The 288,358-nt window shown below is 41.0% G+C and overlaps 3 protein-coding genes across 7 annotated transcripts; 2 read left to right on the forward strand and 1 right to left on the reverse strand.

Moving 5' to 3' along the window:
* Positions 1-7,746: 7,746 nt before the first annotated feature.
* Positions 7,747-19,470, forward strand: NTPCR (nucleoside-triphosphatase, cancer-related). Of its 4 annotated transcripts, none has more exons than XR_012632887.1 (6): positions 7,747-7,873; positions 10,407-10,569; positions 11,628-11,724; positions 14,468-14,677; positions 17,492-17,658; positions 19,337-19,470. XR_012632887.1 is itself a non-coding variant. In XM_074896745.1 (5 exons), the coding sequence occupies exons 1-5, from the start codon at positions 7,840-7,842 to the stop codon at positions 19,403-19,405; spliced, it is 573 nt and encodes a 190-aa protein (XP_074752846.1). In that variant the 5' UTR covers positions 7,747-7,839; the 3' UTR covers positions 19,406-19,470. The 4 variants fall into 4 exon arrangements, 2 of the variants coding, with proteins under 2 accessions (XP_074752846.1, XP_074752847.1); XR_012632888.1 differs by having other exon boundaries at positions 17,492-17,654; XM_074896745.1 differs by lacking the exon at positions 17,492-17,658.
* Positions 19,471-19,615: 145 nt separating this feature from the next.
* PCNX2 (pecanex 2) lies at positions 19,616-187,319 on the reverse strand. The gene is made up of 34 exons (XM_074896744.1): positions 187,167-187,319; positions 180,745-180,950; positions 178,025-178,142; positions 175,752-175,788; positions 173,553-174,842; positions 164,911-165,058; positions 164,597-164,742; positions 163,291-163,384; positions 149,198-149,333; positions 145,864-146,006; positions 144,376-144,529; positions 144,246-144,278; positions 137,078-137,249; positions 132,047-132,157; positions 130,359-130,450; positions 118,720-118,829; positions 116,452-116,548; positions 109,746-109,838; positions 109,083-109,233; positions 103,909-104,050; positions 100,154-100,331; positions 88,425-88,535; positions 83,626-83,753; positions 65,934-65,992; positions 63,347-63,562; positions 51,830-52,083; positions 47,403-47,636; positions 45,149-45,252; positions 37,602-37,746; positions 36,197-36,427; positions 35,571-35,845; positions 34,348-34,532; positions 29,369-29,817; positions 19,616-27,363 (listed from the first exon to the last, which is right to left on the reverse strand). The coding sequence occupies exons 1-34, from the start codon at positions 187,317-187,319 to the stop codon at positions 27,190-27,192; spliced, it is 6,369 nt and encodes a 2,122-aa protein (XP_074752845.1). The 3' UTR covers positions 19,616-27,189.
* A 4,018-nt stretch (positions 187,320-191,337) lies between these two features.
* On the forward strand, positions 191,338-233,832 carry MAP3K21 (mitogen-activated protein kinase kinase kinase 21). Of its 2 annotated transcripts, none has more exons than XM_074896747.1 (10): positions 191,338-192,157; positions 210,466-210,646; positions 215,576-215,724; positions 216,486-216,661; positions 221,233-221,473; positions 223,064-223,186; positions 226,497-226,647; positions 227,690-227,784; positions 228,847-229,632; positions 230,649-233,832. In XM_074896747.1, exons 1-10 carry the CDS (start codon positions 191,407-191,409, stop codon positions 231,071-231,073), a joined length of 3,078 nt encoding a protein of 1,025 aa, XP_074752848.1. In that variant the 5' UTR covers positions 191,338-191,406; the 3' UTR covers positions 231,074-233,832. The 2 variants fall into 2 exon arrangements, with proteins under 2 accessions (XP_074752848.1, XP_074752850.1); XM_074896749.1 differs by having other exon boundaries at positions 228,880-229,632.
* The last annotated feature ends 54,526 nt before the right edge of the window (positions 233,833-288,358 follow it).

The raw sequence follows: 288,358 nt of genomic DNA on the forward strand, positions 1-288,358 counted from the left end.
TTAACTTTGAAAATTTTTTTATTGCATTTAAGGAGATTAAGTCCCAGTGGGAGATAATTTGCTTCACTTTCCTGGGATTGTTGTATTCACTTCATCCTATGGTTTCACTGATTGAACTGTCTTAACAGGAATTACTGCCTGATGCACTTGTTCCAGTATAGCAGCTCGTACCAAGCACTCTGCCAACTGTCACTCAAAGTAGCATAGAAATCCACTTATGTTCCTGCCTATGTAAACCAACAATCACAAAAATTACATTCTCTTGACAAAACTGTTACACCTTAAAAAACAGCAACTGAAAAATTTAGCTATACAATCAAACTTATTCTCTGTTGCAATGAAGTTCTTCCTCAATTACAGATTATTCCATTGACATCTAACACACAGCAGAATTCAGTCAAAATTTGAAATTTGCAGGTGAGTATCTATGTCAAAATAACAGATTAACATAGTAAATTTATTTTTATCATCCCATAAGAAACCAAGCTGGATTTTTTTTTCAGAGTGAATGCTTCTTGCCACTTCTACTAAAAATAAAAGAATACCATACAAAATGTCATGCAGTTTCAAGGAGACTTTTCTTTTTGAAGAAGTAGGAGGTGGGAGAGTACTGAAAAGAGCAAACAAGCAAGCTGTTTGATCGAGAATGGAAACAGTGAAAAGTGGTTTCCTATGGATTTATGCTATAGGTTGAGCTCTATGTGGCTTCTCTCCTGTCTAATAAGGATTTTGTTTATGCTACATAATTCCCCTTAGACCATTAAAAGTGTCTTCCTCTTATATGTAGATGTATGTTAAAAAAAATGTATAGCAATTTTCTAGATTGTTTACTTTTTTCCTCTCTGCGAAACTGGCTGCAATTGCCCAGGAGGTTTGACATGCTATGCTGGTAGAGACACAGGACTACATTATTTGAAGGTTGGTTGGTCTCTGTTTACAATAGTAAATTCAATTTCACAGATATTCTCCAACTTCCATATAGAGGGTATTTATAACATTTGATATAATTTATTTCTTATGTCTCTATTTTCAGCAAATACTTTCAGGAATTTCTTCTGTTCCGGGGAACACAACCATTGATGGGACATGAAGGATTTCTACTGCATGAACCACACATAAAAGATCCATAGATAGAGAGAGTACCACAGTTTTCATCTAGAGGAGGCCTTGCATGTAGCTCATGGCTTCTCTCTCTAGGAAGTTTAGGATTAAAGACTGACAGGCTGTAGATGCTCAGTGCTTATTCTCAGGCACCTGCTGACACCATGATTACTCCACAGGCAAAACAAAGTAAGTCAGAAATACCATCACTAGTATCATTAGATGGCCAGTGGTATACAGCTAGGCCCACCATCTGTGAGCAGGAGCATTCTCTGCAAGTGAGAACAAGGACAAAATAAGGAACTCCCTAAAATTAAATCTCTTAAATAACAAAGTGTTCTTCCCTATCCTGACGTAAGAAAAATGCTGTGCAAACTTGAAGTACCATGAATCAAAAAGACAAGTTCTGTTGGGAGAGCAAGAAAAGCATTTCAACCTAACCATTCCCTCTCCCTTGAGGGGAAAAAAAAACCCCAAACCTAACACCAGATAAACAAAGGGCTGAAACTGTAACAATGTACTGAGCCTTCCTTGAGGCAGAGTGATGAAATGAAAACTACTGTCCAATTGAGGGTGCAGGTCAGAGATGGTAGGTTACACTCATTCCTTCCAGCTCCTACTCTAGGGAATACCATAAATAGCATAAATCACCTCTTTTCTTAGCCACTGGTCTGGAAACTTGCAGTTAATTAATTTTACTCCATTCAACATAAAGGCCTAGGACTGTATCCAAGTTTTTTTAGTGAACATTCAGCATTAAATGCAGGCTTCCCAGGCTCAGCTAACAGTTTGTGACAATGATTGGCAGCTCCTTCCAAGGTCTCCACAGGTCACTCAGAATCACAGCCTGCCCCTGGTACTCCAGAGGGGGTCTTTTCCAGGCACCAGACTTCTGTAAATATTTCTTTCTTGGCCTTGCCCAACCATACAGTTCAATTCAGCATGAGTTGAATTTAACTGACCCTCACCTAGCAAAACCAGAGTCTAGGTACTTGAGCAGGAAAACACTTAGAGCTGACACCTTTTTAGGAATAAATGACTATTAATTAAGCTACCCATACTGGAAGGGGAAAAGCTGTTTTATTCTCTCCTCATCCTAAATGGAGTAAAACCCATGCTGTCTATTTTCTTTTAGAGTTAAATACACTGCTAGGGTATGTGCCATTTTTATTTATTTCAGCTAACCATCTCCATCCATGAATGCAAAATACCCATGATTCAGAGAGCACACAGACTGACTCCAAAGACTACCGGTTACAGCATACAGCTACAGAAAAGACAATTTATAAGATGCAGCTCATGCTTCTTGAACAACCTGCATATTCTGTGCAGTCAGGAGATTATAGAACAAATATATCAATGGAAACAAACTTAAAGAGTAAATATTTGACAAAATATATATAAAACTTCCAATTTGTTTACCAAACATAAGGTCCTCTTAACAGAAAAACTCTACAAAAGCACAACTGGCACAACTACTTTCTGGTTTGGGTGCATTTAAATGACTTCAACCTAGACAGAGCATACAGAAGGAGAGAACATTTTATGGTACAAATTACAGTGGAAATCAAAGTGGAATGCTAACTAACTTAAGCCCTGATGCTGCAAGTACTTTACTCACACTTTCGTTTGCAAGACCAAGGTATTAGCCGCACAGTGAAAAAACTGTCAAGAGTCCTGTATGTGAAAACTGGATGAAATGGTTCTTAGAATATGGTACCAGAAACCAAGGGTTCTGTCAAATGGTAGTGACAACCCTAAAATTCTCCACATGAACTTCTGAAAATGAAAGGTTGATTTATAAAACCTAGTAAAATTCTATGTCTAACATAGCTTTGGCTGCAACTCGGGGAGAAAAGGAGAGTTTACAGCTTTTGGAAGAAGGGGCTAGTGACTCACAGTGATTACAAAGATGCTGTGAGGCTATGCAGGGCGGAAATCAGGAGGTCTAAAGCCCAGCTGGAAATTAATCTGGCTTCAGCAATCAAGGACAACAAGAAATGTTTCTATAAGTGTGTGAGCAGCAAAAGAAAGACCAGAAAGAGCCTCCATTCCCTGCTAGACACAGGAGGAAACACGGTAACAAGTGATGAGGAAAAGGCTCAGGTGCTTAATGCCTTCTTTGCCTCAGTCTTTAATAACAAGACTAGTTGTACTGAGGGAATCCAGCCTCCTCAGCCAGAAGACAGAGACTGGGAGAACGACCGCCCCCTCATTCCGGTGGGAGATAATCAGTGACCTGCTGTATCACATAGACATACACAAGTCTATGGGACCAGATGGGATACACCCGAGGGTGCTGAAGGAGCTGGCTGGGTGCTCACCAAGCCACTTTCCATCATTTACCAGCAGCCCTGGAGGTCCCGACTGATTGGAAATTGGTCAATGTGACACCCATATATAAGAAGGGTGGGAAGGATGATCCGGGAAATTACAGGTATGTCAGCTTGATGTCGGTGCCCAGGAAACTGATGGAGCAGCTCATCCTGAGTACCATCATACAACACGTGCAGGACAAGCAATGATCAGGGCCAGTCAGCATGGGTTTATGAAAGGCAGGTCCTGCTTGACAAACCTGATCTCCTTCTATGACAGAGCGACCTGCTTATTGGATGAGGGAAAGGCTGTGGATATTGTTTACCTTGACTTTAGTAAGGCCTTTGACACCGTTTCCCACAGCATTCTCCTGGCAAAACTGGCTGCTCACGGCTTGGATGGGCACACGCTTTGCTGGGTAAAACCTGGCTGGATGGCCGGGCCCAGAGAGTTGTGGTGAACGGAGTTAAATCTGGTTGGCGGCGGGTCACAAGTGGTGTCCCCCAAGGCTCGTTTTTGGGGTCACTCCTGTTTAACATCTTTACTGATGATCTCGACGAGGGGATCGAGTGCACCCTCAGTAAGTTTGCAGATGACACCAAGTTGGGTGGGAGTGTTGATCTGCTCGAGGGTAGGGAGATCTGGACAGGCTGGAGCGATGGGCTGAGGCCAACTGTAGGAGTTTCAATAAGGCCAAATGACGGGGGCTGCCCTTGGGCCACAACAACCCCCAGCAGCGCTACAGGCTTGGGGAGGAGTGGCTGGAGAGCTGCCAGTCAGAGAGGGACCTGGGGGTGCTGACTGACAGCCGGCTGAACAGGAGCCAGCAGTGTGCCCAGGGGGCCAAGAAGGCCAATGGCATCCTGGCTTGTGTCAGCAATAGCGTGGCCAGCAGGGACAGGGAAGGGATCTGACCCCTGTACTTGGCACTGGTGAGGCCGCACCTCGATTCCTGTGTTCAGTTTTGGGCCCCTCACTATAAAAAGGACATTGAATGACTCAAGCATGTCCAGAGAAGGGCAACGAAGCTGGTGCAGGGTCTGGAGCACAGGTCGTACGAGGAGCGGCTGAGGGAACTGGGGGGGTTTAGTCTGGAGAAGAGGAGGCTGAGGGGAGACCTCATCGCCCTCTACAGCTCCCTGAAAGGAGGGTGCAGAGAGCTGGGGATGAGTCTCTTTAATCAAGTAACAAGTGATAGGACAAGAAGGAATGGCCTCAAATTGCGCCAGGGAAGGTTTAGACTGGATATTAGGAAGTATTTCTTTTCAGAAGGGGTTGTTAGGCGTTGGAATGGGCTGCCCAGGGAAGTCGCAGAGTCCCCATCCCTGGAGGTGTTTAAAAGTAGAGTCGACTTAGCGCTGAGGGATATGGTATATTGGGAACTGTCAGTGTTAGGTTAATGGTTGGACTGGATGATCTTCCATGTCTTTTCCAACCTAGACTATTCTGTGATTCTGTGAAAACAACATTGTCTAGGTCTCTTTATGTGGCCTTCCTGGGCGACCAGCCAATAGATTGAATAGTTTAATATTATATAGAAAACCTACCTGTAAAATAAATCACAGTAAGCTCTGCACTGGAAAGTTCAGGGCAACGGTGAAGTAGCCAGCTATAAAGCGTTCTTCTTGCGTTAACAGTCTAGTAAATATGCAGTTCTTTTCTGTGGTTCTTTCTTTAGATTAAAGATGCCTGACAAACACCTGCAGTAAGCCGTAAGTAAACATCACAATTTCATTGCTCCTGAAAAAAAAAAAACCACAAACAGAAGTACTGGAATATAAACTATGAAAATACAGTTTTCATTTTAGGTGACATAGGAAGCTATCTTTGTTACCTTCATGTTATCGCTCCAAGAGGAATGCCAGAGTTGTCAAGTCTTTTTTATTAAGTATTCAAATCAAGCATGAAACATGTTCCACACTACTCAGTGAAATGAGGAATAAGTCATTATGTTTAAGAGAAAGATAAATTAACTCAATCTGATTATCAGTGAAAGCAGAGAACAGGCAAACAAGAATTCGGAGTTACGATCTCCCCTCTAAAATGACCTCTGGCCAGATCTAGTGAAGTAGCCAAAGAAAGGTACAGATGTTCTAAACTACCTCTAGTCTGTTTGGAAGTAACACTTAAATTTTGTTTCTGATGGCTCCCCAAATTTTATGTGAAACAGAAGTGTACTGATCATATATAATATATCCAGTGAACTGACCATATGTAATATATCCAGTGACTATACAATGCTGTTGATGGCAGAAACTAGGTCTTCTCTCCTCTACATTAGCATCTGAACTGTGCTCTGCCTGTCCCAATCAGCTTGAATAAGGCTGTGCTGTATCTCAGCCTTAATAGAAAGAGCCTGTGAATTTGGTTATAAGGATACTCTCCTGGAAAACGGACAAAATGGATTGCAACTCCCTTGAGGCTGCAGTTGAAGGGGATACGTTTCCTACTACATGACTAAATGGTAGCCTATTACATAAAGCAGAAGTGCTTCACCTGCAATTGTAGAGCAACTGTAAAAGGTTCTAGTTTATAAATCCCAGATAAAGAGAAATCTCTACCATCCTGAAACACTGCACCAGATTTAGGGGTAGGGAGTGTTTCTAAGCATCCTTCCTGTGTTTCCGACTGGCAAGCTTCCTTTCCCTCTGTACTGTCTCGGGATCCTAGGCATCAGCTCTGGTTCTGCATGCCACCAGGAACCAAATATGTAACTTATTAACGCCACCTCTTAACATCTTTGTTACACTCCTTCTGAAAGTGGTGATTATGATTTCTACCCCACAAGAATGCTAACCCTTGACTGGAGTGTAACTGAAGACTGAAAGAGACTTTTGCTTTCCTCAGAAGCCAGAAGCACAGTAGTACAAGGTACTATTATCATGCAGTGAAATAGCCGATTGCATCCCTCACACTTTTATATGACCCACCATTTTATAGACCCTGATCCTAGCTGACCTGAAAGTATTGTATATTTAAAGATGCAGAACCACTAGAAGGTTGCTCTTCATCCTGCTATGAATATAAAACCATACAAGAGTGGCTATATGTGGTGCACACATCAAAAATATTTTGTTCAATTTATGGAAATACCTGTCTATTGCGATGTACAATCTACCTGCTGATCTACACATTTCATCTGGCTGAAAAGGATATTCATGATCTTTGTGAAAATGAGTAATCTTTAAATCCTCGGGAAATTACTGAAAATGAAAGCCAGACAAAGATGTGCTGAGCCTGGAGATCCATTCTAGCTGTAGCAAGCAGCAATCAGGATGTATCCCTTTCATAGGTCAGTATTTTGGGGTAACCGTTTCGGTGCTTAAGGCCAGGCAGGGATCAGTAGCCTTCAGTGGCAGGGCATCGCCTCACCCAGACTTCTGCCTGTGCACCGTAGCCCTCCACACAAAAATCCTCTTCTCTGCTCTTACAGCTCCCCATTGCCCGAGCCTGAACACAGAGGTCACATGCATTTGGTGTTTTGGGATGATGACAGATGTCTGTCGGTGTCTTTGTTAAACCTGTGAAACTTTTCCATTTGTGACCCAATTCGCTCGGCTCTGTAACACCCTAGTTGTATATTAAGCCTCTAGATACATTTGTTGTCTGCATCGAGGTATCAGACAACCCATTCATCTTTTAACTGACTGGTTTGTTGCATCCTGTAACACGTTGTTTACTGAAACGGGGAGAAAGCTCTAGGGAGAGAAATTAAGAAATTAAATAGGTCAAGCTGACTGGAAGAAAATGCCGACCCACAATGAGGAAATTACTTGGTTTTTCCCCTCTCCCATGACCTTAAATAATGTCCATTTTCTGGGAAATACCACGGCAGCAGCGGCCCACCCCTGGGCCGTGCCTCCCGGGCCGCCACAGGCCGGGAAGGGCCCGCCGTCCCTCGGCGTCACCCGCCCGAGCCCTGGGGCCCCAGCGGCTGCCGCTCCCGGCCCGCCGGCGGCTGTGGAGCAGTCCCCGCGGGGGGCTTTCCGGGAGGGGCCGGGCTCCCCTCAGCAGCTGCCGGGACTGCCGCGCAAGCCCCCGCCTGGGCGCTGTCACCCTTTCGGGACGGACCGATTAAAATGGCGCGTCGGCTGCTCTGATCCCAGGCCACAGGAGCCGCCATCTCAGGCACCGCCGGGACAGGGCCTCGGGCCGGCACCTCCCGCGGCGCCGCTATGGAGGGAAGGGGGGGAGGCGTGGCGCGGCGGAGTTCCGGGCCGCTTCACCGCGGCTGAGTGCGAAGCACCGCGCCACGGCCAGCGCTGCCCGGCGGGCAGAAGGCGGCGGCGGTGCGGGGCCGGGCCGGGCCGCCGGGCCAGGGGCGGAGCGAGGGGGAGGTGCAGCGCGGCAGCTCCCTCCAGCCGCGCTGGGCCGCACTGCGCCGCGGGGGGAGAGGGCGGAGCGCGGTCTGCGGCCCCCGCCATGGCCAAGCACGTTTTTCTCACGGGTCCGCCAGGTAACGGGGGCAGGAGGAGCACAGGGAGCGGAGCGGAGCGGGGCGAGGGGAGGCGGCGCGGTCGCTGGGGCTGCCCGGGGGCCTGGCCTGGTCTGGCCGGCCTGCGCGGGGCCGTGAAGCGCTTAAGGCCGGGGGAAGGCACCTGCTGGCGGGCCCCAGCACCGGCCCGGGATGTGACGGAGCCCCGGGAGCGCCTCCCGCTGCAACCGGGCCCGACAGCCGCCTGCGAGGTAACCCCGGCTGCCGGCGTGCGGGCCCGTAGCTGCTCACCTGTTGAGGTCAGAGCCGCTGTGCTCATTAATTTTTTCCTAATAAAGCTCCATTTTAGCTCTCGATCTTTATCTCATGTCATGCACATTTCCAGACGCTGCTGCTCTGTCCCGGGCTCCTGCCCTACAGTTCAATGCTGAGAGGAAAAAAAAAAAAAACCCAAACCAAAACCCAACCCTGGACAACTAATCCTACTTCAATTAAACTGCAGCCATTAATAATTTCTCAGCATTCATCTCTTCTGTGACTTAATTGTAGTGATTTAGTGCTTCCAACCTAAGTAATGATCAAGTTATAGGGTAATAATTAGTATCCCAGATGGGCAGGCCTTGATTGAAGCAGTGGACTTCATCATGGTAGGAGAAGCTGATTATTGTGGAGGTAGAACGGAGCTAGAATAGCATGAGGGTCCAACTGTAAGGTTGATAAAGAAATAAACCGGTTATTAAGATTGCAAAGCTTTCTTTTGTGGTCAGGAAGTAAAGCAGTGGGCCTAATTCTCCTTTCAGTGAACCTTTTGCAGATGCCATCTTGTCTGGAATTAATTTAAAATGCTACTGCTAGGCTGAGATAGTGATACATTCCACCCGCTTCATTCTGCCTTTCCATCCACTTGAATAAACGCAGCCCTCTGGGAGACACAGTGGTTAGGCCTGCTTAGGCCTTGTCTCTGTTCATTTCACTGAAGTCGAATGTACAGTTTTGATTAGCTAAATGTATAACTTTAAGCTTTCTTAATCTTAGTTTGAATGATTTTTACTTTCTTTGGCAATTTACTGAATAAGGGTAACCAAATTAGAGATAGCAAATCTACTTAGCCAAATTAGTATAAATTCACTTAGCAGAGTCAAGGCCTCAGGAATGTGGTAGATACTGATGGTGCCACGTTTGTCATTTTATTTTTCAAATACCAGGAATCCCTTTGACTTCAATTTTGAAAAGTTTGGTTAATAGTTTGACTAGGTGCCCTTGAAGCCACAGAATATTCTGTCATTGATATTGACTGTTAAGAAAGTAGTTCCTAGATCTGCTTAAAATCTGAGGGAGGAATTTGGTATGTGCATGTTGAAATGATTTCTGTTGGCACCTTCAGGCAACTCACATTTGGTCTGTACTCCTTGTCTCCAGGAATGTGAAGGTTTATTCTGTAGGATATTTTCTGTCTTCTCAATTTTTTTACAGCAATGATTAAAAATGAAGTGATAACACTAAATTTTGTGAGAGGTGATAAATTTGAGATTAAAAGGAAATTGTCGAGGGATGTACTTGTACAGTGGCAAAGGAGAAGAAATAGCTCCTTTGTGGGAACTGGGAGGACATCTGGAACATGGCCAACATTCACATTGTAGAAGGTACATCAGACATCAATTGCTGAGGGTTTGGAGGATCTGTCCTAGGGTAAAAAAACGGGTTACAGGACCACAGGGTAATTCATGTGAGAAGGGACTTCAGGAGGTGTTAAGTAGGGTCAGCTTATGAGGCCAGACCAAGTTGGTGAAAGCTTTATCCTGTCAGGAGTTGTAAACCTCAAAGAATGTGAAGACTGCATAGCCTCTCTGGGCAGCCTGTTCTGGCTTGATTGTCCTCATGGTAAAAAAGCTTTTCCCTTTATCTAGTCAAAACCTCTCTTGCTTCAGATAACCATTAGAAGCATGCTTTTGTTGCTGGAAATATTTTTTGCCATGTAGGACTTGATATCTCAGGGGTAGGGGGGTGCTTCTGATTTCTAGGACATCAGTAGAAGTACTGTGTCCTTTGTGACGGTTAGGCTCCTGGAAATGGCAATCAGCTTTGACCTTATGAACTAAAAGGAGGATGAACTCAGCTCTGTTCTTAAAAAGTAGTGAATAGAAGTGGTAGAAAGGGAGTGTCATGAGTCAGTCTTCCAGCTAGCTTGGGTGGGTATCAGTTGTGGAACAGTATGGCTCTCGTATTTACCTGCCTTGGGGCAGGCTTTATGGCCGGCCTGTCCACTATCTAAGCTAACAAGTTCAGTGATAACCTGGGATTTTTGTACCGTTCTGTTGTGACTTCACTGTAGAGATACTTTTTAAAGGCTAATAAAACATTACAGTGTCAGTACAGGATGAACTTTAAAACGTGCATCTGTTCTTTCCTACCCTTTAAAAAAAAAATAAATTGCAAACTTAAAAAGTAATCAATGTTCCTGCTGAAGTGAATCATTACTGTAGTGTTCAAAAATGGGCTTTTAGTCTAAGGGAGGATTAATCCTGTGTGCATTTTGTTTCTTCATTATTTTTAGGGGTTGGAAAGACTACTTTGATCCAGAAAGTCACTCAAGCTCTAAAATCCTCAGGCATTCCCATTGATGGATTTTACACAGAGGAAGTTAGAGAAGGTGGCAGGAGAACAGGCTTTGATGTTGTCACTTTGTCTGGAAAACGAGGACCTTTATCTAGAGTCAGGTACTGAGGTTTTAATAACTGTAAATGGCTTATTGTTTTATGCTTCTGCTTCGGTCTGTCAGCATGTTAAATGTGCCTCCAGAAGGTGATTTCCAGCACATGTATGGTTTGTTCAGTTCTCTTGTCTTGGCTGATACCTGTATTGTGTATGTAGACAGTGAGTGTATTGCATAGTGAAATATTGAAGATGTGCTAGGGAAGGGTCTTCTTTCTTACTGCCTATTTTACAGCAGATAGAGTGGAAGCACTGCTGAGCATTTTATTGTGAGGTCAAGTCTCTTTGAGATACAGTAAGTAGCTTATTGTATTGTTGGCAGAGAGGAAGATTTTTTGTTTCCACCAGCTAATTTATGGAGACAGAAGTGGAAAATAAAAGGGAAATTGCATATAACATTGTTTTAAAGAGCCACTGACTGGCCTGCAAAACCCACATGTGAATTTTAAGAAAAAGAGGATTTCAGAGCCCCACTAAGAGGGAGGCTTCTGAAGTGCAGAGGGGCTCACAGTCTCTCCTGGTTCACTAAACTTGGCTTTTCACACTTTCTGCAAGACTTAGTCTGCACCTCGTTCAGATATAGTTGATCAGACTAAATAATTTGCATGCTGCTAATAAAGAAGATTCACCTAGGATAGTGTGATGCAGCACATGAAAACTGAGGTTTTTTCCAAGTTTGTTTAAGGGTTTTGCAGCCCATAGGGAGATTTGGGCTACTGCTGTGATGCTGTCTGTAGTGTCACATTACCAAATTCAAAGATCTGAACTGCTGGCATGTATTTTGATTTAAGTGTAAATATACCTGCTGGCTTTTAGATCCTATTGTCCTTCTGAACACTTTCAAATTTGAGCTTACAGATTTGTGGAGGTAGCTTATGGTATATTTATTATCTGAAAGAATGCTATTTGCAGTATGACTGAATGGATGGTTTAGAGTCCTCTTAGAACTAAGGGGATTTGACTTTTGAGAATAACTTCTCATAAATCTACTTGAAATGACTGTGGTATATTCTCACTAAACTCATTACTTAGAAGGACTTGTGTTTCTCTTTTTCAAATTCAGTTCTGATTCTTCTACTTCAAGACGTGAATATCGGGTCGGACAGTATGTTGTAGACCTTGTTTCATTTGAGCAGTTGGTTCTACCTATGCTGAGAAATGTGAGTATTCTGTGAAAGCTGCTGAAAAATGGATGCTTTATGATAATCAGTGTTATTGGAAGGCTCTTCTAGAGCACTAGTTTTTGATAGTAATAAATGACCTGTTTCTTGGGTATTGCTGATTCTGATTGACTTCAGGATCAGGAAGCTGGAGGAGCAAATCTGTCTTGTTCTCTTGTGCTTATTGTAGTGTTGGAGAGATTGCAATCCCCTGTCATTCTTGATCTGACATCATCCTGTGAACTAGACTTCCTTGGCCTGAGAGATAACCGAGAGGAGGTTTCTTCCTATGCCACTGTCTTGCATATTGGAAAGCAAACAAAATGTACGGGTGGCTTACCAGGCAGAACTGGGTGAAGTCAGTGGGTCCAGGAAAAAGCCCTTTGCTGCTGCTTTTCTTCTTTACAGCTTTTTTCTCCCTCTTGGTCTGATTCCCACCTTCTTCCAGTAGAAGCATTAGTTTCTTGAATCTAGTGGTTATTTTTGATTACCACTGTGTAAGTACTTGCAGACTGGTAGGTTTTAGCTGATGATAGCAGCCTGATAATTTGGGATTTAGCCTGCTGCAGAAGGAGTGCTCTGACTGTGACAAGACTTTCTACACAGTCACTTTCCAATTCTTCTAACATTCTGTTACTGCCTTTTTCCTTCTCCCCCTCTCTCACGCCAACCTTTCCCCTCTCCAAAATTAAACAAGAACAGATCTGATTTTGGCAATAACATATCACAAGCAGTGTACAGCAGCTGCTGAACTGTACCACTAAAAAAAACCTATTGTGAGTTTTCTACACTGCCAAAGCTCAAGGGACCAAGGAAAAAGGCTCTTCTTAATGAACTTCAAAAGAACAAAAAACCAAAGAGGGACAAGGAGCAAAATTGAGATTGAGAATCTGATTCTTGTTTTTGTAAGGGAACAGTCTGAGAGTAGGGAAGCAGAGATGGTGGGAGCAAGGGAGAAAGGAAATATTAATAAAGTGGGACAATTTTTATATGTTTAATTTCACTTTAACTTGATTTATTGTGTTAGTAAATAGAAGGATAGTTTAATAAAAAAGACTTCACTAAGCCAGCGCTGTACTTGGAATCCTTTTACTGCTGCAGTAATGTGAAGTCTAGAAGAGATCTTGCTAGAAGAGTGTTAGCAGTGTTGAATTTCTCTCGTTGTTTTATGGGTTTCTGCAAGTAGAAGAGAAGAGCAAAGAGAAGAAGAAAAGGGGCCAGCAGGGTCGGACAGTGCATGGCCCTGTTCTTGTTGAAAGCGGTATTAATCTGGTTTGTGGGAATGTTGTCATGCATGTAGGTGGCACAGAATGGGAGAGGAGGAGAGTGTGGAAGATTACAGAACTGAAACAAGAAGAGACAAATGAAGAATGAGGGCAGGAGAGTCATAGGTATGGCCTGGTTTGATCAGAGAGCAGCACAGAGTGGGCATGTGCCCATTTAGCTTTGGGGACAGCTTCAGCTCTTGGCTTGGATCTCATTCACGCACGTGAAAACAGGAGTAGATCCTGCAGTGGATGATCTTTCTGGTTCTGGAAACTTTACCAGGCAGGACTGAGGATTTTTTTCAAAGCAAAGTGCTCTCTTTCTCAATGTATTGACTTTTTGCTCACTGATCTACGAAAGGATTTTGGATAAAACAGCTATTCAGCAGGGACTTAGCTTGAATATATTTTAGGACGCATGTTACACAGTTCTTCCACTTTCCCAGAAGCAAATACTTTGCCTTCACAAGGCAAAACATTTATTTTCCTTTTTTTTTTAGGTTCTGTGTAATATGACTGGTATCGGTATATATTCATGGATCTACAGTGAGGTTTTGACTTCAGTTGATTTCCTCCTCACTTCTATAAATAATGGAGTACAGTTCTCAGTTACTTTTCCTGAGAGGGTAGGCAGTGCACTTCCTTTTCTGTTGAATAGTTCCTTCGCTTTCCAAGTTGCCTTTCCCTCAGTGGCAGTATCACCTGTGTTCTCTCCTAGACTTCCCCATCAGCAGCACAGTAGTGTTTAGCACAGTATTCACTTCATGAAAGAAGCAAACAAACCACAAACCTGGTAAATAGTTAGTATGGTGCCTATCTTACAATCCAGGGGTGGCCTAAGACTATTAAATAAGCAATATCTTGACAAAGAAATGGAAGATAACTGTTCTGATGTGAGAGAGTCTTGGAAACAGCTTTGTTGTTATCCACATATCTTTGAAGAAAACTAGTTCTGAGAGAAATGCTAGTTTTGACCCTCCTTTGACTAAGGTACAGGAGGAGAAACTTCCAGAGCTAGATTTAATGCAGGTCTTTTTTTTTTAATATTTGTGTTGTGTGGATGTTGATCTATTCTAAATGCATAATTTGATGGGAAGAGTGGAGTTTTGAAAAATTGTCCCTCAAATTGACTGAGAATTGCTGGTAGGCAAAGTGAAGTTCTTAGCTGGCAAATAGCTCTTATGGGACTACTGTAAGAGTTCTGATTTGAAGGAAAACTGATGTTCTGGATGTTTCCTATTGTATTGTAGTTGTTATTTATGCTGTACATATATTTTCATCTTTCAAAAAATCTGTGCTGAAATAGAAATGGTAGATTTATAAGTCTGTCAGTTACCAGCAGCAGCTTTGACTCTTCCACCTTCACCAGCATTACAATTGAATTGGGGTTTTTTTGAGGTATTTCTTTTATTAGCATAGAATTTATTTGTGTTGCTTGTTCTGTGTTGTTTACAGTCTCTTGATGCACTTTTCCACAGGTAAACCATGGCAGTGATGCAGAGAAAAAAATCTGTGTTATAGATGAGATTGGTAAAATGGAGCTCTTCAGCCAGGCTTTTATTCAAGCTGTTCGTCAAACGCTGACTGGCTCAGAAACCGTGGTGCTTGGAACTATTCCAATACCTAAGGGAAAGCCACTGGATCTTGTTGAAGAAATAAGAAGTCGGAAAGATGTTAAAGTGTTTAATGTAAGTAATATTTAATATCCTTAAAGAGCCTTTTGTTCTAGGTTGCTGGTTTGTATTTGGCTCTGTTTAAAAAGCAATTGTTACTACCAATTGATAGCTGTGGGTAGCTTGTATGAAATAAGTTTTTTAGTTTCCATTTTACTCTTAATGGGCAGGTGTTCACCTTATTAAAAAAAAAAAAATCACATTTGGCACTTACTGTGGCAGTCTCACACAGCTGGGCTTGTGAGGGGCTGCAGAAGTAATGATATAGTTGTTTTAAAAGGTTTTCTTGCTGTAGTATTATTGCCTTATAAGTATTCGTTATTCCTAAGAGTTGAATCTTTTAAAGTACGTTCAGATTTTTAAATTATTTTTTTAGATTGGCTTGCAGAAATATTACCAGTAATTCATATGGAAGAAAAAAAAAAAAGGGGAAAAAAGGCAGCAGTGGATTTTGCAGAAATGATTTCTAGAAGAAAGACACTTGTAAATGGAGTGTACTTTCTCTGGAGTCAGTGAACCAATTTTGGAATTCATTATGTTATTTTTATAGACATAATTTTCATAATACTAGGGCCTCAAAGTGCATTTCTGATCAGTTACGGGGAGTTTCTCAAAAACTTATCACAACAAAACAAAGCCTGTTCACAGGAATACATGCCTGAGGTTTTCTGAATGTCTCCAAGTGTCCTGGATGCTTCACAAGCTAAATATGGCCCCCACTCCTTCGATTTATTTTTCTGCTCAGTGTACTATTTGTAGTAGAGAATGAAGCTATATAGCCAAAACTGAACTGTGCATCTCTATAAAAATACACATTCAGGAAGTGGGACTTACACATCCTGCCTTACTAACAGGGGTAATAGAGCAGTATACTGTTATTTGTCAGGTGCACATCACAGTGAGAATACATACTTTGTTTTCATCCAAGTGAATGAGGAAAGAAAAAACACGATCTCAACAACTTCATACTGAATGATCTTAATTACTGCAGAGAAAGCAAAGTCTCCATCTTCTTTTTTCATCTTCAAAGTGAGATTAATAAAACTGCAGTGCTCAGAAAATTTCCTCAGCTTTCTTTCAGTTGGTGGTCCCATCATCATCTTCAATTTCTGTTTTTCAAATTAAATTCCTGTTTAATTAAGTGTTAAAGTCATCCTAGGAGCAAAGATGAGAGAAGATTCCTTTCCACACGTAAGCATTCAACTCCTACTGTTGCTTTTGGAGATAAAACCCAAGTTTCCCACTGACAAGCTGATGTGTATTAGTGGTCAGGTTACTGAATGGGGATGCATGTATATGTGGATTTTATATGACTTGCTTTACAGTAGTAGATCTGGGGAGAGGGAATGGAGAATGCCTCACTGAATGTAACAGTCATTCAGTGCTTTGACTGCAGTCATGGCAAGGCAATAGTGTGCATTTGGCCTGCTCAGGGGAGAAAATGGAGTGCTAGAAAACAGCATTTGGCTTTTCGAGGAAGCTTTTGAGGCTTCCTCTATCTCTTTTATTATCAGTGATGTTCTGAGGGCATGTGCCACTCGGCCCTGGGTTGTTACCTGTATCAGTCTGCTGATGTATAATTCGCTTAAGTACTGACTACAGCCAGCAAAAGTCTTCTGAAACTTCAATGGAGCAATTTTTTCTGTCAAAAAAAACCCTTTACTAATAAAATGAGCCCCATCCTGTTCATGCTGCTGAGATTAGGACATGCAGGTTTCTTTGTTTAAATAGAGTTCTCCGGTTAATCCATTAGCCACAAGCACGGGTGTGAAATGTGTGACAGACTGCAATAGTTCCAAGGTGGCAGAGACCTGCTATGCTAAAGTCTCGTGCAGGAGAGCATCTGTCTTGCTTGCTGCAGTGACATATTATACATGCTCTTGCCCAGCTAGTTAAAACATGTACATGAGCAGGAACAGAACATGCCCACGGGGAGTCAGAGGTGTTACTAGCTGAAGTAAATACTGGCTCAGTAGCTATGTTCTTCAAGGGCTGTGGCATGGTGAGAACCTGGAGTGCCCAAATAGCTCATGGTCAGTAATTTCTTACTAACTTTTATGATGACTGGAAGTGTGCAGAAGTAGGTGGCTACCTTCCAAAAAAGTTCAGCCTGCTTTGTTACTTACTACAGAGTTAGGCTGCGTTCAAGTAACACAGCAGTTTTCTCATCCTTCTCTTAGTGTCACAAGGACAGCTCTGGTGTTTAACGCTAAGTGCAGAGAGACAGCTGTTTGGGGTTTGACAGTCCCTTCTGTCTTGAAAACATTCAGTTGGTGTAAAGAGGCCCTGATGCCCTAAAAGCAGTTGAGCATTTGGTCCCAAATGTTTATTATGTTTAGAGCACTTAACGATAGGAGCTCTGATATTTAACACGTTTCTTTTCATTGTTGCCCAGTTCCATTTTGCTGAGAACTAAACTTTCCACGGAAACTACAGAGGCTCTTTTTGCACTGCCCGGGTCTGTGTGGTTTTGCAGACACAGTGTCATAAATAGGATCAGATTATTCTTAGCAGCTGCCACATACTCATTTTCTCCCATTTTCCCATCTATTAATTTTGCTTCCATGAAACCCATGCCTTTTAAGAAAGAAAAGTTAAATGGATCAGAGGAAGAAAAGGTTCCATTTGAACAGACTATGTACAAGAGGGCTTTTCTTGAGGGTGCATTTAACAGTTAGGGGAAGAAAGCTTTTGTCCTCTACTGTTGCCTGCTTGGCAACAGTCTAGGTGGTAGTTTCCTCCAAATTACCTGAATGCTCAGTATAAGCAGCATCTACAGTTATTTTCAACTCCCTGTCTAAAAATGTACCCATCTGTTTGTACATTCAGTACAGATACGGGGAGATTTGTTCTCTCTGGGAAAGCTGCCTGCACAGAATGTATCCAGATCTTAAGAGGAGACTTATCTATCAAGCAGCCTTTGTAAAACAGTTGTGAAAATTTCCCAGCACTTGGCACTTTCTCTCTGCTACTCTCACTGGACTTCTGGCATGTAGGTATGGAAAAGGGATAGATAAAATGTAGTATTGTTTCTGTTGGCTGTGAGACAGTGGGAAGAGCTATTAAATGTTTAGAAGGTCCTTTGAAAGTCAGGATATCAGGACACTTGCTGTGAGATTTAGAGTTTGGCTGATCTGTGCACTATGCCTTGTTTACCTTGGGGGCTCTCAATAGCCTTACTGAAAAGCAATTCCATTCTTTGTTGTCTTGCTCTCTTTGTTATTGTGGGGCTTTCTGTTTATCTTAGAATAGGCTTGGAATGATACTCAGTAAAATCAGCAACATTTTTCATTCCCTTTTTTCAGCAGTCGGATGTTGATCTGCTGTCTTGAATTCAAGAGGTGTGGGTGAGACCACCATCTCTAGGTTTTAGTGTTGGGTTCCAGCATTTGGATAGGATGTCTGTGACTGTAAATAGCAGTAGACTTCTAGGCCCAAATTCTTCAGGTAGGGCTGTCAACTAGTTAAAAAAAATGGTGATGATGATAATAATAATTTCTACTATTCAGTATTGGCTGTTGTACTGGAAGGGTTACAAACCCTTGTGCTCAGATCTTAAATGCAGCTACAGGGAATGCAGTGAAACCTTGCTGGTAAGGTTTTATGCCATTCATAGTGCAGTGTCTCTCCTTCCTCCTCAAACAGCATTTCTCAAACTTTGTTAAAAATATGAACACCCCTACTTTTTTTTGGCTCATCTGTCTTTGTCTAATTTCTTCCTGCCCTCTCTGCAGGGATCTGAACAGTGGGAAAAATTTCTTAGGCTTTTTAAAATGAGGCTTTTGCTGACACTTCACAATTGCTTGTTAACTCTTTCACCACCCCAGCCATCTCCCCAGGTTTTGGTTGAGTTAGGAATGCCTGGCACTGTGGGTCACTGGGTTCTGTATCAGGACCTGGTCTATCAAGAAGGGGTAATTTATACACCCAGCCCCCTGCAGCTCTGTGCTTTATTGTTGCTGTAGCCGGGAGCTGAGCTGACTAGCAAGTGCTAGCATTTGCTTGGCAGTTTACAGTAATCTGCATGTGCTGCAATGCAGATGGGCCCAGCAAAATACAGGACTGTATGGATTTTCACATGTACTGGTCTTAAAGCCCAACATTTCCATGGACTGGTCAATGAAAGGCATACCTCAATGTGCTACAAAAGCCCACCAGCTTTCTCAAGTAGTCTTCTTTCTTTTTCATGGTGTTTCTATCCTGCAGTGCTAAGGTTTCTTGGATTACAGAGTTGTGCTGCTATGTTTTAATTTTTTTCATTGCAGATGTTTTTGACTAGGTCTGTCATGCTAATAAATACAGCCCTTTCAAGTACTGAAGGCATAAGAACTCTATAGTAGGAAAATTATATTTGGTAATTGAAAAGGATTTCTAGTAATGACAAAAGTACATGCTGGTTCTTTAAGTGATTCTTGTTGGTTATTCAAGCCCTGAATAATACTGCAAAAAAACATGGGTAATTAAATCAAAAAGATCACCGAATATTCAATTACATATGCAGGTTTGTGGGTTTAGCTTGTTGTGTTTTCAGTAGCAGAAGGCGGCAGGTGCTTGACACTCAACATTCCTCCACTGAGAAAGAAATGCATTTGAATTTCTGCTTTGTTTTTGAAGTAAACACTGATACAGAGGTTATTCATGAAATTACATCAGTTTTAATTTCTCTTTCTCTAGGTTAGTAAGGAAAACAGAAACAGCATTTTGCAAGACATCTTGGCAGCTGTAGAATCCTGCAGAAAATGAAGACCTTTTCTTCCCTGTAAACACAAAAGCTTTTATTTTAACAAAGTATTACAACATTTTGCGGATGTTTTGGAGTCTCTCCTTCCTGCTTTAGCCCCTGGAGGCTTTATTGGAGCCTTCAGGGTAAGCAAGGTAAAACTGGTAAAATGAGATAACACGATTCTTGTTTATTCAGTTCACAAGCTGATCCATTCAGAAAATTGAACAGATGCGTAGTTAACATCCAGTTCTAATCTGGGTATTTGAAAGTTAGGTGGTCTGACTCTGATCTTAGTTATACCATGTAAAAGCAATTAACTATCAAATCTGTTTGAGATCTTAGTCTTTCAGAGTGTGGACTGTTTTGCCAGGAGAACAGTTCTATATCTGGATCTTAGCCCTGGTGTAACAATAAGAATTCTGCCCAAAACGTGTGGTCTGCCTAGTTTATGCAGAAATATCTTTGCTGTCAGTGACCCAGCTTAGGTGTGCCCAAGTGTGTCTCAGCATGGGTGCTGATGAGGTACAAGGAATAAGCAGATGCTCTCCCCGTGCCCCCAGACACCTCTCTCTCTCCAGTTGTAGTATAAGAGGGGTTATCTAGAATTTCAAGGAAGTTTCCTGTAGTCCCAAGTGGCATTTACAGAATTCCACTTCAGTAGGAAAAATAACCAACTCTACCCTGTCCTGAGTGGTCGAGACAGTTGTTGAGGGCTACATTTTAGGTTCATTTCCAGATTTCCAATGGTAATCCTGCCTCTCACCCCCTTAAAAAGAATACATATATAAATCTTCAAGTCCATGAAGTTCAGTCAAATCTTCACTTGTGTTTTTCATGCAGAGGTTATTAAGTCAGGATCAACTTAATACTGCATTTGTCCATATGGGTTTTACAATGTTATGTTTATTAATACTTTTTGTTTGGTTTGGATTTTTCCTTATTCAATTCTGTACATGCTTAATGGTTAATGGTGAAATAAGTGTTTGAGAGTATTAGACAATGTGTTTCCCTATGAGGTGTGCAATTGTGTTCAGGAGAAGTGCTACCACCTAATCAGTGTTGTGTGTTGTGGAAACAGAGTTCCCTCCCAGGTGCACACATGTTTATTGTACAATTTATAGTCATCTCTGGCTGTAAAAAGTTGTTAAGAATTCAGTCATTTCTCAACTTTTTTCTGTTCAGTTCAACAACTGTTAAAATGAGCAGACTATTTAAAGGCATTTTCAAATATCATTTGAGTTACTTATTTCTGTAAAACTGACACCCAAAGTTGTAGGGGACTGGATGGGGAAAGGCATGTTTACAGGTGCCCTGGAAACAGCTGGGAGCACGGAGGGAATGTCCTTTCACTTTCCGATCTTTAGAAGGAGGGTCTGGTACAAACATTGCCCCTCCACAGATGGTAGGAGGTACATGCTACGTTAAAGAATGGCCTTATTCCCTGACTACCCCGTTACACTACCACTCTGCCCAAATCCATTTGGATGGTAGTATCGTCTTCATCGTATTTGAGAAAAAGAAAATTCCTCATAGGGTCCCACTCCTTTGAGAATGTACAGCTTCTGGCTGCTTTTTGCAAAATAAGGCTGTGTCCTGAAGGTATCACTAATCAATTACTTCAGGCATCTTACTTGGACAAGACACCTTACTAGAGGTGGTGAAGGACTTGGGACCAAAGTAAACTTCAGGGCTATGTGCCATAGACTTTCAAACAGAAACCTCTCTGTGCTTAGGTGTTGGACGTCCTACTGTTTCAATGTTAAGTCTCTTAAGCTGTTAAATATGCTGCAAAAAAATAGTTCTTTCAATGATTAAATAATTATCTAAAGTCTAGCAAGGTTTTAGTGGGACTGCAGTTGAGTCTTAAATGAGGACTGACCTTTAAAGCTAAAATAAAATGGAGATATTTGACACTTTGTAGAAGCTGGGGAGGGGAGTTTCTTCAGGAGTGATGGCAGAGTTCAGTTTTCCAAATTCCAGTTCAGCCAGTATTATTGGAAGTTCATCACTTAGCATGGTATTTTTTCATCATAAAAGTAGATATATTGCCCTGCATAGAGCACCATGACGTCTGCTGTAGTCCCATCATTTAATAGACTGGGAAAAAAAGGAGAAAGAATCGTAACAATGTTTGGGGAACTCTTGACCAAGGTGCTCCTAGTACTTTTAAGCCATTGTCTCATGGTACAAGGAAGACCTTTTGTAGTGAGGGTAGTTAGTCACTGGAAAAACTTCCAAAATGGAGGTGGATTTGTCCTTCACTGGAACTGTGAGTGAAGTATCAGCCCTTTTAAATCAAAGGGTATTTTTGCTACTGACATCAATGGCTCTTGCTTTCTGTTCCTTATCTCAAGACTGGTGAGAGTCTTTAATTTGTTGTTGTTCTTTTTTTTTAAGCCCATCTTCTCTCTGAGCTAGAGTGCTTTTCAAGAGAAATAAAGAGAAATTTTGTGGTCTGTGTTTAGCAGGAGATCCTAGATGACCTTAACAGTCATGTCTGGCCTTTAAATCTGAGACAGTCCTGAAGAAATGATTTGCCTGTTTCAAATATACATTGAGTGAGTGAGAAAGTAGTATTTCCAACTGAACTTAGTTTTTATGACACCCTGTGTTTACTTTAGAGATAAAAATTTATTGTCTGGTCTTGCACTAGTAAAATATTTGGAAGGCCTTGAGAGCACTGTAACAACAAACAGAGCATTCACGATTCCCCTGATGGGCTGATTTTACTAATAGCACACATTTGGTGAAAATAACCTCTGGTGTACCAGCAAGATTCCAGATGACAACATTAGTGCACCTGCAGGTTTTAATTGGTGCAAAAACGGGGAGAATATGAGGTACCAATTATTCTCTTGAAGCCCAAGAATCAAGGACTTTTTGGCAAGGAGGCTTGTAATTCCAACATAAATTGCACACAGCATGGAATAAACAGGGCCTGCATTATTCATCATGTATTAGACAATTTCTGACTTGTAAAACTCTGAGAAGGCTGAATGAGAGAGGTGAATCTTTAACACTGGACCTACTGCAAAGTTAATTAAAATAGTATGTCTGTTGCAGATTTAAGGATGTACAAGCACTAGCGAAAGACTGTAATTAAATACCAGCTCCCAATCCAGGGAGTAATCTAAATATGGCAATAATTGGGTAGTTGAAAAACATGCATTGATGAGAAAATGATTATTACATGCAGGAGAATTTCACTGGTAATTCTAATCTTCTAAAATGAGCTGCACAAAATTCAGCTAATCTTTAACTTAAATTCCCCAACAAGAGAAGAGCAGTTGGTGGGTTGGAGACAAAGGCAGATGACATTTCGTGCTTTATTCTAACAAGTAACTTTTAAAAAAACCCTGTGATTGACATCGCAGAGACTCCTAAGAACTTAATAGTTTCAGAACTTTGTTCTTAAGTATTGAGAGTATCTGGCGATCTTGTCAAGGCGAAAAGACTCATGCTGGTAAGTCCTTTCTGTTAACATTTGTCTTAAATGCAGTGAATGCCAAGATTTTCTGTCTATGGGAGTGAGGTGAGACTTTTCAACAAGAATGCCAGTTCCTCACAAAGAAGAAGTTTGTATGGCACTTCAAAATGGAGGGAACAGCAGGATCTCCAGCATTTGTACTTTTGGAGGAATGGAAATGAACTTTGTATGTTGTGCCCATCTTGCTTGCTGTGGTGGGAACCAGCTGTGCTGAAGGCCACGCTGGAGGCTTGCCAGCGTACCTGGTGCATGTGAGCAGTTCAGCGGCCTGTGGTTGGCTTGGTAAAGTGTTACTAAAAGTTGTGTTACCAGATCTTCAGGCCATGTTTCACCCTTAGGAGTGTAGCACCTGGCTTTTACTGTATGATGTAAACAAGAGCCTATTAGTGAAAGGAAAGTTTAGGAAAACAACATGGCGGGGTGTGTGTGTGTAAGTATCCCACATTTAATGCAAGGGCTGAAATACTGTGTTTGTGTTTGTTTTACCATCTACTCATTATCCTCCTTCCTGTAACCTGCTCTACTCTATGTGTTCCTCTCTGCTCTGGTTGTGAGGGCCTCACTGAGCCAGTGTGCGTAAAATCGCTCCCAGTGTTTCTTTTCAGCAATGGTGATGTTATCTGGGATTAAGCTGGGGGAGGCAGATAGGGCCTCCATCTCTTCATCCCTTCTGACATCTCTGAAAGAACCGCATGTACCAAATGCTCGTGTGGATCGAGTGCTTGATTTCCTCAAAGGATGCATTCAGCTTGCTAGTGAGACCCGAGTGTTTGTTACTGTTTTCAGGTTGCAGAAGCAAGAAGGTTCTGGGCTGGCTGAATGAGCATCAAGCAGGCTTCTGCCTTCAGCCCCTGGTGAGTAAGTGGCCTCTGCAGCTCTGGAAAAGTTAAAGCATAGCACCTGCATCTTCAAAACTGACACAAAATGGAACTGCCTATAAAAGGTACTTAAGTGTTTGTGGTGGTCATGTGTCCTGCATCACAGATGTGGTAAGAGATCAGACAGGTCATGTAGGCAGACTGTTCAGCCTGAGCAACTTCAGGGCCAAGTTTTAGGCATTGTGAAACCTACCATCAGTGCTGCAGCTGACTTAAAAGCAGTGAAAGTTGTCTCTGCTTTTCATTCTGACCCCCAAACTGCCCAACAAGGGGGAGGTGCCACAGGTACCTCCATCTTGCAACTCTGAAGCATCTCCTGTGTGAGGTTAAGTATTAAGCTGCATAGGTCTTTCAGGAATAAAAGTATGGCTTAAAGCCTTTGTGTATCTGTAGGCACTGATGCTGAAAACAGCAGTCCTACAGACTCAGGTGCCTTTTGGTGCCATGAAGAGCTGTTCTGAGCAGCTTACTGTTGGAATTAGGCCTTGCATAAAGGTTAGGTACCTGTTTGTTAGCTTTTTGTGCATCAGCGCCTTAGATGCATCGTCCATCCTGTACAGAGTAAGCAGGTCTCTCTCTACCTCATGCAAACATGGGGTGAGGTCTAAGATGTGTTTAATCAGTACAACCTCATACCTACTTCCAGGTTTTATTTCTAACCATCAGGTCTGATTATTCTGTAGGATTGGCTCGTATTTAAAAACAATGCATACAGCAGTAGTCTTTTTAATAACAGCAGACTATATTCAAAATCACGGAGAAATGTAATGTGGGAGAGTTTGTGCTGTCCTCATAGGGTTTTTTTTTTGTCTTTGTTACTGTTGTTAATGGTCACTCTTAGGCTTTTCAACTCGGTATGCTACAGTAACAACCTTATTGCAAAATAAAAACTGTGTAAGACATGGCTACAAAAAGGACCTCTTTTTTTTTAATCTTACCTTGACTCCTGCTTTGCCCTGCTTGTGTGCTGTGACTCAACAAAGAAGCTGACATGCATTTTCTGGTAGCCACCCTGTGCAGCCGGAGGGTGGACTTCATGGCACACTCCTGTCCCCAAGGAGTTCTGCTCCAGGGCTGGTGGCTTGAACTAAGTCCGGAACTGTGAGGCAGCTGCATTCTCTTAGGGTGCAGTACCAGAGGGCGTGGAGATGGTACCGTCTCTTACAGAAGCTTTGGTGCTGGGGGAAGGTGGCGTTGCTGGGCCTCCGTCCACGCTAAACAACAACAGCAGCTTGCTGCTGGGAGGATTTGTGCAGCTGTTTCCCAAGCTGGTTTAGTGTGCTTGAGTTGGATACATAGAATAATTTAGGTTGATTGGGACTACTGGAGTTACTTATTTTTGATGGAAATGAATTCAAATTTAAGTTAAAGATGTGAAAATTGGAGGCCTAAGTGAGGCTAACTGAATATGAGAAGGGTATTAGTGCTTTCCACAGCTGCCTGTTTGCTCTGCCTCCAGGCAGGGCAGGGTTTAGGAAGACAAAGCAGTGATTGTTTATCGTAGTAGACTGCCATGCAAAAGCCGCCAGGGCAGAAATGGGGCTGGTGGCTGTTACTAAGAGCCCTCCATCTACCTGTATAACCTCCATCCATTTGTAATGAAGCACTTCATGAGCAGGGTGGGGGAGGAGAGGTATGATCTGCCAGAAATGGTCAGAAGGGAGCAGCTGAATTCAATTTCCTCTTCCACATCACATCGGGATGCTGGAGGAGACGGTTAGTAGGGCCTAAACTGCACTGATGACCATAGGTCTCAGGGGGCTGTACATGAATACTCTGCTTTTGCCCTTGCAAACATGATCAGAATTTTGCCCGAGTTGTGCTGAGCTTTATAAATAAGCAATTCGTCAAGATCTGAAGTGAAAGAAAAACAGTAGACTTCTCAATTTCATAAGGCAGAAAGCAAGCGAAAACAATTCAAAATAAAAAAGAAAATCCAAAAACTGCTGCCACACAAAACGTACTTTGATCATTTTATTTTCACTAGGTGTTATTTAGTTCTACTACTTATAATCTGAAGTGTGGCACAGTAGGAAGCTCAGAATGCAACTGTGTATTGCCTAACAGTAATAAGACTTAGCTACAGCATCTCTTGTTAAATCTTTCTTGTTAATTGGGACAACACAGCCTGGCTGCACATCACTGTGTTGAGAATTAGAAACAATCTATGGTAGTTACAGTAAAGAGGAACAGCAAGACACTGATAGCTGCGATTTTTTTAATTAAAAAAGAATGAGAACAGGCGTGTGTGTGTGTTCAGACACTGTGGTAGAGGAAGGATTTGTTGTAGCCTTTTGGCTTCCAAAGTAGTCATGCATTCCTGTAAATCAGTGTTTCTCAAACTCTGTGAAAGCATGGCCTCCCTTTTTGCCTCATCTGTCTTTATGCAACTATCAAATTGGCAGCAGCTCAGTTTCTCTGGGGGAGGGAAATCAGAACGCTCTGTAATTACTGGCTACAAGTGTTTATGGACAGTGAGTTTGTCCAGCAATTAAAGGCATTTAGCTGTTCCCTTCCTAATACAGAACTTCCAGACAATAATTGCAGCCTGCTTTGCCCTTTCCTGTCCTTAAGGAGGATTCCCTTGGGTGCTTTTGTAATTCCCACGGGGGCTGTTGCCTGGAATTTGAGAAACACTGCTGTAAACCAAACAGGAGCACGAGATAATACCTAAGAGCAGCTGTTTATGCAAAGCTGCTTTCTTTGCAAATAAGGTGCACCATATGCTTTGAAGGCTTTCCATGCACTGGATACTCTCTTCTCTCACACTTGACTTCTGTTTATCTGTGTAGCATGGCTTGTTCACACAATATTTCATTATGGCTGCATGCAGTATATCAATCTGTGATGCTACGCTGCTATTCAGAATTACCACCTGCATAACATGTTAAAGAAAAACAAATGAGAGATTTGCTGTTGGAAAAAAAATAATAAGATTTACCTCTAATGTTACAGAACAGATTGTACTGTCCTTTTATGTATTCATTGCTTCTGTTCAAAGTTGCCTTTTGCTATGTGTTATATATTAAATGCCAATTAGTTTGCATGCAATCAGCTGTTGAGTTGTGGCAGGAAAGAGATGTCTTGTGTGCTTTTTCACCGAGTTGTATTAATATTTCCCACTGTATTCGTTTGTGATTCCAACCATTCCAGAAGAAGGAACATTAAACAGGTTGTATTCATTGTTCTAAGATTTACAAGAACCTGAGATGAAGTGGCACTGTGTGTTTTTTAGGACATCTTCCAACCCTACCCATTCCAAGGCCTTTAGCTGAAGAACAACTGTCCTATAGTATTGTTGTGAAGAAGTTAGAAAAATAAACATTTAGAGGTTGCTTGTTACATTTGAAAGAACCTAAACCCACATGCAGCTCCCTGACCTAACTTGGGTCTGTATGTTATTATAAGAAGCGTGTGGCCCTCGTCCTAGGCACCCTTCTTACTGCTCTTCAGACAGGCTTTGCTGAGAAGCGGTGTCTTCCAGGGCCATATCTTCCTGGCTGGCCCTTCTGCACTCCAGGTTCCGACTCATGAATATGGCATGGGCTGGACCTGCCTCTCGCTGCCGTCTAGGTTCTGTAGCATCAGTTGTTTCACAGGTCTCGGTGTGTTGCTGGAAAGAAAGAAAAAGTCAACTAGCTTAGGAAAGTTCTAAGTAACACTTCAGCTATTTTTTGATGTGACAGGTGAAAAAAGTTAAAAATTGATCTGTGAGTGTCATTCTGTGAAACTGTACGGGATTCTTAACATGCATTATTCACAAGGGACTTCTGAAGAGGTACTTGTCACACTTTGTGTAACGCATATATTTGGAAAGAAAAGCAGACCAGGAGCTAGAGGTTTAGTACCACAGATGTACATGTATAGAGAGCTGTAAAATCATTTGGATTGAAAAGGACTTCTGGAGGTCATCCAGTCCAAACCTCTGCTCCAAGCAGGGCTGACTTCTAAAAAGTTAAACTGGGTTGCTCTGGGGCTTGCTTTGTATGCCAGATTTTAAATCCAACTGACAAAGAAACCTGTTCATCAAAACTGGAATGCAATTATCAGTCTGAAAATGTTATGCGCGGTGTCACCCCATTGTAAGAAGTCCATTAGTATAAAAGCTTTCCAGAACTGTGCTGTGCTAATGTTTAAATAAAACACTTCCTCCTTAGCACTTCATATAGGCACCTGGACTCTGAGCAGTGACTCTGGCCAGGATTCACCTTATCTAAATTTAGCCATGTAGTCTTAGTATCTAGGCTGTCAATGGTTGGCAAAGTGATAGGAGTGTCCCAGGGGAAGATTTCTTCCTGACAGCAGTAAGGATGAAGTGGATTGTCCTCTCCACTGAATACAGAGGCCACACCAAGAATCAAGATTTCAAACCCAAATTTTAGATGGCTTAAAGTTAGATGAGGTGAATCCTACCATTAGTACTCAGTATTGCAGACTGGCAGAATTCTTGCAAATTAGGCTATAAACTCTTGAGAGTTGGAATTGTGCCTTGTCATCTGATATTTTCGGCTGTACATGTAGAAATATTATTAATGCTTATTAGAGTAATAAAGCAGGATTGGACCCAGATAGGTAACGTTCAGTCAACTTCTGTTGAAGTTCATGGCAAAACTCCAAGGAAATATACTATACATGGTATTTTGGGGTTAAGAGCAAAATACACACAGGCTAAGGAGCTTTTTTTCACTTGAGGTTTGGAGAATTCTTTGAAAATTAGAGAAGTTATACAGTGTTAAGAATGACAGTGTTTTGGACTTCGCATATCCACAACCTTCCCCTGTTGCCAATTTGGTTTCCATTTTGGTAGGCCAAATACAAAAGTCTGTCTTAATTACGTTGTCAGCCGCCAGTTTCAATCACCCTTTATCTCTAGACCATCTCCTTACATTACTGCTCTGTAGTGCAGTTTCAAAAGTTTCAAAATTCAGGAAGGCAACTGATGGCAACCAAAGTTAAATAAATAAATAGATAATAAAACAGTAACACTACTGTGTACATTGAATTTTCCAGGGAAGATGGGAGTAGGACTTGAAGTTCTTTGTGTGTACTGTTTTGCTGCTAGAAAATGCTGAATCACAGGGCATGCAGGCTTCCTTTGGGAAATACTTCCTTTGACTAACCCTTTCAGCAACAAGGTTTTCAAGTCCTGGATTGAATTTCTGGTCAGAGAGGTTCACTGCTCACTGTTCAGTGGGAACTGTTCCTCCTTGTACAAATAATTAAGTCCTGTGTAAGCAAGCAAGGAAGGAGCTATTCAGTTTGCTTATGATGGTACTCATCATCTGGGCTGCAGAAATGGGACCCAAGTCCCTGGTCTGAGTGAAAGGAAGTGGGACTTCACCCCAGTTTGCACTTTCAGGTGCATGCTTAAAAGCCAACCTGTCAATTACTTATAAGTACATCACTGTCATACACACACACACACGCACACTTATTAACCAGTCTCATTTTCATTGTGATGCAGCAAAATCTGAAACAAATACCAAAATCCTGATGTTGTTTGGAAAATACTTTTTTCTGACCGGTGAGAAGGAAGAAACCCAACAGGAGTTCAAGAACCTGATAGGAGAGCGGTACAGTAGCTCAGCTTAGTGCTACTATTCTGGCTTCAGCCTTACCCGAGTTGCTTGACTTGCTGCTCTTGCAGATGGGCCCATGGCAATATTCATACTGCTGGATGACTGGGTGTCACTGGTGTTACCTCCATCTGCAGCTGAGAGCCCAGAAATCACTAAAGCACTTGAAAAACTTCTCTTGCCGAACAGCAGGCTAAGAGTTGAGCTGGTGGAAGAGGCCAGACTGGACCTGAGCATTGCTGCAGCTCGGTCCTGCACAGTCAGCTGGCCAGCAACAGGAACAGCAGGGGACTGGGAAAACACAGAAGTTGCCGAGTTGTGGAATGATAGCTGACTGCTAGAAAGCCTTTGGGCAATTTCATGGGCAGATGTAGATGTTTGGATGAAAGGCTGGCGGCTTTCTGCAATTGGTCCGGAGTGACTTGAAGCAGGAGGCCTTTGGTTTAAAGCAGTGTGTGCCTGGACGGACTGACTTCTGGGTTTTCTCCTGCCTTTAAAAGAAAGTTTAATATATTTAAGTAAGTGGCATCCTGATGACCTGCATGCTATTGACAGTGTCCCATGTGTACATAGGGCTATTGGTGTATTACTGCTGGTTTTATCAGCATAAGAATCCCAAGAATAACAGAAATAAGTTGCTAAACCTGTGAACCTTCCTGTGTTTTCCACCACAGGGGTCTGGCTTTTGGTCAGAATAGCTCTGGTGGTTCTGCACTGAGTCAAAAGAGAGGAAAATAAGAAGACACCTCAAGGAAAGTACTCTAATTGCAGGCTCACACCTATTCTGCCACATACATTTTAACCTGCCCCATGAATGACTGAGCATAGTGTTGCTGTAACTCCACTCCCCTTTGACAACCCCACTCAAGTAAACGATGTTGATTATCCACCTTACAGGGCTTGGTATAATTTAATGTAAAAATAAACCCCAAAACCTGTGAGTTAAACAACGGCACACAAAAGAGAATTATTTCTTGCATATGGGGAAAGAGAATTTGAGAATTCAACCAAGTAAAAGACTACAGCATTCAAGCCACGAGACAGTTTTTAAGACTAATATTAAACTATATCTGAATTCCAAGAGTGATATTTACACCATATCGCAGACTGAAAATACGTGAACTCCTTTAGCTAGGGTAGTCTGTTGGAGGTCTGAATGAGACCCACATAAAATTTTTGCTCCATTCTGTCAAGTGTCTCAGCACAGCCACTGTTGGATACAGAGTAGATGAGAGAAGCTATTCTGACATGCTGAGACAACTTCTATCTTCCTGTACATATACACCCCCATTTTAAACATTTATATCAACACCTTATGTCATTCAAACAAGTTCTGTATTTCTTATGCTTGCATATTTAAATAGGCATAGAATGAAAAATAAACCAACTCACTGGCCAGTGAACCCACCAGATACTTGAACCCAGGCCCTTTTCAAATGGCATGCAGTGGGCTGGCAGGCACCACAGGCCCCGAAAGAGTTCACTGTATCTGCAGACAGGCTCTAACCCAGGCTTACGTAGCAAATACCCCATCACGTGAGTGCCTGCTTGGCTTTTTTGCTTTCCAGGAAACTCCAAACAGTAACACAAGCTGGCATTTTGGTTTCCTAGCTATAGCTGTAGGGTACAGAGTTGATGCCAGAAAATCTGTTGAGAGCTATCAATGCAGAAACAATTTTTTCTGGCAAGCATTTCCAGGTGGTTGGTAATTTTTTTTTGCTTTGTTTTCTCCCAATACCCAAACTATGGAGGGGGGTGAAGCACTGAAACTCCTTCAGATACTGAAATCTTGGAAGCATAAAGGAATATACATCTCACACTGTCTTCTAGAAACATGCCTGCTTGCTGAATTCATGAGGGTTCCAGTAGTGCAGAATTTAATGTCCAAACTATTTGTATTATACAGCTGAAACATGCTGTTTTACATCCATAGACCAGCTTTCCAGAGGCTGATATCATCAGCCCCATTTTTCAGATGCTGAATCAAAGAGTAAGATTTAGGTAACTTGGCACAGGTGGCAGAGCTGGGCCACAACCTAACTGGAGCACTTGAGCTGGACTAAAACCTGGTTGGTTTGGCAAGTGCTGGACACTTTCACACCCCACTTACTTAGAGTGTATCTTTAGTTCTACTTTTATACTCCACAAGAAAAAAAAAAAAAATCCTAAAATGGCATGCAAAGCAGCATTCTCTGTAATGAGAGCCCCGAGGTCTCTGCTTGCGAGCAGTGGGATGGGCGCACGTGGCTCCTGTGTGCCACGGTGCCGCTGTCCTCTGCGCTTCAGGCACGATGAATGGGGAGGGCACGCGCTGTGACGGGGGTCAGGCCTGGCCGCCGTGCCTATGTCTGGCCTCCGCAGGGATTCAGGTTCTTCAAACTTTGGAGTTTTGTTTAGGTACTTGGGTTTTCACATCTGATGGTTATTTTAATGTGTTACCCTTTTTAAATAAAAAGAACGAACTGGAATTAAGAACAGAGGGGCTGTGGTGTGTTAGTTTGTGCAGGGGCTAATGTGGCCAAACATCTGTTTGTGATTTAAATTGCCAAGCTGACCCCTGTCCAAAAGTATTCTATATTCATCCCAAATGCAGTGGTTAGAGCATTGGACAGGAGACCACCCGTGTCTACACATAAATAACTCTGTCCCTGAAAACACTTAGGAAACAATGGCTGTTCTATAAACTGCATTATGAAATAAGGACACTTTAGGGGAGAACCCCACATGTTTCCCGTGCTCCCGATTTTGGTCACACTTTTATATAGGGCTTTCATTGCATTTTGCAGACTCAGTGGCACCATGCTGCAAATGAAATATGAAATATGAAAACATTAAATGCACTTAATTCACAGATTAGGAGTCTAGAAGAGATTGCTGTGATCATCGTCTGCTCTGCTCTATAGCATGAGCCAAAGAACTTCCTGGAATTAATTTCTGTATGGCATTACTAATTACTATGATTATTTTTAAAGAAACGCATCCAATATCTCCAGTCACAGAGAATCCATCTTAATGCTTAGTCACTTGTTTCACTTTATTTATTCTCACTGTTAAAAATGTGCACTTGATTTCAAATCTGAATTTGTTTAGCTTTGTTATATCCAAGTCTACTCAAATCAACTGTCTTTGGTCACTTCTTGTTGCCCAGGTAAGTACTTACAGACTGTGATCAAAGTCTCTTTTGCTATATAAATTGTTTGAAAGCTCTTAATCTTTCACTACAGGATGTATTTCCCAGATCTTTGATCACTTTTTGGCTCTTTGAACTCCTTCCAAATTAAAAATGTCCTTCTTAAATTAGGGCACTAGGACTGTGCATGGTAGGCCAACAGTGTCCCGAACCAAAGTCAGACTGACAGACACGCATTTCCCAGGTCACCCTTTTCATTCTGCTTTTTTAACAGGCATAGCCTAAGTTCCTTCCCAGCCCTCTGGTATTGCCATAGTGTCCCAATACTTACTGAAGATCAGACAGAGCTTGCTTTTTAACCAGCTCCCTTAAAACCTTCTTCAGTGAGTCATATGGATTTACTCAATTAAGCATATAGCTTTGATAGCCATTCTTTCATGTTCTTTGTAGCTGCTAGGATGGAAGGAACGACTTCATGATCTGATCATAGAAATAGATCATCTGCAGTTTTTCCAATACAAACCAGATATCTCTTTCTCATTCCTACATTATTGTCAACTCTGCCTTTCTATGTAGGGACAGATCAAGACCACTGTTAGGATTTCTTTTGCTTCTAATACTCTTTAAAAATAAATGGTCACAAACTCACTTTCATCTTTTTATCCCTAATGGTGCTAGCCAGAAACTTCTCTGTTTCATTCTCTTATCAATAGTCTCTCAGGACTGGATGCTGATTTGTATTTGCTATTTTCCACCTCCTTGCATTTGTTGTGCATTTCTTCATTTTACCTCAAAGCCAGGTTGCTTTTCTTAACTAAGTGGGACCTTCTGTCTTGGTAGTGGTTTTCTGGGCAATCATTACGTTCTTTTAAACAACTCACAATTAACTTTCATTCTTGTATGGCATGCTCAGGATCATTATTTTACAATTAAGTTTGCCATTCTGATTACTGCAGTGTCAAGTTATGAGTATGCACATGGGGATTCCTCTAATGCTAGACTCAATTAAAAGCAGCAGTTATTTTATTCTTACAACATGATTTATATTCAGGGCAAGATTTTCTCCAGTCCTGTCCATTATCTTTAATGATAGGTCAAAATGATCTAAGAGGAAACAAACAAATGTCATACCCCTCTAGTTCTCTGCTTTAATTTATATAGTAATACCACAACTTGTTGAAAGATTGAGTTAATTGGCTTTACATTACAAGTACTGATCCCACAATGATAGGTCTCACAGTGTCCCACTGCTAAACTTAACATATATTTCCAGTGTGAAGGCCTGTAGTTCTACCTCGTCAATATATCTAAAGTACTTAGGAACCCATAATTTAGTATGAGGGCTCAGCTGTTAGTTGATAGAATGATTGACAACATTTAATTTTCTCTTGATAACTGCTGTATAGACTTCAGAAATTATTTCCTATTTGTTTGTTCTCCACATGCATGAACAGCCAAACCAGTTCCTCAAGTAAATCGCCATGGTCCTTCCAAGATTATTAAGATTTTTGCATATGTTCACTTCTGCGGTTCCCAGCCAACAATAAGGACAGGTTCACTGTGGTATGGGCTCCCTGCATCGCACATGTAGACTCCCTCCCATCTGCATTTCTCATTCTGCCATTGTTAGTGGCACCTCCTAGTCCAAAGGTTACACATAAAGGAGTTTGACAGTGGAACCTTTGGTGAATCACATTTATCTTATCCCTTCCCAGTAAATACCTGGAACAATATGAGGAAGGCATCTCCTACATGTTCTTGGTCACTAGGAAAAACAAAGCTCTCTACTTCTAAAATTACTTTTTGACTGGGTATGAGCACACCGCAACAGCATCTACCTATGTGGTCCCTCAGAAGACTACAGAAAAAGCCAAGTAAATTGTGCAAATACCTGCACGCTGGTGGACCTCTTGAGATGAAGCTTGCAACTGAGGAGTTCCATCTCTGGTAGGCTGCGAGCTACTGCTCTGGCTTGAATTACCTGTGGAATTGCTGCTAGACGAAGACCCCCCTCCACTATCCACGTCTTCAACGTTACCTCTCTCGTGGTGAGCTGCATGGCAGTCCTTCCGCATTCTGTTTGGGGGAACACACACATGGTCAGCCATTTATTACGTACGAAAACTTGTGCCACCAATGTTACGTGCCCTTAAGATATGTAGTTGTACTCTCTCATACCCCACTGCAGGTCTTTTGACATTTTATGAGATAACAAAGTGATGACATGGCAAGCTTACTTGGAACAAAACCATGACACAAACCAAATCTTTCCACGTCAGTGTTAAGTGGCTTTGGAGCCCTGCAAGACCATAGGATTCTATCTAATGTTACAGGGCTCTCTAAAGATCAACTTTTGCATGAGGTAACAAGTGGCAAAGCAGAGGAATGGAATGGAGGGGGCTCAGAGAGAATGAGCTGCATGGTGGGAAACTAGCATATTAAGCCATTAGATTTAATCTGGGAATTTCTGCGTAGGCCTGAGCATGCAAGCTGGCTCCCGTAGTCTCTCCATGGTGCCCTGCCTCTCCTCAGCCACAGTGGCAATAGGGCAGATGGAGGAAATGAGACAAGAGGGAGTCATTGCTGTATGCAAAGTGAATGTAGAAATGAGAGATGGAATGTGTCAGATACTGACCAATCATACCTAGGGGAAGTCAGGCAGTTTTGGTGGATAGTAAGTACATTTTTAGATGTGTTTTGGTCAAGAATAATGACTTGGGGATGATCCTCTATGCTGCCAAAGTTTTGGCACATCACCCATCATAACCCACCAGCACATTTACTCATGTTCTGACATGTCACTTGAGTTACAAAGAGATACCCTCATTTGCAAGGCATGAACAGTAAAATTCCCTGGAATAAGGGAAATGTCTGTAGTATTACATGATTTGATAATGAATCTTGCTGAACATGTACAAAGCTTTGCTTATAAAGCCATGAATGACTTAATGAATTTGATTTCTGCTATATCTGTAGGGCTATTTTATTATATTCTGAGTTATTTGCAATTTTTTACTCATAGATAACAGTATGGAATTACTCTCTTTTAACAGAAAATACAGTGGAACTGAGACGGCAGGGTCTCTATCTGCATAGCCAAAATTTAACACCTACCTTAACCATTTGGTTCTGAACCACTTTTTAATGTTGTCCAAACTGACAGGTCCCCCCCAAATGTTCCTCAGTTGGCTGTGTGTCCCAAGATACGAGGTGGTTAAAGGGGAAACGTACATTGGATATCCCAGTGGCTGATCACATGAAGAATTAATTAAGTTCCGCAAGACCTGTTTATTGTTCTGGATGCTTCCTCTCTCTGGGTTACGATTGCGTAAGAAAATCAGTTCCTGCTGCTGCCCAGCCCAAAGCCCTCTGACGCACTCCTTGTTGACCTACAGGTAGGTTAAAAACACGTGGATCACGTGAAAACATTTGCTACTTAAGGTGCAGAACTACGCAATCTAGGTAGAACAGCAGTAGCTGTGTGTGCAAATACCTCGTGTCTTTGCACCAACAGGTTTTATGAACTTGTGCAGCTATTCCCTGGTAAAGCATAGAAATGTTATTTCAGATACACAAACAAATGGGTACAAAATGGAAGTCAACTGAAGAGAGTTCCTTTTAGCCTCCAGTCTCTACTCTGATAACTACTATCAACCTCTCCTTTTGGCCAGATTACTCAGAAATAATATTAGTTGCCACATCCCTAAATTACTGCAATATTAGAAAAATGGTGTATGTACCTTGATAACCTTGAAGCTCAAGTAGCTTTTGTGGAGCATGATAACTTTATATTCATCTGCTCCTTCATCTACCACGTGTCTCAGGGTCAGCAGCTCCTCTCTGTTGGAGAGTACAGCGCTGCGCCAGGCTGGGTCTCCTTCGTGACAAATCACAACCTTTTCTTCAAAAGCTTGGATCGCTTCATACAAAACTGCTGGGTCCTCATACTCATCTGGGCAGGTGAACTGGTCCTGGTAGTACGAGAAAAGTATCAAAAAGGTCAGGTGTATTTGTGAAAACACAAAAACTATTAACAGTAAACAAAATCCTGTTTTTTGAACCCTTGCCAGCTGACCCCACAAGTGACTTGCCGTTTGATACAGTGTGTTTTGGGGGAGGTAGAACAACTACTTTAATATAGAAAGGTACGATTTTTGTTTTATTGTAACTTGTTCTGATGTCATATCTCCACTGGACAAAGACACTCAGAGCATGCCAGCTTATCCACTTTCTTTTTATAAAGCGGGAAATGACAGGAGGCAGAGCTTTTGGGTAAGCCAGAGGGAGACTGGAATCACCTCGGGCATTCCACAGTTCTTGTGGAAATCCTTATTTTTATTCATGGAAAACCACCAACAAAAGCACAGACTGGGAATCCATCAGCAGATACCACAATATTGTGTTATTACTTTAGCTGTTATGCAGCAATACGACCAGTGATAACATTCCCAGAACTATTTTGTCAAATTCCTGGATATTAATTCACGGCAGTTCCACTTCATTTATATTCAGCACAATTATAAATATCATGCATGATAAAAGTGTGTGATACTAAATCGTAATGCGCCAGAGCAAGAACAAAGTCAACTCCAAGCTATACAGGGGTTGACCTGAAGAAATTGGAGCAACTTCAGTGAAGATGTGCCAGATTTTTACAACTGAAAACAGAACAGGGTCAGAAACAGCCTAACATCATCAAACAAACAGCCGTGACACTAACCCTTCAAACCACTCCCCTCTCAGCTGTGTCTTTTAACATATGGAAGTGTTAAATGCGTATTGCCCTTCACAAAAGGATTGATAAATTAGCAATGAGATTAGTCTAATCAATGTATTTCTTTTCTATCTAGAAACCATCTTTATAGTATCCATTCAAGTAAAACATGACACGACGGTCAGTTTTGTTTTGATGAAAAATGCAGGGCCACGCTCTTCAAATGGGCAGCGAGTAGGTACAGAAAAGAAGATCAAGTGAATGCAAATTAAATAAATGCCAAGCTTTTCCATGTTGGTTAAGGAAGTTTCTCAGAATAAGACAACAAGTACTCCAGTTCCCTCTCATTTCTTTTCCTTTGGACAGTTTCTAAGGTTTCCCCAAGAAAACAGATACGGTAGTAAAAGTTAAAAATTTAAAACAGACCCTACCTGGTGTAGCTTCAGAGACATTCGGATTGCTGGGGCAACAACCTTATGCAATAGATCCATGTCTGCAAAGACCCACTCATCTTTTGCCGCTATCCGAAAGTCTCCTTTGAACAGTGCATGGAGCCCATAAAGAAAAGAGTCCAAGCTGTAAGAGAAAGGCAGCGGTCACTCCTGGAGCCATTCACAGCTCACCGACCACTGGCCCTTGTGGAGTGGTGCAGTAGCCGGTGGCCCTCCGGCCCAGGCTGAGCTCCTGCAGTACCAGGTATAAAGCAGGGGTCACATCGCACATTTCTAAATAAAAAACGCTCCGCAGGGTAGGTGGTTTCCACAAAACGAGCATGGCACCTGGAATGAAGGATGTCCTAAGGATGGGTGGCTGGGTCACAGGGTGCCTCAGGGTGCTGCTTCCCTGCGGCTGTGCCAAAGAGACCAGTCAAAGAGTACCAGCTGCTCTGCAATCCCTGTGCAGGCAACAGAACCAGCCCCCTCACTTGAAAGTTATATTGATTGGCCCTGTTACACTTAGCAGTTTTCCTTGCAAGGTAAAACTTTAAAAAAACCCCAGCTGTAAATAATATTTTCAGCAAATCTGAAACTTTTGTCATGAAACTCAAACCCAGACATGAACATTAAACCAGATGTACTAAGAAGAATACTAAGTTTCAGGAACTGCTTGGCAAACCGGGTGAGAGCATGAATCAAACAACAGGCATTTCATACTGAAACAATGAGCCCTAAAGCAAACGTGCACGGGGTTTTGCTTTTCTAATGTAAGAAACTAGATGTAACCAGTTCTGCCTGAGCTTGGGTGATGGTTTGCCTGGACATGAATTTAAACAAGAGGTAAAAGGTACAAAATTGAGTAGCTGTTAGAAAATGGTTGCACGAGGGCTTTGCGAAGAGAAGCAACCAGTCTTCAGCTCCAAACTGCACCCCGAATCACGAGCTTCCCATGACCCCTCAGCCACTTGTATAACACTTTATGTAGCAGGACTGCTGTCCTAATGCTGCTCTGAAGAAGTGATCTCAAAATTGAGGAAAACAGAACCATCTGTTAAAAACGGGCACCTCTTGCAAACCCACGGGACATGGTTTCATCTACCTACCAGGATTTTACTCACAACAGTTGATTTTTTAGATTGTAAAAACTCTGAGGAAAAGCTGCATTAAGATGTTAGCAGTTTTCATTACCTCCCAGGCTTTCTCTGGAGAACACATAATCTTTCCACATAATTGAGCTTTCTTAATTATTTTAGGAAAAGGAAAAGATCTTTTAAATTTTTTCTCTAAGAGATGGAGAAGAGAGATTGGGAGACTGCTTGGCCTACCTTCAGCTCAAATGCATTCTAATTTTGCCCTTGGTGAGTAGCACATTTTAGAAATTAAAATGGAAAGATATATATGTTGTTACCAGAAAAACAGCTGGATACCAATTTTCTCTACGAAAGCACCCTCTAAGACAAATCAACTAATCAGTGGGACCAAGGCCAGTCAGGAAGGCAGGGCTGCTGTTACTGCTGGGAACATGAAGAGTATGGGGAGACTCTTGTGAATTCTTAACTGATTTGCATTTATTAGTACTACGTTACATATTAAAACATGCCTATGTGAGACAGGCACACTCAGATCTTCAAAACATTCAAGTGCTGATGTCAATGGCAGTTATTATGTGTCTTCAAGGTGAGTCCTTGTCATCCTCACTGACTTTCAATCAATCATCTCCACAGTCTAGAAAATGATAATATACCCAAATCCTGCTTAATAGCTAGGAAAACCCTAGAATAAACAAACCAGTTAGGGGGAAAAAAATGGTGGGTGCAGCCTGTGTGGTGAAATATGTGACTATCATCTCCTTTGAAAAGGCTAGAAATCAGGAAGGGTCCTTTCACTCACCCACCCACTAGACAACATGCAGCATAAACAGCTGAATCCTTGCCTGGAAAAAACACTTCTGTATCTAAATATTTGTCACAGGATGAAACTGAAAAAACTACCCTGAACTCTGCACCTAATGATGATCTGTAGTACCGTTTTTCCCATGTAACACCCCCTGTATTTGCTCCAAAAAGTTGACTGGAATGAAGGGAGGAATAGGCAGGACAGAGAACTGTTTTTTGCATCATTAGAGGCTCTCAGAGCCAAATCTGAACACCAGAGCAGACGAAGAGTTTGCATTCACATCAAAGTGTCTTATAGGCATTGGCACATGCTAAAGAGGCTGCTGTGAACAGCAGCATCTGCTGAAAGCAAGGCCAAGACTAGGACAGCTATGCAAACTGCAGCTGAGCATCAGCAGTGGGAGCAGAGGGAAGCACGTACAGCTCTCACTGTGCTTAGTTAGGGAAAACTCATCCATTTCTCATCCCTTTGCATAATAAGTTCTGTAACCAGCATTTTTTAAAAATAAATATGACTGCTACAAGGAACAAAGCAGTGGTGGCAGTAGTTGTGAGAGGCTGAGAGACAATTATTTTATATATTGTATTTTCCGCCGGACAGGTCTGGATGAGATTGCTGTATTCACAAAACCGTGGACATCTTTTATTCTCCTGCCAATCGTAATGAGGCTTCTGGGTACATTCTGCCTATAATGTGACAGTACCTCAAGACATCACTTCTGTAACAGGCAGCCCTTAATCCACATAAGATACAGTTGTTTTTCTTCCCATTGTTATGCTCTCTCCTGAAAAGTCTAATGAGATTATAAGGAAGCTATAAAACCAACAGCTTTGATCTCAGGCCTGACTCGAGGTTGTTGCTGCTTTCTTGGCCCAGTTTTACCATACCTCAATTAGTAATCTGCTGTAGTTACAGGCTCATTCAAAATATTTTAAAAACTAGTTAAGGTAAATTCACATGCCAAAGAAATTACATTAATCAGGAAGAGACATAAGTACTATTTCTGGCAACATTTCTAATCCTCTGAGCTAAGAACCCAAAAAGCTGCTGTCACAAATGTGAGCTGTTTTAGAACAAGACTAGTAGGTGTGGGGGAACCACCGGCCCCTCAAACATGCAGAATGGAGGGGATTAAGTAGCACCACAAATCGAACAGAGTCAGAGCAAATACTCCCTCCTCCAGCATTCCTTACGTTGCTCCAACAGATGAAACTAAAAGCACTTGATGAAAGCCTGAAAACAGTATGGATGAAGACTAATGAGCAGGTGAATATATCTCTGTGTATTTTGCACAACAAAACCCATCATCTGTCTGCAGTTTATAGACCTCTCCCAATGTTAACTGTAGATTTACTTAAGGAATAAAAAAACATGCATGCCTGTGAGCTGGTAATGACCTGAATGTCATAGCTCACCCGAATGAAATACCTTCACTAGTAGCCCTTCTAAATGTGAAACTTTAGACAATAGTGGTTGTGAGCTAAGAGTCGAACTTTCCTCCCCTGCTCAGCTCTGGCAGACACAAAGCTGCACTGTCTGCTGGAACTGCCACCAGCCATGCAGCATCACCGGCAGCACTGTGGCACCATGTCCCGCACCCTCCACCTCTTTCCCCTCAGATGCTGAGCACTGCAATGTGGTGCCCAGGAGGGAAGGGGCAAGTGGGGCCAGCTGCTTCCATGGGCTTCAGCACGAGCAGTGGTTCCTCCAGGCAGAGCCCTTCCTTGGCGTGACCCTCTGTCCACGCCGAGTGATAGCACCCAGAGGGAGCTGAGGGCACCTGAGCATCCAGGCTTGCTAGTGTGGGAAGTATCTGATGAGAGATGCTTTATTAGGAGATTTTTATATTTTTCCAGATTTGAAACATATACTAAACATTCATGTATTAGTAGGTCTGATGAGAGGTGCTTTATTAAGATCTGATCTTAGTATCTGATGAGAGATGCTTTATTAAGAGATTTTTATATTTTTCCAAATTTGAAACATATACTAAACATTCATGTATTAGTAGGTCTAGTGGTTGACTAGGATTATTAAGTAATTCTTTACAAATGCACATCTAAACATATCACTCTCATCTGAATAAATGAATGGTAATGTCACGTCGTTCTTCAAATTTCATTTTGTGTAGGATGCCTCCTAATGACAGTTTAAAAGAGCAATTTGATTTGCATAGCAATGTTCTGCCTTCTTAATGAATGCATTTATTGTGTAATCTAGTGTTAATGTTGGGTTTCTACTGACATTTACATGAACAGGTACACTGAATAATTATTTACATACATTATGTAAGAGCATTTAAAATCTTGGTTTACACAGTGACATTTACTGATTAATAGATTAGTCAAAATCATGTGTACATGAGTGCAAATTGATAGTTTACATACACAATGTAAACCTGATTCTCAGTTCTGTAGTGCACACCTCAGTGTAACGTTACCTTTGCATTACTATTTCTGTGCAGCACTTGGATGACTGTCACTCCTCATGACACAGCAAGGGCTAGACTTAGTGCAGAGGAAGTTTCCTACCACCTGCACAGTTACCCCAGAGAGCAAAACATGGACCAGAGAGCACAGATTCTTGGCTAGTTTGCTCACGTTGGACATATATGAAACTTTAAATAGAAATAAGTGTGAGGAGAAGACTACAATGCCTATCTGGCCATTACATCTCAAACTCATCAAAAAACCTGTAGGAATGTTGTACACAAGATGCATTTGAGTGTGACAGAGCATGTGTTAAGAGCCCTGATCTCTTACCAAGTGAGCCAGCTCCCAACAGCCGTGCACGTGGTACATCCCCCTCATGCACACAGACGGCTGTGGGACTGCCTGTTCTGACACCATCTCTGCAGAAAACTAAAACCGTCTTCAGCACCAGTAGGCTCCAAGAGGTCCCAAAAATATCCTGACACCTTTTCAAGGAAAAAGACTGTGAAACATCACCTAAGGAACAATCCCTCCAGCTTCTGAGGATCTTAAGTACTTCTCCTCCATGTAACCGAATGCAGAACTGCATCAGCCTGAGAGCTGGGGGCAAGGACCAGCAATAATGCTCTAAACCAGCCTCCGTAAGAGCTGCTGTTATCTCCATCAAACACAGAGAGAGGGGAAGGAGACCTGCCTTCAGTGCCTGAAGTTAATCCTGGGGAACATGGGAACATCTCCTTCTGGCCTCAGCAGTGTTGCACATGTTGGACAAAGTCTCCTTCCCCCTGACACGCCATAAAATTGTATTCCTATCGGAGTCTCACTGACTGGTGGCTTCTTTGTGTTTAGGTAAGCTGTGAAGATCTGTGTGAAGCAGTAAACACAGTAAGTACGGTAAGAAATGCCCTCTGTGCTGAAGTGAATGTATTTAGGTCATTTTTGCTGATAAAGGTCTTGATGTCAGGAGGTGGCATACCCACCTTGCTCCTTAGTTAATAATTTCTACTAAATTATTTTTGACAATTATAATAAATATATAAATTATTTAAGACAAGAATAAACGTATCTCACCGAGATAAAGTCATGTTTTGTAGCTGTAGCAATTTATAACCTGAATTGTGCTACTTAGATTCCTTTTTTTTTGCCCCAAATCTTCCTGACAGTTGAAATGTATTAAAGGTAATTTAACCAGGTGGGTAAGTGACACAGTTTTTCCACAGTGAAACTTTTCTAGGGAAACCTTTTGTGAAGTAGCACTGAAAAAGATACTGACAGAAGCTTCCACTTAATCCCTTTTATGTCACAAAACACATTTTAAAAATACAGTGATTGAATACTGCCCTGGAGCACTTGCTTAATAAAAAGAAATCCAGGATGTAATTAAAGATATAGGATTATATAGAATAGATTCAGAAAAAACAAGAATAGAGCTGTGCACTGCAAATAAGTAGCGCATTTTTTGCCTTTCTGTAGACCTCTTCTCCCCACAAAAAGTATTTTTAAGTATGGAGTGTCCACTCACCAAAAGAGAGGAACTAACTTGGTTCATTGGTAATATTCCAGATTTTAAAAAAATATGGTATAAATGACTCCTTCAATTATTATTAAAATCTTTACAGAAGACTTTGCAAATAATTATCCTCAACATTCAAACTTTCCATGTTAAGCTTTAGAAAGTCTCTGATAATATTCTCTCTTTACATTAGCTACTAACTATGTAAGCCAGTACAAATAGGTGACATTGTTGCTGTGTTTGCACTAGCGCCAAAACACTGTAATGAAGATTTTAAGATCTGGTGGAAAGTATGTGCAACATGATGACAGTTTTAGGAAGCTTTTGTGATATTTTTAGATGCATTTCTAATATTGCTGTGACGTATCTATTGCAGGCCCAGATCAAAATCACTTTAATCTTTCCTCAAAAAAAAAATCATAAACGCACAACAACTTTTATGTCTCCAAACTCTAAAATTTGGATCATGAAAAAAACAGGGCAATTTTAGAAATATCAACGACTTATTAAACATCACATTAATTTGAGTGCATAGAAACAAAGGAAACAAATCAGAAGAAAACTACTACAGGAAGGGAATGTGCAAAGACTAGTGAAAAAAGAGATGATGAAAGCCACTTTAGAAAGCAGAAGGAAGCAGCACACCAAGAAATAAGTTGTGTGGGCCACAGACATAACTGTATTTTGCATAACTGATTGAAAGAAGGAGACATAAAATCAAACGTTACAAACATCTCAACAGATAACAAAGCTAGAATGAATATTTAAAAGGACTGTTTTATAACACAAAATGCATTCAAAATCACACACGCCGTCTTTGCTTGTTAGTAAGACAAATCCTCTCTAAGGAGCATGTTGATAGAGGGCTAGCTTTGCTCACGGTTTTGTGCCAATACAGCAAGGTCACTTAGAAACTGTATTTACTCAACTTCTCTACTCTTACTAAATGCTTGTGAACACAGGGAGCTCAAATACATCTAATAAAAATCTAAAATTAGGTAAGAAGTTGGATTTTATTGAAATAAAGATTATTTTATTAATAAAATGCCTTATCTATGTAACAGTGTAAATGGTACTTTGTAGAAGTCAAACAACTCAAAATTCCTAGTGAAAAGGGAAGAATCCTTAATGAAAACCTAAGGTGAAGAGCACATTCAGAAGCAGTCTTAACCAAGTGTATTTTAATTAACCAGACTTTCTAGAAGAAGTGTTCTGAATGAGTGAATGAGTAAGGTAGACCGAGAACAGACAAAGCTGTGGTCTCAAGAGATGTGAGGTTCTCCCTTCCTCAGTCACCAGAATGAAGTGGCACAATGAACAAGAATACAGCCCTGAGGAATCCAGGACCCTTATGGATTTACTATTATTTAGCTAACTAGATGTTGGATGACTTAGCAGTTTCTTCCTCTTCTGGAGGAAGCCAGCATTTCAGTAGCCAGGCCAGGCATGAGTGAACACAAGCAATCAGTACCCATTCTTTCAATGCAAAACTTGCTTTGCCCTATGAAATAAAGACTGGTATTAGTCATTTAGCCAACTACCAAAGTAAAAGATGTCCAGGAACGGCAGAAAACCAATTATTTTATGGAGGAAAGAGGCTCTTCCTCTTGATCTAAACTTCTGTTGAGATTCCACATTAAGTGAAAAAATACAAATGGGTCTTTGCTTTAAGATGAGGAAAAGGGGTTCCTAAAAATTACCTGATGGCCATATTGTGAGCTGCAGTTCCCAAAGCTCTTCGACCCAGTATACACAAGGCAAAGGAAAGTGTCACTAGAGGAGAATCCTCATCGCTGTCCAGGTGCTACAAAGTTTTAAAAATAGCTTGTTATTCTAAATGCAAATATCATCTTTAAAAGCACTGCAATACTATAAACAGTAACATTAATAAAATTTGCATGTAGCTGGACCTACACACAAAAAAGTTCTTTGCAATTAAACAGAACAAGAAGGAAGATCATTGCCATCAGAGGCTTTCTGCAAAATGCAAGCTTAATTTGCCCACTGGCTAGAAACAGAACATTTTAATCTCAGATGGCGAGAAGCCAAGGGAGGGGAGCTTTGTCAGTGGTGGGTTTTTTTTTATTTGGTTTCTTGGTTTTGATTTTTTTTCCCCCCAGATCTGACATTCTAAACCAGAGCAGATTCCTTACTGCTGAGAAAGACTGCAACTGGAGGCAGACAAGCCCCTTTTCATGGGACACAGTGCCTATGAAACACCACCACAGACTCCAAAAGAATGATCTATTTGGAAAAATTTGGAGGAACAAACTTTTAGTGAATAACAATATATATTGAAATTGTATACCGTTGATGACACTGACCTCACATTTTAACAATCAGTCAAAACATTTAGTTCACATTTACTAGCTCAGGAGATTTTCTTTACTGAAATTTTTGCAAAGAAAACTTTGCTATCAAGCCGGAGGAAAAAACTGAAACAACCCCTCATAAATGTGCACCTTTAGGAGGATACAGACTATTATTACAGTCCATGCAATGAGTGATTTCTTAGAGCTTTCTTTGACTCTCAAACTGAAGCCAATTATAATGGAGAATAATCCTTCTATAAAATACATTGATTTTCAGGGCTATGTGTACACTAAAGCTTTTTATACATCTCAGCTCCTACATGAATTTTACCTCTATACAGTCAGTGAATTACAAAAACAGAGGTAAAAGAAAAAGGTGTAAAGAATTATAAATATGCATGTGTGTGCACACTAGTGCAAGCATTTGTTTGCCCTTTTAAGTCTGAGAAGTTTCAAGTCTATTGGGCATCCCTAAATCTATTATGCTATTTGAAGGTCTCAGCCACATAACAAGTGAAAAAGCATCATTTAAGAGTGGCTCTCCCTGCACTGTGCAATTCTTTGTGTGTCAGAACTTGGGAGCTGAGACATGGAGCTGGGAAAGAAAGGAGATAAATACTCTCAGTAGGAGGAGATGGTGGGGAAGGCTCACAGGACAATTCAGTGAAAACCGTATCAATATAATGATATGCAGAGGAACTAGTGAAATGGTATTCAGGGTTAGAGACATGAGAAGGAACTGAAGTGGAGAAGAAACATTAAGATTCAGCAGTGTTATGCCAGCTAAGGTCAGTGGTAGCAAATGCAATGTGCACTCAGTGATCCTGAATGAAAAATGCGCAAATAACAGCACATAGTGGCCAGGAAAGATACACTTCTCATTTTTTGCCATAATCAGCAAAAATCAGAAAATTAAATCAAAGGAATATGCGTGTTTGAAACTGTAGTCTCCCTCTGGGCTATTTTGAGTATTCCATGGAAATACAGTAGTGCATTTCCAACAAATGACTGCTGACCATGAGTAATCTTAGTGGCTCAAAGCATGGGAATGCATAGCTGTAAACCTGCCCTTGACCTTCCAAGAGCTGCGAGGCAATTTCACACAGTTTTGTGACATGGTTCACATTTGAATTATGAGCTCTCAGAGGTGACCTATACTACCAGTGAGTTTGCTATGCACTTCCCTACCATTTGAAGACTGTACCCAAATATAGGCAAATTTTCAGAAAGGATACACAAACATCACAAACATTTGGCAAACACTGGGAACACTGAAGGAATCAGTAATGCTCTGATGACATTCCCTGAATTGACTCTGCTCTAGCAGTACTTCTGTGAGCACTTGTTATATCCATGCTTTCTAAAGCTGATGTAATTAATGGCATTGGAGGTGTGTGCAATAAGGAATTGGTTCAGTATTCAAAAACACTCCTTAAAACTCTACTTTTTGCACAAGGGTGGTCTCCAAAATATGTTTTTTCCATTCCACAAAGCGTATATTTTCCTTTCATCTGACATCTTAAATAAATTTTATTGTATTAAACCTGAGCAAGCAAGAGAGTAAACATGCATCATTTAACTCCTATCCCAAGAATTAAAACTACTACTACTAAAAAAAAAATTTAAAAATTGCAAGCCTTACCTCCACCCTTTTTCTAGCACAGAACTGAATCCAATCCAGATAAACACTACAGAAACTGGCTCTTGTTATTCCTTGGAGACACGGAACATAATCTTCATCGATGTTAATGTTAAACATTGCAAGGTCACGTTCAATATAATGCCACTTTGCATAAGGCTGCAGTATCTTTTGCATGGATTCATCTTTTATCCAGTCAAGGATTTTGGGAGAACTTGCTGTAAAGTATATTATACTCTGTTGAAAAAACACGCAAACGTTAGTCACTCTATCTCTGATTAAAGCAGATGTATTTTACACAGTAGAGAATAAATCAAATAGGACCACATTAACATATTTTTCCTATTTTTTACTGCTTGGCATCATTGCTTCACAAAACTGCTCAAGTTAGAAAGATTATAATAATTGATATCTAAATAGCAGACAACAGAAAAACAAGTCATGTTTTTAATACCCTTCTGCCTTACGGGAAAATTAATAAAACAATAGACTATGATAAGAATACAGAGTTCCAGCATTCAAATGTGTTAATTACTGAATATTAGTGGGGTTCTAGACTCTACAACCAAGAAGGTGATATTGGTAAAAGTTTATGCATATTTTGAAAAAACAGTTATAGATGGTCACATGCTCAAAATAGGACTCTCTTTCCTCCACGGACTTCCTGTTTTATGGGGATGAAGCTTTCCTAATTCTTTAACAAAAACAGTTCCATCATGATTTAATCACAAACATGAGATTTGACAGATGTGTACAACACAAGTCTGAAAACCCTTGTTTTAATTGCTGTTTTCTTTCTGCATTTAGTAGTGTCACTATTTTTGTTATTTGTCGATGAGGCCAATAAAGAAGCTGATATCTGATGTAACTGAGGTTGCTTTTAATGCACTGAAGGAGGAACATCATTCAGAAGGAGCTCTTTTACCAAATGCAGAAATATTAAAAAGCAGCAACACTCGTATCTTATAACTGTGCCCGAGTTTCTGAGTTTAAGTTCTTCCAAGCGCTCCCTGGAGCCATTAAAATAATAACAAATAATAATAAATAAAATATTAAAAAAAACCCAACCCAAATTTAAAGCGTACTTTCAAAAGAATATGATACTAAAGGAGAAGTTCCAGTGCTGCAAAGGAAAGTGGCATCAGCTGGAAAGTCCCATTATAATGTTTTATGATTAAAATTTTTGTTTTAATAAAAGATATTAATTTAGAATTGGATTCCAAAGCAAATGAGGGGCAAGTGGACATGACTGAAAATGATGTAGCTCTACTTTACCCATCCAATGGAAATATTGTTAAGCAAATAAATGTATAAAATGAAAATATGATGGATTAAAAAGGGCAGAAGCACTACCAGCCCTTTTAAAAATCCCAGATGCCCTCCCCAGTTAATCCTTCAAGTTGTACAAAATACACAAACAAGAGGAAAATTAAGCTCCAGAAGAAAAAGACAAGTCAGGCAGATACAGACTGAGGATGGACCCTTAATTTCTTGGCATGTGGAGAACAATACACCCTTTTAAAATGATGCATGCAGAAACAATAGGAGCTGAAAACACAGTGCTTACTGAATCCAGACTTCTTGAATACTAAAAGATGTTTAAATAAGAATATATTGAGAAGAGATGGAGGAGACACAAGGGAAAAATATCACAGTAGTTGGGCAGGAAATGATTTCAAAATGTATGCAGAAGGGCTACAGAAGCTGACCCACTTTATTTGTGGAGAATAAAAATCCTTTCATAAGAAGAAATACGGGCCTTTCTAGGCTGCCAATGAAACTGCAAATGAAATAAATACATTAGGAATAAGACGCTCAGTGCAACTCATTGTTTAAAAGACCAAAATGGTAATGATTCTTCAAGGATAGGAGACCTGAAACAAAGCAGGCTCTTCGTTGATCTTCAAAATAGAGAATTATTACTCTCACCTGTGTTTACAAAGAAGCAGATACACCTGGGAAAAAAAAAATCAGACTCGCAATCAAGATGTAGAAATAGCAAAAACTTCTGTCACCTAATTAAATTCTGCTTAGTTGCTCTTCCTAGATATGTTTTGTGCACAAGTACATCCGCAACTATATGGCAATTCAGAAATAATATGGTAAATATTTACAATATCGTAAGCTGCAAAGAATAAACTAGAAGCACTCCAAATGCTCAGTGCAATGGAAGTGCAGTTGCTGCAGAAACTCCAGCCTAAGTGTTTTCTAGGCTTGTGATTTATGTGACCTGAATACTGCATTAACTAGAGTTGTTCTTACAATTAGTCTCCTACACAGTTAAAAAGAATGTGTCAGGGCTTTAAAATGTTCACAGTGAAATTACACAGGGTCTTTACAGCTCAAGATTTCCTCATAAGAGCAAGCTGGGGAAGGAATGAATTCTCACCTCTGTTTCTGATATTGTTTATCTGGATGTAAGTACTAAATAAACGGGGTAAAAGCAGATCTGATACATAATATAATCTTCGCACCTACTAAGGCTGTACTAAGGATTTTACTAAATCTTATCAAAGATCCTGTTTATGGAAGAAATGAATAACTTGAAGAATATGAGAAGAAAATCTCCATATAGCTTTCTTTTTGGAAGTGTCATTCTAAGGAACGGATCTCCTGAGCTCACTCTCCCTTCACTGAAGGGAGCCCCAGCCCAGGCTAATATTGAAGCTGCCAACAGTTTATTATTATTTTCTGTTCATCCTTCCTGAAGAAGAGAAGTAGATTAAAGGACTGACACCTTTCTGAGAATGAAGATCTGTCGATGCAGTGTTATAGTACTGGCTCAACTAAATCCAACCAAAAGAGATTGAATTTTTGCACCTTCAAACCCATACGTGGTGGCATTAACAAACTCTGCATACAGTGGAGATGGAGCTATAGCGTGCCTCAGTAGTGTGGAGATCCTTTAACCCACCTCCCTTTTACTCAAAACAGCATCAGTTAACCACACCTGTATCGTACTGGGACAAAAGTTTGTCTAAGCCATCTTACCCATGTAAGCTTCTTCTCAGGTATGTCCAAAACCAGAAGCCCTGAACTACCTTTTGGTTAAGTTTTACTTCCCACGTGATGAACCTCACACTTTACACAAGTCCTCCACATATTAGTTGATTTAAAGGCACTAACAAAGTTCCAATTTACAAAACACGGTTCTCTACAGGTTTAAACTAATAAGCTTCTGATTCGATTGCAGTTGAGACTGGGATTTTTTTCAGTATCATTCATCATCATTCATCATCAAAAGCTGAGTCATCTTGCTTCAGTTTATGTTCAGTTTATTCAGGTTGCCTTTTAAAGTAAAGTGAAGCAATTGTAGCAACATATTCATTTCAGTTTAAATAAGGGTTTGCTTTTCTTAGTTGAGATAAATTGCTTAAAACTAATTTAATTTATAGCCACAAACCCCCCTTCTAAGACAAAAAAATCATGCTCGCTGCAGTTTTGTTTCTAATATTAGTTAATTAAACAAAGCAGGTTGGTTACCAGGCCCTATTGCCTGTAAAATTATTTTGCAAAGTAATCAACTGGATGATCAAAGCAGCTTTGTGAGGCAATGATCTTGGTTTTACTGCATTGGCTCTCACTTGCAAAAAAAAAGTTGATTAATTTATTTACAATATGTCTTTCTCTAAGGTTGACAAGATTTTCACTATTGCAGAGATGTAAGTAGGAAGGAGTTGTCAAGGATGGTTGGGAGCTTTAGTGATGGCTTCATGGTAGTACCAGTGGCATAGGAGGCAGCATTTGGCTCTTGTTTCAGTAGAAGACAATAAAGCTCAGCAATTTCTTCATTTGCTGGACTGGAAACAGGATGGAGATGTCTTGCTAGACTATAAGGTTCAATTATTTTGACAAATGATTATCTTGTGGTCATTGTGATCTTAATAACTGCAAATACAAAAGTGATATAAAGGAATTGCTGTTTAATCAATGGAATACAACAACTTCAAATGTGTTGTGGTATATATAAAAAACCAGCAGGTAAGAAGGAGGTTTGTACTACTAAAAAAGCACATTTGAGAAACAGCTCTTCAGAGATTTCCCAAGAACTTCATGCTTGTTGATTTTTATTTTCCAGAAAAAACAGAGGAAAGGCCAAGTCAAGAAGAAATAACAAACCGTCAGTAAAGTTTTGCTTTGTAAGAATGCTTCTTCTGACTTTATCACGAGAGGATTTTAACTCACCTTCTTGATTTCTGCTTAAGCATGCCTGCGATTTTCTATACTAACTATAAGTGGTCAGAATCAAATGTAGCAAAGGGAGAAATGAATTAATTACCCCTATCTAACATCAAATCAGTCTGACCGCCAGTAGTGCAGATGAATAAATATAAAGCCAAAAACTTGAAACACTCTTTCTTCTATAGACAGTCAGCATTCTATTTGACAAACCTGCCTAGGAATGAAGTACACTTTATCAAAGAGTTTACCTTTATATAGTATCTGATAAGTATTCTCCGCAGATCGAACACTTGCAGCATTGTTGCAGCGTTGTTATCAATGATGCTATACCCTTCCAGGATGTACTGGGTTCGTGTTATTTCCCACGTCAGCCATCGGAGGTTAAAGGCTGCATTACATGATAACAAGTGAGGCAAGTGCCCTGGCTTACAACAGCAGCAGCCTTCATTGTCTTCATCTCCTTCTGTTATAGCTTCCACTTCTCTCTGCTGGCAATATGTCCCTTGGCAGTGAGAAAAAGAGAGTATGCTGCCAGTTATTGGGGGATGAGGAAACAAAGGACTTCTTCCAAGCTGAAAGAGTATGACTGAAGGCTCTATGCACTTAGCAAAAATCTAATAGAGCTACGGCAACAACTTAGATGTGCCAATTGATCCATGGGCAGTAGCAAATAAAGAGCTGTACATTACTTATTTACCATCACCTTTAAAAGCCAAAAGGGCCTGATCTAATGTTCTAGGCCTAATGGTTCTGAGCTGAGCTAAACCAGAGACTACATCTTCTGCCTTAATAAAAACTCACCAGGAAGCAACACTAAGGAGTCTCGCTCCATCAGGCACATTAAACAAATTGATCCAAATCTCAGTCTGCTTCTTCAAATAACATACAGGATGCAAACAAAGGTTTTACAGTGTGCCAGAGCACTTGTGAAATCTGTGGTTTAGCAAACTATCTTGGAAAGCAGGTTCCAAAAATAACATCCACCAGGTTGTTCTCTCTCCCACCACTATAAAAGCTACTCTGGATCAGACATCTCTAATGAATAGCACTAGTGGCAGTATACCATGAGGACAGAAGAGCTTTCTAATTAGCCTATTAAGCAGGCTTTAGATCAAAATAGAGTAAATCTTTCTGAAAAAGAGATGTTAACTCAAAAAGAAGTCATGAGGCAGATGCAGAAACAATAATACATATATGCTCACCAGACTCTGCATTTCTGGCCAGTGCTGTGCACACTAGATGGTCAAGTGGAGCCCTTCAGGATTTGAAATTTATGAATGTGGTTTCTTACACCATGTAGGGCACTACAAATCAAAACCAAGGTGGACACTAATGTGCTTCCTCCTCTGTTCTCAAAGTAGATGAGTTCTATGTTCTCAGTCTATGGATCTTTTAAAATTTACTCTCTGTGGGCTGTTGCAGAACTTACTGTCCACTGAATTTGTACATAAATCATCTTTCAAGGCCATCTCCTATGATGCAAGTGACACATATGTCTCACATGGGCCTTCCGCCAAAGGTTCAGTATCACCCCATAAGAGAGCTGGCTCCGTCAGCTTCCAAACGGTCTCAACAGGAGAGGAAAGTGCTAGACACTGCGCTGCAGTGCAACAGCTACGAACCCTCACTGCCAGGACCAACAGACCTGTTCTGTTGTGTCACTGTAAATGGGAGAAGAATTTGGCTATGTTCGTCATCTGAACGTTGGACCAGGAAAGAATAGTGTCAGCTCCAATCCCCTGCAGTTTGCCAACACCCTGAAAGAGAGACTGGAGCAAGGCAGCATCCCAAAGGCCTTTCTGTGGAGCGTCATGACAGTTTCCATGCCCTTGACTGTCTATCCCGGTCCCACCACAAGTATCTGGTCAACAGCCTATGGACTTTAGTTTGTACCAACAGAAGTAGCACCCAGAAAATATTCCTTTCTCCGCACTAAGAAAAGCTTTACAAAATATGTTAAAGTATTGGTTATCACCTTCTCTTTTTTTGCCTGTACACCTTCTAAAATGTATCCAACAAGCAAAAACATACAAGAAAAAAGAAGAGTAGAAAGATCTGAAGGAAACGTGAGAAAAAAACGGGATTGCAGCCCTAACAGGTTGGGGGGAAAAGATCCAATATATTCCAGTGTTCTCCATTCAGTTTTCTATGAGTTAAAATTTACACTGTCTACCCAGTGTTGTTCACACACTGATATGTATTCCTCCTTGAACTTCAGGGATATACAATGTGACAAATTATTAAACGTCTTCAAGTCACCCAAATATAAACATCTTTCCTTTCAACCCTGCCACAAAGTACAAAACATGACCTATCAAACTGACATTTCCAGTTGGACCTGACATGAACTGGACTGCTTCTGCTTCATATTTCACAGATTTCTACATGAATTAACACTTGCTCAACAGCAAAAAAAGCAGCAACTGCTTTGTCAGTGGATGCTTTTCTGAAGTCAAGTCAAAAGAGATCGTACTCTAACTGAAGTAGGGAAAGGCATATTCCTTTGTACATAGCTCAAAAAGAGTAAAATAGCTACTCCATGCTGGTGCTGTTGTTATTGCTGTTATGTTTATTTTTTAAAGTTTAGAGGTCTCTCAATATTAAACTGAATTTAAGAGAAGATACATCTTCATCCCAGGTGCTAAATTAAGTATTACCAAATGTTTATAAGTGATGAAAAACACAAGCCTAATAAACAACTGCCACTGATCCCCTTACAGCTAAGGGAATTAAAGATGGCTTTGCTCAGTCTATGTAACTCTATTCTTATATAACTTTTTTTTCTTTCATATGGAAAGAACACATTTCATTCCTACGGAATACTGACTGTTTCTATGCACTCTCTGTATTTTCTCTATTAGTAAATACCAAATATTATTACTGCAGATTCTGTAATTACTAGTTTTCTTAATCCACATGTTTTGTAAAACATGGCCCCTAAAGAAGATGGCAAGGCAAATAATAGGTGAATTTAAGAGGCCCTCAGTGTTTGAGGGAAGCTGTCATCACATGCATAACAAACAGAAGAAGATGCCAGAACAATTATTTGTGTGCTCAGCTAATTCAACAGGTAAAAATGTCTTCAAGCCATCTTTGTTAGGTGATTTTAATCAACTAAAGTTAAAATTATATTACAGTAGGCGCAATGCACATTGAACTTGGGGAGTGAGAGCCATTCTAACTGGGAACAAGTTATTAGAAAAGCAACCAAAGGAGCTCATGTGGTCATTTTGCAGATTTATTCCGAATAATGAAATCAGGGCTGTGCTCTTCAACATCTGTCAAACATGCACTTGCTTAACAAAAGCTGTTTGATGGACTTGGGTACTACCACCCTGGAGATGTGGTGTCTTGACTGCTTGCAGAGCCTCTGGAGTATCCCTGTTAAATTTAATCTGAGCCATGTCCAGTGCTCTGACAAAACACTGAATTTCTATTCTGATCATCATGCTGCTTATTAGTATTTCCAAATGCTATCTAGTAAAAGGAATCAAATCTGCAAAGACAAAATGCAGGCTTGGTGCTCAAGTACATGTTGGTTCTCTCCCAATTCTTGCAGTCAGTTCTAGAAAGACTGTCAGTCATTTTCTTTTGTCTTGAACTGAGCCTTACTTTAATCCATAATGCACTGGCTGGACTTCAATGCCACAGATTTGCATGCTACTCTGAAATTTAATTTCACCATTGCCTACATCAATCCTTTCGGTTCATTACTCTAGAAACGGGTACTACGGAGACTGAGAGCATGTGCTAAGCTTTATGCATTGAGCCAAAAGGGACAAGTCACAGTAGATGAAGTTAAGCATTTATGTACATCTTTTACAGAAGGGCGACCCTAAACTTTTGTGTGTATGTTATAAGCTGATGATTTAAATGACAATTTTTATATTGCTTCTCAAAAAATTATAAAGTTCAAGTCACTCTGAGAGAATTATTCATAAAATCAAAGAGCAGGGAGCAGAACGTGCACTTCAGTTCTGCAATGTAATTAAGTGTAGTGCCACTGAATATTAAAATACAGGAAAATGTTTTCACTGGTAATTAGTAATTTTAAAATCTGAGGGAAAACATTTTTTTTCACATTTCTTTCTGCAGTAGAAAGAAAATAAGCTCTTGCACTTCACTCAAGCTTAGACATTCACTGTGATCCTTGCTAGTGTAGATGAGACTGATTCATTTGTAAGATATCTAATACTAAATGGTTGCCAAAAATCCATCAATGCAAAAACATGTGTCAGTTGAACAAAGCAAGGTCACTCTATGTGAGCTCAAGAGAAAACCAGGGTGAGAACTTGGAGCTCTTTCTATTTTCCTGATGCATCAGGATTTGAGGACTGACTCATGCTCTGCAAAAAATGATCTGACCTAAATGGAAATGAGAAAAGTGAAACTGAAGACTGTTATCTCGCTTCTAGAGGATACATAAAATACACCTAAATGACCACCCCAGCCTTCTATAGAACTTAAGGCTGAAATCAGTGTGCTTTTGAATTCAATTTTGAAAACTCAGTGAGTGAAAAGCATTTTTCAGTTCTGAAGGGGCAGAAAGAAAATCCCGTAACACAATCACATACTTCTAGAAGCAGTTTTAAGTTCCATAAAACATTTCCGTTTAACAACACATCCAGAATGGGGACTAATTATTGCGGCTGAAGATAGCGATAGCTTGAGCACTGAGGACTGCTGACATAAAATAAGCAACTACAGTGTCAGTGTACAGAGAAAGGGTTCATAGGGCTCATGTACTAACCCCAAAGCAAAGATGTTAAGACGACCATAAATCACTCTCCTGTATTAGGCACTTCAAGCTTTAAACTCTGTGATCCCAACAACCAGTTTTGGACTAGGGGATTTGTATTTAAATTACAAATAAATGCATTACACTGGAAACATCTGACTCTGCTCCACCAAGCTCTGCTGCAAATCTGAGTATTCCCAAATTCTGATGGATAAGGCCTAGGATAGCAGCTCGATAATCAGCAAGTTATCACCCAAAGGAAGCACTAAGATCATAATTACAGCCATTGGAAGGCCATCCTCTCTTGAAGAAAAGCATCTTATCTAGCTCTAGAAACACAGAAAAACAAATACTTCAAAAAGGAGTAAACTGAGCTCCCAAATGGAGCATGTTCTGGAAGCTAGCAACTGTTTTGGCTCATTCCTGTTCTTTTCCTTCTGGAATTGGGATTAAGAATAGTAATTCACAGGCTCTGATAGTCTCAGGTTGTTTCAAAGAAAAGTCTCAGGACTTGAAAGACTATCAATTTCTCAAACATCAAAGGTACTAGTTATAAAACTGTGGTTTTGTTTTCAGCTGCTTCAGGTGCTTGTATGCCTGAAAAAATAGTCTGGTTTTCAAATCAGATCAGTTGGTCTAATAACAGGCATCTCCTCAGAAACTTTTCCATTTCTTGGGCCACAGAGACACATTATGGAATCCCAGATGGAAGAAAGCATTCTCAAAGGATACTAGTTGTTAAACTTTCAGCTACCAAACACCATGAAACTCTCTAATTTCACCTCTTTTGGAGTGCAATGCAAGAAACAACATTTTATTTCTGGCAAAAACTTTTTCTCCATAAAAATGGTGCAGCGTACCTAACAACATTCCCCTTTCTTCCAGAAGTCTTCTTCAGTGCACCCATATACACATATAAAATTGTGGAAGGGAGGAAAGGGAAATAACATCAAATATCTATTCTAGTTTGTGTTATAAAAACTCTTCTAAGCCTATTCAAAATTCATAGATGGCTTACACTGCTGGAGCATTATTAGGAAGACCTGTACATTACAGATTCCCTGCATTCGACAAAGTATCCTCTTCCCTCTTTCACGACATTCTTCCCATTAAATCACCAAGATTAAAGAAATCCCTTTGCATCCTTTCTGTTCATGCCTCTAATATTTCTGAGCATTGTGTCTCTCAGCCTTTGTTCTTTCCTACAAATAATGTACTTTTGGTTTTTTAAACTTTTCTCCAAAGAGATGTGTTAAAAATGGCTGTTTTTCTCTGAACTTGTAATTTATCGATACCTTTAAGTGGTCTGGTGCATACACTGAACATACTTCAAGTGTGGTCTCAGGAAAGACATGAAGGTGGGCACTTCTTTTTCCCAACAACAAGAAGTGATTTGTAAAAGCAAAAAGTGAAAGTTGCAACCACTCTTTAAATAATGATTCTTGCTAGCACCACAGAGCCTTCAGACACGAAAATCAAACACCAATAAATATTCCTTACACTGGTCATGTCATTGCTACTGTAATAAAACTATACAGCGTACACATACACTGCAGAAATGAGTAACTGTCTTTATTCCTTAGATGACATTCTGTGCCTGAAGTGTACACCCTAAACTGCCTGCATTCATACACCATTTTGTGTGGGAAATCAGCTAGCTAACACAGAGAAAGCCCCACAGCTGATCCCTCCCTTCTGTCACAGCTGCCTTCCACTGCGTACAGTTACAGCTGTGTCTGCTCTGCACTTCTTTCCTTGATTCATCTAATGAAGTTCCAAGTGAAGCATGAATATTGTGCGTGCAACATGCAGTAACAAAAAAATCTCAGCAGAGATTTAGACGCTAATTACATGATTGAAGAATACTGGGCATGAGTTAGAGGAAATAGCTCCTCAAGATTTCAGCATCACCATCTCTAAAGTAATTTCTGCACATATAACACCTAACTGGATATTCTCCAGAAGACATTTTGTAGAGGCACAGACTAAACAGAAAAATATTTCAAGTCTTCCTTGTTCTAGAGGGAACTCAGGGGAGCTAGGTATTTTGACACTCTTTCTGCTTGTTCCTTGATTGTAGGTTTTCCCCTGTCTCTTCCTTTCAAATTATAGGATAGATTATAGATTTCTTCTGGCAGGCTGCTTTTAGCATACCACTGTGGTTTAACACAGACAGTAGAGTTAAGTTACTGAAGAGCTTGATTCCCCCACACCAACGTGCAGCTACCTGGAAGTTTTCACCTAGCCTGAGCTCATTACTACCCCTTCTTCATTTTCAGTAAAGGAGAGTTGGGCATCTCCTCTCGATGCCTGGAGGTATTGAAGCTCCCCCTTGCTTTACACCCAGGATGGATGACGTGATGGAGGCACATCCCCTCTCTGTCCATAGAAAGTGAGAATGAAGAACCAATTCATACAAGGTGTTTAATTTGAACAGGACTAAAGATACATGAGAGGAATCCCAGCTTTACCGACTTCTTTCAGTCTGCTCAGTCTGTATCTTCTTACCCTGTCTGCAGGGGTTTAGATGGTTTTTTACATTTAAAAGCTGAGCCAAATGCTTCTATTACACACAGTTAGAAAGGCATCTGGAACAGTAATTTATAATGCCAACTCTCAATTAGGCTGGACTGCAAACTGGGAAGGCAGTACCTCCTGCCTGTAGTACACTTAAATTCAAAGAGTCCATGACCCCTTCTTTGGGCACTACTGTGGCATTATTGCCAGCACAGCTTTTCAGCTACCATAACAAGAAACACCCATAGGAAAACCCAGAGATCCACAATGCAAATATTGCTTTGGGTTTGCTCATAAACAGAAAACAGTCACAGACACAGAGCACACTGTTGTGATTCACTCATTTCCAAAGTAAACATAGACTTCCAATTTAAGGAACAGCAGATTTTTAGGGCCCTCAATTAAAATTACTTGTTTGAAATTGAAGTTAAGCAGCCAAAGCTCAAAAATTACAGATTTCAAGTTCCTCCTCTAGCTCTTTTCTTCCTCCTTGCGGGAAACCATTCTGTACAATGAAAGGAATCAGGGTCCTATGTGAAAAACAGTGCATGACCAGAGAACTAAAAATAGGAATCTAAAATGCCCAGATCCGGGGAAATGATCATAGTGCTTAACAACTGTCTCCTGACTTCGTAACCACCAGGTTCTCCCAGGGCAGTTGCATACACTCTTCCCACTTATGCAGAAAAAAAAATCCTACTGTGTTTAGTTGTACCCCACACCAGCCATTTGTGAGATTTGAAATGGGGAAGAACGTGACTAGTCCGTGCAGGAGATGCTTTTTGGTGCTGCTGGGGGGCAGCCCGCTCTAACCTCCTGCCTCTGCAAGCAGCGATCACGCTCAAAGGAAGGAGCAAAGAAAATCTTCCAAGGAAGAGCTTCAGCTCAGTCTCAACTTTCACAAAGCTTCCTTGGGACAGCCCTTAGCCCATCCTCTTATGAAGCCTCTGCCTGGGTCAGCCCTTCTGGCTCCTTTTATTTAGACTCAGGGTTTGTGTCTGGGCACCCTTGCATAATGCCTACAGCCTCACCAGAGCAGCCTGGCTCCCTGTGGACACAAGGACAAAACCTGTTACAGGAAGGGCATGGTACTGAAGCACAGTTTATCTAAAGCACACCAGCCCTCATGGGTTACCTGAGGAAACCAACAAGCCTCTGGTGTCAGCACACCACCTCAGCAAGTCTCCACTGGGCACACAGCAGACTACCTGCCCGCACTCTGCAGTCCATGAAGCTTCTGTTATAGTCTGTGTCAGGCAGATACATCTTATCTGGCTTGTGCCTGGTTCCCCTCTGGGATCCTCTGTTCCTCCTACTCCATCCTTAAGCAGGCTTGCAATTCATGTGGTTTCTCTGGCACCCATTCTGCACCGTACAGTGGGGTTCAACTCTCACAAGGCATATCAAATGCTATGTATTTAAGCTCTTCTTTCATCAGGTATGTTCCTTTATTCAATCCTACATGGCTTCTTTGTTCCAGGCCAAACAATATAATAACAATACACACTCCTAGTTTCCCTTCCCATATTATGTCCTTTACCTGGAGAAAATATTCTGAAATATGGAGAAATGAGGAACCTTCCTTACATACCATGTCTGTGAGGACACAAGCTACACATTTTCTCTTGTTCTTGTAATAGCATCATCCAGTGGGTTCAGAGAAGAGAACAGGGGGAGTCCATTTCTCTCCCACTTGCACCCTTTTCCTCTCCTTCTAGTATTGGGGAATCTTTTCCCCCAGTGATACTCTGAGGGTGAGGAGGAATAGGGGACTGGATTTTTCCTGAATATGAGATAATCTAGGTGAAATTCCCATTCCCATTTTCCCACTCCTCTCCCCCTCCAGTAACTTGTCTGTGCTTTCCCAGTTCACCGTTTGCTGTCGCTTTCTTGGTCCCGGTCTTTTGAACACTCAGGTAAGGGAGCTGCTTTGCAGGCTGACAGCCTCTTAACTGAGGAGCATAAGAGACTGGAAAAGGGGATATTCCTGATGAGAACTCAGCTGGCTCTAAATGGCAACTCATGAAACACATGAGAGGCTGGTGGGCTCAGCCCCAGCTGAATTTAAAGACCTGTTGCAGCTGGCAGACACATTGGATCTATTCAAAAAGGAAATAGCTACAGTACTAACACTGAACAGTGTTAGGCAATCTGCACGGAAGTGTTGATTTCCAGACCCATTTAGTTAGTTAAACTGTGATTTTTAGGGAATACAGAGATGCCCTGACAGGTGGCACACTGCAGTTTTTGAGCTTTGCTCTCAGATCCAAATACAAAACGGCACTCGCTTGGTAATGAACCATCCTGGCTCAGTCAAACAAAGTCTTCCCAAACCACTTTGCAACTAAACTATCCACTTGTTTACTGTTCAACTTCCAGTTCATTAGGCCCGTCTGCTAGGCCTCTGATCTTGTTACCCAGCTAGCACGTGGTTTGAGGATCCTCTCATACTTTTTCATCTTTTTCTAAGATTTACTTTTCTTGAACTGCCTGGGGATGGTAATGGAGAGACACCCAACAGTTGGTGGCAACTGCATAAAGGAAAAAAACCACTCACAAAACTCGTGTAATTTAAGAATGAAAGTCAGATTTCTTTCTTCTGTTTGTTTCACATCCTACAGTGAACTATTTTAACAGAAAAGGATGATCAGCAAAGACAATTTTCTTCAAGTCAATGGAAATGTACGTGGTCCTACTTACTCAAAATCCCAACAAATCTGAACAAAATTTCAACATTGTTCAAAATATGTCTCTTCGTTAATATACATAAATCCCTCCTGGAAGTCACTTTTCAGATCTGCAGAAATGAATTAACTATTTTTTGGATTCACAGAGTTTCCATAAAGGATTGTAACTGTGAGCCACCTAAGAGGAACCAAAAATGACGAGCTCACTAAAACAAACAAAAAAAAGGAATTATCTCAGAGATTTACCAGCCTGTGAAATCAGTGGTACTGTAACTAAGAGATTTGAACTGCCACACTATTGAACTGTTGTTGCAGAGCATCATAAATCTGCATTTTTCTGGCCTGGATTTGAAGAAGTAATGCCAAATTTCAAATCTGCCCCTAAAAAGCTTTACACCTGTGGACTCTATAGGTTACTTAACCTCAGTACCTATCCCTGACAGAGCAGCACCACTCCTTACCTTAGAGGCACAGAAGGAGAAGATAATACTTGCAAAGATGTCTCTGAAGTTGAAGAAAGCCAGAGCAATACATACACCATCATGAACAACGAGAAATTATAAGGCTGATAAACAAATTCTCTATCTTCCTTTGCAGTTGCTTTTTCTTACAATGTGCCTTTGTACTGAATAAGCACCTCTTTAGGTACTACGATACCAAACTCTTTCAGGTATTTCCTGTTTTCTACATAACTTTTCTTAAGATACAGGATTATTATCTTTGTCCCCACCAGAGAGGAAGGAAAGTCAACATCAAGCATTTACCACAACCTGTTCAACATCCTACAGGGAGTCTGTCACAGAGTCAAGACTTGAGCCCACACATGTTATTTCCTAGTCTAATCCTCCCACACCTAAGTGCATTCGAAGAGCCAGTCTGTCTCCTATTTTCTCATACTCAACCTTATTGAAAAGTCACCTTGATTATACGCTCCTCATCACCCATTAGATGCTCAACCCTTGAGACTGGGAAGCTGTTTACTCTGGGATTTCAAAACTCCCATCACCTGCAATTGCAAAGTGGTATCTTTGAAAGGTTACAAACCCAAGCAACAAATCCAGGCAGCCAACATGTATAGCATAAACAGAACTTAAAAGCTGTTTAAAAGTTCTGTGGTTTTACTTTCATTTTTCTTCCTACTCTGGGGACAACAACAGACAAAAGCACAGGAGTACAAGCAACTGGCCTCACAAAAGCCACACCAGGGAGGGGGATGCAACTGCCATCCCTTAAAGAGGAGTGTCCATACAAAGGAATATACTGAACAAGAAGAAAGCGAGGTCCCTTCTTCAGCAGTTCCTAAGTAAGACAAATATGAAGACTGACTGACTTCTCCTCTCCTGTTTACTGTGATTGAGACCATCTCAGTACTGGCATCTTACATGATCTGACACAGGATATTTTCTGTGGGAGGAGTCTTATGATATTTGGGTTTTTTTCAAATACAGGTTTTGGAGAGTTGAACAATTTTAAGAACAACTTCGGTTTTCATGGTTATGGAGGGAAAGAAGTAATCTGAAAACATAACTAAGCATAACCTGAAAGATCCGTGAACCAAGCAAATGACTCAACGTGCCTTCTTTCTGAAAGTATTATGATACCACAGAACATGACTGCAAATTTCTTAACATTTAGGTTTCAAAACACTGTCATTCAAATAACAATAGAAAGAATAACAGAACTTTTAGACAGACAGACAAATATCTATAAAAAAAAGAAAGATCCTTATACTCTATGTCCCACTGTAGAATTGTGATAGATTAAAAAGCCAGACAGGGTTTGTTGGCGTTTTTGTTGTTATTTACATCATCAGGGATCCTTACCTCGAAATTCCAGCCCTCTGAGCTGAAAGGTGACAAGGCCATTTCCAATTTCGATCAAGTGCACAAAGGCATTTAAATAATCCGATGCCAGAATAAAACAGTCTCCTGTGTTGTAGTTTCCCCAGCGGCCCAGAATCAAATCTCCACAAAGAGACTCCTGCAGAGATCTTGTCAAATGCTCATAAAAAATGGAGTTGAGATTATTGTCATCGTTGCCTACAACCAGAGGAGCACACATATGTAAAGAATAAAATTTCTAATGCACTAAGCCATTCTGCATAAAATCCCATGTTCTTTTTTATTCCTGCATAGAGCTTCTTCCTCTAACTGGATGATATCTTCCCGATACTTTATACAATCTACATTTCCTAGGTGGCTTTTACCCCTTCAGAGTATCAGGCCTGAAACTTTTGTTTAATATAAACAATATTGTAAATAGCACATCAAATTAGTGATAACACATATTTCAGACTGAATCAAATCACCTCCACATTTTGCATCAGCAAGAATTTTTTTTCCCCACTGAAAGTCTCTGCAATGCTAATGTCTACATATTGTTCTTAATTTTAAGAAATCAGAATCATGATTATTTCAGAACATAAACTTAAATCTGAACATTATTTCTGAGATTTTTAACGAATTCAGTCACACAGCTTCCCGTAATTTTGTCAGGATTTTTTTTCTTTTAGTCCTTCAGGAATTTTTCAAGGCTTTTTCCATGAAATATCTGTTGGTACTTAAGATGAGGATACATACTGAGAAAGAATGAAACAAGGTTCATTCACCACTAGAATTGCTAGCACTTATTTAAAAATAGTGGCTGTCCAATTACACACTGCTTGGACCAATTGTCCAGGTGAAAAACACCCCATCACAGTCGAGAAGTGTCATAACAAAAAGTTCTATGGCATTTAACTGGATTAAAAGTAGCACTTTGTGATGGTGATCCATGAAAGGGAATGAACCTTTCACAAATGCTAACACTGTGCCACATAATCAAATGTGGTGTTTGTCTTGTGCTTGTACTCTTTTATGCTTGACATGAGAACTGCTTTTCTTCTATGACGCATCAGTATCTCACCTTCAATACTTTTAAAGTGCTTGTGAATGAACAGAAATATACGTACAGACCAACATCCTGTAGGTGTATTTGTATAGATGAGAGTGTATGTGGATATATATGTACAGCTATACATCCATATTTATATATGTGCATATTTAGGAGCAGATTTAACATGGAGAAAAAACCTAGAGGATGACAGGCTGTAGTTTCTCCTACAAATAGCTCCTCAATACAAGAAGAGGAGTGGGTGTGTTACTACACTGCTTTTCATCACCGTGGCCATTCTGCATCCAGCCCTGGTAGGTAGGCACATGCAGGTGTGTAGGAACATACAGACATACTCAGCCATACACCTGCAATATATTTGGTCAAAATCTAAATAAGTCATAAAATGAATCTTTTAAGCACACACACAAAAGGAATGTTATGCTTGAGCTATGGGGTTTAAAACATAATTAACTTATTAGCGTATATAATAATGCTAAAGGTTATTGCTATCAGATGACAGAATGGCCTTGAAAAACATCGTAACTCCCTGCCTTGAAATGATAAATAATGAAAGAGCACAATATACGTCACGAACTGCTAATACCTCTCTCACTTTCTTGGACACCCTGGATTACACTCATTTCTTCTTGAAGATGTGTATTTGTTCATACTACTGATGTAACAGATAAGGATAAAAAGGGGGGAGAGGATAAAAACATAACAGCAATAATTACAATGTAAACTTACACCTCTGCAATACAAGCCCCTCAACACCTCAGTGGAAAAATAGAATACTAAAGTGAGAGAAACGTCTATATGAAATCCTGGTCTCTCTCACTGGGACGGGTATTTGGCATGAAACACTGGTATGGGTTTCCCCTGGAAAGGGCTCTGTCCCACCAGGTGCTGAAGAGAGTCAGCTGAGGTACCACACCCTCTCCACATCCTCTGATTTGCCAGAAAATGTTCTCACTTCCCAATCTCACAGGAACCACCTAGGGCAGCCCAGGAAGGTGCTCTACACTGCCATGGATCAGAGCTCATTTAATGCCCCAATGCTCAGAGAAGCCCACCATCCTTCCTACTTCTTTCCTCTACCTCCTCCTGCAAATTTTCCAACTTCCCTTTCCTCCCCTCTCCAAAAAGGTTTCTTTCCAGGGAAGAGAAACCCAAACCCTGTCAGCCCAAACAGCTCAGCAGTAGGGACACTGTTAACCTGCTGCTTTTTTTCCAAAACCTTTCCCTGCCCACAGCTGACCTTCAAGTCTAGCTAGGGTGTCTGTATGCACTCTGCACAAACAGCAATATTATAATTAACCAAGCAATCCGCAGAGCAGCAGCTCCCTGATCAGCTACACTAACTGAAGAGCAAATTTACTTATCAAGTCACATGATTTAAAACATCTAAAACACTCTGGTTTGTTCACACAACATTTAAATCCTTTGCATCTCTTCAGCTTCCCAGGCAAAGCTTTCACAGTGTAAATACATCACATTTTGCAAACCAAGCAAAACACCCAAACTCCCAGGCCATACCTGCATCCTTTTCGATCTGAATTGCCAGTCTGGTGTTGGAATGGTCCGATCTTTTGGTGCTGGAAATAAAGACATGTTGTATAGCCAATTCTTTTTTTTTAAAACATAAGATTTTCCCCAAAACACATTTTTTCTTTCTTTTTAACATATCTTCTCATTCTGTGTTTATATCATTATGAAGTTCACACTCCATTCATTGGTTTACTCAAAGAAGTTATTTCAGTTCAGTATTGCTAACAGCACACAAACCAAAAGTGTTTGTGTTTCCTCTTCCTTTTACTCAAATGCTTTCTTCCCCACTTTCCTTCTTGGGGGGCAGAGTCCATCCAGAATTTGGCATCTGTGATAACAACACTACATACTTAAATAATTGAACTGGCTTCAGAAGCACATCAGCCAGGTGCCACCAAAACAATGAATAGAACGAATATCAAATCAGCCTTTCTTCCCTTCTAAGCCTTAAGAGAAACAGCTGGACTCAAGAGGTTTTCTTTGTGTGAAAACACTTCCGTGGGTGTATAACCTCTATGGAGAAACAACAACAAAAATCACTTTGCTCAGTTTCATATTTAGCTGGGAAGCAATGAGAGAGTCCCTGGTCATTCTTATTGCTTTAAAAAAAGAGTAAATTACAGGGTCTTAGTCCATACGGACAATACCCCTGTCTCCCTTATGAATGACACATTCCCTATTCAGTATTTTCACTGTAATAGTGGAATACAAATAGCACAGGAAAAATAAGTCACAAAACAGAAAGCAACTACAAGGTAGATTTTTTATTTCTACATGTAACAAAAAACCCTAAAAAAGTCTGAAAATAAGGAACGAGTAAATCACTGTGGGCAAGCATGTGTCCAGCAGAAGCGAGTGGTTGTTGTGGTGACTAGGCATATTCAAAACCGTAAGTCTAAAGCATTTCCCAAGCATCCATCTCCCAAGCCTTCAGGGTACAAGTGAAAGCCTGGCTAAAAGAAATGCTATAGTAAATGTAGATTTTCCTGAAATACTGCTCTAGCAGTGGTGCTTTAGGATTTCAGAACACTTCATTAAGAATATTGCCTCACAAGTTTTGCCCTCAATTACTAGCCTTAGCAGAAGATCTATCAATCAGATATGTAAATATTCCTTGGAAAAGGGGGTTAAACCAGAAGATCGGTAAAGACAAAGACATCTGACCCAAACAAGGGCATAAGGTTTCATGTGACAGTGGTGAGAGTCTCATCTGTTCATCAGCCTGCAAACACGGAGGCACCACCTCTCCTGGTACAGGAACAGAGGGAGACACCCAGGCATGGTCCTCATCATGGACTCTGTCCAGCTGTGATGAGGGTGGCATGGCCAGGTGGGACTGGCTGGGGTCTGGCTCACTGGGGTGGGGAGCACAGAGCACAATGAAGATTTTGAATGGTCTCATGGTTGACCAGTCAGTTTAAAAAGCCTCTGACATGCCCCTAGCAAGACTGTGCCAAAAAGGGGTATAAGTTAAACGGCAGGCTTTCAAACACCTTAAATAACACTGAAAAAGGGTGGTGTAAAGTCAGGGTAATGTTGTCTTTGAAGCACAGCTGAGAGTCTCTGGAAGTTTGTATGTCCTTATCGCAGTACTGGCTCCCAGAATGTCATGTGTCAATATACAACTTATTTTAAAAGTTGGAAGTTTCTGAGCTGAAGCCAGCTCAGAAGGATGGAGAAGGATGCCACTGATGTCCCTAATGTTAGAAAGCCTCTTCATCCACCCTCTGCAGCCTCCCCCAAAAAGCTGTGGAAAACAGACCAACAGAAAAACTGCACACAGGCTTCCATGTAGTAGACAGGAGAGGAACAGAATTGCTTTGCTTCTACTCCCTACCAGCCACTGATTTTTGCTTAAAAAAGGTATGTTCTTTACTTTGCAAGAAATACAGCTGCAGAGAATATGAGTCTTAATTAGAATTATTTGTAATTAATATTAGTATATTATCTACATAGATTAACATTTTATTTGATATATTATTTAACTTCCTGCCTCTGGTTGGCTCAGCTTATTGTAACTGCAATTTTCATTTCCTATGCAACAGAAAATGGCAACAGGGGGAGGGCCTTCTAAGCAGTTCAGAATATAAAGAAGGATTTTACTTCAAAAAGGTTGTCAGAATTCTTCTACCCTCATATACATCCACCAGCAATTGCAACATATGCAAGAGTAAGCATAAAGATTAGGTTATGGAATTCAATCAATTTTCTATTCTCAGCGGAGGAACGCTGCTGATTTCCAAATGCATACATTTTAAGATTATGAGACTCCTTGCTAACTTCTAATCCCTCTGAAATCAGTGTGGCAGTATGAGGTAAAAGTCAAAACTATTCTTTACCCCATTTTTTTCACCAACCTACAAAGCATTTCCATTCTTGAGGCATACTGAGACCCATACAAAGCAAGCAGTACTTCAGAAAATTCTAATCTATAATAAATAGGAATCCTTTTGCCCAGCATGCAGCTATGGCTCCGTTTCTTTCCTTTTTTTTTTTTTTTTTTCTTGTCTTTCTTTTTTCTTTGAGAGAAAGATGCATGAAACAATCAGGGAAAATCAGGAGTGCTTCAGGACACTCCGAGACATATAATACAGCCTGACTGGGAAGATGGGAAGGAAACATAAACAAAACAAAACCAGGCTCCGTTGTGGCTTTATCCTCCATTCCAAGCACGGTAACGATTGCTTAAGAAGCTAAAACATGGGCCTTGGGACATGAGACAAAAAAGTCTTTACCTTTTCAGACACTACCAGAAAAACTGAAATCAAAAAACTCAATTATGCAGGCATTTTGAAACAACTGTTCTTTTTAAAAAAAAAACAAACAAAAAACCAACCAAAAACACCAAACAAACAAACAAACCAAACCAAGGATAATATAGACAGTGTGTAAACTTTTGTCTTGCAATTCAGTGTCGTTGAACAAATTCAGTCAGGTAATCCAGTCTGGACTTTGAATTCCTCGATTATTAGCAACCAAAGCTATGTTTGTACCTTCTTGAAGGCAATGGGAATTTACAGAGCATTAAACTATAATACACTGCACCTAACAATCAAACCAGCGACGCCTTTACTCCTGGGCTTTTTGCAGCCAACTAGGACCGTTCAAAGTGAACTTTGGAATGAGTGGGTGAACTGGGCTTTCCTCCAGTGGCCTTTTGCTTTAAATTTGGTTGTTACCGCTCATCCAAGGTGATAATTAGCTCAGTAATTGGATTTCTTCCTGAATCGCATTATTCTATGCAAACCGAGGGCAGGTCCTTCGGCACTTGCCCCGGAGAGCAGGTGATTGTGTTTGAACATCTTCAGCAATTTTAAAGTCAATATTCTGCTTAGTTCCTGCTCACGCTCTTTTAATCCATCATTTACATGGGCACTGAGATAATCCACTAGTTTGCATAGCACTGTTCATGCTATTATAACTACCTACTCTCGTTGCGAAAGGACTAAGTCACTTCATATACTTCCCTTGTCCAAAAATACTGCCTCATTTTTCAACCTGGAAAGCCTTTCTTCTCCCACTTTATTCTTCCAGTTTCTTTAGAAAGGTGGAAAAAATACTGAGGTGGAATTCAGGCAGCCTGGGGAACATACAGTGGATGGTGAGAACTGGGCAAATTAAAGGAGAATGGAAAAAAAAAAAAAATAAATCATTGCTGTGCTTATTTCCAGAAGATGAAAATAAAATTGCAGCTGTTCTATCTGCCTTAATGTTGCTGGGTTTTGCCCCAAAACACAAATTCAAGATTTCCGGGAATCCTGCTGTGAAGGATGGGAACTCTACTTTGAAAGAAAACAAAACAAAGAAAAGCAGTTCCCCTCTAAGGGGTGCAAGAGATGCCTTTCTAGGGTAGATCCAAAGTTTTTCTTTGTCCAATGAATTTTAATCTATCTTTCCATGATATCTAACAGGCGATTCTAACAGAGAAACTTTACTATGCTGCAGCCCTATGATTATTCATGGGAGCCTGGAAAAAAAAATCCTCAACACTTCCATGTGAATGTCTTACGCTGCTGGCACTATAAACGGAAGGCTTAGCATTAAAAACACAGTAGTAGTAGCAGGCTACGACAGTGAGGCAGGAGGGAAAATGAGATGGCAGAATAAGCAGGCATCCATGAATATTTGAAGGACACCAGAGGCAAAAACGATGGAACTAATTGGAAGTATGAGGATGCCCAAGTAGTTTTAAACCAATTTTCTCTAAAACGCAGAATGATTTCAGCGTGATTAGAACAGCAAAGGCTGACAGCCCCTTTGTGCATAACCATGCACCGGTTTTCTGGGCAGCTGGATGGAAGATATGCCTTAGGTTTAACTCATGTTAATAAACAAAGATCTCTTTAAATGAAAACAACCTCTCCTTCCTGATCACTCGCTCTGATTTTTATTTTTCATGCTTTCTTCCTCCCCTCCTTCCCTGAATACTCCAGTGTTCCATCTCACAATAAAAAGCAGCTTTGATTTCATGCTAGGAAACTAGGGGAGGGTTAAAGTATAAAAAGTTGCAGTTGTTAGACAGCGGTGTTGAAGGTTCCTTTTAAACCATAGGGAGATCTTATCATCACTGATGTTTCCTGTTCTTAGGGTTTCTTCACTTTCTTAAACGTTTTTATAATTCATTCTGAGAGCTTCTTGGGTTTGGTTTTTGGTGGGGGGCTTTGTGGCTTGTTTGGTAGTGTTGGGGGTGTTTGGTTTGTTTGTTGTTTGTTTTTGGTTTTTTTTTAAAAGTAGGTGTAAAAATCAGAATGATGATCATTTGCTGCAATACTACTGAGCATGTTTGTCTGGCATATTCTGAAGCCTTTCCTGAAGTTGAGGTTTCTGTGCTCCTGCAGCAAGGTGATTGTAAGATCAAAAACTGAGTGCTCAATCATGGATTAAACAGCCCACCTAAGTGCTGTTTAATCATTCAAAAGTTTAGCTGGGGAATTCACCTCTTATTTGTATAACAGGTCATTTAAGCATCTGTGTACTTTAAAATATTCACTAATGCTTTACCTAAACGTCATCGATATGGCCACTTTTGTCTTATTTGGCTATCTTGCTACCTATTTTTTTTCACCGTGTCTGAGTATGGGGGGTTTTTTAAAGGCATTTAGCCACTATCTTAAAATATTTTATGCTAAGCAATACAAGAAACTTTTTAAGTGTAAGGATTATGCAAACCGCACAAAGACGTTTGTGTTCACTCTTGTGTCAGTGAAAAAGGGCGGGGACCCTGATATTCCCGTAAGGATGAGGCTTAGCACAGGACCCTACATCACTGTCTGCTATTCATAGATGTACTTCTAATTTAAACATGTTAATTACACACAAAAACATGAATCTGAAATAGTGCAAGTGAGTGTTATTTTCCTGGTTTTCCCATCATGAGCCACTGCAAACATTATAGGAAGGGCACTGTGCTGTGCTCAGCTCTGGGTAAAGAGCTCTGCAAGACTAATTCCCTTGGGCTCTGCACTGCTGATGGGCTCATGTGCGATGTGGCAAAAGCCTAAGAAACTGTAAAGACCTGGAGGGTAGAAAGGAGGTGATGAGAAATGTCCTGGTTTTCACCAGAAAAAAGAGAGTGAGATCAAGCAGCAAAAAAAAATGACCAAAATGTTGAGAGCTGCTTCAGCAAATGAGGCCAAGATGTTTACCTCCTTTACTCCACACAGAGACACGCACATTGTTTAAACATCATAAAAGAAGGAAAGCACAGCAAGGCATTTCAGAATTCATTCTTAATATTCTTTATTGCTGATAACAAAGTGCTCATGCTTTTCCAGTGTGCAATCTTAAAATAACATATACTTAAGATATTTTCATTGTCACTTTTAGACTCAAGGTGACTGCTTAAAAATAAAATTAGGAGGTAGAGATGGCAAGAAAGTATGAGGAAATACAAGAATAAGATAAAGACTGGTGGATGAGGTCTTACAAAAGTCTACATCAGAAATACTAGTTTAGTTCACTACAGGGTTTTCCATATATGTATTTCTCCTCAGAAGATGAAGGGAGGCAAAATGGAAGCTATCCAAGCCATTCCAGCACTGTAAACCTGTGAGTGCAGCTTCAGTGATACTACCCTGAAGAACATGAAAAATCTTACTACTAATGTGCAGTTGTACAAAATCCAGTCTAAGACAGGGACAGCTTCTAATACCTCTGTTTTTTTCATTACAGAGACCATTGAGAGTGTTAATCATTTACAGCAGTTATGGTAGTCTCTACAGTACTCTTCAGGCTGAAAAAATCTCTTGTATTTTGAGAGCAAACACTGCTAGTCAGACGATTAAAAAAAAAAAATAAAAATCCCTCTAGTATTCATCCAGTATTTATCTAGTCCCAACTAGCACAAACCTTCAGAGACAATTCTCAGTGGCAACGGTGACATAATTCTGCTTTTTGCATTATCTCAGAAATAAGGGAGAGATATTTTACTTTTTATTCTTATAAGCCCTGAAGCAATTCGGGCCCAGTACATGCCCTTGTACATCAGGAGACAACCAGGACTTGAGCAAGCATGAATTATTCCCTGCTGTTATCTGTACACAACTTACATATCAGCTCAGTTAGAATGGTTACACATGCCGAACATCTCCTCTGTGATCTCAGTTTTTCCCCTGCCTTTACATCTTGACAAAAGTTGCTTCAGCAAGCATCTTCTTGAAGGTTTGAGTTTAGTACTCTGAAGCTCAGCTTAGTCCTAAATGTTTGATTCAGTTCAATCCAAAACAAGAGGTGATCTACATTATTCAAGTGAATGGGATGAACACTTGCTGAGAACGCTTATTCTTATGGAAATTCAGTTAATCCATTTCAACAGGTTTCCAATACTCAACATAGCAGAAATTTTATGAGTTTACCCAGTCTAGTTAGATCTACATCATTTGTACACTAAGCATGAGACGAACAGCTTATAAACTTTAATGCCACTGTATAGCCACACAAGCCCTTAAAATATTGCATGCTTCCTATTTATGAGTCCATTCTCATCTTTCTCATGTCCTGTTGCTGCCTTCCTTTCCAAACATCTTTAAATGTCCTCTTCTGTCATGCTCATGATTTCTTTTCCTCTATAACTCTGTTTATCAATGTATGTTGCATTATCCTCAGATTTTTCACTGCATGCCTTTTCCTTTTTTGCCCATCCTTTTCATTTATCCTGCTTGTGGTTTTGATCTCTGCTTGTGTTCCTGCCTGGCCTCAGCATGCGTTCCTTTTCTGATGCCTCCCTTCTGTCTTTATTCTCTCCTCTTAGAATGATTCAATGAATAGGAGTTGTGAATGCATCTTTAACTCGGCAGGGAACTACAGAGCACTGAATCAGAATGCACTCCCAATTAATTATCACACATATGGCTCCTATTCAATTAGCCTCAATTTGTTTTACTGACTGCCAGGGGCAAAATTTGAGAAGAAGAGATGTTACCAGTTAAAGAGATACTGCCGAACGGTTAAAATAAAACTTTGAATTTTGTGTAGCCTCCTGTGAGTGTGAAATGCTTGGCCACTCAGGAAACACTTATTTTAATACCAGATCTATTTGATTAAGAGTACCTGATTTCCCTTGCTCATCCTTTTCCAGACAGCCATCACATTTTCCCAGTTCAGTGTGACTCCACACATGGAGTCAAGCGATGAGGTGAGGACTGGGTTGGAGAGAAGATGCACGTAACTCCATGCTGAGGCAAGTGGCCAAAGGGACACACATGCACACAGGGTCACCTTACTCCAGGGAAGATCACAGTTCAAGACGCTGAGGGGAACATAATTTCTAGTAGGTCTTCTTTTAGTCTGGGGCTTTACCTGAAGCAACACCTCCCACACCTGAATGATATGGCTTTGTCACTCCTCAAAGTCCTACACACCTGCTGAAAGGTATGAGACTCCAAAACCAGGCAAATATCGCAGGTAGAAGTCCATGGGCAGTACTGGTGGTGTGTAATGTGAAGATATATAGCAAATCGGCACCACAGTAGGGAGGAGACAGGGAAGGGTCTTGAGAAGACAGTCAGGTAAGTCTAATGAATAACATGTAACTTCAGAGGGCTCATGAAGAACTAAGGTCCAAGTACGGACAAAGATGTTCTTCAAACATTGTGGTTTTCTTTATTCTCTCCCTCAATGCCAGAACCATGACCACACACTCCTCTGGAGAACAGGGTGCAACTTCACAAAGACCAGTTTATACTCATTGTTTCAAAAGAGGAGCATTTTTTTCCCCCAAAAGATCATCTTTATTGGGAAATCTGCCAGTTAGAAGACTAATGAAGGAAAAATAGCAACTTGCTAACGTTTCAGCTTTTACATCACTGCCAGCCAGAGAGTACCACTACAGTTAGCAGGAACGCTATACCCAAGGGCACCCAAGCCAGGCCTAAGCATCCCTCAGTACCAGTCTAGGCTAGATGCTCAAGGATCTAAATCCCTTTGAAGTCTCCAGAAAGACTCTCACCAAGTTCCACATGCTTTGTGAAGAGGATCAGGCAGCCCTTCTGATCTGAAGAAAGCACACCAAAACCTCAGACTAAAACCCATTCATTCATTGGTCCTATTTGTTTTGACTTGTAAGGCCAAGGCAGTAATAAGCACCCATTTTGGTTTTACCTACATGCCAATACTTATTTATACTATTTTGCTGAGTTCTAAATTAACTTAACACTCAATAAAAGCCTGGAGGTGGCCTGAGGCCAACTCAGTGAAGACTCCTCTTAAAAAAGCCACAGTCATCAAAGGGGTTAGAATTCATAAAACTGAGTAACAGCTGATAACAAAGGGACTAGAATCTCTAAAGTCGGGCAGCTGGAATACAGTGCTTCTTTCTGTTCAGTTCATAAAAAACTGTACAGAAATAGAAGCAGCCAGAGAGAAACACAGAAACTAGCAAAGAGAAGCAGTTCAGAAGAAAATAATTGCAATTAACAGTAAAACTCATGACTGTAATGCAGCTTTCATACCAGGTGGCTGGAAGCATTCAGAAGAGTTTGAACCCTAAGTAAGGGGAACAGGCAGTGACAGCAGGCAGAACATAACATTTCTGAAGTGATATTTGAGGAAATAAGGCAAACACTAACTCCCGTCAATTAGGGAGAAAAAAAGTTCTGCTGTAATTGTTGACTTCAGAGGTTAATGTACCTTTCTTTAAAGTATTCATTATAAATCAATGTCCAAGGCATTACTGAACTATAAACATCTGCTGCAGTTGTTCCTCTGTAAACATCACCACTATGGAGGTCTAAGAACATGTGAAAAATCAAACAACATAGCAAGAAAAGACTAAAAAAGAAATCCAGCCCCAAAAAGGAGAGCATGAAAGGTCTGAACATGCAGCTCCCAAACAAGGCCCATGGACAGTTATGGGTCAATGACATTTAGAATCATAGAATCATTTAGGTTGAAAAAGACCTTTAAGATCATTGAGTCCAACGATTAACCTCGCACTGCCAAGTCCACCACTAAACCACGTTTCTAAGGGCCACATCTACATGACTTTTAAATACCTCCAGGGATGATGACTCCATCACTTCCCTAGGCAGCCTGTTCCAATGCTTAACAACCTTTTCAGTGAAGAAATTTTTCCTAATAACCAATCTAAACCTCCCTGGTGCACCTTGAGGCCATTTCCTCTTGTCCTATTGCTTGTTACTTGGAAAAGAGACTGACACCCACCTCCCTACAACCTCCTTTCAGGGAGCTGTAGAGGGCGATGAGGTCTCCCCTCAGCCTCCTCTTCTCCAGACTAAACACCCCCAGTTCCCTCAGCCGCTCCCCGTACGACCTGTGCTCCAGACCCTGCACCAGCTTCGTTGCTTTTCTTCAGACATGCTCCAGCATCTCAATGTCTGTTTTATCATGAAGGGCCCAAAACTGAACACAGGAATCGAGGTGCGGCCTCACCAGTGCCGAGTACAGGGGTAAGATCCCTTCCCTGTCCCTGCTGGCCATGCTATTTGATACAAGCCAAGATGCTGTTGGCCTTCTTGGCTCCCTGGGCACACTGCTGGCTCCTGTTCAGCTAGTGGTTGACCAAAACCCCCAGGTCCTTTTCCGCCAGGCAGTTTTCCAGCCACTCCTCCCCAAGCCTGTGGCGCTGCTGGGAGTTGTTGTGACCCAAGTGCAGGACCCAGCAGCGACCTTGCTGAACCTCATACAATTGGTCTGAGCCCATCGTTCCAGCCTGTCCAGATCCCTCTGTAGATCCTTTCTACCCTCAGGCAGATCAACACTCCCACCCAACTTGGTGTCATCTGCAAACTTACTGAGGGTGCACTTGATCCTCTCATCCAGATCACTGATATTAAACAGAAGTGGCCCCAAAACCGAGCCCTGGGGGACACCACTCATGACCAGCTGCCAACTGGATTTAACTCCATTCACCACAAGTCTTTGGGCCCAGCCATCCAGACAGTTTTTTATCCAATGAAGAGTACACCTGTCCAAGCCATGAGCAGCCAGTTTCTCCAGGAGAATGATACAGGAAACTGTATCAAAGGCTTTACTAAAGTCTAGGTAGACAACATCCACAGCCTTTCCCTCACCCACTAAACAGGTCATCTTGTCATAGGAGGAGATCAGGTTAGTCAAGCAGGACCTGCCTTTAATAAAGCCATGCTGACTGGGCCTGATCACCTGGTTGTCCTCTCCGTGCCACATGATGGCACTCAAGATGATCTGCTCCATAACCTTCCCCAGCACAGAAGTCAGACTGACAGGCCTGTAGTTCCTCATCCTTGGATCCTTCTTCTGGCCCCTTGTGTAGATGGGTGTCATATTTGCTAATTTCCAGTCAACTGGGACCTCCCAAGTTAGCCAGGACTGCTGACAAATGATTGAAAGCGTCTCGGTGAGCACTTCCACCAGCTCCCTCGGTACCCACGGGTGGATCCCATCTGGTCCCAGAGATTTGTGTGTGTCTGTCCCTGTCTTCTAGTTTAGGGGGCTGGGTACCCAGAGAACAACTGGTCTTACCATTAAAGACCCAGGCAAAGAAGACATTAAGTACCTTAACCTTTTCCTCATCCTTTGTCACTATGTTTCCCAACACATCCAGTAAAGAATGAAGATTCTCCTTAGCCCTACTTTTGTTGCTAATATATTTATAGCAACATTTTTTACTGCCTTTTACAGCAGTAGCCAGATTAAGTTCTAGCTGGGCTTTAGCCCTTCTAATTTTCTCCCTGCATAACCTCATAACATCCTTGTAGTCCTCCCGAGTTGCCTGTCCCTTCTTCCAAAGGTCATAAACTCTCATTTTTTTTCCTGAGTTCCTGCCAAAGCTCTCTGTCCAGCCAGGCCATTCTTCTTCCCTGCTGGCTTGCCTTTCTGCACATGGGGATGGCTTGCTCTTGTGCCTTTAAGATTTCCTTCTTGAAGGACATCCAGCCTTCCTGGACTCCTTTGCCCTTCCAGACTGCCCCAAGGGACTCTGTCAACCAGGGTCCTAAACAGGCCAAAGTCTGCCCTCCAGAAGTCCAAGGTAGCAATTCTGCTGACCCCCCCTCCTTACTCTTCCGAGAATCAAAAACTATAATTTTGTGATTGCTGTATCCAAGAGAGTCTCCAACCATCACATCACCCATGAGTCCTTCTCTGTTCACAAACAACAGCTCCACTGGGCACCTTCCCTAGTTGGCTCACTCACCAGCTGTGTCAGGAAGTTATCTACCACACACTCCAGGAACCTCCTGGGCTGTTTCGTCTCTGCTGTACTGTATTTCCAGCAGACATCTGGTAAGCCAGCGATTGTGAGACTTCTCCCAGCTGCTTATAGAGTATTTTGTCTGTCTCTTCATTTTGGTTGGGTGGTCTGTAATAGACTCCCACCGTGATATCTACTTTATCGGCCTTCCCCCTGATTCTTACGCATAAACACTCAACCCTACTGTCACTGTTATCAAGCTCTAGACAGTCAAAACACTCCCTAATATACACAGCTACCCCACTACCTCTGCGTTCTTGCCTATCTCTGTTGGGATTCAAGAGGACTTTCTGTGAGAGAATGGACATGTGAGCAATCCTGCGTGAGAACAAGACTGATAAGAGCCTCAGCCTGAGCAAGAATGCGATAAGGATGTGACCCTGAATGAGGGAGAAGAAACTCGACGAGACAAACAACCCCCAGAAGGGGTTGGGACGGAAGAGGAAGTTCCACAAGGCAGGAAGCCTGGCAAGGCTGATGGGGCACTTTTTATCCAATCATAAGAAGGTTTAAAGCGCGGGCTAAGTTAACCGTCCAGTCTTGAGGATTTGTACTGCATGTTACTCACATGTGCAGGAGAACATTATAAAAGGGCTTTCTTAGTTGTAATAAACGGGCATTGCTTGATCACATTGGTCGTGTGCGTGCTCAGCTCTCCCGCATATCTCTTCTGAAGAGTTTAAGGCCATCAATTGCAGCACTCCAGTTGTGTGAGTCATCCACCACGTTTCCGTGATGGCAACTATGTCATAGTTTTCCTGCTGCACAATGGCTTCCAGCTCCTCCTGTTTGTCGCCTACACTGTGTGCATTTGTGTAGATGCACTTCAGCTGGGCTACTGGTCCTACCATCTTTCTGGGGAAAGAAGCCCTAATTCCTACGTGACCATTTCCAGACACTTCCATGGTTTCTAACACATCAATAACCCTCGCATCTTTGTTGCCATATGGATCTCAATCCCCTACCTCCACTGAGACAGCAGATGAAGGATCTTGCTTTGTGTTCAGAGCAGAGGTTGAAGCAGCTGTAACAGATGAGCAGGCTCACAGGGAAACCAGATGCACTAGGGTGTGTTAAAAATAAGCATTTGGAAGTAGAAGGCCTGTTATTATGGGAAAAAGGGAGGGAGCACATGGGTACTTCTCATAACTCCTTTTCCCACCTATGTGCATAATGTGGTGTCAACTCAAATTATGTCTACACTGGGAAAACTCTTCCCATTCTACCTGCAGGCTGTCCACGATGGGCAGGTTAAGTGAGCAGGTAGCACAAAAGAAAATGCCAGCTGCACTAGATCTGAGGCAGGGCAGCTCACCCTCTGCTCCCAGCTGTATGAACCTTACAGGTGGCTTTTTTGCAGACCACAATGACTGGAACAATAACACAGTGATAAACTTTTTTAAAAGATGGAGAAAAGAAATGCTTGCTCACAGATTCTCAAAGACAGAAAGGTGTCCTGTAATGCCATTCTGAGATAACTGGCAATTTAATCACAGCCTCCTTAGAGACACCTAACTAATTCAGTTACACCACACTGTAATTCACTCAAGACCCTTCAAAGCAAATGCAAACTGTGCCTTACCCAAAAATAGGCACTGAAGCAGATGACCGAGAAAAAATAGAAACAGGAAGGAGCAGGAGAGTCAAGAGGCTTGTAGGCAGTGAAATATCCAGATTCCTGGTGGCAGCTTGCTGTTTGTGGGGACAAGTCACAGCTGCAGAGGAGAACAGGCTGCCTGACATGATCCAGCGGTTAGACCCACTGGGGAATGAAAGTAAACTTCCTACTTCATTCTGTCCATTGCCATATCCAAGATACAAAGTAAGATAAGAGGAAGGGAGGAGGGGGACAGAGTCAGGCTGCAGCAAAGCGTTTAAGAAAAAAAGCAAAGCAGAGAAATGTAACAACAGCATTTGAACAAGCACTTTATGCTTTAAAGTGCCTATATATTAAACAAGATTTACTGCTATTTCCTTTTCTCTCTCTGACATCTACGGCCTAATCATTCCAACAGCTGTGAAAATAAAGACTAAAACAGGACTCTTCAAACTGGGAAGCAGGACTCAGGCTAATGGCAGGACAAAGCCAGTGTTGAATCAAACGTGGGGTTGTTTTTAAGAAAAAAAAAACAGAAAGAAAAATTCTCATAGTTGGACTCCCATGAGGCAACCAGCTCATGAGCAGTAGGCCAGACTTTTGATTTTACACCCCTCTCTTTTCAACAGCAGCAGCAGCAAAAGCTGTAAAAAAGTGGTTGCATGAGAAGTTGTTCTTTCTTATTCACCTTCCTTATTGCCTTATTTTTCCTTCTTCTTAAAATACCTTTCCCTTTCCCCCCAAAAGATCCCTGACCTCAATGATGTATTGGTGTACTAGACTCTGCATGCAGCAAGTACCAAAGTGCACACTATAAACAAACAGCATCTGCTCATTGCAGGGAAGAACACCCATGCTCAGTGCACACACCACAAGAGCACAAACAGGCACAGTAGGACTCCTGAATTTTTAAGAGATTGCTAGGAATTTCACAGTTTGCTTACTGTCAAAATTAATCTTTTTTTTTTTTTTTTTTTTTTTAACCTGCTGGAGTTCCTCCATCTCCTTGAAAAAACAAGCTATCATCATAATTCTTTAAGACTTTCAGCTACAGATCACATCTAGAGTGGCAGATACCCAGTCAGAAACCTGAGGAATCAAACTCCTCTTTAGCCAGCAGAAGTGGAACTAAAAGAAACACTGGAAATGCAAGATACGTATGTGTGCACTCAGACAACACCGGGTAGAGACAACCAAACCAACACTTTAAGTAACAGATGGAGCAGTTTCTCACTACTCAGGCTGCTGGCCTAATAGCCCGACTCTATTAATAAACATGGTACTCTCTACTTGCTAATGTCCAAAGCTTCAATTTTGGATTCACTTTACAGAAAATGAACTGGATGGTTTTTCCTCATCTAGTTTCACAGTGTTGGCCCAAATGAGATGCAAAAATAAGTTGTCCTTAAGTGAACTAAAGAAAAAAAGAAGTCTGCTTGACAGCAGTGAAATGTGCATATACTGATGAACAGAAATGACATTCTAAGGCGGCAACCTAATTTACAACTTGGAAGAAAAACAAACCCATGATATTTTGATATCTGGACTGCTTGTCAAAACTGTTTTCAGTTAGTCTGATTAAGAGGTTAAATTATAAAAGAATGTAACTATGGAATTGACTACCTCTAACTTCATATAAACGTAAATGAGTTTTTGTGTAGCTAATATAAACGTGGTAATTTAATGCAGTCATCAATACAGCAAGGAAGTGTTTGAAAATGAGTATGCAAAGCAGGCAAAACAAAAATGCTATATAAAGCACACCGAAGGTAGCTTTCCCCTGGGCAAAAGTTCCTGTCAACATACAACAAGTATAGAAATAGCAAAAGAATCAGCCAGAGCTTCTGCTTCGTATGAGCATATCTCCCACTGCACTGTAGTGAACCTGTGACTTTCCATGACTACCCTGAGCTGAACTCAGCAAAACTGTCAGTGCACTCCAGAAAGGAAATCTATCCACCAGCTACCCAATCTGTTTGTTCTGTTTTGTCTTACAGCACCTGAAAACTCATTGCATGTCTGGTTATAGGACACTGCAGCCCAAAGACAGGTTAGTGCAGGAGCCAGAACAACTTTCCACTCCAGTTAAAGCTCCCAATCCCATTTAGCTCCACAGCTCTGAAAGAAAGCAATTACATCATCACTTTGATTTTTCAGATGTTGGAGGGTCAAGATTTATGAGCAGTAAGGCAAGGCCCATGTCACTTCATTCAAGTAGCCTGTAGAAAATTTTCCTATTCTTAATACAAAATTAATTCCTTCCCTTGCCTTTTTCTGTCTTTTCACCATGTCCCTTTAATGAACCAAGAGTTTTTCAGTCCAACGCTCACTCACTCTGGTCAGTTCTTCATGTGAGCAATATAATATTGACATGGAATCAAGGCAAAGGATAATCAGAAGTGCTAGAGACAAAATGAATACAAATTTAGGAGGAGTCACTACAAGCACATATTGCAGGATGCCACAGGTTCGTGCAAACATCTTTTTTGCTTTGACAACTATTTGAGTCTTCTACAAGGCTGCTTTCTACTTCTGAAAGGTTTTTTAGGGGCAAGGTAGTTTATATATCTTAAGTGAGAAGATCATAAAAGTTACACTACAATTTCTAACAAACAGCAAAGCATGATTTTTTCAGTCTTAAGCATTCATGTCAAAAACAAAAGTTGTAGTTACTGCTTATTTTGAAAGGACAAGTAGTGGTGGTTTAAAAGTATTAGAACGGTTAGGTTTTTTGCACTTGGAGTTTTACAGTTTATGCGTAAAATAATCAGCTTTGCTTTCAAAAATTATTAGCACCAACTTCTTCACTTCCCTTAGTGCGTGTCACAGATAGTCAATACTGATGAAAACAAGACACCACCCCCACTCCCTTATATAAGTATCAAGTGTCAACCATCTTTTGAAATTTCCTTTGAATATCTTCTGTTCATCTCATCCCGAAAGTCTTAGACAAACCAAAAGCAAATTAAAATGGTCCCTCAAAATGCCTTCAGAATGCTCTGGTGGAAATAAAACATAGCAGATGTTAATATCTCCACTTCCCGCTTAATATTGCTCTAAGTTTCCGTGCAAAAATGTAAAGCTGTCTGTGGGACTAATGTTAGCCTGCTGTCGTTCCATGACTCCCCTCAACTTCACTCCTATGAAATAATTAACCTGTTGGCCCCCCCAAAAAAGATGTGAGAGAACTTTGTTAAGATCTGGCCCCAGTGTACAAAATTCAGCTCACCTCAACAGGTTTCCACAAAACTCATCATATTCAAAAACAAACACAAAGCCTCTTTATATGACTCGGCTTTGTCTGAGTAATTTCTTTACAGATGAGTACATACTCACCGAAATAAGTCAAAATCAAGCAAAAAACCCCTCTTCAAACTAATCAGATCCCTTCCCCTAAAAGATGGAAAAATAGATCACTAATTTCTAGTTTTGAATTCTCTTGAGGTGCCCATATACAACAGTGGCACCGATAAAAGAAGTGTGGTAAGCACACAGCACTTCTCACTGGTCTGGCCAAGTCCTGATTTGGCCAATATAATTTTCACTTTGTGCCTCAAACCACTTTTCTGCAACTGCAACGTTACTCTGAGCCTGGTTACATGCTAGTAGGGGGTGAAGAGCTCATGCACATGACTCAAAGGACCCTCCCCTTCGTCACTGCACCCAGCCCCTAACATTAGACACTACTCATTCATCCCTTGAAAAAACTACCTCCATCTGGAGGTGTTTCCATGTCTCCAGTACTCTTGCCAGGAGCCCATTAGATCCCAGTTACCCAGGACTTTCAAGTCCTACTGAGTAGGAGGAGCAGAAGCTATTCATCCAAGCATTTCAATATTCTATGCCCTTGTCAAACTGAATGAGTGGCAGCTAAAATCTGACAAAACCAACCAATTCTTAAGTCAAACTCCAAGATCAAATGTACCAAGTAATGACAACGCACACTCATCATCACTTCACTGTAAGTTACCTGCTACATCCCAAACAGTAACATTTAATTAGGCTAGTATAAAATATATTAATGCACCCTGACTTCTAGTGCCAAAGGCTTCACAGATTTAGTTTCTAACACTAGATAGCAAGACAGAAAAGGCTGACAACTGGGAGCTTTACTGATTTGTGTTTTTTTCACAGTTTTGTTACTGTATGCTGGTACAACAAATGCAACATGACACCTCATCTGTAAGGTAATGATAATTGTTTAAATACACCTTCAGAAGTAACCAAATAACCACAAAACAGTAAAACATCAGAATCAAGATTCAAAAATTAACCTCTCATGCCCAACAATTTAAGGATTATCTTCAGAGAGAAAAAATACATGCAGAAATGAAACTAATAAAAAAAAAAACCTTTACAAATAACAAGCGTAGAAAATTTTTGAATAGTCTTACTTGTAGTTTTTCTCCCAGAACTTGATTGGTCTTGCGTATGATGCGATAAAGATGACACTACCAAGAAATGGACTTAGTGGTGTAGAAAAGACTGAAGTGGCCAGAGTTTGGAAAAAAAGCATAGCAGAGTCTGAAAATTGCAAGTTAAGGTAACACAAATGATTTAATTATACTTTTAAACAACTGTTGAGGCAGCTTGTTTGAACTATTTATTTTTTCCTTTTCGTTATTTATTTTACCAAAGATGTGGTAAGAAAGGAAGGCAGGCAGTGCCAAATTGCCAATTACAGCATGTAATTCGTGGCTCTTCGATGCTACACAGTTGTGCAGGAGGCGACATGTCTGAGCAAAGTACCTTATTAGCAGGGTGACCCTGTCTAATCTCTGCCTGAGGACAGATCCTGAGCACAGGCACAGCACTAAGAGCCCTTTTCAAGCTACCTACTGTACCTTCTATAACACAAAGTGCCTTTCCACATTCTCACACAGTTTAAAACATCACACTCTCCCCCAAAATGTCACTTTCTTGGAAATTTTTTGGTCTCTGCACTGGCATCTTACTCCCAATGTGTCTGATATTCCATTCTGTGAGTTTCTGCTTATTTTGCCATGACCTAATATGTGGATAAACAACTATGCCTCTATAATCCATCCTGCTGGCTTAAAATCATGCTTTCATGTTAATTCTCACTGACATTTTAATACTCCCTGCTGACTGAAAGGTAAAAAACATGTTCAGCATTTTATACTTTTAAAATATATATGAAATGAGAAGGTGAGGACAGGGAATAGAAAATATCACACACAAACATCAGAATGAATGCCTGAATCCATACCTTAATTTAAATGTAAAATCATATTTCAAATTGCCGGAAAGCAAGTTAGGAGATGGATAAGGATACTAGAAGAGATAATTTAAAAGGAACATGTTTAAAAAATCCCAAGGAAATTAAATGTTAGGCTTTAATTCTTCATTAAATCATACCACATCCATGAAATCTCAGGAAAAAAGTTTCCAAGATGGCATAAGAGATCAGTTATTCTTCCTTACACCTCTCTTGAAAGGAAGGTGCTAAGAAGCCATGAATTAAGGAGCCACTATCAAAGTACAGCAATCAAGCGCATCTCAAACTAAAATTAAGGTCAAATCACCCAATAAGCAATCTTTTACCTTACCCTCTTATAGTAATATTCTGTATGTGTGTCCCACAGTCTCTGAGACTTTACAGAAAAACCATTTTCACACACATAGCATTCACTCATGGTACAGTATTTCCATAAAAAGGCTAGCTAGCCATACTTTCAAAGCAATTTGTGAAATCTACAGACAAATATTTGACAAAATATCTCTCTCAAATTCCTCAAACTTATTAAAAGAGAGTGGTCTGGAACAGTGTCTTTGTGTGTTAGATTGGAAAATGAGCTGCCATCAAAGTTCAAAAGGCAACAGAGAGCACAGAGCAAGAAGCAAGTACATCCAAAAAGTTAATCTGTCACATTACACTGTAGTCAAAACCAGCACTGGCTGTGAAAGATGAACAAGTATTTACAAGTGTCAGGTAAGGGAAGAAGGCATAAGAGTGGAAGAGAGAAAAAGAGAACAAGGAGAACAGATAAGGACAGAAAATCAAGTTTTCCAAAGAGAGTTCTGCTGTCATGACCAATTTAAAAATTGCCACCATCATGAATTAAGACATTTAAGCCTCCAAGACATAATCAGTAGCAACAGTTTTAATTTTTCTAAAAGACATAATTCTCTACTAAATGTGCATTGGAAGACATTTCCCATTTGACTTGTGAAGAGTGATTTTAACTATTTCATATATGTGTGTCATGAGAGCAAGTAACAGCACCTGACTCCCTTACATATAGTTGATGTGTACAGTGGACAATTATCTGTCATCAGGCATTTTTTGATTTGATGGTATCCAATTTGCTTTTATTAGATAATTTTTTTTTAATATACCAACACTTTAATTATGTCTAAGTGGAAAATATAAAAGCACCACCAATTACAGGCATACTTTCTTATTCCATGTCCCAAGGCGGGTTTCCTGCATACCATCTTTCTTAGGTTATACTGTGTAGAACTTGTTTCTTCGTGAATAATGGATTGTCATTTTAAGATGGCCAAAATCAAATTTTGAGAAAAAATAACTAAAAACTCTGCAACATGAAATAAAACATTGTATTTGAAGATTATTTTTTATGATTTAAAAATCCGCTTAAATTCAAATAATCTTCAAAACAAGTAACTGAAAGACTGACATTTTCAAAATCTTCCTTCCCCTTCTTTTAACGCAAAACTATGCAGTAAGGCCAGCCCAAATGCTCTGTTTCTCAAAACCCACATTTTTAATTGCAATTACTACAGGCCAAAAATGCTTGGTCACTTCCAGGCGCACGATCAAACAGAGGATGGGAGAACCGTGTGTCACAGGGCTTCCTTTTCTGATGTTAGAGCTGTAACCCTAAAACAACCAAAGCAGAAACTCTCATAAACAGGATTATCTGAACTACAAAATCCTTTCTCTCCAAATCTCACTGTGCATTCATTAGGTAAAATCCTCCTCTGACTACAAAATACACTGACTTTCTCAATGCAGTGATAATTATAAACATATAACCTCATCTTACCCATTTAAATACTGGGAATTGAAGTCACAGATCTCTCCTCAAGCCAGAAGCCCATGCCCATTCCCATTCCTGGTCTTTTGGGATTAGGAGGGATCTTGAAGGGTCACATAGTCCATCTAGCAGCCACAAGGCAGGATCAGCTAAACTTCTAAGACTCCTGATAGACGTTTGTCTAAATTCCTTAAGATCTCTAATGGTGGAGGCTCCACAACCTCCACCAGGCAAAGCTCCACATGCGTTGCCCTCCATGCCCTGCACGCCACAATCAAATGCATTAAAGCATGCAGAACTAGTCACATCACTGAGCTCTATGGCTGAAGTTCACCAAGGCACTGCGAAATTAAAAAATTTATGTCCCATTTGCAGATGTGATTTAGACAAATTAAGAGCCACAAATAATTAACTCTGCAAAGAAATGGCAGGCCTAGTGCCTCTGCAAACTGCAACATCCATTCATCATTACTGTTTGCAGGGTTATGGTAGCAACAAATAAAAATACTGTGCAAAAAGGCAGAGTTATTGTTGTTGTGGGAATAGTAACTTGGGCATTTAAACAGTATCTTAATTGCAACATTGCCTTAAAAGACAGATTTACATTTACAAAGCATACTATAAATAATAGAAAGCTAGTCTCCATCACTTTAGCAGTAACTGTGTAAACAAACTAAACAAGGCTTAGTTAACTACTCGCCATTTTTCAAAGCTTAATGGCTACTTTTACCAATAGTAAAGTTATCACTGCACAATTTGTGACCAAAGGGAAATTTGTTGAAATATAATCTCAGTTCTTAAATGTTTTGCTAATAACCTTATAAACGGTTCTCCTGCAATTCACACCTGCAACAGAGATGAAAATACTTTTTTGTTGTGAAATTCTGGAATACGTTGCTACAAATCACTCAAAATGCTCAGACAGATCACTGGTTTTATAATGCTTTCCTTTTATAAACTGACATTCTAAAGCTTTCTCTCTGGGAGTTAGTCTGTCTGCACTTGACTATGTCCAAGACTCCCAATTTATTCTTCCTATCTCGAAACATAAGCATTGTTAATCAATGCTGCATATGATTCAACATATCACAGCAAAGAGCAGAGGAAAGAAATCACTCAAGGGGAAGGAAAAAAAACCACTGTGGGATGAAAGGGACAAAGGCTTAAGTGCACATATCTAACAAACATAAAAAAATAAACTCTTCAGTAGGTCTGAACTAAAACTACTTTGTCAACTCTTCTTCCACAACTTTGGGAGGGAAGCAAGAAATGAAATGTTTGTCTCTGAAAATACTTTAGATGTCAACAAAGTTAAATTTGTTCAAAGTGTTTTATTTCATTTTTTAATCTTTTTCCTGTATTAAATCAAGTTTCTAATTGAATTAGACTTTAAGATGAAAAAATTTTGTTCCAAAAAATCCAATATATGTATTTTAACCCTACAGACATTTGGGGGTCACTGAACTCTGTGTTTTACCCTCCATATCTACAAAACCCATGTTCACAGCCCTGGAACAGGCACTGAAACAGACTGTTTCTGAAGGACTGCTTTGGTGTTGGTGAACATACATTCATACTCATAAAACAGAGTGGAAATGTTAAAAAGGAGAATGCTTCTCAGCACCACAATGAAAAGTGTACATTAAAATGTTAAAACCCAGCTGCTTCTGAAATGGAAAAAAAGATTAAAATTAGGACAGTTGCAACAGAAATTGTCTCACTGCAATGAATTTGTATCTGAGGTACCAACTAGAAACACTGAGAAAGTAACAATATTTTAGAGCTCAGCCAGCCATATGGCCAGCATTTTACAAACCTAGCATCTGCAATCATAAAAGTCCACCCAAATTGAAGCTAATATGTCAGTCACAACATTTCTTTCTGGATGCACCAGAAGTCAGTGAGGATTGTGGAAGTAAGTGATCTGCAGAATGTGGCTGGGTGGGAAGTGAGGAGCCATAAACAGACTAGTTTGAGTCAGAGTTCAGTTTCCCAGTTTCAGATCCCATGCAGTCAAGAAAGAGAGAAAACTATTTCTCAGGAGATGCTCCAAGCATTTACACATTTTAAAATAAGTTTTCTAGGAATTTTGCATCTTGTTCAAACACTGTAAATAAATTATATACATGAAGAGGAATTTAAAAATAAAGAAAAACAAATTTATAAAGGATATGAGGTATTGCAAAGAGCTGAGCAAAAACATGGAACGATGATCCCCAGGCAATCTGCCAGGGAGCAATGTATGTCATGATGAACTGCAACTTCTGAAGTAGGTCCCACAGCTGAAAAGAAAAAAGAAAAACATGGTGACTTTTTAGGCACTGAGATAGTTTCAGTACTAATACCTGAAGTAACACTTTCTAGAACTGTGCCCTGGAACGAATGTGAGATAAATTACATTGTATTATCACCTTTCATGGGCACTAAGGCCTCACTTCAGTAAAGCACAAAAGTATGTTCTTCACTTGAAATTCAAACTTGCAATAAGGTACATTTTGAACTACCAATCTGAGGTAGCTCCCAGATTACCTTTCTTCAAAAGTATGTCTGTGTTCATTAGAAAGTGGAAAGCAGGTTCTGATATTCACTGCATGTATCATGCCGCCAGTCAGACAGTTACAGGAGAAGAGACTCCAGGAGAAAGTGGCTATAGCAAACAGAGGAAGCTCAATGTGTAACACTGGAAATGCACATGGAAATCAGACTTATTTCTCAAGAACACGACATTTTCATTTGTTGAATCAACAGGAGCAGTCATCACTATGTAAGCATATGCTTGGCATTAACCATGAATTGTAGCTGCAGTTTCAAGATCAAACCATCCTATCATAAAAATGTTGCATTAACATGAATTTTTATTTTTGTGCAGTACAAATTGAAAAACACACTGAATTTACTTTTGCTTCCTGTAAAATAATTCCAGCTTCCTTGGTGCTGCAGCTAGCAGTTTCTGATTCAAGAATGATGTGTACTCATTCCCTAGAACATATTTTTTTTCTGCCAGCACTCTTGGCATTAGGCCAAAACAGATCTTACGTCTTGTCTGCATTTGGCCATTGGATTCATACTGCAGAGTAGGTTCCTAACAAACCATCAGGAAGGATTTGGCGGTCAATAGACGTTAGTGCTCAGCACACACACAAGTTGACAGTGCAACAGGAGTATATGCAATATTTCATGCTCATATAGCAAATATATGTTGAATTTCCAATAGTAAATTTTTTACTTGAGTTAATGAAAAAGAAGACATTGCCAACATCCCGAGAGACACTGAGGCTATATCAACATTCATATATTAAAAGCTTCCAGGAAATATTGCAAGCACTGGTATTGTGTATATTGTTTTTAGAAATGTTCCTGGGAAAGTTTTGGTCTGGCCCAGCTAGCACTCTTCCAAGAAAACCCCAAGCATCCTTTCTAATGAAACCCCTCCATGGTGCATTTCCAGGTGGCAGTTCCATATCTCCACCCTGCATACAGACTGGGAGAGTTTATCAACATGGACACAAGCTTCCCCATGTCAGCTGGCCTCGGGGACAGAGCGTGGTCCTAGTCACACTTAATTTAGTAGCATGTTGACAGTAAGAGAGGATGCATCTTCACTGGCTAATTCATTTCATCTGTCCTTAAGTTACCACCCCCAAAGTAACACTTGGCCATCTGTATCCATATTGGCAATGCACTTACAAGATGTCTCATTGAGCTCCTCTACTAATTGTTGTAAATAATTGCAAGTGAATTGTGAGGGAGCTAAGAATGACTAATAATAGCATTAATGTGTTTTAGTCTTTGTGCTACCAAACGATCACAGAAGCAGCTGCTAACTCCATTTATAACCAGTGGCATGCTAACTCCAGTTACAACTGATAAACCTTCCAGTTGAGATGCAAGCAGTGCTTCACATGTTTTCTGTGCTTTGGCATAACTCAAATTAGGAGCAATATACAAAATACAGATTATGTTAACTTTGCACAGGCATACTATTTAAAACCAGCAAAGCCCTGATAAAAACAAGCTGTTATGATCTCTTCAAGGTACAGCCTGGTTACCACTATGTAGTTTATGTATGAGAAATTCATATCTTGCCAGCTTTTGTTTTCTCTCAAAAATACTACATGTGACTTGAAAAGTACAACATTAGACAAAGTAGGCAAATGAAACTGAACTGGAACTAGAATGGACTGTTATTTGTTTGAATCTTCTTTAGCAGGTTATGGAGTTCCTTTGTTTTGCTTAGTTTTTATTTATTTAAAATTTCTGAATGAACAGCTGGGAGAAAAATTGTATCTGCTAAAAGATTTAAGTGAAGGACTGAGAAGGCTAATGACTCACATCTGAAACCTCAAAAATTCAGAACTGCAGCACAATCCAGCAAAATTCTGCCTGTTACAGATTGAAATCACAAAGCCATAAATCACGCCAGCTGTGCTCAAAGCACAGGGTTCATCAAAAGGTTTTCAAACCTCAGATAAAATTCAGGTTTTGCATTTGCTAGGAAACCAAATCCAGGAGGAGACTCTTCTGGCTTCTTGTTCTATTACACTGGTTTAATCATTCTTTACACATTTTTGCAAAACAGGCCATGAAGCCCAAGTTCCCCGTAGCTTTTAACAAGTCCTACTACCTCTACATTCACCACTGCTTGAACTTGGTGTTGTTTCTTTCAACACTTGCCACTCGGCTAATGTTTCTAACAAGACAGGCAATAGAGCTCATTCCCATTCGTAAGAATATGAACTAGTGAACCTCGCGGGTTTTGAGAGCCTCACAACACTGCACCCAAAGGCCTGGAAACGTGTGATTTTCAAGCTACTGCTTTCATTAAGAGTTGTCAAGTGTCTCTATTACCTCTTAAATTACTGCTTCTAGTGCATGTTCTGTAAAACACCTTAAGGGTAACATGCCATTAGCATCTTACATATCTAACTGTACTTGCTAAAGGTGATAGCATCTAGCGACTATAAAACAGATCTAAGAAGGGGGGACTTGGCTTTGCGTTTTCTCTTTTTCATTTTGCTAGAACCATCTGAAAAAAATTTTGTTCCTTGTCAGTTTTACCCAATTTACAATATGCTTTCTCCTATATCTGATACAGGATCTCCAGGGATTCACAAAGCGCTATTGCTGTTCTCACAGAAAGAAACCGAAGCTGCTAAAAACTGCCTTCACAAATAGGAGGAAGCAGATCCTCAGCAACAGTCACCCGCTTACTTCAACTACAACTAACTGCATTTCAGTCTTCCATAATCGTGACACTGGTTAGAGGAAAACCTCCAACATCTTTTTTAAATTGTCACAAACAAGATTGGATTAGAAAGGGTTAGGAAAGCTAAAACCCATCTGGAGTTGAATCTGGTGAGGAAAGTACAAGACAACAGGAAGGACTTCTACAGGTTTATCAGCAGCAAAAGGCAGATGGGGGAAGAAAAAACACGGACCCACTGCTGAATGGGGCATGGGACCTGGTGACAAAGGGCACGGGGAAGGCTGAGGTACTCAATGCCTTCTCTGCCTTGGGCTTTACTGGTAAGTCTTCAGGAATCACAGGCCCCTGAGACATGTGGGAAAGCATGCAGAAATGAAGACACGCTAAGTAGGGAAGGATTAAAGGTACATTTAAACAAGCTGGACAAGAGTACTTCCATGGTACACCTCAGCCCTCCTGTGAAATAAGCTATTTATCCTCAGTAAAGTTCAGTCTGAGTGAGGGTAATAACTTGCTCCTGAGGGTGACAGCATCAGAAACAAAGGGGGAACCTTCCGATCGAAGGTGAAAAATAAAAAAATAAAATCTGTACTGAGTTTTAACACTCTCTTTATAACCATTTCCTTAAACATGTGTAAAAGATTAATTTTATGTTAAGACTTCTGCATCCCAGTTTAGGATGATTTATAAAAGAATATTTTTATTAAACCTTCTTAGGTCTTCAATTTTTTCTACAGTTCACTAAGCAGAAAAATAATATATTATTTAGGAGACAAAGTTCTAATATTCCTAGATATCTTTACTCAAGTGACAGTTTTGCACGGTAAACAGTTTTAAAGGCTTTGATAAAGAGTTTAAATTATCAGTATATTCCGTGAATTTAAACCAGTACATTCTCACTGCTGTCAAGTGAAAGTGCAGAACATGCATCCATCTTTCATATTTATTTTATGTGGACACACACATTTTATCATCTTAATCATCCTTAAGTCTTTTTGAGTTCTGAAGCCTCTACAGACCTCTGGCACATAAGCTAGTATTCTATACATCTATAAACAAAGCAAAGGCAAAGATTTAGCTTTTCAGAATTTCTTTTAAATCCAGTTATTCTTACTTAACCAAATTTAATAACATTACAAACCAGAAGTTAATGGAAATTAGTTAACATACATTAAAAAAAATATTTTGGAAGTCTGAAACATCACTAAAATGTGATCCCCTTTTCTCAGTTTGATAGATTTCAATAAACTAGGCAGAGATTAACACCTGAATTTAAATGACACTGAGCGTGAGATGGAGGCTACACAATGCTTTCAGCTTTTGGCAGCCTTTCTATCTGTTTAGCATCTGTTGGGACTCTGTGTGGGCAGACTCCTTGGCAATACTGGGACTAAATAATGCATAAACATTAACATTTTCTTGCTAAGCTTCAATTTTGCTGTGTTTTTAAAACGTATATGTACAAATTGGTTTTAAACAAAAATAACTGTCACATACAAATGACTATATGCTCCGTGTGCAACAAAAATGAGGTATTAAAAAAGTTAAATACAGAAAGCAATTATTTCCTGCTTTGAACAGGTATTTTTTATATTTCTGTTTAGATCCTGAGCACTTGAGGTAGACTGGAACTCAGATACCAGGAGGTCATTTAGTTTTTCACGTTGATCTAATTCTGGTCAAATGGCATCTCCAAGTCTTGGAAGTAAATTCTAATACCTTCCTTTATTTTTTTTTTTTTTTGTATGTCAGTAAAAATTAAGACACATTAAGAGCAAAAAGTTGTGAGCATGTATATGTTTATGCATATGAAATTAAACTTAGGTGGAATAATTTTATTCTAGTTCATGGCTTTGCTTTCCAAATCATTGACTTTCTGTTTTTTATTTAATGTCATTTAAAACAAACTTCACTTATGAAATCCTACAAAACAAGAATTACTGGAAATATTAAAGGTTTTTAATGTTTATGTCTTAATTCATTATGAAATTCTATTGGTGTATTTGAACAGCACTATGTTTTAATCTTCAACAAACACTTTCCAGGCTGTCTCTATCTGCATCTGCTTACAGACATTTGAAGCCTTTATATTGTGGGATTTCAAGATCATTGTCTAATGCAACATATGTAAGAAGATCAAAATATAATCAGGCCAACGCTCTGATATTGAACCTCAGAGGAATATATTTCTGAAACAAAGTGTTCAGCACTTCACACTGACAGTGTACAAAACAGGCATGTTTTAAACAGCTTGAGTAACAAGCCTCAGCAGCCTTATATTTGAAGTTAAATGTTAACCACCAGGCAGAAGTACGATGAGGATTATGACAATAAGATGATGATAAAACCTAACAGCCCTGGATCTGCTCATGGCAGATGCTGCTTCTTCCTACATTGTCAGCTGACAGCAAGAGACCAGGGAAGGAGCCTGTGATACTATAAGAAACCTTCTTCCGTATCTCCCGAGGTGGGCAAAAAGGACAAGATCAGAGCTAATCAGCTTAATTTGCAGAGGGCCAGAGGACTGAAATAAATCAGCTGGGAGCTGCACTGATCCAGCCTCTTCAGCGAAGCCTTTATAGGCATGGCTTCTGCCAAGACTCCATCTTCCCAGAAATCTCCTTTACTAAAAGCAGACATGAAAAATGCACAGACTAAGTCGTGTGCTGAAGCGCCAGATACTCAAGATTTCTCTTTCTGTGCCTGCATCAACAGATACAGAACACACTTCTATCAGCATGAATGTACATGAATGTAGAATGTAGTCCTCAGTGCGTAATGAGCCAGACTGACACAAAGTGAAGGTGTACATCTTCCTGCACCCCTGAGTGTATCTGTCCCATTCTAAAGAAAAAACACACCTAAAAAAAAAAAAAAAGAGAGAAAGAAAATACAATTTGGGAATAGTGTCAGGAATGAAGTCTCAACAAAGAGGTCACTGATAGAAGGCTGAATGAAAAATCAATTAAACCATTTCTCCAATATTAAAAGAAAACATGAACTATACGGTGCTCAAGAGAGCTAAATAGTCTATGGAAAATACCACTGGGATTATCCTGTCAAATATCAGATGTAGCCTTGGGTATTTTATTCAGCAGAAAGTGTCTTTAACAGGGTTTATATGCCAGATATCAAAAGTTGAGGAAACAGCTGTGAGCCAAGAGGGTACAGCTGATTAAGACATTGGATTTCAGTATGCACAAATGACAAGAAATGGGTTAAAATATGAATTAATGACTTAGTGCCAGAAGCTTTGAAGTGAAACATCAGATTTAGAGAAGGAAGAAAAATCAGACAGTGAAAGGAAAAAGAGTGAGGCTTTTGACTTATAAGTAGCACCTAAATCAATGAGACATGCCAACTAGCCAAGAGTTTTATTGCCACAAAGGCAATAGAAAGATCCAATAGGTTAATTACTTGACTTCAACAAAGCACCAAGAAGGTCAATGCACTTGATAGCACTTTCTCATAAAATGAAAGAAAACAAGATGACATGCGTAATGTCTTTCCTGTCCAGGGGATTGTGTTGTGGATGTTAAAAGTTAAGCCTGATCAGCACAGGTCTGGCAGGTTCTTATGAACTGGCTATCTTAGCCTGAGCTACTTTGACATAAAGATCATCTTTCATAAATGTGTGACATTTAAGAGGTATACAGAAAGAGAAAAATTCTTATTAAAAAAAATAAAAACGTGGATTCCTTATTAGCTGAAAAATGTATTCTGGGAAAGAAAAAATATCAGACAGGGAAATTGTATTCTTAAGTGAGCTCAGCAGGGGTAAGAGTACTTAGGCAAATGAATTCAGTGTTAATGAAGGCAAATTTAACAAGCTCTAGTTCTTTGATTATTTTGCCTTATGCATGAAGACAAATTCAGAACCCTCAGAGGACTTGAGTATAAGAAAATATAAGGTGATTTCATATTTTAGTATTGCTAATTAGTTCATCCACACACACAAATTAAGAGGCCATTAAACTGCCTGCCAGTAGCATACAAGACACTGAAAGAGATAAGAAGTTGTAGTCCTACACATTAGAGGGTTAATGACACTGGGTCTTAATCATTCCCATCCAGATCTGCGTAGTATATAAGTGTGTAGGCTCAGAGTGGCTCTTTCTTTAGGGCTTAAAGGAAGTCACAGAGATTTGTCAAAAATACATATTCCAAAGTACAGGTATCGTTTCTCAGTTGTGCTCTGCAGATGAAAGAGTTGCTGGTAAAAGAGCCAGTATACCAGTCTGGCATCTCCAACATGCTGCTGGTTGCTTCCAGTAGTGAACAGACTGGCAAAAAAAAATAACCACCATTTTTTTATAGTAGCCAAGAGCATACTATAGCCAGAACCATATACATTTGCACTACCAAGATTTTTTGCTTCTTTGCTCCCTCAACATCAGCTCCACCTGAGGTTCCAAAAGCCGTTCAGGGAGACACTATGACCCCTCTCCACCAGCAATATTTAGAGGACGCCCATAGCACTGGATGAAATGGAAAACCACATCTTTAAGAGAACACAGCAAAAGAGCTGAGGACAAGCCTTGCCCTGAGCATCTTTCTAAACCCTCAGCCGGTTCCAAACTGATATCCTTGCTGTTTGAATGATTTGCATTGGTTTCTACTACACACTTAACAATACATGTTCTTTCTTGACTTGAACAGTTGTTATTTCAGACATCCTTGAAAAGCAGTTCATACATCTCTCAAGAGGGCAGTGCTGGGCACATTCCCGTTTTAGGTTGGTTTTTTTTTGATCACTGAAGAAAGACAGACTAGATGAGCTATAACATGCATTTAACCATCCATATGCTCTCCCCCTCATATGTGTTAAATGCATTGGAGTTTTTCCTCAGTTAAATATTTTGTCAGTAGACATAATGGGTGGAAGAAAGGCCCATCTTTTCATCATTCCCAACCAGTTTATTTAAACTGATTAATATTCCCACATTTTTTGCCCTATTACAGTAAAAGTCTCAGAATTTTTCCTACTGTTAGAAGTTGAGGAAGAAATCTCCTAAGTCCTGTTATATATCTCATCTTTGCTATGCCTATGAAGAATATATTCTCAGTTATTTGTGATTTTTCACTTTCAACTAATATGAACATTCTTATTAACCTCTGCACTGACATCATCTCCTAAAAAGTCCAGGGAGAACAAATGGCTCATTTGAAAAGTTTACACAGAGTCATGTAGACCAAGACGAGTGTCTTGATTATCCAGTTTGACTTCTTGCAGAGTATACATCAGACCATTATACCCACAATTTTTGAATGAGCAACCACATATTTTTAAAGGCTACTCAGCTCTGATTTCAAGAATATAAACGGGAGTTTTGGACACAAGAATCCTAGGCTGTAGCAAAGGACACAAACTGGGCTGGCTACATGGAAAGACTTAATGTAAGAAAGATGGAAAAGACCTGTTCCACTTGAATGAAAAGCTGCTGTCATTCTTAAAAATAAATAAGAAAGTTTATCTTGCTCTCTTCTCAAAGCAATTTGAAAGACAAAACATCACACTCTGCATATGACTAATCAACTTTTAGCTTTAGATTTTCACATTCCACAACTTGTCAAAATATAAACAGGTAACGACTTTTTAAAAATAAGTGAATTAACCATGTCATGTTAGTAGTCCTATAACGTTAAAAAGACAAAAAAATCCAGGTTGGTTAAAAAAATCCTCAGGAATATAACTGAATAGACTCTTGTTCTCTGTGTTATCCCAGTGTGGGGTGGCTTGGCTATTTGCAAACTGAGATAAAAATCTGTGAGCAGCAACTTGGACTTTCATGCCTTAACTTGTTCAGGAAGCAATATGCTCATTTGGAGCTTCTGATTTGACTAAATTACAGTAAATCAACACCAGAGTGGGGAAAATGAGGGAAGCACAATCAGTGAGATATTCAGAAATATTCTACCCAACATCATTAGCAAAGTTTTATTCAACATAATCTGCTTCAAGAGTCACTAGTGCAGTTGTGAATGTCTGTTGAATTTAGATGACTTCTTCCCCAGTGCCTGGCAAAAAGAAAATAAATGCTTACTACCACAGTGCTTTGAGAGCATGCAAATATTTTATTTGTGGGGTAACCATGCTTAAAAATTACCATTACTATGACTTAGGCACAGCACTTCTAGTGTTCCCTAATTCATGAGGGTGGCAAGTTGACAGTTTCAATGAGTAAGCAGAAATCAGTCATGACTGCTCTGCATAGCCAAAGGTGATGGTAATAGAGACTATTTAAGTTTTTGTTTTGTTTTTAAAAATAGTTGCAAACATAAAAATGAATGAATTACAGATGGACAGAATCTGTGAAGACACATAAAGCTTTTAGGAACAGAGGTGGATACAGCTTGCTTAGGGCCTACAGTACAGAAAGAACACACACCCTCTTTATCCTCTAGTGACTGTATTCTTTACTAAAGTTCCACAATATTGAACTAATTAAAGCTCAGACCTTAATTAGGGTAAAGAAAATGTATGCCCTTTATGATTTGAAATTAATAGGACTTTAATTGCTATTATCCGCAATGCTATTTTTCAGATTGGCTTTAATGATCATTGTGTAACTGTGCATGTGCTTTTTGTAATATAAATAATCCAACCGCTTAATTCAAATTTTTTAAAAGGGAACGAGGACAAGTCCACTTGATGAACTAATGACCTGCAAAATTTCAGCTATTATGAGATATAAAGAAAATGGCAGATCAATGCTAAAACTACATTTTCAAAACACGTCTGTAGTACTAGCTTTCAGTCTAGCAGAGTAACAGTTATTGTAGCAAATATCTCTCCTTAATTTGGTATGCATCCTTTGTTATTTCATTCTTATTGCTATCACTAGTCTTTCTACTGTAAACAGTAGCTTCAGACTACCCAAATAACTCCAGAAAAACCCACTGAAAAGCTTTTACAGCTCTCCCTTCCAAAACCATGCAATAATCCACACCAGTATTTTGCAATATGCTCACAAGGCCAACATTTTCAAAAGAATTCATGAATAGTGAGACTTTCAATCCTGGGGTGCTAATTTTTTGATCCTGGAATGAGTTTTAGGACTAAATAAGCCATTATCCAGACATGGGATGTCCACTAATGCACATCACTGACAATCTCTGGGAACAGAAATTCACCCCCTACTCTAAGGAACATGGTAATGCAACAAATACTGAAAACTGCTACAATGCCACCATTGTTCATCTTTCACTCCAAGGTAAGAAGCTTTAAAAATTACTCTAACCCTATTTTAGGATCACAGAGCACTGAGTGGGCGTTTTTTTTAACGTAGGGCTTTGTATCCTCTCTCTACTCCTTTTCTTCTACCCTCCCTCCCCAGTGCTTGCCTCCTCACCCCAGCAGAAAGAAAGGAGAACAAGAGGTCTAATGGTTGAAGGCTTAAAGCAGATGAAGCTCCTACTGGAGTGTGGTCTAAGAGTTCAGTGAAAAGGAAGAGCCCAAGTTCCCCCACTGAGATGTTATTCTTCCCTTCTCTTCCTCCTGTACAGCAGCACAGAAACAAAGCAGGAAAAGCGTTTAATTTCTGCTTCTCTCTTTGCCTGAATGACTTGGAACTCTCAACATTAACACCAATGAACTGGGCCTTTCCTTAGAAGCCTGAAACTTCTACGTGGAGATGGACAGCAGTGTGAGCTGATGCTCCTGAATATGTTCATATTCAGCAAGTACTGAGTATCTCCACACACACTGTTGGGCATCTCCACAGCACATGCAGCAGTCAATATGGAACCATGTCTTTCTCCTCTCAGAGATTAAGTGGTGCTAGCTAGGCCATATTCACACATGTAGTAGGAGTATTTTAGAAAAAGAAACCAACCAAACAAGCCTGACAAAAAACCCAACAAAACCAAACACCTCACCAGAGTTACCCCTGACCAAACTGTATCATATGTTATGGCAATCAGGGACCACCAAGTTTAAAAACAAAACAAAACAAAATAAAAAAGAACTGGTAAAAGATTTAGGCAAGTCTCCAATACTTTCTCAGGTTTTATCAAGTTATCAGGTTAAACCTGCTTCTTTCAGTGAAACAGCATAGATAGCAAATCAAGACAGGATCTGATCTGACTGATGCAGAAAGGTTTTTTTAAAGTAAATTCAACTAGAGCACGCTCCAAGAGTTAACAATGCAACAGAAAGGAAGGAGCTCTGAGGTTAAGGTTAAGGGCAGCGTCACGGGGATAACAGACTGAAAATAGGAAAAGAAAAATGTTAAGTCTGACATTAGGAAAACACTTATTATCATAAGGATGATAAGATAATGGAATAATTTCCCAAAGGAAGTTGTTGAGTCAAACACTAGAGACATTCAAAGGAAACCTAGATAAAAACACTGGGCAATTGATCTAGAGGGCAGCCCTGCACTAATGACCCAAGAGGCTCTTTTCAACTCACTGAGGATCCTCCTCTTGAAAACAACAATTCCAAAACTTCTATAGCAGCATGTGAACAAATGTAAATGCAAAATATTGCACAAAACCAGATAAGACATTTAACTGGAACCTTGTTTTCAGCTTACAGATTTTTTCCTCTATAGTACTAATAATCTCGGTCTATATATGCATTTACTACTTCTAAAAAATTCTACCACATATTGATCAGCACAGTAACACTGAGAAAATAAATAACGCTGTAAAGGGTATTTTCAAAGAAATGACAGGAGCTATAAAACTTGCCTTATGAAACACAATGGACATCATGAAGAAATCCAGCAAGAAATTTTCTGAAATGTCTCTATAGTCAAATCGGAAGAAGATTACAGTAAAGCTCAAAGTAACAAACTGGTTAATAGGATTACAGAATGAGGAGCGGAGGAGTTTCATCCCAGCAACTGTTATCAGGATAATATCACAGCTGTAAGAAAGGCAGAAAGAAAAACCTAATCAAGTCAAAGCCATAAAAGCATTAAATTATGAAGGTCTTAAATACAAATAGCTGTACCAGATGTATTTTAGATTGCTATGTATAGCTAAATCTTATTGATTTCTGATATTAATCCTCTGTTCTTTTAATAATCACATTTATTTTACCCATGTGCAACTTCATATTTTTCCCTTATTATCACACACTTGTAATCTGTAATAAAGAATGAACTCTGTACTAAACCCAGTAATATTGACTACTAAACCCCAAGAATCTAGAAAGGATATTTTTATACAGCTCTTAAAATAAAATTTCAGTTTCGGAAGTATCTTAGCACTTCCATTACTGTAATTTGAAAAAACTTTTTGAACACACTCCAAGTTTTTTATTATTAGAAATTTGACTTGATGACACAGTTCATAATTATTTTCCTAATTTCATTACACACAATGCCAAAATTCTGGCTAGAAACACCCACAGATGTGAAGTGCTTGACTTTCTGATCAAGAACAATTGTAAGAAAGTCAATATAGTAATTACTTCCATCAGTTAAAAAGAAATTGTGTGTTGCATCTATGTGTTATAAAATGCATGCAGTCTGAATTTTACTCTCCTTTATTATATTCCAGAAAGTGAACTCTAACTTAGAACTCTAAAAAGCAGGTGACCACACAGAAAATCATGAAGGCCAATCTTTAATTTTTAAAGTACTTGCTACTATATCTCCAAGAAGATAATGCTCCTGTCTCTCCAAAAAAACCACACAAGTGACCCAAAGTAGGCCAGGTATTTGAAAAATGCATGGAGGGCTCTCCTCCATCCTGCTGTGAAACAGGAGAATGCCTGCTGCCATGACTGACAATTGACAGGCCAGAAAGCTATAAAGAGATTTTCATAATTCTAGAAAGGCTCATGTCTGTACATTTCCAGGTTGATTTTATGTGGCATTTATTCATTATTGTGTATCCTCCGTAACGCAGGTGCAACTTTACTTGAGTGTAGGTCATTCTAAAGGACCACCAGGATATCACTGTCAGTATGAAATGCCAAGCTAATCTTATTTCTCACCTTGTCAAAGCTGTTCTTTTCAGTTTGCCCCAGATTTCTGAATGGGAAACCTAGCAACTAAGCTAAATCAATTCCAAAGCCACTAGAAGCCATTTCTGTGTATCCTATATGAACCCGCTGGATCTCGCATTCTTCAGAAAGAAGAAAATTCTTGCAACATGGAGGAACTTTCACATGGAAAATTTAAGAGATCATAGAGCAAAGAAAGACTCTTTCCTCATTGGATCTGTTAACACGTAGAAAATTTCACAAAAAAATGACATTTTATAAAATAATGCTCTCAGGGGTAACAAATTAATTTGCTCATTATCCCTGTTTTCTTTAAAGATATTGCCACACAAGATGCTTTTCCTAGGGCCTTAACTCCCAGCAGAGAGAAAGAGAAGGGGGTCTTATTTCTGAAGCCTCTGTGGCAGGTAACACAGACAGGCTTTGCAGCTTGTCAGCGTGGGTCCCATTAATAACCAGCACATCAGGATCTGGAAAGCTCAAGCAAACTCCTGTGAAGGAGCTGTTCTGTCTCCTCAAGAAGCAAACCACTTCAGTCCTTTAAATCACAAAGCAAGATGAAGCTTCTTTAAAAAAACCACATTCATATTAAGAAAAACTCCAAAATAAATCATGCAAAACATACCACCTCAGACACTTTCAGACACAGAGTGGGGAGAGTGCCACCTTCCCTTCTCTAAGCTATGATGCGGTCTGATCTTTGGGTGGTAAATAACCAAGGAATGTTCCAACAACAGACAACAGGTATTTATGTATTAAAGCAGAGAAAGTACAACTCTCAGTAACACTGCATATGGAAGGAGTAAGGAGAATCCAGGATCCCTCACGGGCTTACAGAGTTGAAGAGAAAGAAGTAGGATCCGAGGATGAATGCTTTGTGTGTGGTATTTACATGATAGCTGCAGGGGAAGCGTATTAAAGAGGAGTGCCAGAGACGAAGGGATACTGGGAGTGTTGTGGATAGACCTCAGTTACATGAAAAAAAGAGAAAACACAGGTTTTAAACACCCAAGGTGATCACACAGACACAAGGGGGATGGTGAAGGAAAGGATTGTCATAGTATTCCCCTACAGGCCAAACAATCAGAGGCAGACAAATGTAATTACTTTCTTTAATCTCAAGATTTCTGGGGGACTGACTCACTACTTCTGAACACTTGAGGGAGGTGATACTTCAAAGTGCAATCTAGCTTGGAGGAATGACTATGTAAAAATAGCAACTTCCTAACCCTACATATTTGCTCCGTGCATGTATTCAGTCACGTCTGCTAACTAATGAGAAATGACATTATGATTACTTTCAACCTTACAGAACCAAATAGAGGGATGAGTGTGAACTCAGTTTCACCCTGGACAATACACCTAAACTCCTGAAGCACCTTGGCTTTAGCATCTCCCAAGTGCCTGGGGGGAAGAAGGTCAATGGAGAACCACACAGGCTAGCTCTGAGTGACTGGTGAGAGTCACTCTGGAAAAACAGTTGTCTGGGAGGAACATGCAGAAAATTTGACTAATGCCCTCATCCTAGTTTCAGCCCCTAAAAGCAGGGACCACCTTTTTCTTACACTTACGTATTCCCTAAAGCTTTGTTGCCCTTCAAAAGCAACATGCAATTTTTACAAAGTTCTTTAATATTTAAAGTTAAGAATCTAAATTATTATTAATACTGAGGAATTCCCCCTCCTCCAGCACTTTGCCTGCTACTGGAACCTTCCTTCCTGAACACAGGCTGTTTCTTTGTTTTTATCATCTGCATCACTGTCATTCTGATAAAAAGACTGCAGAAACTCTGCTCACTGGGAATACTGCAGTCACTAAGCCTGCTGAATATCTGCAGTAGGCAAGTCACTGACCAAAATATTTACCATAAAAGGCTGTCTGCAAGGATCATACTGTTTTCATGGATCAGCATCACCAGTTCTGCGTAGTATGAGAGATATCAGACTTTGGAAAAAACTTATATCCCTACCTTTCTCAAACTACTCTTAGTGCAGGACTACTCACCATTCTACACTGCTGAATATTTTACTCAGTCTTCCCTTAAAAGACTTGTGTGGTGAAGCTTCCGATAACTCCTTCGGGAGACCATGCCGTAGTCTTAAATCCTCAGTTAGGAAATGTTTCCTGATATCCAGCCTAGATTTCTCATTTTCATCTGATTAATTCTAGTTACCCCACTGTGTTTATGCCCATCAAACACCTGCAGCCTGGTATAGTGTGTCTTCCTTTTAATTGACATTTAGACATTCCATATATATCTATATATAGCTCTTTAATATTTTAATTTCTCTCTCACTGGAGTCATGTATTAGCATGTGCTAAGGTAGTTTTGTTTTTTTCTTTCAGCAGAGCCAATGATTATTGTATACTGAACTAAACACATGAAAGCAAACTGTGACAAGCAGACTTAAGACACAAATTTAATTTCTCAGTCTTCAGTCTAAAACCAAATATTCTACTAATCACATGCTTTGAGTTATAATCTACTTACTGTGTACCAAGCTTCTTGTATTTACTAATTGAGAAAGCATCAATGGTGAGGGCATTCAGTATTATAGCTGGATACAAAATGTATTTCTCAAAGCACTGAAGCCACACATAGAGCCTTTCAAACCACATCAAATGAGCAGCATCTGAAACAGGAATCCAGATAACAGATCATTTCATCCCATTATCAGCATTTTTTGCACTGCAATACCATAGAAGTGAGTTAGCTCACATTAATAAATATAATCAACCAACTAATTTATGAAACAATGAAATTCATAATTCTTTTGCAATACAGAAATAATTTTATTCTCTGAATTTAGAAAATATCTGTTTTGCTGCTTGTAATACACTCATGAGAAACACTCAGAAATGAAAAGAGAGAGTACATGCTAAATTATAGTTTCCACACAACCCAATTACTAGTCACTACATTAAATAGCATTTTTAGTGAAGTAATGACTATGGACAGGCCCTCTCTAGCTCTGGCACTGACCTGGTGGTTCACTAGGGAACATCATTTGAACTCTGTGCCTCTCCTTGCCTACCTTATAGTGGCAAAACACTGTCCATTAGACTGCAAAGCATCATTGACCTCCCTGATAAATGAAATATCCTCTGAGACCTAAAGACTGAAGAATTAACAGGAGCTAGAAACCATCATAGATGTTTCTCAAAAGGCCACTGTAAAAAGTATCTGCCAGAATCATATCATTCACCAGTAAAGTAAAAACCACCTTTTTTTTGCAGTAGACTCTTCTAGCAACATCGCTTTATATGAGTATTAAAAAAGAACTGAATGCTCTGTGAAATTCAACTGCTATGAGAACTTAGGTGAACTGGGTGCAGAAACACTTGCGTATGGACAAAATGTCTTTATTCATAACTGAGCTCAGCTAGACAAGGTTATTAGAAAAACAGTGAATGCAAAAAGGCAGAATGTGGTATTGACTCAGGAATAACAATGCCAGCTACTGAATCTCCAATACTTTTTCCTGCAGAAATGAAAATAATTATATGTATGCACATCTCACCCTCCCACACACACCTTTTCAATGACAGGCAAAGACGACATGTTGAATCAACAGATTTATATGTTCTACAGGCACAGCTGTATATTTTATAGGCTCAAAGAGAAAGATCTAAAAGCAACCTTTCCAAATTAGCTTTAAGTCATGCTTTGCCAGTTCTCTTAAGCTAAGGCAATGATCTTGTAAAAATCTGCCTTCAAAACATACAATCAACTTCCATTTCTTGTTGTAACATAAAAATATGTCCTTCTCTTATTACTTAAAGGTCAACTCCTAGAAGTTCATACATGCAGCAAAATGTCCATTTTGGAACCTAGCTGTTGTTTTCTGTTTCTTTTTCCTCCTCCTACAAATTGCTCTCAGAGCTTCACTCAAGAACTTCATCCAGCTGCCCAAAGCTTAGGTCTGTGTAAGAAGTCAAGCTTGAATAAAGAGATGTGCATATCAAATAGACCAAAAAGAAGGTAGCTGCAGGAGCAAAGAAATGTGTGAAGACAGTGCAGACAGAAAAAAGAGCCCACATTCAGAGGGGGCCAAGGGAAAGATGTGGATGATTTGAAAATGGCTTACATGAATCTGTGAGGTATAAAAGCAGTGGTGGTGAAGAAGTAGTAGTCTCTAGTGTTTCAGGGTTTCTTTTTAACTCAGTCCTGCACTACTTTCTACACCTCTGTTATACCATAAGTTCATACATCTTGACCTCAGACTTTCTTCCTACAGTCAGGCAAAACAATGACAAATAATAAATGAGTTGTCATATGGGCATCATGAGAACTGGTCTGGTGCTGTTCTGTGGAAGGCCTGAATAGCTCATTCAAAGTCTATGACATAAAGCCAGGAATAAACTTGTGGAACTGTCATTACCAGCTGCTTGTCTAATCGCAAGCAGTCATTCATTTCCCCATAGCACTACACTCGTCAAAAATTAGGAAGCTGAAAATGAAATTCTATGCAGTAAAAGCTTCTCACAGACATCTTGTTTTGTGTACTTGGCCCTTCATTGTCCACACCTGACAACTACAGCATATTTCTCTTTCTATACAACCAGGGAACCTTTAAGTTTGGCTGCTACTTTTTCTTACTGGGTAAAAGAAAGAAGACAGCCTGTCAGACATATCTATCAAAGGGATTACACAACCTCAGCCTGTCTCATCTCAGAACATGATAAAAAGCCTCTGCAGTAGCCTAAGGGACTGAAATATATATTTGGGTTTTTTTATTCTTCTTTTTCAACACACAATACCAGATACATTGCAATAATACTTAAAACCCAAAGTGTGGAAATGGACCACATATAAAATGAGGACTGCAAAAGAAGGAAAAGCCTGTTGCCTGCAGCAGGTAGCAGGGAAAATGCAGCTGATCTCAAAGCAAAAGGAAACCCATCTGTGGAGATCAGTCTGGCAGATCTCCACCCTCAACCTTTTCAAAAGCTGAGTCATTGCATTTGCAAAAACAATGTTTTGTGACAAACGAAGACAGATTTAATCAGAACAAAGGAAAAAAATCCTACAGTAGTCCTTCAAGATTAAGTGATGTAACAAACAATAAAACTTGGGTATTCATCAGAATTACTGATTATCAGGGAGAGAAAGCCCGGAACAATGTTTTCAGTTGGACACGATCCTTAATAAGATTTACATTTCTACTATACTTTCCTGGTGCATTGCAGGAAAACTTAAAAGGCAACCTTCAGTCAAGTCTCTTGGGTACTTTTTTCATACTTTTTATGCTTTTTTCATGCTTAGAAAATAATAATTTTGAAAGACATGATTTAAAAATAAAAGATTTAAATCCTTAGTGCATGATTTTGCAGAGAGTGATCTCAACTCTTTTGTTGTCTAGTTGAAGAACAGACTAAAGTCTTTCAGCAGACTGTGTTCTGACAATACTGTCTTCAAACACTTCAGGTACATATATTGAGAACGATTAAGGTAAAGGATCCATCAAGAAATGACAAGCACACTTCTGGCTGGTAGCAAAGGCAAGATGAGAGCTGGGGCTGGGGAGGAGGGGAAATCGTGCTTCTCAAAGTACACTGGCTGCTTGCAGAAATAACTGTATCAGAACAGAAAATCAGAACTTACATACTAAAACATTTACCAACACTTGCATGTATGAACACACTACCCACTGAAGCCAGCAGACATAAGCAGGAACAAATCTTCAAGAAAACGTCACAGTTCCTTTCAATATTAATGTTTCTCTAAAAGTGTTATGATGGAAATTAGAACTCTTAAGTTGCACTACCCTTGCTCTTCAAATAGATGGTTGCGGCCAGAGAGTTGTGGTCAATGGCCCGATGTCCAAGTAGAGAGCAGTGAAGTACCATTACTCAGTGGCTGGTATTGGGACTGGCACTGTTTAACATCTTTACTGGAGACACGGACAGTGAGATGGAGTGCACCCTCAGCAAGTTTGCCAACGACACCAAACTGTGTGGTGTGGTCGACACGCTGGAGGATTAGGGATCCATCCAGAGGGACCTGGACAGGCTTGAGAGGTGGGCCTGTGCAAACCTCATGAAGTTCAACAAGGCCAAGTGCAAGGTCCTGCACATGGGTTGGGGCAATCCCAAGCACAAACACAGGCTGGGCAATGAGTGGATTGAGAGCAGCCCTGAGGAGGAGGACTTGGCGGTATTAGCAGACAGAAAACTGACTATGAGCCAGCAACGTTTGCAGCCCAGAAAACCAACTGTATCCTGGGCTGTATCAAGAGAAGTGTGACCAGCGGGTTGAGCAAGGTGATTCTCCCCCTCTACTCTGCTCTCATGAGACCCCACCTGCAGTGCTGTGCCCAGCTCTGGGGACCCCAACATCAGAAGGATACAGAGCTGCTTGAGTGGGTCCAGAGGAGATCATGAAGATGATCAGGGGGCTGAAGCACCTCCCTTACGAGGACAGGCTGAGAGAGTTGGGGTTGTTCAGCCTGGAGAAGAGAAGGCTCTGGGAGACCTTATAGCGGCCTTCCAGTACCTAAAGGGGGTCTACAGGAAAGGTGGGGAGGGACTCTTGATCAGGAAGTGTAGTGATAGGACAAGGGGTAATGGCTTTAAACTGAAAGAGGGCAGATTTAGATTAGATATAAGGAAGAAATTATTTACTGTGAGGGTAAAGTGAGGCACTGGAACGGGTTGCCCAGAGAAGTTGTGGCTGCCCCCTCCCTGGCAGTGTTCAGGCCAGGCTGGACGGGGCTTTGAGCAACCTGGTCTAGTGGAAGGTGTCCCTGCCCATGGCAGAGGGGTTGGAACTAGATGATCTTTAAGGTCCCTTCCAACCCAAACCATTCCATGATTCTATATATAGTTATATGTCAGAAAGTAGAAGAAATTCCACCTCAGTTTCATCAATCATTTAAGTTTTTAAATTATATAAAACACCAATGTATTAAGCATGAACTGTAACATATTAGCAACACAGCAAGAAACAGTACTGTAATGTAAAAGCAAAAGGTAGATCAGACAATGGTTTATGAAGGGCCACTTAGGGCCAGTAAGATGATTAAGGGACAAGAGCATTTGACATAGGAGGAAAGGCTGAGAGAGCTGGGATTGCTTAGCCCCAAGAAGAAAAGGCTCAGGGGGCATATTATTAATGCCCTACAGGGAGTATTTTGGGAGTATAAATACCTGATAGGGAGGGTAAAGTTGATAGAGCCCAGTGACTGGACAAAAGGAAATGGGGACAAACCGAAATTCCCTATCAACATAAGAAAAAAAACAAACCCCACCACCAAAACAACCTTTCTTCTTTAAGGATGACTGAATGATAGAACAGGTTGTCCAGAGAGTTTGTAGAGTCTCCATGCCTGAAGATATTCAAAACTGGACGTAGCCCTGAGCAACCTGCTCTAGCTGACCCTGCTCTGAGCAGAGGAGTTGTACTAGACAATCTCCAGAGGTGCCTACCCAGCTTCAGCCCTTCTGTGCAGCGGTCTCAGGAGACGACTTCTACAGGTTCACAGATTTGCTGGTGATCAAGGGGAAAAAAAAAAGGAAATGATGGGCTATGCATGCTATTCAAAAGAGGGAAGTGTAAAGCATAATTTGTTCTCTCTGCTCTGTTCTTTCTCGATTATTTTTTTTAAAACCAAAACAAGCTGCAAGTCATTGCATCCATTGTTTAGAAAAGATTTTATTACAAACCTCTCACTTCCCGTTGATGGTGCTCTTTGCTTTTAAGTATGGGATGGGATATCCACAGCCAGGGGTGATGCTTGCGAAGCTGAGGAAGTACGTAATGTGTTACAAATCCCACAGTCCATGCTAAAGCAAACAGGACAATGCTGAGAAATGGCTGGGCCAAAAGACAAAAAGCGAAACACAGTTATAATTTGCAAACAACATTTTTGCATAAAACCACTTTTTAAACATATTTAAACAGTTCCTTTAAATGTATTTTTGTGCAATTAATTTTTACTCCTATGTTCAAACTCTGGCTGCATAGGTGGATATGGATCTGGAAATATGTATTCTGCACACATAATTAACCAATTTTTTCCTAATTGGAGGAAAAAAGGCATGTGATCAGGCTTATTCATTCTGTCCCTCAGGTTCTGTATCAAAAAAGCTGTGGATATGCAGTAGTTTAAGGAAAGAGACATCAAATATGTAACACTGAAATTAATACAAATATCCATAAATAAATTGCCTTGCACATTATAAAAAAAATGTTATCGTGACCAGTAAATACATTTTCACTAACTTCTATTCCCACAATCTCTATTCTTTCCAGTTAAAGAACCATGTGGTTTTTCATAAAAGAGATAATACCTTGGGGGGGGGGGCAGGGGGAGGACAGATACACACCCTTAATGATAGAAACACAGTACTGGCACTGACAGCAAATGACAGAACAGCAGCCGCTGTGCAGACAATGAGATCCGATTTCAAGATTTCTTTCTGTGAAAATAATTATTTTATATAAAATTAGCAAGCCAATATTATTTTAACGAAAGTAAACGATTCTGTTCTCAATTACTCACAGTATGCATTGTGATAGGGCTAATCAACACTCCCTGATACAAAAGTATTTTCTTCAGTCTGCTTTGGGAAATTATTTCTTTGCACTCTAGCTTCGTCAAAGTAATCACATTTAAATTCATCATGCCTAATTTTAAACTGTATTTTTAAATAACGTGGTTTTAAGATTGAAGAAATTAAAGCAATACTTTTTCATACCGAGTCTGATTCTGTTTAAGAAATATAACTCTTATACATTATGACTTTTTATTTTTGGGAAATCAAAATTCTCATTCCATTTCCTATTTGCAAGCATTAATATTTCCTCAGATTCACTTTCTCTTGCATTACTGAAATGACTCGTGCTTTTCTGTAATGTCTTCAGAGACACAGAGTTAATATATTCATTATGTTCTAAAGTGACGTCTCATTCTCTGATTTTCTGTATCTGAAGCCAAATTTCAGCAAGATTTCATGGGTTTCAGACAAGACCTTTTTCTAGTGTCACTGAATGATAATGAAGGGATACGTCTGCCTTTACACAGAGATCTATAACTAGGGTAGGAGTAATTTTGTTTCTAAAGATTGGAAAATATCACTGTCTTTGCAGCCCATTTTTCTTGTGATTAAAATGTCATTTCTCAGTAAACAAATAAACAAGAGAGCTTGCGATCTGTGCAATCTTCTGAATTGTACTTTGGAGGTCACCAAAATGTCTTTGTGAGTAAATGAAAATCTTGTCTTAGATTTATGAGGGGAGCACTTAAGTTCGGCACTCAATACAATTGCTAAGTTATCAAATGAGTAACTTTTTGTTGGTCTTGGTTTAGAAACTGACATGCTTTAATTCAAAAACATCTAGAAAAAAATGTGAAATGCAACACTTTTGTTAGAATTAGAAGCTCATTTGATTTCCTGGTGCTGCAATCTAGGTAGTCTTCATGTATGTCACCAGAGAAAAAAAAGAAGAAAATGAAAATAATGATGGGATAGCAAACCTATGAATATGGAGATAAAAAAGAAAGCAAGTAGAACAAGTGAACAACAGAAGGGTGCGAATTACAGGGGAAGCTGGTAGCAACCACTATATTTAGGCTGCCTATCACTCCCTGTTATGAAAGATGCTTCTTAGTAAAAGGTCACAAGCATCAGCACTTTCACTTACTGCAGCAGGTCTTTGAAATTCAGCAGGACTAAAAAGCCTTCAGGCTCAAGAAGTACTTCTGCTTTGTCCCAGGAAACTCTAATCAGGTTTACCTGAATTCTCAAGCCTTCACCACTGTCCTTCCCTTTCTCAGGCTGCTCAAGAGCACACACCTCCAAAAGAACCATGCTTCCACCCCTCAGAAAGCTGCGGCCTCTCCAGAGAGCCCTGTACTCCACAAGGACTATAGGTGGGAAGGTGTCAGAACAGAGTTACGTCTTCCTCACTCTTCCCAACCATCTTTTCAAAACATAGCCCTGCTGGCCTTGCTCCTTGGACATCATATACAACAGGAGAACCACAATATGAGGGATGTCAGAGGAACGGCTTTCTCTTCCCTGAACAAACCTTTGATCCCTGTCTGTTCCCACAGGTCTTCTAAAGTTGGCTCAGACCTTCTCTCATTAGCAAGTTGTGGATCCATCTCTAACTCAAGTGGGTTTAGTATGTGAAGCAGTACTGAAAAACTGTGATCAAAACCCTGATAAAGATGGAGTTATTACCAATGCATGTAATGAAAATATTTTTCTTAACCTTTCCAAATTTTTTAAAGACATTGCATACAAAGTCTATGTAAAGCAGAATTCAGCACCTGAAAAAGTTAAACAATGCCAGATTTACATGGAATTATTTCAGCCCTTTTGTGAACATGTATTATGAAAAGTCTTGATCAAGTATCATTCTCTGCACAGCTGAATCCAACTACTCAATAATCTAAAACAAGCTTATAAGAACAACAAACACACTTCAATAATATTTTCAAGTTCTTCTGTACAACCAGAAAGGATTACTGTTAAAATGACTTATTTCTTTAACAATCAGGTGATTGAAGAAGATGCCATTTTAAGAACTACATCAAATATTAAGAATTTAAATGTAAAAATCAGCAGAAGTGATAATAAAGAACATTTTGGGGTGAGGTGGCATCCTAACTTTCCATTCTATGCCAGATCATAAAGAAACTTTTTAAAAGATTACATTCAAAAGAGTGTATTATTACACAGATTATATTACACAGGATTGGTATTTCCCACTTTTTCCCACCTTTGAGTTTGCAAGTGTTCTTTTTAGGGTGCTCTCACTGCTTTTGACACATTAACAATCCCGTGCAGGAAAAGGCCTAAGTTTTTAAAGCTATTATTATTATTCAGGTATTTAAACCCAAATTTGACAACTGCATTCCAACTCTGGTAAGATCTAAAGTGTTTAAAGTGTGATATATGCCCAGACTTGCCCTTTAGCCCTTGCACAGAACTGCTTCAAAATGTAAATATACTGCTCAGCTCCTGACTTGCACAGCAGTTCCCACAGGAGTTCCTTCTTGATGTGGCAGACACATTCAAACTTCTCACAAAATTTAGGTTTTTTTCCTTCTGAAAGAAAGCTGAGCAGTAATCACTTTTGTTTTATGTCGTGGCATAGAGTGGTCAGGGCCCCCCAAGAAATGGCTGACCCTGGGCAGTTATCTCCCTGGCTGAGGGCAATTCAGAGCTGCCTTCCAGGAAAGAACCTTGGACAACCACAGGCTGCTGTGGGTGAATCTGCAGCTTTCACCCTTCCTGCTGAAGGTAGCTCCTGAATGTTGGATGCAACTCTGTTTCCCACCCTGCATTTAAATCCAGCTGTCTGAAGCGGGATTCTTGCTTCCATTCTCAAGGCCGGGCACTTATGAATTGAATGCTGAATAGCCCTATGGTGTGATGCTTGAGTCCTTCACTGCAATTAGTCCAACATGGAAAAGTTAAGCTCTGATCACAATTAAAATCTCTGCAGTGAGAGATAATCACTGTTATAGTTTGGTCTGAAAGCAGGTGTTCTTTTTTCTTCATTTTACACTCAAGGCAAAAAAGAAACCCCAAACCAACATCACTACATTTGATGCCTCATAGATTTTACAAGCAGAATATACTATAGTGGTGCATTTTTATAATTATTGTTTTCAATTATGCTTTTGGAGCTTTGTACAAATCCTTTTACTAGCTATCTAAATGTTTGTATTAAAGGCCAGGAAGGAAGCTGAGTTTGAATGTAACACATTAGCACCCTCAGACCACTGGTTAATCTAGTAATCAGCCATGTGGATGCCTATAGAAATTAATTATAATGGTAGGAAGCTCCATTCTCAAAGTTGAATGGTCAATTATCCATCACAGCTGCTTTATAATTCAGGCTTCCAAAACTGGCAATTCTTACACAGCTATTCAAGCAAAGGAAAATAGTAAAGGTCATGTAATTAAACATTAGAGATGCTGTATTTATTATTCCTAACATCAATGCAAAGCCACTACAGAATACAACACATTAATTTTCAATATTAACCTTGTTTGCTTTCAGCTGCTTGAAGAGGTGATTTGGTTCTGTACGCCTTAGGATTTCTGATTAAAACAGTTCTCATTTAAATGGCATGTTATGTAGACTGTACGTCTGTATATAGACCGGGGCAAGAATGGTTGTCGTGTTGCATCCTGCCATCTCTTGCCACTGACAGGGGTTAGGAATATTTTCCTATCAGAGGAGCACTCTAAGAGGAAAAAAAAAAAAAAGGAACTACCACCATGAAATCTCCTTCAAATACTGGCATACTATTTCATCTAGTTTCTGAACTGTTTGACCATCCCCTTGCAGAAGTTCTCGAAGCTATTTAAAACTGGCTTTTAAGAGTCAGTCAAGTCCTACATCCTAAACACGACTGCTGTAGCTGAAGCAAGTCAGCAGAGACTGTGGCTTGATTGTGCTCCTCAAACTTGAGGCACATGCATTTTCTCCTGCCTCAATTCTTTCCTACTTGCTCTATTAGCACTGCACCGTCAGATAGCAGTGGGAATCTCCTGGCAAACTGGTTAGTGCTTAATTGAGACAGAAGTACCAGATAACACAGGGGTTAGACAAAGAGCCTGCATTAATCAGAAATTGCCCTCTCTCCAAGACATCTCCCAGTGTGGAAGAATTAGCACCACTAATTGACATTGTAAGCAAACACATTTGTTTACAGTTTTTATACAGATTGAGGGAAGCCCGAACAGAAAAAAAAAAAAAAAAAAAAAGGTAAAGAACTAGCAAGCTCCAGCAACATTGAAAGAAAGCAGTCTTTGTCTAAAAGCAGCTGCAGCAGCATGGAGTATCAAATGTACAGAGTAGAAAAGTGCCAATCCCCCAAACCAGGTCCATTATGGAAAGTCAAAAGTGCCAGGAAACCCACTTGATAAAATACAAAAAGACACTGGCAAAACATGACAGGAACAAGACATGGTGAAGAGAAGAACTGAAGTCCTATGTCTGGCCAGTCCCACCGCAGTCCTCCCTGCACTTCTGCACCTTCTGTCCCGGTGGCTGAAGGGCCCAAGTGCAGTTGAACCACACGGTACCTGTGTTAGTCTAAGACATCAGATTCCTGTCTACATTACTGACACAAAAATAGGTCAAGAAATTGCAGCATAACTCCATTTTGAAAACACAGCCAGGATCTTAGATGAGAATTTGTTAATTCTTTTGGGTTTTGTTTTCAATATATTGAAACCTTGCTCAAGGTTTCTCGCTACACTGTGCAATTAAACTAGTAAAGTGGACAGCCGCAGTAACCGCTTCAGTCCCCTGGCAAGGCTCCATCTGCAGAACAGATGAGATCAGACTCTGTACTGCTCCAAAAAGAGCACTATCAGCAAAAGATACAAGTGGGATACAAATACAGGGGAACGAGAAACTTTCCATTACATCTGCCATACAGTGCCCATGTACAAGAATGGGCTGACAGTGAACTGTGGCAATAAACTACAAGGGAATACCACAGAATATAGCAAAACTTTAACATAAATACTTTATTTTTAACTCTGTTACTAGCTGGACATTCATACTGCAGTGTGACACTGTTGCAAACAGTTTAGATTGAAAGAAACTGTAGCTCAATACCAGCAACCAGAAATAGACATATCAACGTTTTACATGGTTCTTATTAGAGTTTAGCAGTTTAAAATAACATTATACATGGTAGAAAGTGACTATCTAAGCAGAAGATTAGCAAAGAAAAGTAGAAATCATTGGTAGTGTGGGATCAACTCATGAGCTGAATGTAGTCTGTGTAACACCTTAAAAAATGCCCAATGAATGATTCAAGATGTACAGGAGAGATGCATCCCTCTGAAGGGACATCTGGAGGCCAGGCCAGCTAGCAACCCTTACCACTAGGCACTACGGACTCTCAGGTCATGACTAAGGGTCAATAAAAGGCAGTTTTGTCTTTGAGACAATCTCTGAATGCTCCTTGCTTCTGCAAGCATTCAGGAGTTTATGAATAATTGCCTAGATTGCAAATGCTCGGATGCAGGAGTTAGGGAAGTAGTCAGGACAAAGGGCTGTCTGACAGCTGGGAAGCAGCACAGTTCATGACTTTAAAAAATGTCAAACACCTCTTAATACTTCTGGAAACTTGACAATCTTCCCACCTGAACTCTTTGTAAGATCAACCTCCCCTGGGTAACAGTTAGTAAGCTTTTTTTACATTAAAAGACACAAAAAGGAAGATGGGTCACTTTGGATGTTTAAGCTGAAGTGGGAAATAAGCTGACACAAACTTAGAACTATGTGCCAGACAGTAGGAAATAAACAGCCTGCCAAGCAAAGAAGAGACGATGAGATGGCAATGCTTGGCACCAGGCATGTACCTCCCTCTCTCATACTAGTCAAGTTTCACATGCTTCTGTCTCTAGGTGCCAAGTCTGGTCTGTGCTCCACCTGGCTTGGCTGAGGTGGAGGGCATACAGTCAGGAGTACTTCCTGGCACAGAAAAAAGCATTTCTGAAAACCAGGTCAACTCCTAGCCCTAGAAAAAGAATCAGTAAGTTCTGTTTTAAACACGCTAAATTCTGTGGACCAAATCCTGTCCCTCTCCAATGCAGACAGGGAGTTTGGCAGGACTGTTCACCTTTTTGAATGCTTGTTGAACAATCCAGCCTACCTTGTACACACCAGGTTGCCAGGCTGTAACCCTAAGCACAGAACCTGCATTAGCTCTCTGAGTACTAGGATGAGATGCCCAATTCCCCAAGCTCTAAGAGTGCATTTCCCATGAACTCTAATAAGGAATCAACATTGCCAAGTCCTTCAAAGGAACCCTTCAGAAAGAAAAATTTCAACATCCCTCTTCTCCCTTCCGGCCTCACTGGAAAGAAGATCTAGAAGAACTTCTCTCAGTTTCCATATGTGAATTTAAAGGAACAGGATATAGAGCCTCCCATTTTCTGTGCTTTTAGTAATTTATTTAAATTACTAAAGGAAATATTTAAAAGGCTCCTCAGTGGAGAAAATGGATGGGAGAGCTCTATGAACAGAAAGTAATGAAAGAAAAGGTCTTACCACTGACTCTCTCATCTTTTCTGGGAGTGGATCTGCTGATGAATCTTCAAGTTGTTGATGTAGACAGTGAGGGACATATTTGCATTGAATAAGGGACCTGTTAAAAAAAATCCTAGTTAGGATACTTCTGAACATGTCTAAGATAGGAATATTCCTTGGGGGGGCAGAGGAGGAAGAACAGCCTCAGAATTCCTTCCTCATGTATGCAGTAGCTATCTTATCTCTGTAGAGCTGGAGATTGACACAAACCAGCTCTACCTGAGATCAGGGAAGAACTTCCTCATAAAACGTTGAGGAGTCTCAGGAGTCCAATCAATGTGAGGAATGAGCAGAGAGGGTACTGTTGCATTCATGCCTTTTATTAATGTTTCAGCTAAGCTCAATCCAACACAGGAGCTGTTTAGACCCACATTACAAAGGCCAAAGAAGCTATTCTGTATAAATTGTATATTAATCCTCAGTTCAAGATTTATGTGCTATCTCCTCCTCCATCTTGAATTTTATGCCACAGGCCATCTCTTAAATACTGTTTCAAATCTCTTTAACTTCCTTTAATTAAAGTTCAGAGCTCTTTAAAAAAAAATTAAACCTCTTTTTAAAGGATTATACATTTTTATCATGATTGCACAATAAACATTTGATGTTGTTGTACACATATTCTTTAAGATATTTAACAACCATTTCAGCCGCTGAATATTTAAAAATGCTATGAAAACAGTAGCTAGATTAAAAAGTTAAAATGGATTTAAAGGTTTAAGATTACTTTCTTGAAATGAAAGTTTTAAGGAAAGACCAGTTTCTGTTTTATTAAAGAAGTTAATGAACCGGTATGTCCTTCCTGGGGAGTGGGAGTGAAGAATACATTTAAATTACTTCAAAACTGAAAGAGCTCAAACTTCCATGCTGATTTGTAATTTACCTGTGTAAGTCTTACTCCGAGGCTAAACAAATCTCCCTAATACAGCACACAGCTTCAACTTCCTTCCACACCCAAGTTCCATACTGTAACAGTTGATGAACTACACGCCACCTATACAAAGCTTGATCCAGGTCTAATTGATATCAGTGCCAGACACAGTAGGCTTTGGATAAAGTTAATGGCAATAGATTTAAGCAGTTCTTGTTGCTTTGACACATCAGAACCTAGTAATGTATAAATACCAGATCCCCTGAATCTTCTGGATTGTAAAGAAGCAATTTCTCAACTATTCAGTAAGATTTACTGAGATGCTTAGTTTCTACTAGTGCCCTATATCCTTTCCTTCCTCATCAGCATTCTTCTCCTTTTCCCAAGTTTCTATCCTCAAATATAATCCTGAATGGCCTCAAAAGACTTCCACTTACCCCTTCACTCTCCTGCATTACAGAATTGTGCATCCAACTACCCTGACCTACCGTATGTCTACTACAATCTCCATAGGCCAAAAAGCCTCAGCTCAACACACAACACACCTCATGAATCAAAGGAGAGAACCTATAGGTTTCCTCCCAGGTCCTCTGCACTGTTCTAGGATAAGAGCTGTTTCTGAAGCAGAATCCCAGATGGCATGGTGATACTGGTTGCACAAAACCCACAGGTATACACATAGACACCCAGCTGCTTATGGACAACCACAGCCTCCATGACAGCCATACAGTGCAGTTCACACACAGGAAAACTCACATCTGCCACTCCAAGCTATGGATCTGTGGGCCTCTCTCACATCACCTCAACGTGCAGATTGCAATGCTGAGTCTCCCAGAATCTCCCTTATTTGCAGTGTCAGCTCTTAATACACACTACATTCCTCAGCTACCTCTAGCAGACTGTGTCAGAGCAGAAAAGGAAAGAGTTAATCTCAGAGAGGCACAGCCTACTGACAGTGACCCTCAGCAAGAGCTGGAATTGAGCCACCTTCCCAGCACATCAAATGTCCTTTCTCCTTGCCACAGTGCTATCCAGTGCACATTCTGCAACTCCAGTAGCCTGAGCACCCCCTCAGCTAAAACATTATTCTCCAACATGGCAAGCACACATTTTCCCAGAGGGTGAAATCTGCTTCAGAGAATTCGGACAGTGCTGTTTAAAGAGCACCAGCCTTACTGACAATATAACTGTAGCACTTAATTTATTTACAGAACCAATACCAACCAGGCAGACATGGCAAGGAATTTCCACCTCACCACAGTACTTTTGAGAGACAATCCCTCTGGTTCTGAGACCCAGGCATCACACTGGTTGTATGCTGTACAGGAGTAATCAATAAATAACATTTGCAGGCAACTTACATCAGTACAGATGGGTCACTGCTTTGTCTGCTGAGGTGATAAGAAAGTGCAACTAGCAGACCACAGAAAGCAGAGAACAGTGCTGGAATGTGTTGTGCATCCCAGGGTTCCTGAACAGAAGGACAGAAAGTAAAGTATATGTAAGTTAGGAATGCAGAACTTGGGGAAAAATAAGTAAATAAATAACGTAGGCTAAGCCACACATACAGTGTTAAATGCACAGCATCTAAATTTGTACACCATCTACCAAGAACTGAAAATATTTTTTCATATCAAAGCCTATTATTGTGAAAAAGACTGCGATTAGAGACATGTTTTGTGATATTATGTAATTTCTCTATAATCAGCAATTATCTAGGAAACAACATGAAAGGCAGGTTTTCGTTCCTCTTTAATGAAACACTAAAGGCAAATTCTCATTAAAATGAGATGCGAGTGAAATGAACTGCACTGTATTTGTCTAAACTCTAAACTGATATGTAGTTATTTGACCTGTGGCCAGATTGCATGCATCAAATGCTAGTGTTACCTAAATCAGGCAAGAGGGTACAGTTCTGGCACCTCACTAAAATCTTTCTGCTGTTTTGTATGTTTTTGTATGTATTTGATAACAACACAGTGGAGAGGGGGAGCACTCACCCCTGTACGTGACATCCCCAAGTAGGGAAAGAAAAGACAATTTACACAGTCACCTGCTCATTCTGGGCATAACCAAAACAAACTGTCTCCAGGTGACTTAAATAAATTATCTAGAAATTATAAGAGAAGAAACATGAAGCTTAAGGAACACATATTAAGACCAACTTCACCTGTGGAGGCCTCAGATACAAATTATGGATCCTAAGACACACTTGCAAGTCCTGCCTGTAAAAGGACACAAATTTTGGCTGTGGAGGACACAGAAACTTGCGTGGATCAGATCCACAGCCATTTCATTTATTAGACTTGTTCAGTGCCTCCACACAACTTCTACCTGATTAATTGAATGTGAGGTCACAAGATCCTGAAATGGAGCACTTTCTGAGTAGGTTTTGAGAGACAATGCTTGTAGTATCTGTGAAACTTTAAGCTAGTACAAACAGGCATCTTCTGCACTGTATCTTTTGCTTGAAAAACTTCACATTTTGTACAGGATTAATACTTTCACAGAATAAAGTAGCTTTATTAGTCCTATTTTGCCCAACGATATGTGTGATTTCTTAGCAAAGTTGACTCACATCAAAAAACACTCCATTTCTTTCAGGTGCAATGAATACCTGAATTTTCTTTTAAGGGACAAACATCTAACCTACTGCAATATGATATTTCTTTGGAATTGAACCCTAAAATTCTTGTTAACCTACAGTAGCATCACAGGAGTTTTAATTCCAAGGATCACCTTCCCCTCATCATACTACTGAACATCACAAAGATAAAAAAAAGAGAAACTTCTTGTTTCATCAAACAATCCTACTCAAACAGTCATTATAAACAAGAGAGTTACACGTTACTACTGAAAGAATCCAGCAACATTTGTTTGACAAGTTAAACTTTGCCAACCAATTCTACTCTTCATTTCGTAGTTCCCAGTTTTGGGGCTACATACATTTTGGATTAGCTTTTCTCATGTTTAGTCTCAGGTCAGAAATTCATATTCTTCAACACTGAAGAAACTAACTGAAGCCAAAATGTTCTGAAAATAACTGAATCACAGCCTATCTAAATATCCATTGTATTTCCAGGACAATACAACTGCATACAGATCCACCCAGCAGCTTCTAGTGCATGACTGATGTTTTACCCTCAAACTTCTTTCAAAAGTACAATACTGCAAAGAGCCCAGCAATATATCTGGTTTTGAAATGTATCAGTAGCCAGTTTGGGAAATCATTCTACCCTCTTTCTATCGTAAAACTGCACATGGCTAATTCCCCATATTAATGTCTCAGGAACTTTTTACTTCTGTATCTTCTGTATATTATACATAGCTTCTGTGTTTGGCTGGCCTGTGCTCCAGCTCCAAAGTGTCACTGTCCCCTCAAAGCTCACCTGTCAGGGAGCCAAGAAGGCAGGCAGGACAGGCATCAATATTTGCTATGTGCCTAGAGAGCAAGATCTTCCAGAAAAATGCTGCACAATGTTGTACAAAAGGTGAGAAGGAACAAAGGTGTAATTTCTCCAAAATCAGTGTGATGTACCCAGCTCCATTTTGTCATTTGCCTCCCCTGGTAGAGCTTTAAATTAAGAAGATGATAAAACACAATATAGCTGATAATTGGGCAATGATTCTTCTCAGTGGGAAAAAAGGAATGACAGGTTTTAGTCTTGGAAGCTGGTATTATCTGTCATATTGGACAGGGAGTTTGACTTCCTACATTACCTCATTTGGTTGAAGTGACATGTAGTGCTTTCACATACAGTTTTGACTTTGATGCAGACACTCATGTAGTCATTTTTAAAACAAGTGAAATGGACTTACACGGTTAAGGATGAAAGTGATAAGTTACAACAGACCCAGTGGTTGGAGGGTGGTGTTCCATTCCAAGCACAGAAATACCTAATCCCAAAACAATCCACTAAAAAGGAAGATAAAGGTGTCTTTGAACTTACAAGCCTTTTACCACTGATAGAGGTGGGGAGGCAAATGTATTTTTAAAAAGTGGTGATGGTAGTTTTCTGTCCTACATTATTTATTCTTTTTGCTTCTTTCTTCCCTTAAAAAAAAAAAAAAAATGCACGTAGCACACATCTTCCAAAGATATGCTCAAATAAATCATAAGTCCTACTCCAGAGACAAAAAGTACTCTCAACAGAGAAGTATTTCAGAATCACAGAATTGTCTAGGTTGGAAAAGACCTTGAAGATCATCCAGTCCAACCATTAACCTAACACTGACAGTTCCCAACTGTACCATGTCCCTAAACACTATGTTGACCCTACTCACCCTAAACACCTCCAGGGATGGGGACTCCACCACCTCCCTGGGCAGCCCATTCCAATGCCTAAACCTGTTCTGTGAAGAAATGCTTCCTAATATCTAGTCTAAACCTGCCCTGCGCAACTTGAGGCCATTCCCTCTTGTCCTATCGCTTGTTACTTGGTTAAAGGCTTGGTGAGCACCCAGCCAGCTCCTTCAGCACCCTTGGGTGTACCCCATCCCGTCCCATAGACTTGTGTATGTCTATGTAATGCAGCAGGTCACTGATTATCTCCTACTGGATTGCAGGGGGGGTCATTCTCCTATTCTCTGTTTTCTGGCTGAGGCGGCTGGATTCCCTCAGTACAACTAGTCTTGTTATTAAAGACAGAGGCAAAGAAGGCATTAAGCACCTGAGCCTTTTCCTCATCACTTGTTGCCATGTTTCCTCCTGTATCTAGCAGGGGATGGAGACTCTCCCTGGTCTTTCTTTTGCTGCTCACATACTTATAGAAACATTTCTTGTTGTCCTTGATTGCTGAAGCCAGATTAATTTCCAGCTGGACTTCAGACCTCCTGATTTCTGTCCTGCATAGCCTCACAGCATCTTTGTAATCACTGTGAGTCACTAGCCCCTTCTTCCAAAAGCTGTAAACTCTCCTTTTCTCCCTGAGTTCCAGCCAAAGCTCCCTGTTCAGCCAGGGTGGTCTTCTCTGTTGCTGGCTTCTTTTACAGCACCTGGGGACAGCCTGCTCCTGAGCCATTAACACTTCCTTCTTAAAGAGTGCCCAGCCTTCCTGGACCCCTATACCCTTCAGGACCATCTCCCAAGAGATCCTGTCAAGCAGGTGCCCAAACAAGACAAAGTCACTTCTAGTAAGCAGAAATTCTTGTTACTTCCACCACCATGCCATGCACCCCCTCCCCACCCCCCCCGAATATTCCTCTCGACTCAAAAAAAATGACTGTAAATTGCTGCAGCATCAGGATCACTGAAGGTAAAGATGTTTGCATAGTGGCTGGCTTTTTAAATATGGAGACGAACTCCAGTTGTTCTTCACAAAGAACACACACCTTCTGATTTTCCACTTTCTCATGATTATTCACGGAATCATAGAAAGGTTTGGTTTGGAAGGGACCTTTAAAAGTCACCAACCCCCCTGCAATCCGATCAGTCTTTGGTCTTTCTCCTTACCTCCACTCCCCAGCTTCATCATGGATTTATGCTATTGCTCCTATCAAACAATATGTAGGACAGCTGTTGACAGTCAGCCATTCCACACATGTGATGGTAAATTGAAAGAAATACTATCATCCTATTTAGGAACATATAAAACACTTCCTGAATGAGACTGTAAAAGGGAATCCTTCCTGCTCCCAAAGGTATGAGAAAATGGTAACAACAATTTGTTCTCTACAAGGTTAACCATAAGCTCAACTATATTACCATGGATACTCATTTTCAGTGAACACTAACAACCAGGAAATGTGAATTATTCGATAGCCTTGTGTTACACTGGTTAGAGGTAAATTCTAGGCCGAGATGCCCACTAGCCTTATCTTCCGTCATTTGTGGAAAACAAAACATTACTTTTGCAGAAGATCTCCAAAAACTTGACAAGTGATAAGCTACCAGAACACAGATATCAATGCCCATTCTGAGCAACATTGTCTCTCTGCACTCCAAGCTGCTATCTGTGACCATATTTTCACTGCTGAAATTCAAAATCCATTAAGGATGGGACTGATGCATGGGGGGGGTGGGGGTGTGTGTGTGGTGTGTGTGCGCACACCACCTTACACAACAAGGTTCCAGCCTGTGACTAGGATTCCTCGGCTAGAGAGTAAGATGAGCAACAATTTCAGGCAGGGAGCATAGATACTCCTGATTCACATAACAGTGAGTTTATCCTAAACAAGAAGTTCAGATTTCTACATTCCTTTACAGTAACATACTTCTGTAAGAGTAACCCTAGGCCATATTGGATTCTGAAGGCATAATTTACTTTTTCTGTTATATCTGGACAAGTAGTTCTTATTATACACAGAAAACCAGTAGCATAACTATTGTCTAAAGTGTGAGCCTGACTATGGCTGAAAACATCGTTCACTGAAACGCATGGTATCTGACAATTCTCTTCAAAATTAACACTCCTAACAGTTCTTGCTTGAACCTCAGGGGTCTCTAAATTGGAAAGTGTATAAAATTGATGAGCCTTGTCTTCAAAACCTCCAACAGGGCTGGAAGTCTTTTATGCGTTAGAAACAAAGCTGTCTAACAATCCTATGCTTTATTTTTGGTCACTTACACATCCAGGAATTCTGTCTATACACATGGGCCCATTCAGTGCTGTTTAGAAATTTATTTGGGCAGTCTTAGCAGATTGAGGGAGATGTATGCTTGCAATTCTTTACCATTATAAAACCCTCAGACAAATATTTCAAAATGATTAGTACACAGATGAAGCCTGAGTCATTGAAAACAGGAATCAAGAAGCTTTGTTACTCTGATTAATGGGTTTAAAACTCATTAAACAACAAACCAAACTACATCAATGTGAGCTGAGAATGGTTTAAAATACACACAGGATTTTTAGTAACTACCCATTGAAGCAATAAGTTATAGAAAATACTTTCTTCAGGTATAATGTAATGAATACTATATAACTTTCATTTTAAAAAGTATGGACTTACACAGAGCTGCAGGAGGCAGCTGTGCCACATATGAACACATCCACATCAGTTTTATTTTTCTGACTCAAGTCCAAAATCTGAATTTTTCCAGTCTGATTAAGATAAACCGCAAGTTCCTTAAGCAGTTTAAAAAGAAAAAACAACAACCGACTAACCAAGCAACCAGGCTAGATGACAAATAATTAACTGGTTCTTGATAAGTTCCAAATCCAAATCAGCTGATTAGAACAGAAGGCAGAAGAGGAGGACTGATTAATTCCAGAAACTTTCAGGGATGTGCTCTTCTGCCCCAAAGCAAAGCACTGATGTGCTGGAATGTTAAAGACTGATATCAAGATGGCTCAATTCCAGACTGAATATTTGTGGGAAAAGTAGGAGGGCATACCTGATTTTTTTTTTTTTTAAATGTTAAATATTTGTGCACAGACCACAAAACAGATGGAGTGGGAGACAAAAAACAGCACATCATGTAATTCTAGTCAAGTGAAAAAGATGGCACAGAAGTTCCCGTGTCTCCAATCTGATGGATGTAGTATCTGAAAATAAAAACACCTTCTCCAGGAAAGAGAGATAACCCTTTCATATATCAAAGCTAAGGTAGCTATTAGAGCTGCCAAATTCTGTTCAAGATTACAGGACTGAAGCTGAGATCAGAAATAAAGCCAGGCTGAAGTGAACACAGGTAATTTTAAACTAAACTCAGTTACCCAATAGCTTCAAAAAGTAGCGAGCTGAAAAATTGTTGCTATTAGATGTAACAACCCAAGGAACAACTAAAAGAGGTGATAAAACCATGTTTAGGATTTAGAACTTTATTAAACAGAAGAAAATGAAAGCTCATGGAAGACTTGGAAAGAACTGGAATAAGGAGCGATGATAACCATTAAACAAAGTCCCAGGAGATAAAGAAAATTTCAAACAGGAGGAACTCAGGTCTTTGCATTTCAGAAGCTAAGACATTTATCTTATCTCTTGTCTGAAATCAAGATCACAGTGTTGTATGTAAGGCTGGATAAGCAGCTGGTGTCATATCACTCATGACAGGGATGTGTTATGGGATAAGATGTACGAAGAGATGCTTTACAGCACCTGAAAGCTGTAGCGAAACCACCTTTGCATCACTGGGATAACATGACTGTAAAACAAAAATCTATCTAAGTGACTGCATCATCACCAGAGGCAACAACTGCTGTTCCCCAGCTATGTCAAGACAGCAACTCGAAAACCTGTTCCTCTCACAATACACTCCTTTGACTGACAACAGTGATGAACAGTCTCCTGCCCATCAGTCCTCAAGGCCTCAAATACAGAGATGGAGACCTGGAATTCCAGCTATTTTGTGTTTGGGGGTTTTAGATGCAATACTCTGTACTTCCTATTGTGAACAATTTGGGGGTTTCTTTTTTCTTTTCTGACAGATTTAAACAAAAAGAAAACTGATCAGTCCAGCAGTAGCACCATCAGAGGAGGTACCAACAAACTGCAGACCCACAGTAGTTCCACACAAACATCAAGCAAGGGCAAAGCTTCTGAGGAGCATGCTGAGGTGGGGAGCCAATCGCTTGGCCACAACAGGTGGGACCCCTTTGTTTCCCAGTCACCTCCAAACAACACAACCCTTTTCTTCCTCCAAGTGTTTGAGTCACAGAACTCAAACGCACATCTCCTCATCATGTGATGAGTTTGCGCCTGACCTTGTAACAGACTGTCCCTTATTTTTGTTTGGTCACGTAACAGCCTGCCTGTGTCCACCAGGTGAGTGGTGTGCAGCCACTCCCCAAAACACTTCATGTGTTTCTGATCGAGTCCTCTGACAGGACATGTAAGCAGCCTCCCACATGATTCAACCTGCACATTCGCTGTTAACACAAGACTAGAGATGTGTCCATCCTCTTCTAGGTGGCATGTGCATTTTAGTTATCAGAGAAACATTTCCAGTCATGCGATGGCAAAAATGCTGTGAGGTCATTTAGAACAAGTGGCAGAGCCAGATGAACTCATTGAGAATGCTGAATTTTGTCTGCAGATCATAGGACAAACTCTCAATCAAAAATACTGTAGAATAATTTTCCTCAGGCAACTTATATGAACAAAACCCAATGACAATTACCAAGTTAAACTAATGATACGTCTATACCTGCAGCTGCTTTTTCACAGGGACTCTCAGTTGGTTTTGTAGAACATAATTCAACAGCAAAATCAGTCTGGACAAGGTACAGGATTTCAGCACAGGCCTATTTGTTTCAGTTCTCAGAGCTTATATTCGCATGTTGAAGGTTAACTTAAGTACTTTCACTGTTTTGTGGACATACTCCAAAACAATTGCTCAATTCTTTTTGATTTTTTTACAACTGGAGTTCTAGAGCAAAGAATTAATTGCTATGAATTTGATATTTTAAAATAATTTCAGAATTTGACTGCAACTAAATCAAACTATTGTGCATATGTATATAGTTTCTGTTCTAAAAATTAACAAGAGAAACTCACTTAAGAACACAGATCTACTATAAAATGAACACTATTTTAATAAAAAAGAAAATCATATGGTAACTTTATTATTCTTCTAATGTACTTCTCCAGAATAACATCCTTCCCTTTGGAATAGTTAACATACACAGAGAAACAAGGCTAGACTATTTCACCCAGCAAGATAATAATTAGAACACAAGAACCTCTCTTAAGGAGACGCTTAAGCCACTGGAACAGGTCTTCACCCCGGGCATTTGATGTGAGCAGTTGTTCACCAGTAAAAAGCACATAACCACTTAGAGATCCATTCTCCTCTGCAATTTATTTCAGGAAACAGAATTCTGCTAGTTATACCTGCTGAGCTCTAAGATGTTCTGCCAATAGAGTTTACATTTGAGGATGCTACATTTCAGCCAGGAAATAAGCTTTGGAACCCAGAAGTCCTGTGCCAGAGAGTCTACCATATTTCCCTGCTCTGAATCTTTGATTGTAATGCTTTTTTGACCTTCATAAATATTGAAAATTTTGCTCTGTTGGTTTTCCAAACTGACTAAAAGTGAAAAGTAAAAAAAAAAAAAGAATAGCTCTAAAGCGCAAGTGTGAAAGACATGTAATTTCTGTCTTAAAGAAAACCATGTACTTATCACCATTGTGCAAATACCTCAATAAAACAGATTTTAACATTTCCTGGGTTTTGAGTTAAACTCTGCAATTTCTAGTGCACCAAAAATCCAAATCTCCATTTGAGTAGGATCAGAAGTTGTTGCTCACTACATATAAAAACAGTACTAGTTTCTTAAAGGGGTATCAGACCACCTTTCACAGTGGTCCCTATACAGGATCAGATTCGTCTCCTACATTTAAGTCAATTCCTACTCCTCTTCCACCAATCAAAGAATCATTCTATTGCAATATTATAGACAACAGTCCAAAAGGGAAAAAAAAAAATCTCTGGACCTGACTGAAGAACAAGGAGGATTAACCCAAGTGCTTATTTAATAACTTCTAGAAGAAAAAAATGTATGAAATTTAAAGCACCCCAGTAGACTGAGATTATGAGCTGAAGCAAGTGGATCATCTTTACATGCTTTAAATTAACCTCCTCAGAAGTGCCTTTACACAAACAGTGCCATAAAAATTCAAATTAACTGTAATTTCTGTGTGAACAGAAAGTCTGCACTTAATATCAGTAATTTACAACAGATATCTTGTAAATCTTTCACAGCACTCTACAACTTCAGGGTAGCATTAAAAGCATATTTCTAAGCAATTTGAAGTCTAATCCACAAAGAGATTGCTTATCTACAAAGCCACCTGCATGCTGCAATTTAAAGTATTATGCTGAGAAAGGAGACTAGAATATTTTAGGAGGTTTTTCTTGTTTACAAAACTATTTTTTAAAGCATCCATCACAAAGCTTCCATATCTTCAACTAGTGAATTGCCCTCTGCTAACCTTAGGGGAAAAAACGATCATTTCCCCAGATATTTGCCTGGTGAACAGTGGTTTAACTCGATTCCTTCCTTCCACATAGATCTTCCCATTTTTCTCATTGTTTCTTCCACCCATTACAGATTTTTCTCACTCTGTTTATCCCTAGAGAGTCACCTTCTCCATCCCAGCTGCCAGTTTCCAAATCATTAATATAGCTGGAAAATGGTAGCAAGAATACTAGTTACTTTAAGAAACTGTGTAAGAACCATTTAAGCTTTCTAGTATCACACAGATGGGTAAGATCAAACCAGTCTAACTGATACATCGGGTGAGCCTGGCAACAGGAGATTCCCCAGGAGTACACACATATTCAAAGACATTTACTTTAAAGTGTCTTAACGCAGCACCGCTCAGCAGCTGAGTTGCCATAATTTATTGTGTATGGACTCCAGCCACCCAGGGTCAAGAAGAAATGGCGGCTTAACACATTTTTACCTTCCTATTGGGAGTGGTTAAGAACACATGCACAGCCAGCTCTGATCATCTGTGAGAGACCATTAAGACGTTATAATTAACCTTTTCTGATTTAAGGCTCCTATTCAAAATTTTAAGCAGAAAATTGTTAAAAGCCATTACAGAAATGCTTATGTTCCCTAACAAATTCCCTGACAGAAAATCTGATCGCTTCTCTCATCTGTGTAAATCTCCAGCCTGGCTGTTGACATGATACATCCTTGGCTGTTGTAGAACCTCATATTGGGATCTCTGTGTGTGCTATGCATGTGTAGCACCACAAAGCATCCTCTCACATCTGCCCATAAGGTGTCAAGAACAGCTTGTAAATCACTGCACAGCCTGGGCACCCCTGCATGAGCACCGACAGCATCTAACTTTTAATGAAACACTGTCAAAAGACTGCCCCTTAAAGGATAAATTTTATCACAAGTCTAAGATGAAATTCTGGTCTTGCTGTGGTCACTGGGAATTTTACAGCAGTCTTGAAGGCAACCAAAATTTCATTGCTATTTTTAAAATAAAACAAAAAAAATGCAGGGGAGATACACATTAATTGCAAAAAAACCCCACCAACTTTAGATTGAATATGGCTCATTTTGCCAGCATAGATAGCCATGGTATACTCACATCTGTAGCACCATACGTAACTTACTCTCCGCATCTGAAGGTCACAACAGAGTAAGAGAAGGCACAGAGAAGGGCTACTAACTTAGCTACTCCTGAGAAAGCAGCTGCTTTACAAGGAGACACTAGAACAGCTGGGACTCTTCAGTTTAAAGACAAGAGGAGTGGGGGGATATGACTGATGCCTACAAAACTGCGAAGGCAGCAGATTTGGTGAATGCAGACAGTTCTTCCACAAATCCTGCAACACTAGGCATAGGGAAGACTTGGTGAAATTAGCAGATCAGTTTAAAACCAATGAAAGACAGCACTGCTTTGCACAGAGCACAAGGAACATCTGGAATTTGTTGGCACAAAGTTGTGGAGACAGACAGGAAAGGACTCAGCAAATACAGACAAGTCCACAGATACCATATGAAATAAGTAGGGATACAGTTTCCAATAATCCTAATCCAGCAATTCTAGATACTGATGGAATATTAGGGAAAAGAGTGGAAAACAAGACATCTGGCTTGCATTATGCTCCTAAATTGCATTTCCCCATGGATGCAGACACATTACTGGGTTAGATGGCCCACTGGTCTGCCCAAGCTGGACATTCAGGCATATTGTTAGGAAGCAAGAACGAAACCCTTTATTCCTTCAAAAATATGGACCTTACTAGAAATTTTGACCAAATTCTGCCTGGCTCATACAGGCCAATAGGAGTTACAGCTTTTTCAGCCAAGGCTACTGTTAGTCTTTGTAGGGGAAATTGAGTGGATCATTTCATACATGTTAAGAGGCAAACAGTCACAGGTATTAGACACGTGTTTACTCCATTATTTATACTACAGTTTCAATCTATTTCAGTATAGCTAAGGGGCAGAACCCGAAGCATGGCTTGTAAAGCTCATCTTGATAAACAACAATGACAATGCAGCACCAAACAATGCTTATCTCCCTAGATTATAAGAATTTTGAGCTTGAAATTTTGAATTTTTGCAGTGTTGTTTTTCTGGCTTACCTTCACTGCACTGAAGCAGAAAGCATATAGGACAACCAGGACCACAGAGCTTCGGGAAATGCTGTATAGTGCAGATACGAACCCAGCAGCAGCTGAAATACAGACACACGTGTTAGTTAATTTCTTCCTAAATGAGAATGTACAATCAAAAGAGAAAAATGAAACTGCTCTTGCATCACAAGAGGCATAAAGTCAGGTATCACAACACTGGCTGTTGAGACAACATCTTTAATGCCCTAAATAAGCTCACAAAACTGTTTACACCTAAGACTGAAAGCCAGATGCCACTGTACTCCATGTGTTTTCCATTGACTTGAGGTCCCACAAAATTGCTTTTTGTACTGAACATCGCTTTGCCAAAATATCAGTACGACTCTTCATGTTGCTGCCAAAGAAGAATGAAGTGATCTACAAAACTGGCAACTTTCTAGTCAAACTCCACATGAAGTTTTCCTCCTTCCCTTTGCTCCTCAGACACAGGCTCCAGCATCAGCCAAAACCATCCTAACTTGCTCGGTCAACCATGATTTGCACCATATTAAGGGAGAGAGAAGGATGCCAGCTGATTCCTTGCTATAACCTCCTTTGAGAGATTCCAGAAGCAGTGCAGGAAAAGCTGTTAGACAGAATCAGGAGTTCAGCTGTCTCAACAATGGAGACATAGGGGCTGCAAACCTATGCTCTAATTAGGGCTTAACATACACTGGAATCATCATTATTGATAGGATATGGACTTTATCCAATATGTTATTTCCTCCAGGTCTGCGATGGTATTTATGAGACAAAAAGCTAAGAACACCTGTATCATCTGTTTTATATCTAGTTTTAACCACTTGCCAAAGGCTATGTCTATAGTAGCAAGCAGAACAATGCAGTAAGCGTGGGTCTATGGAATGAAAAGTGCTAAGGATGTCATATCCACGATATACATGTTTGAAATGCCTTACTGCAGACTATCTCTAGTCTGGTTCCACAGACTGTATGCTTATTAGTGCTTGGAGTGCAATAGGTGCTCCCTTACAGTGCACCTTTCTTTTAAGCTTCATCCAAATAGAATCCAGTTTGCATACTCTGACATCATTCTATGATGCAAAACAACATGTGGTAAGTGGGAACAAGGAGGAGGTTTGTTTCTGATCCAAACTGATTCAAGATGATAGTGTAGATGCATCCCAATCTTCTCTGTTACTTAAGCTATAATGAAACATAAAAAACACCTCTACCAACAAAAACAACCCCAATGCATCACTTCTCACAAGCTTTGTTTAATATCCAACTGAAATAACACCAAAAAAAAAAAAAAATCACACATCCAGTATCTTGTGAGCATGCCTTACTATAGAACAATAGAAACATTTCTTTATTTTTATTTTTTTAACAGTTTTAACAGATTTTTTAAAGTTTTTCTTTTTTATAAATACAGTAAAGCTTCACCTCAGACATGCCAGGAAAGAGTTCTTTGATGTCAACCACATTCTGCAGCCTATAGCACAACTTGCACACAACTTTTCAAAATGAAAAAGAAATCTAATCAAGGGGGTCTTATTAGTAATCCCCCCACTGCTATACAAATACCATTAACTGTTTAAGCTTTAACATGCACCGTGCTTTAAAACATGCAATAATATCCTCTAATCTAAGGTTATAAACCCAGAAAGGGATAATTCAGGCTGCAACTGGCTACTTACCAGAACCGCCAAAAAGCAACATGTCTATTTGCTCCAAAAGATACACACAGAAGGTGTTGATTTGAGGGAAAAGACCAAGAAGAGAAATTGCAGGAAAGCAATATAAAAACACTAAAGAAAAAAAGATGTATGTTAGAACACAGTCATTCATCACAGTGTATGGAGAACAGAGAAACATGGATCATACCAGAATAAGAAATTGTTACAATAAATTCTGAAGATTGCTCAAGTGAGTATACCTTGACTTCAGCAGCAACAATTACACTTTCCTTCTCAGGTATTCAAACTAAATTATGCTGTTTTACATGTAAGAAACTAAAGCTCAGGGTTAACTTTAAGCATTATTTTGGTATAAGCGGCAGAAAAAACAGCATTATGTATCCTCCTTACTGCTTCTCAAGTACTTTCAACGTTATATTCTTCTATTTAAAGTGCTGAAATTTTGATTTGCAGATTTCAGAACTTCCTCCTTGAATTGGAGATGGTTCAAGCACAGGTATAACAATTCAGTATAAACAAATAAAAGAGATTTTAATGGCTAAGATCCTAAGAATCTTGTCTATCACAGTACCCTGCCTCTGCCAGCAATCAACAGCTGACATTTAAAGCAGCACGTAAATATGGAACAAATCTACCATGAAACTTCCCCAGAATATTTTCCCAGCTTCCAGCAGTATGGACCTTGACTTTGCAGTAGTGAAAGAACATTAAAAACAGTAAAGAAACTCAGGGGTAAAACCCAGTTTGACACCTTTACATAGTCTCTTTTGAAATAGAAACACTAATTGAAATGGCTGCCTCACAGTCAAAGAAAAGCAAGAGTCGTAATTCAGGTAACCGTGCTGCTAGTCTTATGTTCTGTTCCTTTCCAGCCACTCATCCTTCCCATCCATTTACTCATAACTCCACCCTAGAAGATGGTATGCACAGTTGTCTAGCAAAGCATCTAAACACACATTTAACCCAAGTCTCCAATGCTGTCAGCTTTCAAGGATACATGCACATGTTTAATCATATTCTTACAGCTTCGTTACACTAGTACCAGAATGTTCTGCATGGTGAGGGAGAGAGATGTGTGTCAGCCACTCTTCCTCATAGAGAAGTATGTATTTGTTAGTTTACATGCTAGGAGTACTGCAGTTTCCTCCTATTCATTCTCATAAAAAGCAAATTAAACAAGTCATTAGGATAACTTATTCCCCTTCCCACCCCAGTCAAATTTTAAGAAAGTAACAATAGGTTTTGTGTTCTTTGTAGGATGCTAATTTCGCATTTTACTCCCAGCTCTTCTTACTAATGCATCTTGCGCTAAAATAAAACAATACACTGAGTTTGGTCTGACAGCTCTTATCTCCATAATATTATACACTACTACTATCCAATATTGTAAATCTTGATGAGGAAGTCAAACATGGGAGAAAAAATTACATACTCAAGTGTTAAACACAGACACGGCACACTTAAGTGTACTTGCATTCACAATGTACCCTGCATCACGACTTCCTGCTGCTGACACAAACGATACATATGCAAGAACAGGAGGAAACACTGTCTTCTTAATCTTGTACATACAAATGCCATTATTAATCTCCTCTTTCTTTAGTACCCTGATCTTCTTCCACCAAGCCAAGCAAGAACCACTCCTGAAGACAGACAATGCCATGACAGTGAACTGGGCAGGCCATGCGGACTCGCCACAGCATCAACTATCCCCAAAACTCACTGCTGCAACTCACAGGAGACTTTGTTCCTTGGGCAAAGGACTTGCAGAACTGCCACAACTCATCTTAGACTACTGACTTACAGTCCAAATGACTATCTTTGTGGTAGTAAATTCAGAAAAAGCTGATTAGGAGCAAGGTAAGGAAGGACAAGACCAGAAACATTATTCTGTCAGTACACCAAAATACATCGGGGTGAATGTAAACAAGGATGGAAAAGCTGATTGACTACAGCAATGCCCTCACTTCACCCTCTCTCTATTAATACCTTAAATAATCCTAACAACTTCTTATAGCTAAGGTAGCTTTGTTTATCACATCCTGCACAAAGGAACATATCAGAGAGAAAAATAAACAATTGTCATTTACAAAAGGATTGAATTTAGGAGCAGTAGTTTCCCTTGTGGGAAGCAGACAATAAAAATAACAGATTAATCAGTTAGAATTGCATTATGAATTCCAGAGAGAATTTGTTTCAGCATCATACATTTCCATATAGAACAACACTTTTAAGAGCTGGACCACTAAGAAATGTTTATGTGAGCTCCTGGCATTTAACACTGCAGTTTGAAGGTTTCCTCTAAGAAGTCACTACCAGATAAGTGTAGGAGGGAAGCATAAATTTTGACTGGAAACTTTGGGTCTTTTGAGAAATGTAGAATGGTAACTCAGTGGCAATGTCACTGCAAACATTTTAGAAGTCTAAAAAATTATTATTTTAAAAAAATTATATAACTGAGTACTAATCCATTTGTTGTATAGCAATACATACTTTCTCACAGGGAAGAAAAAAGGCATTATTTCAGTGAGAACATAGCAGAGGATAACATACACACAGGTCTTCTTCCCCTGACAGAAGCTCAGTCATTGCTGAAAGTTGCAGGCAGAACACTTGCTATCACAAAATTTTGCCACCACCAGACATCTCTTCCAAGATGTCTGTTAAATAATTTCACTCACCTAATGCTTAAATGGTTTAATCACAAAAACTGTCATAAAGTGTGTAACTCCTTTTGTCACTAACCACACCTGCAGCAACTAGCGACTGTGGTTGGCTCTGTCTGTGCCCTTGCTTGCACTACATATGTTAATCTAGCAAAAAGGTCAACTGAAATAACAAATTCAAGATGAAAACCATAGTTAGAATGAATTAAATCCATGATCCCCCAACTAATATAAATCAATAGCAGAACCACCATCAATTTAAAATAAAACAGAATCAGATCCCGAATAGATTGCTTGCAAAGAAATAAACCTGTTAAAAAACACATTTCTTAAGTAATTTGGTTACACATTTAACAGGTTTCCACTGACTTTCTTTTATAACCTTGTTTCAAGACTTTTATCGCAGTATGCTATGCAGCGTCACACTAGTTCCTTGGTAAGTCTTTTCTATGCTTTCCATCACTTCAGCTTCTTACCATAGTAAACACCTGAAATATAACACTTTTCCATTCCTTGGTATTTGTAACGTATAGTCAAAAAACCCCTTGATATCCCAACTTAACAACTCTGAATAATTATGAATAAAATATAAATTAAACGGTCACCATATGATGACAAAACAATAAAGAGATCAAAAATACATAGAAAATAGGCAAAAATGCAAAACAACAGCAACACTTCATTGGTATTCAGTGGGGCCAACTTCCCTCCTGATTTTACTGCCCAAACCAAATACTTCTATACCTTCAGTACCTAAGGGAATCTATACTCAAAAGTGCAGCAAGGTGGTAGAGGATGCCAGACTGCCATGGCTTACAGAAGTAGCTGCACTGTGAACACTCGCAAGGACTCACCGCAGCCAGAAGTTGGGACTCCCATAGAGATGAAAGAAAGGAATAGCTGAAGCGCAGCCCCAAACATCACTTTAACAAATACACCTTGACAAAATAAGAACAGGGGACAAGCAAAGGGACACGGTTTCTCCTCCCTCTCTCATTAAACAGATGCCAGCTGGGGAGATGAGCCTGTATTTCCTCTCCCTCGAACCCCCTCCGGGCTGCTTCCAGAACCTGCTCTACCATCTCTTCTGAGGCCAGCCAAAATTAGCACATTTATAACCACACTTTGTTTTCTTATACTGGTTGCTATAGTTTTTCATTTATCTCCATCCCAAGCGACATTTAAGATTCTTGTTGAATTATTTATCAGCATTTTTACTGTTCACCTTTGACAAGCAGAGAAAATAAGATGTAAGAAGAAACTTTAATGAGACCAAAGGAAAGTAATGAAAGAAGCTAATGAAAATAAGTGAGATGCAGGTCTTCATTATTCCCCTGGTTCTAGTGAGAAGGATTGGGAGTCAATGAACCCTTATAAAGGACCAGAAGGCATTCCTAAAGATAGTATGCATTTCAGGCAGTAAAGTAATAGCCTGACTTGAGTATAGGAAAAAGCAAGTCCAACAGTCACAGGTGAACAAGGACCACAAAGGTCATACACTCTATATCACAAAGTTTTTTCCTCAACTACAATAGGTTTTCCTGGTTCTAAATTCATAAACCAACAGGTCATCTCTGGTCACTACGACACAGCTCATGGGAAGTTTTCACAACTTTACAGTAAACTTTACTTCATACCTAACAGCGTTGCACTACTTCACCTGAGTCCAGTTCAGCCTTTGTTTCTGTGACACAACTAGAGCAGCATCGCAGTTACTGACTGCAAATGTGTAACAGGAAGAAGTGTCCTGACAGAATGGGGTATTTCCAGCTGTGGCCACTCCAAATTAGTGCCAAAGGATCATCAGTCCCATTTTTGGGCAATATCTGAATGTCCTCAAGCCACCTCAGAACATAATTCCGGAAGGAAACAGGTTGGAAGAGCTACTGCAGTGGCTGCTCCACACTAACTCATCAAATAAACAGCAAGATTAAACTAAACCAAGAAAAAGCATGTTCTTCATGAGTGGAAGAACGTCCATCTGAGGACTTGTCACAGATTAGCTTCCAGGCATTAGATTTAAAACTCAGCTTATTCTGCAGTAACTGCTCTGCACAGACAAGCCCATACAAAGATTAACTGCATTTCACAGATGATGTCTTTTGTTAATAACATCAGTGACTGTTAGTTTTCTATAGAGACTTTTCTATGAGCCTCATTTCATTAAGAACTACTTTTACATGAGGGAAGGTTGCCAGATGCCCCCCGCCCCCCCACACCTGTCTTAAGTCATTCCAAATGTTTCTATCAATTTGACTTAGAGTTGTGCCTCCATAACATGCGTTTGATGGCCAACATGGGAAAACAGACTTCCCTGGCTAATACTTAATTCATTTTTACAGTCCTAGGAAAAATATTGACTCACCTATTACATGGTCTCTGGCTGACTGGAGAGATGTAGGCGAAAAGAGCTTCAAGCCGTACATTGTATAAACTGGAGGATTTGTGTCTTTAGATCCAGCATCTAGCAGCAAAATAAGGCCACACAATATACAAAAATACACAGGTCTGCTGTAGGTTATGATTTTATTGTGCCCCTGGGAAAAAAAGAAAAAGAAAAAGCATTTGAATTTTGTATTCATTCTCCTACTGTGTGCACTGCATTAAACTGGAGAGGGGTCAGGAGCTAGACAAAATATTTTAATGATTTATACATACTAATTAATAATAAAGATGTTACAAGGTATTTTATCTTCTCCAGAGGAGAGTTTCAAAAGGCACAAAAAGCAGTTAAGACTAACTCCAGCAATCATTTGTTTTTGAAAAAATCTAACCTCTGGACCTTTCAAAACACACTAATTGTACAAGTCACCATTTTCTGTGGAGAAAAACCACTCAATCTGTCTGAACCTTTCTTTTCAACAGAGAAAGATTTTTTTTCTATATTACTTTTATTTTAATGAATGTCTGCTTCGGGTAGGTTGGTGCTTTTTTTTTCTTTTACTTTATGAAATAGAAAATTATTTTTTAATTGCATCTTAGGAAGTAAAAAAATAGCAAAGCACCTCCTAGGTGCAGTGTGGGGCATGGAGATTGATGTTTTGCACCAATACAATTCAATTTTTTGTTGTTGATTTGACCTACTTGACAGCAAATCAGTGTCCCTCCTGGAGAGGGTGACTCTCATCAGCAGTTTCTGGTCTCTCATGTAACACTTTAAAATGATGATCCAAAGGAATTAATATTTGGAGGGATCCTTATCGTGTCTTTCACACACATCTCACATGATTGATTCGCACTAATCCTACACAACATTGCTGTGGGGCTGTGGGCCAGGGAGAATAACAGATGCTTAAGAGAAATTTTAATAGTTCTGGTAGCAAGCTTAAGGGTAAATAAGACATTTTAAATGCTAGTGAGTTGAGATTCATTGAGTGTGAAAAGCCAGGAGCAAAGTGACAAGGATTCAAGTTTGTCTTGCATAAAGCTGCTGTAAAACTGTTATTTGTAAAATGTGATTTAAGTGAGTATAATAAAAGATAATTTCTTTTTTGAGTCTACTTACTGATTTGAAACAGCAGCCATATTTGTTTGGCTGCCAGCCAAGCTCATATGTTAACATTGCTATTAACTGATCTGTACTCTCTTTAGGGATCAGTCAGATAACAAAGTGGCAGATTGCAGGGAACTAGCAGGCTTATATTGCATCTCACATCCACAGAATATGAATCAAGTCAGACTGACAAATTATAGCTGTTTAATCAGTTTCAATTTTACTAACGACTTTTGATTTTTTTAATGGGCATTTGTCCTATTAAAAAAAAAAAAGGAGAATTAGAAAGATAGAAATCTGACTTGAAAAAAATTCACTTAAAGTATTACTTTCTGGCTGTTTTTAAACTTCGGTTCATTTACTTGAAATACAAGCTGTGCCTTAGGAGAAGAAACCAGTAAATATTGCACCTAAACAATTGCTTAATGATTTACATTCTGATGCACACTCTAGACCAAAGTCTAATTTTATCATTATGTTACATTCTTGTCTCACCTCTTGAATTACAGAACCCAGGTTTTATCTTTGCATGGTAATTATTTGAAGGCAGTTGGGTAAAACAGAGTTGATGATTAGAAGTCCAGAAGTTTAGCTCTACACACCTTTCAGTTCCAAGCAGAATGTTAACATACTCATTAAGGTTTACATTGTATATTTAAGTCTTACTTCTAAAGTAGTTCACAGTGTGCTGGGTGAGGAACTGGCTGAAGGGCAGAGCTCAAAGGGTTGTAGTGAATGAGGCTATACCCAGCTGGTGACCAGTCACCAGCGCTGTTCCTCAGGGCTCTATTCTAGGGCCAGTTCTGTTCAATACATTTATCAACAACCTGGATGCAGGAGCTGAATGCACCATTAGCAAGTTTGCTGGTGATACCAAACTGGGAGGTGCTGTTGGCTCTCTTGAGGGACAGGAGGCCTTGCAGAGGGATCTGCATAGACCGGAGCATTGGGCAACGATTAATGGGATGAAATTTAACCCGCTGAAATACCAGATTCTGTCACACCAGGCACAATTATAAACTGGGAGAGGAGTGGCTGGAGAGCCGCCCTGCAGAAAGGGATCTGGGGGTGCTGGTCGGCACAGTGCAGTGTGCCCTGGCAGCAAGAGGGCAAACCGCATCCCGGGGTGCATCAAACAGCATAACCAGCCCGGCAAAAGAGGCGACTGTCCCGCTGTGTTCAGCGCTGGTGCGGCCTCGCCTCCAGTACTCACACAGTTCTGGGCCGCACAATTTAAGAAAGATGTTAAAATCCTTGAATGTGTCCAGGAGGGCAACAAAGCTGGTGAAAGGCTGGAAGGAATGTCCTACAAGGAACGGCTAAGGACTTTGGGCTTGTCTAGTTTGGAGAGGAGGCAGCTGGGGAGCAACTTCATTGCTCTCTGCAGCTTTGTGAGGAGGGGAAGTGGAGAGAGAGGTGCTGATCTCTTCTCCCTGGTATCCAGTGACAGGATGTGTGGGAACGGTTTAAAGCTGCATTTGAGGAGATTTAGACTGGACATTAGGAAGTATTTCTTTACCAAGAGGGTGATCAAACACTGTAAACAGGCTTCCTAGAGATGTGGTTGATGCCCCAAGCCTATCAAGTGTTGAAAAGGCATTTCAACAATGCCCTTAACAACATGCTTTAACTTGGTCGGGCAGTTGGACTAGATGATCATTGTAGGTCCTTCCAACAATAGTCTATTCTGTTCTAAATAAATCACTCTTACCATGCTAACAACAATAATGCTAGTTAGGACTGAGGAAGCAGCTTTCAAAGGCTGTCTGAACAGTCTGCAAATACCACCTTCCTTATTTTTCAGGTGGTAGTGGGGAATGGGACAGAACCCTGAAAAGGAAATCTTGCCTAATATTAGATCAACAAGAGCAAAGCAATGCAGCATCAACACACTCAGAAGGACATTGGCTAAACAGTTGTCCCACTGCTTGGGATGCACTCAAGCTAAATGAGCTTCCCACAGCACAACAAATACTCTAGTCCCCACACCTAGGGAACAGGCAACACAAGAAAGAGGAACTGCTGTGAGTGTTAGTGCTGTATTTCATTGTCATTTACATCCTTTGTGTGGGGGAGATTATTCAGGACAGGACTGGTCTGAAGCCAACAGTGGACAACTTTAGGAGAGAAAAGATCGTTGGGACAGTGCATCACCTCCTGAAAGCCACAGCCAGGGCACGAACATTACATTTTCTCTTTTCAAGGTTTTAGAAACAGACAAAAAAAAAAGGGGGGGGGCTGAAGCTCTCTTGTGCTTGAGGGCCAAGCTAGTCAGCCCTTCATCAAAATGGACATGAGGCAGTGCAACTTACTAACAAGGTATTTTAGATATTAAGGGCTGATTTTGTTCTACTAGACAGACTCATCAAATTTTTACATGAAAAACTGATTTTATCTGGGTGAAACTACTTCACTCTGCATTCTCCTTCAGAAGAATTTAAATAATGAAGCAAGATTCCTTTTATATTTTACATCTCGTTTGTTGAACAATCATTTTTTTCTCCACTGATAAAAATTTCAGTGAAAATTCTTCCTTCCCCTAAGTCTGCCAAAAAATGTCACTGACTTTTTCAGGTCCATGTTTCTCATGAATATGTTCAGAAACATATTCACATTCTACAAACACAGCACTGGTGCCTCTTACATTTTGATAAAAATATTAAAACTTTCAAAGCAGCTAGAATACTTTCACAAACATTTCCATTTAGTAAAATAGCACTTTTGACGGGCAAATTTCAAAGAGATCTAATGATTTTTTTGCTTTTGGGTGCACACATGCAAGAGGAAGATGACAGAAGGCTTTATATAAAAAGAAAATTGTGTGTGCTCAGTTCTACAGAAGAGCTTACAGGGACAAATTAAAAATACTTTTGGAGTGCCTTATGGGATTTATGAAACTGCCTATGGTAGCTACCCAAGTGAGTTTGCTATCTGCTTTGGCAGGTAGTGGGATCAAGACAATGAAGTTATGCGAGTGATACTGTAAATTTTATTAAGAGCATGACTGCAATCTTTCAAAGCTCAAATGTCTTTGTAAACCTGATCTAGATTCTGAGCTATACAGGTGTCTTATGACACCTTATACACAAGCTCTCATGATCCTTCTATATAGCCATTTACTACAGACACAGCCTTTACTGTCCAATCTGCTGCTACTTCCAACCAACATCAAGAAGCTCTGCAGTCAAAGACACTTATCTAAAACCTTGAAACATACATGACAAGGTTCTCTCTATTTAATACCCTGCAGTCACTGCCACCTGCCTTATATTCTACCATTAATAAACTGATACAACTCACACTTGGGATGGACTTGATTTTCTTCTCACCACCACTCCAGTGACGAGGCTGTTACCAAACTTTACCATCCCAGAACCACGTACCACTGTGTGAACAGCACTTAAAGGCCACCAGCTCCAAAGAGACCAGAACTGGAAAGGCTAAAGGACAGGCTGACAGGAAAATAAGGCTCTTATCTTGTAGCAGGCAGCAGTACTAAACCTGCTGCTACAGTAAATGTCAGTAACCAGAATTAGCTGTAGAACCTGGGAAGTTCCAGCTTAAACACCAAAGCAAATCAAACCAGAACTATTATCAAAATTCAATGAGTATAAATGAATATAAAAATTCAAAACATTATCTAAGATTGGTTCTTCTCTATATACTGAAACTCATCACTTTCCACAGTGACAGTATACAGACAATACATAGTGTTCAGCTCAGAGAGCCTAGCTGTCACAGTGTAGTATGTGGGACAAGAAATAAGATTATCTTCAATAGAATAGTAACTGACTACCAGACTTTATAGGGTTAGTCAGCCAGCTCTTCCTCACCACCAGGAAGTGAATACACTGGTGCTGAGAAAGAGTTCAGAACAAAAGCTTATGCACCCCTAGGCACTGTGTTTTCTGAATTCACTGGATGATATTTTAAAGCAGAGTCTTTCAAAATGGTATAGGCTAGAGATGACACAGTCACATCAAACAGTAACAAAGTCTGCATGTGAAAGATAGAGAAGAAGTTTGGAACCTCCTTGGCAGGCACAGATAACATAAGGCATCACGGCTACTCATGGATCCAAGAATAGAAATTAATTCAGTGTGCGAATCTGTGGCTCACGATGGTTTGTTTCACACTGAAAAATCCCATCTGCATTTTTATTCATGGACATGGTACTGATCATTCTTTAATCCCTCTGCTGTTCGGCATCCTTACATTAACATCAAGAGATGTTATTCTCTCTAATTTTAATGTAGTCACATGAATTATGAAACAGTACATGGAGTATCTTTTCTCGCATTCTTGTCTTATTTTTGTGGTGCTTACCAACTCAAACAAGCCTTTATGAATATCTATTGACTTTAAAAAGATATAATGTAGAAATAGCTAATCTTCTATTTTAACTTGATCTATAATCCCTCCCACCTTTAAAACCCTCTGTGGAAAAACTCTCTAAATTTTATTTCCATTGGAGTTTGCACGGTGCACCAAAAAGTCTGCAAGAAAACATCCCTGAAAGTTTTAGAAAAGCATATGGAAGATGGGAATACACCTATTGTTACTCTGGTACACTGCTGCATGACTTACAGACTACAATATGGTGAATGATACGTGTAAGAGTACTGTGGGAGTCTGAAATGCAAACGTGGATTCTGCACAAAAAAACGTTTTGTTTAAACTTCATTAGCTACTTTGTCTTTAATACTATTAAAAATATGGGCACAATAGGTTTATAATGAAGTTTTGATTATTTGCCACCTACTTTAAATAAATGTACACATTACTAATGTCTGATAAGTTCAAACTATGTGATTATAGTTCACATTGTTATGTCTAGACACGTGCTAGTTGAACTGACAAATATTATTTTAGTCCCAACAAAACCTAACCTTTCACTGAAGTTGGAAAATTTCTTTAATGTATTGAAAATATTACCCTACACTGTGAAAGCTACTGTTTATTAGCCTTCCCTACTTTCTATGCAGACAGGTATTTCCTATGAATGCATGATAACCAACAATACCGTAAGTTCAGTCCATAATAACTGGCATGGAAAAGAAAGTAAGAATCTTCTGAAATCCATCACAGTGAAATGTGTAGCTGTAATGTATAGTTGTAAAATATAAATGTATAGTTGTAAGTAACCTCATTTTCAAGTTCAGCCTGTATTTCTAGCCTCTAAACTGACAAAAATAATTATTCCCTGCCAAAGAAAAGATCCAGCAGACCTGCAGTTTTTAACATGCTGGTTTTGAACCCTAAGGGAAGATAGAGGGTCCTCAAAAATGTTCAAAGTGCTAAATAAGAAACATGAGCAACTAAGCAGCAGGTGTAAAATCAACTCAGGGAGCTCCCGACCACTGAAAGAGCTTCCAAAATCTTCAAATCAAAAACGCTGATACACTGTGACAGGTGGAGAGGTCAGGTTTCAGTTGTAGGATGATGCTTCTAAACCTATGAGGACAGACTTGGGTAAGGAACTGGTTCTTTGCAAGGCAGTTGTCACCATCATAGTTCAGTTTCTCTGATATACTCAACAGACAAACAGCAACCAGCAAAGATCCTTACAGTCTGCATTCACACACAGATTTGTCCATTTCTGCAGGACACAAGCACAGAAAATGTAGCCATATTATAACAAAGGGAAAACACCTGTGCCGTTTGATGAGCTAATAACACTCTTGAGAAATACATTTGCAATACCAGATTTAAAAAAAAAATATAAATCAATCCCCAATCTCAAAAAAAAAAGAAAAAAGGATTTAAAGACCCAACTGACCAGTGACTAAGCTCTGGAAATAATCCAAACTAGTCCAGATTCATTTGTTTTTACTGTATATTTTAGCTTAAAGAAAAAGCACTTTTCTAATATCAGTGATAAATTCAAACAGCTTAAAATTAAACGTAGTACAGTCTCAAAATCATAGACATCTTGCTCATTTTCATAAATCACCTATAACAGCAAACTACTTACACCTGTGTTTCACTGAACTCAAGTGAAAATAAAGGAGAAAGACTTGTTCTACTGGCCAAGACTTACATGTATTGGTGAAGCAGGATCAGGCTGAACGCTCTAAAAAACAAAACAGAAAATAAAAGTTTCCTTACAGGATTTTGCCTTCATAGAATTTACAAGAAATTCAGCAATTGCATATGAACTTGTGTCCTACCTTTAGGAGAGAATACTGGCAGCTGGCCATCACGAGACAGAACAACAGAACCCAGATATCTTTACAGAAGCCCTGATTCAGAGTCAGGAATCCAAGAAGTGAAACAAGAACTACTAGAAAGACAGCAAATACATTCTCCTTTATATCTTCTGTCCTATATGAACAAAAGTGTTAAGAAAATTACAGTTAGTTATATACTCATTAGAGCAAGGCAAGTCCATCTGCAGCTGGTATGAACTGTCAGTGCTGGATCTGAGGTTTTGCTCCCAAAACTACATTTCCATGTTCAACAGTATTTCACCCCCACGCCAAAGACCTTATTCACAAAAATGTGCAGAAAAAAAGGCATATGCACTGAAGTCCAGCACTCTCCAATCTCACTTCCCAAATAGAATTCCACAATGGAGCTGATTTGAATGTAGGCAAGAGTATGTTTATTTAAAAGAAACAAAACACAACCAAAACCACAACAAGAAAACAGCCACAAAGAACAACACCCAAACACTTTTAAATGAGGAAATAAGACATATATTTTTTCATTAAATTAATGCCTAACAACAAAGAATTAGATGAAAGACCAAATTCGTCACCTGATGTTTTATTTGTTTTATCTATCAGAACACAGAAGCTGAGATAAAAAAATATTCAGGCGATAACAAAAGCATTTATCAGCAGATGCTTTCCATGCAATTGAAACAGACAGATAAGACACCACAGATACGTATCTGCTCTGGACCTAAGCTCCCTGACTATATAGCCTGATTTCTGCAACATATAAAACTGTCATCTGAAATTTCTGCCGTGAAGCCCCCCGTATCAACATGTATGGCACAGCACCCACCCAAAAGCAGAGACAGGAGAGCCAGCAGCCATTAGGTTTGTAGGCTAACATGTTTGAAGGTCCTAGTAGTCCGGTAGATTACCACATGAGGCATAATAGCAAAGGGTACTGCCTGCAGAGTCAATGCCAAATGAAACTGAGGGACTAGAAAAAGGAGAGATGCCAAAACAAGAAATTTTCTCTAAACAAGTAAACCTGAACTGGAACAGAGGGAACAGCTGAAAGATCTCCTCCTGAATATCACACCATAATTTTATTTTTTTTAAAAAGATCAGAGTACTTGGTTTACAATATCTTAGGACTCTTCCACTTCTGTATTTTTGCACAAAAACCTGATATTCTCATCAGAAATCTCAGAACTATTGGTTCCAACAGCTGATTGTCAAATTAAAGACTATTCTACAGGCCTGGTGCTCACATGAATCAAAACCTCTGCTTGAAGACAAATGGTAACAAGAACCACCAAGATCAACTCTGAAGAAAAACATTTTCTTTAACTTAAAGCAAACATGCATCTGTCTACTCAACCTGAATATAAGACACTAATACAATGTTCACTAATTCCTTCTCTAGTGGTCAGCATTGCTCTAGGGACATGTGGAGCCACCCACTGTAACACCACAGAGAGTTGCATTAAAAAAGCTTACCTGTCCAACAATGCCAACAAGGTAAGACGATCATACCAGACTTTAATCCATTTGCCAGGGAATATAATAAACCTGTAAAAGTGCCTGTTCAGTTTCCGTTGTGCTGAAGAACATGAAGAATCCTCAGGGTCCTGGCTTGGTTGCTTTAAAAACAAACAATCCAGACATACACAAAAACTCTTTCATATTTGACATATGGCTGTCAGCAAAACAGGTGTTAAAATGCCAAATTTACATGAAGTTTTAAGTTGTTTGTTTTTTTTTTTTTTTCTCTAAAAGGGATAGTTGGAGCATATTTATTTTATTCATTTTAAATTAGAAACAAAAATATCACACCCGTTTACTTACTGCAGATGGACAGAAGCTACATCAGTTGTGGAGCTCAACAGTGATAACATGCTTTAAACTTAAATATTAAATATTAGTTTAAAAAATAATTTTGTTTTATACCCAACCCAGTGCTTGTCTAAAGTTGGGTTTTTTTAAGATTTTTCCATGCATCAGGCTAATCACAGCCCAATGCTATAAAAAAAACCCCACATGGTAAGACAAATCCTCATTTTTAATCAGAAAAATCGAGTAGGCTTTAAGGCCTACAGACGTGACTTATCAACTGTCCTTCCAGAATACTGCTTTGTTTCTTTCCTGAGATGCTTCTAATACCACATCAGGTGCACATCCCCAAGAACAGCAAGAGAAGAAAAAAAAAAATGCAAAAAAAGCACAAACATCACTAGTCTCTAATCTTACCATCCAATTCATAAATCCAACCTTTTGGATATTGCTTTTATCATATTCTAAGGCCTTTTCTTCTTGTCTGAACTACAGCGTTTCAGATCTCCTTCAATGCTACACCTGTACTCCTTCACCAACACTTGTGGAGAGGGAGGCTTATCTACAGACCGTCAGCCAAGACTGCAAAGCTAGACAACAGAACAGAAAAACCCCACTCAAGTCGTGATTTCTTTCCAAGGTATACTAATAATTGAGGGGGGGAGGGGGGAAATCATTTTGCTTTCAAGAAGAATTTGAGATTTGTAATCACAGTAAAGTCCAGTGGTTTTCAACCTCCTTCTAGTCTGCCCCATCTCCCTCATTGTTAGAGATCAACATAAGATAACAAATATACCTATTATGGAACTCTAGGCAATGTTTACATTAGAATTATTTGTGTTATATTAACTTCCCTAGTCAGAGAATGTGATTTCTGTGTGAAGTCATTAATCATCATCTTGAATGGTAACTGTTAGCAATACACTTTTAAACAACCTGTCCACCTGCACAAAGGAATTGTTCAATTTTCTCTCAGATTATTGGAATAATTTCTAATTTTCACTTTCCAGGAAAGCAAATTTTATGCATAATTTACATGTGACAATGTATTGCTGCATGTCAGCTGGGAACCAACTCATTGATATCCTCAGTTTGTTGAAAAATGTGAAGTAAAGCAGGCTAGCTTAAGCTTCAGAGAAAGAAATTGAAGTTTATGCATTTTACCTCATGCCTCTGACTGACTAAGGTGTACAGCCATGCAATGCTGGGTAGCTCAGCCTCTATCAGCACAGGACAGAAACTCACTCGTGTTTCTGAGTGTACACACATGCAAGATGATGCTGGGCTATTTGGTATTCTTTCACTTATTAACAATTCCAAGTAATTTAAAAGCTGTGGGACTGATTGAAATCCCTTCCCCATACTGAGTTTAAAATCTAAAAGTAGTTTAGGTACTCCAAATTTTAATATTTCTACTACGACCACTTTAAAAAGTCGCTTAATTATGAAGATGGGGCATTTTTAAAGAAAAAATATATTTTGAAATATTACATTTGCTAATACTGGCACAGTTTTGTTTCTCTTGGGTCCTATTTCCCAATAGAAAGTCATGTGAAACAATCAACTGCAATCGTTAACTTCAAGTCATCTAATCTAAATTGCTCACTATAACTAAACAAAAAAGAAATCAAAATGGTGGCAAAGAGTCCATTAAAAACACCTGAGGATCTGATTGTTCAGTTCTTGGAACAGCTTAAGACATATTTAACTGAGTGCGTAAGTGAACATTTTGGCTCCTGAGGAACTGTAACATTTGGATGAAGGCCATTACACGAGGCTTGCAGTATTTGGGCTGGAGTCAGATTTTGAAGCTGTGTTTGGGAAACTCTATGACTAGCCCTAAGCAAGTCACTAAGTCTAATTGTGTCTCTTATCAAAAAAAAAAGGGCTTACAAAAATTCACCTCATAAAATTATATGGTGTCAGAGACAGTCTGAAACCCTAGCTTCCTTGAAATCAATGACAAAACTTTTCCTGACTTACATAGGCTCAGAATTTCATGTTTAAGAAAAAATCAGAAAACACGAAGTTCTGAAATTACTGCCTGGCCTTGTTACAAACTTGCTATGCGATCTTGAGCAATGCATCATACTTCTTATTGGTGCAGTTTTCCCGTGGGATGGGGGGGGGGGGGGGGGGGGGAGGAGGGCGGTGGCAGGCATAATAATTGTTCTCTAATTTACAGGCAGTTTACAGGATTATAAGTATCTGGATAACATCTGAGTCTTTAGATGAAAGCGTCTGTCCAAATCTGAAATACACAATTCAGGATAATTTCCTGATCTTGAATTTAAAGTTTCTTCATGCAAATTGCTTCTAGCTTTAAGTTCCTGTGCAAAATCTAAGATGAAAGATAATTAACTGGCATTCTAAGGTTATTCATAAATATCAAACTAGAATTTGCCATGGGAGAAAAGAAAAGGTTAAGGCTATTATAAAAAGGAATTGTAAAAACAGATTACAGCCTTAAGCCACTGGTCACAGACCCCAGACACTGTAAAGTTCAAGTATGTCCACATATTACCATACAAACTCAACTCCGAAGGCCTTTTTCTTTTACCAGCTGCATTGAGGAGGTGGTTTTGACATTCCACAACAAGACATCCAGAAGTCTGGTTGCCCAATTCAGAAAAGGGAAACTAGACATGAGGCTTTAGGATAGTAACTAATCTGGAATAAACACTTCATACTATTAAAATCTGGTGGTGTGTCCAAAATACTAACAGCTGTGTCTTCTTTCTTTCAAATGACATAAGACTGAAGACAAAAGATCAACTTTTTAGGTGATGGAGTCTTTAACTACTCCCCTAGGACACTACTCGGTGTCAGCAGAAAGCAGCTGAATTGCATCCATCAACATTAAATATATCTTCTCCCACATGAGCAATACACCAGGCAAAGTAGTATAGAAAATCAACAAAATTGTCTCAGCAACAAGCCTGCAGCATTTGTTTATAAAGCAGTTTATCAAAATGCTAGAAACTGAGATATTACAATGTACCCGTGGGCTTTCTGAAAGGGTCCTTCGTGCCACCATCAGTAGGAGCTGCTGCTGAAGTGCACTCGGTGCTTGATCTCCAGAAGATGGTTCTTGGCTCTCTGAAGTGGTAGTACTAGAGGAGCTGAACTGTATTTCACTGTGCACAGACAGGAGAAAGAAAAATACTGTTTTAAGCAGCAGTATTTTTCTAGTATTTCTGAAACATTTCAGGAAGAAGCCTGTAACTACATTACTGGTTGGCTCACAGGACGTGAAGCCTTCTACCTCCAAACCTGAAATCTAGCCCGGGCCCACAAAGCAGTTAATGCCCATATTTAGATACACATGATCTACTGCATCCACTGCAGAGAAACAGATACTTCTTTACCATAATTTTTCTCATCCCGAGATGAACGCTTACAATAAATCACACTTCAGAATTGCCTTTTTCTGTCCACTGACAATAATTCAGGTCAAGAGCTGCATATTTACAGAGCAAAACTGAAGGGTAGCTACTGCAGAGATCCTGGATTAGCTTTCAAGCAAGCTCATTTAGGTACTAAACTAGTCTGGCCTCATCTGCACTGAATTCAGTGAGTACTAATTTACCCTACTGAGAATTCACGCTACAAGAACTTCCTTCTGCCCTAGCAGGATGACAAAAATACATGGGCTAATTCACATAAGGCTAGCTCAGGTATCCCACGTACTGAGCATAAATTCACCCTGGGAGGGCCCTGAGCAAGATGCTATTTCTCCCTCCCCCACCTGGTGTTTACTGCTTTATGTTGTAGATACAGCACTTCAATGGTTTACTTCAGGAAATCTTCTGCACTTATGGCAGCAATATCTGTTGGATTGCAAAAATGGTTTGCTACCATGACATGACTGACTGGGTCTCAGCAAGAACTATATTGAAATGAAGTAATTGTTACCTGGAGAAAAGGTCTATTTTGAATACTTCTTGCTTATTCTCTTCCATATGGGGTTTATATATCAGGCACCCTGCTCTGAGCATATTACCCCTCTGCCTCTGGATGCATGCCTTGGGCTCTTATTACTTTCATAACTGCATGAGGTGAAAACACTTCAGTGCTCATGCAAGGTATTCATACCTGTCGTTCCTATTTTCCATAAAGGAAAGACGAGCAGGAAGAAACTAGAGCAATCTGCCTACATTCAGCCAGGAAGCCCGTGGCAGGGCAAAGAATAAAACTCTCATCTTGCATACCCTACGCTTGCCCCCAAGCCACCTTAGTAATTTTAGTTAACCTTCCTTGTCTTTGGGCGCCAATTCCCCAAGCCTGTCACATAAACCCTTGTTAATCTCAACAAAAGGGGCTTTAAAATTGTGGCTGTCCTGCACATAACTGGCTGTTACCTTACACTGAAGTGGCTAGCACTGCGCTGGGATAAGATTCAGTGTCTGGATTACTTAGAAGCAGAGCTGAACAGTCACACCAACAGCTTGAAACACACTCACTCTCTCCTTCTCCCCTCCAGGACTTGCTAGCTCTGCCTGGACCAACAGGAACACCAGCAGCCTTGGGATGTCACCAGAGGAGCCATCAGCCCTCTGGTCTCTCAGCCAGACAGTTTAGTTTTTTCAAAGCCTTGACTACTATCAGGCTTGGATCCCAAACCTGATAGTCACCATCTGCCACTCCAGCAGAGCCATCAGCTGAGTAGAAAAGAGGGTGCCCCCCATTCCTGACCTTAATGGCTTCCCCTGCACTCCCCACTCCTCCTACTACAGTCAGAAGCATGATCTGCTCCACAGAGTCAGGACAGCTGTCATGTTCCCTTTGGGGGACAGTAGGAAATGAGGACTTGGTCCAACCAAGTCCCAGCCACAAGGCAACCCTCTGGAAGAAGGTATCTCCTTTGCGGGAGCACATCTCCTTTTTTAGCACCGTGTCAGTGGTCATTAACAAAAGAGAACAGAAGGGACGGGAACAGATCCAAGATCCTGGATCTCAATCAACAGATTTAAGCAAGTAGAAAGGGGAGGAAGGCTAGAGGCATACCTCCCAGGTGGAAGATTCTCACAGATAAGGACTACAGAGGACAGCCACACCTTTTGCAGATTCTGAAGGGTGACCTTGCCCAGCTTGAAAACAAGCAATGGATTTTGTGTTTGGTTGGTTTTTTTGTTTCTTTGGGATGAGCTGTCCTATTCCTTTCATTGTGGGTGCAACCCTGGGACTCCCTGTTCACAGCAGGAAAAAGACAAGCATGGCCCAGGGTATGCAGGAACACTACCCCAGGAATTCCTGCCCAAAACCATGACACAGTAAAACAGCAGGTGTATAGAACAATGGCTGCTCATGCCTTCCTTCCTAAATGAAGAGTCAGTCTCCAATATCTTTCTTCTTCTTTACCTGTTTTTCTACAAAATCCAAGTGTAGTCAAGAGTATTTCTGGATTGGACCATGTCTTTTATCCCACTTTTACCAGGAATGGAAATGGCAGAAGGATAGGCAGGCCAAAATATTCCCCTGGTACTCAGCTCTATCAGTTCTTAGAAATCAAAATTCTTTTACTCATAAGACTCTTCCAAGAATAAACTTAAGAGATCAAATCATCTCCCATCAGACTTGAAGAAAACCAAAAAGCCAAGAGCGCTCAGAGTCTATTTTCTGTTTACAGAAAAAAATTCATGGTTCCCCCTATCAGCAACTGGCAGAAGAGTCTGCAAGCAGCTGGGACACTGACTGTGGGAAAAATTCAAAAACTTTGTAGGCCTGAAAAGGATATTAGGGCAGAGAAGTTGGGAAGGCAGAGTTAACAAAACAATAGTTCCAAAATCAGAAGCCATCATCCGGCCTTCATCTGCCTCCTACTCCTTTTATTCATCAGTCATATCTCTCTGTGTCTTCTTACTCTTTCCTCCTCTTCTGTTCCCCTCAGATCTCGTTTGCTGTTTTTTTCTTCCTTATCCCTATTTTCCAAACATTCTGATGTTTACTTGCTACCCCTGATGCTGAATTGCTTGTACAACTGCTTAGAAGCTGTATGTCTCATCAGATGACATTGTTATCACACAGAGCAAATACCAGTGCAATGGTGGTGTTTGTATTTCTGTAAGCCTATAAACTAGATTCCATAAATTTATTACCATATATAAATAAGAGTAAACACTCTCTAATCATAAAATCATTATAACAGACCTGATCACAGTGTAACATGGAATCTTGCTAAATAGAAAATCTGGCCATTTGCAGAATCAAATTAATGTTATCAATATCTACTACAGTAAACTGCACTGCTAATGTAAGCAAAGGTATAATTGAACTAAATTCTGAATAATAAATTATTAACTAAAAATATCTTTGATAAACATACAACCTATGCTGATCAAATGCAAAAGATACATAGCACCCTCTACCGGTAAATGGTTATAAAGTCAGTAATTTTTTTCTGGCTCATAATTCAGTTTTGTAAGAACACTGAGTAAATATAAGCAACATAAGCTAGTTGAGCAATCATACAACACTGTGAATGTTTTAGTATAACCACACAGCACTGGAAAAATTGTTTTTTTCCCTCTCTGATTAGTCTGTGACAGTTGCCTTACACCACTGACCATCTGGCCCAAGCCACAGCCTGTCATCCCCTTTGTTAAGCATCAGCTAGCCTTGAGTCTGAATATGTCTCAAGGTAAACTTATTATACAGGCATGCCACAAAGAATTCCTCGTTAATAAAGTTGTTTTGCAGGTCTTGGTTAAATTTCATTTTAACCTGCATATAGGAGAAAGAACAAGAAACCTTGTAACCAACATTACAACGGCCACAATAACAAAGCATCTTCTTGGTCCTCATGCGCTTAAAGCCAGAAAGATCCCACTAGATTGCTTCAGGCAGCTGTCTGGGTCTCTACAAAGCTTAACAGTGTGTAAGAAATATCCACAGCAATAATAATACAGCTAAAAGCTATTTGCAATACTCACTAAAACACCACTCAAGTCAAAGCAGCTATGGCTGTGATGTTTGAAGAAGAGCCAGAGTGAAGCTCCAAGTTGGGGATCTCCCCTTCTGTACATTTACCGAGCAATCACTTCTGAGGTATTGGTCTGAGGTGCGTTCAAAGTACTTGCTGAAACGAGCTCTAAGCAATCCAGTTGGTACAGGAGTCAGGTAGTGCTAATGACATAGCAGGAATTCCAAATGCCCTTAACTTTTGTGTCCTTTCAAAACAGTCAGTTTGTGGTACAAACACAGGTATCTGAACTGACACTGAAAGTACTGGACCAGCAGCAGCTCAGAGCTTGCCAATGGTGCCTGTGTCTCTGTCTCTCAGTGCTGTTGCTTATGTCTTACCACCACCACACCTCAGCAGCTTTGCTGCCCCTCACCTAAGATGGCCTCCCTGACATTTCATGTCCCAATAACTTTTACACTTCATCACACAAGCCTCTTGCTACATCTCTACTCAATGCTCATCAGGTCTCCACTACAAATCTGCCAGCATTAATCTGACCACAGTATTGCACAATTTAGGATGGAGATTAAATCCACTAGTTGTGGATACTGCCTTTCTAAGCAGCAGATGATTTACAGTCCCCAATTGTACTACTAAAAAATAACAAGACTTAAAAAACTAAAATAACTGAAAATAGATAAGGAAACTGAAATATGCAAAAGTGAGAGCAGCATTAAATTTGGATAATGATGTGACAAACCCAGTCATATCAAACATGGAAAAAGAGAAGGCAGTCTTCACTTCTTTTGGTAAGAAAATAATAGTTTCAGAAAGAATAAAATTAATTCAGAATGCATTACACCCTTACTTCTCTGTACTCGGATTTTTTTTTTGTTTTGATAACAAGCATATAAATTGATAATTTGTAAGCCTATTACATTTCAGAGCAAAGATAAATGTACTAATAACTTTTAAAACAAACAGCATGTAATAGCTAATAAACCAGAGGATGCGTTTTGAGAAGATGCAGCTTTACTAGAATGAATTTATTAAAAGCACCCACGGTTCCACTATCTCCAGAGACTTTTAAAACATCCCTTTTAGCTCTCCTTATGAAAGGGTGGGGGAAGAGAAGACAGTCCCAAAAGCTGGAGGACTATCGAAGCTCCTAGTACTGAGCAGGATTTTGCTGCCATCATGTGGCAGCAGGTTCCCCTCTCATCTCCCGAGTTTGCCTCCCTGCCCTGTGTCCAGAGAGTGAAAGGCGGGCTAAAACCCCCTACAAATATAGGAAAGGATTTTAACTGACCAAGCTAACACAAGGGTTTCCTCCTGTCCCTAGCAAGCAAGCAGGAAAACATTACTGAGTTTGTAAAAAGTACTTTTCAGAAAAATCAATGGCTTCATTATAATTCAAACATTACCGTTTTTACCACGTACACGCATCACACTCATTTCTATGTTCAAGCAGCACTATGCTTAGGTGACCAGTTCATCTGAAATCACTGAATCCCAAAAGGAACTATATAGCATTTGTCACAACCATTTCAAAATGTGCTCAGCTGCAGAACTGCACGACCTGCCAAGCAGCTTTAAGAAACCTTTAAGAGTCAGCAGGCTATCACTAGAGCAGTGGGTGATCTTTGTTATTCGGGTCACCTTGCTGAGAAATATAAAGATATTTTAGTGATACAGTATTCTGTCATTCTAAAATGGCATTTTGAAACACTAAAAATGAAAAAAAAAAAATAAATCTATTTATATGTCTACTTTATCCTGAGGAATAAGCCTCAAAGGTTCAGGGAATGTACTGAAGTATTAATGGACTTACACAAGAGACATACAGTACCACTGAGGCATTCAGATAAGATACTTTCATATAGTATAATGCACTCAAGCAGCTTATTCAGGGACATGAATGTAAATCAAAGAAGTTAACTCACTGAATACTTCTGCCCAGGGCCAGAAGCACTAGTACTCCACAGCTGTACTAGCAGGTAACTGTCACGTCCCGCTCCGATGAGGGGGGCAAGTGACTCAGATTCGCAAATCCCCAATTGGAGCGGACAACAAGTCTCCAAGTTCAAGCATTTATTAACTACTTACAATGCACTAATTGAACACATGATAATTGGCCAAGTACAGAGCAAGTTGTGGTGAGCAATATAATATGCTTTGCATTTCTTAATAGAAAAAGGAAAAGAGGGAGATAGAGGGAATGGGGGGATACAGATCACCGGTCTGGGTTCCTGCGCTGATCCTGCCGGCAAGGGTTCCAGGAGGCGGCCGTCTTCTTCGCTGGCATTCGTCTTCTTCCCTTCACTGCTTTCTCCAGACGGTCGGGGGGGGGCAGGGAGAGGGGCAGAGAGAGAGAGAGCCCTTTCTTCCCCCCTTTGATTTATACCCATTTTCCTTGGGTCCGTCCCCTAGGTCGACCCACATAGCTACGTATCCCATGTACAGGGAGGGGTAAGGTGTTTCATGGGATGATGTCATTAGCATGATCATGACAGCCCTCGTTAGCATATTGAGGGGTGTCAACTTTAATATGCATTTTGTGGATAATGAAGCAAAGTTCATTCACCGGACACATGGCCCTTGAAATTTGCCCAGGTGCCCCAGGGCAGAGCCGTCCTGTCTCCACAGGGCTCTCTCCCCCAGCTACATCGGGCAGCGTTATCAGCTTGGGCCTTCACAGCATGCACCCTGTGACTCAGAGTTTTGTCTTGCGAGTGTTTGAGGCATTTCTTCAATCAGCCTCAACTTTTGCTTTCCCAGGTTGTTTGTCTTAGTTTCTCACAGGCCTGGTTTCTCGTCTCTCACAGTAACTTAAATTACTTTCAGAGAACTTGTTAGTCACTGCTTTGCTGCAACTACTTCTTTTTAACTTATTGGCCATGCTGTTGCTGAAAAAATAATATTCTCAAAGCAATCAAAAGTTTAAGCAATTTTTTTTTTTTTTATACAGTTCTTTATCTGTACTGCAAAGCATTTTAGACTCAAACTGTAATAGAGCTTCTTAGAAGCCTGGTTTTAGTGTCAGACCCTCAGCTAAAACCATGAGTTTAGAGGACCAATTGCTCAGACATAATATGCAAAGAGCCATACGAGTGCATGAATTGTATTGGTATGGATGAACCACGCGCAATAATAAAATATACATAAATACAATTATATACATAAAATTATATTAATAATTATCTACATAAATTTTAAAAAGATACATGACCAAGAAAGCAGGAGAAGGCTCAAGCTAGAATAATTTTTTTAAAGTATACAGCAAGTTAGGTGTATATATACAACTGATTTCAAGTGAAAGCCCAAGTGTCACTTAGGCAGGGAGGAGAATCTACAGTTAAGATAGAAAGATGGATTTTTTTGTGAAGGCTGGGCAATCATTCTTTCTCCTTCAGTTTTCAAATATTTCAGCTGCTTGCCATACATTCATTTCTGTGGCCTATCTTATGTTTTTATTTTAAACTCCAGTTTCTATTACACATACGAAGCACAATACCCTTCTGATGCAATTCATGGCTACTGCTGACAGTTGCCAGACACATGAAGTGATAAACTGCAGCAAGAGGTCCAGCACTTAAACCTATATATGCATTTGAATGAATCCAATGTTTTTGCAACACGATGTTAAGTTGCTGTCGGTAAAAACTTGTATTGTTCTGAAGAGACACCAACTCTACCTCTTTAAAATCAATACATGTGTATAACGATACCATCCTGCACAGAACTGGAAGTTTCAACACAGTTTTCTTCTCAGGTGTTTTAACACAGTAGAGAAGGAAATGGGCTCAAGAATACAAGCAGAATTCTTATAAATTGCATTCACTAAAACCCTAAAACCCAGAGTATTTCTTAAAAGAAATATAACTGGCCAAATGCTTCCACAGCTTGTGTGGGCACAACTCCAGTTAGCTTTAGAAGATCTAATCCTTGATTTAAGACACAGAATTGGCTTAGCCCCAAAATGCAGCCCTTTTGAGTAGAAAAAACCTCCACAAAAAAACATTTTTCCTTGGAGCTATACACATCTCAATTTTTCAGCTAACACAAAGAGCATTCCCATGTTGGTACAGACATATCCACATCAGGACTTTGTGTATGGACCACCTTCTATAGTTTTTTAAACGTAGTTAATCACAGCAAATATGTGTCTGTACACACACCAAAGAAAGCTCTGTGTTTTAAATAGAAAAAATGGCAATGATACAGAGAAAAGTGCTCAGACACCCATGAATACTACTATCTAGCATGACCCTACACTGTCATGCTCTTCAGGGATGTTTAATGATCTCATCTCATATCTGAATACCCATGAACATGTCAGAGATGAACTGCAATTTACCTGAGCAAAATAGCATGGCAAAAATATGAAACTTTTTTTTAAATAAATCCAGCCCTTCTTGAAATTAAATTTCTTCACATGAGCTAGCAAAATGCTATGCTGAAATAAAAATCATTGTGATAGATCATCAGTAAAACTTACGGAGGAAGACATCTGAGTTTCACAGTGCTATCATGCCTGTGAACTGCTTCAGGCAGTACAACTGAAGTTTTGGATAGTTTATTCCTGATTTGAAATATTTGCAAAATTATTTGAAGCAAAAAAAGCAGAAAGAATAATTTGAATGCAGTATCATTAAAGCATTTTGCAGATTATCATGTGAATATAGCTAGTTATTTAACAACTTTATACCTAACAGTATTATGTTTTGATATTGGATGTTGTGTTCAAGGTTTCTCCAAACACTATTCCTTTCTTTACTAAGAACACAATTCTAGACACAGTAAAAATTTAGTATACATTTCTAGTAGGAGCAGAACTACATAGAAACTATTCAAATAGTAAAGTGTGTTACATTAGTGCCTTCAAGTTTATCATAAACTTACTTTTTTGGAATATAAGGAAAGGGAGTAGAAACAGGCTCTACATTCAAGCAGTATATTATTTTAGTACAGTTTACATTAGTTGAACAGAGTTTTTCATAGATGTGAAACCCAGAAGGACAAAATGCCTATAGATAAACCTCTTGTATTCAAATAATTTAGAAGAAAAAAGCAGTATTTTCATACACACATTGAGAACAGCTACATTACCAAGAGGCATCAAATACTGACACATTTTTCTTCAATATCTATGTACACAAATGCTAAAGGCTCTCAACCTTCTAAACAAGAATATCAGTATGCAAAGAAAGCACATTTAGAAAAGTCATTAAGCATTAAAAAATATATTAGCCTTTTACAGCAAGTATGCACAGAATATATGATTGCTGTAAATTTATGTATTAGCATTGATATATAGAGAGGCCATATCAGCCTCTCTACTGGGGACAGATTGTGCAACTCATGCAAAAATCATTAATTCTGCTATTATAATTATTGTAATTTTAGGGGTTTATGCTTTCACTGATATCTACGAGCCACTTTACAGGTAATACCTAGATAATATGATAGCTCACATTTACCTTTTTGACTGCTTATCAAAACTGACTCAGTTAATTACAAGAGACACTCAAGGTAATTAAAGAAATCCCTAGGAAACATCTGCTTTCTGTCAGAGAAACAGACAGAAAAGGTGAGTCAGAGTGACACCTCCTTATTTGTAAGACATGTATTAACTCCATCTTGTTTCTCCTGACCCAGAAGACAACTGGACATCTTAACAATGCTTCAATGTATACATTATTTCACCTTGGTTTTTTAAGGATGTGTTCTTGTTAGTGATTGTGACTTTTACTTTGAATCGTGGCAATCTAACGGGAAGAATTTAAACTGAATTGTAACTGTTCTACACTGGTAAGATGTAAACCTAGTTGCCATTTGGTGAGAAGTCAAACTAACCGTGCAAAAAAGCAGTTCATGCTTATACCAGGCACCCATTTCACACAAATGTGAACTTTCCCATCCTTACCTGCCTTCCCATAAGCCAAGTACATACTCAAAACACACAGCATAGAAACATTAAGGATTCACTGTAAAAGAGACAAAGGCTGGTAAAGAACTTAATACAATGAAGCAAAAGAATGGTCTTCAGGATGAGAAAGCTGTTTCCAATTTCTCACTCCAAAACAGATTCAAAATGTCTTTCTGTTACTAGTTTCTAACGTAATCCATAAAATGACAATACAGTTTACACTTTGTCTTGTCAAAGCTTGTCACAAAGCGATTTATGGCTAGAGGTGAAGTTGGCAAGATAATGGGAGCATCAAATTTAGAGGCAATTAGCTCAGCAGGGAACCCATTCCACAGGGACTGCTGGCAAGAGGTGTTGCTGGCAAGATAACAGACAAAAGCCTGGTCAGGGTAATTACATGGACAATAACTGGGGAACTGACTAGCTACCTGCCAATATTTAAATAACTTAAACTCAGTAGCAAGAATCACCTGTCAAAGTGAGGGTTAAGATGAAAACAGGAATGATCCTTTTTTGGTGATCATCACAACATAAAAACCTCCTTTAAATTTAACTTGGCTAACTTCAGTTTTTAAATATTTTAAAAGCTGGACCAGTGAGAGACAATTTGGCAAGAGACAAATATGGAGACAATTTGAAACAATTCTAATTCTCAGTAACCTCTGGAAGAATTTAGAAATTATTAATAAGAGTCTGTTTATGCTACATTAAGAAGCTCTGAAAATTTCCAGGACAAAGACTGCAGGTACAGGTAATATCTTTCATTAGGACAACTACTATAGTTGAAAATGCAAATGATAAAACTAAAAACAAAGACAAGAAAAAAATCTGGTGGAATATATATTAATATTGATAAAATGAAGAACACTCCAAAGATCATCTCACAACACTGCAGATGTTGTGCAAACATACGAAAAGAGGTGACACACCCACTGATATTTGACAAGACAAAGTATAATTCCCTCAAACAGTATTGCTTCCAATGTCAAGGATCCTCTGAAGGAAGAAAGCACAGATGCCTTCAAACTTAGACATCTGCTTTCTCCAGCACATTGTAATCCATTGTTGTCCACCTTTACCAGCCCTTTGCAAGCAAAGGAAGAGCAGGGAGCATGCAAAAGCAAAGAACAAAAAAACCCATAACACAGCATCACTTCTGTGACAGAGTAGCATTGCTAAGGTTTTGCATTATTTGTGAGAAATGGATTTCAGAAGCCAGGCCAAGAAGATAAGATAAAATGTTTACAGGCCATAGAAATACTACTTAAATTTCATTTTTTAATAATCTGTTGTGAAATGCCAGACCAGTTAAGACTTTACTACTGGAGGAGACAATAGCAGAACTCAATAGACAGAAATAGCAAGTTATAATTTGAATTTAAGATCATTAAACATTAGTCTGCCTGCCTCAAGGCCTTCTTTAATAGCTTCTTTTGAGTAATATTTAAATATCTTCTCCAGTTTTGCATAAAACTTTGTTACAAGGTATTTACCTATGGCAAATTCATAAGGCAATTACATTATTCTTGACAAACCAGCCAGAGTTCATACCCTTCCCAGTCAAAATTCCTTCTCCCTTCACCAGGGGCAGTACTACCCCGAAGTGCCACAGCTCCTAGCATGCCAGCGCCTCTGATCTCCTGTTTCTCCCAATAGCACCCCCCCAAGCAAGAGGCCTTTTGCCACCACCTGGACCACTCTCCTCCTCAGAGCACCACATCAGGACACAGTGCATTCATGTCCACAGTCACTCCACTGGCTCAACTCAGTTTGACCTTTTCCCTTTAGGAACAGCTTAATCTTAACACTATAAAGCAAGCATGAAGTGAGAAGTGTTTTAAGAGCTTATACGCATCCACTGCAGATCTATTAATCATTCTCCATGAGCTTATTCTAGATTCTGAAATCGAGGCACCCAAGATCAAAACCCTATCCCTCCTATTGAAGGAGGATGCCACCTCTTGTGGTGAGGTATTACTTTTTTCATGCATCATTTGACCTCATAAAATCTAATTTGGATTACTCATTAATGCATTCAGACACCAAGCCTACAGCTGTTTCTACACTGTCTCAAGTACTCGTGAAGAAGTACTGTCAGAGTCATTGTCTTCTTAGTTAACTTTCTGACAGGACTGAAGATAAGACAAGGACATCTCAGAGGTGCTTTCCATGTCTCTCTTCTAATATTCTTTCATAACAGCAGCACCTCCTGTTGGTATGGACTACTTGCACAATGAACATCACCACCAGAGGAGAGCCCACCCTCAAGGGGAATAATTTCTGTCAAGAGCTCTCCACAGATGGACTGTAACTGAAGCAATCACTGATTACGCCTTGTGCTTTATTTTATTCTATTTGCCTTTTTCTTCAGTAATAAAAAGATAATTAGTTAATAAATGTGATTATTTAGGTTATCTTTAATCATGGATAAGGAACGAACCTGACATAAGTGATGTGCAAACCTGCAGGTGGGGATAGGGGAAACGGGGAAGGAAAGATGCCTCAATTCCTGAACAGTCTTTAAAGCAGATTTGCCCCTCTACTTTCTATACGCTGTAAGTGTTCCATATGGTTTAAATACAAAATTACTTGATGGTGAACAGCTGAATTAAAAAAAAAAAACAAACAACTTTCCTTCCTATGCTACCCTTCAGTCTGTGCACAGATCATAGGAACTGTCCACTGAACAAACAGCTTTTCACTAATCTTTCTGGCCTAAACATATTACAAACACCAACTTGAGCATCCTTCATGCTTCCTTGTCCTCTTCCCTTGTTTTTCATGTGAACTTCTGCTTTGCACTTTCCTTCATGCTGTTCTGTTCTTGGAAAAGCTCCTGTGTTCTGTCTTCCCACTGACTCCCGTGCAGACACGGTCCTGGGAACCCACTCATCTTTGCTGATTTGTTCTGTCCCCAGTCTGAACTGCCACTGTACTCTTAGATTTCTGGCAAAGGTGCTGATCTTTGGAAATTAAATGCATGTAAATGGCTGCAAAGAGTATGTGAAATTGCTTGTTAACAATGTTTAGCAGACCCCATATAAATAATTCATATCCCTAGAGGTCTGCAAACCTCAAACTAAAAAATGGCATTTAACATAGTACAGGAAGACAAGTATGTCACATAAGCATCTAGCAAAGACATTCAGAAGGACTTCCTATATGAGAAGGAAGATTGTTCTTCTGATAAAAAACAGATTAGCTGATAAACATCAGGGGACAGTAAACTATTTCTGAATTTAGGACAGATTCAAGTTCATAGTTAGATGATGGAGGATGAGGGGAATATTTTGTGCAAGGTGAAACGAAGAGAGTTGCAAGAGTTAAATATCCCCAAAGTAAAATGTTTGATTTTAGGTCAAAACTGAACTCTACCTGGTTGGGTTTTTCTATTTTGCTAAAGACAGACAGAACATTTATACTGTAGATGAACTCAAATTATTATGTTTTTTATTCTTCACCCATTGACTATTAAAAGCATTATTCTTATGTCTCTTAGAATACTATTCTATCTAAATGCTAACACTGTTCTAAACACGGTTCCAAGCTTTTCAAAAGTCTCCACTGAAAGCCAAATACTTGAAGAACACTATTTACTATTAACAATGACCCTTCTCACCCCCTCACTCAACTTTTCCAAATGCTATATAACACGTATGAAAAGTTAAAATTCTTTTTACAGATATGCAAACAACAGATCATGTTTCCACTCTAAAAAGACCTTTGAAAAAAAGAAAACCATTCACATATCTTTTCAGAGTGGCAAACTATCGTTAGAGATTTGATGCAAGGTGAAAAGCTCTGCTTCATGTGGATTCTAGCAGCAATGTCACTGGCTGACACTGATACAACACTAAAAATCTACAAAGAACCCAACCAGTATGGAAAGTGAGCAAGACAAGGTTGAGAGAACAGCTGATAACAGTCCCACTTAGTTTGTTTTATTTACAGTCTTATTTATAATCTCTACACATGACTTTGGCTATTCCCAGAAAGTAAAGAAAGCACACTCTATAATTCTGGTTTTCTTTCTCACTTTTCCTTACCAATATTCTTACAAAGCAGTCACTGTTTTAACATAAAACAAAACAATGCATGCTTTCACATCTTTAGAAGAGGTTAACACATTTCCTGTCCAGTACGCCTCTCTACATGCATCTTTCTCCAGTACCCTTCACATTCATCTTTCACAGCTATAATCAGTTTCATAGCTTCTAGCAATGAAAACTTTTGATTTTTCTAGAAATAAGGGCTTACTTACTGAGCATTTGACACACAATCACTATTTGATAGCTGATGTCGAAAATGTCCTTCCTTCTGACAGCCAGCCTTTAAATAACAGGATCTAATTTCCCCTTCAGAAAATACAGAGGAGAAAAGTCAGTACAGTGATATGATAATTTGTTTTACACACAATTTATAAAAAATACATTCTAGGTCAGGCACATTCATAAATACAGTTTTCAGTCTACGCACTATGCTTATGTTAGACTTCAGAACACAGATTAACATTTGAACAACTCAAAACCAGAGACCAGCCAAAACACAGAAGTTACAGTGAAAATGTAAAAGGTATGTAAAGTAAATGCAAAGCCCATTTATCAATGTAAGTTCACTGTAAAACATGAAATAATCAGGTTTTTTCTTTTAGTTCACAAGAGTGAGGTCAGGAGGTACAAAGCAGGGAAAAATTCTGCTAAAACTGTAGCCACTGCTACTCCCTCCTTGCATATGCAGCAAAAAAGTGAAAGGTCACTGCTCACTGACCCAGAGGTCATGCTATATGCCTGACTGGCGGCTGCTGCTCTTAGTTCCATAGCACACCAGGAGCTGCAGACTGCAAACAGAGCCAGGAGGAACTGGCAGAAAACCAAAGGATCTCTGGGGTCACAAAACCAACCACCAGGAGTACTTATTCCACACTGGTTTTGAAGGCAGCTTTAAGGGAAACACAGCTTTTGGGATGTCTGCCTTTCAGAGGTATGGGCCAGTACCTCACAGGGCACTACACAGAGTTCAACCAAACCATCATCAAGTATAATACAGCTTTAGCCTCTAGGAACACCTGCAGAGCAGGGTCATACCAAGCACAGGCACTAGGTCACTTATTAATTCTCTTGAAGGGGGTAGCAGACCACAACTCTGAATGACAGCAACCACCACATTATCAGAAAGAGTTCAGTCTGAGACAGCTGAAGAACAAAACAGTAAGAAGGAGGAATATTCTGCCCAGTCGGGCCAGTGCAAAACTCCTCACCAGGCAGAAAGCACCAGGGGTGGTTCTGCAAAGACAGAAGTAGTCTTCTGGTCTAGATAGCATTCTCAAAGAATGATGTTTGGAAGATAAACTTCATGCAGCATGTAAGCCTCGGGTCCGTGATGGTCACTAGTGGATTTTGAAAACTCTAGTTATGGCTGACCTGACTTTAAATTACTAAGCCCTTTTCTTCCATGCACACAGAAGAACATGCAATCGGTAACAGACGAGAGAAATATCCTTCCAGGGCATTTAAAGTTTCTAAAGAAATTTCCTCACACATTGCAATTATTCCAACTGGGAAACTCACCATTTTCATCTATGAACACATGCATTGCATCCACGGATAGTTCATCTTGCACTGATGCCTCAGGTCCACTTATTACTTGCAAGACAGAACTGTCTTGCTGAGAAGTTACCCGGTAGATTATCTGCCTTTGCCTGTTGCCCTGGTAACTTGACACAAAAATGTTTCAAAACTACTATGAGGAACTTTTTTCTTGTTCTCAATAAAACAAAAAGAAAGAGAGGTTAATTAAAAGTTTATGTCATTTCTACTCAGTGAAACAAAACAGCTTACATCATAACTTTGAAGTACAAAATTGTAAAGTAAACTGGCCTTACAGTGCTGCAAATTTGGCAGACTCTGGTAGCACCGGACTAGTACTAGCACGATCTTGGCTTTGTACATCTGATCTTTCCTGTTTAGGAAGTTGCTCACAGTGCTTTTCTGTTCCCACCATTTCTTCTTTTCTCTCTGTCATCTGGCTATCTGGAAAACAGGGCAGTGAAGTGGAGCCAGTCTCTGCAGATGACTGCAAGAGTTTAATTCATTAACTACTGAACAAGAACATCTAAAGGAGGAAAGCTGAAATACTACAGAAATCACTAGTTTTACGGAAAACATTAAAATTGCTTAAAACAATACAATCTCAGAAATCTGGATGAGGAGACACTGTGACTCAAGGAGGTCGCGCGAATGGGTTGTTTCAAGAACGGACTGTGAAAAGCAAAGCACAAACGAGAGAGAATTTCTGCTTTGCTTCTTCTATTGTTTCACAGGGAAGCAATCTGTCCCTAACCTACAATGGTAAGACCTGCTTCCCTGGGTGCCGTAATTTGTTCCCAAGCTGTATATACTGGCAGTGGAAAAGCAGAAGCACTGGACCATTCCCCTTTTACAAAAGGGAAAGCAGCACCTTCAAAGGAAATAGAGCTCTTGGACAAGAAAGCAAGTAGCTGTCTAGCCCCTCTTCCCCACCTGTCACACACCTGATGCAGGACAAAGGACAAACTGGCTAAACAATTTCACAGTAGATTTTCCTATGCCTGGAAAATACACAAGTACAGATTTTAAAATACACTTGATGGACTTGTCTGATCTCTACTACTCTGAATACCAATTATATTTATATTACCTCTCTACACATCTATGTCACATACATATGTGTGTAACTTTCAAGCCATAGTCTCTTTAGTTGCTAACATTCATGGTGAATAGTGAAACATTTTGTAACTCCGCTTTGTCTGTAAACTAAAAAAATTATGTTAGGATTTTAAAGCACAACTAAGACAGTGATTTCATCACCATCATGTGCAGTCACACAATTAAATGCCTTCAGTGAAAAAAAAGAGTATGTTTTTTGTGGTGCTTGTTGGAGATGCTTCCGTGAGTCCTGTAACTTCTTGCACTAAGCAAGGTGTATTGAAATGTACTTACCCAGACTTTTTGCAATACCTGTTATTTAAACACCTTAAAAATTTAACAATCAAGAAAAAAAACAACCCCAGAAATTCCCCTCACAAAAAATTTCCATTTGTTAAACTGTATTTCCTACCAATAAAATTACCATCCTCACCTGCAAGAATCACCAGTCAGGAAATTGCGGTGCCATAGCTAAAATGGTCTAAGGATAAAACAGATTCAAGGCTTGTAGAGAGACATACTATCTTTTATTTGGCCAACTGATATAACTGAAAAAAAGCACATAAGCTTTAGGATATACAGACCTTTCAGATCATCTGTCTTGTTTTCCTCCAACCATATCAGCTGATCTAATAACACACTAATTCTACAAACAAACGTACCTTCAGAAGTTAAGACATCTCTACACCAGTTTCAATTCACAGGACACACCCCTCTAATACCCTAAAGCCTCAGACACTCGTACATAACCACTTCTCACTGCAGACACACTTACTTGGGGTGGGGGGTGGAATCCAGATGTGTAAGAACAGCTTTAATTGTACCACCACATCTTGTCCCAGCAGGTCTCAGCCCTTAATGTGAAGCACAACAAGCAGCACCAAGCCTAAAGAGTCTCACCTGGGGCCCCAGATGCTCACCAGCCTGAGTACCAGAATCAAGAGGGAACGGGCAGTAGAGATAAAGACACCATTGTCACTCTTGCTTGAAACAGCAGCGTTCCTTCAGCTTCCATAAGGAAGGGGAAAAAACTAATCTCATGACACCACTGCCAACATTCTGTGTCTCCTGCTCATTACAACCAAGGATCCTGACTTCTCATGCAATAAATAAAATCAGCATAAATTTGGTTTAGTGAAATGTTTTGTGCATAAAGACAAAATTCAATAGGTCTTCCAGACCTATTTACTTCTACTTAGGAAAAAAAAAAAAAAAAAAAAAGAGGGGAGGGGAGCAGACAATACTTTTTTCCTTTCCTGATTAAAGATTTAAACTCCCATTTTAAGCAGAAACTATGCCTTATTTAACTGTGGCATTACTGAAGCATCCTCTTAATGATGTAACTATAGCTGAGGCAAGTGACAAAGCCACAGACACCTAATCAAAATCACCCTCCTAAAGGCTTGGGCTGTTCAAGCTGTAAGAATAATTGATAGAGATCAGAAACTGTGGTTTTAATAATCTAATTGGCCCCTATTGCCCAAAACTAGCTCTAGGGTTGGAACAATTAAAAAGATTTTTTTAATTTGATTATCTAGTGGTTTTTAAAAATGCCTCTCTCTTTTCCATTCCAAACCACAAGTCTTGCAGACTTCTTTTCCCTGCAGTGGTAGAGTCAGAATAATAAAACCATAAACATACTGCTTCTTACAGGCTTTATATGCCAATGAGACATCACGGTGACGAGTACTTCCAACACTGGAAATGTGTGCCATGATGGTTTTGTGACTGGTCTTTTTGATTATTACTCATTTTTTTCTCAGTGACTTACACCTTCAGTGTTTAAACAGAGATAGAGGTGTCTAGACTAGAGCATTCTGCCAGGGTACGTAATCAGCTCTACATCACCAAACACTCCTTGCATGAAAATTGTGCTGGCAAAGCTCAGGTTACCAGGAAAAACACCCTCCAAGAGCAAGAGAAGAGTAAAAAGCACAACACAGCAGTGGTACCTGCACCTTCCCTGTGGCCTCCTACCAGAGCCATTTACCCCAAGCTACCACCCCACGTCTCTGCCGTACACACAGCTGGGCTTGCAGATGCCCCAAGCTCAGACCCAGGCTCTGCAAGTAACTTCATAATTTATCTGGAAATTATGCGCCACATGACTCATATGTGAGGTGTTAACTGTCAGGATTCATGGCTAAGTCAGGCCTGGGGAAAGATGATTCAGAAGAGTCCCTCACAAACAACCAAGTTTTGGACTGTAAACCATTTTTGTATTTTGGTTGAGTACAAGATCCATCCTTTAGTTATCCTGGTAAAATCCTTATCATAATAAACATTTCTTATGTGTCCCATATGGGTATAAGATGCTTCCTGTAAACATTTTTAACTGCACTGAAGAGTTGTAACAGCATAGCACCATTACTTAAAAATATAACATCCCAATACTGACAAATGAGCTCCTAATTTAAATGCAGTTACACTAACAAAACTTCCTTCGCCATGTAACTTTTTCATTCGTGGAACAGATTTTACGTATCCTAAATCATCTTTATAGACAAACCTTCGATCCACACTGGGAGGAGGCTGAAAAGAATTTTAGCTGAAATGAAGCAGCTTTTATACGTACAGTAACTGCAATATCCAATTGTCGGTGTATCTCCACTTTAAGGTTGCCTTACTAGTAGGTAATTAGAATGCAATTTTATTGCTCTAACTTTTCTTCAAAATCTTTTTACTATTTTGTGCCCTCTCTCCAGAGTATCCCAGGCATATTTAATCTTTTACTTGCATATCCCTATCTCAATCTCCACAACTGACTCCTATAAATTAAAATGCCACTGTTGTCATAATTTCAAGTGCCATCTGGTTTGAAATCTGGTCACGCAGAATTAAGCTAATTAAGCCTGAGTCTCTTCTGTTCATTAATTACTCTGCTACAGAATCTACTTCCTTCCACAACACTACGCTCCAAAACAGAAAGTTTCACTTAAAAATATATTTGTTGCCTTTCAGCCGCAGAGATAATTGATTTGAAATAGCTGTATACTCTTCTTAGTACTAGCACAAAACAAGAGCTCTAGGAATTGTGAACTGTCCCATTCATATCTCTGGAGAATATATCCTAAGGACACTCAACCCTTTCTTCACTGACTGCTTTAGCAGAAACATCTAGCTTATGGACTTTATTCTCAACCCAAATTTGCCTGTTATACCACAAATACATTAAAAGAAAAATCTGACATTAAAGTTGGTCACCCACCAAACAACAGGAGTGCCCAGGGAACCTGACACAGTCCAAGAGTTGCTATAACAGTGCAACACGGGCAATGAAGCAGCACGTGGTATTATCCATTCATCAGGACTACCACATTAATCCTGAAGTGATAGAATAAACTAGCGATACTCACTGTACCTGTTACAGGACAGGAAGTAAGCAAGTGACTTGCTCAAAGCAATCTCCTAGGACAGCAGCAGAGCTGGAAATAAAGTCAAGGTTTTTGAGGTTTCAGGTTAAGTAACCTAATCATTATATCTAACAATTATATCAATACAGACCTCTGAAATAACTTCATAGTTTCTTTATTGCTGTCAGCCTTGCCATCAAACATACTATTACCTCTTTGATTTAAAGACTGAAATCTTAAAATCTCAACCTGTCAAGCCTTACACATCAAGTATCAGATCTAGAGAAGTTCTGCACCCCATTTCCTCTCCATCCAAGGAGGGGCATCATATGCCACATGGTCCCTCTCTGGCATGACAGACAGGCATAGCACACCACTGCTCCACGAGAAGAGCTAGCACCCGGCAGGGCTTTGGGTCCTAGGTGCTACCTGCCTGCTGACAAACTCCCCTGCTGTCACCTCCCACCACGGCTGTCATTTGGGTTGGTGACTCAGTGCACAAGATCCCTCTTCCCCGTGATTATACGGCAGGCAATAGCCCTCTTTCTCACATTGAGGGGAAAAAAAAATGAAGAGTCTAAAAATATCCACAGGAGTACGTTTCAGGTTTTTTATAGGAGAAGGATTATTGCTTGGGATCCAAAAGAACTCACTCGAGGTTGTGGTTTGCGCACTGCCCAGAATGATGAGTACCTTTTCTAAAAAAGAGCCTGCAAAACATCTAAATTCAGGCCACACAGTCCTGGTTTAGGTTCTCCTGCGTCCATCCCACCACCCTCACGGTAGGCTTTGCTCCCTGGGTGATAACATTGCCTGTCCTAGATTACAAGATAGCTGTGCCAGAGGGGACATACATGAGTTTTTGCCCTGTGTAAGTCTGATGGATAGCTGCTCTTACTCAGCGCCAGACATGTCAGAGGGAACCAAAGCAGCCAATAAACCCAGCTTGCCTTATGCTTCTCAAAGGCTGAAGAAAATTTGCAGTTGCCCTTCAACAGGCTTTCATTACATGGGTGGTACAAGTTTGATTCAAAACTGAAAGGATGCTGTCCCAAAAGTCATTTTTAGCAACAGTGTCAGTAGCACGTTCTCACAATCTAGAAGAGGTATGGTGGCAACAGAACAGCTCTTGGACAGCTTTTTTTATGTCCTGTATTTTGACACATTAAATCTGGTAGCGTAAAGCAAGGCTTTAATTTTATTGTACTGCATTTTAGTGAGCTGTCTACTGGGAAAGGCTTATGTGGTCAGGGCAGTATCTCTTCTGTTTCCACAGAACTCAAGCTCGCTGAGGTAGCACCCATAACAAAGACCCACCCATGACATTCACACACTTGCAAGACTGTTCTGATGAGCACATTTCCCCATCTTCTTCAAGTTAGGCAAAATGTCAGCTTTCTTACACACAGCTCTGAATATTTAGCTTTCCAGGAATTTGCCAAGTTTCTCACACTGCCTAATAAACACCTTTGTGGGGTGCATTTCATGCTCATTTGGACCAGGCATCTATTATTAGCTTTTGCCAGTTAGGCGGTTTGCAAGGTTAAAAGAACAAAAAACAAATACAACCAACCTCCTCCCTCAAAACAACTAGTACATAGCTTGACTTGCTCTGTATTCCACACACACACACACACTTGTTATTTTTTGGAACAACCACTTTAATGTGGGAATAATGTTTATTCAGATCTGTTCTAAGATGCTATTTTGTTAAAGCATATTTGTAATTGCAAGGCTGTAAACAAATTAGAGGCTTTCTCATTCCTAAAATCCAGTTTTACTGTGGGGAAGCTGCCAGTAATGACAGTAATTTATTTTCGCAAACAGCACTTTCTGACTAGGCTAGAAAACAAAGCCTATTTGCTCTTAAAAATAAATGTCTTTGAACTACTTCTCCCCAGCTTAAAGAGTTCAGATTGAATCTCCTTTTTCCCATAGCGCCAGTCTGAGGAGCAGGAGACGCCTCGCAGTGACAGCAGCCACAGCCACCATCCCTACTCCTTTCCCAGGGTGATGCTGGGCCCATGCTGGCAACGAGTAGGGCCACTTAATTTTACATGCATACAGCTCAACTTCACTGTCTCACAAACATATGGACTTAAGAAAATAGGAAAGTAGAAAATTCAGTTCAGGTCACTTTAAATGACAGCTTGGTTTGAGGGAAGAGCAGAAATCTTCCGTTGCCTCAGGATCTTGGACTCCAAGAGAAGAATCTCGTTTGCCAGATCTAAAGCACAATTACACACACATTAATGAAGTTTTGGGGTTTGGGGGTTTTTTTTGGTCACTGTGGCATCTGAGTCTGATTTATTCTGATCACCCATTACTTTCTTTTATGCAGCAATCTTCCCTATTCATGTTATCTGAGGGTACCTTTCCAGATTAGCTGCACACTCTGAAATTTTTATCATTTCTCTTTTCCAGCTAAATCACATCACACAAAGTCACATTATGATGTAAATACTCCTTTTCATGGTTGAGGAGTAGCAAAAATTGCAAAGTCACCCTTGCATTGTTATGTGCAGTTGCACATGAAGGTGACCCTGCACTCGACCCCCTGTACCTCAGGGACCTGGCCAGGCTCCCTGGGCTCAGCAGGGGATCAGCTGAGCAGGCTCCGGTGAAAAGAAGGGCTTGCTCAGCACACATCTTTGGCAACCACAGAGCACAAACCACAAGCCAGCCAGCCAGGCTGATAAACTTGATAGAGCAGGACAGAAATTGCTCTGCAGAACAATCAGTCTGAGAAGGCAGGAGAGATGGGTAAGATAGACCAGAAGAGAGGCACCAGGCCTACAAGGAGCAAAAATTGAGGATAAGTACAAGAGAAGTGAATGTTAGGCGAGCTCAAGAGAGTGGAAAATCCTAGAAAAGCAGCGTGGATTCCTAGGACGAACAGAGGCAAAGATGAGAGAGAAGCAATATGAAGAGGAAGGCAAATACGGTGGTTGCAGCACAGGAGGGGAGTGGTTAAACTGAGGAGGGATACACAGGAAAGGGAAGGCACAGAACAAGAAACAACAAAGTGGAATCAAAAACGGACACAAGTGACAGATCAAATGAGATGAGGGTCTAATGCATTGGACAGGACAGATAAGAGGAAAGACTTAGAAAAGGCAGAGTGAGAGTTAAACAGAATCTACACAAAACCAACACCCTGAGAAAGTAAACCTACATAACTTTTTTTAACAAGGTAAAAGTACAAATTTCACATTTGTTTTTAGAAAAGCTGACACACTTTGAAATCAGCTGTACATTTTTCATGTAATGGAAAGCTCTTGCGCGAACAATCTGGGGGAGAAGAGACTCCCTAACACCTGTGTGTGGACAGGGATACCATTGTAAAACACAAGTGCCAAACTGTTCTGCTTAGCGTCATTAAGTGTCCTATCTTCCATGCAAAATAGGTATCAAGATTGTATCCTCTTAGGCTGTCTTAGAACAGTTTATTACAGGATCTAAGCTAAGCCATTTTGGAGAAGGGGAAGATATGGTTGTCTTATTTCACTTTGGCCCAGATCTTCTAAACCGATTGCACTGATCACTTGGCAAGTACCCTGAGATTGCACCTGCCTTCATTGCACCAGACCTCACATTCTCATGGAACAGTCCTAGTTTTGCCCTAGAGAACTGCTAAAGACATTACAAACAATATTCTTTCCTAACAGAAAAGGGTCAGAGTTAGGTGACATCAGTGAGAATGATGATTAAAACCAGATTGTTTCTGAGTAAGAGCTATAAATTGGATTGCATATAGGCTTTAAAATCGGCTGATTGAGGGATTTTTGTTTTAAATAAAAGCCCTTCTGATTAAATGGAAACATACAATTTTTTCTTAAAATACAGGGGGCTTTCATTGAAAACAACCACCAAAATTTCCTCTTTAAAAGCCAAATATTTTAGTTTTAAGTACCTAAGCATAAAAACTCTTACCTATTGAGAATACATGGGGTTTTTTCTTTCTTTTTATTATAAACTAACCTACAACTGTGCAGGAAGTTTAGGAATATGTGTGCACGCACATGTGTTAGTTAAAAGTTGAACTATCACCAGTGACAATTCCAGCTTTCTACATACTTACAGGCACATACAGACAACTCTTTAATATGCACCTGATAAGATGGGAAAGGGCTGGTGTAATGCTATAGCTGTACACATTTTTGTAAGATATTTTTGGTATTCCAACAACCCAGGCCTGCCACGTGCATGCTCCTAGTACAGAATACTAGATACCTTCTGGACACCTACTAAGGTTAATATCAGGTTTTCCAAAGGAAAATCTTTAAGAAAATATTCAAAGAACTGCAGCTGACACTATCACAATAAATCACCTTGTCCCACCAAACCGAGCCCTTCTCTGGCCCCATTAGCAAACCCAGTTCTCCTCTGGCTATTTGCCCTACTGCAGATTTCAGGCTAAGCTGCTATAAATAATGTAACTAGTCACACCTTCTTTATTCCAAAGAGACCTAAACCATGTATCATACCTCCAACAAGCCCATTTTCCTTTGTTGTCTCCATTTTGACGGTGGATTGATTAGATGCCTTCATCTTGGAAGTATTAATGGATTCCAGGAGGGAGACAAATTCTAGAAAGTTAGATTCATTGGGCACCTGCCCTTCTTTAGCTTCTAGGTCCGATTTAGACGTTGGTAAGGTCTTTTCTTTGTCAGATACCTCCATGAAATTCTTACTTAAAAGCACATCTGTCCCACTGTCTACACTCAGCACTCGCATGTGCCTCTTTTCATGAGCAGTTCTACAAGACTGCGGGTCTAGGTTCTGCAGGTCCTCCTTAGAAGTTAAATCCACAGTCTGGACATTTTCAGAAGCATTGTCCCTGTTTGGATCTGAACAAGTGTTAGTTTCTAAGGGAGTATTTGCTGGGTTGCTGTGTTCCTTTGCTGCATCACCCGATTCGTAACCAGAGCACTGGTTGGATGACAGCTCTGCCTTTACAATTTCTGGAGTTCTTTCGCTTTCACTAACTTCTGGGCAAGCCTTACCTTTACTGTCATCAGATAGGTCAAAAGTGATAACTGGAATTCTGAGCTGTTCATTAGTTTGCTGACTTGGCCAACCTGCTGTAACTATACCAGAGTCAAGGGCTGAGTTCATTCTCTCAGTTCCCAGAGCCTTTAGGTGGACAGAGTCCGCCAAGTCACTGAGGGTGGTGTTTGGTGTAGTACTCATTGTGATGACTATTTTAATAGGCTCACATAGCTGGTCTCCAGGAAGATAGTTGTCCACAACTGCAACAGCAGTCTCACTGTCCAAGCAATCAAGGTCCTCATGGGTATTACCAGCATTGCAAGAACCTTCCGCATGCTCAGGATCTTTGGTTGCAATGGCATTGCACTTTGGGCAGTTACTGGTAAAGCCTGCCGGTGGTGATCCATCTGGCAGTTTCTCTCTTTTGTAGCTTTTAGGATTACTCAGATGGTCTGAAGTAACTGAATTTTCACTGTCCCATGGCTCTGAAGAAACTCCAGTCCTTAAAATATCACCTTGTGATGAAGAAACATTGGAGAAGTTTTTAGCTACATCTCTGTCCAAAAGAATATCTTGGGATCCACGTTGTACATATGACTGTCTGTTCCATTCTTTTTCATCTATTCCATTACTATGAAGTGTTTCCATAGCAGCTGGTTTTGTCCCTATTGCTGATGTGGTGGCACCTGAAGCGGAGGTTGTAGAAACAGGTAATTTATCTGCTTTCATACAGGATGAGGTAGATGAAACTGGTGGTGCAGCCTGGTCTTCTAATACCATAACACCTAATAAAAAACATATGGGAGTTAGATCTCACAAATGTGAATACTGTGCATTATTAAAGTATAATCTTTAGCTAGCAAAATATGATCCAGAGCAGAGCAAAGGAAGCACAGATGATGTAGCTGATTAGAACAGTTCCTAAGCAAAGATCCTTCCTGTTAGCCACATGTGCAATACTATCAAAGCAAGCAGAAGTCCTTCCAGGTCAGGACAGGTGTAGCAGCATGTCTATTTAATTTAAATCATCAAAATAGCTTGAGAAACAGCTAATATCAAAACTGGTTTACAGAATTATCCCCACTTAGGGAGAGATGAAAGAAAGAAGCAGCAAATACAAAAGAAGTTTGTTCCATCACTTTGTGAAATTCCTAAATGGTCCCTTAGGATATGGTGATGAACCTTAACAAAAAGGAGATAAACTAAAATATATAGTGACATCTCAAGCACTGGAGGTGTAGGCAAAGCATAGTGTGCTGGAGTATACACTACAGAGCTAAAGGTCAGCAATTGCAACAGGAGTCCACAGTCAGATGATGTTTAAGGGCTTTAGGATGGGATCTGAGCACCTGGTGTAAGGCTTTACAGAGGCGCAGAGGCACAGAGCTTCCCAAGAATGTCGGAGGAAGGCTCTTTCATCTCCCTGCATCAGAATGGGGAGAGCTACTTGCATGTTCACCAAAAGGCTGTATCCCAAACAGCTTGGCTGACACCTGAGAAAGCTTAGTCAGTTAGAATTCCCTTAAGATTTTGTTCTGTAGAGCTCCTAACATGAGGCGCAACAGAACCTGCCATGGGGTCCTCTGTGTCAGGTTTTGGTTGTTTGGTGTTGTTTTTTTTGGGGGGAGGGGGGAGAGTGGGCAAGCAATGATTAAACAAAAGGTTTAAAGGAATTTATAAAGCCTTTAAGATACCTCTGAGATCTTCAATAGTTTCCCGTGTTGACAGCTCCTAAAAATAAAAAGAAACACACAAAATTAGTGCAGGCATTTATTAAATTCTGTTGGAAAAAATATCAATGCAAAAGCTATCTAATCAAAGGTTAATTACAGCATTGGCAAATTGTTTAACATCACTGAAACCTGGTCACGTGCCTTGCACAAAATGCAAGGGGTGGGTGAGGGAGATGGTTATAGAACAGTCATGCTCTAAATTGCATCACTGCAATTGTGTGGGATGCTTGGGGAGGGGACAAAAAAAATCTAAGATTTTTTTAAAAAACATTTTGCAATGCCTAATCCAGATTTTTTTTTTTTAATCATTAAAGAATAGAATGTGTTTATCTTCTACTTTTCCAGCTACGTGTTTCCAAAGCACTAAACCAAAAAGTTTGGTGTCCAGCACTTGGTGACAATTTTTCATTAGAAAACTAGAGGACAGAGCCATTAAATTATCACAAAATCACTCAGATTGCAAGGAAGCTTTGGAGGTCATGTAATCCAAATCCCCTCCACCATTCACACACACTCAAAGCAGGTACAGTTAGAGCAGGTTGCTCAGGGCTATCTCCAGCAGAGCTCTGAATATCTCCAAAGATGGGAGATTTCACAGCCTCTCTGGACAACCTCTTCCAGTATTTGACCACGCTCTTGGTAGGGGAAAAAAACAAAACAAACCACAACCACACACAGAAAACTTAAAATCTAATTGATCTAATTGTAGCTTTCCATGGCTGCAACTTGCAGCCACAGTCTCTTATCCTGTCACTGGGCACCTCTGAGAAGGGAGTGCTTGCTCGGTCTTCTCTGTATCTTACCATTAAGAAGCTGAAGACAGCAGTAAGCTCTTCTTCTAGTCTTAAAGTCTTTCTAAGGCTAAAACTCCCATCTCCCTGTCCTCATATATCATGTACATTTCTCAATCACCTTGATGCCTTCTGCTGGATTCTCATCAGCAGGTCTGTGGAACTCCCTGGTGAGCTCAAAACTAAAACAGAATACACTAGAGGAATATTTCGGGAGTCTAAATTCAACAGCCTAAGTCCATAACTAATTTTATCCAATAACTTTTTTTTTTTTTTCCTAATGTGGCTGTCTTCTGGCTGACAGGCACCAAAACCAAGAGGAAATAATAATTATCTCAAAGTTTCATTATGGTATCCTGGCAGAAAGAACAGGAGACTGGGTCTGACAAGACCCAACCTCCACGTTTGGAAGTGGGAGGCTTGGACAAGATCCCAAGAAGAAACAGGTTTGCAGAATGGACAAATACGAGAATGCTGGGGACTAGGACAGAAACAAGGTGAAAAATATTTTATCTCATAAAAGAAAACTGCTAATGTTTGTGAATCATACAGATGCTACAAAAAAGGTAAAAACACTCCAGGAGATGAGGAAATAGTTCTGATTCAGACCAGGATTTGAATAGTTTGCAGTAAATAGGGACACAGGGTGGGGGTGGAGGATATGAAGACAGAACACAGTATCAAATAGCTACTTATTCAGAGATCACTAACCATCCTCTGTACTGACTGAGGCAGCAGTCCTGTAGAAAAAAATAGCATGGGATCACATAATTAAAGATTTTATCACAGTATACACGGGAGTAGTTTAAGATTATACAGTGTTATTATGTTTCTTAATTTTTTGAATACTTAACTCCTGAACTTTCTCGTGGATGTTTCCTATTTTTTCCCTTTAATAACATCTACACACATCCCCTTCATCACCTTATACACTATTGATTTAGAAAGCATGGCCAATGTCATGGAATGCACATACATGTATTTTTAACCTCATGTAGCCATCTCCTAGATTCAAATAAGGGGTTTTATGCTTTAAATACTCCAGAGATGCATTGGGTTCATTTTCTAAGCATGTCTAGTTACACAAAACCAAATTATTAATGCTTCGGGAGCAGATCCTTTCTGAGGCAACAAGAGGCTGCTCTGATTGCATTAGCCTCTGCCTTCTCTCAAAGAAGGCATGAAAACTAGTTGCTCTTGGCAAGATTTTTAAAGGCCATTTGGTATATCTAGAGCAGACAGACCCCTGCTAAGAAGTGCAGTTCCAGCTTTGCAAACCCAAACCTTCAGGACATGGCTGACTGACAGCAGTGATGGAACGATCCTTCTTCCTCAGGGCAGACCTATGCTTCAAGTGATCAGTACCTGGCAATATAAAACTCTGTGTGGTAAGCTGTGGACTACACAAAGTGAAGACACTGTGACAGAAAACTGCATACTAACCACTGCTCCAGGTGAGTTCTGCAAGTGCAGATCCTGTACTCTTGAACTGTCATGAATTGTTTGGGTAGAGTCATTCTGATTGCTCTCACCAATGACACCATTATCCCTGGTGTTATCACTGAAAAGGAAGCAAATTAAAAATAAAGCAATGCTTCTTACTACAGAGGACCACAGTGAGCTTCAGGAAGAAGCTGAGAAATAACAACAGAATAGGAAAAAGCAACACAGCACAATGAAGAGACAGCACATTTTTCCCCTCCAATGCTAAAAGCACAGGGCTGAAAAATACTTTAACCCCTTTTTGCACCTCCTTTCTCACCAAGACAACTTGCTACAGATAAATAAATAAAACTTCCTCAATATAAAACGATTCTGTTGTTGTATTTAGCATAGCAATGCTCTGCTTCTGAAGACATCTCTTCAAACTCCGTATGTGTATGTTATGTCATTTAGCCTGCCTGACATGCACAGAGATTTATTGGCACACAAAGTTGTTTGGGGTTTTTCACCAGACATATAATAGTCAAATGCTACTCCTCCCACAATTTTTACTTTTTATGTCCTTTGACCGTACCCTTGTGTACATATTGCTTATCTAGCTGCCTATTTACAAACCTCCCAGCAAACTAATATTTGAAATGCAATACATAAATTAATATAATCATTAGACCACAAGATAAAGTTGTTTCTCTAGTTTTAGCCAAGGCAAACATATATCCATTAGTAACTTCATATGTTGTAAGGTACATTGATCACTTCCTTTGTGGATGCATTCAACTATCCACTAACTCTTTTTCCACGTATTTTCTACTAGCTTTTCCATAGATATAAGTATTTTTGGACAAGGTGTAATAATGAGAACCAACAGATGTTCTCTCTCTTGCTTATAACACAACAAAAATTCAGCTAAAAAAAAAAATCAACACTATAGTGAAGTGTCAAAAAGTGTGAGTTTAGGCTTGTTTGTTTGTGACGTGGTTGTTTTCCAAAAAAAAACCCCTTATTTGTAAAACCCTACAGCTGTATATAAGCTATAAAATTATTTACCTGGTGGTCTCAGACACCTTTGACAATTTTTTTTGTAGTTAACCAGATTCAAAAACTTGTTCAACTAACCTGCTAAATACCAGGGGCCTGATTAAAAACTTCTATCACCCACCTAGTCAGAATACTAAGTTCTTTATTTTCTGATCAAGTACTAAATAATGGACTGTGGCACCTAGGACCTCCTAAGAGGAATAATTATGCGATTTAACACTCGAGTTTTAAGTGATTCTATCTCTACTTCCTAGCCAAAACAAAAGCAGGATAATGAAAGTTTGCATTCATTTCATTAACCAGTCAACAGGAAACCACTGAGGTTCTGTTTAAATTTCAGCCAGCCTAGAACAACTGATAAGCCCCTTAAATAACTGTATCAGACATCTGTAAATAGGAAACAGGTTTGTGGGCTGGCAAGAACTAAACAGGGATAGAGCCTGAAAGGCATGACCCAATCTAAAATAAAAACCTTGTATGGTTAGTGGCACACGTAGGAGGCATTTCTCAGGAAAGTCTCGATGCAGGCATACCTTGATGCCCCCAGCAACATCACTGCCAGGAACGCAGTACAGATATGCATGTGTAAAGACAGAGAAGAACAATAGCATAGATACACACAAATGATCTTGATACTACTTAGCTTGCATAGAGCTAGCAGCAGACTACAAATGCACCAAAAAATACCCAAAGTTCTCTCATATAGAGCTCTCTGTCGAAGCTTGACTGGTAATTGCAACAAATCTAATCAGTTTCAGCTTCGTTTGGACATTTCCATGCTGCCATCACTATTGGATGTACCTTATCTAGCATTTTTCACACCTGTCATAACCCTTGGGAACACTGGAAGCTGCCTGCCAGCTTCATTTGTTTGTATGACTCAAGCCTGAAAAAACAGCAAGAGAGGTCTCCATTTATTCCAAACAGTGTACAGTGGAATATTCTGCCTATACACAAATCTGGAAAGTGTCACTACTAGTCTTCAGCCTGATAACTATTTTTACCTTTAATACCATCTCAGCCTGGAAGCTGCCTTATTGACTTTGATTGTTTATTTGCAGCAAAGACATAGTACTTGGATCCGCAGTAGAGAGGATGCAAATACCTACCAAATGCCCCCAAGAAATAGAAGCAGTTCTAGCTTTCCTCGTGAACAGGACCACAGAAGCTTCGTAGGCAGTCACAATAAAATGTAACAGGGAGAAAGCAACTTACACATCTAGGCTTGATCTGAGAGAGAAGTTACTATAAGCACACAAAGGCAAGAATAAACTCTGGCTTTCAAAGCCATGACATTATTTTCTTTGCCAATGGGTGCATGCCACTTCCTCTCCTCTTCCCAACAGGTAAGCACAGTAGGAAGAGGAAAGAGCAAACATTTAAGGCTTCCCCAGAAAACTTCTCCCAGGTGTCCTCCAGCATCTTTTAACACAGGTCTCTCTACCTTCATGGTGCCCAGCTGCTGCCCCACCCTCTGAATCAGGTGCAGCTCTGCCTGCTTCACCACAAGCATGCTGCAGCCACCAAAAATAAAAGCACTAAGCAGGTTTTTAAAAGTGCCATTCCTCATACAACTGTAAGGAGTTTTCCTACAGTCCACAGGCATTTCTGCTATGTAGGACCATGGTGCAAACTCATTCATTTTACAGAAAGCACCAGCAATATGCAATGAAACACTATACCTGTGATCTGAGGGCTGAACCATGTTTCCTTTTGGAACCTCTGTATCTTTACATTGCCTTCCATTTTCTCTTGAGAGTTTCTGTTGAATTACTTCACCTTTATCAAACATCAGGTGGAGACGGTAACTGATCACCTTTATTACTGTGAAGAACACTGTCACCAAGCTGCAGTACACAAAAGCCGTAACTGCATTTGCCGGAAAAGCCTAGAGAAATAAATAATAAAGACATAATCATAACAGTTTATTTTGAGAAGATGCTACTAAAATTTTTAAGGTAATTTTCAAACTCTTTATTTCTCCTTGCCTATTATTTGTAGCTCTACAAAGCTTTGCAACCACAAGAAATAGTGTATCTTCATATGGTATATCTGAGTTCTGCTCACAGAAAAGGTCTAAGGATTTGTTCAAATTGCAAATAATTTTACAAGATTTCTTTTTCTTTTGATTAGCTGTGGATATTAGTTATTCCTTATCAAAACCAGTAAAATCTCACAATTGAAAGACACTGTAAAACCTCTCAAAATACTGTACTCCCGGGATAATGCAGCTGCAGCCTTTCCTAAATTACAAATTTATAAAAATACAGACACAAAGTGAAATGTTATCTACAAACAGGACATACCTTTTGAAAAATTCTGTCATCTTCTCCAGCTTCTCAGTTATGATTTAACAGTAAAACGCTATAGTTTGATCTCCCTTTTCTAACACTTCACAACATGTTCCCAAGTATCTTTATCTCTGAAGAATTTTAAATAATTGATCAGGACTAGTCAAAACAAATGAATAAAATGCACTGGGAGAGACAGGCTCTTTGAATTCTTTTTCTAAAATTAATAATTGTTAATTTGCAGCTGTGTGATCTGTTTGCTGATCTGGGACGAGCAACATATTTTTTAGTCATTAAAATTAATTACAGTTCCAACTACAGTCTGTAAAGTTCCTTCACAGACATGACATACTAATAACATCTTTATATGTAAATACTTCCTTACAGTAAAGGACAAATCATAGCAATGGACACTTGCAGTTATAATTGAAGGGCCAAAGCCTTTATCATTATAGTCAGGGAACACCCTTTTATATTGCTGTTAGACAGCTGCAGTCTCAAAGTGAGTTTAATCTCTTCTCAGGTTTTTGGTTTTTTAAACAGAGCATAACTATACCCCCACACAATTTGTAGTGGGGGGAAAAAGATTTTCAATGCTCAGGATTTGCTAAAACACTAATAAAGTTAATTTTTAAGAACAGGCTTTACTTTGGGCCTAAATCTAGCATTTTAAGTATCACTATTGCAGGTCAAGGAGCATTTGGATGTAAAAGATTAGAATTCTTGTCGGATTCATAAACAAACCACAGTGACCACACAGGCGAAGGGAAGGGAAGAACAAGGCACCCTCACTTCATCTCTAAAACAAGTCACCACATTTATCTTGATGTTGAAATGAATATGTTGAATCATTTCTGTGCTATTACAAGCAAGTGGGTTGCTATTCTGCTGCTGCTTTCGGCTTAGTGAGACTTCATACCTTCAAGATGTACATGTGAAAGTTCTCCAGCAAATCCTTTTTTATGACTATTCTGATTCATATACAAAGAATCTATTACACAGAAGCGGAGAAGCTATTTAGCATGTACGTAATACTAATGATCCCTAATAAGACAGCCATTACTTTCTACAAGTTGAGGCTTAGTCTGTTAAGAATACCTCATGATACTATGTATATACCAAATCTAGGCATATTCTTCAGTTATCTAGTGAATCTGGGCCAAAAAAAAAAGATCAGCTGGGAAGGCCATGCTCGCAGGGTATAAGGTTTGGTGGATGAGGTTGAAGAATGTGTGGTTTACGACTAATTTATTTACAAAACACAAGTTAAAAATGCTTGGTTTCACAAAGAATGATAGCCAAGTATCTGTAATAATTTGTTTAAAAGAGAAATTTGTTCACTTTCCAAGGAACCTCTTCAACTATACACTAAAAGGCACAGGCTGACCACTCATTAAGTAACAGCTCAGAATAAGCCACTAGGAAAGAAATGCTCTGTAGGCGGTGTTCATAAAGCTTAATAAATATTATATGAATAATGTCAAGAGGACACAACAAAAATAGACTTCCAGTAATGCAGTCTATGCATGCATAGATCAGCTACAGGAGAGAATCAAAAGAAGCTCCTAGATTTCCAAATGGAAAAGAGGGCCAGTTTTAGCAAATGCTGAGCGCTGCATGTCCTCACCCCTGTCTTGTGACCGTACCTACCAGAGACATGCCCTGAGCCTGCCTGTGGTCTCCCTGCTTATCTGCCCAAGATAGAGAGCACTTCCCCCACGTACGTGCCGTGCAAGCTCACAATCCCAAGCCTGCCTATGCATAATAAGGCCAGCTCATCCTTAATATTCTGAATCTTGGGGCAAGCTTAGTACAAGTCAGCAGCTTGCTATCTGCCCACATGAGGAATTAGGAGAAAGATGAAGCTGAGAATGGAAAGCCCTCAATTTTCTGAATCAGGCCTCTTGCATAAGGGTACAAATGTCATATGACTGCAGTTGGTGTTCCCAGGTACAGATAGGTGAAAGCTACCAAATCTGCTTGGGCTAATGAGGAATTAAGTTATAGACCACTGAGGAATTAGATGATAGATTCACTTTTGATGCACCATAGTTATAATTAGCCTGGTTTCCTACAGAAACGAGGTTTTATAATCACACCATGTGCCTGTGTATTTATCCTCTTTCCATCTCCTCTGCTGAATAACTTTTTAATTCTTTGGCTACTTTCAACTGACTTTGAGAGAACGTCCCCCACTGGGACAAGGTCACAGCAGCACACCTCCTGCGTTAACAAGAGGAACCTACACAGCTCTCTGCCTTTTGAATGCTGCCCCAGTGACAGGGAAAGCTTCAGTTGAGCTGACATCTTATTAGAAGCTAAAAAAAACCCCATCCACAAATACAAATTCATTAGAAAGCAGGCTTCATGACATCCCACATGTTTCTGTGGAAGCTGTAGCTCTAACCTTCTTTGCTCTTGCCCAATTAAAAACTCTACCATAATGTACTTTTTGTTTTCCAGTAGCTTCCGTTGTTATACCCCGCACCAGAACAGCGTGGGGTCACAGGCAAAAATGCAGGCTGGTATGTCCCAAATGTGGCCTTACTACTGCAAACACAACAGAGCTGACCTGCCCATGGAGAAACAACCTTTGCTTGGGGCTTCTGCCTGCCCAGAGATTGCTCCTAGAGGAATGGCCAAATTTTTCTTTACACATCTACTAACATTATATGAGCAGCGCAAAGGTAGAGGTGACTGAGGTATACAGATATTTCCTGATATAAAGGTGTGTAACCTTTGAACAAAATACCACACCTTGTAAGTCGGAACGACTGATTAAAGTTGATTAAAGCCAGTTGTATCCCACCTGATGCACCTAAAGCAAGACAGTGCCGCACCTGGGCCTTCATGTAATATAAAACACAAACAAGACAACTACCAAATAAATATGCAGCTAGCCACTACCATGAGGCTTGCAGAGGTATGAGTGGGAGATACAATATTGGAGCCAAAAATAAATATTTTCATGTTAATTTAGCTGAAGTAATAACTATGAGATGTCAACCACACTGTATAAGACATGGGAAAACAGGTAGCAAAAAAAATTCCAGGGATGTACATTCAGTTGTAAGTATGCAACGTATCACATAATAAATACAGTAAGTATGGTGTAGCTTACCTCTCATTTATAGAGATATATGTATCCTTACTTGTACAGGGAGATAACGTGGGGTAAAGTGTGGCTAAATGGGACTGGAAGCAGCTGACACGCTGCAAGTTTTATTACAGCCTACCTCTGAGTAATTTATGTGCCCACACCCTTATACTGCCATGTTGTACTTCTCCTATCACAGCATGATTTGAAGATGTAATGTGTAAGAAGCAACAACCCTGTAAGTTCAAGGGCTTCCTGTCCAACAACAGGCAGAAGAACCACTCACTAAGCCATTCTGATGACTCACCAAAATGTGGATGTGCATTCTCTTGTGACTTGTAAAATAAGCTATGGTACAAGCATTCCTAAAATTGTGTCTCTGTTGTCACCGGTGTTTCACTGCATTCAGCCCAGTAGCTTTGTATAACAATTACCATGATTTTCATGCAAAAAACTCCTGGGAACCTGGACTGTTTGGTGGAATAAGACTACTTTAATTCTTAATCTATTACGAGAGTTGACATGGCAAAGCTAGCAGAGATCTCATTACAATTTTGAAAGTTGATTTTAAAAGCAATGATGCTCCAAACAGTATCCAATGTATATTTTTAGTTGTATTTACAACTACAAACATAAATGAGAAAGAAAAAGAAGAGATGGAAACACAGATCTGCATTTTCAGGATGGGGAAGCTAATAACGGAACCACTAGTACCAAAGTAAGCTGTGCTGACAAAGCCAGAGAACGAAAACCTCGATCCACACGACAAACAACTTGATACTATAAGCTTCCAGACGCTACTGTCAGCGCGTCTCTGCTGAGCCAGTGTGAAAAACCTAAAGACTGCTGGATAAGTTTTGCATTTCATTCAAACCAAACTGTTTCAGAGAGACTTTCTGACTTTGACAACAGTGTGATTAAGCAAAGGAAAAATTTTAAGAAGTACTCGGATTTGTTTTCACTTTGCCATTTCAAGAAATGTCAGCGACTCCTTTAGCTGAATCCAGAACTATTGGTGTCAAGTCTGTAACGTAAATATCATCCCAAACATTACTGAATACAACATTATAAACAAAAATCCCCGAAGAAAACCTTTTGTTAAAAAACAGGTTTAAGCTTCCAAGTGGAAAGCATGTCTTACACAAAGTTTACGAGGTCCAGCCACTTAAAAGCAAGAAAATAAATACTTAAAGACATCGTTACTCTCAAGTATCCAGCATAATAAATGCATTATTCTTATCAAGGATAAAGAATTCCCATAGCAATACATTATACCTCAAGAACACAAGTCCCGTATTTAACCAGATGATTCATCAGAAAGTCAGCTAGTCTGCAGAAAAGCAAGTCCATCTAGACAGGCAAAGATGAATCCCAAGAGAGAGTTCAATAGATAAGTTAGGTTTTCTCCCCTTCCCTTTAAATAACATCTTTTTTTTACTTTAGCTCTGACCTACAATCTTTGTATCCAGTGTTCTTTTGTGCAACTCTGCATGCTTTCTTCCATGCTCTTAGTTCCAAAGTTTCCCACAAGAAAATACGTATTCTTTCAGATACATGCTTACATCAACTGGAAAAAAATTAACCTTGACTTTTTTTCTTTTTAATCCCACATACCACTTTGACATCAATCCTACAATGTTAAGACTCTTGCTAGTTTGCATAGGAAATAGGCCCTATCAATCAGAAGAAAGCCTATTATCTTGGTTCATTAACTCCATGACCCATGCTTACAGGAATTCACTGCCATCTACGCCACAGAATACAGTATACTAACTGATTTTTAAAAACACAAGATTTGCTTTTTACTGGGATTGCAAAAGGATTTGTGAATGCTCTTTCCTTTTCAAAATCAGGCCAATTATCTGACCATGTAGAGCGAAGAGACCTATTTAGAAATGTTATCTAACAAAACAAAAATTGTATAGAACTTAGTTAAGAGTTTAGTTGAATTACTGTGAGAACCAAAGGGATAGCAATTGTTTCCAGTGGAGGCAATATTAGGCTACAACTACCGAAGACCACACCAATGAATGGATGCAATGATCCGGCAAACTATACTTGTAAGCTTCTCTCACTCAAACAGTAGAAAACCAGACAGAAATAGAGCAAAAGTTTCAAGTTTTGAAGGAAAATCATTTTAAAGTCTGGCAAGCAAGTCCTAGTTACTAAAATTATTTATTTGTAACGTTTAAATTCCAGCAAAGGGAGCTGCATGTCATGCAAAGCCATGTGACTCACCAATGATATTCAGCAAGGCATATTAATTACCTGATATTTGGATTTTTCCATTTACTTACCCTTCTCAGCAAGTAAGACTAGAGCAGACTTGGGGTTAAAAATTAAAAATATCTCTAAGAGAGATTTTTTTTTTTTGGACAAACCTCGTCAGGGTGGGTCACAGGGCATTTGCAGAGGCCGGCATCGCACCCTTTCCCACATAACCCTGCCCAGTTGGGTTCACCGGGGATGAGAGGTCCGGCCCCGGCCCCACACGCCCGGCGTACCTTAGCCATTCCCTTTAGACACCAAATCCTGACGTAAAACGCGGTATGCCTGTTTTTTTACACACCCCCCCCCCCCCCGCAGAGGTCAGTCCGTTCTCCGTTGCGCTCATGCCCTTCCCGCTGCTGCCCCCGGCTGGGGCCCGCGGCGGGCCGCCCCGCTCCCCGCTCAGCCGTCCCGGGCCGCCCCCCCGCCGTCCCGGGCCGGGTCTCACCAGGTGCAGGGCCATGGGCAGCGTCAGCAGGAAGAGCCACAGATAGAGGTGGCAGCTGTTGGTGAAGGCGCCCTGCTCCGGGTCGTGGTACCAGCCCCCGGTCAGCGCCGCCCACACGCCCTGACCCACCAGCCGCGCCGCCGGTGACACCATGGCCGCCCCCCCCCGCCGTCGCCGCCACCGCCGCCCCTCAGCCACCCGGCGCCGCCGCCGCCATGCCGGGCGCCCGCGGATTCTCCCATGGTGCCCCGCGACGCCGAGCATCCCGCCCGCCCCACCCCGAGCGCCGCCGCCGCCGCCGGGAAGGCGCCGCCGCCACCCCCCGCCCCGGGCACAGCGAGCGCGCCGCCCGTCCCCGGTGCGGTGCGGTGCGGGGGACGCTGCCCCACTGCAGGGCCGCGAGGGCCGCGGGGGCCGCGCACAGCTGCCGGCAGCGGGCGGCAGCGCACGAAGGCCGCAGGGCGGAGAGGGACCGAGCCGAGCCGCGGCGGGCTGCGTTGGGGGGGCGCGGAGTTCTGGCGCGGAGGTGTCCGTCACCGCGGCGTCCCGCCCCGGGCGGACCCGAGGTTAGCTCACAGGTGCAAAAAAAACGCGGCAAAGGAGCAGCACCGGCGTCAGGCAGCTGAGCTGCGCTCCCCAGCCATCGCCCCCCACCGCCTTGTTTTCATGGCCGGTTATGAATTTTGACTGATATAATACATCACGAGTTTCTGAGCTCTGCCCAGCTTCAGTGCTGACCTTTTTGTGTGGCTTTTAGCTGTACTTTAGTCAAGTAGGTGGGGAAATTCTGTAAAAAACATTCGGTTTCTTTCAAGAATGAGTTTAGGGTAAAGCGGCCTCTGCTTTGTATTAAAGAATTTCATGGTAGCTGACTTCAAATTAGCAGTGAAGAGGTAAGGTGGGGGGCGGAGAAACACAGGTGTGTGAAGCAATGCAGAGTGGAGCTGAAATGGAGGATGGAGACAAGGGGAAGCGCAGGGGTGGTGGAAGGCAGTGAAAGATAAGGGACATGTCCCTCGGGGATGCCCCTCAGGGAAGGGGCGTAAGGCTGAGCTGTGAACACCGAGCGTACGCAGCGCTTCCTCCCTCTCACCCTCTGCCATCAGAAGATAGCCGTGAACTTCAACTGCATGTCTCTCATCAAGCCCTTCTAGGGACTTTCTCACTTGTATAGATATTTATTGTGGTCAGTTTTGTGAAGGAGGCACGTATGAAATGGAGGCAGCCAGCCAGCTTGCATGTTACTTCACCAGATTAACCCTCCTTTCATTGCTCCTGACTGTGGCTACGGTTTCATCGACTAAACATGCTGCTCCAGTGTGCTTTGTATGGGTTTTTTAGACAGAGGTAAGAGACCAAGGATGCTATTAAACAACAACATTTGTGAGCCAATAAACCCCATCTGAGCTTGCTTCCTGCTCTTGCAGGCTATCTGGCCAGGCTGGGTGCTGGTGTTGGCTTGATGGAAGGGATGATAGAGCAGTATGAACAAGTGGCTGGGAGCAGAGGAGGAACGGCACCGTTTCCTTCAGCAGCACAGGCACCCTCAGGGCAGCTGTAGCTGCAGGGCTCGAGTACTTGCTCGGTGCATCCTTGGTAAGCAACAAAGTCTCTTGATCTGTATGAAGGAGGCACAGTCCCAGCAGTGACTCCTGTGCTACTCCCGTGCTGTGTCCTCATCTTACCTAAACCTCTCCCTTGTTGACTGGAAGTTTTTTATTTTACCCTTTGTAAATTATTTTCAAAGATGACAAAGTTCGCTAATGTAATGTTTGTAATGTAATGATTGAATCAAGTGCAATAGCTAGTTGTGAATAGTATTTTTGATGTGTGATACTTAAAAATGTTAATTTCTTAAAACTACTGAAGTTGTTTTCTACATACGTATTGGCAAATAATCTCATTTACACACACGGCTCCCAAAAAGAGAGATGAGTAAACAAAGGTGGAAATGGAAACCTTCTGCAAAAACGCCACTCTTCTGACCTCTAACTCACGTTGGTTATTATTTGGAAGCCACAGGTAACGCAGGCTTCATTGGAGTGGATATAACATTGGGTCTTATTACGGTGACTTGTCCACCCATCACTCAGACCTTTCAACTCTTCCTCATCTTTGGATAGGGGTTTTTTTGGCATAACGGTACTTGTAGGAAGAAAGGCTTCCTGTAATTTCCAGCTCAGGATAGATAGATGTTCTGGACGCGATGTAGAAGCACAGCACTACACCTACAGCTGCAGGAGTGCTGAAGATGAGAAAGGCCACCACTTTTCTCTCTCTCGAGGCGCTGGTGATGGCCTGAGCAGACAGCCCTGCCAGTGGTAGGGGTTGCAGTTCCTCTCCAGGGTAACCCCACCAGCTGGTGCCGTCAGAGAAACGACCAGTGCTCCACAGGGCCCGTTCCGACGTCATTTCCACTCCCAGAACTCACAGCAATTGTATACTGACACCCTAGAGCGCTAGGGGCTGCAGAAACACTGAACAAAGAATAACCCCAGTGTAGCAACAGCTAGTGGGTAAATGGTGCTTCAGAGAGCAAATTTTGGAATAATAGTTCTAAATAAATATTTAAACTTTTCACTATACTGCAAGCAGTACCCTGTCTGACCCAAAACATTCCACACTTAATTAGTTCCTGCAGATTCTTTTAGATAACAGATAAAGTTCAAGGTAGAATTTGTGTGGCAGAATGCTTGTATTACAACATACTTTATGGCTTTTATAATAAGGCAAATATGCAGATAAGGAAAAGGCTTGTAATTATCTCTCTGAATAGCTGCAAGGCAATCTCTTATATTAAAGGAAATGGGAAAAGACTTGATAGACATGCTAGTTTTGCATTCTTTCTTTTTGGTTACCATGGTTCGGTAAATCACTTTCTGCATAATTTTATTTTTGCCTTGTGTGTACAACTACAGACAGTTTAGACTGGGATAAACAAGAACTTACAACTTTTTGGATACTGGGGGTTTTTTTTGAATTATTTTCTTTACGTTGGAAACTTAGCCCTGTGATATCCAGCTGCAAATCTTATGTTTATATGGGGATGTACAGTGCTCCGGATGGGGGTTTTGGGGGGAGCAGTTGAGGCGTTCATCACAACAGGTTGTTCCTGCAGTGACGTCCGCCGCCTTCCCCAAGCCTTTTCCATCCCCCCTCGGGCCTTCTGCTGGCGGTCGACCCGCCGGTGCCGAGTCCGCTGTGACCCACGCTCCCGCCGAGCAGAGCGTACGTCCCCGGCCCAGACACTTCCAACTAAACTACTGCAGGTTAGAGACGGGATACGATTCTTCCAGCTGAAGCCAGGAAAACCTTTATTCAGAAATAGCCACGCAGCATTCCCAGGCAGCTTCCTAACGAAGGTGTTGTGTGACCGCGCCCCGCAGCGCCGGGACCCTCAGCCCGTGCGCAGACAGGAGACCGACGTGAACGCTGGAGGCGGGTGGGAGAGGAAACACGAACCGGTAACTTTGGTTTCTTCAGAATCCGCCTGGGCTTTATCCTGGTGAAGTCCCAACATCGCACAACGGAGGAAAGAGGAAGCTGCCGGCGGAGGCCGACTCTCGACGTGCTCTGCCGCCCCGAGGGACAAAGCGGGCCGGGGCGGGCACCTGAGGGCAACCTGCACCGAGACACCGCTACCACCTCACCGAGTGCCGGGGGCCACAGGCGTCCCCCCGAGCCCCTCCCCGGCTCCGCACAAGGCCAGGACGGGCCACTGCTGCCAGCGGCGAGGTGGACCCGGCGGTGCCGTGACACCGTCCGTGTGTGTGTGTGTCCGTCTCCTCCTCCCGGGCCGGACCGGACCGGACCGTTGCGATCGCCTCAGCCGCGCGCCCGGCGGCCGGAGCCTGCCGGTCTGCGCGCGTGGGAAGGCAGTCGGGCGCGGGCACCTACCTGCCCGCGCGCCCACCCCCCCCATCCCCCGCCTCGGGCCCTCGCCCCCACGTGACGGTCGGCGGCCAATCCCCGGGGGCTCAGGCGCGGGAGGCGGGAGGGAGGGCGCGGGGCCCCGCCCGGCCCCGCCCCTCCCCGCCTGCGCTTGCGCCCTACCTGCCGGAGCCCGGCGGCGGCCCCGCCCCTTCCCCGGCCCCGCCCCGCCCCTTCCCCCTGCCCGGCGCCCCCGCCCCTCCCCCTCCCGCGGCTCCCGCTCGGCGGCGGCGGCGGCAGGTGAGGATGCGGCTGGGTGGGCGCCCCCGTGTCGGCGGCGCTGGCGGCCGTCGGGGCTGAGGTCCCTGCCATGGCTCTGCCGGGCGCCGGGGCGGCGGCCGCCGCCGGCGGGGGTCCGTGCCCGCTGTGGACGGCGCTGTACGACTACGAGGCGAGCGGCGAGGACGAGCTGAGCCTGCGGCGGGGGGACGTGGTGGAGGTGCTGTCGCAGGACGCGGCCGTGTCCGGCGACGACGGCTGGTGGGCGGGGAAGATCCGCCACCGCCTCGGCATCTTCCCCGCCAACTACGTGACCCGCCAGCCCCGCGGCGGGGCGGTGGCGGGGGGCGGCGGCAGCGGCGGCGGCGGGCGGGGGGACCCCGCGGGGAGCCTGACGGAGATCGACTTCCAGCACCTGGAGCTGCAGGAGATCATCGGCGTGGGGGGCTTCGGGAAGGTGTACCGGGCCACCTGGCGGGGCCGCGAGGTGGCCGTGAAGGCGGCGCGGCAGGACCCCGACGAGGACATCACGGCCACGGCGGAGAGCGTGCGGCAGGAGGCCAAGCTCTTCTCTATGCTGAGGCACCCCAACATCATCGCCCTGCACGGGGTCTGCCTGCGGGAGCCCAACCTCTGCCTCGTCATGGAGTTCGCCCGCGGCGGCTCCCTCAACAGGGCCCTGGCCGCCGCCGCCGCCCCCGGGGCCGGGGCCGCCCGCGGGGGCCGCCGCATCCCCCCGCACATCCTGGTGAACTGGGCGGTGCAGATCGCCCGCGGCATGCTCTACCTGCACGACGAGGCCATCGTCCCCATCCTGCACCGGGACCTCAAGTCGAGCAACAGTGAGTCCCCACCGGGGAACGGGGCGGGGGCGAGGGCAGAGGGGGTGCTGAGGAGGGGCCTTCGGGCCGCCGCGGGCGGCGGAGGCTACAGCGAGGGGGTCTCCGTCTCGCGGCCGGGCTGCAGCGCGGCGCCGGGCCCGGCTCAGGCTGCCCGCCCCGGGACCGGTCGGGCCCGGCGGGGGCAGTTGCCGTGGCGGCGGCGGCTCGCTGAGGAGACGGGCGGCAGGCCTGGACGGGCACGGTCCGGGAGTCCCGTTCACCGGGACATGGGTGGCTGGGACACTCTGCCAGCAGCGGGGGCCGGCGGCAGGTTGGTTGTCGTGGGTGTGAGCCGGTCACCCTCGACTTGTTGTGGGAAGGTGGGGAGAAGGGGGTTTACCTGCGCCGCAGGCAGAGCCAAGTCCCGTCCTCTCTGGCGGGAGCTCACGTAAAAGCGAAGCGGGATGAAATCCTGCGCACAACCACAAGACTTCTTTTATTCCGATGCGTTGTGTAGACCTAGCTTTGTAAAAGCTACTAAGCCTTGTAAAGGAGAAGTTTAATGAGGGTATCACTTCTGTTTCATTGCCAGCCAACCCTACGTGTTTCTGTTTTTCATTGCATGCATTAAGCATTGCTAAAGTTCCCCCGCTTAGCGAACTTGGAGACGGAAAAGACAGTAGCTTAAAAACAGTAGAAACTCTTGTGTAGTTGCCAGATTCGCTTTCAGCCGTTGGCATGGACAAAAGCACCTGAAAGAGCAAGGGAGTTGCTCAATTCGTGCTTAATGGATTCTTGGTCCATCTGTCGATACGAGAGCATCTAAGATTTTGGCAGTTGTGTGGTTGGAAGCCTGACTTACTAGAATAGAGGCGTTTATGACTTGCCCTTATAGCTATGTTTTGAATTGGTGACCTGAAATTGGAAATCTGTATGTGCTTCCCTAAATGTCTGGAAGCCATCTCGACTCTCTTTCCTGTTTGTTCTGGATGTGCCAAATGTGCAGCAGTATGTTACTCTTTTTCCAGTTAGGAGTCCTTAAGTAGTGCAGCAGAAATAAAAAAAAAAAAAAAAAAAAGCTTCATTCAAGTTTGAAGCATTTTGTTTAAAAGGCCTTTGCAGCATGTCTTGAAGGTCATCATGCATGGGTTGTTAAGACAAGGCTCAGTCATGGGACTGTTCCTGAGAATACTTTCACTATTTGTTTGATAAAGAAAGGACCTAGCTCAGCTACATTTGTGGTTCTGTCTGTAGCGCAAGACGATGAACTCTTGGAATGTACCTTTAGGGTCATGGCCAGCACCTTAATTTCTAGCAAGTTGTCTGTAGGCAGCTTGTGCCCTCCTAGTTTGTTGCTGTGTGCAGAGTGAGCTCCTGTACCTTGAGTGTTTAGCAGCTTTCCTTGGTCAAAGTGGGTTGCTGCACGCTAGCTTCCAAAGTTGACAATGGCAAAGTCCATATCTGAAGTGACTTCATAACCCTGTGGTTCAGCGTAGCACCTGGAGCTGAGCTGGTTCCTGCTGTGAACTGATTACCATTATCATCTCTGTGTATGTGGATAATGGCAGAGCATTTTAAAATACGCTTTTGATTATAACCTTAGCATGTGTGCCTATTCACTGCTTTCACTACTCATGCCTATTGCACATGCGCTTAACAAGCTGCTTAGTTTTCTCACCCATAGTTCTTAGCGAAGTTTGAAGACAGCATTGAATATGCTAAATACAGTTAGGTTTCTTCATCATCCAACTAAACAATAACATTGGAAGACAATGGTGTGCTAGTGGTACGATATACTATAATAATAAAGTTCAACAAAGTGAATTTAAAATTACTGCAAATCATGACAGTATCCCCCCTTCTGTTAACTCATCCGTTCATTGAAGATTTCACTTTATTCTTCTACTACAGTCTTTTCCATTCTTACATAGTGGGAGTGGAAAGCTGCCAGGGTTGACTGATCGACTTGCTTGGGGTGGGTAGTAACAGTTCAGCAGTGGCTATAGCTGAAAATGGGGATCTGGCAGCCCCCCTTCCTCAACTGCTCATCGCTGCTTTCTGTGGACTGCTAATGGTAGAGGTTCAGTGCTCATCATTAGGCAGTTCTAGGTAGAATATGAAATGTATCAGTGTTGTGCTAGCTCAGTTATTTTCATTAAGAGGAATTTTTTTTTCTTCCTTTGGCAACACAACAAGAATGACTTCCTTAACATGGTGTTGCAAGGAATGCTCCCCAAACTGTTTCCTTAGCAAATAGGCAGGAACTAATTTTTCCGGCCAAGGGAAGGAGCCCCTTCCACCAGTATATTTGATCCAGAAAGGATATGTGTCTGGGCTTGTGGTTGGCAGGCAAAGCAAGCATCTTAAAGGCAGGTGTGTTACTTCTCTCCAAGCAATTTCGTGGAATTGGGATCTATAGGACAGCATATCTAGTGCAGTTTCACTGATGCCAAATTGTCATGTCTGGAGAGAAGGTGCCACAAACAGAATAGCCATGAGAGCAACACGTTTTGTTAACAGCAGTAACTGTCTAGGTATGTATGTGCAAGTTTCCTTGGGCTCCTTTTGGGAGGTGGGAAAGGGTTTTTGTTTCTGCCAAAGCAAGAGAAAGGAAATAAATAGCTATGCAAATGTTTTCTATATTGGGAGGAAAACCTAACAAAGTTGGTTGTGAGGACTGAACAAGGAAGTAAGGGGTAACTCGAGTTTTGTTGGCGGCCGAATTTCTTCAGTTCTGGAGTTCATGTAAAATAAACTTAGTATTTAAAGGTTGTTCATAAATAAACAAAAGAGGTGTAAAGAACACTTCTAGCTTCAGATATGTGAGATAAAATAAAGCATAGTAACCATGGCCTCGAATGTTGATTTGCAAATTGTGGGTGCTTTGTAAAACCTTGTGCAGGTGACATGGTGAGAAGTTACTCTGAAAAGAACATGGTCTATTTTGAGAACAACTTCCTCATAGGCAATTCTTATGTTCTTAGATATACTTTATAGATTAAGGAGATAATCGAAAATTAAGGTTTAAGAGGTGGATTTTACCTGTCTAAAACTTGAAGAAAAAATTTGAAAGAAAATGTATTTTTCAAACCATCATGGATAGACAAGGAATTCTGAATTAAATGTTACGTTAACTGAAAATCAGATATCTTAAAAACTGTGAAAATACTTGAACATTCTTAACTGTATCTCCTGGGCACAAACTCAGTTTTAAGTGTGCCAGCTGGTTATGAAGAAGTTAGGTTTTACTGAAAATAAACAGAAATTCATCCACAAGACTGTACACTAATAATTACATGTGTCTTTTTAGCACATTATAGCTGTTTTGCTGACTCTTTGAAAGAGCAACTTTTTTCTTCTTGGGAAAGAATCAAATTGTTTTCTTCTCGGCAAGGACACCCCATTAGTTATGAGACCTGTCATTGTTTAAGAGCTTGGTGCAGCCTTTCCTGATTCTTTTTTAGTATTCTGAAGAAAGCTAGTAATGTGTTCAGGTAGAGTGTGTACGGTTTTTCCTTTCTGAAGTCTAGCATAGAGAAAGCAGGGGTTCATGTTTCTGGATTGATTTCAGACTGGGCAGAACTTCTGCCTTAAAAAAAAACAAAAAACCAACACACTTTATCTCTAGTGCAGTAGCTTTGTGTACTTGTAGGAAATGTTACAAAAAGTTCAGAATATCTTGCTTATGACACAGACCCATCCATGAATACAAAGTTGATTCTGTGCAGATTATGCCTACTAACATAATACTGATAAAGTACTCTGTACTCATTTGTTGTAGATAGATATGCGAGTAGGGTTCAGTTTGCTATGGCTTTCACCAGCTCCTCTGACATCCCAGGTTCCTTTGCAGCCCCCGCTCTCTGAAGTGTGTAGAGTTTATATTACTTTTTGAAAGTCAAGGACAGCTTGAGTTTCAAGGATTGTCAGATAAGGCCATTGGACGTGACAACGCTGATGAGAGCAATACTTGAAATCTGAAGGAATCAAACATACAAGAGAACAGTGAAACTGCAATTAGACAATCCACTTTAATGTGACATTCTTCAAACTAGTCTCTTGAAAAGCAGTCAGAAAATAGAAATAATTTGGTTTTAAAACCTCAAAAGAAAGTGTGATGTGGTTTGACAGAACAGTTGAATCAGTTGCTTTTGATAAGGGAAGGTGTCCTGGAGTTTGAGAAAATGATCTCTGTTTCTTTAGTCTTACAGATTATTTGCAGCAAACACATTTGAAATAAGAGGGAGGTGTTTTTCAAGAACTCATAAAAAGTACTTTCTCTCTAGCTTCTCCACCTAGCAAATTTAGGCTACCTGTCTGGGGAGAGGAAGAGAAATAAACTAGAGTTAAGCCTATCTGCCATCTTCTGAACTGCTTTTATTTATTCTGAAGCCACTGGGGTGTGTAATTTGTCTCTTGACTCTGTTTTGTAAAGGGAAGACTTGCTCACATCACAAGTAGAGCTGTAAAGCATTACTTATGTTATTAAATGTTTGAAAGTCAGGATCTTCTAATGCACAATTACCAAGAAAACCCAAAACTAAGTTTTATTACAGTTGTCTTTGGTAGTTTTGAGGGAGAAGAGAGATGACTTTTCAGCAGATTTGAGCTTCAATCTAATTTTCTTTGGAAATAAAGTTCCAAGATGTTCTCTAATGTCACTGAAAAGTGGAGTTGTTTCTGTCAATAACACTGCCAATTACTGCTCACCTGTTACACGGTAACAAAACTAAACCCCCCTGATTTTCTAGGGGGATGTATTCTGTATTTCCCTCTTCTCCTCGTGGCACTCTCACTCGTGGCACTTGTGCTCTCCTGTTCCTTTCCACATCCCCAGTGTCCCCGCCAGGCTAAGCCTGGCTGTCCCAGGGTGCCCATCTCCAGTACTGGGTGACTTCTGCACCTCCTGTGGCAGGCTGCACATGCTGTAATTAGTTTGCTGGTATTGCCTGACTAGCAGGTAAGCTCCTACTGGCTGGCCTCTCTGAGGTCTGGAGAGGAATGAACATCTTTTTCTGACAGAACCTATTGAAGTTCCTCTTCCGTAAGGCAACTGACTTTCATGAAACCTATAGGAACCGTATCTTTGAGAATGTGTTATTGCTTCGACTAATGTCGGTCAGATGAAATAGTGGGGCCAGAAGTTACTTAGCAGATTAAAATTCTTATGCTGTAGATTTTCATGCTGTGTTCATATAGGAAGTCATGGCACTTAAGTGCTTTGCACTATTCTTAATTACTTAAATTGCATAAAGCTATGAACTGTCCCAGCTTCCTATCCCATCTCTGTGAGTGGTAGTAGCTCTGCCTCGTGCTTTGCTGTGAAGATAATGCGGCTGCATTACAGCATAAGAACAGGTCATACATACATCCTGAAGCATCTGGAAGTGTATAGCAGGAAGGAGGTATAGTTTTAGTAACCCTGTCCACTTAGTATTCTTAAAAAGAACCCACCAAAAAACCAAAATCAAACCACCCTCATGCAAACTGTGCTAGGATTGCAACATTTCATCAATTTGGGAAACAACATCTCTTTAGAAGGTCTATTAACAGTTAGCATGCCATTGAATTCCTCTAAGTTTTTCTTTTGAATGTAGTTAACGTCACATGAAAATGTTCTACTTTGTTTCATAAAACGTTGCTCCCAGTAATTTGTTTCATTATTTGATGTGTGTTCAGACTATGTAGATAGGGATTTTATTTTTCAGAGACCCTGAAGGCTGGTTGGATTCTGTGGGAGTAGCAAATGCTTAGCAGCCTTGAGCTGTAGTGTATCTTTTTCCAGCTCATCAAAGGAAACATTTTGTGTTATGCCTGTTTTATATTCACTTGATATATTTACTTGCTGCATATAAATATTTTATTTTGTGTTCAGAAAGATGCTGGACTTCAAGAAAGAAAAATTCGAGTAGCTGATTGCTGTAGTTATTTCAATTTGCAGTAGAAATAACTAGCACTATAATGTCGTAGTGGTTAATATCCAGTTGAAGGATGTGTTTCAGCATTTAAAATTAATATTCAGGAACTTAATTATTTTGATACAATATCTATCAAATGAGATTTTGTGAACTACTGCTCTGTAGCACAGCATTTGCTACAGATACAATATTTGTATAGTCTGTACGCCTTCAGACAAGGAGTAACATCCAGCAGTGATTTTATTTGTAGATGGAAAGTTAACTGCAATAACCATTTATTTTACTTCAATCTACTGTCTTCTAAATTTGCTACTGTTTGATGGTTTTCTGTATCTCAAGTCTGAACATTAACAGGTGAAAAAAAATGCTTATTAATTTAGAATGAATTCCCTCAAATTTAACAAGGCTCAAGTATATTTACATATAATCCTTAATGCTGAAAACAAGTTTCTAGGCAGAAACACTAGCTAAATGCTTAAATAATTAATTTTAAATCCATGAACTTTTAATACCCCTATTAACAACTCATTTTTAATACAGACTTTCATTTTAATGTTTCCCCAACTATGTCCATCTGCCAGCTGTAGAGTTGTTCCTTATTTGGTGTTGAGACTCTGCATCTTTTAACAGGTAGGATTTATTTAAATTATTTTTTAAAATTAATTCAGGAATAAAGTTACTTTGATCTTTTTCTGGATCATATTTATTTCTTCATGTTTTTCTCCTCTCTCTGTCTTTGTTCTCTCTTATTGTAAGTCACCAAGTGATCTGGTTTACAGCTGTTGGAAGTTGTTTTTTTTTTTTCTTTCTTCGTGTTGAACTCTTTCCTGGCAGGTTTCTGCAAGAGGCTTGTGTGCACCAGTGTTTCTGGTGACCTCCTCATGCCTAACATTCAAGTCTGTATGTCACATTTGCTGACTGTCTTTTCTGAAAGAATTATGGTTTGAGGTAGCATATAAATTGAAGTGTAGGGTTTAGGATTAGAGGGTTTGTAATATTTGTATATTAAAGAAGACTTCAAGCATTAGTTGGCTCGATTCTTTTTTTTTTTTAAAGCTATTACCCCAAGGATATGGTCACATACCTACCTGCCTCTGAAAATTGCACTGAGGGAGCAACACATTTCCACAGAAGTCAATGAAAAAAAAGACATCTAACCACCTCACATTAGCTGTTAAAATACTTAACAGGAGATTTTGTTTGTTCCTGCAAATAGTGAGAAATAAGTTTAACTGCTGATCATAGCACTTGTGAAATGAGGTATTGTACTTAAATAAACAATGCAAATTGGGGTTGGGATTTGGGCATTGATAGTGTTAGCCTAGCATTAGAAAAAATGGAGATATAACTGGTTTTTCAGTTACAGATTTCCCCCACACACACACCCCCGATCCCCCGCCATTGGGACTGCAAGCACAGTGCATGCCTTTGGACTTCTTACCAAATATTAAAAGTTCCATTGAGAAATTATATTCTGTAACCTCAAAAGAACAGACAAGTAAGACATCATTGAACTGTGTTTGAATGTTGAATACTGTTTTGTCGTTTCTTTGACCTTAAAAGAGAATAACTTTTTGTTTGCAATCTGTAACTTTTTTCAAAACATGTTTCAGTGTTTCAAGTTCTGAAACAGGATGGCCTTGTACAATGACTTCTGCAAGGAGTGTTTGCAGCATGGGCAATTTCTGTCCCTTAATTTTATTTCTGATGGTTTCTTAAAATTTAAACCACTGAAATTTATCTCAGTGACCTTCAGTAGTAATGCTTCTAAAAAGGGCAGTGATTTTTTTTTTTTTTGGTTTGTGTTTGAGCTTTGGGTTTAGATTTTTTTGTCCTTAAAGCAAAATTGATGGCATTGAAATCAACAAAGATATAGATAAGAAAAGGTAAGATATATTAAATATCAAATGACTTGTCTGTCTATAGTAGCAGTACCAAAATAACAACTGGTGTCATAAATGTACATTCATTGATTGGCAGTTTAAAACTAATTTCACCATTTTTACCTTGCTTGACCATGTTACTGAGAGCTTACCTCAGATCAGTAACTGAAAGTAAGTGGATGTTTAAATTTTGACCCACTTACTGCATCTTAAAGTCATGGGTTATATATGGTGAGATGGAAAAGTTAGATGTTTGTATAATGTCACCACAGAAGTATTCTTCCTTCTTGGAGCTTCCTGCCAAGTTTAACTTTTTTTTTTTGTGGGGGGTCATAATTCCAATTAAATCAGTCCTAGACATGCCAGTGTTGGCTATATAATCATGCTTTGTTCTCTTCATAGTGACTAAAATCTGTGTGTTGGCAGGTGTGCTGTTAACTTGGAGCTGATAAGTCGGCCCTCCCTCTCAAAAATGCAGGAGTAACTGCTTCATTGCTGTGGTTCATTATGGGACAAATTAACCCTTGGAACTGATTATATTTTAGTTCTAGATGTTTGTGCAGTTTTGTGATTTTTGTTTTCCATTAGGATTAGATGTCATTGTTCTTCCTCAAACTAATTGCATTTATTTCCTCATGTATTACGTAAAAAGGAAAAAAAAATGTACTTTTTAACTCATTACTGAATGCCATGCTAATTATTGAGTCAAGAGAGCAGGTTTTCCTTTCAATTTTCTCCTCCCAAACAGAAAGAGAGCACTGCCAAGTTTGCAGAGTTCTCATTTCAAAATAAGTGTTTTGCCTTTGCTATTAAAGAAGATTAGAGTTCTTGGAAATGCACAGTCCTGAGGGGCTATTCCTCAGCTACTGAAGAAACTTCAAGGCTGGAACACAGGAATCCTTCTACCCCACAGAATGTATTTTGATTTTTATTTTTTCCTCCCAAGTTTTGTATTAAAAAAAAAAAAAGTGGGCTCAAAAATTGTCCTTTTTTTTTCTGCTATGTTTTGAAACAGGTTGTTTGGCAAAAATTGTTTTAAAGGAGTAAGACTCTTTCAAATATTCTCTATAAAAGAAGCTGACAATGGAATTCAGAATTCTTTATGGAGTGTAACCTAGTAAAATTCCTCATAGAAATGATATTAAAGGAGTTTCATGTTAACTACTGAGGTTCTAAGGGAACTCGGTGACTAAACTCGGCAAAGCATCATCTACCGCGAGAGTTTGTCTGGATTCATGTAAGTAGGCATCTTCAAAGGAACTGAGAAACTTTTTTTTGTTTTCAGTTTATTCAACTGGTTCTTTTCAATAGTAAATTTCATTGAAGATGGTTATATAATGGAAAGAAGTAGCAAATCTGGATTTTATCTTTACATCTCTGACTAAAACTAGATATAAAAGAGTTAGATCTATTAATTCTGAAATGTTACTTGACTTCTCACTACAGCAGGTGATGTGTGCCTTCATTTAGCACCCAGCTGTGCAAAGAGTCTTTCCCACCCATCTCTAGGCACAGGTTCTCCCCACCCCCACACGTCTGCAGCATCTGCTCATCTCTGCCTGCACGGTCAGTGGGTCTGGGTTAAATCGGCTGAGGGATACAGCAGAAAACGACTCTAAGCTGGTTTATTTGCAGGCTTGATTTTCTACTGAACTATCTAACTAATCGAGTCTCCTAAGATACCCAGTTGCTAAACTCAGTGTGGGGGGGAAAACAGCTGTGAGGATGAGGGACTATAACTGGAGAGGAGGTTAAGATCATTATTTCAGTGGCAGCAAGCTTTTACAGTCCTGGTTGTGACACCAACGTACACCCTTTTGCTTCAGTTTGGTTAGTAAGTCGCCTTTAAAGGTAGAATGTGCTTTTAATTTTTTATGTATGTATCTATCTTAAGCTTTTCTAAACTTCCTTTAATTTTGAAGTGATTTTTTTGTGCATTAAATATTCTAATTTCAACATGTCAAATGCTCCTTGATATAGATCACAAAAAATAAAGCAACAAGGAAGTACGTAATTGCGGAGTGTAATATGTTACAATCAGGAAAAGTATGCCAGCAATGTAAACATTTGCATGTATTCAGAAGCTGTGTATACTCCTGATTAGCTTGAAATACCAAATTGCATCAAGTCATGTTCATTTACTTCAAAAAAATTAACTATAAATCCAAAACCAATTTGAATGAAATAATCTTGTTTTTTAAATCTTGAAAAAGTGATTTGACTAATGATAGATAAATTAACTTTTAGTTCTGAAGAAAGGTAACCTCTGTCAGCTCTTGTCCCGGATGCCATTTTTGAGATTATAAACCTCAGCTCATTACCCTGGTGTATGGTGTATATTGTTTTACTTTGTTCTGAAGGAAATAGTCAGGTCTTGAATTTGGGATTAGGGATATGATTATTATATTTTCTGAAAGCTTCTGTTGCAGGAAACTGTACCTGATGCATTATATATAGGCTAAGACTCCTTTTTTTGCAGTTTGAATATAATAGCTTTAGTTTGCCTTGCATTTTGTTTTCTCAGGATTAGGAAGAAGTTCCTTAAAAACTATAAATAAATCACTATTTCATAACAAAGGTAGTGTTCTTTAAGGAATGGATACACAGCCGCTTTGTTCTGTAGAGTTTGAAACTAGAAGATTATCTTAGTCAGGAATGTCCGATTCACCACCTAATTATTACTAGTTGTTCTTAGCATTTCTTTCTAATCTACCTGCATTTTGGTCACTGTTTTTATTGCATCGTTGCCTTTTAAAAACTACTAGCAAGCAAAGAAGAAAAAGTTTAACAGAAAGTAGTTGCTGTTCCAGATTAAGTAGGGATATTGCTGGTAGGTGGTGCATAACTGAGTGTTTTGAGTTTTAAAGCTCAGCTTCAGTGTTGACTGATTTCCATGTAATTGTAAATCTATGGAGGAATTGCTTTAATGAGGTAACTTTTCTTAAATGTACTATTTGACTAGAACTAAGCCTAATATTTTATTAAGCAGAGAACTTGAGAAAGTTTAGTGTGCAATCCACTTTTGATTTTTTTGCTGATGGGAATATCTAAATCCTGCATTTTCAGAATTTACTGTTTAACTGATGGTTATTTGAATGTCTAATTATAAACACTTGTTACCTCTGGTCCTTCCTCTTATGGCACAACAGAAATTTCAGTTTTGCTGTACAGAACTATCTGAACAGCAAGTGAAGCACAAATGGCAGACAGTAAAGTAACTTGCAGCATCTGCAGCCTGTGCCAGTAACTTGTTAAAACTGCTTCTTTCTCTCAAGTTTCCATTTGCCCAAAGTTGCTTTCATAAGGGTTATTAAAGAAGCGAAGGGGAAACAAAAAATGGTGATGCAAGGCGTGTCAAAGCTGTTGAAATCGCTCATCCCTCTTTCTCTTCTTTTCCCTTTGTTTCCTCCAGATGGCCAGGTGACTCCCTGTCATTTTCATGCTTTAGTGATTTTTCTTGTGCCACATGTCCCCCTATGGGGTGTGTTTTTCTTATGGGTTTGGTGTGTGTGTTTGTCAATTTGTGCTGTCAAGGACTTTTTATGTCAAGTCTTGTCTTGTTTTGTCTTTCCAATTGGGAACACTTTGTTCAGGGTTTTTTTTTTAATGTATGTTGGCTCCTGAGAGGTAGGATTTTTTTTTTTTTTTTTTTTTTTTTTTTTTTTTTAATGCTAGATGTTTTCAGACAAATACATGTAAGGAAGCTGTTGTTGAGTTGCTTTTAATTTAGTGTGAAAAGTAGGCAGTGGTTGTATGCTGGCTGTAAAGGGATGTAGATAATAGGGGAGCGAAGTATCCCTATAACAAAAAGTAGAGAAATGCCTCCTGCCTACAAAATCAGTGTTTAAAGGATGAAATTCCCTTGCTGATGGTGAGCTCTAAACTTAGTCTAGAGATGATTGTAATCTGACAGATACTGGCTACAGAAATGTACATAACAGTTGTTATCCTGAGAAGCCATGGGAGAAAAGCAACGTATTTAAGAAGCAGTGCTGTGTAGGCAAATATATAATCTTTGTAAGTATTGAAGATGTCCTGATCAGTTAACGTTTTCACTGTGATAGCTAATTTGCAGTTTAAAAACTGGGCACGACTTCTATAAGCAGTGTTAAAATTTTTATTTCTAATTACGACCGGAACCAAACAACAGCTCCAAATAATGGAGATAGGTCTCTTAATATTGACAAGGTACTATGTTTTGTTAACTGAACATACAGTGTTTAATAAGTATTTTTTTTTCTGCCTGTTTCCAGATACAGGGTTGTCCTGTTTTGTTGGGTGTTGATTTAGTGAATTAACAGGAACCAGATTCACTTGCAAACAGTCAGAGAGGGGAACTGACTGGGTGCGGGGGAACGGGAACAGATGACATTGGCAGAATTGTCTGGATGAGCTCTATTTGCAAGTAGAGGTATACAATATGACATCTTTATTTTCTGTCTGGTACTCTCTAAGAATTACTTTTATCAGTGGTGGTAAATGTAGCGGGCATGTAGGTAGTCTTACCTATAATCATAGTAACTAAAATGGCTGTGTTATTAAATAGCTTGTATTTGCAAAAACTGATTGCTGTTTAGCAAACTGCAGGTAAAGTAGCAAGAAGCAGTTGGTGGCAAGTAACTAACCTGTGAAAATACAGTTGCTTAACATATTTATTTTGTTAGTAGTAACAAAATAGACTAAAAGAGGGTATAGTAGAAGTTATAAAAAGGATAGCAATAGAAAAGGCCTGAGTACTTCAGGATGATATTTTTTTAGATTTAAGCATTAAAAGATAGTTTGAATTCAGTACATCTAAACTACTACAGAATACCTTGTTTACTCAGTTGTTTTAAATGGCTGGTAACTGAAAATGGTCACCTGAAAGTGCTGGAATACTTTATTGCAGTTAAAATCAGTTTTATTTCATAAAGTCTGTGGATTTCAAGAAACTTATCAAATGAAATATTGTATTAAATGGGAACTTTGAGAAAGATAAGGTTGGAGAAGCATAATCTATATGCATTTAGTAACAAAAAAACCCCTAAGACTGTAGGAAATAATCTGTATTAAAAGAGTAGCATTTAAGAGCTTAATGCTAGGTGAAGGTTTCCTGGGTATGCTGCCAGCCAAAAGGTCCGTCCAGGTTTCACTTGGGCTTGCTGTAAATACTGTTTCTTAAGCTACATGAATTTTAAGAACTAAAAAGGAGAGAAGCTGAGGCAAGAATGAGAGCCTTTTATTTAAAATTATGCTTTAAACAGAATGCTTGCAGTTTAATTCTTTCAGTTCCTCTCTAGAATTTCAGCTTAGTCCTGAAAGCACTGGAGGTACAGTTCTGGACCTGTCTGAATTTGGTAGAGCAGGCATGCACCCCAGAAATCTGGTTTGTCTAAATGTTCTCTTTTCTGTTATTTCTTGACCAGTTACATCCTGTCAGTCCATATCTTGCCTCTCACTTTTTTTTTTTTATTTTATTTTATTTATTTTTCCCAGTAAAATTTCAACCCAAGCTCACAAGAAAAGAGAGTGAAGCAGAGAAGGCAGCTCTTTTCCAAATCTGGCCATATCTGACTGCCATTTTATGCATCTTAACCTGAGCTGCTGCAGTTGATCTCTTACCTTTTGCTCACTAGCTCAAAGCAAGTGTTGCTGCCACAGGCGAGAGTTTGCAGTGCTAGGAAGGGGATGGGGCAGGAAAGGGTGGGGACCAGGAGCCTTTGAGTGGGATTTTGCTGGGACTTCTGTCTCCTTTTCATGCCTAAATTCTGTGCCTTTCTTGACTGAGAACAGCTTGTATGGGTACAGTAGTGATTCAACAGAGAGATATTGCTGGTTCTGTTTTAATTAGAGGAACACAGACTTGGGAAGTGCCAGCTGTCTCAGCAGGTCCAGTTCTGTTGAAGTCTTGAGCAACTGTGTGATAGATTTTAGTTTTTGTAAGTGTGCAAAACATCTTGTCTGCATACTGCTACCCCACAAAATACTTGAAGGGTGCCATAAGATTAGCAGAAAAAGAATCCAGCTGTAGTTGTGATAATGCAGAAAGCAAGCAGGAAAGATTAGTGGCATTGCTATTTCAGTAACCATTAGGTTTCACAGGAGTGTATGTTGTATCTTGTGACTTTTATGAGGAGTAAACTGTGCTTTACATTGCAGAGATGCACCAAAAGGGGGGTGGGAAAAAGAGACAATATCCTGAAATCTGATATGACTCTCCCCACCCTAGATCTAGATCCAGATCTAGAACTGAGTTTAATCGTGAGCATACCTGTAAGACGGATGAGCCAGGACACCTAAGATATATTTTATCAGTAAGAGCACTAGTGCTGTAGGTCTGCATCGTGTTTATAGGTATGGCTAACTTCTGTTCTTACAACTGTTCTCAACATTTGTTTAGCCTAGAAAAAAGGACAAGCTCTTCTGATTTGTCTATGTAAAAGACATTACAGGTTCCTAAACTATTCTATTTTCTGCATCTACTCCAGTTTAAGTTCCTGTTGTTGAACACATGCAGTTCTAGTATTTCATATAAGGTCTTATGCTTTGTACAATTTTATTGATACTTCCCTGTTTCTACTAAAAAAAGCCTTTTTTTAGTGCCTTTTAGAATTGCATGAGCTAGTTGCGCAACTATGTGTAACTGCTGGTTTGGTTTTCCTTCTGTTAGCCAGACTAGTTGGCCACTTCTTCCTTCAACTTTGCTTTATAGCTGTAGGTTTTGTGAATGATCCCATCCAACTTTGTATGTTTTCTAATATGATGATCTGGTTGTCTTCAGAGTGGGCAGTATCTTCTAACTGTACTGTCAGTTCTTGAAACAAGCCTTGTTTTTACTCTGATGACACATAAGCATTTGAAGAAAACATGCTTCTTATTGATGATGCCTTTTCATCCTGATAACTTGTTTCTTACGATTTTTCTTCATGTAACTGCTGTACAGAATTCTTTGATTAATGCTTATTCTGCCTGTATGATTAAACTTCCTAAGAAGTACTCATATCTACTCAAGTGTGCTACCTTATCCCTTTCTAAGAAACCACCTATCAGGACAAAATGAGATTACTGTGACATGAGCTGTTTGTAATGGAACTCTGCTGTAATTTTGCTGCTTTTTCTATTCCTTGATGTCCCTAATTACTGTCCTTAATTAGTTTTCTTAAAAATCTATTCTAAGATGACAAATTAAATTAATGTCTGTAGTTGAGTGAATACAATACAGTTGTTTTGAATATAGACAATGTTTTACTTTTATTCTTTCATAGTGCCATAACTTTACAGATTCATAAAAATGTTTGATAGGAGATTTACACTTTTTACAACATCAGTCCTTCTCTGAGGGGGGTGGTTTGACGTCCTGAGGTCTGTTCGAACCTAAATTATTTCATTGTTCTATGAGCTGTTTCCTTCAGTGAGCTAGGATGAGTAATACTTGGGTTTCCATGTTCATTTTAGTTACATTAGACAACTTAAGAGTGTAAGGTTTTTTCATCTCTATGGTTAAGTAACAGTAGCTTTGCTAGGGATGCTGTTAGAATCCTCATGTATGCTTGCTGCGTTGTCAAAAGTTTCTTTAATTTTTAGGACATCCACCAATTTCAATACCACTTTACCACATAGCTTTTTTTTTTTTTTTTTCATTTTTTTCTCAGATTTAAGGGATTTTTTTTTCTTTTATCTTCAACCTACTGATTTATATTTAAGGGAATTACTGAAAATAACATGCAATAACATCTCTTTGTTCCCTAGCTGTAAATGGTTCTGGTCATGTGCTGTCACTTATATTCAAAGAGTGCCCAGTGTATGGCACCCTAATCTCTGCTGCTATGATGTTAATAAATTTACTTTCCCATTGATCTCATTGCAGAAAGGTAGAGTCACAAAAGGAGGTGTGTTAGAATTGAGCTGAAAATTACGTAACTGGTAGGAAACATACATGGTCTTAGTCGAATGTTTATTTCTAACTATAGGATGTGGTTGAATAACAGTCTAAGATGAAGTTTTATGCTAGTTTGCACAAAGTAGTCTTCTCACATCCAACTTAGTCTCCTTTTCTCAAATTCTGAATCATTCAGAAATAGTCATAGTCTCTGGTTTTGCTTATGTCAAAATAAATGAGGTGGGCATAGGATTTTCCTGCACTTCTGCATTCCTAATCTAATTTTGGGGGTTTTTTGGTAGGTTTGAATTTATTTTCAAATGGGCTTTGTACTTTTAAATATTTTAGGATGTGTTTGCCAGAAGGATGGAACTAATGTAAGTATAAATTTTGCTCTTTGTGGAAAATAACAAGTTTGAAAAATGTTAAGGTAAACCAAAAAGTGCTAAACTGGCTCTTACCCAACTTAACATTGCATTATTATTTAACATAATTATTGGAGCCTGAAAAGACAATTTAAAGGATTTGAAAAAGAAACAAGTGGGGGCTGAGTGAACGGGGTAAGCACGAGATTGTAAAATGACTTCTCACAGGTTAGGAGCCGGCAAGGGCTGGGAAGCTGTGGAAGTGGCAGGAGGATGCTATAGTAAAGGTTGCTAGGCTACTGCGAAGGAAGCACTTATGGAACACTACTCGGCTATGCTCAGCATTTTTACTACCCAGCTGCTAAGTAATCTGTGTATAGTATTGCTGTGTTCCTGGCTACCGGCCGGAAGGGGAAGTTTGAACCGCTAAGAAATGTTGTCCCTTTGTAGGATGAAACTTGGTCACATGCCAGTTATTACCTTTTGCAAGACTGACTGTTTTTGGTTTCGGTCACATTGACTGACAAGGAATGTCAGGAATTCTGCTGAACATGTTTGAAATGGAATAGCAAACAATAGGTCTTTGATTCTAGTATAAAAGTATAAAAACTCTTGCATGAATTTAACTTGTTCTGGTGGTGCTGACTGGTGAGCTCTTGATTTATCTGTACTATTTTGGCCTGCATTTCTTCTACTCTGTGTTAAGAAGCTTACTGCAAATGGAATGTGGGTTCTCTTTTTTTCATCTGGATTTGATGTCATTTTTGAAATATTTGTAAGAGTGTAATTAATCTGTACCAGTAAAAATGATTTATTGCAATTGCAAGATCTTTAGTTTTTCCTCTGTAAGTGAAGGTAGTTATCTGCTTTTTTTAATTAATGGTTCCCTGTACTGTGTTTTGCTGTAGGTATAGTTGGAAAACACATGCTTTTTATGATTCTTCCCATTTGTAATTTAACCTTTGATCTTTGTCCCAGGAGATCATTTTAACAGAAAGTTAAAGCTAACAGACAGTGACACAGGAACTGAATATGGAATTAAAATTATGGTGTGTTAATAATGATTCCTTTTCATCTGTTGTCTTTCTCCTTGTGAGCTCTAACACAATAACCCAGTTTTCTTTTAACATTATTTTGTGAAGGTGTGTTGCAACTCTGCCTATACTGTTGTGTTACAAACAAGTCAGACACTGAATAAACACTGTAGGATGCAAAAGCAAAAAAAGATAATTTACTCTTTAAGGTCAGTGAAGGTGCAGTGGATATAATGTAATATAATGATTTGATCCAAGTCCAGTGCTCTGTTGCTGGCTGGGGACTCCCAAGGCAAGCTTACCCCCAGTCATAGATAGTCTCCCAACTTGTACCATTTGTGGGCCCAGGGATTTCTTGAACTTAAACCTAATTTTTTGATATAAATCCTCTTTTATAAAGTTTTCTGCCATGAATTTGCATAGGTGCTTTTAAAATCCATGTAAAATAGTAGTATTCATGTGCTATGCCAAGAATTCCAAAGTTCACCTACCTGTGTGTTGTATGAACAACTGCCACGTGTTTGATTCTTATCTGCTAATTTTGCTCAATGATGCCCATTTCTTGTGTTGAGAAATGGTAAACACTTGTTACCTATAGCTTTCCTCATTCCATAGGTGGTGTTATAGATTCTGTTCTTGGTTGTTTCTTTTCCTGGGGGAAGACTCCTTGTCTATTAACCATTCCCTGTAGCTGTGAATATGGTGTTTTGAACACCCTGGTTGTGTCTTTCTCCAGGGCTCTTTCAGTTCTGTTACATGCTTGTCGAGGTGAGGAGGAGCCAGGACTGAGTGCAGTATTAAGGATGGATTTTCTACAGTGATATAATGCGTCCCACTTTGTTTTCTAAGTCTTTTGTAAGAATTCTTAACATTTGTTTTTGTTGTACTACTATTGCTATTTTTATTACTTCAGAATCTCATTCCAGAGTGAATACCTTTTTCACAGCCTGCCATCATCTGTGGGATGTTAGGATTCTGGGCTTTCTTAAACTTACACACTTTACATCTCTTTACAGTGGATCTCTTGTGCTAGTTTAAGATCTACTCACACAGTTGCATAAAGAACTCTTAACACTGTAGTTGTTTCTTGCTTTTATAGCTTAGAATAGCAAAAACCCTTTCTCATGGTTATAAAAATTGCAATAATATTTTCACAGCATTTAAAATATACAATTATCTGTGCAGTACAAGCTGTATGTGAAATTTGTAACAGGACTGGGTATTTTGATTTGATTCTCATTATGTTAATTTACAAACTAAATCTTTTTCAGTTTTATTGCTAGAGAAGATGGAACATGATGACATTTGTAATAAAACTCTGAAGATTACAGACTTTGGTCTGGCTAGAGAGTGGCACAGAACAACCAAAATGAGTGCAGCAGGGACTTACGCGTGGATGGCTCCAGAAGTTATCAAGTCCTCCATGTTTTCTAAAGGAAGTGATATTTGGAGGTAAGTTTGTCTGCTGAAGACCATGTTTAGTAGAACTATGTTGAGGTTTTTGAATGAATTTTTATTTGAATTTTTTTGTGGTTTCCTAGCTTATTGTCTTAACCCATGACAAGCATAGCTGTTCTAAGAAACATACTCATTTCTCAGCATCTACATCATTTGACTTGCAATTCATGACTTACAGATTGGGGGAGGGAGAGGGAAAATAACAGAAAACCTTTTTTTCTTTTTTAAAGAAACCAAGATCTCATTAAGAGAAGCCTTTAAAATATCTATTGGTTAAGATACCAAAGTATTTTATCTAGCCTCTTAATCTAAGCAGCTCCTGATACATTAACATATGATTGATCTTGTATGTTTACCTTATAACAGATGTCTGAAAAGTCTCATTCTGCATAAAGAAATGGGACCAGACAGTTATTACCTTATACGTCTGAAAAATAAGTGGCAAACCAGAACTTTTCCAAATGTTAACTTAAATTAGTGCTGGTTTTAAGAGTTGAGAATGTGATCCTGTGTAAAAGTGAACATCAGATCTAAGCTTTTACATTTATAGAGATTTCGCTTCCAGTAGCTGGAGTGAGGAGAGTGTATTCAGCACAGAATTGTTTTAACTCACTCTCTAATTTTAAAGGTGGGGAACTCCCTATGTTAAACTTCTGAATTTCTTGTTAAAGACGTTATTGTGAATCGTATAGATAATGTGGCTCTTGATACTGATGATATTTTTCAGTGCTGTAGGGTGGGATACATGTATTGTAGAAAACTAATTTAAACTTTAGTTTTAATTTAGTTCTATTTTGTGAGTGGGGAAAAATAGTGATTGCACAATAGGCTGTAAATGCTGCTGTGCCTCACCCTGAAAAGTCTACATTTCCTTTCTTTTTGAAATATTTTCTCTCTGAAGGATCCAAGATAGCTATTTGGGGAAGGAGGGGAGGACTTTAATCTGTTTTCTCATGCCTTTTATGCATGTTCTGTGTTGTATAATTCTTAAATAGAGTGCTATTTTGCTTAGATGCCTGATATTCTACAGCATGAAGTAATGCTTTTGGTATTCTCAGGATGATTCTGTATCTGCACTACTGTTTTGTGACACTCATTTGTCTTGTGTCTGGAACCGATTTTCAGCATTTTGTTTACATCAGTATGAGTTGATGACCAGTTGAGAAACATCCTTGGCTACATTCTTTTTTCCCATTCTTTCTTTCTTTTTTCTTTAATTTTTTTTTCTTTTGCGGGGTGGAGGTTGGGTGTAGGCGTTTCCCTAATCAGCTGTATTCCATGCTTAATTACAGGTCCTGTCCAGTCTTGTTGCTGTGATTTTAGGTATCTGAGGGGGTATGCTTTGGTGCAATTATTTTATATTCTGCTGCAACATTAGTTTACATTTTTGGAACCTACAGTATTTCTCTTCTTCGCCTTCTCTCCTGCACGCCTCTCTTGTAAAAATGTAAGTATTTAGCTCAATGATGGACGTCTAACAGGAGAGGTTTTTAAGTAGAAAGGCTGTGTTGTACAGTATAGTTTAGACCCTCTTGGCTTCTAAAGATTTTCTGCTTGCTGCACCTTGATCTATTCTGTTGCTTATCTTTACTCTTTCTTTAAAAGAAAAATCAAATAAAGAATACACTGGTTATAGGAGGGGTTTCAGTTTTGAAAAGCATTCAGGTTTCAAATTTAAGTATGGGTCTGTCTAGGATAAGAACACAGTATATTTCAGGAAAGTTCTAAACTTCAGTTACGCATACTGAGTACTGAATCTCCAAAGGAAATCTGTAGACCTCTTATTAGAGAAAAAAAAAAAAAGAGAGAGCAGTTGAGGCTGCTCGAGTATACTCACACTTGCTGCTAGTCTTCCAGAATCAGGCAGTGATTGGAAATGTTGTGGGAGTATTTTCATGCAGAGGCTTCCAGGCTGTATGTTCTCAGGTGTCATCTTAGACAGCAGAATTGGTGCTTTCCAGGCCCTGCGTGTGTATCCTTTTGCTTCCCAAACCAATGTTATAATTCTGCATTTACTGTTCTTTGGCATATGCTTCCAAATTCCCAAACAAGAATTCTGCTCTTTCAGCCGGTTTACCCCTCCATTGATCATCACACATTTCTTAGTGGTATGTCAGTCTTGGTTTTGTGTATGGAGCCTGAAAGTGCAGATATGCCCACAGATTTCCAATTTCTGACGGTGTGCTTCAGCAGTGGTCTTTACAGTAACGCATGCTTCCATTGTATAAGCTCTTGGCAAAGCTAGGAAGCACTTACTGTACGGCACAATTAGCAGCTGCTTTTGCCTGGCACATTTGTATAATTTTGAAGTGATTCATGTAGCAATGCTTAGTAGCCTCAGCTTTAGAAGGTAGAGTAAAATAAACTTTGAGAACTTCACCTTAATTGTTATCAGCTTTTAAAATACGCAAAACCAGCAAGTTATTGCTGGAATGAGATACATTAAGGCTTAAATCACATTTGACAGCAGGAGATTAATTTTTAATCATGAAAATACTTAAAAGGACATCTTTCTGAAAGTGTATTAGTTTTTATGGTTTTAAAATGTATAATTCAAGCATATTATGCGTGCTTTTGTTGCCTTTTGCTGAAGATGGAGAAGGACATGGCTTTTGCTCTTTTTTAAAAAAACGGTATTTCTTAGAAGCCCTGACTGTGTACGTATGACAACTGTACGTGGGCTGGTGAAATTTAGTACATAAAGTAGTTAATTCTCTAAGTTGAGGGAGTTAATAAGTAGTTGTTGTCCTAGAAAACCATAGATTAGTACCTCCCAAAAACTCCAGCATGGCAGGACTAGATTGTCTTTTGTGTTTTCCCCACAGTTTTCCCCCTACAGCGCTGACTCTTGCTACTTGATATTAAGACTGCTTTCATTAAAAGAGTTGCTTTCAGGCTATTACTGCATTGGTCTGTTTAAAATTTTACAACCACCTTCTTGGCACTGTTGAGAACTACTTAGGATTAAAGGCTTGAATTGTAAATATAACTAAAACTAATAGTGCGACACAGCGTTTTATAAAAGGTGATTTCTTTTTAGTTAAATTGATTGTTCTGCTTAACTTAAGAGTTCATGCTAAAATATGTACGGAATAATCCGAACAAGGGGATTCCTTGAATTAAGAACACTGCTTTCTGAGAGAGCAAACCATTATTTTTACAGTTTCTTTAAGCACACAGATGAGATGTAGTTCAGTAGAATTTCTCCATTGTTGATAAAATGTACTGCACGAAGTGTTGTACTCATTATTGTTAGAAGTACCACTGATCTAAAAAAAATTGGAATTAATTATCCTTCTTTGAGTATACAAGCAAGTACAGAGATTAAACTGGAAAAACTGGGAGGAAATTAAGAAGCCCAAAACTTTTTTATTCTATTTACTTTGGGGGGGGAATTGACTGTATTCCTCAGATTTTGATTAACTGTTAGCACTGAATTCATTATTTTTCCAAGATCTGTCTATCATAAAAACTTCATAGGTAAACAAAATGTAGATAAACAAAACTGCTGATATTTGTGCTGATATGGTGTAGTTTGCTGGTTTTATTATTTAAGTGATGTTCAGAGGTCTTGTATAATGTTCAGTGACTTTTTCTCATTAAGGAGAAAGTGATAGAAAAATTTAACTAGTGTGTGTTCTTCTCCCTGTCATGTCTGCTGTAGTTGAGGTGGTATTTCTAGTACTAAGGGATGCATAGTAAGGGAAGGGGTACATTTGCTGTACACATTTCTCCTCATGTAGGAGAGTTCAGTCCAGTCTTGCAAAACTTGCAGGCATTTCCCTCACATGCTTGGAGAGAAACGACAAGAGCAGTATTTTGTATTCTGTTTTTTTCCCATTGCCCACTCACTTTACTATTCAAAAGCAGCAATGGACTGTTCTTTGTATCCTTGTTCTACAGATAGTGGTTCCCTGGCAGGAAAAGAAGGGGGGAAAAGGGACAGGGGTGGGTCCAAACCCAGTCATAAAGTCCACTTTAGGATGTTCTAAAAAGAGAAATTCCTGCTTCCACAAAAACAACAGTGAAAGCTATCCATTTCAGTATTGGTGGAATAGGAACTCTAGAGCAGCAGCAGTGAGCGTGCTGTCCCAGCCCTTTGCAGAGGCTTGGATTGTTTGAGCAAGCCAGGTGTCAGGCAGTACAGACCCAAAGAAGGTAAAAGTAACACCCAGCTCTTCTAGAGTGGCGAGCATAGCAGAAATTCTTACAATTAATGTGGCTGTAATAAGAATTACTATGATTCTTGATTTCTGTACCTGATGGTGAGAGAAGATCTCTTCATGCCACCACCTTTCACTGGAGACATTGGTTTCTTTTTTCTAGTACAGAGAAATTAGTTGCGTGTGTGTGTAATCATTCTCAATCTTGTTGCATCTTCTCTGGGAGGTGAAAAGTTAATAGGCCTTCGTATAACACACAAGGGGTTAGAAATGCAAACTTACAAACAAAGCTGGAGCTTTTCTGGTGGTTTTTGTTACTATTATTTTTTTAAAATCATCTAGGTACATTGTTGTGAAATGTTTGGAAAGGGGAATGGAATGGCCTGAATGCTCTGCTGAGGTTTTCTTTTTTTGTGTTGGTTGGTTGGTTTTTATCGGGGAGAAGGTTGCTTGTTTTCCTGTCATTCAGACTTCTTATTGTGAGAGAGATGTACATGATCCTGGCATTTCTATAAAAGTGATGTCAGGCTATATTTTGAATAGGAATGCAATCCAGTCTTAGTCACATCCATTTTGGTTAATTGCTATTAGTGAAAAGGTGCAAGATGACTAAAGTAGAGCTGACTCTTAAAGGCATTTGCCTTTGACATGGGAAATCTTCATGAATTTTGGTACATGGTTGGACTGATGCTTGTTTGTTCTTTAATAAACAATGTGTCAGTATTCAGAAAATAACCGTTTAAAAAATTACCTTTTGTAGTTATGGAGTGTTGCTGTGGGAACTGCTTACAGGAGAAGTTCCTTACCGTGGCATTGATGGCCTTGCTGTGGCTTACGGAGTTGCTGTCAATAAGCTTACTTTGCCCATTCCATCCACCTGCCCTGAACCATTTGCAAAACTAATGAAAGGTACCGATGTTGTTTCTTCCTATGTATTTAAATAGCTATATTTTGGGGGCATATATCCTTGCCTGTAATAGTCATGTGGCTGCATGTGGCACACTTCATTTGATACTGTGTTGTGTACAAAGTATTCTGTTTCTCTTTACACAGCAATCTGATGTTAGACATTGATGTTGAATGTGTTTCTGAGGAAGTCATACAGTATTGCTGTGTCCCACATAAGTTCTTCAGTAGTGACTGAGTACATTTTTTTCCTCTGGTTTTACTGATTTCCTTTTACACTCAAATTGCATTAATTTTCATAAACTACAGGATATACTACAGATCAATACAAGATCAAGATTAAAATCTCAAGGGGAAGAACTGCAAATGCCATTTTTTTCTCATTGTTTCTTCCTGGGTGTCAAAAATGTTTTAGACATACTTTAGAGAGAAATAAACATTGCTTGCTAATGGCTATTTCCTTGTGTTTAATAATTTTATTTACCTTTAATAAGTATCCCTTCTGTGCAGTACTGCTACTTTTGCTATTTCAGACCGTAATGATAGAGATGAAAAAAGACTTGGCTATTAATACGAAAACAGTCTTCTGTGTACAGGTTAGTAGATGTCACTTGTGTAAATGAAAACAGAACTAGGGAAGCCCTGCAGGTAAAAGGGAACACTTTAGAACTTGGAAGTACAGTAGCGAGTAACTCAAAATTCATGTAGTTCTTCAAAAAGTTCTATGTACTATTAAAAACTGATGGGATTTTAATAAATTCTAGAATGCTGGGAGCAGGACCCTCATATCCGACCATCGTTTGCCTTAATTCTTGAACAGCTTACTGCCATCGAAGGGGCAGTTATGACTGAAATGCCTCAAGAGTCTTTCCATTCCATGCAAGATGACTGGAAATTGGAAATTCAGCAGATATTCAATGAATTGAGGACCAAGGAAAAAGTAAGTTGATTCTTCCAATTACATGGCATTGAAGGAAGTGTGTATGCATGTTTATGTAATACAGCAGTTTTGAACTTCTAAATTGTGGATTACCACTAAAATACTAGAAACCTGATTTAGTAGTGGAGATACACTTGAGAGATAAACTACTTGGAAGAGAGGATTTACTCTTCCATTAAAACATTATTAAATCAAGTTGCCTATTCTTGATGGTGGATGTACTATTCTTAAATTGCATTAATATGCTTCTGGACAGTATAGATAACCCTGGAACTGTCTTGCAGCAAACTTACTTTAGAAAAAATGTTTGAATACTGGCTTTCTCAAATTTCAGACAACATTGCTTTCCCCCTTTCTTCCTTAACAAAACCAATAAACAGTTCTGTAGGCTGAAACTATAGCTAGGGGTATTTCAGTTGAAGTGGAATGTTAAGTTTGACAGGAAGTGTAATGTTATTGTAGTAAGTGAGTGTTATCATATGAATGGCTTATTCAAGAAGTACAGGCAGTTGAAACAGAAACATATCCACACGTGTCTCCCCAAAGAAAATGGGTTGTAAATGTGGCATGTAGGCTCTCTTTAAATCATGTTTTTCTCTTCTTGGATATTTGAATGCATTGCTTAACAAACAAACCAGAGTCTATTTACCCCTTAGCTAATCTTTGTAACCACTGCAGATTTTCAGCTGCTGCTGACCACTCTCATCAGCTGTGGGAATGAAAGCTTTTCATTCTGTTATATGATTGTATCACATGGCTTCTTTTCCAAAAATGGAATAGTGCTTTTATTTCTCTTCTTCCTGAACAGACTGATCATACTGACCTCTTTCAGTGTTGCAGTTTTGTAAAACTTCTTACCATATATTAATAAGATTGATTAGGTCATCAATCAATCATTGTACTCATGAATCACCAAATCCAGTTTCTCTTTATTATCCAGATTCCTGTCACTGATCTTCTTTCCATATTCTCATATGATATGTACGTGGTAAATAAGCACTCACTGTTCATTCTCTTTGCCCTCTCTTTTAGTTACTTCATCTAATTTTTAATCACCCTGAGGTTTATATTTTCCTTTAGACGACTTGATAAAGTTAACAGTTGGAATAGGCCAGGTGTCCTCTTGAGTCGCTGTTAGAAATGCTTCTAGTAGAAACAAATTCCTTCTTTGTAGATCTTTATTTCAGTATAAATATTGCCCGGTATATATTTGTTGTTTTTCATGAAGTGGTAACAGTTGAAGCATACTGAGTTGCAGTGCCTTGTGAAGAAACCTTTATAAAAGACATAGTCACTTAAGTTTGACAAAAGCAAAAACTAAACTCTCCTCTTGGAAGTCACCATCAGTAGCTTTTGTCCCTCACCACTTCTCATCAAGTGTCACAAATGGCTGTTCGTGGAGTGTTGCCTGGTGATGGGTCTGACATTACAGATCTACTATAATACCAGCATATGAGGTATCAGAATTTATTGATCACCCTAGGATTGCAGTATTGTCAGTAATGATCTTATGTACTTCTTATCTGCCTTTTCTTCCACCTTCTGCTTTTTCACTCTTCCATTTCAGTTCACAGAACTGGGTAGGTGTTGTCTGTGTAGTCTCTACCTTGCCTGCAGTGAGTTTACAGGTTGCTGGAGCTGGGCTGTGTGCCTCCTTTCCAGACACGTTACAGTCCCTCTACGGAGACTAGAGACTTTAGTTTTTTACTTGCCGTGGGGTCACCAGCTGCTGTGTTTACTTGCCACAGCCTACCATAGGGCATAACTCTCTTTTCTGCCCCTCCAACAACTGCTCAACCAACCATTTTCTCCTTTTTACTCTGGGAGCAACTATAACAGGCATTCCCATTCAGGTTTTTGTTTATATTTTTATTTTCTGAAGGCATTAGTCCAGTATGAGATTTCCTATTGAAGAAAAATCTGACTAAATCAAATTTAGGATTAAATAAGTCAGTGCAAAGCTTTGAGAGAAGAGTCATATTTTTGGTGTAAAGGTGAGTTAAGCTTAATTAGGGAGAGCAAAAGAAAAAATGCAATTTACTTCTCATATGCCAAAGTAAATGCGTCTCCAAAGGCATCTGCCTTAATTAGGTAAAACTGTTGAAGAATGAAGCATATAACTTTGACTTAGACAAGGTTTTCATATGTGCAGGCTTATTTAATTTGGCACATTACCAATTTACTGTCAGGTATTAGGGAGAAAGTTGTGAATATGAAGTATTTATATAATAATAATAATAAAAGAAACAAAAAAACCCTGCATGGAGTCTCATACTCTGTTAAAGAGGAACTTAATGTAACTGGAAGAATTTCCTCAAGGGCTTGCTGTAAATGAGTGGTGGTGACACCTACTCCAAGAGAAGATCACAATCTTCTTTTGAGAAACATTCTTGAGCAACTTAAATTCATTCCTAGCTTCCTTACAATGGATGTTTTAATTGTAGAGTGGTGTAGAAACATTGCAGAACTAATTGCAGTAAGTCTGGTTTTAATTAGTTTATTTGGAAAACAGTAAATACTTAATCTCTCAGTGAAGAAGCACTATTACTTTTTCTAGAGTGTCTACCTTTTCAATACAGGCCCTCAATTTTTGCCTACTCAGCTTCATGGAATCTGGATTTGAGGACAACAAGAGACGAATCATCAACAGTGTCTCCTAATACATCTTTATTACAGTAATAAAGATCTTTTCTATTTAAACTCTAAAGTACCTTTATTCTAAATTTTAATTCATGCAGTTTCTGCTTCCAACCTTTGTTTTAGGTTGTCCAATTTTGACTGGATGGGAGGAGGAAAGTGAGAATTTACAGCAGTCTCTAAATTAAGTTATTAAGTTTCTTTAAGAAAACACAAACAAAAAAGCAAACCCAAACAAAAAAAAACCCAAAACCTTACTTGCTGGTGTGAAGACAGGCTGCTTTGAATTTCTAAGAGGCAGAGTTGCCTTTTGTGAAACTGTATGCTAAAAGAGTGCATTTAAAATATTTTTTGTGTGTGTGTTGAAACAAGCTCATTCAAAATTAGCAAACCGTATGAAATTTGTCTATCATTCCAATTAGATTTGAAAATATCGATAAGCAGTGTGTGTATGCCATAATTGTAAAGAAAAAAAAAAAAAAAGGATCTTTCTAAGAAAGAGATACTTCCCACAGACTCAGTTTGCTTCAGTGCAGACCTGTCTTTTGTCATACGTAGTCTTTTTGGCAAGAATGCTGAGGGTCTTTTCCCCTCATTTGAAAACACCAAAGTAGTATAGTTCAGGAACTAATTTATTCAAGACAAAGTGGGAGTTAAAAAGAGCAGAAAAGCCAGTTTTTTGCTTTCACTGTATGCGATAAGGAATTGTGCTGGCATACAACATTGCTGGATGCCGATGAGCAGAATTAGTCAGTCTGCTCTGGAGGAAAAAAAAAAAGACACCGTCATTATAAAAATGTACCATAACAAAATGAATGAATTTTAAATAGGAATAAGATTCTTGTATATCCAGAACTCTTAGCATAGCTTAATTTCAAATGCTGGTTTTCTAGTTTGAATTGAATTTCAGTCTTTATCCAGGTAGAATTTACACAAGCATACGTAAAGGAAAAAATTATGTAGTGAGAAACGTACAGTGTCAGTCACATCATAGGTTCTCCTTTTCCTGTAGTCTCTTTTATTAGCAATACTGACTACAAGACTTCTGAGTAAGTCTGTTTTATGTATAATATGCCCTGTACTATGAAGGGAGGCCTACTTAAATTTCAGATATGTTTTAACAGATTTTGGAAGGTGAAGATTAAGATAATTTTAAGATGGCAGGTTTACAGCTGTTTAGCCTTTGGGGATTAATTTACCCTGAAAAATTAACTGGTTTCCTTACTAAAGCTTTTTCTTCTCCAAAGTAGAAAAGAATGAAGGGAGAAGAACAACTCTTCTGTGGGATTGATGGTTGGAGAGTCTATGTGGTGTAATTCAGTGGTTAGTGGCTGTTTGATGTTATACAGATACCTGCTAGATTTTAATTAAGAAACAGCTGTCTTCTGTCTTATGACTTGGTTTATCCTGTTACACCAATCCTCATCCAGTGTAATACTGATTGTTTTTCTAGATAGAAAAGTGCTACTTAATACGTGTCTGAAAAACAGGAAAGGTTAGACTAGTTAAGATAAAGGCATTCATTTGTGTATTCATCAGGTCGTTGACTTTATATTAGTGCACAGGAGCTATCTAAGAGCAGCCCTCATGCTGTGGGAGTCTCTGATGTGAAGTACTTAGAGCACATTTTGTGCTAGGCTGTAAACTGATAATCTTTGATTGGATGGGTTGTCCCCATTGCCAGTGCTTATGTGCCTTAAGTGACTCAAGTTAAATGGGTAAAAGAAAATTTGTATAATGCTTGATTGTGTCCAGATACAGAGTCTTGGCTTATGAAGAGTGGAGGACTGTCAGAAGGTCGTATGTACGTGTTACACACATCTAGTACACCATGAAAATAGATCAGTAAATACAAGCTACTCTGCATGTTATATATCCTTTAATACAAACTTCATGTTATTACTTAGTTTCACTTGTGTGAATCTTATTTTCAGGAGCTTCGATCACGAGAAGAGGAGTTGACAAGAGCAGCTCTTCAGCAAAAATCTCAAGAAGAATTACTTAAGCGCCGTGAGCAACAGTTAGCAGAACGTGAGATCGATGTACTGGAACGTGAGCTGAATATCATGATATTCCAGTTAAATCAAGAGAAACCCAATGTAAAGAAGAGGAAGGGCAAATTTAAAAGAAGCCGCTTAAAACTTAAAGATGGACACAGAATTAGTTTGCCTTCAGGTTTGCAATTTTTTTTTGAAGTTCACAATGTATGTTATGATTAAATGTGCAAGCTTCAGTTCCATGGTTAATGTTTTTAGTATTAGCTACTATTTTAATTCATTTCCAGGTCCTTCTACCTTAATAGTGCAAAAGGGTATGGTAAGAATTGTATAGCCTCTTTTTTTTTTTTTCTTCTTCCCCGTAAGGAAGCGACTTTCATGTATCATATTCTTGGGGAGTAGTCCTCATTTCAGCTGGAAGAGTCTTTCACCTGATTCAGCTGGAAGTCCATGGTATCTGGAGGGAAAGGTTACTAGCATGGGAGCCAAATGTTTTAAGACTGGTTCGAAGTTTGGATTTTTCCTATCGTTCTTTTTGTGCAGATAAAAAAGTACAGTTTTATTGAACTTTACTAATACTTGACCATGTTAGGCTGTTTGCCCTAAACTTGCAAATAAATAGTAGAAAACCAACACTTTGTAATGGCTGGAGGTACAGGTGTGGTGGGTCCAAATTGCATGCTTATTTTAGTCGCAAAATACAACACAGCAGTTACAATCTTCAGTGCCTTACTTGTTGCAACAAAAGACTATAATAGCAACAGAACATACTATTTCAGAGTGAAAATGTGGTATAATTTTGAATGTTAGAGTATTTCATTCTACCCATGAATGCATTAAAATGCCCCTTTTGCAAAGGAGGTGTTTGTAGAAAGTCGGGGATTTTTTAGTGTTGGTCTGGTTTAGTGGTGCCTTTTTAATGCTACCACGAGGTGGCACTACAGAAACTCAAGGTTACACCAATGGTTGGAAAGCCTTCTATAATGGTAGTGGCATCCTGGTGTTGATAGGCTTCCTTCCAGTGGCTTCCAGGTCAGTTTTATTACTAATGCAGTAAGAACTTAATGCCACACTCACAGATCTGAAGATATTATAGCTCTCAGAATACCATTTAGCTCTTTGTTGTCAAGAATCATCCAGATGAACTTCTCTTTGAGACAGTTCTGTTGCAAGAATAGCATGTAATCTAATTGCACTGATGATGGGGATTAGAGAGGGGCATATAGATTTTTCTCCTACTTGCCAATATTTGTTTTTTACATTGCTATGAATATTAGTAATTCTATACTTTTGTGTCTTGTTTTTCTGACATGTTGATAGATGTGACTTACTTGTTAATGCCACTTTTTGTGTTGTATATGAATTACACGTTTAAAAAAAGAGGCAGCTCTGATTGCCATGAATATTGATTGATTTTAGATTAAATGTGGAGGTATTTCTTACCCCTCTAACAACCAACAAGATTGAATAACAACTTGTGATATGGATGTGTTTCAGTTTGAGTCTATTTGGACATACCTGCTTTTTTTTGTTGGTGTACTGCAAAGCTATCATATAGTGTCTGTGAAGGTGTGAAATCCTGCCTGACTCAATATCTACACTGGTACCTTAAGAGTTATTTTGTCACTGGTTTTAGTATGAGCATCTCTTCCACTATTGATTCTAATTCATTATATAGCTTTATTTTTTTTAAAGTAGTAAAGTGGTATAATCTCCTGAAGGATTTTTATTTAAAAAATTAAAACTGATTTGTTTTACTCTCCTACAGATTTCCAGCACAAAATAACAGTGCAGGCATCTCCCAATCTGGATAAGAGGAGGAGTTTAAACAGTAACAGCTCTAGTCCATCAAGTAGCCCCACAATAATTCCTCGTCTTCGAGCTATACAGTGTAAGTCTCCACCATTTTTATTTGTTCGTTTGGTCAACAGAGACTGTTTGTTCCAGACACTCACTGCAATGCTGGCAGTATTATCAGATTCCAGACAGATTTCTGTCTGATTTCCAGGTCCCTTAATTTGTTCTACCATTTGCAATTTGTTCTTTAATGGGAAGGATAATCTTGCTACAATGCTAATTTTCACTGACTTAAAATTATTGTGAATGCTTTAAATCATGCATTTCCTTAATAACTCCAGGAACTCATTTGTAAACTGACTGGGATTAAAAAAAAGAAGAATCAAAATTTATAATGGCAAAAGGCAAAGCATCACATTTAGAACCCATGTAAGATGGAAAACAAGTTTTTATTTGATACTGAAGTCAATAAAGGAAATCAGTTATGGACTATCAAAAAAAAAAAAAGGGAAAAAAAAATCAGAAAATAAGGGAGTCGCGTAGGATGGAAAGGCTGAAGAATCAACCAGCAGCCCAGCTTGCTTGTGTCAAAAGAGAAGCAAGATTTAAGCAAATACAGAAGGAAATAAAGAAGAAAGCTTGATACAGGGTTTTTTTGAAACCAAGAGAAAGACACAAAACTAAAATTGTGCTTGTAGGCCTCCATTGCTCCATATGTACTGATGACAGAAAGGAAGGTGTGTTCAGTACTCATGTAGTGGAACTACCATGAGTATGGAAGAAAACCAATCATATTATTACAGTGAAGTCCGCATTTATATTTGGGAATGAGATATGTAGAGATAGAAAACAGTTCCTACAGGATTCACTGCTTGGGTTTGTACTGTCTGATCTGTTGTGCAAAGTAGATTGTCTAATTATCCATATTTAGTGTGGAATGCTATGTGAGATGAAAAAGCCTCAAGTTTCTCTCTCTGTATGAAATCAGTGGAACCTGTTCTAGATGATTGCTTATGGACAGTGACTATCTTCTCATCCAAGGGTAGTCACCTCTGAAGGAAATTACCTCAGAATCTGGCATTATCAGATGTAAATAAGGAGGAGGGGAAGTCAAAATATATGGGGATGTTTTTTCTGCTTACTGACTGTAGCTAGTTTAAAGATTACTTTTAATTTTTTTTTTTTACCAACCTGAAGCTTTGTTTACACTTTGGATAGAAACCAGATCTCTCATCTCTCTTGGAATACCTCTGCCTTATGAAATCCTTTTCATTATTGATGTCTAAAGAAGTAGTGTCTTTTCTGGCAGTACCTTTATTATTTGTCTGAACTGTAACTAATACAGTTCCCTGGGTGAAGACCATTACAACTCATATGTTGTGGATAAAGGAAAGAGGTGGATAAACCCTGTCTTCCTTTGCTTAATGAAAATTTGAGATGGAAGGAAATTGACGTAAAGTCTTTTTCAGAAGTTAGCTGACAGTATCTGTGTTGATAATGGTTTCCTGACCTCAAACCATGTGGTGGGTTTATTTGATTGGTTGTTTTTTTTACTACATAAAGGTAAGAAACATTTTTCTTAATAAAATGCCATAATTACATATAAAGAAAACTGTCTCGTTTTATCTTTGATTCTCCTTGCTTTGTATGGAAATGCTTGGAAGTGAAGCAAGTGTCAGAAATTGGCAGGATTCTGAAAGCTTAAGAGGTTTTTGTTTTGTTTAAAAAAAACCCTTACGTAGGCTATAGCAGTGCCACTCCTTGCAAGTGTGCTAAGTGCCACTGGGAATTTTCCTTTTCTTTTTTTATTTGAGCAGGCATTTGTATTTGTAGGGCTAGACATACAGGACAATGTAAGGGCTCTCCTTTAAAAGTAGTACACTTCTGTTTCTGAGTTTAGATCCCTAGGCTTTACCTAAAAGCTTATCAGATCTCTCAGGAGTATCTAGCTGAAACAATTCACCTTCCACACCCATCTGCACCTGTGCAAAATAAATTCTCTTTCCCACAATAATGTTTTATCTTGATTTAACTTCAAAGTGTCTTTGTTTCAAGAAGACTTGCTCAAGTACAGATGATTTGAACAGGCATATCTAACAATTGGTTACTTGATTACTTCACTTTGTCATGAGTGAGTCTAGCTTCCAAATCTAAAAGTTTTTAAAATTAAGAAGTTTTAAAGTTAAAATAAAAATCTAGTTAATTGTAGATCTTGTTATTAAAACAAATTCAGCTGATACTGAAAGGTGTTTTAAAGGGAGGAGGAAAACCAGTAAGATATATATTCCATAGGTCCTGGAATGTGGTTCAAAATGGGAGCGTGAAGAAGGCAAGTAGAGTGCTGTACTACAGGGGAAACTGTGCTAGCACGACAAGGTGTAGGGTGAGGCAGGAGGAGGCCACTGTGCTGTGCAGCAGAACCATGGGCATGTAAATGCAACCTCATTTATCATGCTGTTATAACTGGTTAAGTTGTTTTTCTCTTGGGTCTCTCCATCATAACTGTAAGCACACTACATTGATAGCAAGTTACTTTCACAGTTGGTCCTATATGAAAATCTACTTGCCTGGGTCTGGTCCTAGAAGAAGGATCCTTTAAACCCTATAGTAAAAACCCACTATCAAAAGACGCTTAGTGCCTTTATAGATACGGGCTTTATGATCCAAAGACAAAAATATAAGCGAAACAGTTCCATTTCTGAAATCAACTTGACTAAGATCTCTACTACATTCTCTTAATTTTTCCTCAGTGATTCCCAAAACAGATATACACACAACTAATGGCCGAAGAAACAGTGTATATGTGTACCAGCAAGATGTAGATATCACAAGTGAATATGAACTTCCCAGTGGGGTTATGAAAAAAGGCAAGATTTCATTACATTTCAAAGGTGCTGGTTCTGTTTAATTTAACAGTTGAGACAGTGACAGACTAAGCATTTAATGAAGGGTTAGACGCTTTGAAAGTATAATTTGTTTTGGCATAGTGAGAAAGAAAACACTAATCATTGTCACAATTGGAATACTCTGTTTCATTTGATATTGTTCCACGGCATATATTTTCTTCATTGGAATTTAAGTGCTCAGTCTAACTCACTTGTCTGAATTGCCTAAATATAAGGTTCTCAGTTAAAGGAGGCATGGAAAATGTGATTGTTTTGCTGCTTTAATTTGGGTCTCTTGTCAGCTCATATATTATTTTTCTTGCTTGCTCATCTTTTTGGATCAGTGCAGTTTGCGTGGTGGTTTTTGTAACAGAAAAAAATCTCAAATTTGTCTCCTCCTCATTGTGTTACTGTGTCAAAATGGTTTTGCAGAAAATATTCTGTCAAAATATTTTGGTTTTAGAAATACTATTTACGTGTGGGTTTTCTTTTGTTTGTGTGTTTAAATCCAATCTCTAGTAACTTCAGATGAAAGCAACAGAACTTGGGGAAGGAGCACAACTTTTCACCAAGAAGAGTTTGAAGATGTGAAAAGAAGTTTTAAAAAGAGAGGTTGTACATGGGGACCAAGTTCAGTTCAAACAAAGGATCGTGCAGATTGTAAGGACAAGTATGTCTACTGCATTTGGTTTGTTTGATAATACAAAGTGTTCTTGGTAACTGGATCATTAACGTAGGTAGTGAGAGAACTTCTGCAGTCTCTAGTTACCTTTAAAACTCAGTCCTACCTTTTAATTAACTTAAGAATTAAATTAATAATGAGGAGCTCCCCACATAGACTTGAGAATAAGATGCTTACTTAAGGTTTTAGTGGATTTTTCTCTATTACCCTTTGTCTCAGGTTTTTGAAACTTGGAATATTCTGGGATGCTGAGCTACTAATGTATACCAGACATTCATGGCCTGTCTATCTATCTTGCCCTTCCTCAGATTGACTTGAGGTACTGCAAACATGGCCCCCAGTGGGCACTTCCAATATGATTAAATAAGACTGACTGACTGACTTTGCATATGTGAAACGCAGTTCACACCCAGCAACATCATTTACACTGACAATCACAGGATGAAATGGTTCTGAAAATCAGTTGGATACTTTCACCTTCAGATTATTTTTTGATTGCTCAAAACTGGAGATTAGCAGTTTTTCTGAAGCAAGAGAGCCTTTTCCTTGTCCCTTGAGAATATATCATTATTTATAGCCCCTTTATTTTTTTTCATGATAGAGACATCCACTCATTTACCTGCAGCAGCAGTTGGTTCCAGACCATCTATTGAAACTGAATTTATGATATTGTTATTTGTTTACTATATTCCAATATTCACATCATTTCTTTGACACAGTGAAACTGTTGTCCAGGTTTACACCGACTTTTGTTCTTCAATAGGTAGTCAAGGCCCACTTTTCATTGGCTTTCTTTTGAGATCTGAAATTTTAATCTTATAAGGAATACCTGATATAAGGCATGAATCAATTTATAACTGTGACTCTCTGCTATTATATACAGGGGTTTTTACCTTTGGAAAGCATTACTGTTTTCAAATTACATACTAAATGTTTCTAGATTAAAAAAAAGAAGTTTTATCAATTTTCTGTCAAAATGTATATAAGCATGGAATCCTCTGTAATATCAAAATAACTATTGTTATTTCAGAATAAGACCCCTTTCAGATGGCAGCAACCCTTGGTCAACCCTTTTAATGAAGAATCAGAAGGGTGTTCCCTTAGCTTCACTATTTGTGGACCAAGGTAAGAGATATTTTTGAAAAAGTGGAAGTTGCCATATAATAGCATTAAGTATACCTCCAGTGTTAGAAATTGTATTGCTTTGATTCCTCAAGGATTATGCAAACTATCAGAAGAGTAGTCATGCTACAAATAATTTTCCTGTGCAAAAAACCCCTATCTATGAAAAAATGCATTAGCATCTTCACATTCCCACCATTGGCAGCTAAGAAATATACTTGGTGTGTGAGCAGTACCATATAAGAGATTTTTTTTTTTTTTTCCCATGTTTTTGAGTTTCAGGCTGATCTCTGTACGAGGTCTGCAGTCACCACTTAGTTTATTTTAAAAGGAAATATCTAAATCGAATAATTGTCTTGACATTTAAATGATCATCAATGATTTTATTGTTAGAGGAGTATTAGAGTATTGTTATTTTTTTCTCTAGACCACCATGGCCTAATGAATTAAATGGAAAAAATTTCTAGTAACTCACTGGATTTTGGACCATGGCTTAATTTAAAACATTGTAAAGAATATGTTCCAGATCTTATCTGTCAGCTTGTATAGTAAATTACTTCATTGTAATCCATACATGGAAATATTTTCCATGTTATTTGAAAAGCACTACCAAAGCATTGCAAATCCTAAAATGTCACAGATAATGCAAAAACGGTATCTGCTCTTCATCTGTGTTGAATGCGTGAAGGTTGAGAGATACATTATGCCTCTCTTAAAATAAAGGTCTCTCAGACAGTTTGTTTACAGGTAACATATACTCCAGAAGATTGACCTGCAAGTTACTTCTAATACAGTTTTCTCTTGACTTGCTAAAAAGATGAAATTGTAGCAAAATGGTGCTTCTGCTATTTTAACTATCAAGAGAACATGAAGAGGTTTAGGCTTAGGATGTGTTTCTAAATCTTGCAGTGTCTCTGAGCTTCTGACTGCATCCAAAGAGGGTGTCCAGTACACCTCAAGATTAATCGTTGTGCAAGTGAAAGAAAATAATGGTGTACATGTACAGCCATGCAATAGAAAAAAAGCTGAATTACAATCTTAAAGTATACTGTTAATGTTTTATAGGTATCTGTACTGATAAGAAACTTCTCCCTGAAGGTTTGGACAGTAAAAGACCAAAGCCAATTAAGTTGCCGAACCAGGCCTATATTAATCTACCTCTTTGGAAAGATGATCAGGGTGAAAATACAGTGGAACATGAGAGCTTCGAAGAAGGAACCTCTGCTAGTTCTACAAATAGTACTCCTCAAATGACACCTACAAACAGTCTAAGCAGGACACTGCAGAAAAAGAAGACTGATTCAGTGCTGTATGGTTGTGCTGTCCTCCTTGCATCTGTTGCCCTGGGCTTAGATATCAGAGAGCTGAACAAATCACAGGGTCCGGATGAACTCTTGCCTAAAGATGAGAAGAAGAAGCGTGATGGAATATTTCATCGTGCGTCAAAATTTCGCAGGAGTGCCAGCCCTACACGATTGCAGTCCAAGAAAGAAGAAACAAGTATTCCATCCCTAAATCCAGCTGCAAATACTGTGAATCTTCTCTCTATGCCCTCCATTTCCACAAAATGCCTACTTCAGTCTGACAGTGAAGATGCTCTTGTAAGCACCGTTCTTGGTGATTGTGGCCCATGTAGTTCCACTGATGACTTTTCATCTGAAACTTCTGAAAGTAAGAGAGAACAGAGGTTGCAGCTGGCTCCTAACACAGTTTCCACACGATTAAAAAATCAGCCTTTTAATCTTTGTCTGAATCAAGAATCTCAAAATGTGCCAAATGATTCTTTGACAAAGTTAAGTGTGTTGGGTCACAGACGAACCCTATCAGATGGGAACAATTTTCAGACCACAGGTGGGTAATTAAGAATTTAAAACGTAGGGGATTTTTAAGTATAGAAACAAAAAATGTAGGGAAACTAACCATTCACTAAGGAGTTACTAAGATTTTTGTTAAACTGTTAAGTGTTAGCTGAGCCACCATAACTGTATGTGGGTAAGCCCTCAGCATCTGCACAATGAATGGACTATCTACACTTGGAATAGTATGCTGTTAAGGAGTGTGCGTATGGAGATTTAAGGAGAAGAGATGGTTCATGTTAAGGTGATACCTATTTCAGGTAAGACCAGGTTTCCCTAGTCTTTTCACGTCAGCAAGAACCTGCTTTTTATGATATGTACAATATTAGCATTATGTCTGAAATAAACTGTCAGTTGCATGTATTATGTAGCTGTGGACTTCCTGAGACTGAGAGTACACTTGTTTAATACAGTTTCACAGTACGCATAGGTGAATGAGCATCATTTTAATACTGCACATCTATTAACTTCAAGAAAAACAAGTTTGGTAAGTTTTAATTAGCTTGCTTGACGTAGAAGTTATGTTAGATGTTCCACAAATCCTTAAGTTAAGCTGTTGATAAAAATTTAAACTGAAGAAAAGGTCTTTAAATCTGGTTTCCATATAAATGGATAAGTTCATGATTAATGAGTTTTTGAAACGTTCTAAATTTCAGTACTCATGTTCTGTGGTGGCTTAAGTGTAATATTCTTCTTCATGGTACTCTGTGCACATGCAATTACTCATAATAACCAGACAAATTTGTGGGGCTTTATTCCAGTATCAATATTCATCCAGTTACTGGGTGGTTAATGATTTGTCTATATATCTCTTTTATAGCAATAAAAAATAAATAATAATGGCCTCTAGCAGAGAGTATAGATGAAGAAATTTTATTTGAGCACTGCTGGTCCTTTCTTAGGAGATTCTCCATGAATGTATTTATGGCAACCCAGTTTTACAAATGTCAAAGAAATCAGAAAGCCACATGGTTTAAATTGTCTTTTTTTTTCGTTTGGCCTTTCCCCTAGCTAATGGATTTGCTTCAACCAATGATGTCTCCACATTACCAGTTCTATCAGTTACTGGAACTCTGCACTCTCGGTCTGTTCAGCAAAGAAGCAATCACAGTGGTGTTTCAACTGAAAAGCAAAGCGCTATCAATATTATATCAAGGCCTCGACCTTCTTCTCTAAGAAATAAAATCGATGCATGGCAGATTATTCCACGTATTATTAAACCAAACTCTAAAGACACTGAATATTTAGAGGGCAGTGTGGATCCAGATGTTAACTGCTTGCCAAATACTGAGGAAAGAACTAACTGCCACATGCCTTCATTACTTGATATTGATGTGGAAGGTCAAAACAGAGACTGTACTGTGCCTTTATGTAGAATGAAGAGCAAAACTTGTCGGCCATCTATATATGAACTGGAGAGAGAGTTTCTGTCATGAATGCCTTTCATTTTAAAAATGTTTGCTTTTTAAAGGGGAACAAATATAAAATTCTTGTCCATCTAATGCTTTGTGCTGCTGTTTTCTCATGTACTGTGACAAATAGTACCAAAATTATTAAAATGGGCAGCTAATTAAGAAAGTGTAGTAGGTGCCTTTTTCAAATGTTCCTTGTAATCCCAGCTAGTAACTCTAAAAGCACAGTGCTGCACAATAGTATTCCAGGTGAACTTCATAAACATATTTTGAATTACTAAATAACATGTCCACCTCCCTCTGCAGTGTCACAGAAGTTTTCTTTAGGTTTGAGGGAGTTTGCTAGAAATTTAACATTTGCACATTGAAAAAAAAATGAATGACATACCGTAAATTTGTGTTCTGTCAAGAAGAGTTTCATCTAAGAAGTGGTTGTCTGCAGCTTGCCTCTGTGGCCTGTACAATTAGGGAGGGGGTCAGGGGATTTAAGATGCTTGGTGCAGGAGGCTCTGTTCACTCCTCATTAAGTAGCTGGTTACTTTTTGGCATCTGATGCTGAAATTGGTTAAGGACCAGCAGCCGAATTTGCAGTCTTTGCCCTTGGTTTTTGTGAGAACTTTCAACTGTGTGCATTAGTTTCTCCAGAAAGTTACACTGCTTGTATAAACACTTAGGTTTCAGCCACCATATCGATTTGAGAGGATAGGCTTTTAGTATTGCAGTTTGATTAAAGGTATTTGACATACTCTGTAATGTGAAGCAACATTCCTTGTAGGTAAGGATACACTGGAACTTAAATATTTGGACTCTTAACCTTTTGAAGACTACAGTGTTTGCACTGAAAACAATATTCTTGAATTGGGATCTTTTTGTTTGTGGTAGAGGGGTTTGCCCTCCTTGTTTTTTAACTCTGCTGCACCTTGTACTGAGGAAAGATGATGGGTTTTAAGGATGATTGGTTTTGGTTTTAAGTGAGCCAATGGTGCGTTTTACTGCACTTGAATTTAAAAACCGCAATAATTTAATATTAAATATTTTGGTATAATCTCTGCATCTTTTCTTCCTGAAGTTACTACTGAGTGCCCAGTTATTCATCTTTAGGAATTAAAGGACAGAAATAGATATGCTTGACGGGTTTTCAGTGATAGAAAGGTTTCAGAAAATTCCAAGTAGTTAATTGTGGGGGGAGGAACATTTAACCTTGATAACACTGATAGTTGTTTTTTTTTTTTTTCCGTATCTAAGTGAATAATAAAACCAAATGTGCAGTATACTTTCCCTGATGAAAGCATTTCTAGAATCAAAGGAACATTCCTCAGATTCCAGTATTTGAAGTCTTCGTTTTGCGTATCATTTGACATTTTAAATACTCTTCATAAATAAAATTAGATGTTAGAATAAAACTATTGCTATCAGAACACTGCTTTGTTGGGACCTGTCTTTCAAATATTTTCTTCTCCTTTGTTCTGGGGTCTGCGAGTTCAGTTGTTAAATAGAATACACAGTTGCTTAAAGCTTCAAAACCAAGGGATTAAAAAAGAAAGTTTCTTTTCTAAGACTGATATATGCAGTACAGTGGCTACCTTGAGGATGACTAATAATTATGCACAACAAATTGATGAAATCTTAATCACACAGAGCAGAACACAGAAAATGCAACTTCCCAGCTCTCAAAGTGAAAAAAGGATTTCCTTAAAGTAGTAGTTTACCAGAAGTAAGGACATAACCACTAGTTGTCTGTAAAACTAAATACCTGCATAGCAGATTATTAAATTATTACATTTTGTTCAAACCTGTTTCTATTTCAGTATTCTTAGTTCTTTGTTAACATGATTCGGGTTGGTACTGTTCTTTGTCTTTTCTTTAAACATTATTTTCATCAGAACACTAATAGATGAGGTCTATTCCAGTTTTAATACAAAACGTTTTCATGAATTAAAGTCAGTTAGGTAATGTACATAGATCAAATCTTAAGTATAGCTTGATAGCAGATTTATCTTCAAGGCTTAGTTAGAATCTTGGAGCATTATGTGTATTTCAACTCTTTCTTGACCAATTATTCTGATGTAACACTGAGAGAAAAGGAGTTGATTGTATTGCATATTTCTGAGGAAAGCATCTCTGGCTTTCTACAGGAAAAAACTCAGGTGCTGAAATATTTTGACTTGTAAACATCTGTTAAGTTCTATTCTGTACTTTTAAGGTTTATATAATTTTAAATGTTGAATTTTGCACCCTATGTTTTGTAATCAATAGTACCAGCATAAAAAGCCCTTTGTGAGCTATACAGTTTTCACTTCTCAGTGGCTTATCTCTCTTGTAATTAATCAAAGGTTTCTATTCCTGTTCAGTGGATAATTTCCCATAAGAGTGGGACATACAATATGACCAGCCCAGTGCGCTGTAATTAATTTAGGAGTTTGTATTCCGCCTCTTATTCTGAGACAGTTTAGGTAAGCCATCTCAAATATTTTTGTGATGCAGGTTTTTTAAGATATAGTCTATAGTGCTTTATGATTGTTTTTATACTTTAAAGTAATAGGCCAGTCTTTGATGAAATTAAAAAGAGAAAAAGAAAAAATTATTGCTATCATGGTTTCACAGTCTGTATTTCACTTGTCACCAGAGAAACTTTCTATAAATGATCTGTCTTGGTTAAAAGTATATTTATTTTGATGTAGTTAATAGCCTGACCAAATAATAAATTATGTTGATTGTTTTAGTATAAAACTGCAGGTGCTTACACTACACAGATTAAGATAAACACTTGACATGCTGTTTTACAAAACCTGATGATTTAAATGTTTTTATTTAAAAATAAATGTTTTGTAGCTACTGTATTGCAAAGTGACCTGAATTTTCTTGTCAAATATATTTCAATGCTTTCTTAACACATACAAAGGAGTCCTCTGGTGAATAACCAGGAACTATAGACTATGGCCAGCCTGTTCTTGGAACATCCGAATGTAATTGTTACTTTACAAGATTAATTATCTTATTGTTCCTGTAATCTCTTGCAATTGATGTGGGCAGAAACTTATGGTATAAGCTTGTTCTTTCTTTCGTGTTATCATAATATGTCTTTTGATGCTTGTACAATGTTGTCTGGGTATCTCAGAGGAGGTAGTGCAGTGGATAGTAATAAATTCTGCATCTGATTCAGCATCAAGAATACAGGTAAGGAATAACATTTCTGTTGTGGAGTTTTGGTGGGGGGAAGTTTGTTGGTTTTTTGATTTGGGGGGGTTTAGTACTTTGGGTTTTTTTGTTTGGTTGGGATTTTTTAGGCAAATGAAGCCAGTATTTTCCTTGTAATATTTTCGAACAACTTGTTTTGTGAGCTTCCCTCTTCTCTTCACCTATTGTGCCATAGGCACATCAGCCTGTCCTTCAGTAAGGAGAAGAAGAAGTATCCGTTTGCACAGTGACAACAGGCGGGATACAACAAAATCTCTGGTGGTGCAGTGAAGTTCAAAGCTGTAAGCCCAGTCTTCTAGAGACATGCCTGCGTGGAGCTTTGTGAGGCTGGCTAGATAGCAGATATTTACATGGCTTGTGAGCACCACTACTGAGACCAGATTATAAACCAAGGTGCACAGGCAGTTTATTTATACACGATGTTATAATGGTAATATTAAGATCTGCACACAAGTGTGTGGCAATGGAAAAGATCCCATTCTTATTAGCCACCTCCCTTTTTAATATAACTAGTATCAGTGCACGCATTATGAGGAGCTAATGAGACTCTTATCTAGTACATTTTTTGATGTAAGTTGAGAGTATTTAAGATTACAGTATGAGGTATTCTAAATAAAGGTCAGAGTCCTTGCAAATGGCTGATGGATTTTTCCCTGAACATAAGCGAAAAGGAGCAAACCACATACAAGTTAGTTACTGTCTCAATACTGTTAGAAATCCAGTATCCTTGATCTAGCTAGTTTGAAAAAATAGCGCTTTTTAACCAAAATAAATGCTTTTTCTAATAGTCTGGAGAATAGATCCACAGAGCTGTATGGGTAGGATGTAGTTACTTTTCTATTTCACAGAATCAGAAGATCATTTATGTTGGAAGAAACCTCTGGAGATAAAGCAGTCCAACCCCCTCCACTAGAACTGGTTGCCCAAGACCATGTCCAGTCGAGTTTTGAGTATCTCCACAGGTGGAGACTCCACTGCTCCTCTGGGCAATCTGATGCAGTGTTTGACCACCCTCACAGTAAAAACATTTTCTTGTGTTCAGATTGAATTATCTGGTATTTTTAGTTTGTGCCCATTGCCTCTTGTCCTGTCACTGGACACTGATGAGAAGAGTCTGGCTCCCTCTTCATTCCCCCTTATCAGATATTTATAAATAGTGATAAGATCATCCTGAAGCCTTATCTTCTCCAGGCTAAACAGTCCCAGCTCTCTCAGCCTTTTCACATACGGAAGATGCTACAGTCCTTTCATTGTCTTCGTGGCCCTGCACTGGATTTGTTCTAGTAAATCCATATCTATCTTGTACTGGGGAGCCCAGAACTGTACCCAGCACTCCAGATGTGATCTCATCGGTGTTAAGTAACAGAGAAAGATAACCTCCCCCAGCCTGCTGGCAATACTCCTAATGCAGAATATCATTGGCCTTCTTTGCTGTAAGGACACATTGCTGGCTTGTGTCCAGCTTGTTGTGTCCACCAGGGTCTTCAGGTCCTTTTTCTGCAAAGCTGCTTCCTAGATGTTTGACCCCCAGTGTGTACTGGTGCATGGGATTGTTCCTCCCCAAATGCATTTCCACTTCATGAGATTCCTTTAAGTCCAGTTTTCTAGCCTGTCCAGGTCTCTGAATGGCAGCACAACTATCTGGTGTATCAGCCCCTCCTCACAATTTTTTCACAGCTGCAAACTTGCTGAGGATACACCCTCTCCCAGCATCGAGGTTGTTGATGGAGATGTTACACAGTATCAACCCTAGTATCAACCCCTGGGCTACTCCACTAGTGACATGGTGACATTTAAGCAAGTTTTAGTTAATACCATCTCATATTTTATTAATGTCATGTAAAATATTTTTCCTAAGTGATTTAGATAATTGCTGCTACTCAGTTACTTTCGCAGACACTTTTACTCATTTCAAAACTAAAGGCATAATGACCATTCTCACATCTAGGCTTTAGTGAATTTCTTCCAGTAGTTGAGATCTGGCAGCAAGATGGCCAAGTTTAATGCTTCTTAGCGTAGCAGCTTGTGTCTGTTCAAAATCTTTACAGTTTGCTTTAAAAGCAAAGTCATCAGTTCAGCCTGGGTGACTGGACTAGTCAGACTTCAGCCAAATGTCAAATTTGGTGTTACTTCTTTGAGTGATCATTAATATGGTGACTCGTGCTCTGCAACACTGCTAAACAGACTTTTTAAAAACATTTGCATTATCAGAGAACATCAGTCTTCCCTCGCACCACATCAAAGTATGCAGTTACAGGGTATGACAACTTGAATCTCTTGTGGTTGCTGAAGATATTCATGAATACTCTGGTCTCCAAAGGGGGAGGTGGAGAAGGCACAACAATGAACTCCTTGGCAGAAAGCTGTTAACACTTCTCCAAAGAAAGGTCCTCAACGCAGCCATGCCTAATGTAGCTGCAGAGTTCTTTGCATGCCAGAGAATTTATATAAGCGCTGTGTTGTCCTTTCTCCCTGCCAAGAGTTCAGATATACCTAGCTCTTTGATGTAGTAGTAGTCACTATGAATAGTCTAGTTATCTGAGGGCTTGCCAATCATTATGAAAGCAGGGGGAGTCTGCATATTTGAAGCCCAGGAGAAAACAGAAATGACTATTCATTCCCCTCAGTTTTGCAAATTACTTGAATAATTCAGAAGATCCTAAACTCCATTTTGTGGCAGACGAGATCAGGCAGTAGTATTTTACAAAGCCTTTTTACTCTCTGCTACCTTCCAGACTCAGAGTGGTTTGTTCCTTGTGTTAGATGCCACTTACTAGTCTCTGACTATTGATAGTCTCACGATAGTCTCTGATGGAGAGAAGTAGTTGTGCTAGGAAGCAGATGGATCAAACATCAGGTACACCTTCCAGTAGTCTAGGTGAGTCAAAGATGTATACTAGACATATATTGTCCAGTAATTTAAACTATTTTGAGTGCATGGTTCCTGAGAGTGCTGGATAATCTCTTACAGGCTATTTCTAGGGGCAGGGTATTCACCCAAAGGGAATTCACTTCTCCAGAAGTAGCCTGCACGTGGTCAGATGCTTTATGGACTCTGTTAGGGAAATGAGTATGCATCTCCTTCAATGCATGTGCCCCCTGAAATGGTTAATGCAGAAGTGGTAATGGTGATTCTATCAGCCACTGTAGTTCTCATCAAAATACTTTTCTTACTGTAGAACCCCTGAAATTATTCACATTGCTGGCTCTGCTCTTGATAGTGGATATTTTCATCACCAATGTGCTGATTCCTCCTTGTTTGTGATACAGCTACTTGATGGCTGGCTCTTAGGGTCAGTAGAGAAACACCCTAGCTTACCCTCAAGAAATACATGTTAGATGTTTCTGGGCAAGGGAGTTGCCTTGTCTTATAGACTCCCAGAAAGCTAAATCTTTTAGGTGCTTTTTTCAGGTTTAGTATTTTTTACCATGGTTGCTCTTCTCTGGTTGAGCAAATTCTGTTGGTTTATAGAACCAGACTATTAAGAACACCATTACTATCATTGTCTATAGCTATAAGAGGTAAGGAACTGATATTGTCTACAGTGAAATCACATTGAATAATTATGTAAAGTATATTAAGAGTGCTATAGCATGGGGTCATCACCTGTGATCACTTTAACAAGTCTGGGGAACTCTACAGAATATATTCTTCTCTCAGGCTTGCACAGCTACCATGGGTTACTGTTTCCACAGCTGTACTGAGCATTGCGTGTTGTATTTAGAAGAAAAGTGTGCCTGATGTCTTTTTTAAAACAAAAAAAACCAACACCCACCCCCCCCAACAAAACAGGGATTCTGAATCCCTTCTAGAAAGTCAGGAGCACTGTTTGTGTTTGCATGTGATGTGTTGTAGATATAAAAAGAGAGAGGGAGTCTCCTGTAGTTGTAAATATCCTCCTAGAGTATTTTTTTCCCATTTACCTTAGAAGCTTTTAACACTTTCAGGGTTTTGAAGGAAGATGAATGGGCAATGCTCCCCCGTTTCTAGCTGTGAGCCAGATAGAAGGGTCTGGCTTATAAGTACCCCAACAGATACTGCTGAAGGTAGTTTGCTAATAAAAAGCACTGTGTAAATGTCTGTATTGTAGAGAATTGCCTCAACTTTTGCATGGAATGATTGTAGTGTTTGTTTTGTTTTGGGTGGGGTTTTTTTATACCTGGTGAATTTGTCTGAATATCTGTGGAAGTCAGGATGAGGGTGGGTTACAGTTGGAAAAAGCATAAGTAGGGAAGTTTTGTTTCCACTTTCTCCTTTTCTATATAGTTCAATTTATGTACATCTTGCTGCTAACTGTGAAGAAGTTAGGAGATCCTGTAATCCACAAAAGCCTTCATTATAAAATAAAGTATGCTAAAAATAGCAGTTCAGGACTGAGCGTGAGAAGCACTGAGATTAATGAGATATACATACTTCATATGGAAATCTGTCAACAGCTAAATCTTGTGATGCAAGCTAATTAGCTTTTTTCCTTGGAAAGGACCTGAAAGGATCAAAACTGGAAAGTATTGGTTCTCCATGGTGCAGCAGATGACAGCAGGTATACAGGAGACCAATTGTATTATAGAGACGAGTTATTTATTGCCCTTTTCCATTTGTGGCTACAATATGGTTGAACCTTGATTTTTGCGCTGTGGCTGATGTCAAAAGATGTCCCCAGGTTTCTTCTGATGTTGTTCAGGGTGTGTGTGTGTGCACTAGGGTAGCTGCTACAAAAAGAGGCAAAAAAATGAGTTCTCTCCTTGTTCTCTGCTGCAGTGGATGTAGGCAGAGTGTCACTCTTGACTCACATCTGTTCTTTCTCACAAGTGCAGCAGTGCTTCCTGGGTCTCTCTCTTCACTTGTTTCTCTGAAGCCTGTTTCCCTGTTTCTAGCATTATGCCCAGGGACTTGGTTTAGGACTTCTTAGGATGGATTGACCCCATAGATCAAACAGCTTTCATCTAACAACTCTATTTCAGTGATGAGAGGCACCACCAAGGTATTTGCTCATTTCCTCTTTTTCACAATGATCCTCTATTGTAACAACACATCAGTGTGCAGCAGGTCTCTCATGTTTACAGACATGTGTAAACATCAGGAAGAAAAAAAATCACTTTTGTGGTCTACTGCTCTTCACCGGTTCCCATAACAGCAGTTCAGTGGCTGATGCAATGAATGAATGTCGTTATTCCAGTATTGGATGTGCTGGTGGGCTCAGAAGGAGGTTTAAGATAATTGTCTGTTCTGAGGAAAGCTAGAGTATGATTTTAATGGAGATGGCTATCCAGTTTTCCTGGGGCCTCATTTTGTCAAACCTTCTAGAGTAACTAGTATCATTCCCTTACCCCAGACCATTCATAGAAACATTGCTTGACTTGTTGATGCTTCTCTGTTAGGGAATAAAAAGCTGATCCTGTAGACTACACCACAAAAGAATTTTATAGTTGTCCATTGCCAAACGTGGCTAAGTGGAGGTATTTTCCACTGTGTTGTAAACTGATTTTTTCACAGGACTGACCTGTCTGATGCTCTCAGGGTGGTTCATTCATGAGAAAACTACTTCCTTGCAATGACAAGGGAACAGATTGTTTCTGTCCTCATTGCTGACAGTCTCTAGGTTTATTGTGTTTATCACGTTCCACCTCTTTTTTTCTTCACTAGGATAAACCATTGGATCCCTCTCTGGGCTCTCTATTGCATTCACAATTTGGGAGGGAGGCAAAGCAGTGTCCAAAAATCTCCAGCTGAGACCTTGCTTGCATCATCTGTGACAGATTTAAAAGCCTTATCATGGTCAAAATACACCTGCTGCTTCTCCCATTGCTAGAAGGCTTGTTATTCTGTCTTTAAAAGAAATTAGGTTAATTGTCAAGTCTTGTCAAATACGTAGTAGCTGTTACTTGTCATCTTTGTGGTGCTTTCAAAAGGGTTCTGATTGTCTTCTCAAACATTTGAAGGAGAATTGAAGGTGAGCTGTCTAGTTTGTAATGTATCACCTCCATACAAAAAAAAAAAAAAAAAAGCAAGCCACCGCCATCCGTTCTTTCCACAGTCTTTGCTTTCCTGTTATTCTTAGAAATGACTGTTTTAATCAGATCAGCTTCAGAGCAAAGTTCATCAAGCCCGGCTAATTAGTAATGTGTTGAGGGTTTTTTTTTCTACTTTCTAAGCTTTCTCTGGACTGCTTTTTACCTACTTAGGTTGAAGTCTTACCTTGTTGGTCTTAATTGTGCTTGTAACTGCTTAACATCTGACTGTTTTGCAAAAGATTGATGCAAATCAGATAATACTTGTGATTTCTTGGCATCAACTAATGAGACCATGGCTCTGCCTGCCTGCTGGAATTGTATCACCAATTGTGCAGTTTTGTTTGCTTATTTGTTTTTATGTCTACTGTATTTATAATATGACATTTGGGGGTTTTCCTTCCAATTTCACCTCAATTTGTCTCCATGTGCTCTTGCCATTTTTTGAACTTCTTTTTCTACATGCTTTTGCCTTGTGAAGAAGGAATTCACAATTTAACCAAATCAGTGGTATTCTATAATTTATTTTCTCTCACGCTGAAATAGTTTGAAGTCATACACTTGATCCGAAGTTTCTAACTTATTTTTCCCTTATATTTTTCAGCTATACTCAAGTCCTTTAGATACAGAAGTCTAGTTTTGTCAGTTTGGGGAAGGGAGGTTGAGGAGTGTCCCATTCTGAAATAAATTCACAGAGATTTTTTTTCAACACCTCTAGTTCTTCCTATATTTTGGACTACTGAGCAAGCATATTAATCTTTGATAAGTAAAGCAACATTTCCATCTGTTCCCATTTTTTAATAAGCTTTGTCTTTTATGATTTGTATTCTGGTCATGATACTTATTGTAAGTTATACTAGTGGCCTCATAATCGTGTTTGTTGTATTAAGGCTTCCAGCTCTTCCTCATCCTTACTGTGGTTCTGTACAACCATCTAAGACTAGTTTCATTCACTCTTTTCTCTCCTTGCTTTACTGTGACTATATTTATAAATAAATGTCTCTTTCCTTATTTTTAGGTCCACATCCAGGTTGCCTTTTTATTACTTTTCTGAGTGCTTTTGTCAACTGCCCCATTGAATCCTTATTTAAAATCTTCCTCGCTAGGTTAGGAAATCAGTGTGCTAGATAGCTTGTCTAGCTAGGCTTGTCCCCAGAGGTGTCTGATATCAAAGAGTTAAAAACACTATATCTAAGTGTTATCAGTTCAGTGACCTCTCCCATGCCACTTTGAACAATAATTAACAGTGCTGTTTCAAGGAAGATTTAAAAAAATGTGCCTATGTAATTACGTTGGATCGATGTAGCCAGTTTAGTACACATTTGGGGTTATAACATTCAAGTACTTTAGCTCTACATTTTTTTTTGTTAAAAGTCAATTGGACATTAACTTCTGAAAAAGTTACTTACATTTGATTAAAATACATGGTGTCTTTTTACATTGTGACATTTAATATTTTGTCTTGAAAAGGTAACATTGAACATCTTCTAAAATAGCTTTACTTTTCTGCAGTTTTCTGTGCAGTGAGTTGAACAGGAAAGTTATAGCTCTGGATAGTACAAACTGGAGATCAAACCTTGCTTCCAGTACAAGCTTGGCATTTGATCTTGGGTGAGTCACTTAACTTCTTTGTAGCTTACTAGCTTACACTGTAACTCTGGTCTGTAAGATAAGCATAACGATTCCATCCTTTTCTGTAAAGCACTTAGTAGAGCTGCAGTCAGAGGCACCATGTTTCAGTGGTAAACAACAGCTACAGCAGAATTAATGCCTTAACTTTGCACACAAAGAGGAGCTCTAAATCTGCCTGGGAACTGGATACACTGCAGCTGTACATACTTTTCTTTCAAAGCACAGGTTCCTTGCAAGTTAAAGTTTAACTTTGGTAAGGAATAATTGCAATAACAAGTAGCTGCAATGATTTAACCAGTAATCGCTACATTAGGGAAATAATTACACAAAATTTAGTGGGTTTTTTAGAAGATTCTAATGATTGGCCAAAGCTATTAAAACTTAGCATTGATTTCCTGTTTCATACAACAAATGTTGTTAATTGTTCGCCTCCACCCTAAATTCATCAGCACACTAGGTATTTTCTTTTGTCTGAATAAAATGACTCTGTATTTCAACCATTGCTGCTTAATACTACTCTGGTAAAGCTGAATTACCTGATTGCTCCCTACTTATGAGAGGGCAGCAAATATGCAAATATTCCCTAAGGAAGAACAAACAGTGTTACATCTTATTGGCCCAAATGTCAGGATAAATTCCTCATGCTCTTCTTCAGAGTAGCATTCTTTCTTGGAACTGTTTCATCTTTACATTGGAGATAGGATTTAATAAATTAATGTGAAACATTAAGATGAGGGAGGAGAGGAGAGAAAAGTTACTCCATCATCTGGATTTAGGAATCTGACTCTATACAGAAGTAAGTACTTGCTGTGAATTGAAAGAAGAGCAAGCTCTGAATGGCTCTCTGGAGGCTCAGTTGATGGTATACAAAGCCTTAGCTCATAACTGAGCTGCAGAAATAGAATGCCTAAAGCTACACTGTAAATCTAATTTCCCTAAACTACAGATTGTGCAGTAGTACATTGCAGAGCTAGTGGGAGAAATGGTTCATGACTACCAGCATTCACCACCACAGTATCTGCATGCTTTAAGGGTATGAATGTGAGATATGAGAAGTCAATAAGGTTGAAAGAACGTGTGGTTTAAAGCCTCCAGCTTCAAATTCCAAGGAAAAGCAGTTGATGGAAGAACTGCACAGCAGCACTGTGTGATGCCAGGAGGCAGTTCTTTAAACAAGCCAAAATGCAGTTCTCTGTCTTTAAAGCTAACCACCTAGAAGAGCTGAGGAGGGGTTTTCTACAAAGTCTGTACTGATGAATAGTAATTTTTTAGTTACCGTTACTTTTGAGCATGGAGACTTCAGTGCTACTGTGGCTGTAACCTGCCTGCTGTGTTTGTACACAAATGGTGGGACATTTACAGGCAGCCTATAGGAAGTCACAGCCAGTCCCTTTTGTCTCAATGATACATTGATTTCGGTTATATTGTGAAGCAGAGCAGGTTGGGACTTATCAATAATACTTTTTTTGACAAAAGCAAAACTGTCAAAGCCAAAAGTCAAACTGTCAAAGTGTGTGTTTGATAACCAGTTTATCCTTGGTTTGTCTCTGGAATCACAAAGATCTCCCATCACTGAAAAGTTATAATTATATTAAGCTAGAGCTGTCTTAAAGGGAAAGCTTGTATTCACTTGAGCATCGTGTATCACCTTGGATTTCTTACGTTACAACTGATTTTCCTGTTAATGAAATATTTTGAAGTAAGGTTCATCACACAAAATCTTGAAGTGGGTAGGTGTCAAAATCTCTGAGTCTTTTCACACAAGACAACAATTCCTAAGAGGCATCATCTTCAAGAGAAAATATTTTGGATAGGATGCTAAAACCCAGTTTCTTAATGTCTTTTTCTTAAGGGTAGAAACACAGCACTTAGATCCTGGCCAGACTCTAGCATTACTTTTAATTCCCTATGGGTCACAAATACAGATTCTACTCTTCTTACTCTGAACTCCTGTGGAGAGTTGATAGATGAACTGTTTTATATTGCAAGGTACAATTGATTGCATTTCAGCAATAACTGTTGTTGTTTCTCTGTGACCTCTGCCTTGTATGTTTGTCATTTTAAACAATGTCATAAATACCTTTTGGAAGGTGTTATGGAAGCCTAAGATTTTCTGGATTTAATGATGTCTCAGTTGCTCACTCTTTCGTATGCTAGATGTGCTCTTTTAGATGGACAGGTATACTAGTTTTCGAAAGACTTGCTATAATCAACTTTCAGATGTAATTTGAGTCATGTGATAAGTTGGTTAGAAACAGTAAATGAGAAGTGATACCTTATAAACTCATGGATTTAAAACCAACTACAAGAGATGAAGTTTGCCCTGTGGTGCTTCATGCAGTAGATTAACTTGCTGGGAGACTAAAGAGAACATCAAGATTAATCTGCTCTTGTTGGTGAACCTTGGAGACTGTCCAAATTATGACAGCTACAGTTGCTGGGATGTAGAAATGCTGAGGCTTTGCTGTGGGCTAAAAAGAAAATTACAAAAAAACTTACCCTCCAGCATAGTTTGTATCTTGTAGATCTGTGGACACAGCTAAATGGAAGATGCCTATATTTCAATGTAGAATAACGAACAAGGGCAGACACTCTCTCTCTCTAAGATGTGGCAAGTAACTTGCTCACAAATAAAAAATTGACTGCAAAGTGCAGACAAGAAAGATTGCCAACCTAAGTGTGTCTCCAGTCTCCCTCGGTGGGGAAAACTGGAATGTGTAGCTTGCCCAGCATCGCTGGAACCTCTGTTAGGACAGGGGCCAAAATCAGTCTCTGAAGTCTTGATCACATTCTTACTCTGCTCATCAGCTCTGCCCTTGAAGCAGGCTAATGGAAAACAACAGGCCTTTTGAACAATTTAAAGCTGTAAGAATGCTCTGCTCCTGCAAGGTTGGTGTGTGCATCTGCTTTCCTTAACTGAGAATTGAAATACCAACATAAATGCTTTCCCTTCAACAGCTTTTTGTGATGCCTATTTAAAACACTGTCATCTTTTGGTACCCAAGGCCGCAGACAGAGGTAAATGCTGCCTCCTCCTCCCCATGCCCCATACTGATAGTGGGTATAGCAGCAGAGTGCAGATGTTTTCTATTCAGATATAAATATTCAACACCTGCTTGTTCCTGCTGACTAGGGGGAAAATTGAACTTTAACCCATTCAATTACCAAACCCACTTAGATTTCTTATTTCTCCAGTAATCATGGGAATGTGCACAATGCCAAATTTCTCTGCTGCTCACAGTGATCAAGTTGGGAACAGCAACATTGGCTGAAGGGTTGTCTTTGCACTTGGAAAAGTGAGGATCATCTTGCAGATCAGCTTCAGTGTAGAACATTGAACCTTATGCTCTAGGTAATTAACTCTTTGAGCATTTGACTGTAAGGTAAGAATCTTGACAAGAAAACAATCTATTAAAAATTTTGTGCAATGATGTAGCAAACCCAAGAGCAGTTGAAAGAAAATCAGAATTCCTTTACTCAGCGTGATTAATAGGCATGATGAGATGTATGCAGCAATGCAGTGGGATTATTAATGAACCCACCTTTGCAAGTGAGATAATTAAGCAAACTAGGATTGCATTACAAACATAGTAGAGCTAATTGACTCAAAACTTTGAGCTCACAGGGGTGTCGTCCTGCTGCTGCAGTAGGGTATCATAAGATTACCTGTGGGTAATTGTATCTGAGCTTCCTTAATGCTTCCTTCACTGTTGTCACAGCTGGCTGAACCAGTGCCTTTGTGGTTTGGGGAGAGGATGACTAAGAGAAATTCCACAGTATTAGTTCAGAGTCGTTTCCCTGGGATTGTAGAGTGGGGGAGTGTATTGCAAACAAATTTTCTGGGCAAGGAATAAAGGCTACATTTCCCATATGAGGGGGTAAAGCCCTAACAATACAGACCAGAATCTGAAAGTCCATCTGCTGACTGTGTAGAAAGGGATGGCTCATGGCAGTGGTGGTGCTGCTGGGGACCCCAGGACCTGACCCTGGAGTGGAGGGAAATAGCAGGCGCGCACATGGCTGGGTGAAGGGTCCAGCTTCTTTCCCTGGACTGTGACTGAGGGGATCCCTATTGTGTCAGCATTGATGTATAATACCACTACCCTTGTTTTGAACAGTTTGTCTGAGGCTACAAGAAGGAGGAGAGGCCCAGTTTTTCTGTCTTGCTGGTTTAGTTCCCTTTTAAAACTTTTTCAAAGTGCCTCTGTACAAATAATCCTCTTGAGAAGTTCACTAAAGTGTAAGTAAAGATACCAGTCCCTAAACACATGCTGCATAAATGCTTCTGGGGATGAATTAGTATGGAAATCCCTGTTTCAAATTACTTTTAAGCTTCATCTCAGTGATGTTTTTTTCTAAAACAAAAAAGAATGAAGAAGCATAAAATTGCTACAAATGTAGCTTTGTAGCTCTAAAAAGTTCCAAAAAAGAGCCTTTTGTAGCTGCATAAAGGTCTCTAGTTTCCTTGAAGCTTCAGTCCTGTGTTTTAGCTCTGGGAATACAAGACTAGTAACTAAGGTTAAAAACTTGGCAGTCTTGGTAGTGCTATGTAGATGCAAAAGAAGATGGGATTTGAATCCTGAGAAGTTATATAAATCACTTACTCTACCCACTTTCCATCTCTCTTGTCCAAGCTAAGTAATCTAATTTTCTTTCCAGCATCTGGCTATTCTGTTTCAGTGTGCCAGCTTGGTTGGAAAGCCCCCTCCTCTCCATAAAGAAATGAGTGAGGAGAGGCTGGAAGTCAGCAACCAGAGCTGACAGAGAAATTCCCCTGGGTCCTTGCCACCAGGATAGGTCCTCTACATATACTTCAATTCATCACTTGCAAAAAAAATTTAACGGACTAACAGAGCAAATAAACTGCACAGCTTCTCTTCTCAGATGTTAAATCAAAATACTTGCAAAAACCCATCCCCTGGGACAAACACCCATTCAAATGATGAGCTTAATTGCTTATAGTTATTATTTCTCATCTGAAGAGGATTGGCTTACTTGAATTTCCATAGGTAGAAGGTGGAAGTACATGCAAGTAGCATCATTTTGTGGCAAAAAAACGCTTTTTGACAGTTTTTCAGACTTTTTCTTCCTAAAAAGCCAGTTATTTTAAAAAAACTTGTGATATAATAGATTGCTTGTACTTTTAAAAGATCATCAGGAGGACTTGTCAGCAACAAGTCCCTGTGTGGAAAAGGAGAGAAAGCAAGGAATAGATGGCTATCTCTGGCATATTGTTTGATATCTGGAGGAGCTTAACACTGTAAGATGTTAGGTTTGGGTTCAAATTTGTGATATTTGATCTCATGAAAATGTAGAAATTAAGCTCAAGAGACTGAAGGCAAAATTTTTAGAGATTTAGTGTAAGTCAAAAATTATTTTACATGCTGAATTTAGAAGCTGGTTTGACTGTTAATCTTCTTGTGCCCACTAGATGTCACCAATGTATGCTGTTCCACATAAAAACTACCTCTATTGTTGCTTAAGAGACTGATCAACTGGAAGATTTGTTAAAATTTGTGGTGGTGGAGGGGTTGGAGTTTATTGATAAATGGGCAGGTAGCAGATGAAGCCGTGGCAGGCAGAGGGTTGTTGCATGGAATAAAAGCAGTATGTTATCATTTTGAGTAAGGAAGTGAACCTTCTCTGATAAGCCTCTGCCACGTGCTTTGTAAACTCTTTCACCTCTTCCCTAATTCTTTCCCAAGACATTCATAATTCACAATTAATGTAATGAAAAGTGTGATTTCCTGAACACTCCTGATCATCCAGAATTGGCTGAAGGAGCATATGTATAGGTTTGAAAAACGTTCACACTCTTCACTGTTACTGATTTTTACCATTGCTGTATATGGGATTGGGTAATGGTGTTAATTAGCTCCAGCAATGACAGGGAGCAAGCTTAAGCAGAGAAGCAAGTTTAAGCAGAGGAGTATGCAGTACAGGCTGTGTCTCTTAAACAGTGAAGCTCTAGTCTTGGACAAGTTCCTTTAGCCTTTGCTGCATCCTCCAGAGATTAAGAATGGCTTGAGGAGATGCCATGAGACTGAATTGTCTCAATTTTCCAATTAGTTGCCCTTTGATTTAAAGAGAAGAGCATTAGGCTTAAGGGTAGTAAAGGACTTTTAAATATGGACAGGAATATTAAACTCTAAGTATTTTTATTTGAAGGAACAAAAAGAATGAGGAAAATGGCAGAATTACCCTCTTCTATAAATTGAATAATTTTCATAAATTTCTTTTGGTGAAGACTTTCTTTAGTGAAGGAGAAGGGGGTCATCTTGCTGAAGCCCCCATCTGGACACAGGGGATATGAGTTTACCTTAACTTCTTTTATATGACTTTGGAAGCAAGGTTCAAGGAAGAGACTTTAGATACAGTTTACAAGAGAAAAGAAGCTTAGCAAGGTTCTATTTGAGGAAACCAAGTGCTCAGACCATTTTTTTTTTCCTGTCAATGCCTTTGTCTCCTCGCCTAACTAGTTCAGATCAGTTCTGTCTCCTAACCTTTGGCCCCTCTTGAAGCAACCATAGCTATTCTTTACTACTTTTCCATTCTACCAACAGAAAATTATGTAATGTTACTATTAAGTTGCAAAACTCATTCAGCCATGCAGGCTGCTTATCAGTGCTTGTTATGCCTTGCAGGTATGCCGTTATGTCCTGGCTGCTCTCAAAGAGGCACTTTTTCTTGATTGCTGTTTTTTTTTTCCCTCTCCTTTAAGGGCTTCTGCAATGCTTTCAGATTTACTTCATTCTGTGGAGGTATTGAAGAAAATGGATTTTTCTTCTGTATCTTCATTTCTAGAAGGAAGAAGATGCAGGTATGTCTGTTAGACCATGGTGGTAACCTGTCATATTTTTCCCGATGCTGAAATCTGACATGGGTTGACAGAGAAAACAGTACTGGCCAGTACAGTAGATTGCATGATTTATCTTTTTTTTATTTTGCATACCACTGTGACCTTCATGTGTCCTTAGAAGCAGGTCAGGCTGTAGTGCCTCTGGCAGCACTTTTCTCTCACCCATAAATAGCAAGCCAGCAATTACAAAAAGCCATGGTAATTTGAATTGATAATATCAGCTTGGTATATAATTCCACAGCCACCCAAAAGAATAAGCTTTAATGACTTTCTGCAATTATCTCATCTTTTATTATCACTTCTGTAAATACATTCCACGTTGTTTCCATGATTAGTTAATTCTTAATATATGCACGGATGTTGTATGCCTTGTGTCATTTTTTGTACGGTTTTCAAGAACAGACTGATCAGGTGCTCGTAGGAGCATGTCCACCATCAGCAGTTAATGTTGCAGTGCTGACAAGCCATACAGTAACAGTTGAAAAAGGCCAGTTTTCTCAAGGTGTAATTCTTCTCTACGTAGCAGTATTGTCCTTGCCAATTTTTGCCAGAACTGGTCTCTACTGCATATGCCTCTGCTTGTGTTCAGTAGCAGTCTATTTCAGTAAGTGTTCGGGGGGCATATGTCACTCACACCCAAAGTTCATAATATTCCTGCACATATACTGTGCCTTATGTTGCCTTTTGAGGTGTTGGTAGAAAACTTGCTCTGTATTTTGGTGTAAAAGCATGCAAGGATGATACCTTCATTTTAAGCCTTTTATAGCAGAGAAGTCCCTTCTCGGGAGGACATTACAGCTCCTTTTCTCTGTACAAGGACATGGAGATGAGCACAGGTTGACAAGATGGGTATGAACTTTCCTCCAGAGTTCAGTATGCCTGCATGCCTCTGCATGACTTGTATCTTATTTTTGGTCTTTCTCCTAGCAATATTATTTATATGACTTTTAAGTTATTTCTCAAATTTCAGTTCTGCTCCTTGAGCCCTGTCAAATGCTTTCTGCACCCTTTCATTCTGATCTGTTCTTGTCCTTTCAGGATGCTTCCAGTAGATACTTTGCCCTGTATTCCTTCAGGAAGCTGTGATACGTTCTTCTAGGGAAAAAAAGCACCAGGAACAGATTTTTAACTACAAAGTAGTCTGTAACAGTATTTGTTCCCACATGGCATATTGGAAGTGCATGTTGAACTCTGCTTATCTAGGGGAATGTGCCAGAACAATCAAAAATTGTTTAAAAATATTGAGCTTCAATTATAATAAGAATGTTCTGCTAGTTGGATGCAATTGTATTTGCTAAATGTTTCAAGTCCTAAATATTTACCTCAATGACTTACTACTCCCTGCTACAGTTGGTAAATTCAGTTAGTTATTAAATTCAGTTAGTAAACTTTTAAAAAATATTTGTAAAGTTAATGACAAAGGACATTCCCAGCAACATGAATTACTGGGCAGTGGAGCGCTTAAAATCTACCAGTCCCATTAAAGATATCTGAGAATTAATTTTGTGTAACATTTTTTGTTCCTTTATTGTATGCATTCTCTAAATCAAATCCAGAACTAAGCACCCTTTAAAAAAACCAAATCTGATTACAGCTCTTTATTCCCAGATGTAACAGACTCTTCTTTTAAGCTGTGATTTTGGTTTTGTTTTCTCAGTTCAAAATAAAATCATTCCTACAGTAGGAATTGGATACTTCATATCCATTCTCAGTTTTTCTGTTTTTTCCTCTAAATTCTGTATTTTTTCATAACCTGGTCTTATCTGGATGACACTTGCTTCTTGTGAAAGAGTTAATCAGGGGTTTTCAGCTCTTGTAGACAAGGTTCCCCCATAGAAGTCTGCCCTGCCACCTGTGCTGCTCCTGCTTTACAGCATTAGTGCATTTGCTGGGCAGTCCTCACTGCACATGGTTCCAAACACATACAAGATTATTAATTTTTTTCCAGTGTTTTCCAAATGCTGGAGATGTTCACACTCCCATGTCTTCCACGATTTTTTTGCTTCTCAATTCCTAGCAACCGGCTTTGTGAGGTATCTTCTGAAGTTCTTTGCTCTATGGTAACTCTGGTTTTCAGTTTCCTTTCTTACAGGTGCTTCTCATTGAGTGTTTTTCTTCTCTGCTGAAGGAGTCAACAGCTTGACAGCCCTTCCCGTGGAAAAGCCTGACCCTTTAGCTGTCTGGTGTCACTGTGAATCTTTGATACGCGATTAAGGAATCTGGCACACTGACTTCATTTAGTTACAAATACATAGCTGTAAAACATTAAAAGGGCTTTTCTGTTACTGACCTTCCAGCAGTTTCCTTTCTTTAGGAAGAGAGTATTTCTGAAACTTGTTTCTGCTGGTGTCATAGTGTCGCTGGCATTGACTCCCTGAGCCGGCTGGCAACTGAGCCTGTTGTGGGGATGAGTCACTCTGTCTCCTCTGCTAATCCCACTCCTCCTGCAGCTCTGCTGGTGAGCAGTCGCTGCTGCTAACAATGCAACTCCACCCTGTCCCCCTCCTGCAGCTCCCCGCGCCCACAGCCAAAGACCTTCAGCTCACTTTGGGGCTGTAGGTACTGTTGTGGGAGGCAATGTGAGAAATTACATGTGGCCTCTCCACTCTCGCATATTGCAGATGCTTCCCTGACCTGAGATTTACTAGATTTGTGAAGTGATTCACTGATGAGTGTAAAAATAATTATTGTTCAGTTAAAGCCAGTGGCATACAAAACAGTTATGAGCGTGGTGTGTGCGCACCGGAGGAAAATGTTTTAATAGGTTACAGAGCTGTACAATGGTCAGAATGAGTTCAGCAGCATGGGATTCACCGCATAAGATGAAGATCATAAAAAGAAATAGAGTTTGTCTACAAGGCTTCTTTGTAAGTTACAGCACTTTCTGTGTAGTAATAGAGGAATCTTTTTAGAAAGCTAATTAAAAATTTATCTGTAACTATATTTTTTTGAAAGGGCTTGAAATGTTTGAGTGCTAAAATTATTGAAGATGTGTTTGAAGAAGAAAATTAGACTAAGTAAGATACTTCTTCTGGGAGTTCCTCATGGACTCCTTTTTAACAGACATTAAAGCCCTGTAGTCTGGTTTTCCTGAGCACTTTAGAATAGCTTTGCACGGCATCACATCACAGTCTTAATATGAAATATTAAAATGCACATTTCCACAATTTTTAAATGGAAAATGTTTGTTGTATAACCCTTACATGGTTATGCTGATGTATTGCTTAAACTCTGTTGAAAAGTTTCTAGTAAGTTTTCAGAGCTGCTGCAAATAACGTTTTGTTTTTCATAAACCTCTTTTTTCTCTTCACTTTGCTGTCCCATGCTACCTCCTCCCACTTCACTTAAAATTGAATCATATATTCAGCATATGATTCAACTTGTGCAATGGAAGTATGCAGCAAATTAATGACTTCTTGACAAAAGGTCCTCACAGAAGAATGGATACGGAATGCAAGAACCAGTTCATCTTTAGCCCATATTCTCTGAGGACATTTTTCTTCCCAGTGTGTGTAGGAACAATTGTACGAGGTGGTAACACATGAATGGCATCAGCTGTGCCTGTGCAGGCTGCCGAGTGGGACCTGATGGGCATCCCTGGGCTGGGGCTGTCCCTGTGCCCCTGGCTGCCCTTGGCCAGTGCTGAATGAGTGGATGTTCTCTCTCACTCCCCCTGTGCCATAAAGCCCCTGGTGGTATGATACCAGTGTCTCACAAAGGAGACAGTGACATTTCTAAGTGGCAGAATTACTGTCTCCGTTGCAACCACTGCTGATATCCTCTATGAATACAGTGAGATACACAGAGCTGGTAGATGTCAGAGACGTGCAGAGGAATAGCGGCCTATCCTTTCCCCTATTTGCGAAGAAGTGCACAGCCCCTGATAAGAACTCGGTGCCAGAGTGAGATAATCAGCTGCAGCAAAGATGAAGGCTGGGGATTTGCAGTTGTCTGGCTCTCCCTGTCCCTGATAAAAGACAAAATTATTTCTCAAGGAGAGCAGACTAAAGGAAAAGGTTAATGGACTGGTATCCACCAGAAACTTGCCAGTCTCTTTTCTGAACCCAGCTCTGCTTTTGGTCTCCATAATATCCTGGGACAGAGATTTTTAAAACTAAATCTTAAGTTATATAAATATGTATCCCTTTCTAATAATTTTAAGCCTAAAGCCTGATACCATCACTAGGTTTTCCATAATTTTGTATTCTGATTATAACAAAGCAGTCCTTCCTTGCTTTCTGTGGCCATTAAGAATTTCAGGCAACTCCATAGTCTACTTCCACCACTCATTTTCCAAGATGAAAAGCTTTGCATCAGCTAAAGCAATGCTGCAGTGGCTAAAAGGTTCAGAGTCAAATGCAGCAGAAGCACAGCTCTTTTTGGTGTTTGTCAAGCTATGGGGCCTCAGAAATGGCCTCTGAAATGTGAACGAGCAGCTCTGCCTTCCAGCACTGGGCTGTACGGTGGGGGCAGCCCAGTGGCAGAAGCCACAGGAGAGATGCCCATGCTGTGCAGTGGCTGCAGAGCTGTCCTCCTGCAGCTGCATCTGATTCAGAGGGGCAGAGAACTGCAGAGAAATATACTGTGAACCACCAGCTATGACCAGTCAACGAGCAGTGTGAGGCTGGAGTGTCCTTAATGGAGACCTTTGGAGGGCTGCTGGCAAGCTAATGTGGAAGGAGTTGGAAGGATCAGTTGCCACGACAGATGTGACAGGAGAAAAAATTACGTGAAGGAGGAACACTTATTATCCAAAGGCTGACTGAAGTGCTGAAATCTGAGAAATGCTGTTTGCTTGTCAAATCAACAAAAGGAACACTGCGGGGTTTTTAGTAAGGTTGTTTTTAACAAGAATCTTTGTTCAGATGAAACTGGTGCTCCTACTTGCTGCTTTGCAATAGTGTTCATGACCACTTCAGAAGCTTGTATCTTCTATCAGATGAAGAGTCTAAATGGTGGTGGTGCATTTTCAAAACAGAGAATCATTAGATTTTAATGGAATTAATTTGTTTAAGGACTACTAAGGCTGGCAACTGTCACTGTGATTGACATTGGATTGTAACCTCTGGGAAAAACACAGATTATTCATCTCAGAGAAAGGGAGAAAATTATAGAATTGCATTTTCTTCAGGTGCAAGTAAATAAAAAGATCAAGCTAAACTTCAGAGCTGACAATGTTATAGAGGCCTGTAACACCTTCTTCTGCCTCTGTGGCTGTCAGCGTGACAGGAAACATGTTATTTAAATGATCATGAGATCTTTCCAGTGATTCTACAATATATTTATTGCCATCTTCTAAAATTTTCTCTTTTTCCTGTAGAATGATTTCAGACATCATGCTTTTTGACTGACTAGCCCACGGCTTTAAAGAATCACCACTTTCCACTACCAGGCTTTAAAGGCAAAGATTTCCAAGCCAGGTTAGGCCAGCTGTCCTCAATAGCCCCCTGTTCTGTCCCCATGATAAAAGACCTTACACTAAACAAACTGAAAAAGGTTCTTCTCAAGCTTCCTCTGTCAGAGGTCAGCGAGTGGTCTACAGGGGGAAAATGCATGTTACTAAACAGAATAGACTGACCAGCTGATGCAAACATTGTGCTTGATGTATTGATGGTTATCTGAAATGGGGTCAAGAAGAAAAATTAGAATCTTCCCTGCTCAGAGTAAAACTCTGACCCTAAAAAGAGCACTAAGAAGCAGCAAATATTTCACTGACTTCTATGGTGCATGACAAAGGCTAAGGTAAGAATCCACCTGTGGGTGTCTTCCTATTGCAACCCCCCCCCCCCAAATTTGGGCACATTTCATTGTTTTCTAAACCACCTGATAATATTATTTCAATGTGACAGCAGAGATGATTAAAGGACACCCCTTTATTTTAAGAAAAGTGATTTTGAGGACTCAGCCAGAGGTGAGAGGTATTGCTAGAAATGTGGCAGTCAATGCTGCAGTCAAGCTTGAGGAGGAGACAATGACACCTTCCCTCTTCTCAGCCTCAGGATAAAACAAACCTCTGGACTCATGGGTTTATGCCACATCGAGTCTGCAGCAGCCTGTGCTGGTGTCAGGAAAGGGCAGGCAGTGGCCTTGCTGCCAACACTGACCACTGCTGAGCTCACTATTGGTATTGACATTGAAAATGTGACTGACAGCAGGTTATCATTGCAAGCAGTGAGTGGGGAGGAGGGAGCTGAGCTGCTCCAGGGGTGCCCTGGCTTGCCCCTGGCAGTTTGCAGAGAAGGGAGAATGTGTCCAGATGCCTGCTCCTGAGTGGGGAGCCCTGGACTCCAGCCCGCCCCCACTTCATCCTGAGCAAACCCACGTGTACTCCTGCATCACGAAATGCACTGTGGAGCCCTGGCACAGCCACAGCAGGCTGCTGGAGCCAGGGGCAGGCTCAGCCCTGTGTTGATGGACAGCCATCTCACCCATTTTGTGCCCAAAACAGCCTGTGGCTTGCAAAACAGCTGTTGCCACTGCCACACAGCCCATAATAAAGATGAGTTTTCCAAGACTTGGGTTTCATCACTATCCAAAGCTTGAAACATCTTGCTGAATACAGCAGAAACTAATATGAGCATTAACTCTAGAGTAAGTTTGCAGTCTGGAACAGACTAGTGATTTCCCTCTGTGCTTCCACCTGAGCCAAACCATGGGACAGCACACCTGCATGATGCTGTGCAATTCTCCAGGTGCTGGAAAGGCAATTGTTTTGGTTTATTTTACTGTTGCTATTCAGTGTAAATACAAATGCTTTCAAGCAGATTTCTTTGCAGCACAGATTTTCTAGTCAGTGTGAAGTAATCTAGCAACACCAGGGTCAATCTGAGGGGAGGGTGCTGCAAAGTAGTAATTAATTAGTCTAATTGAAACAAGGTTGGGCTTAATAGTCTGTGGAGCTGGTGGTGGTGGGCAGGGCATACGCAGCTGATGATTGCGTTGATCAGGGTGTGCTTCGTTCAGTTTGAAAGTCAAGGTATGTGTGCTAGTCTTGCTGGGGTGTGGTTTGGGGGTGCTTGTCTCTAGTACCCTTTAAGTCCTTGGGTCTGTGGACATTGAAAGATTTCTGAGTTTTCTGTGCTTCACTGAAGCTGGTGGCATTTACTGAGCTGCAGGAGTTTGTCTTCCATGCAGCCCAGGCGAAAGTGTGAGGGTAGCTGGGCAACTCCTCTGGTGTACCCTGCTGAGGTTTTTTGTAACTTTGGTTTTCTGCTGCTTATTTTAGGCTCTCAAAACCTGAATTCAGTCCTCTGGGTATGAAAGTCTTCAAAGCAGTGTGTGTCTTTATGTGCACACACATAGTCATGTATTTATACATGCACATGAAGCTGTGTGTCAGTATGTGCAAATGTATGCCATGTCCACAGCTTTTTTAAACACCCAAAGTTCTGAAAGGTCTTCTGCTACAAACCTGTAATGAATGAAGAATACTGTATTTGCCTGTGAAGTATTAAGCAATATCCTGTTTTCCTGAGCTGGACCTCTTGTCAAAGGATAATGTAGTTTATATTTATTTTCCATTTCTAAGAGTAAATTATTTTCTCTGATAGGAAATCATAGAATGGTTTGGGGGTTTCCCTCTTTAAAAATGCTGTAAACTCAAATGTTAAGAGGATGAAATTTTGAGAGAGAGAAAGAGGGTAGAACAGAGGATGAAAGAGTAAAAGAAGCATTAGCAATTGATGGCTTGCTTGTGAGCACAGAGGGAATGGTGTGTTCTAGCCAAAAATAATGTGCTTGTACCCTCTTGAGTAGACTTCAGGCTGGTGCCTGGATCTACACACACTCTGTATTGAAGCACATTGGCTTCAGCAGGTCACTGTGGGGAACTAATTGCAGAGTCTGTGCACAAGCACAACAGAGAAACATGTTATAGTTCTTGTTTCTGTTCATTTCACCTTTTCTGGTTCGGGATCTTGTCGCTAGTGGTAAATATACAAGTCTTGACAAAAGCGTTGTAGACTAAGCCTTTAAATCATATGTGCTTCTGTGAGGTAGGACTGGCAACCATCCAGCCCTTTTTGGGGTCATATCAGCATGTCTGTACGTTGCATAGCACAGCAAATCTCAGTGGGAATGCTTAGGTGTTATTGCAATGCAAATATTGAATTACAATTATGCTCACAAGCACAAATATGCAATAGATGCTTTTTCACTTGAAATTAGAGATGAGCAGTGCTCCTATCTTCAGCATGCGCACCACGCAACCGCTATAGCAGTACCAATCCTTCTGTAGAGGGAAGAGGGAAAATGAATATTCAACAATTGTTTTAGTTAAGCTGATGTTTCTGTGGACTCTGTTCTTTCTCTCTGGCTTATTCTTTGAAATGCAAATTTTTAAAAAGCAGAGAAATCAAGAGATGACAATCTTTATCTCCAGGGTAGGAGGAATTTTTAAAAAAATAAAATTTTAAACCTCTGTTATCTTTAAGAATTTTTTTCTATGGAAACACTAATCATATTTGTGGGGGAAGGGTGTACAGAAGTGTGCATGTAGCTAGAAACAAATCAGTTGAAGTAGGATCAGAGCAACGCTTACTAGCTATAGGAAGACATCTGGTCTTCCCCTATCATCTCAGTAACTGCTCAAAGTTTACTTTTCCACTGAGAAACTCCAGCAAGCTGCCAAAACGCATCACCTTGTTAGCCTGAATAAGTGCACTTACAGTCTTGAGATTAGTCCTTTCAGTATTCTCTCCCTCTGTGTTGCTAACCCTAGTAGGGGCACAAGTTCCTAGTAAAACGTGGTCGTTTCTGCTCAGTGCCGTCCTTTCGCTGTCAGTCCCATCAGCAGTGGAGGGGAATCCCATACCCGGGGGGCAGGGAGCCCTGCTGGGGTGCATGGTTGGGGCAGCTTCACACCGTCGGGCTGTGCGTGAGGGAGCTGGGCACTGCCGTGTGCTCTGCCCAGCCTGGGCTCATGCAGCACAAGACCGTACGGGCAAGCGTTTGGGTGTTTGCTGGCAGAGTGACCACATGTGTCCTCTCCTCTTCTGGTGCTCTGCTTGCCCTCTGCACTGCTGGCCTGTGGATGCTGTGGATAGCTGAGTATGGGCTAGCATTTCTTCAATATTTTTTTCTTGGCCTCCTAAATGTGTATTTTAGTCATCTTAAACTAGATTCAGGCACGCCGTCTCTTCTGTTACTGGCTGTGCTGTGTTCCTGTGGTTCACCTGGTCTCGCTTTTTGGTATCCCACAGTGAATAACCTTCCTCCATCAGAGGAGATGCTCAACTGTCAGCAGCTTCTCTCAGCCTGTTGGTTTCAAAATGACTTGTCACTTCTAGGAAGGCATTTAAGAAAAATACATATATGTTTTTGGTTCTTTCTCTGATAAATATAAATCTTTATTGTAGCTGAAAGGGAAAGCAGTAGATGTCTGAAAAGGGACATGTGCTGAACTCTTTGACTTGTCTTTCATAATCCTGGGGTGCTTTACTAAGAAGAAATAGGTATGAAAACTCAGTCCTTTGTCTCTTTTTGTCTGATTCATTTACCCTTACCAGTGAATGTTTTTTAAAACTGCATGACATCTGCTCTTGCCTATAAACTTACACTAAAGAGGATAAAGTCTATATTCTTGTCATCCCAGGGATGCCAGATGTCTGTAAGATTATATAAAACATAATAATTACATTTATTACTACTGAGCTAATCGGTAGTCAAACTAATAAACCAACTTTCAGTAATATATTACACAAAGGGACTCCAATTTTTTTCCAATCTGTCTTCCTGAAAGATAAAAAATGTGCAAGAGTTTTCTTTTCCTATATATAGAAAATAAGGTCCAAAATGGTGGTTAAAGCGGTCCATTTTGTCATCATCTGGACTAGCATTACTTAGAGTATTGTGATAGAGAATAAAGATTCATTAGTCACTAATAATGTCTTGAGACCTCTATCTAGAAAAGAGATTCTCTGTTTATGGGGGGAAAATGGCTACGTTGGATGTGTGGGTGTGTAGGTTCTATTTGTAAGAGCTGCTACTGGTTCTAGGTGTTGGGTAACAAGGTAGCTTTCTACCCAAGGCCAGCCTGATATAAAGCAAAATGTTTCCTAAAAACAAGTACTTCACATTAGCTTCTGAATCTGATAACATTTGTACTGGAAAACAAATATAGAGGCTGTTGCATAGTCTGTTGTTAGTGAAAAGGAGAGAGCAGGAGTGTGAGGAGAGATGTGTATCTTCAGGTATTGTGTCTGGCACTACAGCAATGTTCTCTGAAGTGCTGTAGATCCAAAGGAATGTCACAAACAGTGTTAGCAGCTCAGGAGAATAAGTTTCTTCAAACAAGACAGCCAGATTGCAGGAAAATACAGACCCACTGGGCCTTAAATCTTTTCCCCAAAAATGTATTGGTGAGGGGGAAGAAAGGAAGATAGGGAATTAGGTGGCTATTTTCTGGTGTGTATATAGGCCACAACTCTTGTTTATCCAATGGGAGCTGAACCATACTGTTTTACTGGAACATAAAGCAGAGTCATAAAACTGGGGTTCCAGTGTAGCCCTGTGACCTTGGTCAGGTTATATACTGCTGTTCCTTTAAAGCATGGCTTTACAGAAAGGGAAGGATTGGGGAAGGCAAATGGAGACTTTGCTCTTGTGAAGAAGTTTCTATTTCCAGAACGTCCCTTTCTACATCACCCAGAAGAAGCCCGAGAAGAGAGAGTTGGAGTGCCCATCCATTTGCTGTGTGTGCAGATACAGTGAGTCAGGGCAAAGTGCTGAGGTGATTCAGCTGCAAGTATCATGTTGGCCTTAGCTGCAATCATCCATCCACTCAGCCACCAAATGGACATTTCTGCTTCTATATTTGGCAAAAGCCTATATCTGTCTCTTGCTCGGCAGAGGCAGAGGGCTGAAGGCTTTGTCCCCTCCTGTTCTGTGGTTTCCATCTTGCCACTTCCACTGGACAGAAGGACTTTCTGATACATCACAAAAACATCAGGGAATTTTCATCTCCTCTCTGCGTTTCTGTTGTGTTTCTGACTTCTCTGCCTTTCCTTCCTTGATGATAAAGTCCATTTAGATGTAGGCACAGCCTAGGTGTTGCACCACAGAAATCAAATCAAGAGCCATCTCCAATACTTGTAGGCAAAAGCCAGCACAGAACAGGTGAACTCATAATGATAGAAAGCAGAATTCTTGTTCTGTCATTAAAACTGTGATTAAGGATTTCAGTCCAAATCTCTTTGGGCAGTTATGCAGAAATTAGCTTCTTTTAGTCTGTTGCCCAGGACCTCCAGGCACGCACCAAAAGCCAATTTGTACTCTGTGCCAATTAGCATGCTGAAGTTTATCCCGTTAGAGATACAGTCCACCACCAGAGGAATGCTATGCCTCTCCAAATCTATTTAACAGTGATATAAAAGGAACCCAGGGTACTGGGTTCATCTGCCATCCGTCACTTGTCTTAAACTGTTTGAAAGATTATTGTATGTTTTATTGCCCATGCTGGAGTACCTATAGTGATGTAAGCTTCTTAAACGTGCATGTTTTTTAAAAAAGGAAAATAATAGGAGGAGCTGCTGTTGGGAAATAGACATGAAGACAACTATCTCCACACAAAAGCAAAGAGGTGTAGGACTGCAGGAGTGAAGTTTAAGCTAGGAGTGTGTGGTTGCAGTCACTCTTCCGTGGATTGTGGGTTCTCACGGCTATGGCTGCTGTGTTGCTGCTCTTCTGCCTGTGGCTGCCAGGAAGACTGTGTGTGCTAAATCTGGGGTTTGCAGCAGAGGGGGCTATCTCTTGGCCTCCAGAGACAATTATTGTAAGCATCAATTTTACACCTAGGCACATGGAAATTGAAGAGATGGCTGAATTTTTAATTATTGTTCTCATGTAGGTTACTAGAGTTTTGAGAGAAGGTCTTTGTTTTGCATATTCTTTTGTTACATGGGAGACTAGGTGCCTTGCTCTACAGCCAGTATCCTTCTGTCAATGTTTGGAGGGGGGAGGCTCACATAAGAAAACTGTATTGTTCTTTGCATGGTAACAACCTAGAAGAAAGAGACTTTCTGCCTTGATGTACGTGGAGCAAGCAGAAATATTTTTTCCACAGGGAACTGAGAGTGTTAAGTCTCGAGCACAACAGGACTTCATTCTGACAAGTTTTAAATGCTGTTATAGTACTGTACCACTGTGACTATACTAAAGTAGCTGCTACAAAGCTGTATTTAATACCCAATTATGTAAGGTATAACTAAACATTTCAAGGCATTATGATGTTCCTGCAGGGCTTCTAAACTCTCCAGAATACGCAACTGCTTTTAAAATCTTCAAGAACTAATATTCTGGGATTTGTGGGGCTTGTGGCTTTTTTAGTTGATGGTTTTTGTTGTTTGTTTTGAGATTTTTTTAACCAGCTACAGAATGACTGCACTAGTTTAATGGGAGTTAGTCTCCTGTGAATTTCTACTTATATTACAGAAGAGAAGAAACCCAAAGTTTCTTGTCAGTACTTTGCAATGCCATTAGTTTCCCTTTCACAATTCAGGAGCAATTTAAAAGCCTATGGGCATTCTAATGGCAGCTGTACAATGCTGGTAGAAAAGTCACATAAGCCTTAGTTTGAGTATACAGTGAACAGCATCTAGAAAGGTGTAATTCTTTCTACTTGAGTCAGTAAGCCTGCAATCATATCCTGAGCTATTTTGCACTTGGTACTTATCATCCATTTGCTATGATTCTTTCCTTGGTGTAAGGTGGAGGAGCTTCTCCCAAGCCTTCCAAATTCAGCTGTCCAGAGAACTAAAGACTTGCTCAGGGTTTGATGCAGAATTCAGGTTCAGCTCAGTGCTCACCTGTGCTTTCAAGGTCTGTCTGGTGCTTTGGCCACAAAACCAGGGCTCAAGAAAAAAACTGCACTAGGTGAATTCTCATGTAAATTTGTTGGATTTCCCTGGATGTTTTGACAACGTTCTGATTTATATAATTTTGGGGGTTTTATGCACAGATTTTTAGAAGTGCTCAAGTAATCTTTTTAATAATATTGGAATAAAATTGTTTTCTCTTTTTATGAAAGTTTCCAAGGTATTTGCTTTTTGGTCTGTTTTTGAAAAGAAAGCACACTTGGAAGTCCAGGCATTTCCTCAGGGAGAGGGAAGCTCCTTTTTCAGTCAGCTCTACAGAGAATGATCCTCTTGGAGCCTTGGAACCAACTCTCTCTTGTCACAGATACAGACATAAAAGCAAAATTGGTAGAGATAAATTCATCATTTCATGATCCTCTAATTCTTAATCTCTGTCCCCTCCAGCCACTTCCCCAAACTTACTAAAATTAAAGCTCTTTGGAAGAAGAGTCTTATACTGACCTTTTTCTCTCTGTGCCATGGCCGGAGCAGCAGGGCTGGAGGAGATGAAGGTACACAATACACTGAACCATTTTTAGGCTGCTGGACTCTGCTCCCTATTTGCTCTTTGGAAAGCTTTTTGCAGGTTCGTAAATGACAGGTCATGAGCCAAAAGCAGAAACATACTTGAGCAACATATAGAGGATCTTGAAAGCTGTGTTCTTGAGAAATGATTCATTGTACTAACACCCATCATATCCAAAGTAGTAGTGTGCCATCATGACTTTCCCTTCTTAGCACCTATTAAAGAGAATCCCTGCGCTAATCCTTTAGAGATAATGAGCAGAATGATGGTAGTCATAGAAACTGCTGCTTAAATATCTGTGTTTTGTACAAAATCCAGAGTATGGCTAATTACACAACTGATGGAAGTCTGTTTCAGCGTTGTTTGAAACACTGCCATTTTATTAGCTCTAAGCAAGTTTTCTGTTCAAAAATGGTATAACTACATCTGTTCTTTAGCTGGGCTTCTTGGTAGTGAAATTAAGGGTAATTTCCAAACACAGTGCTTGCCATCTATTGGTAAAGAGCCTCTTGAATAAATCTTATTCAAGGACAAAAAAAATAATTGAGGTGGCCATAGAAATATGTGTTTCATACATGTACCCACTGTATCATAAATAGGACCTGAATTCAATGCATCGTGTTTAAAACGGCTTTTTAACAGTGAGGGTTCAGATCTGTTGCTCTGACCGCTGTAGATATGCTGGTCAGGTGTCCTTGTAGCTTCAGGCTGGGAGAATGGACTGATTTTCATCACACCTGCTAAATTATGCAAATGTTAGAGGATACTACTTGGGATAAATGAACATGGTGATTGGGCACATTTAATGAGCCTTGGCTACGAGGACTTAAGACTTTTTGACCTCTTGCGAAGTTCGTCTGGTTTTAACTTCTCTTGCATAGCCCAGTACAGCTAACAGACTACTAAGTGCAGTTTTATACCAATGTCCCCAGGCCAGCACAAAGGAGAGATCAACAAACTGTAAAGAGCCTGGCAGAGTGTGGCTAAAGTAGCCAGAAGAGAAGTGAAGGAAGGGGCTAATTGCTGTCCCTCAGTGCCTGATGGAGTATTGCAGAGGAGATGCAGCCAGGCTCTTCTCAAATGTGCAGAACAAAAGGACAAGAAGCAATTGTCACAAAGTGCAGAAGGGAACTGCTTGTATTGTGATGAACTTCTTAAGCACAGGAACAAGTGCTCAGAGGGCTCTCAGTCCCTGGGAATTTTCAAAACTCAGCTAAACCAAGCCCTGCACAACCTGATATGACTTTGAAACTAGCCTTGCTTTGAATAGGAGATTGAACTGCAAGATCTCCAGAGGACTAGCATGTATTTTTCTGTGATTCTGTAAAAACGAGGCAAGGAAAAGGGAAGTTACTTCAGGTTGCGCAATAAACTTGTGTCCAAGTCAGGAAAAGAGAACATACATTCCCCAAGTTTAAAGCCATTGTTGCACTGAGTAGCCTGTACTGCTTTTCTGGCCCGACAATATTTCCCTGATGAGCCTTACTTCAGAGCATTCTTGATCTAATTTAACAAACAGGTTTTTGTTATCTTTTATAAAAATAAATGAGGATGCGTAAGAATATTTAAACCTTGCTGCTTCAAGAGTATCTTAAAGAAGAGATGCTTTTAAGCCCTGTGCTTTTCCCTACGGCTTTGTTGTGAAACTGTCCGTCTTGAGTAGGAGCTCCCCTATGTTCAAAGAAAGTCATCTTTTTCTCCAAAGACATTTTTCTTCATAAATAGTAATAGTTAAAGTGCATCTGCATTCCTAGAAATTATATTTCAAACAGAAATAGTAAGTATATTCAAATGCTAATATTTTCCTGGCATGATCTATATCTTGGTTACATCTAGTGATGCCATGGAAGTTTTTATTAGCAGACAGAAAATCTGTCTTTTTCCTGCAGTTCATGAGGTGGCTGGTGTTATTTCAACTGTTGTTGCTGAATTTTAGCCTGAATGGGATCTTCTAGGTGTCAGTGTAAATTGCAGCAAAGTGTTGGGTATGTATGTGGGTTATTTATTGCTGTATTAAAATATTCCATCAAATAGAGCCCTATGAATCTGGGTTAATAATAATGAATATTATCAAAATTTATTAAGAAATTGGTAATAAAGCTGCAACATCTCTAAAAGAACCCAACAAAACCCCATTTGTATTGACTTTAATGATTTTTATTATCAGGTTCCTGCAGAGGTTTCTCATAAGCTACATTTGCTGAATTCCCCCTTTACCTATAATACAGAATGTGCGTGTTTACCACTGGCCAGCCCCTTTTAGCTGGCATAATAATTCTTACCCAACCATCTGCACTGATCAGCCTCAGGAAATATAGCAGGTTTGCTTTCTCCACTTTGGCTGCACTACAGTGTACTCTAAAAATAAAATAATAAATTCTACAGATTCAAAGAAACTAAAAGAAAAAAATAAGTAACTTGCTCGGTGATCAGGCTGCAATCCTTGCAGCATTTGCTTGTCTCTGGCAAAGGTCTCAATCCTGAAAAAAGGTCTCAATCCTGAAAAAGGAGTGATACCATGCAGGGCTGTAAGCCTGTTGGTGAGGGAGCTGGTGGCAAATCTGGCTCTCGCCTCTTGGGCGAAACCAGGGACAGGCCTGACCACTCTGTCTCTCAACATGCCTTTCTGCCTCCAGCTTTGGAGATGCCGTGTAAGGTCATCACATTTGATTTGCTGCAGGACTTTGAGCTTTCTGCAGCATTTAGAAATCTAAAAACTTAGTTTAAGCTCTCTGAAGGGATACATTGCATCTTTGGTCCCATCATCCTGCAAGCACTTTTGCACCTGCTTAACTCTTTATTTAAGAATACCTGTGCCTTAAAATCTTTGAACAATCGTAGCTTGAAAGAATACTAAATTTCTCCTCAGGGCCACTATTCCATCAACTCGAAGGCACTCTGAAAAGCCATATTTTGAGAAGGGGACATTCTGCACAGAGCATAAGCTTTTGAGCTGAGATGTAGGGCAGCTAACGGGTAACATCACAGAGTACTATAGGTTTAAAAGTTATTCAAGAACACTTTTTCATGGCTTTGTCTTGTCTGAAATGTTTAGGATATTCCTTCTGTGGATCTAAGTACCGTGAGGTGACCCAGAGCTTACTGACCTCCTGGTTTTACTGTAGGGTAAATACTAGAGAAATGGCAGGTATAAGCTGTGAACTTTAAAAAGCTAGACACAGCTGCATGGTGTCTAAAGTAAGATTTCTCTTGATGTCAGTATGGAGAGCAAGGCTTGATTTTTAAATTTTTTTTAATCCCTCACAGGTGATTTCAATAAAATTGAATCCTGAAGTTGAAAGTGGTTTTGTTTTTTTGTTTTGGTTTTTTTTTTTTTTTAATTTTTTTTAAAAATTATTTTTGTTTTATTTCTCAAAGGGTGGCGTGTGTGTGTTTTCAATTATCCTAATTTACTGAGGGTGAACTGCACCCATGGCATCTGTGAAGCATTAATGTTGAGTTGCTTTAATGACATGCATAATCACTTTGACACAGACAAATACACATTAGGGGGAATAGATTTAAGCCTGCTTTTTCATAGGGAATAACCCTTCATTATGGAGTAAACTTCAGGATCAACTCAGTCAAACTAAGGTAAGTTACATGGGGGAAGCCATACTGAAAAATAACTTTCTAATGGACTTTATTGGCTGCTGAGAAGTTCGTGTTAAACTACAGCCTATTCTCTCTGAGAGGGCAGGGAATGGGAGATAAAACCAGTGCTGCTCTACTGAGTGTGGGGACTCTCAGCTCAGTATAGGCACTGACTCTCACCTCTTCTGGAGGGCTGTGGGCTTTAAGAGCAGTTAAGATTTGGCCTGAAGATGTCTTGCAAAATAAACTTGTCTGCTTGGTTGACAACAGTATCCCCATTTGCCGCAGCCCAGCTCTGCTGGTGCAAATGCTCAGGTGATCCCTCTCTCATCACTTCAGTTTGAGACAGCCGAAGAGTGAGCAGCTCAGGCTGTGGAGAGGCCTCCTTCTCTGGAGCCACCTATATCTGTACCTTACTCCGAATGCTGACCACTGTATATGTCTCTGCCTCTCCTCTAGTGCTAGAGGTGACTGTCCTTTCTGCTTCCGTGGACTGGCTGGTTGTGTGAACTTCCATTGGGCAAAATCAGCTGGATTAGGCTAAATTTAGGCTCAGCTCCTCTGAGGTGCTTAATTGCCTTGGATGTTTAACTGCCTCATTAGGCATTTGCTATTCATCAAGCAGCTACTCAGCTGTCATCTAATGTGCTGCTGAGCACTGACAGAGCCACCTATGCTGTGGTTAGGAGCAGTTTTAGCACTAGCACAATCTCTGAAGACCTCAGATGGGGTTTGAAAACCGCCCCACCACCGCCTCTCAAAATACCACACTGGTGTCCCCAGAGAAAATGAAAACAAAAGATGGTCAGCCAGGTCCCCAGGTTCTCTTGGGAGGCTTCTAAGAAGGCTTATGTCCCAACTACCATGCTGACTAGGATGAGATACTTCTGCTGTCTCCTCCCCATGCAAGTGGATGCCCTAATCCCATGTCCAGCAGTGATCTGCCTTTCCTCTGACTGCACAAAACAACTTCTGACTAGCACTCAAATGCCTTTATCTGATCATTAAAGGAATCAAAGTTATGTTTAGGCTGTCGATTGAACACTGATGTCCTCAGTGGAGAAAAAAGGCAAAATAATGTTGCTGCCTTATCTGTAAAGTCTACCTGGAAGTACAGTGTGAGACCCACATCCATTGAAAGCCAAAATTTATTAGTGGTCCAGCTCTACTGATGAAGGACAAGAGAGGAATTCGGGTACAGAACTTAATTCCTTGAATCCTCATCCTCTCTTCTTAAATGTTTTGATAAGAAAGATAAGGATGTGGAAAGGAACAAAACAGAGACAAAATTTTTGAATTCTTAACTCTCTGCTAAATTGTCAGTTGTGCATCAAGTAATAGACAAGTGAGGTAACTGTTGAACTGTGCTTCATTACTTGTAGGAAATAACCTGAAGCTTAGTAATTTACACATTGCCTCTTAAAGATGACGTTTCCCAATGTTGGAAGGAAGAGTGTTTTTTTTCTTCTCAGGCTTTTTATTTTAAGCCTTTCATCATCCTGTGTGTGACAGCCTACTGATGGAATAATCCCCAATTACATACACAGGAGTGTTTTGTAACTAAACCCACTGGCTGGTATGTTTTAGTTTGTTGGGATTTTGTTTATTTTTAATCAGTTCTAAAGGTACAGCACCAAACCCTGGTTTATTTACTTTATTTATGAAAAAAAAAAAAAAAAAAAAGCAGGATATTGGACTGGAGGAATCCACTTTAATAGTGCTCTTCTCCCTTCAGAAATTCAATACTGCATATTATCTGGAATATAGTATTTAACATCTGCTGTTAATATCAACCTGTCTGATAATGTAGCAGTAGTCTTGCAACTTCCTAGACAGTGCAGAGTGCCCAGTGACATGTGTCAGACAGTCTGTACTGGGGATTAATCTAAACAGTCACAGTTTAGAGGAAATTGGGAAACCCAAATCATGAGCCTTGAGCTAACTTTTGCTGAGGATGGTCTCCCTGTGTACCTAGGGAGTAATTATGATATCTTTGTAAAAAATTGGTTGGTTGTAAGTAGCACTGTCTATATTATTTAAAAAAAAAATAAAAATAATTTTCTCACTGCTCAACAATGAAGACAGACCTTTGTAGCAAGGAATTGGAAGTGCACAAAGTCTGAGACGGTTCAAACATCTTAGTGTTCCCTTTGCAACTTGGTTTAATCGCAAGATTTACAGAAGACTGTAGGTCTTTACTATACTTAATGAGTTTTGAAAAAGCAGACTGTGTGTGAGAACAGCCTGGAAAGGTTAGGCAGCTGACATTTCAGGAGGCAGCAAATAACACAAGTTGATAATGTCAAGGAGCTGGTGCAAATAGTCTTTTGAGGGCTACAGGTGAGTCCCAGATAAATGCTGCAATAACTAGCAACTTCCATTTAAAAATTATGTTTTGGGTAGCAGTATTATTTCCTGTTTGCCTGTGAGACTTGCCAGAAATGTCAGACAGAGAGGTGATATTTTACATATGACATTTTTCTTCCTAGCTCTTTTTAGGGGTTGTAAATGTCTTCCCCGAGGACAGCCTGTATTCCCTTCCTTCCTGTGTTTGTGAGCAGGCGTTGCCTTTAGGTCTTTAGGCCTTTAGGTCTTTAGGCTCCTAACCTACCTGCCAATACTTATGCTGACCCCACACAGACACCTGCCCTTGCTGTGAGATGAACAAAGTGCTATGACACCCAAAATGCACCATTTCATTGAATGCTTGTGCTACTGTGTACAGCAGAGCAGCCAGCACAAGATTAAACACGGTCAACACCAGTACATAAAGCTGACTTGAAAAGAAAGCCCTGATAAGGATCCAGTGCTATGAAAGCATAACAGACACCACTTTCTAAAGCTATACCATAAGATTCTGTGTTCAGCATGTAATTTTGGTCTTGAAAAGTGATAGTTGGTCTTGAAAAGTGATAGCTGAAAACTTGCAGCCTTTGATGTAACTGAACTCAAATATTTGAGGATAAATCTGTCAGCGAGTAGTGAATTCCTGTCTGCCTACCCACTGCATCCAAATGTATCTCCTAGAAGCTGCTAGAGATGAGATGGGGCAGGAGACTTAGTCAAGCAACATCAGTGATGGATGAGGTGTCATTCATAAAAGGTGATCTCACCATAGTGGGTCAGAGTTACACCCCTCAGAGCCAGATACAAGTATCTGCTGAATTGCCTGTAGCAAGGAGGCGATACTGCTGTACCTTCACAGGGCACCCATCGGGGGCTGTGTTTGGTTACAGACCACCAAAGATCTGCAGCCACTGCCTTCTGATGGCAAATGTCCCATGAGTTTCCATCAGAAAAGGCCCTTTTGCTTTCAGATCCCTGGGATGCTCATTTTTTTCAAAGTTGCTGTTGATACTAGCCTTTCTGACTATACTTTCCTTTTGTCCTGTGGTCAAAGTTGCTTATCAATGACTTGGTAATTTGAGCCACCAGTTTTTGTAATTGACTTCAAGTGCAGTAGATGATGGAGATCACTTTTTATTAGGTGTGTCAGTACTTGTAATTGCAAGGCTTGACAGTTACTGTATTCAAATTGCTATGGCCAAATGCAGTTCCATGACAAAGACAAGCTGCTGTGCTTGCATTTATAAACCACCTTGGCAGTTAAGCTCGCTGTCTCCAATGGATTGTGTGCATATGAGAATACCAGAAATGTGGACGCAGCACCGTTTTGTCTTAAGGAAGTAATATATAAATTTCTTTTTGGTATACTTACCAGTAACATTCTCTCCGATAGGTACATACCTATGTAGATAACATGTAAATGCTGTAACGTGTTGCTGGGATGTCAATAGTATTAACAAATTAGAGTGTATCCCAGCACTCTATGGGAGAGGATTCTGGATTTGTGAAAAAGCTGGGATTTGAGTATCAACTTCTAAAAGGAAGAGTTAAATTTCTGCTAGTGCCACAGCATTACCAGAAGGTTAATTTTGATTTTAGATTGCTTATTGTTTATCAGGTATTGCAGACAAACATGACTTGTTGAATATCAGTTAAAAATACAATGGAAAGACATAAAGGTCTCCAAGTGTTGTTTTAATCAGATTCATTACTTCTCTTATAAAGAACATAAATATGTGCCATATGACATTTGGCTCCCATGGTACTGGCTATAAGTGGTGTAAAGGAAGAAAGACAAGCAGCAGAACCCCAGAGATACAGGACTCGGCACCAGGTAACAAGCAGCGTCATCTCATGACTGGGCAATAGCACACAGCAACAAGTGGGTAAAATGCTAGTTCTGTCCCTAACACTTGCAGATCTGTGTATTGGTATAGGATTTTTTATGCATTTCATCTATTTTTTAGCTCCTTTGGAAAGTTTTTCCTTGATTCTAGTTGGAGTGATGTGTGAAACCCTAACAAGATATCTTCACAGCAAGCAGGTGGACTAAGCAGGGAGCTCCAGATTAGGAGTTCCTTGGCTTGTGCTAATGGACCCATCAGTCATTAAGCAACATGCTAAAAGGGCCTTTTTCCAGACTTGTCCTTTTCCCTTTCTTGCTATGCGGTCAGTCCCTTCTATCTAGGTGCAAGATGGCTTACATTCTGCAATTAGCGTTTAATTTAAAGCCTTATGGTACTGGCTCTTTGATAGTTGTTAATGTTGTTATGGCAAAAACCTACAACACCTGGACCAATATTGGTGTGTTTTGTGGGATAACCCCTTGTTTTAACCAGTGTGTGCAAGTGTCTGTTTAGGAGTATACAAAACAGCTAAAGCAAATGTGAAGTGGCTTTCTTGGTAGGTGTTGTGCACTGTGCAGACTGTGTCTCAAGTTCTTTTGGCTTGCACACTTTGTCACCTGAAGCAGATCTGCCCCCTCAGCCAACCTGTGGTGTTAGAGTTCTAGTCTAGTGAGCTCCTAACAACTTTTTTCACATTTTCACACACTGGTGCATATCTTGTGACTTACTGTATGTTCTGGGGGATGTCCTTGGCCCAGATACTCTGTCCCATCTGGGCCAAGCAACTGAAGAATTAAGTTTCTCTACTTTCATGGAGTGTCCTCCTGTTCTGTGGCCTTCCCTTAGCTGAGGGGTTAGGTTAGGCAGTTGGAGTTTTTAACTGCAGAATTGCATTGTTGGATGGCCACTTAAAATCATGGATACAGGCCTAATTTAGCCTTACTGGTAATTTTGAAAACTCCTTTTGTTCTGGCATGACAAGGTTTTGGGTACATAGGCAAGGTATATCAAGGTATATAGTGTAGGTATATACGTGTCAGATTCCATCTTCTGAAGTTCAAAAAGTTTTTTCTCAGTGGAAGAAGAGTCTGCCATGGAAGAATTATGTCACTACTTTTGAAGGCAAAAAACTCTCCTGCTCCTGCTTATGGAACTAAATACTTTGTTGCTCTTGAAAATAACCATTTTTGCTTGTTATAGGCATTGATGGCAAGCCATGGTGGTGACTCAGCTAGCATATCAGTTGAAATATGGAATAGTAAAGGGTTAAATAGGTTGTCAAACAAAATAATCATTTCTGTGATAGGGCAAAGGGGGTTTTTGTTTGCTTGTTTGTTTTTGCTATCCTAAGTGCCTTGGATACTTGGAAATCATGTATTTCATGTCTTTGCATCATCTTTATCTGCTCTGGTGTTGAAGACAAGCTGTTGGCTAGCCCTCTAAATATGATGCTCTGCAGTTCCTCAGCAAAGCCCACTGCAGTAACTTCCCTTGAATGTTTGTTCAGCCCCTCTGGATCCAAAGCTCTCTGAAGCCTTTGGTGCTGTGCCACCTTTTGCAGGAGACTTACAGTGCTCTGATGGCTGAAGTTGTGTAGCAGCCAGAGAAAGGAGAATTTTGACCTGGAGAAGTCATGAGCAAGGTGGTAACCATGTACAGTCTGGGCCTGTATGTATATGTTTTAGAGTGGTATGGTTAAAGCTGTTCAGTTTGTTGTTACTAAACAGTACCAAATCTGTGGAAATAAACCAGTCCTGTTACCCTTGATATCTGTATTTTTATCAGTAGTTACCTGAATATGTTGCATCCCAACACAAATTTTAATACTATTATGGAAGCACAGGTCTGTGTTTGGAAAGATACGAATACCTATTGTATTTCTAGTCCTTGCTTCCTGCATAGTCAGCAGCCTCCATTACCCCTGTCTGGACACTGCTGACTGCACTCTGCTGCCCTGACTTCGGCAGTGTGCACAGACAACCATCTAGGAATTAGATTTCTCCTTTATTACACTGTGTCCATGATGGTATGCTTTGTTGTCTTGTCTTTGTTAGACTTTCGACCTAGCGCTGCACACATCCTGGCTAAGTTGAAGCCTGTGTCTGTGTTGGAAAACACCTCTCCAGAGCATCCCTTTCCCAGCCCATGAGATGCTCTGTGTAACAAGGGAAGGTGCCCATTAGTCCACAGTCCTGGGCAACCTGGTCCAGGTGACTCTGCCTGAGCAGGCAGGTTGGACCAGAGGACCTCCACAGGCCCTTCCCAGCCTCAGTTGTTCTATGCGATGCTGCGCGTTGGTTTGACTCCTCGAGCACCTGAACTCAGCCCCGATGCCTGCTGGAAAGGATTCGGGGACAAGGGATGATCCCAAACTCCCCCACAAGGATGCCTCGCAAAACAGCTTCTGCCTAGACCAGAACATCGTATGGCACACACAGTCAGAAGAGAGGAAATGTCCTTTTATTGTGGACGTCAAGTGCAGAGCCCGGGAGTCACAGGGGTTCAGCCGCTAAGACAAAATCAGCACCTACAACGACAGAGCCAGAAAGCACTGCTGATAAAGCCACAAAGGCAGCAACAGGCATGGCTTGGTTCCCCTTGCTTTGGGAAACACAGTCCACAAGGAATTGTTGATATCCCAGAAGAGAGCTAGCTATTGCTGGCATTGGCTCCGGGGTGGCCCGGGCCCCTTATCCCCATGGGTAATGCCCTTAGAGACCTGTGCGTGTGCAGCGGTGCACAGTGCCCCTGTGCCACACAGCAGGGCTCCCCTGGGGAGCTGCCAAGGGGTTAGTTCCAAACCCCGCATAGCACCATCCCCTCGCCGTCCCTTGCCAGTGAGTTGGAGCGACTTAGAGCCGTGTGGAGAGCTGGGAAAGATGGGCAGCAGAGCCTGGTACACACCTGGGGCCTCCTGATCTTTTGCACCTTCGTGCTTTTTTTCCATTTGCCATCTTCTCCTCTCTTCTCTTCTTCTCTCGGTGACATTCCCTCTCCTCTGCCCGGGCCTCTTCTCTCTTTCTTTTCCTTTGGTTGTCGTTTGCCCGGGGGGAGCCTGCAAACCTTTCCATCCCACAGCATGATTAGATAGGTAAAGCCAGGATCAACTGGAATCAGTCCTTGATTTAACCAAAGATGACTCATTTTACCTTCTTTGTTCTGAGGGGCTCTTAGGTTCCTCTGCGCATCCCGGGGACTTTACCGCGGTCTCGGGGGTGGTTGGAGACAAAGCATCGGGTGTCTAAACCAGAAATGTCGTGATTAGCAGGTGGCAAGGGATGCCCCGAAGTAGTAAGCAACTGTCTGGCACATTGCTACCTTAGTTCTATGGAGGAGATCCCTTTGGCTGGTTTGCATCAGCCCTTCGTTCCAAGGATCTCACTCTGGAGCACAGTGCTCACGTGGGGCTGTGACAGCTCATTTGTGGGGGCCATTCAGCAGAGAGCCGGCGGTCCCCTGCCGGGCAAGAGAAGGCTTGCCCACTTCCTTCTGCCAGAATGTCTTCTGCCCTCCCAAGACAGAGCTCTGCGGATGTCCATTTGGTGCAATGCAATCTGCTGTGGTGGGAGGCTTTGCTTTTGAAATCAGTCTTTCCGTGGTATTTTGTAGGTGTTCCCTTTGATTAAGCACATGCCTAACGCATTGGAGAAAAGACCTTGCCAGTTTTACTGACAGCGTGTGATTCTGGGGAGGGGGGGAGGTGGCGGAACTAAAATACAAAGCCACAAGAGATCCAATGCCAGGAAGAGGTACAGCAGCTACTTGGGCTCAACGGGAACTACCCTCCTCCTTCCTAAGACACGTTGTTGCAGTGCTTGTGGAGCTGCCCTACCTCTGCCCTTTCTGACTCCACCACCGTGTCTGCCCCTGCTGCTTGCTGGAGGACGAGCAGAGGGCGTGGTGCATCCAGGAAGGCTTTTGCCTGGTGCTCCACATCTGCTTTGCCTGCAGGGCCATGTTCCTTTTCCAAAGGCACCTCTGGAAAGCAAAGGCCTGTGCAGCAAAGTGATTGTTGGAAGCGGACAACAGCTAAAGCAAAATCCCACCCCCACTGTCTGCTCAGGCTGTGGCAACCCTCAGTCCCTCCTCACACCTGTGGATCTGTGCGTGGGCTCTGGTGATGTCTGGCCAGCTACCTCCTCCGCAAAGATGTCGCTGCTGTTTTCAATCAGAAATTCCACCAGCAGCTTCACCTGCACACATCAAAGCCTCGGTTTCAGGGCAGGTGTCTGAAAACGGGTCAAGCAGCCTTTCACGCTCCTGACCCTTGCTTCTGCACAGAAGGCTGTGGCTGTGGGGCTGCTCTTCCAGGCAGCCACTCCACTGGCATTTGCTCAAGAGAGGAGCAAGCTCTGACGGTGCAGGCAGGCTGCAGCCAGCCGGTCAATACAGCGTACCTTCTCGGTCACCTCCAGCATGGCCTCAAGCGGGAGCAGGGCCTCATCGGGTGGGCCCAGCAGGTTTGGCCCCAGGCAGATGGCCAGGTTGCGGGGGGTCATTCTGCTCGTGGACACGTGGTGGCTGGTGTTCTGGAGCAGTGAGAGCAGCCGCTGGAGGAGGAGGAGATGGGCTGCAGGCAACTTCTCAGCCACCCTGAGGGAGCGGGAACACAGAGTTAAGGAAGCAGATGCCGCACACAACGGTGCCTGAAGCTTGCACGGGGCCGGTGGGAGCCAGTGTCTCTGTTGAGCCACTTTCCCCGTGCTCTCAGTCAGCGATCAGGGCTCCTGTGCTTCAGGAAGAGAACACAGTGGGGCTTCCCAGCTGCCGATTCCACCCAAGCCCATGCAAGGGAAGGCTCCCTGCCCACACCCTTTGCCCCGAAGTGCAACCCCAGCCCAGCCAATGTGAGCTGCCAGAAAGCACAACCTTCTAAGGAGCCCGACCCTTTTCCGGCAAGTCCCAGGACTCTACCGCTCCCTACTCAACAGGCAGGCTGTTGGCCACACTTACACTTTCAGCTCTTCCACCCTTGCCTCCTTGCTTGGCCCCTCCATGGCTTTCATCCAGTCCTGGTAGAGGTCGATGACAAGGAGCTTGGCGGGGATGCTGCGGAGAAAGTCCTGCAAGGCCAAGGGCTTCAGGTGAGCCTTTGAAGATTCCAGGCCAGCCAGGAGCTCTTCCAGCTGCAGGGCAGAAGCGCTCACCTTCAGGACGGCCGCCAGCAGGATCACAGGCTGGTTTGCCAAGTCCACATCTGCGCCGCGGTTCAGGGCCTCCTTCAGCTTCTGAAGTTCCGTTGCGCCAGCAGCTCTGCGGAAGATCCCCTCCGTCGACGGTCCTTGCTGGTGCAGGATGTCCAGGAGCTCCTGCGGGAGACGCAGGACAGCTGCTTGGCTGAAGAAACAAGTGACGGCAGCGGCCAGAGCTCTGCCCCAGGCTGGGCTCCCTCCCCCCGCAAAGGATCTGGCACCAGAAGCGTGAGCCGTGGGTGAAGAGCCCAGTCCCCCAGCCACCCTTGGGAGCCGCTGGGGACGCTGCCTCTGGAGCGGCCAGGGGGAGGGCTGGGGTCCCCCTGTCCATGCTGGCCTACCTGGATGGGCCGGGGCAGCGTGCCGGCCTCCCCGCAGAGGGCTGCCAGGGGCTGCCCAAAGAGCGCCCTGCTGCAGCCGGAGCCCGCCTGCCCTGGCGCCGGGGCAGCGGCCGGGCTCCGCCGCAGAGCAAAGGGCCAGGGCAGCCCCCTCCTCCTCCTCCTGCTGCTGCCGCCGCTCCCCCCCTCTGCAAAGGAAAAGGGAGCAAGAGCCCGTCAGTGGGAACCGCCAGGCCAGCGCTCCCGGAGCCTGCCCTGCCCTGCCCTGCCCTGCCCTGCCTGCAGCGCGGCGCTGAGCGCTGCGGCGGGACGGCACGGGCAGGGAGCCGGCAGCTGGAACCAGGGCTCTGGCTCAGCGGCTCCGGCTCGCAGCCTCCTGAGAGCCGGCGGGACAGCCCGGCCCAGCCCTCGCCCTGCCCTCCTCCAGGCTGCCAGCAGCAGCAGAGGGAGGCTCCCTGTCCCGCAGAATCACGTCCAGCGGCTGCTGCCCAGCGGGTGTCCTTGCTCGTCCAGCTGACGTCCTCCCTCGGGGTGCCCAACCTGCAGGGTGACACTCAGGGAACCAGAGAGCACAGATCCTCCCGGACCTGGCCGAGGAGCAGGGACCCGTCTGCCCGGCTCTCGGCGGAGCTCAGGCAGGCAGCACCTCGAGTGCTCAGCACTGTCGAAGGCTCCCGAGCGCTCAGCTCTCTCCTGCAGCAGTGTGATGGGCACTGATTTCTTCTGGGCAAAGGGCAGCAGCAACAGCTTCCTCAGTTGTGCAGACGCGTCGGTCTGCAGGAGCAAAGAAGGCCCTCCTGCCCTTTGTTCCCAAACTCACCTGTTGAGCGGCAAAGTCCCCCTCCATTGGCAGATGGGGCTGTTGGAGGCCCTTGCTTGGGATCAGCCTGCAAGAACCAGGCTGCGCTTAGAGAGCAGCCCCGCAGCAGAAAGGGCCACCGGTGAGCGGCCGCCCGGCACCAGCAGCCTGAGGGCGGCAGAGCGGGGACCCTCTGCCCTCCTCTGCCTCACACGGCAGGTTTCCTCTCAGCACCACCGGCGAGGACATGCGGCGTTTCTGGTGGCTCCCCAACCCTCTTTTCTGCCAGAATGGCACCGCAGGACCCTCCCTCCCTCCTGCGCACAGGCTCACCCCACTCCCGTGGCACCCTGGCACAGCCAGAGACGGGTGAAGGGCAGCCATTCTCACCTCTGCCTGCCCCTCCACCAGCCTCTCCAGGCTCCTGGCGCTGAATGTCCTCCACTGGGCAGGGGAGAAAGAGGGGAAGGAGGTGAGCAGCGATGCCTCTGCTGCTTAGCCGGAGGGCCAGTGCTCCGGGACAGTGGCCACGCTAGGGAGACACTCACGGCATGGCGTCGGCTCAGCTCCTTCTGCAGGAGCTTGATCGAGTGGACGTTGATCGCTTGGGCTCCCTTTGCTCCTTCGGGTGTCCTGTGTGCCGGGAAGGGACAGGGGGAGAGCTGGGTGATCCCCAGCCACCTCTTCTCTCTTGTCAGGCAGCTCTGCCTGAGAGCTGCCCGCAGCCACGGTGGCACCTCTCCCCAGCTGGGGAGCTGTCTTCCCCCATCCGGCTGCGCCTGAAGCACTCCCCTAGCTTACCCCAGCAGCTTGCCCAGCCACAGCTGCTTCAGTGCCCGGGAGCTGCAGGAAGAAGGAGAACCAGCGTCAGGCCCCGCTGCCCCCCAGCCCCTGGGCACAGGCATGTGCCTGCGCAGCCTTGCCCCTTGAGAAAGACTGAGGCGCAGCACGAGGCCCCGTGGGGCAGGACAGGGGTGCTGCCCGAGCCCTGGCTCCCTCTGTTCTGCCAGAGCAGCTGCTCCTGCCCTTCCTTTCTGGGGACCAAAAGGTGATCAGGGGATGCAGGGTGTGGGAATGCACCCCCACCCCTGCCTGCCAGCGTGCTGCCTGCTCCCTGCCCAAGCTCTGCATGGAGGGCAGAGGCCATTCACAGGGTGGTGTGGGCACGGTTGGGAACCTCTCCTGCCCGGCTGTGGGACGTGGCACCACGACTCACCTGAAAGTGGCAACACAGGTGCCGCTGGGCCAGATGAGGAGGATGGAGGTCCTGTCCTCATCACTGCCTTCCTCCTCCTCTTTGACGTCCCCCGCTGCCTCCTTCCCGCTGCTCAGCACCCACAGCTGGTCCAGGGCCAGGCAGAGCTGTGGGCGCAGGGTGGTGCCACGTCTGCCAAGAAGAGAGACAGGCAGTGAGCTGGAGGTGGCTGCCTTGGGGTGCCCCTGGGCAGAGCCCTGCCCCCCACCTGCCCTTGGGATGGACATTGGTGCATCCGGCACCAAGGCCCTAGGGCCCAGGGCTGGTGCCAGAGTGTCCCTGGCTCGGTGCCCAGACCAGGGACAGGGCAAAGGCAGCTGGGCTCTGAGGGTCTTACTGCAACTTGGCGATGACCAGCTCCTCTTGGAGGAGGAGAAGGCGCCTCTCACTCCTCTTGCGGCCCCGGGTCAGCCGCACGTCTGTGCTCAGCACCGCCTCGGCGTCGGTGAGAGCCTCCCTGCGGAGCAGAGAGCAGCAGGCATGAGAAAGGCTGTGGCTGCAAGGCCCGGCCATGCCCGCCCATCCCCAAGCCATGGGGGGAGCTCACCTGGAGCGCCAGCAGCAGATGGCCTGTCCCATCCTGCCCGGGACAGGAGGACCCTCGCTCTACGCCACGGATGTGGCACAGCCGGCCACAGCGAGGATGGGAAGCGGGGTGACGGGGCCACGGAGCGCTGCTCAGCCAGACCCTGCCTCCTCCCAGAGCTGCTCCGTGCCAGCACACCTCGTGCTGCCAGCTCCGGTGGCTGTTGGCTCCAACGGACCAACGCTGGGCCCAACGGAAAGTGGGCGGGGCCTCGGGCTGGGGGTTCCATCCAGCATGGCCCTGGCTGCCTTGCCCTGGGGAGCCCAGAGCAGGACAGAGCAGAGGGGAAGGACCCCCCCTCCACCTGCTGCCGGTGGTTTGCCTGCTGCAGCCCAGGATGCAGGCAGACGCTTCTGCCCCAGGGGTACTTTGCTGGCTTTGAGTCGGTCAGCTTTGGGTCCGCCATGACCCCAGGGCTCTGCACAGCTGCTTTCCAGCTGGGTCTCCCCCAGCACATACGGCTCCAAAGGCTTGTTCCTCCCCAGGTCCAGGACTTTGCTCCTTCCCCCCTTCCCCTTCTTTGACTACAGGAGCATCCTGTCAGCCCCTTTCTCCAGCCTGTTGAGGTCCCTCTGGTTGGCAACACAACTCTCAGCTGCAGGAGGAGCCTCTCCTCCCGGTTATATGCCTTCTGCAAGCTGCCTGAGGGTGTGCTCTGCCCCATCATCTGGATCACTGAATGTGAAGAGGACACACATCGTGCAGCGCAGGGCTTTGTCACAGAATGATCAGAAATTGAGGGGGAAAATCCACTTTTTTTTTTTCTTTTTTTTTCTGGTGTTCCATATACAGTGCTTCTCCTTGTCATCCCTTCAAGCCATTGAAAGGCGTACAGCCTCTCTCGGTTTTCCTTTGAATGTCACACCTCTTCGTATGGGTAACTTTGGATCGGGCTGTACTCTCGCATAGACTGCTGGATAGTATGTAGCCTAGATTAGTAGAGAGCAGAGTATCTGCATGAATTGTGCTAACACCAGTGACAGGAGGTTTGTTATGGAGGCTCTCAAATAACCAACCAACCAACCAACCAACCACCAAAATGAACAAATTTATTATTAACACAATTAACTAGCTCTCATTAAGTTACAGGTTCTAATGTCTGTGAGAGGAGAACAGAACAACTTTCTAGGGTTTAACAACAACTCAAAATGCAGAACAAAGCACCACGCCCTAGGGTTTAATGGCAACCCAAAACACTTTATCACTCACCTGATAAGCAAGGACTCTCAACCTTGAGGACCTGCTCAGGGCAGCGCCCCGACCCAAGGCCCCTCGAGGAGTTTCCCTGGGCAGTGTCTTGACCCAGGGGCAGAGTCCTTGACTGCAGCGTGATGCTCCAGGGGACAAGCTCCAAATGGCTCCCCCAGGGGACTCGATTTATACCCAGGCCAAGTCTGACTATAGTCAATAGCAGCTCCCATTGGCCAAAAATCCCAGTTACCACGAGGCCCTGAGAACAATGGCCATCAGGAGCTGCTACACTTCAGCAGCCAAGAAGCTCTGCTTTCATTGGGTGGATGCACCTGCCACGAGGTTGCATCTAGCTGTTGAGCCAAAGGGTAAAAATCAAAGGCGTCTTGTTGAATTCAGTGGGCTATTGGTCAGCAGATTGAATTCACCATGTTCAAAAATAAAAAAGGTACAGGAGAAAGCCATATTCTATCTTGATGGCTACAATGCATGTTTTAGGAGGTATGAAGATAAACCCTCCATGCCCCTTTCCTCACCCCCTTCCAAGGAAAAGGACTAGAGGAAAAAGATGCAATTTCTAGAGCCATGGGTCTTTCAATAGACAAGTAAATTTCCTTGTATCGTGCCCATTCAATGAGCTACTTTGTCTGGCATTCTGCCTTACTCAGTACCAACATAAGGCTCTTCCTGGAAAAATTAAACAAACAAGGAAAACTGCTGTACAGCCAGTTGCCTGTGTTATGCTGTGGAAGATGCAGTATTCCTCTCTGATCCACAACTTCCTGCCTACAAGCAAAACCGTAGTGAAGTTTTCCTCCATTTCAAGTACGCGCTGATGGCTCTTCCCCGGAGAAAGTCTTTCCTCTCTCACTCTGTGGGCACAGCTGGTCATAGGTAAGGCAAGCCCCAAGCCTCACGCACCGTCCGAGGCCACCACCATCCTCCTGTAGCCGTGAGCAAGATCTCCAGCTCCTTTTCCGCCACAGGAGTAGAGTTGTTAATAGAAATGGATGCACATGGCACAGTCTGTTCCTGAACAGGCACAGCCATTCCAAGCCTGGACCGGTGGTTTTCAGGACCAGCTCCTGGGTCAGCTTGCACCGAGGCTAGCAACAGCTGTATTTCATGCAGGGAATTCAGGTTGAACCCTTTGTCCTCTGACCATCCCCACAGGTCCAGCAGCGTAGACAGTCACCGTGGGCTGTGCTGGGCCCTCCCCATGGCAAAAGAAGGGATCCGTAGTCAGCTTTTGATGTCGTGTCCCTGGTATAGCTGTTGATACGGTGCAATGCCTTGATTAAAAATAGAAGCGATGAAGAGAGTGAAAAAACTGCCCCTTTCAGGAAAAATGCAGGAAATTGGTATCTTTGGCTATTTTACACTCCCACAAGAAAGCTTGTGGGCCCAGTGGTTAATGCTTCAAGGGAAGTTCAGCACGTTGGGAAAAGGGCTATAAGACCACTCTTCTGGAGACGGTCTGCTCTGGGCTAGGCTGGGGTTGGAGAGCCTGAGAGGGTCTGCGGGATCCCAGCTTTCCCGCAGTGCTGACCGTGGCGGCTGCTGCTTGTTCTTTCCTGCAATGCTGACTGCACCCACCTGGTGGGGCTGTCCTTGGGAAAGCGGAAAAAGCCCCTGGTAGAGGGGTGGGGAGAAGCTCTTCTCCAGAGATTTGCCAGAACCTCTCCAGAGCATCCCTTTCCCAGCCCATGAGATGCTCTGTGTAACAAGGGAAGGTGCCCATTAGTCCACAGTCCTGGGCAACCTGGTCCAGGTGACTCTGCCTGAGCAGGCAGGTTGGACCAGAGGACCTCCACAGGCCCCTCCCAGCCTCAGCTGTTCTATGCGATGCTGCGCTTTGGTTTGACTCCTCGAGCACCTGAACTCAGCCCCGATGCCTGCTGGAAAGGATTCGGGGACAAGGGATGATCCCAAACTCCCCCACAAGGATGCCTCGCAAAACAGCTTCTACCTAGACCAGAACATCGTATGGCACACACAGTCAGAAGAGAGGAAATGTCCTTTTATTGTGGACGTCAAGTGCAGAGCCCGGGAGTCACAGGGGTTCAGCCGCTAAGACAAAATCAGCACCTACAACGACAGAGCCAGAAAGCACTGCTGATAAAGCCACAAAGGCAGCAACAGGCATGGCTTGGTTCCCCTTGCTTTGGGAAACACAGTCCACAAGGAATTGTTGATATCCCAGAAGAGAGCTAGCTATTGCTGGCATTGGCTCTGGGGTGGCCCGGGCCCCTTATCCCCATGGGTAATGCCCTTAGAGACCTGTGCGTGTGCAGCGGTGCACAGTGCCCCTGTGCCACACAGCAGGGCTCCCCTGGGGAGCTGCCAAGGGGTTAGTTCCAAACCCCGCATAGCACCATCCCCTCGCCGTCCCTTGCCAGTGAGTTGGAGCGACTTAGAGCCGTGTGGAGAGCTGGGAAGATGGGCAGCAGAGCCTGGTACACACCTGGGGCCTCCTGATCTTTTGCACCTTCGTGCTTTTTTTCCATTTGCCATCTTCTCCTCTCTTCTCTTCTTCTCTCGGTGGCATTCCCTCTCCTCTGCCCGGGCCTCTTCTCTCTTTCTTTTCCTTTGGTTGTCGTTTGCCCGGGGGGAGCCTGCAAACCTTTCCATCCCCCAGCATGATTAGATAGGTAAAGCCAGGATCAACTGGAATCAGTCCTTGATTTAACCAAAGATGACTCATTTTACCTTCTTTGTTCTGAGGGGCTCTTAGGTTCCTCTGCGCATCCCGGGGACTTTACCGCGGTCTCGGGGGTGGTTGGAGACAAAGCATCGGGTGTCTAAACCAGAAATGTCGTGATTAGCAGGTGGCAAGGGATGCCCCGAAGTAGTAAGCAACTGTCTGGCACATTGCTACCTTAGTTCTATGGAGGAGATCCCTTTGGCTGGTTTGCATCAGCCCTTCGTTCCAAGGATCTCACTCTGGAGCACAGTGCTCACGTGGGGCTGTGACAGCTCATTTGTGGGGGCCATTCAGCAGAGAGCCGGCGGTCCCCTGCCGGGCAAGAGAAGGCTTGCCCACTTCCTTCTGCCAGAATGTCTTCTGCCCTCCCAAGACAGAGCTCTGCGGATGTCCATTTGGTGCAATGCAATCTGCTGTGGTGGGAGGCTTTGCTTTTGAAATCAGTCTTTCCGTGGTATTTTGTAGGTGTTCCCTTTGATTAAGCACATGCCTAACGCATTGGAGAAAAGACCTTGCCAGTTTTACTGACAGCGTGTGATTCTGGGGAGGGGGGGAGGTGGCGGAACTAAAATACAAAGCCACAAGAGATCCAATGCCAGGAAGAGGTACAGCAGCTACTTGGGCTCAACGGGAACTACCCTCCTCCTTCCTAAGACACGTTGTTGCAGTGCTTGTGGAGCTGCCCTACCTCTGCCCTTTCTGACTCCACCACCGTGTCTGCCCCTGCTGCTTGCTGGAGGACGAGCAGAGGGCGTGGTGCATCCAGGAAGGCTTTTGCCTGGTGCTCCACATCTACTTTGCCTGCAGGGCCATCTTCCTTTTCCAAAGGCACCTCTGGAAAGCAAAGGCCTGTGCAGCAAAGTGATTGTTGGAAGCGGACAACAGCTAAAGCAAAATCCCACCCCCGCTGTCTGCTCAGGCTGTGGCAACCCTCAGTCCCTCCTCACACCTGTGGATCTGTGCGTGGGCTCTGGTGATGTCTGGCCAGCTACCTCCTCCGCAAAGATGTCGCTGCTGTTTTCAATCAGAAATTCCACCAGCAGCTTCACCTGCACACATCAAAGCCTCGGTTTCAGGGCAGGTGTCTGAAAACGGGTCAAGCAGCCTTTCACGCTCCTGACCCTTGCTTCTGCACAGAAGGCTGTGGCTGTGGGGCTGCTCTTCCAGGCAGCCACTCCACTGGCATTTGCTCAAGAGAGGAGCAAGCTCTGACGGTGCAGGCAGGCTGCAGCCAGCCGGTCAATACAGCGTACCTTCTCGGTCACCTCCAGCATGGCCTCAAGCGGGAGCAGGGCCTCATCGGGTGGGCCCAGCAGGTTTGGCCCCAGGCAGATGGCCAGGTTGTGGGGGGTCATTCTGCTCGTGGACACGTGGTGGCTGGTGTTCTGGAGCAGTGAGAGCAGCCGCTGGAGGAGGAGGAGATGGGCTGCAGGCAACTTCTCAGCCACCCTGAGGGAGCGGGAACACAGAGTTAAGGAAGCAGATGCCGCACACAACGGTGCCTGAAGCTTGCACGGGGCCGGTGGGAGCCAATGTCTGTGTTGAGCCACTTTCCCCGTGCTCTCAGTCAGCGATCAGGGCTCCTGTGCTTCAGGAAGAGAACACAGTGGGGCTTCCCAGCTGCCGATTCCACCCAAGCCCATGCAAGGGAAGGCTCCCTGCCCACACCCTTTGCCCCGAAGTGCAACCCCAGCCCAGCCAATGTGAGCTGCCAGAAAGCACAACCTTCTAAGGAGCCCGACCCTTTTCCGGCAAGTCCCAGGACTCTACCGCTCCCTACTCAACAGGCAGGCTGTTGGCCACACTTACACTTTCAGCTCTTCCACCCTTGCCTTCTTGCTTGGCCCCTCCATGGCTTTCATCCAGTCCTGGTAGAGGTCGATGACAAGGAGCTTGGCGGGGATGCTGCGGAGAAAGTCCTGCAAGGCCAAGGGCTTCAGGTGAGCCTTTGAAGATTCCAGGCCAGCCAGGAGCTCTTCCAGCTGCAGGGCAGAAGCGCTCACCTTCAGGACGGCCGCCAGCAGGATCACAGGCTGGTTTGCCAAGTCCACATCTGCGCCGCGGTTCAGGGCCTCCTTCAGCTTCTGAAGTTCCGTCGCGCCAGCAGCTCTGCGGAAGATCCCCTCCGTCGACGGTCCTTGCTGGTGCAGGATGTCCAGGAGCTCCTGCAGGAGACGCAGGACAGCTGCTTGGCTGAAGAAACAAGTGACGGCAGCGGCCAGAGCTCTGCCCCAGGCTGGGCTCCCTCCCCCCGCAAAGGATCTGGCACCAGAAGCGTGAGCCGTGGGTGAAGAGCCCAGTCCCCCAGCCACCCTTGGGAGCCGCTGGGGACGCTGCCTCTGGAGCGGCCGGGGGGAGGGCTGGGGTCCCCCTGTCCATGCTGGCCTACCTGGATGGGCCGGGGCAGCGTGCCGGCCTCCCCGCAGAGGGCTGCCAGGGGCTGCCCAAAGAGCGCCCTGCTGCAGCCGGAGCCCGCCTGCCCTGGCGCCGGGGCAGCGGCCGGGCTCCGCCGCAGAGCAAAGGGCCAGGGCAGCCCCCTCCTCCTCCTCCTGCTGCTGCCGCCGCTCCCCCCCTCTGCAAAGGAAAAGGGAGCAAGAGCCCGTCAGTGGGAACCGCCAGGCCAGCGCTCCCGGAGCCTGCCCTGCCCTGCCCTGCCCTGCCCTGCCTGCAGCGCGGCGCTGAGCGCTGCGGCGGGACGGCACGGGCAGGGAGCCGGCAGCTGGAACCAGGGCTCTGGCTCAGCGGCTCCGGCTCGCAGCCTCCTGAGAGCCGGCGGGACAGCCCGGCCCAGCCCTCGCCCTGCCCTCCTCCAGGCTGCCAGCAGCAGCAGAGGGAGGCTCCCTGTCCCGCAGAATCACGTCCAGCGGCTGCTGCCCAGCGGGTGTCCTTGCTCGTCCAGCTGACGTCCTCCCTCGGGGTGCCCAACCTGCAGGGTGACACTCAGGGAACCAGAGAGCACAGATCCTCCCGGACCTGGCCGAGGAGCAGGGACCCGTCTGCCCGGCTCTCGGCGGAGCTCAGGCAGGCAGCACCTCGAGTGCTCAGCACTGTCGAAGGCTCCCGAACGCTCAGCTCTCTCCTGCAGCAGTGTGATGGGCACTGATTTCTTCTGGGCAAAGGGCAGCAGCAACAGCTTCCTCAGTTGTGCAGACGCGTCGGTCTGCAGGAGCAAAGAAGGCCCTCCTGCCCTTTGTTCCCAAACTCACCTGTTGAGCGGCAAAGTCCCCCTCCATTGGCAGATGGGGCTGTTGGAGGCCCTTGCTTGGGATCAGCCTGCAAGAACCAGGCTGCGCTTAGAGAGCAGCCCCGCAGCAGAAAGGGCCACCGGTGAGCGGCCGCCCGGCACCAGCAGCCTGAGGGCGGCAGAGCGGGGACCCTCTGCCCTCCTCTGCCTCACACGGCAGGTTTCCTCTCAGCACCACCGGCGAGGACATGCGGCGTTTCTGGTGGCTCCCCAACCCTCTTTTCTGCCAGAATGGCACCGCAGGACCCTCCCTCCCTCCTGCGCACAGGCTCACCCCACTCCCGTGGCACCCTGGCACAGCCAGAGACGGGTGAAGGGCAGCCATTCTCACCTCTGCCTGCCCCTCCACCAGCCTCTCCAGGCTCCTGGCGCTGAATGTCCTCCACTGGGCAGGGGAGAAAGAGGGGAAGGAGGTGAGCAGCGATGCCTCTGCTGCTTAGCCGGAGGGCCAGTGCTCCGGGACAGTGGCCACGCTAGGGAGACACTCACGGCATGGCGTCGGCTCAGCTCCTTCTGCAGGAGCTTGATCGAGTGGACGTTGATCGCTTGGGCTCCCTTTGCTCCTTCGGGTGTCCTGTGTGCCGGGAAGGGACAGGGGGAGAGCTGGGTGATCCCCAGCCACCTCTTCTCTCTTGTCAGGCAGCTCTGCCTGAGAGCTGCCCGCAGCCACGGTGGCACCTCTCCCCAGCTGGGGAGCTGTCTTCCCCCATCCGGCTGCGCCTGAAGCACTCCCCTAGCTTACCCCCGCAGCTTGCCCAGCCACAGCTGCTTCAGTGCCCGGGAGCTGCAGGAAGAAGGAGAACCAGCGTCAGGCCCCGCTGCCCCCCAGCCCCTGGGCACAGGCATGTGCCTGCGCAGCCTTGCCCCTTGAGAAAGACTGAGGGGCAGCACGAGGCCCCGTGGGGCAGGACAGGGGTGCTGCCCGAGCCCTGGCTCCCTCTGTTCTGCCAGAGCAGCTGCTCCTGCCCTTCCTTTCTGGGGACCAAAAGGTGATCAGGGGATGCAGGGTGTGGGAATGCACCCCCACCCCTGCCTGCCAGCGTGCTGCCTGCTCCCTGCCCAAGCTCTGCATGGAGGGCAGAGGCCATTCACAGGGTGGTGTGGGCACGGTTGGGAACCTCTCCTGCCCGGCTGTGGGACGTGGCACCACGACTCACCTGAAAGTGGCAACACAGGTGCCGCTGGGCCAGATGAGGAGGATGGAGGTCCTGTCCTCATCACTGCCTTCCTCCTCCTCTTTGACGTCCCCCGCTGCCTCCTTCCCGCTGCTCAGCACCCACAGCTGGTCCAGGGCCAGGCGGAGCTGTGGGCGCAGGGTGGTGCCACGTCTGCCAAGAAGAGAGACAGGCAGTGAGCTGGAGGTGGCTGCCTTGGGGTGCCCCTGGGCAGAGCCCTGCCCCCCACCTGCCCTTGGGATGGACATTGGTGCATCCGGCACCAAGGCCCTAGGGCCCAGGGCTGGTGCCAGAGTGTCCCTGGCTCGGTGCCCAGACCAGGGACAGGGCAAAGGCAGCTGGGCTCTGAGGGTCTTACTGCAACTTGGCGATGACCAGCTCCTCTTGGAGGAGGAGAAGGCGCCTCTCACTCCTCTTGCGGCCCCGGGTCAGCCGCACGTCTGTGCTCAGCACCGCCTCGGCGTCGGTGAGAGCCTCCCTGCGGAGCAGAGAGCAGCAGGCATGAGAAAGGCTGTGGCTGCAAGGCCCGGCCATGCCCGCCCATCCCCAAGCCATGGGGGGAGCTCACCTGGAGCGCCAGCAGCAGATGGCCTGGCCCATCCTGCCCGGGACAGGAGGACCCTCGCTCTACGCCACGGATGTGGCACAGCCGGCCACAGCGAGGATGGGAAGCGGGGTGACGGGGCCACGGAGCGCTGCTCGGCCAGACCCTGCCTCCTCCCAGAGCTGCTCCGTGCCAGCACACCTCGTGCTGCCAGCTCCGGTGGCTGTTGGCTCCAACGGACCAACGCTGGGCCCAACGGAAAGTGGGCGGGGCCTCGGGCTGGGGGTTCCATCCAGCATGGCCCTGGCTGCCTTGCCCTGGGGAGCCCAGAGCAGGACAGAGCAGAGGGGAAGGACCCCCCCTCCACCTGCTGCCGGTGGTTTGCCTGCTGCAGCCCAGGATGCAGGCAGACGCTTCTGCCCCAGGGGTACTTTGCTGGCTTTGAGTCGGTCAGCTTTGGGTCCGCCATGACCCCAGGGCTCTGCACAGCTGCTTTCCAGCTGGGTCTCCCCCAGCACATACGGCTCCAAAGGCTTGTTCCTCCCCAGGTCCAGGACTTTGCTCCTTCCCCCCTTCCCCTTCTTTGACTACAGGAGCATCCTGTCAGCCCCTTTCTCCAGCCTGTTGAGGTCCCTCTGGTTGGCAACACAACTCTCAGCTGCAGGAGGAGCCTCTCCTCCCGGTTATATGCCTTCTGCAAGCTGCCTGAGGGTGTGCTCTGCCCCATCATCTGGATCACTGAATGTGAAGAGGACACACATCGTGCAGCGCAGGGCTTTGTCACAGAATGATCAGAAATTGAGGGGGAAAATCCACTTTTTTTTTTTCTTTTTTTTTCTGGTGTTCCATATACAGTGCTTCTCCTTGTCATCCCTTCAAGCCATTGAAAGGCGTACAGCCTCTCTCGGTTTTCCTTTGAATGTCACACCTCTTCGTATGGGTAACTTTGGATCGGGCTGTACTCTCGCATAGACTGCTGGATAGTGTGTAGCCTAGATTAGTAGAGAGCAGAGTATCTGCATGAATTGTGCTAACACCAGTGACAGGAGGTTTGTTATGGAGGCTCTCAAATAACCAACCAACCAACCAACCAACCAACCACCAAAATGAACAAATTTATTATTAACACAATTAACTAGCTCTCATTAAGTTACAGGTTCTAATGTCTGTGAGAGGAGAACAGAACAACTTTCTAGGGTTTAACAACAACTCAAAATGCAGAACAAAGCACCACGCCCTAGGGTTTAATGGCAACCCAAAACACTTTATCACTCACCTGATAAGCAAGGACTCTCAACCTTGAGGACCTGCTCAGGGCAGCGCCCCGACCCAAGGCCCCTCGAGGAGTTTCCCTGGGCAGTGTCCTGACCCAGGGGCAGAGTCCTTGACTGCAGCGTGATGCTCCAGGGGACAAGCTCC

The sequence above is a fragment of the Athene noctua genome, chromosome 1, assembly GCF_965140245.1.
Source record: "Athene noctua chromosome 1, bAthNoc1.hap1.1, whole genome shotgun sequence".
In the NCBI taxonomy this organism is placed as follows: Eukaryota; Metazoa; Chordata; class Aves; order Strigiformes; family Strigidae; genus Athene; species Athene noctua.

Bases quoted from the DNA above. Each gene is read 5' to 3' on its own strand.
- MAP3K21 (XM_074896747.1), top strand. From the start codon at position 191,407: ATGGCTCTGCCGGGCGCCGGGGCGGCGGCCGCCGCCGGCGGGGGTCCG. The intron at 216,662-221,232 runs GTAAGTTGATTC...TCTTATTTTCAG, and splicing joins AATTGAGGACCAAGGAAAAA to GAGCTTCGATCACGAGAAGA. The intron at 226,648-227,689 runs GTATGTCTACTG...TTGTTATTTCAG, and splicing joins CGTGCAGATTGTAAGGACAA to AATAAGACCCCTTTCAGATG.
- PCNX2 (XM_074896744.1), bottom strand. From the start codon at position 187,319: ATGGTGTCACCGGCGGCGCGGCTGGTGGGTCAGGGCGTGTGGGCGGCG. The intron at 137,250-144,245 runs GTAAGTCTTGGC...TTTTTTTCCCAG, and splicing joins ATCCTGCTTCACCAATACAT to GGGCACAATAAAATCATAAC. The intron at 104,051-109,082 runs GTTTGTAATAAA...TTCCTGTTTCAG, and splicing joins CCATCAACGGGAAGTGAGAG to ATGCTGCTCATTTGATGTGG.
- NTPCR (XM_074896745.1), top strand. From the start codon at position 7,840: ATGGCCAAGCACGTTTTTCTCACGGGTCCGCCAG. The intron at 10,570-11,627 runs GTACTGAGGTTT...TTTCAAATTCAG, and splicing joins GGACCTTTATCTAGAGTCAG to TTCTGATTCTTCTACTTCAA. The intron at 11,725-14,467 runs GTGAGTATTCTG...ACTTTTCCACAG, and splicing joins TTCTACCTATGCTGAGAAAT to GTAAACCATGGCAGTGATGC.